This window comes from Cygnus atratus, chromosome 17, assembly GCF_013377495.2.
Source record: "Cygnus atratus isolate AKBS03 ecotype Queensland, Australia chromosome 17, CAtr_DNAZoo_HiC_assembly, whole genome shotgun sequence".
In the NCBI taxonomy this organism is placed as follows: domain Eukaryota; kingdom Metazoa; phylum Chordata; class Aves; order Anseriformes; family Anatidae; genus Cygnus; species Cygnus atratus.
The window spans coordinates 16339-265000 of record NC_066378.1 but is presented as its reverse complement, the minus strand read 5'-3'; the positions used below and the strand labels follow the sequence as shown (position 1 = coordinate 265000).

The window sequence follows — 248662 nt, the reverse complement described above, 5'->3', positions numbered from 1 at the left end:
CATGGAGAAATTGCATGGACCTTTGCCAAAACTCACAGGAAGAAACAGAAAACGGTTTTGTATGAGAGAAAGAGAGTCTCAGCTGTTGATGTATCAGTGATACAGGACAATAATTTACTGTAAAACGGTAAAAACAAATACCATGTAAAGGTTGGTAGGAAGCCAAAGAGGAGCAGCTAATGGGCAATGAGCTTGGTGCTCAGGAATTCCTCAGCATCATGCCAGAAGGCAAAGTAAAATCACACTTGAGCAAATTCAAACTGCAGTGAGATGTTGCTGCGAGCAGAATGCTCCAATGAGACAATGTGAATCACATGGAGGGTGAGAAGGAAAGCAAAAAGAAAGCTGAAATGAAGCTACCTTCACCTGCAGGGTGGCTGGCCTTCTTCTGGAACAACTGGAGCTTCCTCTCTGGAAGACAACCAGCCTACTCTGAGGCATGCAATAGCGATTTGCAAAGCAGACTCCCAAGCAAACTAAAGCCCCAACGATCCTAAGCAGACCATTTGCTGTGGTTTTCCTGCAGCAAAACAGCTGAAAGACGCTCCTGCACTGGGAGGACCAGGACACTCCACAATACTCCCAGGACTATTTGTCTGGGATGGCTCTGCTTTTGTTTGGACCTTAAAGATGGCAATCTGAAGCAATCCCGTCAGGCCCACTTTGCATCATCTAATTCCCCCACAGGATGGTCCCCGCAGGCCCTCTGGAAGCACACGCTGTGCTCGGGCTGAACCCTTGCTGCCACCCACTGCCTCCTGGAGCAGGTCATAGCAGAGCACAGTGCACACTTCTGGGTCTCTCTCCTCCACCCAGTCACATATCTCCATAAAACTTGCAGGAACTTAAAGACTAATAGGTTAAAACTTACAGGAGATAGAAAAACAGAAGGAGACCAAACCACACCCCCTCACCTCCCACAGGCTATAAAAGACATCAGTGGAGAAGTCACTTCACCCACAAGGTAAACAAGCTGAAGGTAAGCCATGGTGAATGGGGGCAACCCACATTGATCCAAACAGCTTAAACATAAATACTTTAAAAAGAGCTCATTTCCAGAGTGCTGGAGTTACCCAGACTAAAGGACAATGGTTCTTGGTAAGATTTCAGCTGGACAAGAAACGGTAATCCAGGTGCAGCCTCCCAACACTGAGAGGCAGGATCCCCTCCCTCAACCTGCTGGCAATACTTTGCCTAATGCAACCAAGAATACCGCTAGCCTTCTTAGCAGCAAGGGCACATGGCTGACTCATGTTCAGTTTGGTGTCCAGTGCCACTAACATCCATTACACAGCAGTAAAACTGCTCAGTACTACAACACTGAGTTGTTTTCATTGCAGAAAAGGGTTATAAACCAGAAGAATGGCTGGTCAGCCCAGATATCTGGCTCTTTGACAGTGGCCAACACCACTCACACTCCGTGAACAGACAAGACCAAGGCAAGGCAGTCATAGTTCAACCTATGTGTCCTGCCAGGTTCAAGCAACTCTGCAGATCAGGATCCAGCGCTGGCACCATTTTTTGAGAGAAGGCATAGTACTGATAATGCTTTTGTTAGCATTGTGTTTACCTCTCTGCTTGCTGCTGAGCCCTAGGCTCCTATTCTAATTGAATGTTCTGTTGTGACTCCAAAATCTTTTCCAAGTGCTAGTGTGGTAACTATATATCATACATTGTAGGTATAACTAGTATTTTTCCCCTGAGTATTAGTTTGTGTTTATTGAAATCAATTGTCATTTTATCAGCTAGCCACTAAGTTTCATCAAATCCGATTGCAACATTTCACAGTCAGCCTCTGTTTTGCTGCTGTAATTCGGTTTGCCTGCCTAGAAATCTGGCAGATGCCTGAGCACTGGCTGCTCCATGCCCAGTAGCACAAGAATTGCCCTGAGGTACTGGCTGGTAATCCAAGCTAACTCCATGGCCCACTGGGGGTGTCAGCTCTTTCCCACCTCCCTAGTATAAGTCCTCGCTCTTGGCCTATTCCTGCCTCCCCTGTTACCATGACCAGACCCTCTCCAGATGTTCTGCCACTTCTCAACAGCAGCTCCTTCCCCTCCCCACCTCACTAAATCCTTTCTTTTAGCCCAGGGCTCATGTGTTGCCTCTCCTCCCCATATCTTCTCCCGCCTCCTCTCCTCAGTGACTTGGGGGCTCCTAATATCCTCAGCCTGATGGTATCTTCTCAAGCAAGGGGCTCATGGGCATGTGGCCAGGGAATACACAGAACTGTGGTGCTAACCTGGTGCTTTCTCTCAGAGGAGGGAGCTTGCACTGGGACTGGACTGTGGGCCCACGGGAGCCCAAGCACTGATGAGACAAAGATGCTGGGGTAGCTGCCAAGACCTGAGGATGATGGCTGTTGCCACCAGGACAAGAAACATCCTGGTTAGATATAAGGAAGAAGTTCTTTATTATGAGGGTGGTGAGGCAATGGAACAGGTTGCCCAAAGAAGCAGTGGATGCCCCATTCTTCTAAGTGTGTAAGGCCAGGTTGGACGGGGCTTTGAGCAACCTGGTCTAGTAGGAGGTGTCCCTGCACATGGCAGAAGGGTTGGAACTAGGTGATCTTTTAGGCTCCTTCCAACCCAAACCATTCTTCTAGGATTCTCTGATGACCTCCGGGTCTTACAATCCCAGATCCTTGAGGATTTGCAGGGGCAGAGCCCCATGTCCTCACACAGCTTCTCCTCCTCCACTGCCCCATCCCCCTCTTGGTCCAGACTCAAGCCAGCCTAAGGGCTGTTGGGGGTGCAGTTCAGTTTCCCAGGGCTTAAGGGCTCAAGAATACAACCATCAGTCCAAGGTAACCAGACAGTGATAGGAGCATCCTCCTAGCATCAGCACCCAAACTCCATTCTTCCAGGAAGTTCATGATCATGTGCACACCCAGCCTTCCTCCTCCTCTTGATTTCTGATGGGGACCGGTTCATCAGGCGCCATTGGCCAGAATTTGCTCCCTCTCACAGCTGGGGACATCTGCATGATCTGTGCCGTGTGGGTGGCCGACCAGGCTCCAAGGCTGCGTGCTGGCAAGGGTCAGCAGGCTTGTCCTCTTCACACAGATCTTAACCGCAGATGAACTGCGTTCTTTGCAGTGCTCTGCAGGAGGCTCTGCGGGAAAACTGGGAAGACCCCTCAAAGGAAACCTGGGAAAGTGCCTGGAAGATCTGTGAAGAGGTTTTGAGGAGCCGCTAGAACTCACAGTGACCAAGTGGAACATTGTGGACCTGATTTGTTCCCAAGGAGATGACTTCTGTCTCTTCACAGAAACCACCAGTCTGGAGAAAAAGGGCTATGCATTTGTGGAAAGCCAAAGTCCACAAGAGCAAGGATGAGGAAGATCTCATCTGAGACACACTAGGACAGCAAAGCATGAGACACCTCCCATGGAAACCACTGCTGCAGGAGAAGGAAAAGAACTTCCCCAAGGTTGAAGAACTTGTCAGTCAGGGGGACTGACGAAAACCACAACAGCAGCACAGGCCCAGGGGATGCCTGTTTCCTAAGAAGAGTGGGATAAAGGGCCTGCCAAAGAGACGTGACACTGCTCTGAAACTTCTAACACGAGGAGGGAGACATGGCAGCGCCAGTGCAGCTGTAGCCCTGACCAGGCTGGTTTTCACCTCCCAGCAGGATGGCACCTCTTGCTCTGCACCTTCTGACCAGGCAGCTCCATGTCACTGCTCTGCCATGCAAAGGGTTTCTCTTCCTTGTCATTCACACTGTATGTCCAGCATTCACCCCAAGGGCACTAATACCCTTGGGAGATGTTGGGAAGCTGACTGATGCATCATGTACCTTAACAGTGGTCCTGTAACCATGAACAGCATGCATCATGGGCTGCATTTCAGCCCCACAAGCAACAGACTGAACCTGGGAGGACCATAGTCAAGTGCCATTGTGTAGCCACACGATCATGGAAGAATTTCATTTAGAAGAGGTCTCTGGATGTCATATCATCGGATACAATCCCAGCTCTGAACAACATAAGATAACCCTGCTTTAAGCTTTGGATAATGGACCCAATGCCTTGGTGTGATGAGAAGACCCACAATACCTGGACGACCCCATGGGTACCAGGCCTTTTCAGAGGCATATTAGTAGAAAAGGCTGAGGCTTAATGGACTACGAAGAACACAGAAATCCACTCTTGGCAGGTGGAGACCACCCCAAGCTCCCCATCCACACCTCTTCCACTGCCAGGTGCAGCACCTATAAGAAAGAGGAAGTCAATATGTTCAAAATGGTCACACTACTCTGACAACATTTTGGAGCACCCACTGGGCAGATGCAAGGACTAGGAAAGACTTTTTTTTTTTTTTTCCTCCCAGGTCTATCACTTCTGGAGTTTTCTCAGAAGCCCCTGAGATGCTTCCAGATTGATGGAGGAAAGGAGTTTGACATGCTGGTGTCCCTCAGTGGGCATGCCAGACCCCTGCCATGGGGCCAGCAGTCAGGTCTTGCTCACAAGCTCAGGGCACAGCAGATTCCAGCTGTGGGCTCAGGAAGGAATTCTTTTCCCTAGGCAGATTGGCACAGGCCTCCAGAGGGAGTCTCCTTCTTCCGCAGCACTGAGCACAGCCCCCTGCCTTGCTCCTCCAGGCCATTTCAGGTCAGTGATTCCCCATTTTGCAGAACCAGAAATCCAGCTGTGCCCTTGATCTCTCCAACACTCTTCCCCAAGGCAGTTTTGTTTTTCTAGTTTTCAGTCATTTGTAGCATAGATATTCTAAGGAAATGTCCTAGAGCTTCAAGCTCAACAGGAGCTGCTATTTTTTAACTGCCCCTGCATACAATAAAAATTTCTTTTCATTGTATCTCAGTTCCATTGTTTGCAAACATATGCCTGTTTCTGTCTCAAGAACTTTGGCCTTCAGAAGTATTACAAGTTACTGCAGATAGTTTTCGCACTCACAGCATTTGAAGAACTGAGCACTTTCTTCTCAGGACATCCTTTGTGAGCATCTCTGAAGAGTCCAAGTTAGAGGATATCAGAGGCATTTCTTTCCTGCTCAGTATAAGGATGCCTAAACGGGGTCTCAACAGCACCCTGTGCTCTGTACGCTTGGATATCACCAACTGCCAAAATGCACCTAGGTCTGAGAGAAGGGAGAATAAAGTCAATGGAGGTGTCTGTACCCAGGGACATTTTCCCAACAGAGCTTTTGGAAGGTGCTTGATGTCTACCAACAGTGCCCTTTTTCTACCTTACACAGGTAATCCCTTATCTGGAAGGCCAGATAAGAGATTTTAGCCTTCCAGAAACCATCTGCAGCTGGGGACTTGAACAAGAAAACCCCTCCAATGTGCTCCACCACCCTGAACAGTCGCAATAATGCTGGACTTGTGAAACTGTTTTTCTACACCCTTCACCCAAGCTCTCTAGCAAAGCCTAGATCTCAGAACACCTCAGCATGGACTTTGTGAGACAGAGGAAAAAATGCAGAAGGGTGAGCACAAGCTTCTGGCTCCTCTATCCACCAAATGAGCCCCCACACAGCTTTGCAGTTCTTCCTCCACCTTCCCTGTGGAGGCCCCCCAAAGGGTTCTTGCAGCAAAGAGCACAGACTACATCACCTCCTGGCTGTGTCTTGTATAGTTATGGTGCTTTCAGTTCTGTCCACTGGGTCATCCAGCAATATGGGCCCTCTGTAACCAGACAGTACACTGTGACACTCAGGTGGTTTTCCATCTAAACTCTACTCTGACTGAATCTATGTTCAAAAATAAGAAAACAAAACTTTCCTATTTATAAGCCTGATGACATGCTGCCCTGTGCTCATCAACTACCAGCATGAAATTCCATGTAGATCAGGGACATGAGGGAACAGTATGAATGGTAGCTCTGCATTTGCTCAAGAGCAGATCCTCCTGGAAACTGTGCCAAGGCACATGGAAAACAAAGAGGTGACTGGTGACAGCCAACATGGCTTCACTAAGGAAGGGCAGATCATGCCTGACAAATTTGTGCCTTCTATGATGGGGTTATAGCATGGGTGAAGGGAAGAGTATTTAATATCATCTACCTGGACTTGTGCAAAGCATTTGACACTGTCCTGCACAACATCCTTTTCTCTAAATTGCAGAGACATGGATGTGATGGATGGACCACTCAGTGGGTAGGAACTGGTAAGATGATCTCATTCAAACAGTTGCGGTCAATGGCTCAATGTCTAGGTGGAGATCGGTAACGAGTGGTGTTCCTCAGGGGTCAGGATTGGGACAGGCGCTGTTTAACATCTTTGTTGGTGACATGGACAGTGAGATCAAGTGCACCCTCAGCAAGTCTGCCAATGACACCAAGCTGTGTGGTGCGGTTGACATGCTGGAGGGAAGGGATGCCATCCAGAGGGACCCAGACAGGCTTGAGAGGTGGGCCTGTGAAAACCTGATGAGGTTCAACAAGGCCAAGTGCAAGGTCCTGTACCTGGGCCAGGGCAATCCCAGGGTACAGGCTGAGGGGAGAATGGATTGAGAGCAACCTTGAGGAGAAGGACCTGGGGGTGTTGGTTAACAAGAAGCTTGACATGAGTCAGCAATATGTGCTTGTGGCCCAGAAAGCCAACCGTATCCTGGGCTGCACCAAAAGCAGCATGGCCAGCAGGTCGAGGGAGGTGATTGTCCCCCTCTGCTCTGCTCTCCTGAGACCCCACCTGGAGCCCTGCGCTCAGCTCTGGGACTGTCCAAGAAGGACACGGAAGTATTAGAGCGAGTCCAGAGGAAGACCACAAAGATGATGAAAGGGCTGGAGCACCTCTCCTACGAAGACAGGCTGAGAGAGTAGGAGTTGTTCAGCCTGGAGAAGAGAAGGCTCCAGGGAGACCTTATAGAGGCCTTCCAGTGCCTAAAGGGGGCTACAGGAAAGCTGGAGAGGGACTCTTAGTCAGGGAGTGTAGTGATAGAACAAGGGGTAATGGTTTCAAACTAAACAAGGGGAGATTTAGATTAGATAGTAGGAAAAAAGGTTATTACTCTGAGGGTGGTGAGGCACTGGCACAGGTTGCCCAGAGAAGCTGTGGATGCCCCATCCCTGCAAGTGTGTAAGGCCAGGTTAGATGGGGCTTTGAGCAACCTGATCTAGTGGAAGGTGTCCCTGTCCATGGCAGTGGGGTTGGAATTAGATGATCTTTAAGGTCCCTTCCAACCCAAACCATTCTTGGAGTCTGTCATTTCCTGGAAGACTTGCTTCACTGCAAACAGCCCTTGCTGTTTTCATGACTGTCCTGCTGCATCTGTCTGCTCAACAGCAAAGCCTCTGTCCTGCCATCTGGGCAATAGTTCCCGTCCCCTGCCTTTGGTGTGGTTTCCCAACCCTCTCTGCAGCTGGGAATCCAGTGCAAGTCCATCCCTGGTCCCAAAACTCCTATTTGCTCTGACGAGCAGAGAACCGTGTGCCTTTGCTAGTAAGAGAGATTTGTGTTTGTAAGCTGTGCCCTCATCAGGAGAGCAGGAGGAGCAGGGGGCGGAGGCTCAGAGCATCTTGTGGCATTATCCACTCTTGCAGGAAAGAGCTGGCTCTGACCCTGGTCCTCGCTGTGGAAAAAAATAACCCTTGATCCCAAAGTGTACCATATCTACTGTAGAGTTACCTCCTTCCCAACTCTCTGTACATGCACAATATTGTCTTTCACACAGGGCACAGCAGGAACCACTGAGCAGTTCCAGCAGGAGACCTGTTTTGGATAGGCCTTGCAAACAGTGCAAAGAACATACCCCACCATGACACAGGGCCCGGCGACTGCTGCACCGCATCCCGTCCCGTCCCACCACTCATGCTCTGTTCCCTGGGTGCCTAGCCAGTGGCTCAGCCACAAACTGGCAGCAGAGGGACCGCCAACGAGGTGGGAGCATGGCTGTCCCACACCACAGGCTGAGAGCAGACTCAGGCACTGGGCTTCGCCGTGAATCCTGAGGCTTTGTCCCTGCTGTCAAGTCCCTGACAGCCCCCAGGCCCTCACCAGCCAACCACCACCCCCAGACCTGCTGGTGTCCCCCTTCCCGCTGAGTCCTGAACAACACTGGGGCTCCAAGCCCTCCTTCCCTACCTGCAGCACACAGCAGTGCACCCCGGCTCCCCATCCCACTGGGCATGCCCCCACCACATGCCCCCCACCACATGGCCAGCTCCACACGTCCAGTGCACAGCACCAGAAGACCCATCCCCAAACAGCATTCCTCTGACGATTACAAACCTCCTCCAATTTCCATCCTAAATATACCCACCTTCCCTTTCATTTGTACCCACATGGTCCTCCATCCTCAGCAGACCTTTTCTCTCCTTGGTGTTTATCCCAGCACATCCACCAGATCCACATCCGGGCTACATTTTGTATAAGTGAGTTCTCTTGGTGTCCTCCTCAGACAAGGGCTGTCCACTTCCCTTATTTTTAAGGGGATTTGCTCTAATTTGATTTTCACAGAAATTATCAGAGCTATAGAGTGGGCCCCCACATTCTACCAGACCCTGCCATGCCTGGCACAGCAATGCAAATGCTCCTCTGAGCTGAAAGGTTTTAGGATGGTCACTGCACATCCCCCTGTTCAAGATGGCTGTCCCAGGCTGTCCACCTCCATCATTTCCTAAAGGTTAGCTCCTGTTTCACAGCAGAAACTTTTGCCACCCCCCTCCAGTGCACAGCCTTGTGCACCTCTTCTCCGTTTCTCTGCTCGATGGGGAGGTCCCTGCCACCAGTGATGCCTCTCACCATCCTCAGCAAATTTCATCAGCATCTGCTGCTTTGTGGGGCAGAGGTCATTGGTTTAAAAATGTAAGGTGGATCCCTATGGTTTAAAAATGTAAGGTGGATCCCTATTGAAATTCCATTGCGAGCTTCTCCCCAGTCTGACACTCTCTCCAGCACACCTGTTTCCCTGCTCTTTCATCTTCAATGACGACCCAGACCCACAGCAGCCCTTGTAGCCCACCAGCCAGCACACCTGCCAAAACCATGGCTGATGCCGGCATCAAGTGCAGCCAGCATCCCCAGCTGAATGCACCTTGTTCTCTGCCAGTCATGGCATCTCCATCCAGGGCACAGCCAAGCGGCCGAAGCCCCCACGGAAACACAAGGAGCTTGGTGTCAGAAGCTCCAGTTCCATGCAAGGTCTGGCTCCGTGGAGCTGAGCTGCCCCAGGGCTGCTCTTGGCTTCATCTCCAGAATAACACAGGCTCTTCTGCCAAGGAAAGCAGGACTCTCCTCTGGACACACAACTCCAAACACAGCCCATGTGTGGCCAGAGCATCAGGGGTGTTGAAGCACTTCCCAGCACCGACCCAATCATGCTGTGTGCTCTGTGTTATCAAGGCAACGTGCATTTTTAGAGCAAGTCAAATGTGTACTTTTAAAATAATCTAGGGGTGACAATATATGGGTCTCCAACCTGGAGGTTATGGTATCACCTCTTCCAGGAACTGTACTACAAAGTATGCACACGGGGTCCTACAAACCCCTGAGATCTGGCTCCCAGCGCTTACATAAACTAACCTCCTGGCACAGGGTGCACAAATGGGGAGGGAAATGCCCTTGCTCGTGTTGCTGCCTCCCATCCCCATCTCAAGGAGGCTGATGCCATCCTGATGCCATCACACTGCCATGCACCAACATAGCAGCCGACCACGTCCCCTGCCCAGGCGGTGATGAATGGAGTTCACAGAGGCTGGCGTGCAGGAGCTGCAGCAGGGACCCCCTTTCCTCCTGTCTGCCCTGGTCCCATGCACCCCGAAGTCCCCACATCTTTACCCCCCTTTCCTCCCCCTGGCAGCTCTCCCGACAGTTCCTCTCCCACTGCCCAACGCTCCAACTCCCAGTTTTTCTGCCATTTTCACACCTGTCCCTGGGAGCAGACTTGGGAAGCCCATCCTCTCCTTCCTGGCCCTAGCTCCAGGGGTCCCCTGGCAACTCTGTCAGTGTCGGACCCTCACCCACCCCCACTTCCCCTCCTGCTCCTCCCAGCACTTTGATTCCCAGGGAACCTGCAGCGTGTCCACTCTCCTCAGCACACCCATGTCTCCAAAATTCTCCCTCCCCAGCTGCAGCTTGTCCTGCCCAGCGAGCTACCCAGTGGAGACAGAGGTTTGCTTTACATCGGCATGAAGAAAACAGTGGATTTGGCTTCGTTGGGTGCTTTCTGATGTCCATGAGAAACAGAAGCAAAATTTACGATGCAAAATGCCAAGAATAGCTTGTGCATGCCTGCAGCCCTACAGATGTGGTACAACAGCCCCATCTCTTCTGGCTCAGTCACTGAGGATGGGGAGAAACCCCCATCCTGGTGCACTTGCCACTAGAAGTGATTCCCAGTGGCAGCAAATATAGCTACAAAGCTGCCATTCAGCATGCCCTGATGACTCCCAAAGAAGCACAGCAGGAACACTCCGTCAGACTACAATTAGCCACAACTGTTTTACTGGTTGCTGCTTCAGCAATTTATAGGCTCCAGGTTAAAGGCTCAGTCAGCAGTGCTCTCATTGCCACCGCTCTAATACGTCCTCTGCAAGGTGGATTGGAAATGTTCTGAAATTAATAATTAAACAAGAGATTTGGTTCAGATCTCAAAGGTATGCCAATAAATAGAGAAATGCTGAAAAGTCTCCCAGGTGCAGACTGCTTGATGCAAAAATCAAAGTATTTCACAACACAAAAGAGGTTTAGTTCTCAATCACTCTGTTACAGCCAAGACCTTCTCCTGCTTGCCATCATTGCCGTTTCACTATTGCACAAGAGAAAATCGTGTTTCCTACAGAAGCTGCAAGCAGCGCAAAAGGAGTTTGTCACAGGAATGTTTTCCAAGACTAACAGCTAAGCACAAAACCACCAAATTTGAGCCTCCATCCATCACACTGGGAATCTGATGCTTTCAGACAGAGGAGACCATGCAGTTACCCACTTATACAGTCCCCCATTCACTCATGCAAGGGCAGACTGACATCTGTATGTATATCTGGATCATATGCATTTTGCCAGCCCACCAGCTGCTGGTCACTGAAACCGTGGCTGTTTGCCCAGGTGGGATTATGGTCCCCGGATACGGACAAAACATGTCCCCCAAACTTGGAGGACACGCTGAGCATTTGGCTCCTTCAGAAATGGGGGTACACGAGAAACGCAGCGTTTCTTCGCCAGCGATCGTGGCCCGTATTTTCGCTGCTTTGATTTCTTGCTGCATTTCAGAAGAGCGGGCGCTTCTCCCGCAGTGCCGACGCGGCCACCGGCCGGTCTCCCCTCGGCCCCGCGGGTTGCTCCCGGGGAAGCGCAGCCCCGCTCCGCCGGCCCGGAGCCGCCCTTCTGCTGGGCTCGGGGGACAAGCGGAGGCTGGCAGCGGGCGGCCCCGACCGACCGAAGGACAGCGCCCGGCCCGGGGCAGCCGGATGCGGTCCCGGGGTGCCCCCCCCCCGTTCCCGGCGAGGCGCCGAGCTCGGAGCCGCTCGAGCTGGGCTGCTCCGGGAGCGGCTCCGGGAGCGGCGCCGGTGTCCGCCCCGCGGCGGCTCCCCCTCCCCGGGACGCGGCCCCGCGCGTACCTGGGCAGCGGCGGCGGGTCCCGGCGCGGCGAGCAGCGCGTCCCGCAGCACCGCGGCAGCCGGGGGTGGGGAGCGCGGCCGCCCCCGGGCGGGCCGGGCCGGGCCGGGGCGGGGCGGGGCGGAGGCACCGGCACCGGGGCTGCGGGCGGCCGTGCGGGGCCGGGTGCGGGTGCGGCTTCGTGCCCAGGGCGCAGGCGGCGCGGGCGCCCGCGCGGGGTGCGCCCCACGGCGGGCGGCACGGTGCCTGTGGGGAGAAGCGGTACCCGTTACCAGGCCGCAGCGGGGCGTAGCGGACAAGCCCAGCGATGCTCCGGGGCATCGGGAGGCCCCTGGCACGAGCGAGACCTCCGCTGCTCGCCTCCGGGCTCGGCAGCCCGGTTGCAGGCGTCACGGAGCGGCGGCGGCGTTCGGGGCGAGCCGCTGCTGCCGCCCGGTGCCCCGGCCTCTGGCCGCGAACAGCCTTCGCTGTTCTGCTTCTGAAGGGCGAGGCAGGGGATCACCATCTGCTGCCTGGGCACAATTACTCCTGCCCTCTTGGAAACAGCCAGCCTCATCCTTTCCCGGATCACTTGTTTTACATTGCCCTTCTGGATTTACACTTTTCTACTCACTTTGGAGATAGGGAGCTATTCCCCCTCCTGCCTGCCTGTCATGTTTTCTACTTTCCCCAACAAACTACTTTCCTTATCCATCAGACTCTGTTTGGGGGAACGTCAGCATCTCTATAAGCCTTTTACTTGCACACGCCCCAAATATATATTCTGTTTTTCCTCTATGAATTTTGAGGTGCCCCTGGATACAGAGAAAGGTTTTTTCTCCCCTACACGCAGATTATCTTGGGTCACTGCTGTCTTACACCCTGATTATATGACTCCCTGATGCTGTGCAGGATGTTGACTGCCCTCTAATGCACAGTTTTATTGCTCCCTGATCCGAACTATATGAAAGGCTTAGCTGGGCTGCTCAGATACATTTTTTACAGTTGTTAACAACAGCTCACTCCCATGGGATGCAGTACAGCTGGCAGCAGGGACCCATGGTGGTTGCACCCTGCTGAACTGCCCCTGCCCAGCAAATGGGATCTTTGGCCTCTGGTGTGGAAAATGAGCTAGACTGCTCCCATCCACCTGCCAAGCAGTGACTGAGGACTGGGCCATGGAAGAAAGCAATTATCCCAACTATAAGCATTGTCTGCAGGCCACAGGCAGTCAGGCTCAGCTGATAGTACAACTGTACAAAACATGGGACTATTTTGCTGCATTTTGCTGGGCCAAGCACACTGCTCTGCCGGAAGGATGGTGGGATATTAGTGGGAGACGCAGCTCTGCCTGTGATGGGGTGGATGGCAAAGAGCTGTGAGGGCAGGATGTGTTGGCAGCCCTATGTGATGGCTTTGGGCCCTGCCTTCCTTGGAAATACTGCAGAGCTGCTTGTTGATACAGACGGGGCTGTGGGGCAGCCAGGCTCTTTGCGCAGCACTGAGCTGCTCTGCAGGCTGGTGTCCAGGCTGAGCCAGACAACAGGGGCAGAGAAGTGCAGGGGCCAGCAGCTCCCCCACCACACTGGCTCCCTGCCGTCTCTGTGAGGCTCAGGGCCTCAGGGTGGCTGCCTACTGGGCTGGGCACCAAGATGGAGATGAGCAGCTCTGTACCTTCCCTCCCCCCAAACTAACCCCCCATGATACCCATGGTGGGGATACCCAGGATGGGGATGGGGACAGGGATGGGTGCAGGGACAGGGATGGGGGACAAAATGGTTCTTCCCACTGGCACCCCGAGGCAGTGGGCCACAGGGTCCCCCATCCCTGGCTGAATTCCTCTCTCCCCCCCCCCACCAGCTCAGGAAGGGGAGGCCCAGCTCCTGCTGCCAGGCAGTGGGCTCTTCTTGCTCTGACTGAGCCCCTTTTGGAGGCAAGCTGCCCTCTGCCCACAGACCCATGCGGTCTGCAGCACGAGGCGACCATCCCTGTGGCACTGCCACACCTGCAGCCCCTGGCATGGGGCATGGGTGGATCTGGGCCAAGCTCTGTGCCTCCACCTGTGGCAAGCACACTGCAGCAAACCAGGACACCACAGAATACTGTTCTGGGTGCTGCCCCGTGGCAGCTGGGAAGGACCAGAAAGAGCCCTGCAAAGGCTGAGTGCAAGCCTCTGCTGTGCCATGCCCTCAGGAAAAAGCCCTGCCTTCCCTGCACACCCCTGCTTGCCCTGCACAGCCCTGCCTCCCTACCTCCCCTGCCTCCCCACCCTGCTGCACTCAGGCCAGAGCAGGGTGTGATGAGCAGTTCAGTGAACTGACATTGCTTGGTGCTTTTAGTTTCTTGGGAAGTGACAGAGGCAGGAGGATTGTGGGCCACAGCCTGCGGGAGCCCAGGAGCCCACCAGCTGCCTGCCTGCTGTCCCCTGCTCTGGGTGCCCCTGCTGATGATCCCCTAGTCACTGCTTGCAAGGCTTGGAGATCATGGGCCAACCTGTGCTGTGCTTTGCTGCAGTTCCCAGAACACTTCCAGCAAGTGGCACCGAGTGCACAATGCCCCATTCAGTACCAAACTGGCCACACTCATGTTGCAGAAACTTCAAGAAGTGATGCCATTACACCTCCATAACCTTCAAAGGACCACATCTCATACTGATGAGAGCTCCAAGGTGAAGCGGGAACACCTTCCAAAAGTCCCCATCGTGCATGGCATGAGTCTGTCCCCTCTCCCACTGGCAGAGTTCAGCCAGGCATCTTCCAGTGCTCCGAGACGGGCCTTGGCTTCAACATGGAGTCAGCTGTCACCACCACATACAGATACACCACCTGGACAGCACACCTGAGCAAGGCTGACCAGGAAGCATTGGTGCAGCCAACATCAGGGCACTGCTGAGCACTATGTGGGCTGTGCATCTCTCCACTTCATCTGCCTGGCAGGTACAGCAGCTGTGGGACCCGCTCCCTGCCACAGCCCCCTTGCCCTTCAAACCACCTTCCCTCAGCTCCCAGTCCCTGTCCCCCAGGGTAACCTCTAGTGCCTGCTCACAAAGCTGAGTGCAGCACAACAGCTTAGCAAAGCACCTCCTGGGGACTTTTTTCCAGACAGAGATAAATTTGTCCTCCCCTCAGAGGTTGGCTGTGCTTTCTTGTATTCTTCCTCTTTGCTTTGCTGTCCTCCATCCTTCCATTATTTTATTAAAGCTTCACACTGGTCTCTTCCCCAGCACATGCTCTGCACTCACACCTCTGGTTTCTGCTCTCCACCTCTTGGTGCTGTGATGAGCCACAGAGTTCTGCCCCAGCTCCACTGCAGGCCAAGCTCCAGGTCCCTCCTGGAGAGCACCTCAGCATATCACGCCTATTGCAGCTGTAGGTGACAACTGTCATCCCTGCCCTTCTCCACTGGGACAGGAGCTGACTGTTTTCATCCATCCACAGGCTGGTCTGCACAGCTGCAGTATGTCAGAGCTGGCAAGGGCAGAAGAGTAAGAGGAATGAAATAACCAGTTTTCAACTGGACAAAGAGTGGACTTGAGGAGTCATGGAGATATGCATTATGCAAGGCCCTTAATGAGCCATTGTTAATGAGCTGAGGAGTGTAAGCACCCACAGCGGAGGCCGGGGCTTGTCCATACAGCAGTGCCAAGTGGTACTGGCCCAGGCAGTGCATGTGCTGGCAGGGGGTTTTCCTTCCTGCCCAACCTGTGTCCTCCCCTGAGCAAAGGGCACACAGCAAAAGGATTTTCTTGCTGTGTGGCTCCATCTCCTGTCCAGAGCCTGGCAAGCACAGCTGTGTCCACCCAAAAGTATTTGGTGGACACAGCTGTGCTTGTGTCCACCACCACCTCCCTCTCACTTCCCCAGTCTGTCTTTCCTAGAAAGGATGTAGTCCTCCATGACAGCCTTCCAGTCATGCGAGCTGTCCCACCAAGTCTCCGTGATCGCAATGAGATCGTGGCCCCGTGACCATACACAGATCTCGAGCTTATCCTGTTTATTTCCCATGCTCCGTGCATGGTATACAGGCATTTTAGGGAAGCAGCAGGCGCAGTTACCCCTAGAGGGAAGCAAGAAGATTCCGGATGGGATATTGGGAACATTACCTTCTCTGAGGAGCCCTTGGACAACCCTATGGGACAACTCAGAGTTTTTTCCCTACTATCTTCATCAGTGTCAGCAGTGACAACTTCCCCCAGCCCTTCTCTGTCACTTCTAACTCCCCTCCCTTCCCCCATCAAACCTAGTTTAAAGCCCTAGTAAACAGCCCAGAGAGCTTGCTCCCCAACACACTTGTGCCCCACTTGCTGAGTTGGAGTCGGTCAGCAGCCCACATACCCGGCTTCTCAAAGGCCTGCCCAAGATCAAAATACCCAAAGCCTTGGTCCAGACACCATTCCCTTAGCCAGTCATTTACCTGACCTGTTCTCCTCCTTCTTTCTGGGTCCTAGTTACCCATCGGGAGGACAGAGGAGAACACTACCTATACCCTCGATCCCTTCAACATCCTTCCCAGGGATGCAAAGTCCTTTTTAATATTTCTCATTTTTCTTGTTGCAGCTTCCCGGGATCCAACCTGAATGACAAGAGGATAGTAGTCCTCCAGTTTAATGAGCTGCGGCAGAGCCTTCCTAACATCTCTGACGCGCTCCAGGAGGACAGCACACCTCGATCACTAAGACTCTCCACCCTTTTTTTGTGGCACTGGTTTTGATGCAGTGCCCTGTCCGGCCCCGCTCCCTATGCTTGCTACTTCCCTCGTTCTTGACATACTTCGCGGGGTCTGGGTTCTGACTACTGTCCAGACCCTCATTCTTTTCCTTTTCCTGCCCGAGAGCCTCGAATCTATTACCCAGGGGCACCGTGGGGGTTCGTGGCTCCGTGGGTGTTGGGGGCAGACACCTCCTTCTGCTTCGAGCTGAGACGAGGGTCCAGCCCGTTTCCTCTCGTGGGCGGTCAAGCCCCCTGTCCTGCAGGTGAGCAGCTGGATCAGCTACTGCCCCTTGCAGGGACTTAGGAGGGGGCTGCCGGGCCTCAGTAGGGGCAGGTTGACACTTCCTATCCATCTCCCTCAGAGTCTCCCAGGAGCCCCTCAGGCTGCCAATTTCTCACTGCAGCCCAGCCACCTTCTCAAGCAGTTCCTTGAGCAGGGCACACCTGCACCCACAACAGCCCTCTCTTCCCTCAGGACCCAGGGGGGCCTCCAGATTCCAGAGCTCCCCACAGGCACCAGTCTGGACTGCCACGTCACCCCTCAGGGGATCTACCTGGGTGCCCACATTAGCCCAGAGAGGTCGTGTCCCCTCACACAGTCCGGCCACTGCGACAGGTGCCCACCATGGTGAATTATAAGTTATAAAAGGTAAAGTTCCCAGAGGAGAGGAGAGAAAGAGAAAGGGAGGTGTGAAAGGGAGGAGAGGATCCTCCCTGCCCCACCTGAACTGCCCTGCACAAACTGCCTGCGCTAACTGCTGAAGTCTGTCCTGTTAGCATGTCCTGTTCGCGGCGCTCCTTGGATTGCATGTGAGCAGTGCTGGAATAGTTTAGAGGGAATCTGCTGCGGAGAGGCTGTGACCTGGGCCCATACTAGGCAGCATGAAGCCAACCTTGATTTAGAAGGTTTAGAAGGCTAAATTATTTGATGTTCCCCAATCTGGATATCTTTTGGGTGTTCCAGCTCCAAGCCACCACATCTCCCCCAGATCATGCTCCCCTCATGTCACTCATCTAACAGGGCTCCCAGGTTTTTCTATCTCCATCACCTTTCTGCGATCAACCCAACATTTTGTCCCTGCTTCTCCATCCCTCCCTAAGACAAGATACCAACATCATCATTCACACTGCCACCAGCCTCTCTCTGACTCACACACAGTCCTGTGTACCCATCTCCCACTGCAGGACAGCATCCTTGCTCCTGGCCTCCCCAACTCTCCTCTTTCACAGATACCTCCAGGAATCACTCTCTGGGCTTACGGCTGGGACAGCATGTCCTAGCTCGAGCAAAGCCATGGCATGGGATGCTCTGCAACATGGAGCAGAGCAGGTGTAGGACTTGCTGGCTGCTGCCATGCACAGCAGTAGGTGGCTGCATACAAGATTCTCCCCTGTTGTATGCAGGCCCTTACCATTTTTCACAGTGACACTGCGTTACCTTGCATGTGTTCCAGGGTGAAAGCCTGCCTGCAGCAGGTCCTGACAGCAGCCTGCATGCAGTAATGTAACTGAGGGGGAGCTGCCTGGCCCCTGAAAGACAGCACCCCCTGTAATGCACTTTGGTGGTCTGTTCTGACTAGGTTGTTCTCTTCTCTTCTTGATTTTCCAAGGGCAGGGTGAGCTACCTTCAGCTCAGAGCTCTTTTTTTATCTCTCTCAAAAGTGATCCTTGATGTTTACAGGCCACTGAAAACCAAGAAATGAACTCGAAGATTATTCCCAAGCCTTCTTCATTCAGCTCTCTACTCTTTGGCTGCAGTTACCAGGTGTCTTATACATCTCACGTAGTGATAATGCCTGAAGTAAGCAGGATAGTTCTTTTTTTTTTTTTCTTTTTTTTTTTAAGCAAAATAGAAAATATGAGAAGTCTCTATGTTCAGCCGGATTCTGCCCCCAGAATGTCTCTTACAAGTTCTCAGAGCCAGAGGTGCAAGAAGCTGTTCTGATTACAAATGACAAAGGTATTTCATGATACACATCCCCTGAAACAGCACGGAGCCCACCCCAAAGCCATGCTGGCAAGGTTATGGGGGTTCCATTTGTTTTTCCTTATGGCAGAGATCCTGAGGTGAGACCTGTTGGACTTGTAGCTGCTGTTCAGGAAGGATTTTCAAAGATGTTGACTTAGGTGTGGTCCTAAGTCCTTCATCATCTTGTCTGTAGTGAACTTATTTCAAAGTAGGAACAGGACCAGAGCGACACTTTTTCTCATACCTCTGTTACCATGATGTGATGTGACTTTTGAAACTCTATTTAAAGGTTTCTGATTTTGAGCACCAGGATCTGTAACTATCAGATTGCAATGGCTGGAAACATATGGGAAGATTTGGCTATTTCATTCTTGTGGTTAATTGTTTACACTAAAATTTGTGACTTCTTCAGACCAAATGCCAACAGTCCAATGACACAATGGCTGGTTATAAAAATCTTCTCCTTTCATGGGTCTGTACTGCAACATAATCATGGCATGAGAATCAGAGAAAAATAGGTTGGATGGAGCCTTATGAGGCTTCTGGTCCAACCTCTTGCTCAAAGCATGTGCGCTTTGAAGTTAGATTGGGGTACTCAAGGTTATGTCTGGTCTTGAGTATCTCCAAGGCTGAGTATCTCGAAGAACGGAGATACAGCAGCCTTTCTGGGTCTCCAGGCCAGTGTTGTAACACCCTCATTGTGATTTTATTTACCCTATTATCTAATCAGAATTTCCCTTGCTGCAGCCTGTTCATGTTGCCTCTTTTCTCATCACCGTGCACCTCCAAGAGGCTGTCTCTCTGTTCTTTAGCCCCCTTTTACACTGTTGAGGACAGTGATTAGTTCTCCCCTTGGCCTTCTCTTCTCCACTTTGAACAAGCCCTCTGCCTCCGCTTGCATGTTGAGTGCTCCAAACTGAAACTGGCTTTGCTCCAGGATGTCCATGTCTTTCTTGAACTGGAAAGAACCAAACTGTACCCAGAGCCCAAATGTGGTCTCTCCAGTGCTGAAGAGAGGGAAGGAATCCTTTCTCTCACCATACTGGCTGTGCTCTTACAAACACAGCCCAGGATGTGGCTGCATTTGCTGCCAAGGCACACAGACAACTCATGTCCCACTTGCTGACTACGAGGACTCCCAAGTCCTTTCCTGCAAAGCTGCTTTCTTTGTCCACAGTGTCCCAGCTCTTGTCTTGCATGGCGTTAGTCCACCCCAGAAACAGGACTTGATATTTGTTTTTGCTGAATTGCATGAGCTTCCTGCCAGCTAATTTCTCCAGCCTTTTGAGGTTCTTCTGAATGGCATCCTTCCTCTCCAGTGTATTAATCACTCCCCAGTGTAACTACAACCCTGATACTGAGCTGACCACAGCCTCCAGCAGCCAGGACCTTTGCTTACTTGAGAGACAATCTTAAACACATGAATCCTTAGATAGGATTTGGTTTTCCCACTTTCTGGAACAACTGGGTTGTAACTGGGCACTCTGCCTTGAAGAGCAGTTGTGAAGATGACACAGCGAAGCTCTTAACAGTGCCAGGTGATAAAACAAGCAGTAAACGCCAGAAGCTGCAACCTGGGAAGTTCAGGCTGCACATTAGGAAAAAAAAATACATATATATATATATATATATATCGCTAGGTAGTGGTGCAACCCTCAGAGAAGGTTAGAATGATGGTGAAATCTCAGCTGTTTGAGATTTTCAGTACTCAGCTAGACAAAGCCACAGCTGAGCTGATCTAGAATTGACAATTTTCCCTCTTTGTGAGGGATGTCAGATCAGACACTCCAGAGGTCCCTTCCTCTGTTTTTTTCTCTTCTGGCCAGACAACATGCAATGATGTATGTGAATTCACAATTCCACAGGCTGAGAGAGACTCAGCTTATCTTTACAGCCACACTTGCCATTTTGCTACAAGAGTCCAAAGAAACAGCAGCTCTTGGTTGAGATCTACATCAGGAATATGACAGATGAAATTGGGTTCCTTAGAACAGATAGACATGGTGACACTGTCACTGAGATCAGGAAGCAACAGCAGGTCCATCTGTAAGAAGAACTGAGAAGATGGGACAGTGAGCCGCACTTCTTGTGAAGATGCAATACTCAGATATTCTGGTCTCAAATCCATTGACATCTCCAGGAATCCTCTCTCTGGAAGTGATCCTGGGTGCTAATGTTGACATCAGGAAGGAACTCACACAGGGAGGAGACACACAGTCCCCCTCACTAGGGGCTCATTCTCCTTAGCAAAAGCAGAGAGTGCACCATTCAGGCAGACTTCACATCTTCTGTGGTCGCAGTCATCCTTGCCACCTGTGGGGAATGCAAACCTCATGTATGCAGCAATTGGCCACGGAGAATAGGGACCTGAAAGGCCACCCCAATTTCGTTAGACCAGAGCTTCAGATTTAATGTGGAGCTTCAGATACTGGGGACTAAGAGAGCATGGTAGCACCACTGGTGCCTCTCTCTTCTCATGGCTACAGTTTGCATAGAAATCTGTGTGACTTATTTTTAAAAGTCCATCATGGTAATGAACACATTAGTGTAACCAGTCTGCGATGCAGAGGGGATAAGGAGAATACTTAAATTTCAGTGAAAATTGGTATCTTACAAAGCTGCACGTTCCAGTCAGCACTACTCTTCTAGATTTGTGGGGTGCAATAGCAGTGTGTGAAACAACACCCAGAGCGTATGGAATGGGGGTGAGACCCATCTCCCATAAAGGTAGGCAGGCAGCTGAGCCCAAGGGGCACAACAACCCTCAGTGTTGGCCTTATTCTGGAGGCCATCACCATCCTTTGATCACCTTTGATGACATTTTAGACCATGGGGGGGAGGTGGGATGCTTCTCTCCCTGGGAGCCAGCTGTTGATTTCTGAGCAGCTGGTGTGGACTGCTGATGGATCAGAGCCTGCCTTCACTGACTCTATCTGCTCACAGCTGCAGCCAGCAGCACCTCACAGGCACAGGGTATGGTACTATGTCAGCATGCCTTGGGATCCCTTCCCTGTTAAGGTAATTCAGAACCCCTAATAGTAACACCTACAGACATACAAAGCCCAGGACCCTTTATTGCTGAGCTCTCAACAGATGGGCAAGAAATAATATAAGTAGGAAACAATGGCAGTTGGTTTTGTGGAAGATCAAGCACCTCAGGAAGACTCTTACAAAGGGTCTCTGTTTCAGTGATGAAATAGATATTCAGGTATTTAGTGATCTTTCCTTTCTCTTTAGGGTGTTATTAGTCCTCCTAGCAGTGTCTTCAGGATCCCTTCAGGTCAGTACAGTATTTCAGAGCTGTATTTCTAGAATCTGAATCTATTTCTTTGGGGCTCACTATCCTCCAGATAAAGCAGATACCTAACTTTTTTCCCTACCTCTATGATAGTTTCTGGACTAAAAGCCTTTAAAGCTGCAACCTCAATTTTTATTCCCACACTGCTGGCAGCACACTCTGTAAACTGGCATATTGTAGGGGACCATCCAAACTGTTTTGCCTTTTTTGTCATCAGACATACTCTTGTTATAGAGAATGAGATACAGCTAATACAGTTCATCGTCCATAAATAATATTTCATTGGACTTTCAATAACTGGTACAGTTGTTGCATCCCATACATTATAACAGAGCCAGGATCCTCTGATAGTTTCTATATCCTGACTGAGCAGCTTCAGGCAAAGGTACTTTAGCTGATAGGACAGACGCTGTGCCAAGAAACTCTTCACACTGGAGATACTCCTCTGTGTAGGAAGAGTGGGGATTAAAGATGGCCACTTGATGAGGGACAGAAATTTGCTTCTTACATGTTCTGTTGTTTCTATTCCATTGTTCATAGGAGAGAGAGCTTGAAAACACAAGGGCTAGGTGTTTGCCTCTGCAGCCAGATGCACTCTGATGCTTGCAGCCCAGTGCTGGTTTTCTGCTACCTGTTGTCCTGACAGGGACCAGCACCAAGCACATGTGGATCAAGGGAAAGCAGTGGGGATGGTAAGAGATCATTTAAATCTAGCCCTCCAGAATGACAGAAATAGTACAGAACTGGAAGTTCTGTGGAATATAAATTCCTGATGAAGCTCAAATTAAGCCCAGCCATCTGTCCTCCCTTGGTCAGTTCTCCCAGCTAAGACTTTGTCTCTTCTCTCTCCACTTTCTCCCATACCCACACTGTTTCTAATTTCTGACAAACTCTTGCCACCTTTTCTGTCCTCTCCAACCGACTGCCCAGCCAGCACGCGTTGGTCCCTGTGGCATCGGGTGCACTCTGCTCTCAGCCAGCTCCCAGCCTAAAGGTCTGGCATACCCTGCCCAGGGACACAGACGCGGAGCTTTCCCACTCCCACATGGGTGACAGCTCTGGGCTGGTAGGGGTGAGCCTGAGATAGGCTGTCAGCAGAGGGGACAGCAGGGTTGTCTGTACAGCAGCTTCAGGAATTTCTGACTGGGGGCTTTTGCTTCCCACTTGCTTCAAATACTGTAGCAACAACATGCTGTCCGGTAGTTTTCATGCAGTATCCTAGCCTAATTTCTCCAGGGCCACAGCACTTCATCAGGGCCCAGCCTGGAGATGTATCTGGGTGCCCGCGCCAGACTCTGGTGCAAGGGGTGGCTGGAGGGGTGGGCAGGGAGGAGAAACTGGGAAGTGCTGCCCACTGCATCGACCCTCGGCATCAGCCCTCTGCTGCCCACTGCTGCCTTTCTAGGCTCCATGTCTTCACGAAGTGCTTGCAGTCATGAGCGATTCCAGAGCTTTTGAGTGAGCTGTGCTCTGAATTAGAAGCTCCTTGTATTGCAGGGTGCAGGGAGAGACAGTAACTTCATGTCCAAGAACTGTAGGAGCCCTAGAGGGAAAGCACCCTGGGCTGTCCCCAACCTTGACTTGCGGAAAACGGACTCCACAATCAGTAAGATTGTAAAGTAGGTATGTTTATTCAGCGCTGGGCAGCACGGGGCGTAGTCCCGCCAAAGTCGTGTGCACCTGACGCAGCAATTTGCCATGGTTATATGCAGCAAAGAGTTACATATGCATGAAGTTTCACAATACGCCTATACATATTCATAACCTGTCCCTGCTTCGTATTAAAATTAGTTCCAAGGAGTCATTTCCATAAACTCCTCCCATCTGCGCTTGCGCAGTGTATTCTGGTGGTGGTCGTCGGGGGTCGTGGGGATGAAGATTGATGACTCTTCCTCATCACCGCTAGTTGACCCCTTGTCTCTGCGCAGACTCAGTTGCTCCTTGGCTCTTGTCCATCCGCAGGACCAGTTTCTGCCAGTTTCTTAAGACAGGCTCACACTCTTATTAATAAGAGACTGACCTTGGTAAGGGGCCCAAGGCTTCTTGCTTTAGTTAATTTGCACAATGCGCCATAGTTAGCAAAGACACTAACTAGCATCCTAGTTTAGTGCCGTCAGCGCTCTGTCTCTACTCGATAACATTCTCCTAACTCCCTCTCTCAACCTGACCTCCCCCAGCTCTGCCTTTATGTTCCCACACCCATCCTTGCCCTGGCTCCGGCGCTCCCACTGATGGCGCTGGGAGTACCTTCTGCCTGCTCAGCGCCCTGGCCAGCGAGCAGCGCTGCTGGTGCAGAAGAGGGGAACGGGAACGCGTTGCTGCTGGACAGGGCGAACAGCCCCAGCGCACGCTGCCTTAGGATTCCGAGCACGGCACCAGCCCTCCTTGCCACACGCAGCACAGTAACACGGGCGCGGCGTCTGCGAGGCGCAGCCTCTGTGAAGAAGCCCAAGACCGAGCGCTGCCGCACCACGCCGCAACTCCGCTCCGCCCCGCCCCGCCCCGCCCCGCCCCGCTGCGCCCCGGGGGCGCGCCCGGACCCAGCCGCGGGGCTGAACGAGGGGAAGCGCGCGGGAAGGGCCAGGGGGGAGCGCCAGGGGCGGGGCGCGGCGGGACTGGCGGGCGGTGACGGCGGCGCGCTCTGATTGGTGCTCCCGCCGCGGCAGGGGCGGGGCCGCTCGGCTCTCGCGGGAACCGGGGCGCAGCGCGCCAAATTCCTCCCGCGGCGGCGGCGGCAGGGATGCGGCGGCGGGGCGGCGCGGGGCGCGCGGAGCCGGGCGGCGGCGACCCCGACCCCGAGGGTGCGAGGTGAGGGCGGCGCGGGGAGTGGGGGCGGCGCGGGGAGTGGGGGCGGCGGCGGCACCCCGGGGGCGGTGGCTGACGGCGGCGCCTCTCGCAGGGACGATGGCCCCGCGCTGTCCGCCCTCAAGCGCCTGGAGCGGTCGCAGCGCACGGAGCGGCTGGACGCGCTGTTCGGCTTCGAGCGGCCCGCGGAGCCCGGCGAGCGGACGGGCTGGCTCATCAACATGCATCCGGTAAGGGCCGGCGGGGCCTTGGTTGACTGGTTGACCTGGTCAGCCCTGGGTTGGGGGTGGCGGGGCCCGGGAGGCCCGTGGGGGCTGCCCACGGAGAGGCGCCCGTGGGCCCAGGTCCGCCCCGCTGAGGCTGCTTTGCCCGTGTGCAGACAGAGGTGCTGGATGAGGACCGGCGGCCGGTGAGCGCTGTGGACTACTACTTTGTCCAGGAGGATGGGAGCCGCTTCAAGGTGAGTCCATGCCCAGGTGCCTGGCCTGCCCGCTGCCCCCTGGGCGCCCACTGGCAGTGGGGAAACAGGGCTGTCACCTGTGTGCTCTCTCCTAGGTGGCTTTACCCTACAGACCCTACTTCTACATCGCCACCCAGCAGGTGAGAACTGGCGTGGAGCTGTGCTCTCTGAGCCTCTCGGGTGGCACATCCTGGTCCCCAGGATGCAGAACCCTGGAGAGCTGCAGGGGCTCGTGGGCACCCTGGTTTGGGATGAGAGAAACGCGGTGACGGTGCTTCTATCCATGGTTTCCTTGGGGTGGTTGGAGAAGAGCTGGGGTGGGAAGTGGCCATTGGCCATGCTGGGGCTCTTCCAGGCTCATTCATCGTGGTGAGGAGCTATCCCCAACGCTGCCTGTTTCGTATTCTCCCCTGATCTTTTTTCTTAGTTCTCAAATTGTTTCCCACAGCCTGGGCAGTGGTGACCATCTGCTCTCACCCCCCTTTTCATCTGCGATACAGACATTCACCTTGTGAGCTGCAAACCTGGGCCCAGTCTGACCACTCTGTCAGCTGGCAGCCAAAACCTCCCTGTTGGAAGGGACTAGTTTTGGGGCCAGCTCCTGTCCTTACACCTTGCTGTGCCAGCACCCAGAACCACTTCTGAGGCTGTCTTCTCTGGTAGGGCAGTGCCTGGCTGCGGTGCTCAGTTGCAATTCCTTCCCAGGGCTGTGAGCGAGAAGTGTCCTCCTTCCTTTCTAAGAAGTTCCAAGGGAAAATTGCAAAGCTGGAAACTGTCCCCAAAGAAGACTTGGATCTGGTCTGTATTCCTCTGCCCACTGTACTGTTGAGTAACATTTTTTTCTGACTCTGTCTAACTCTGCTGAATATAAGTAAAATAGAGAACTGTCCTGGTGGAAGGAATCTTCAAAGATCATCTAGTCCGACTGCCAGACCTCTTCAAGGCTAACCAAAACCTAAAGCGTGTTACTGGGGGAATTGCCCAAATACTTCTTGAACACTGACAGGCCTGGGGCATCAACCACATACATCTCTTGAGTGGTGAAGGGAAACTGCATGCTTGGCCTCAATTTCCTAGCGCTGTTTGCACTGCATATCAGAAATGGATTGCTTATTGTTTGTTGCTTACTGATAGTAATTAATATGCTTTTCCATGAGCACATTATCTTTTTCATAGCATGTCCTAGACATTTCTTGAATTACAGCATGATTGCAGGGTGGTAGAGTCCTGGGGGGGTGGGTAGGAGAACTGCTTCTCTTTGACCAGTTCTTCCTGGCTGCCTGTTTGTGCCTTGAGGCACAGGGGCTGGCTGGGTTCTTCGTGCAAAGCACAGCTCCCTGTCTACAATGCTGTCGAACAGACTTCCTCACTCTTCGGTACCTCTTCTTTTGCCAGTTCTTCCACCTGTATCAACATAGTTTCCCTTCCCCACCATTGCTTTTTACAGCCATCTTCCCCTGTCCCTCAGTAGTCTTTCCACCCTTATGATCTCATTACTTTGTAGCCAAATCACTTGGTGGGTCTGAAGCGGAACTACATCAAGCTGTCCTTCAACACAGTGGATGACTTGGTGAAGGTGCGAAAAGAGATTTCTCCTGCTGTAAGGAAAAACAGAGAGCGAGACCAGGCGAGCGATGTCTATACGTCCATGCTGTCAAGGTGAGAGTTCTTAGGACAGCTGATCCCTGGTATTAAGTTCCCCTTGGATGTTTCTTAGCTCTCGTTTAGACAGGGATTTTCCTGCCTGGGCACTAAATTCTTGTGTGCCACTGTCACCACTCTCCAAGATGATTCTTGCAGCTCAGTGACAGAGACATGCTGCACTTCAAGAGGGCCTCAAAGCCTCTTTGTGATGTCTTGAACTAGTACCTCTGCCTGTAATCTTAATAGATTCACTGATCCTTGAAAAAGATTGCCGAGGGCCTCCCAGATCACTGAGAATATACTTATTACTGGCTGTGACTATAGAGGGGGAAAAAAAAAACCACCTTTTTCTATCAGAATGACAAGCTGGACACTTGTTTACAAAACTAGAAACACAGTATAAAACACACTTCCTAAAGTCTACCAGAAAATGCAAGTGGAAAATTCAGCCTTCTCTTTGGTTTCCTGTCCCTGAAGTCTGCTTTCAATTGAAACATATCTGAGGAAGAAGAGTCAAGGGAAACGAGCGTTTTCTGCTCACCTGAAAGGTGTACTTTTGCTATTCAAAGTTACTCCTAGGTTGCCCTATTATCCTTAGGCATGTTACTCTACTTTGTAAATCCAGATCTGTAGAACGTATTCATTATACAGGCATCTGTGGATTTTTGTCTGTACCTCTACATAGATGTAGCACAGAAGTATGACCAAAGGTGAATTGAAGATGGGGAGTTGATGGGGTGGTGCAGCACTGCCTCATGCTGTCAGTCCTGAGAACCATCTTTCCACAGTTTTTGTACTAAGGGGAAGTGTTTCTCGTTCTATTTACCATCTACTGCTCTTGGGATGTTGCTGCCGCCATGCTGCTGTCACTTACATTGACAATGCTGCTATGTCTGAGATGTGCATCAACCTACTTATACACAGTGGCTGATGTCCTCTGCTCCCTGCAGTGCTCTGGCTGGAGGCAGCCTGACCACAGAGGAGGAAGGAGCCTCAAAAAAGATTGCCAACCAAATGGACAACATTGTGGATATGCGGGAGTATGATGTACCCTACCATGTTCGCCTTTCCATTGACTTGAAGATCCATGTGGTGAGTAAGGAATAGAGAAGTTGGAAAAGCTTTGTTTTCTTGCTGCTGTGCTCCTGAAGTGCAGGCGTGATAGAAATTTTCTCCCTTTCTCTTCAGGACCTTTATAAAGGTGTCCTTGACAATCAGTTAACGTGTAAAGTTTGGTCCTGTACTGCTGGGCTTTTTTCTCAGTTAATGACACACAGAAAAGTTAAATGATTGATGTACACCCACAGTTTGTGCCTTTCTTCCGAAGTATACTTAATTTTTGGAGTTCTGTTCACAGTATACAAACAAAAGCATTGCTAGGAGCCAGCCTGGCAGTAACGCACTGCTGACCCTTCTCTATTGCTAGGCTCACTGGTACAACGTGCGATACCGGGGCAGCACCCTCCCTCCAGAAATCACCCGCCGAGATGACCTCGTGGAGCGACCAGTAAGCATTTGTCAGGCAGGCTGCAGTCTGTCCCTGTACATGACTTGTTTTTCTCTTAGAAGCTGACTTGCAGCAGCAATTTCCAATATGCATCTGGTGTTAACCCCACAGCATTGTTGGGGCAAGTTTTGTCTATGGGCTTGGGTAGTGATATTAGTTTGGGTTGATAAAGCAGTAAAATGATTACCGGGGGGGTGGGGGTCTGGCTTACTTGCTGCCCCACCACTAGGCCTAGCAAGCCTGATGAGAATCACTTTTACCTTCAAATCAGCTTTAAAATGTTTTAATGTGTTTGGCCTTACTCAGGATCCTGTTGTTCTTGCCTTTGACATTGAAACTACCAAACTCCCCTTGAAGTTTCCTGATGCAGAGACAGACCAGATCATGATGGTCTCCTACATGATTGATGGGCAGGTAATGGAACAACAGTTGCCTTTATGTTTCAGCAGCAGAGCTGGGGAGCAGGCCAGTGTTTCACCTCTGGCCAGGCTTGCTTTGCTGCACACTACTTGGTGTTTAGCCAATGGATCTGGAAATGAAATTGAAGTCTGAATGATACATGAGAACTTCATTTTGTGCTTTATGGACCCCAGCTCAGGTTGACGGTTCTCCTCCAAGGGAATTTGGAGAGCACAGAAGACATTTCTGCTGTCCTGTGTTGTCTGACTGTGGCTTCCTTTGCTGAAGCGCAGCTTTGGTCAGGAGCTGATTCCCGAACAGTTGCTTCTACCTGACAAAAGCTCTGACTGTCAAAGCATGTGGGGTTTATCCCCAGCAAGAGAAAAATGTTTCATCATTTGGACAACATTTTCTGTTTGCCTGCTAATCTGTCTCTAGTGCACAAGGAATGTGAGTCCTCCTAACTGATTCTTTGTCACCATCCTAGGGCTACCTGATCACAAACAGGGAGATTGTCTCCGAGGATATTGAAGACTTTGAGTTTACTCCCAAGCCAGAGTATGAGGGACCGTTTCGTGTCTTTAACGAACCAGATGAAGTAAGTAGTTTTTACCTGGTGGATACAGCTGCTTCTTACATGCTTGGTTCTCTTGTTGGCCAAAGATAGCTTATGCTCAGTATTCTGCTTCACTGGGAAATATGGTAGGCCCTGTAGGTTCAGTCATGCTTTCATTTCTTGGTAATAATGGTAAGACAGATCAGGTTCTGGCTAGGTGGGGAGCAGAGCAGAAGGGTGGAGCAAACTGTATTATACCCAGTGGCTGTCTGTGAAGGAAGTGAAGTTATTTCATATTTTTCCCCTTCTGTTTCATACTAGGCTCATTTAATCCAGAGGTGGTTTGAACATGTCCAGGAGACCAAACCTACTATCATTGTCACATACAATGGAGACTTCTTTGACTGGTAAGATCAGGAATGAAAACTAACCTGGTTTCTACTGGGAGAGTATGACATGAGCTGTGGGTCAGAGTCAGGTACCAGCCTCGATATCTTTCCCCTTCTGTAGCTCACAAAGGGGCTGTGTGTGATTTGCTGTATATGATCCATGCTGATTATCCAGCTAGTATGAGTAACTCAGTGAATCCTGCGTTCAGTAGCTTTGAAGTATGAACTTCTGTAGAGTCCCATTCGCTTGATCAGGGGATTGCTGAGCTAATTCTAAATCATTATCAATTTGGCAGTGGTTGTATATTGATGAGCCTAGTGTTTGAAAGTGGAGAACTGGAAAGGGGGTTCAAAAGAGAAGAGGAATAACAAGGAGGAGCAGTGGCGAGCCTTTGGGAAGCGAGATAAGATAGGTCATAGAGCTCTGCCTTCTGGTAAACGATATAAGCAATTAGCTTTGCCTCTTCGATCATCCTGTAATTCTGCGCTAAAGGAAGCTTTCACTGAGTCCAGATATGGGCTTCATCTCAAATGGTTGGTGGAGATGAAGGAAAATGGCTATTGTTTCTTCTCTTCCATACTGCCTCTTTCCTCAGGCCCTTTGTGGAAGCAAGAGCAGCAGCTCATGGAATTAATATGTATCAGGAAATTGGATTTCAGAAGGACAGCCAGGGAGAGTACAAAGCATCACAGTGCATCCACATGGACTGTCTAAGGTATCAAATGCTACCACATAACTGCATCTTAGATTTATATCAAATAATAGATTATAAAACTTTATAAATAGATAATAAATTATAGATTATAAATCTTTCTATTTTAAGATTTTATAAATCTTAGATTTACATAAAATACCTAAAGTTAATGTATTTGAACACTATACTCCTGTCTCTTCGAGGCTTGCACTTATCCTACCTCACTAGATTGGCATAGTAGTCTGTTTCTTTGCCCTGATGCTCCCCTTGGCACACTCTTCACTACAGAAGCTGTGAAGTCTTCACCATGCTAGCCTGAAGGGCTAATTCTGTTCATGCAGTCTGTTGCAGGCTTACACTAGGTGTCTGAGATCTGACCTGAGCAGCAGATAAAGAGCAGGATGAGATTAGGCCATTGTGGTTGGGCAGGGACCATATCCTGGCTCACCGGCCTGCCTGGCACAGGGAGAAGAGGAAAGGACGTGTGCAAGACACTGCAGTCTGTCTCAGAAGCTAAGGTTTTTGTGGGGGTTTCCTCCCCTGGACCAGTGTCTGAGCTTTGGAGGATGGCTGGCTGTCTTTGCAATGCTGATGGCTTCTCTTCCTGTAGTTAAATCGTTGAGGTATGAAGTGGGCATGCTGTAAATCTGAGCAATGGCAATGTTTGGATAGTGGGCTTGTCCTGGTCAGGATTTCAGTGCATTAGGAGAGATGCAGAATGTGCAGCCTCTTATTCCACTGCTCTTGGATCCTCTGCTCTCAGCTGTCCTTGTTCTGTCTGAAGTCAAGGTCCTGTTTGCATGCCTGAGCCCTTTCTGAAGGTAAGGGCTGGCTTCTGTGCACAGATTGGCATTTTCATTGTTCTGTCCAGGTGGGTGAAGAGAGACAGTTACCTCCCAGTGGGAAGTCACAACCTGAAAGCAGCAGCTAAAGCAAAGCTGGGCTATGATCCAGTGGAGCTGGACCCTGAAGAGATGTGCCGGATGGCTACAGAGGAGCCTCAGGTATTCCCTCCCTGTGCTGTATCTCCTATGAGCAATTGGAAAACAATCCATGGAAGTCTACAGCACCTGCAATATCACTGAGTCTTAAAGTATTACAGAATGTCTTTGCTTAAAGCAGTGATTTTTGAGAAATTAACTCAATCTGTTTCTCCAAATTTTAGATATCTTTGAAGCACTTGAGCTTGTGAGGAGAAAGGAGGGGATTTCTTTGAAGTGTTTCTAACAGAGGCATTGCACTGCATACTATTTACATCAGTGCAAGGTGTCAGATATCACCTGAATTAGGAACACCATGACTTTCTGGAGGGACATAAAACAGGCTTACTGCTCAAGGTTGTTGCAGCAGAGCAGGTTATGGACAAAGGCATGGGGTATATAGTTGGACGAGATGACCTTGAAGGTCTTTTCCAACCTGTAACTTCCAATTCTGTGATTTCTGCTGAAGCTCTCAAGGGTTCAAGCCCATCTTTGCATGCCTGGAGTAGCCTCCTGACTGCAGCATCTGTGCAGATACATGCATTGAGCTCATCTTCACTATTTCTTTAATTCAAAACTGGCGCATAGCTATGCAATTAGAGCTATAGCAGGATGTCCTTCTAAGCCAACAGAAAATTATTTACTTCCTAGGATATGTAGAAGTATGCCTTTCCCTTCTGCCTGATGATATGGGCATGTACAGCAGGAAACAGTAAAAGATTGTTTTCATTGAGTTGCTGTATCATATATGATAGGGACTAATTTGGCTCTCATCCTTCCCCAACAGACCCTGGCCACTTATTCAGTGTCCGACGCAGTTGCTACCTATTACATGTATATGAAGTATGTGCATCCTTTCATTTTTGCATTGTGCACCATCATTCCCATGGAGCCTGATGAGGTGAGTGCACTCCTGAAATGACAAATTGCCTGCTGGGCAAAGAGCTGCATCCCCCACAACACAGTGATGCACTGGCAAAAGGACAGATTCCTACTGCCTAGGTCCATTCCCATCCATGACAGTAAAGGAGGGAGAGTGGACTTGGAGGCTACTCCATTTTCCTCCACAGTCCTTGGGCATTTCAAGGGCCCATGAACTGGTGGTGCCCAGATTCAGCTGATTTTTACTTGGGACTGTAGCCATGAAAAAGCTGGATCTCCTGATCACTATTCTGTCCTTGGCTTTAGGGAGGATCATAGACAGGAAGCTGTCTATGCTGAACACATAGAAAATGTCCCTTTGTCCTCACACTGGTGTATTTTATAAAGGCTCCATATGGTGGAGCAGGGTCAGAAGACAGACAACAGCAGACATTTGGATGTCTTTATGCTGTGATTATGCATAGACTGCTATGAGCTCTAACTCTGACAGTGCATCAGCCATCGCTGTCTTCCTATAAAGTATTCCTGCATAGCTGAAGCAAAGGAGTTTTGATTTTTTCCCTACTCTGATCATTCTGGCCTTGCGCAGCAGTACTGCTTGCTGCATGGTGTAATCACAAGTTTGTCACCAGCTGAAACCTTTCAGTTCACTGGTATGGCAGCAGGGCTGGCCTGTTACCACCAGCACTCTGTACAGCACTTCTTTTTGAGTCCAGATTTGATGTCTCTCTTGCAGGTGTTACGGAAGGGTTCTGGGACACTGTGTGAGGCACTGCTGATGGTTCAAGCCTATCACGCCAACATCATCTTCCCCAACAAGCAGGAGCAGGAGTTTAACAAACTCACAGAGGATGGACATGTGCTGGACTCGGAGACATATGTAGGAGGCCACGTGGAAGCACTGGAATCGGGAGTTTTTCGCAGTGACATCCCCTGCCGCTTCAAAATGGTAAAGGGCCTTGCAACAATCTTCTGTCTCCTTGTGTGCTGAGCGTGGTGGTCTGGAATTATCTCCACTGGTATTAACGTTCCCTGTCTGCTTTTGCTGGGGATGGGCAATACCTCCTATACTCTAGGAGACCCTATATTCTGCTTGAACACCTGAAGGTGCTTGGAGCTGAGCTGCAAAGGGATGTGAACTCTTTGTGGCCTCAAACTGACCATCTGCCCCATCCCGGGGGGAGCCAGTGTTTACAGCAAGAGAAAGGAGTGAAGTGATTTTGTTTGGTTTTAAGCCAGTGGTCCTTGGAAGAGATGCCTCTGTCTTCCTGTGCCCTTGGGATTCTGTCTTCCCTGTCCTTCTGCTTCCCAAACCAAGCTTCTTTTGAACCCTTGCTTGGACCCCCTTCACCTGGTTAAAGCTGCTATGTTATCTCTGTCACCTTCCCCTCTGAGATGCATGCTTTGTGCTCATGGACTAAGTTTTTAGAGGCAGCTCTGCTCTGCTGTGTGGTGCACCACACTTTGCTGTATGCTTCAGTGGCTCTCAGCTAATAAATGATCACAGGGGAACATGCGCCACATGTATAAAAGGATCCTTCCTGTTCAGTCATCTCTCTCATGACAAGTGCTGCACCGTTAAATACAAATATACTCTGCTGCTCGTTAGCTGTCCTATGAGGCCTCCTATGCAGGAGAGCTCCAGAGCCTGAGGAGCCGACCTTGTCCCTTGCCTGTGTTGGGTTTTTGCTCCACTGTTAGTGGCCTAGACCTTTGACAGTGCCTTGACATGTTGTCCTATGCTTTGGTCTCCAAAGTCGGGCCAGGACACCAGCAGTGCCTCCTCCAGGCAGTGCCGGGGTGGCCGTCTGTCCTGGAAGCAGTCTCAGTGCTGATTCCGTGCCCCTGCAGAATCCTGCTGCCTTTGACTTCTTGGTGCAGCATGTGGAGAAGACACTCCGGCATGCTATTGAGGAGGAGGAGGGTTTGCCATTGGATCAAGTCACCAACTTCCAGGAGGTAAGTTGTTCAAGCCCTGACGTGCAGGGCATGTCTGGGCTTTCTGGGGAAAGCTGTGCTGAGAGGCTGGAGCTGCAGCGTGGCCGTGTCCTGTGCACATAGGTCGGTGTTGTGTAATGGGTGTCTTCAGCTCTAAGCTCTGCTATGCGTATGTCCGTGACTTATTTCCAGTTTCAATAGGGAACATAGGCATAGGCTGGGGGCAAGGCTGTGACTTTTCCTTATCCTGAAAGTATCTGAGAGGTTTCACATTTAAAGTTCCTGTTTGAAATCATTTTATACTCTGTGGAGAAAGCCAAAGAAATTTTATCTACAACCACCTGCAAGGTAGATGATGATAACGGATGTTCTAAGCAGCCACCTCCTCCAGCCACTCCAGCCCAAGATTCTCCTCCCCAGCTGCTGGAACCCAGACTGGCCATCCAGGGTCTCTTGCCCCAGCTGCACGATTTGACTGCTACTTTCCCATTTGCAGGTTCAACCACTAGCAAAGCTGAGCAGAGATCTGAGAGGATTTAGTGAACAGATAGGACAGACTGTGGTGATCAGGCCCAGAACTCAGCTAAGGGCACCGAATGGCTGTTTTACTCACAACCAGCCCCTGCTATGCCCTTTTCTGTCTATTCCCTGACTTGGTTCCTTCCCAGACCCATCCTGTAAACATTCATTCATAAGTTTCATGTAGTCCCACAGGCTGCTCCTTAAATATCACAAATCCTCATGTTTCTCCTGTTTCTTCCCTTATTAGGTACAAATTCCAGGGTTGGCCCTCTCCAAAGCTGTGCCTGGAGTTTGTTAATGGCCCCTCAGTTATTGACTGGAGACTCTGGTTGTTGGCATTGTCTCCATTGTTCCATGTGCACTGAAAAGGTCCTTGGTCCTTGATCGGCCCTTGATAACCTCTAGGAGCAGATGCTCTCCATTTCCACACCTTTTGCTGATAAAGCCTACCATGGAGGTCCAAAACAAAACCGTACATGACAGTGGAGTCCTACTGCTGCTCTTCCTAATGCTTCTCCTTTGGTCCTTTAAATACTTCCCCATCCCCCAGAGTCAGTGGCATGTGTAGAAAGACCGAATTCAACATGTATTTGGCTCCTTACCTCCCTATCAGAGTTTCACTTCTTTGTCTCCCCACAGGTTTGTGACGAAATCAAAGTCAAACTGAATTCCCTGAAGGATGTCCCTAACAGAATTGAGTGTCCCCTTATCTACCATTTAGACGTGGGGGCCATGTACCCCAACATCATTCTGACCAACAGATTGCAGGTGGGTAACATCAGGAAAGTCTCTCCTATTTTGTCTTTCAGAAGATCTCTCTGGTCCCTCTGATTTGATCCCCTTAACAGCAGATCCCATCTCTGCTCAAGTCGGGGCATCAAGTAAGGGTGGGTCTAAAATTCAGTCAAACTGCCATGGATGTCAGGTCTGCAGAGCAGAAAGGTCTGTCAGAGGTAGAGCTAAAGGTTCAGGTAGGACTCTTCCAAACAAACAAATGAAACATCTATTGTTTTTGCTGTAACTTGTGTTTCTGTTCTCTGAGAAGCAGAACTTACAGTATATCATCTCTTTGCTCATACATGTGCTCTTTTGCCACCCAACACCTGTTCAGTTTTGACATGAATCATGGTTTAAAAGCAGAGCTGTGTCCTCTAACATCTGCATGTCTCTTACTTGTTTTCCAGCCCTCAGCAATAGTAGATGAGGCCACATGTGCTGCCTGTGACTTCAACAAGCCAGGTGCCAACTGTCAGCGCCGGATGACATGGCAGTGGAGAGGAGAATTCAGTAAGTACAAAAAGGACCTTGCTATCCAACTCAGTGAGGCTGAGACTAATTCCTGCTTCTCCCCTGGAAAACTCATAGTTGCTTTTCTTTGCAGTGCCTGCAAGCCGCAGTGAGTATCACCGCATCCAGCAGCAGCTGGAATCTGAGAAGTTCCCTTCACTGTACCCCGATGGAGCACCCCGGGCCTTCCACGAGCTCTCCCGTGAAGAACAGGCCAAGTATGAGAAGAAGCGACTGGCAGGTAGAAGTCAATGTCATGATCTGGAGTAGTGTTTTGCAACCTAAACTGTAAATGGTGTGCATCAATAATTGGTGCTTTGGGGTTAGCTTGCTCATGCTGGATCAGATCAAGTCTGATCTCAAACTACGCAATGAAAATTCTCCAGGATCCCAGCCTGGGGTGCCTTCACACTTTCCAAAGAGAGGACGGGCACCCATACCTGTGTCGGCTTTTCTCTTTTTGTCTGCTGAGAGCCATGGATTTGAGTTCAAACATGAATGACTCAGTTTTGAAGGGTACTAATTAAAGACATTCATAATTAATGAAACGGAAACATCACATTGTCCCTGCACCTAGAGTGATGAAGCATCCAGCTAGGTGGGGACTGTGAGCAGAGCCTGGATTTGTGGATGGTCCATATGGATGTGCAAGCATCAGGATGACTTTGTTTCCCCATCTGTCCCTGTGTCTCGGTAAAGAGATGCTGCTTCTCTCCACACTGCTATCTTCCTTCTCCTCCCTTTGTAGTAGGACTGTCTCTCTGCTCACACATGCCTGATGGTTATCTGTACTGAAAGAACCTTTCCTGGACCGCTTCACTGTGGATCTGCTGGGAGTGCCCTGATGCAGTTCTGTCCAGCCCTGTCCATCCTCTCTGTCCACAGTTGGGGCACTGACCCCTGAGAAGCTCCTTCTGTTTATTTCCTTAACTAGATTATTGCCGGAAGGCCTATAAGAAGATCCACGTCACCAAGGTGGAGGAGCGGGTCACCACCATCTGCCAGCGAGAGAATTCTTTCTATGTGGACACTGTGCGAGCTTTCAGGGACCGTCGCTATGAGTTCAAGGGGCTGCACAAGGTATTGGGCTTGAATTCTGGTTTTGTTTGTCTCCCCGAGGATGGGGAGTTTTCATCTCTCACCTGGAGCCCTAAAGGATGGCATTGTTTGGTCTTTGTATTCAGTAGGGAAACGATGGATTTCCTGACAGTAGTCACAACCTCTGTGTCAGGAAACAAATCTAGATTGCCGGTTTTACTGGATTTAGCAAATGCTTAGTTCAGCTGTTCTGTCTGGCCTGTGTTCAGTTTCAGGCATTCTTCCTAAGCTGAAAATGGGATATACTGAGAGCAAAATCTAGACCTCAGGTCAAGAAAGAAGGAGAGAAGCACATTCCAGTTCTCAGCTTTTTGGAGCCTGTGATAGAGAGGACTGGGGCATGTTATTGTTAAATTATGTTGAAGGAAATGACAGGGCCTTGGGACTCTGCCTATGAAAGAATTCATTAAGGAGCCGTTTGCTCTGTGGTTTCTCTTTGATGCTTCTTTTGCCATGAATCGTGGAGCTTGCTGAGAGGTTTATTCTACACAAGGGGTTCTGCTGTCAAACTAGATGCTATCTATTGCTGCAGGCAGTGTATTCAGGTCTTGCCCACACAACACATGGTGCAGCACAACTGATGCAGGAAGACAGCTCTGCTGGTGCGGCTTGACTTCTGATAATAGCTTTCAGTTGAGGCTACTGTTGTGAGCCCCTCCTACCAAGTGGCATACTGCCTATGGGCAACTCCTTGTCAGATGCAGAAGGAAAAGGGGTATTTAGTTAATGCTAGTGTTCCCACTGCTCTTTAGCAGTGGTACTGGTCTAGAGCTCTAATGTCATAGTGGGACTTGGGGGGAACCAGCCTGCATACTGTTACTGCCAGTAGTGACGTGTGGGACTGCTCTGACTCTGCCTGTCGCTCCCAGGTGTGGAAGAAGAAGCTGTCTGCAGCTGTGGAGATGGGAGATGCCTCTGAAGTGAAACGCTGCAAGAACATGGAGATCCTCTATGATTCACTGCAGCTGGCACACAAGTGCATCCTCAATTCTTTCTACGGCTATGTCATGCGGAAAGGGTGAGTCTCGCCCGTGGTTGTTGCTGGAGTCCTCCAGAGAGGATCCTTGAAAACCAGGATTATTTTTGGAAGGCTGTCACTTGCTTCACCTGCTTCTGAAGCACAAGATGATGATGGGTGATCCCTGGAATACTTTTTCCTCTTGCTTCTATTAATGACTTCTAATCTTTGAGACCTCTCCTAGACAAGACCCTGTGGCTTTGAGCAACAAGTGTCGGCATTCTTGTCTATTAGTGTTTTTTCAGCTTTTCTGGTCATGAAGAGGGGAAGGAGAGCAATCTACCAAGGCCCAGTGTTGCTGTGTTTCTTGTGCTTCTTTCTCTGCACGTCCTCCTGACCTTTCCCATAGATGGGTTTGAGGTAGCACTGCATGCTCGTCACTTAAACTCCTTTGTTCACAGAGCTCGCTGGTACTCCATGGAAATGGCTGGGATTGTCTGCTTCACCGGAGCAAATATTATCACACAGGCCAGGGAACTGATTGAGCAGATTGGGTGAGTATGTGCTGAGCTGGGAAAGAAAGGTGCTTCTGCATGTGGTGTGAGAAAATGGGTAAGAGCAGGATTGGGCTGTGTGGAGTAGAGGACTAGTGGAACAGATGTGGGAGCACATTAGTTGCTGAAAGATCAGGTACTTAGTGTTGCAGATTGGGATTGCTGACACTGCTGTGGTTTGTTGCATTACAAGGGCTCCCTTTGCAGAAGGGACTGGAAAGTGGATGCAACAGGCTGTGTCCCCTGTGCAGGCAGAAGCAGAGCAGTTCTTTGGCTTATTATCCACTCTCCTGGATGATCTTTCTTCCTTCCTTAGGAGACCTCTGGAACTGGATACAGATGGGATTTGGTGTGTCCTTCCTAACAGCTTCCCAGAAAACTTTGTCATCAAGTCAACCAATGCCAAGAAGCCAAAGGTGACAATCTCCTACCCAGGTGCTATGCTGAACATCTTGGTGAAGGTGAGTCTTGCATACATCCAGGCCAGCTCTGCAGTCTGGGGAAAAAAATGGGGGACTGGTAAGGTGAGAAAGTATTTTGCTTTTCTATGGGCCTGCGAGACAGCTGGACTGTTCTTGCAAGCAGAGTTGGCAACAGAGGCAGTAGAGTATGCCTCTGTATTCTGGAGTTTGGCCCAGCATGGAGAAGGGGCTCTATTTTGTCTCTGCTCCCTGTGTAACAAGCAAATGTTGAGGCTGGTAGCTTTGCTTGCTACACAGATGTTCTCTGATATGGACAGCATATAAGTGGAGGGAGAGGCTCTGATATCCCTGCAGCTGAGAGGGTGGTGTACAAAAGACTGGGGTTGATGTGCACTCATCTATCATGAAATTGTAGAATGGTTTGGATTGGAAGGGACCTTAAAGATCACCTAGTTCCAACCCCCTTGCCGTGGGCAGGGACACCTTCCACTAGACCAGGCTGCTCAAAGCCTCATTCAACCTGGCCTTAAACACTTCCAGGGATGGGGGATCCACAGCTTCTCTGGGCAACCTGTTCCAGTGCCTCACTACCCTCAGAGTAAAGGATTTCTTCCTAATATCTTATCTAAATATACCCTCTTTTAGTTTAGCGCCATTACCCCTTGTCTTATCACTACAATCCATGATAAAGAGTCCTTCCCTGTCTTTCCTATATGCCCCTTTTAGGTATTGGAAGGCCTCTATAAGGTCTCCCTGGAGCCTTCTCTTCTGCAGGCTAAATAATCCCAACTCTCTCAGCATTTCTTCATAGCAGAGATGTTCCAACCCTCTGAAGCAGGCTGCCAGTAGCAGTGGGAGTCCAGACTAGTGCAAGGTTCAAACCCATCCTCAAGCTTCTGTGTCTGTAAGACAATAGAAACAACTTATAGGGTCTAAAGAATTTTTCTTCTCAGCAGCCAGGTCAGATGCTTTGATTTTTGGGGCCTGCCTGCTAACTTGTACTGTAGCTTTCTAGAGAGATGCTCAGTGATACCTTCAGATAGGATGTGCCTGAAGGGCATCTCTTGATATAACCAGCCCAGCTGTTGAGTGAAGTTTTCTCTTGGGGCTGTGCCTACAGGAAGGCTTCACAAATGATCAGTACCAAGAACTGGAGGACCCAACCTCTCTCACCTATGTCACACGCTCAGAGAACAGCATCTTCTTTGAAGTGGATGGACCATACCTGGCCATGATCCTCCCAGCTTCCAAGGAGGAGGGCAAGAAGCTGAAGAAAAGGTAAGACTTCAAATCTTGAAATGCTGTTATGTCCCCATGGTTGTTGCCTCTGAGCTGCCAGCATGTTTCATTTGCTTGCTTGAAATGGCAAGCTCTATATGTCAGATCCATCTTTGAATCCAGTTACGTACTTGTCTCCGTTAACATGCTATGGCAATAAATTTTAGAAAATAATAGTGAAACAACATTTCTCCAGCTTGCTGACCCAACATAGTCTCCCTGTTTAGCTGTAAGGTGTACATAGAACTTCGACTTTCCTTCTGAGGACTTTTAATATTTCTTATACTCTACCTAATCTCTTTTAAACTCACTAGTTCTGGTCTTTCTGTCTCTCAGGAGTTCCACTGATTATTTTCCGTGAGGTTTCCCCATTGTTTTCTATTTGGAGAAGGGAATAGGTCTTGCTGTTATCACATTATAGGTAAACAGTTGTGGTCAAATTTTACTGATTTTTTTTTTTTTTTTTCCACAGCAACCTAAACCATAATACCAGCAATCACTAGCTACAGTGGTGCCCATAGGCCTAGGTCTGAATTCAAAAATTGCCATTGCCATCCTCCAGTCCCGAAAACACCCCATTTGTTTGTGCTTTTTGCCCTGTCAGACAAGTTTTGGCATCTGCATCTAGCATCTCCTGTCAGTGCCTTCCCATGAGAAGCAAGTCCCTGCCACAGAAGTCAAGCTGAGGAGGAGCTCTGAATGGATGCTGTGCATAGGACATCTCATGGGCATCTCAATGCGCATCTTGTCTCAGGGACCGTTGATTTCCTGTAGTTTCAGGATGTTGGCAAGTGCACTTATTCCTCGGTCATACTCAAATAGAAATAGTATAGAGGTGGCTGGCAGGCACCATCATCAGTGGGGGAAGTGAAGGGTGCATTTATAGGAACTGGTTCAGGTGTGAGGAGGGCTGGCAAAGCGGCATAGACTTGAGTATCATCTCTCTTCCCTTAGCTGAGCTTCCTGTAACGTTTATCTTGAGACCTATGTACAAATAATAGGCAGGGGAAAAGCAGAAATAGGGTAATGTATTCTTATAGTCACATCACTAGCTATATTCAGTTTCCTCTGAATTGTTTTGCCAGCAGCCCCTCTTCTTTTTTCTAAGCTTACAAACTTTTTTTTCTTTTTCTCTAAAGCTCTTCTCTTCCACTTTCCCACCCATTTATCCTTTCTCTCACCTCATGGCCTTTTCTTGTGTGCAATTACCAACATTTTCTTAGTTGGTATTAATGAGCTGGGGCATGAGCTGATGTGCTTTTGCAGGCCAAGCTGAAACAATTTGTAGAGCTACCATAAATTCTCCAAGATCATCCTAGTAAAAGAGCACCGCAGCTTAGTTTAACTTGCCTGATGGCTGCCCGGTGTGGCACTTCTGGGAGAAGGGCCCTGGCAGGAGGAGAGCAATCAGGGTCCTGGGAAACACGTCCCAAGGCCAGAGGGCAGGTTTTGCACAGGCTGTGTGTCCTAGGTACGCGGTGTTCAACGAGGATGGGTCCCTGGCTGAGCTGAAGGGGTTTGAGGTGAAGCGACGAGGTGAGCTGCAGCTTGTGAAGATATTCCAGTCTTCGGTATTTGAGGCCTTTCTGAAAGGCACCACCCTGGAGGAGGTCTACGCTTCTGTGGCCAAGGTGGCCGATTACTGGCTAGACGTGCTGTACAGCAAGGTAGGCATTCCTCTGCAGGTTGTCTGTCCCTTGTGCATCTGTGCTCCCAAGATGGGGCCGGAAAAAAGGTGTAAAAGCTGATTGGACTCTGTGGGAGGGTGGACTTTGTTTGCAGGGAGGTGGTGGACTGTTGTGCCTCTGGTCATTTCTATCTTATTTCGGCTGCATTGGCTCTCTAGGGCTGCAGCTCAGTGTCTTTTAGTGCAATGGCTCTTCTAGCTCGTCTTTTCTAGCTGTTAGTGGGGGGGTAAGTGTTGTGCTTCTCCAGTCATCTCTTTCATGGAACTGGTCTGGCGGCCCTCATCCCCTGAGGATGTTATCTAAGGGCATTTGCTGAGGCAGAGAATGACAGAGCCACTTGCCTGTGGAGTGTTTTATGAGAAGCATGGAGAGCTATGAAGAAAATGGTGAGAGCAGAGAAAAGAAAACGTAGCCTCAGATACTGGGGTTCAGGAAAGACTGTGAGCTCAGCTGGGGAGTTCCTTGGGACCACTTTCAATTTTTGCAATGACCTGGTACCACAAATTCTTGGTGAGCCGAACTCTGCAGCACCAGGTTAACAATTCAGAGTGGTGCTACCACAGCCCAGCCACAGGACAAACTCTGATAAAAGCCTTAAACCCAGGCCAGACATATTTAATGGGTCACATTGACAACTGGAACAGAGGGCAATTTCCAAACTCGTTATGAAGAGAGCCACATCAGCTGCATATGGGCATTCCCTGTAGCTAACAGCAGCAAAGTTTGATCATTTGGTTCTTGCTAGCGTTTTTGTGTCCCCCACCTCCCCTTTTCAGGCTGCCAACATGCCTGATTCAGAGCTGTTTGAGCTGATCTCGGAGAACCGTTCCATGTCTCGCAAGCTGGAGGACTATGGGGAGCAGAAATCCACCTCCATCAGCACTGCCAAGCGCCTGGCAGAATTCCTGGGAGACCAGATGGTAAAGGATGCAGGGCTGAGCTGCCGGTTCATCATTTCCAAGAAACCAGAAGGGTCTCCAGTCACTGAGAGGTAAACCTGTCTTGAGGGGACAAGGCTTTTGATAGCTTGTGGGCAACTACAAGGGAAGGGCAGGGTAGCAGCACCTAAGCGAGTTGGTGCTGTGTGACCACATGCTTGCCTGCCTGCTGGCTTGGACTGTGAACAAGGCTAGCAATTTGTAACACTGTGCAGCTGCTGTGCAGTGGCCTAGCAGGAGAAGAGGAGAATCCCTGAGGGTCTCTGCAGTATGGGAGAGGGGATCCTGTGCAGCCAGAGCCTTAGTCCTGCTGGGTAGTAAGTGCTTCCCTGCCTTTTCCAGGGCCATCCCCCTTGCCATCTTCCAAGCAGAGCCCACTGTACGGAAACATTACCTCCGGAAATGGCTGAAGAGCCCCTCGCTACAGGACTTCAACATTCGTGCAGTGAGTTGAGCAACTCTGGGGAGCAGCACGGCCTGTGGCTCTGTTACAACAGCTCCTCCCTTTGGAGGCACTGCATGGGCAGCAGCTATTTGTGCTCACAGATTGCTGTGGAAGGTCCCTAGGGAAATGTCCGATGCTGCATCTTACCAGCAAAACCTAAATTTGCACCCTTCTGCTGCACTTTTTTCACTATCCACTGCTCCACCCTGTTTGCAGATCCTGGACTGGGACTACTACATTGAGAGACTAGGCAGCACCATCCAGAAAATCATTACTATTCCTGCAGCTCTGCAGCAGGTACAGGAGTACAGGGTTGCAGGTCCGGGGTGGTGGGAGGGTGTGTGGAGGGCATTGGTCAGGGAACTCTGTAATTTGGGGATGTTCCCCAGGTAAAGAACCCGGTGCCACGAGTCCGGCACCCTGACTGGCTGCATAAGAAACTCCTGGAGAAGAACGATGTGTACAAACAAAAAAAAATCAATGAACTCTTCACTTCTGAAGGCAAGAGACAGGTAATGAGGGTGAGGGAAGGATGCTGGCTGTGCTGAGCACGTGTTTCTGCACCCATGTCTTCCTGCTGTCTTTTCCTCTCAGGTCCTTGCCAATCAGCCCCAGGAGGGAACACCCAGCTCACAGATTAGTGACATAGAGGATTTTGGGGTTGCCAAGACCCTTCAGCCATCAATTCCCATTGCAAATAAACGGAAGCGAGTCCCTATGGCAGAGGAAAGCCAACAGATGTCCCAGAGCCTGGAGCTATCCCAGTCCTGGCGAGAGATCCTGGGCCCACCTCCCCCCATGGGTACCAGCAAGGTAGGCAAAGCAGGGGGTGCAGGAGCAGACCAGAAGACATCCTGGGGTTGTATGCTTCTACCAGAGCAGCTTGGGTACCACCTGGAGCAATCTGTGGGTCTTCTGAAATCCTCTCTACTTCCATGGCTTAGGGCTACAAAAAGAAATAGAACTGGGAGAGGCCCACTAACAGAGAAAATGGGGGCAGTGACAACTTCCCAGCTGTAGCAAGGACACGATCCAGTCTTGGCTGTGCACAACTTGGAGTTGCGTGGCTAGGAAGCATAGACTGGTTTCTATGGCTCCTGTTCACGTATGCTGTCAATCCGCTTAGGAGCAGCACCTGGTGTGGCTGCGCTACCACAAGAAGAAATGGGAGCTGCAGGCTCGACAGCGGCAGGAGCGGCGGAAGAGGCGGCGTCTGGAGGATGGCAGGGTGGCCACAGGCGGAGGAGTGGTCCGTGATGCCCTCTCCAAAGGGCTGAGCAACTACCTGCGTAGGACTGCGCGGAGCATCCTGGACTTACCCTGGCAGATTGTGCAGGTACCAGGTGCCCACAAGCCCCCACTGCGTGTGTCTGCCCCAGGGAACAACTTAGGGCCCTAAACTACTTGCCTTTGCTAAACTACTTGCCTTTGTTTAAACTACTATTTTATATTTGCAAATGGTCATTCTTGATGGTGAATCTGGAAGTTGCATGTAGATCCCCTCCAGCGGGGCAGCCCCAGGTCAGCCCACGAGGGACATCTGGGCTGTGGTGCCTGGAAGCAGCCAATGTCAAATGTGGAGGTGAGGTAGTATTGTCTAGGCAGGGCCTCAGCTGTCTGAGCCCTTGCCCTTGTCACATACCTCATCTTCCAGAAAGGCCTCGACTGGTTCAGAGCTGCAGGCAGCCTTTGCCTGACCGTAACTGTGAGGTTGAGATGGGACAGCTGATCCAGGACATCAGAATGGCTCAGCTAACATCAGGGCTCAGACTGAATTTGTTGGCCAATCTTAGCCTGTGGCTTGGAGAGACATGTTTGTCTGGATCCTTTCAGAGTCCTAGTGCAATGTGCCCACTGTTCTTTGTGGTCACTATCTGGCCATACAGGTCCCAAAAGTGCTCCATAGCACATATATAAGAGCTAGTAATGTGTTGGATCTCCCCACTAATGCCATCTTGAACCCCTGTGTCCTGCAGATCACTGAGACCAGCCAGCCAGGCCTGTTTAGGCTGTGGGCGGTGATCGGGAGTGACCTGCACTGCATCAAGCTGAGCATCCCCAGGGTGTTCTACGTCAACCAGCGCATTGCAAAACCAGAGGAGGGAGCAGTCTACAGGAAGGTTGGTACCTGATCCAGACCTGCTGCTTCTAGAATGGAAAACAGTCAGTTGCATTTGAGATAAGACACTTCACATCTGCTGCAAGCAGATATTAGGGAGCGTCTGCTATGCAGGGCTTCACTGTCCTGCCCTGCTGATGTTCTTCACCCAGTCCCTTGTGCCTCTGCTAATCTTAACCTGCCCAAAAGCCAGATTGTCAGTTATGGGAATTTGTAATGGGCATGAGCATAAATCCTCATGATTTTCTCGGGAGAGGAACACCAGAAGGTGGCTCAGCATGATCCTGGAGGTGCTCAGAGCCTGGCTCCTTACAGCCCTTAGGGATGTCCCAGCTCATGGGAGACATACCAACTGGTGCCAGGTGCCCACTAAGGGTGTCCCTTTGCTTGACAGGTAAACAGGATCCTGCCCCGCTCAAATTTGGTTTACAACCTATATGAGTACTCCGTCCCTGAAGATATGTACCAAGAGCATATCAACGAAATCAATGCTGACCTCTCTGCTCCAGACATCGAGGGAGTATATGAGACTCAGGTAACTCCTCCAGCACTCAGTTTTCCTCCCCACTTTTTAAGGAGTGTTGAGTGGCAGTTCCCTACTCTAAGTACCAGTGGCACAGGAGGATGCCTGGAAGTTAAAAATTCAACAACATGCTAACAGACCAAAAATTGAACCTCCACAGCAGAGTACTCTGGAATATACATGCTTCTGTATGACCAGAGATGCAGAATGTCAGTATGTGGTTTAAGGCATGTCTGGGACTGGGAAGTATTACATGGGGCATGATGCAGAGAAAACATTTTTAGCCACCATAAATTTCTGTTTTAGGGAAAGCTAATAACAATTACCCTGCAAGAGAGGAGACTCAGGAGGACCTTATCAATGGGAGGAGGGAGAAGTAAAGAAGACAGACAGGCTCTTCTCAGTGATGCCGTGATATGGCAAGAGGCAATAGGCACAAACTAAAACACAGGAAATGTCATGTAAATGTGAGAAAAAATGTGTTCTGTGAGGGTAGTCAAGCTGGTTGTTCAGAGAGGATTGCAGAGTTTCTGTCCTTGGAGTTATGGAGGAACCAACTGGACATGGTCCTGGGGAAGAAGGAAAAAAAGAATCTTGATATGCAAAAAACTGCATTGCAATTCTGAACATCATCTCCAAAAATGTAGCAGGATTAACACAGGAAAACATCAGGTTGCTAAGAGCATCCTTTGTAGAGCTGGGGCTCAGTATTAGGGCCAGTTCTCTTGAATATCTTTATCGATGATCTGGATGAGAGGATCGAGTGCAGATGACACCAAGTTAGGTGCATGTGTCGATCTGCTCAAGGGTAGGAAGGCTCTGCAGGAGGATCTGGATAGGCTGTACCGATGGGCTGAGGCCAACTGTATGAGGTTCAACAGGGCCAAGTGCCGGGTCCTGCACCTGGGGCACAACAAACCCAAGCAGAGCTACAGGCTGGGAGATGAGTGGCTGGAAAGCTGCCTGGCAGAGAAGGACCTGGGAGTACTGGTTGGTAGTCGGCTGAATATGAGCCAGCAGTGTGCTCAGGTGGCCAAGAAAGCCAACAGCATCCTGGCTTGCATAGGAAACAGTGTGGCCAGCAGGTCTAGGGAAGTGATTGTCCCCCTGTACTCGGCTCTGGTGAGGCCGCACCTCGAGTACTGTGTTCAGTTTTGGGCCCCTCGCTACAAGAAGGACATGGAGGTGCTCGAGAGAGTCCAGAGAAGGGCGATGAGGCTGGTGAGGGATCTGGAGAACAAGTCTTATGAGGAGCAGTTGAGGGAGCTGGGGTTGTTCAGCCTGGAGAAGAGGAGGCTCAGGGGCGACCTTATCGCTCTCTATAGGTACCTTAAAGGAGGCTGTAGCGAGGTGGGGGTTGGTCTATTCTCCCACGTGCCTGGTGACAGGACGAGGGGGAATGGGCTAAAGTTGTGCCAGGGGAGGTTTAGGTTGGATATTAGGAAGAACTTCTTTACCGAAAGGGTTGTTAGGCATTGGAATGGGCTGCCCAGGGAAGTGGTTGAGTCACCATCCCTGGAGGTCTTTAAAAGACGTTTAGATGTAGAGCTTAGTGATATGGTTTAGTGGAGGACTTGTTAGTGTTAGGTCAGAGGTTGGACTCGGTGATCTTGGAGGTCTCTTCCAACCTAGATGATTCTGTGATTCTGTAATGGACATGGGAACACTTCCGCTTGCAAAGAGGTAGCTGAACATGGGATATACTGGGGGGGATGTCTATAAACTTAAAACTGGCATGTGGAAAGCGTGGAATATTTATTGTTTCTCACTGTTTTGAGACTAGATCCCACAGTAAGTCATTCAGGAGCAGGCTTCATGTACAACTGAAATTGAATCTCTGGCAGTTCATCCACTGTTACGATTATCTGGTGGCTTGGATGAAGCCTTTGCCTTGAGGGGAGTGCCAAACCATGAGTTACAGAGCTGCAAGATTGCCCAGATATCACTCCATGTCCTCTGAATATGTGCTGCTGCCCTTGGTGATGGGATTATGGGCTAGATAGGAATGAACATGAATTAAGAATATGTATCTGTGTATCCAACACCTGCAAGGGTAGTAGTACCAAAGTCGTGCCTGAGGCACATCAGATATGTTCTACTTGTGTTTTTAAGCTGTGTTGTTCTAGGTCTGAAACCCTGGGAGGAGCTTCACAGAGGGATGTGGTTTCATAGTATCTCCGTTGCTACAGGTGCCGCTGCTGTTCCGAGCCCTCGTCCACCTGGGCTGCGTGTGCATGGTCAGCAGGCAGCTCGTCAGGTACCTGACAGGGCGAGAGGCCGAGACCTTTGACATTGAGCACCTGGAGATGCGCTCACTGGCCCAGTTCACATACCTGGAGCCAGGTAAGGCACCTTGGGAGAGGAGCTCATGGTGTGCCCAGGAGTAGACACCCGGCGGGTACTGCTGATGGTTGCTCTGTGTCCCTAGGAAGTATTCGCCATATCTACCTCTACCACAGCTCCCAGGGCACCAAGGCTCTCTTTGGCCTTTTCATCCCCTCGCAGCGCAAAGCCGCAGTGTTTGTGCTGGACACGGTAAGAGGGGGCTTTAGAGGCTGGGGGAACTGTGGGGCTGGGGGAACCATGGGGGTCAGGCAGCAGTATCCAAGGGGTTTCTCTGCACAGACATGGATCCCTATTGCTTCTCAGCAGGGATTATTGGGAGGCTTTGGCATGTGCTGAGCAGGTCTGTCGATGAACTCGCTCTTGTGAAGCACAGTGAGATACAGAGGGAAGAGCTCCCAGGAACATGCGGCCTGGGGACTGTCTCTTCTCTGACCGAGTCTGCATTGGGTGCAGGTTCGCAGCAACCAGATGCCAAACCTCACCAACATGTTCTCTGCGGAGCGCAGTGCACTGCTGGAAAAGGTGGGTGAAGATCTGCTGCCTCCAGACAAGCACATCTTTGAAGTGCGTGCTGAGACCGACCCCAAGACCATCTACAGAGCCATCCAGCGTCTGCTGCTGGGCTACAAGGTGTGAGGTGAAGGCATGAGGAAGGTCCCCATGGGACTTTGTCTGCAGAGGCATGTGGGAGGGTTGTGGAAGGCACTGGTCCAGCAGTTCCAACAGCACCTGCATGTGGCTGCTGGCACGAAGTTCAAAGGTAAAAGTGGATGTTGCTGGAGGGCTCTGCCTTGCTTGGGGTGGCTTGCCTAGTGCAGTGCCAGCAGGTAGGCTAGCTCAGCATTTCCCCACATCTCGTCTATGGAGCTGGTTGCTCAAAGACTGCTGCTTCTGGAGTGCTGGAGTGTGCTGTCCCCACCATGGGGAGCACAGGTGTTTGCTGTAGGGGCATACAACACTGACAGTTTCTTGCTGAGCAGAGATGCTCACTGGAGGGGTGTGCCAGGACATGTTTCCTTTGCACAGGATGAGCGCCGGGGCCCCACATTGATTGCTGTGCAGTCTAACTGGGACCTGAAACGGCTGGCAAGTGGGATTCCCATCATCGAGGAGTTCCCGTTGGTACCTGTCCGAGTGACAGATGACATCAGCTACTCAGTCCTGGACTGGCAGCGCCATGCAGCCCGCCGCATGATCCGCCACTACCTCAACCTGGATACATGCCTGTCCCAGGCTTTTGAAATGAGCAGGTGCCTGGGGTTGGCGACATTCTCCTGCTGCACTCCTGGCTGGGTGGGGAAGAGACTGCAGCAGAGGCCAAGGCCAAGTCAAGGCCAGGTGCTTTGTCCCTTAATGGGACAGCCAGATATGGTAGCACAGCTTCTCTTTAGCTATGCTCCTTCCTGGTGAACGTGCCTCTCCCTTTCTTCTAGGTATTACCACATTCCAATTGGGAATCTCCCTGATGATATCTCCACCTTTGGCTCTGACCTGTTTTTCTCACGCCACCTCCGTCGTCACAACCATTTGCTGTGGCTCTCACCCACGGCTCGCCCAGACCTGGGGGGTAAGGAGGCCGATGACAACCGTCTCGTCATGGAGTTTGATGAGAGAGCCTTGGTGGAGATAAACAACCCTGGCTGCTACTCCACAGGTGAGGAGGGAGCAGGATAGCACAGAGTGGGGCAGAGTCAGGTACTGCTCTGTGAGCACCGTACAGAGATGGATGCAGTATCCAAAGTCTCTGAGTAGCTCTGTGCGGATGGTGGTGACCCACAGCAGTGATCTGGGCCAGGTGCAGTGGGCATGTCCAGGGGAAAGGAGATTCTGCGTGCACTATCACAGTGTGTACAGGCATCCAAAAACAGATTCATTCCCAATTCATGGACACCAATAGCAGCACTTGGAAGGGCAACTGTTGTGTGAAGAGAAAAAAAAAAAAAAAAAAAAAAAAACAGCCCAAGGACAGGCTAGCCTAAATGATCATCCCTGGTGTCATTACAGCAGCTTTTTCTCAGAGGCAGAAGCAGCTTGACTTGGTAGTCAGTTCTCTGAGTCTCTGTGCTGCAGCTATTGGCTGAATGGCTGCACCCAAAGAGTGTTGGTCAATGGCTCCATGTCCAGATGGAGGCTGGTGACAAGGGGTGTCCCTCAGGGGTCTGTCCTGGGGCCGGTGCTGTGTAATATCTTTATCAATGACATAGACAGGGGGATGCAGTGCACCCTCAGGAACTTTGCAGATGACACCAAGCTGAGTGGTGCAGTTGATGCAACAGAAGGAAGGGATGCCATCCAAAGGGACCTGGACAAGCTTCAGATTTGGGCCCACATGAACCTAGTGAGATTCAACAAGTCCAAGTGCAAGGTGCTACACCTGGGTCAGGGCAATCCCAGGCATGAGCACAGACTGGGAGAAGAACTCACTGAGAGCAGCCCTGCGGGGAAGGACTTGGGGGTTCTGGTGGACAAAAAGCTCGACATGAGCCAGCAGTGTGCACTTGCAGCCCAGAAGGCCAAGTGCACCCTGGGCTGCATCAACAGAGGAGTAGCAGCAGGGCAGGGAGGTGATTGTCCCCCTTCTGCTCTGCCCTTGTGAAGCCCCCCCTGGAGTACTGCATCCAGGTCTGGGGCCCCCAGCACAAGAAGGACGTGGGGTTGTTAGAGTGGGTCCAGAGGAGGGCCACAAAGATGGTCAGAGGGCTGGAGCACCTCTCCTATGAAGAAAGGCTGAGAGAGCTGGGGTTGTTCAGCCTGGAGAAAAGAAGGCTTCAGGGAGATGTCATTGCAGCCTTTCAGTACCTAAAGGGAGCTTATAAAAAAGATGGAGGGCAACATTTCATACAGATAGATAGTGATAGGACAAGAGGAAATGATTTTAAACTAAAAGAGGGGAGGTCTAGATTGGATCTAAGGAAGAAATTCTTCCCTCAGAGGGTGTGAGGCACTGGAACAGGTTGCCCAGAGAAGCTGTGGATCCCCCATCCCTGGAAGTGTGTAAGGCCAAGTTGGATGGGGTTTTGAGCAATCTGGTCTAGTGGAAAGTGTCCCTGCCCATGGTAGGGGGGTTGGAACTAGGTGGTCTTTAAGGTCCCTTCCAAACCAAGCCACAATGTGATTCTATGATATGGACTTCCAGGAGAGGAAAAAAAAAAAAAAGAAAAAAAACTGATGTTGTTAAGTCCATGTCTTGTTGGAAGACCTTATATGATTGAGCTGTGCTGTCATATCTGGCATTGTTGCCATACTGAGTGAGGTCTCGCCAGGTTTTAAGAGTATCCTTTAAAGTCAGTTAAACAAGGTTTGAGGAGCAGCACAGTTCCTACGCTGCTGCAGTACAGTGTGGGCTTTCACCGCTTTCTGATCTAGACATCAGAGTGTTGCACACCTTGTGCTCTGTGCTTTTATATTTACACCTGCATGTGAAAGCATCTCACAGTTTGATGCAACATCTTCTATAGATCATCCTCATAACTTGTGAAAAGCACATTTGGCAAACAGTTGCACTTGCTGAGCTTGAGGTGTGGATGGTGTCCTTGATGGTTCTTTGCCCTACCTGCCTGCTGAGAGGTTGTGTTTCTTCTTAGTATGTCTGGAGCTGGACATCCAGAGCCTGGCTGTAAACACAGTGTTGCAATCTCATCATGTAAATGACATGGAAGGAGGTTCCAGCATGAGCGTCAGCTTTGATGTGATTCAGCAGGCATCCCTGGAAGACATGGTGACAGGGAACCAAGCTGCCAACATCCCAGCCAGCTATGATGAAACTGCCCTCTGTTCCAACACATTCAGGTATTGCTGTAGGAGCCAACAAGATGTGGAATGTCTGTTCTCCATCCTGGCAGGTCCCGTCAGTGTTATGCCTCGCATTGCCTTCTGGTTTTAGCCTTTCCCAGACTCTTACCAGTGGTGTGACTTGTGGGATACTCTAAAGTAAAAATTCCTGCCTTTAGGGCAAGGCAATCAGGTCCTTTACTTGGCAAAAGAGGGTGCTCAGCCCCCTGGGTATGCATCTTCTCACAGACTTTTGAAGATCTTGGGCTCAGAACTACGTGGTGGCTCAGGCAGCAGGTGTGAGGGCATGTTGGCAAAGACTTTGCCCTTTCCTGTTTCTCCTTTCTTCGTGCTCCACAAGTTTATAGAGGCACATATTTACCCTGTGGTTCCTGGGTTGAGGGCTCATGGGTCTCTGCATTGGCAGAGTTCCCATTCTGAATCATCCAGCGTATCTGAAAGTGTGTCGCTTCCTGGAAGGAGGAAGCTGCTGTTCGTGGCTGGTGGGGGTGATACTGGTCTCTGCTCCCTGGTAGGATTCTGAAGAGCATGGTGGTGAGCTGGGTGAAGGAGATCACGCAGTATCACAACATCTACGCAGACAACCAGGTCATTCACTTTTACCGCTGGCTTCGCTCTCCTTCTTCACTGCTTTACGACCCAGCATTGCACCGTACTCTACACAACATGATGAAGAAGCTTTTCCTACAGTAAGTGAGAACTAGAGTTTGTCAGGCCCTGTGAATGAGAAGGGGACAGGCATGGCATGGCATTAGTGACCAGGACACTGTTGGCACCCACAGTCAGTTCTCTCTGCTGCAGCCTCCAGAGAGCGGCCACAGATGAGCAGTAGGTCAGGCCTACCATACTGCTGGGTGTGCTGTGGTGCAGCTCCCTTGCATGGCATCACCAGCACATTTGACTACTGACTGTGCCCGATCAGCACGTCCTCTGTGGGTTGCCATCTGCTCCTCTGGCTTGCTGTTCCCTGTCTAACAGGGAGCTGAACAGGAGCACTGAACTTCCTGCACACTGAATCTAGCTCCTGTACCCTGTCTGCAGGTTAGTGGCTGAGTTCAAGCGTCTTGGCTCGTCAGTGGTTTATGCCAACTTCAACCGGATCATTCTGTGCACCAAGAAGCGGCGTATTGAGGACGCTATCAGCTACATGGAGTACATTATCAATAGGTGGGGTGCACTTGGCTGGTCAGGGGTGTATTTAGCAAGCCAGGCCTGGAGATAAGGCTCCTGGATGACTGAGCTAAGACATGGCTCAGGGCATGGAAAGAGAATGATGGTTTTTGCCTTTTGCTGGGCCTCAGCACTGAATTTTTTGCAGAACTACTGAAGGGACAAGGCTACCTGGTTCTCTTGCTCTCATGCCTGGAGTGGAGATCTGTCCCTTAGCTGTGTTCTGTGGGCAATATTCCAAGAACGCTTGTAGGATTCAATCCAGAAGGGATCTTTAGGAGAACTTGGGTGATTGCATTCTGCCCAGCACCTCATACCCTGTCTGGCTCCCAGCATCCCAGCCATGGTGTCCAGGCATCTAGAGCAGGCACCTTTTTGCAAGCACAACAAGCCAAGGCTCAGGCATGGCTTCTCTTGGTGTCCCTGCTGGTGACTACACTGCTACCTTTTGTGCAGAGCCCATTTTTTTGAAGCAGGGCTGGAAGAGTGAGGTGACTCCTCTCTCCTTGCCAGCACCACCTCCTCCCTGGTGTGTCCCCTGGAGAAGGCCCTTAACTAGGGAAGATGCTGCTAATGTTGTGGGTGACTGCCATCTCTCCCTCCAGCATCCACTCAAAGGAGATCTTCCACTCTCTTACTATTTCTTTCTCCCGCTGCTGGGAGTTCCTGCTATGGATGGATCCAGCAAATTATGGCGGCATCAAGGGAAAAGTGCATTCTCGCATCCACTACAGGGAGGTAAGAAATACGAAGTGCTCAATTCCCCCAGGAGTCAGGGGCTAGGGGTTGAACTGAGTGGGGAGGTGTTGGCTGGGTACAACGAATTGCTGTAACATCACTGGCTCATAGCTCATTGTGCTCTGTTCCAGAAGGATACCAGCAAGAGGCAAGTGTTGGAGGAGGAAGACAGTGACGAAGAGGAGGAGGTGGGGGAAGAAGAGGAGGAAGGGGAATCAAACGTGGAGGAGCTGCTGGAGAACAGCTGGAATATTGTGCAGTTCCTGCCCCAGGCTGCCTCCTGCCAGAGCTACTTCCTAATGATTGTGTCAGGTGAGCGCTCCCAGCTCCTTGCCTGGTCCTACTCTGAACAGCACTCCTGGAGACAACCCCTTACACTCCCTCTTGCTGCCCATACCATGCACATTCCTCACTGCTTCATGATGCCTGCAGGGCTGCTGAGAAGGGCCTGATGGTTGATTCCAAGAGCCCCTTATGGCCAAGCCTGTGCTGTGCCATGGGCAGTACAGAGGGAGCCTCTGCTGCTGTTGTGAATGTTACTGTTTGGGGGTGTTCCAGTTCCGGTGTGAGCTGTCCCAGGGAGGGGACAAGGTTATTTGTTTCTCTTTGGTGCCTGGGAGAGTCTGCAGCAGGCTGGCTGCTGGTGCAGCTGCCCCAGCATGGCCTGTACCAGGAGCCCTGTTCATGTCTCTGCAGCCTACATCGTGGCTGTGTACCACAGCATGAAGGAGGAGCTGCAGCGCAATGCCCCTGGAAGCACTCCCGTCAAGAGGAGAGGCACTAGCCAGGTGTCCCAAGAAGCACTGCGTGAGACAGGGGCCATGCCTGGTGAGTGCCCAGCATGGGGCCGTAGGGGTAGCAGTGCTGCAGCCCTGGGCTAGCCCTAGGCAGAAAACCACCTGCCTTGTTGGCCCCACATGCCACTGGGCTCAAGTGCTTTCTGCTCGTCTCTCTAGGCATGATCACGTTCTCACAGGATTACGTGGCCAATGAGCTCACTCAGAGCTTCTTCACCATCACCCAGAAGATCAAGAAGAAGATGGCTGGTTCTCGTAATGCCACTGAGCCTTCAGACTTGTTCCCAGTGCTGCCTGGCTCCTACTTGCCACTCAACAACCCAGCTCTAGAGTTCATCAAATATGTTTGCAAGGTCAGTGCGTTGGGCTGGGACTCTTTTCTGAAGGTTTATGATCGGGGGCTCAAATTCTAGTCCATGTGTGTGGCTCTGATTTGCCACAGTTATGCTTCAGGAGTGTGCTGCAGATCTACAACCAATTTGTTTTTCCCTGCCAGCACTCTTGCATCCATAGGAGGTATGAGTTGTCATTTTGAGGACTATTCTCTGCTGGTAGGTTCACCTGGCTCTTTCCCTTGTAGGTGCTGTCTCTGGATGCCAACATTACCAACCAGGTGAACAAACTGCGCAGGGACCTGCTGCGCCTCATCGAGGTGGGCGAGTTCTCAGATGAAGCCCAGTTTCGGGACCCTTGCCGCTCCTACGTACTCCCTGAAGTCATCTGCAGGAACTGCAACTTCTGCAGGGACCTAGACCTGTGCAAGGACCCTGCTCTCTCCCAGGTTCAGCCTCTTTCCTGTGGACACTGGAGGTCCCAGCATGGCTGTGCTTTATGCCTGTCAGTCATATTACCCCTCTTCCTCTCTTAAGCCCTTTGCTTTGCAGCATTTTTTGGTCCTGTGCTGGTGATCATATTCATAGAATCATTAAGGTTGGAAAAGACCTTCAAGCTCATCTGGTCCAACCACACCCCTACCACCAATCTCACCCACTAAACCATGTCCCTAAGCACCACGTCCAACCTTTCCTTGAACACCCCCAGGGACGGTGACTCCACCACCTCCCTGGGCAACCTGTTCTCATGTCTGACTATTCTTTGAGAAGAAATGTCTCCATTTCCAAACTAAACCTCTCCTGGCGCAACTTGAGGCCATTCCCTCTAGTCCTATCGCTAGTTATCTGGAAGAAGAGGCCGATCCCCAGCTCCCCACAACTTCCTTTCAGGTAGTTGCAGAGAGCAGTAAGGTCTCCCCTGAGCCTCCTCCAGACCAAACAACCCCAGTTCCCTCAGCCGCTCCTCAGAGGATTTGTGTCCCAGGCCCTTCACCAGCTTCGCAGCCCTTCTCTGGACACGCTCCAGGGCCTCGATGTCCTTCCTGTAGTGAGGGGTCTGAACGCAGTATTCAAGGTGCGGCCTCACCAGCGCAGAGCACAGGGGGACCATCACCTCCCTGCTCCTGCTGGCTGCACTATACCTGACACAAGCCAGGATGCCATTGGCCTTCTTGGCCCCCTGAGCGCACACCCCTAAAGACCATTTTCTGTTCATCTTCTAGCTACCTGTGACAAGTCCAAGTTGTCCCAGTGCTTTGGCTAATTCTCCATCTACTCCAGGAGGAAAGCTTACCCTGGAGAGCTGGTTATACACCATCCTGTTGCTTGGGACTTTCCAAGGCCACTTTGTTTGGCTGTCTCCTCATTATGTCTACTGCCTTTCCCTTTGCCTATAGGATGGATCAGTGCTGCCCAGCTGGGTGTGCTCCAACTGTGAGGCGCAGTATGACTCTGACTCTATTGAAATGGCATTGGTAGAAGCCCTGCAGAAGAAGCTGATGGCCTTCATGCTGCAGGACCTGGTGAGCACTTGGCCACCCTGCTGCAGGATCTTGTCTCGGGGACAGGCCACACCACCCTGTGGTGCTGCAGGAGGGCCGGGGCTACTCCTGGGGAGCAGATCAGCCTTGCATCTGGGAGGGGCTATAGGGAGGAGGGTTTGGCTCCCATGCTGTGCCACAGCAACAGCAGTTCCCTGCCATTGTGCCACTTGTGTGCCCCTGATAGTGGGCTGATGGGCTTGGTCTTGTCTCCTGCTTTGACTCTAGGTGTGCAACAAGTGTCGTGGTGTGAAGGACACACACATGCCTGTGTACTGCAGCTGTGCAGGAGAGTTTGCCCTCACCATCTCCTCCCAGGTATGCCTGTACTGTGCTGCCTGGTCCAGACCTGTGCCTGTGGCTTCCTGCATGGTGCTCCACCCTCTGGGGCCACCTACTTTCTCTTCTGCCTTTCCTCTAACTGCTTGTCTGCTGGGTTCTGCCATCTACCCACGCCCCCCCCGGCCCTGTGTCCCTGCTCGTGGGTGGGCAGTGTTAGGCAGCCTCCCTCCCTCCCTCCTTCATTTTCCTGCAGATCTTCATGGAGCATATCGCCATCTTCCAGAACATTGCTCGGCACTACAGCATGGCCTATCTCCTGGAGACCATCGAGTGGCTGCTGCGTACAAACCCCCGGCTCCAGCAGTGAAGCAGGGCTTGTCCTGTCTCTGCTGTCAGTTATGGACCTGTTCAGCTGTGCACTACGCCGGCCCCGGGGAGCTGCATGCCCCTCCTGCTGTGCTGGAGGGCAAGCAGCAGCCACTGAGAGGGGCCAGGCTGTCCTGCACCAGTCCAGCACAGGGGGGCAGGAGCTGTGCTCCATGGGGACCATTTGCCCGGGGCAGGGGTCTGTGCTGTAGGCAAGGTCGTGCCTCTTTTTAATGTGGAATTTGTATAAATAAATAGTTCTCTTCTTCATCTGGTTCTTGTGCAGTGGGAGCTGGGATGTTTCCTTGCAAGGACCTGTCCCCCTTTGAACCCTGCATGCTCCAGCCTGGCAGCACATCCCAGGCTGCAAGGGGAGAGCTGTGCCCCCTCTTCCTTTTGGTGCTAGAGCCAGAGAAGATGAGCTGGCCTCGAGGGGCAGCACACTCGACCCCTAATGTGATTGCTGCGTTGTGCAATCAAGTTACTGTCTGGCTCAGCCTCTGCTTCTGGTAACTGAGTCTTGGATGGCTGCAGCCAAGGCCAGGCACTGCCTGGGCTCAGCCTCTGTGCTCCTGCTGTCCCAGGGGAGCCTCGTCCTGCTTCTGACAATGGCAAGATGGAATTGCAGGTGCCTTCTTGCAGCAGCACTGCTGTGGGTGTGCACAATGCCAGCTCCCCCTCAGAGCAGGGCACCCAGCCAAGCAAAGCGACCTCGAGTCCCTGAGCCCTGCAGCCCTGGAAGTCTCTGCCCAGTGCAGCCCTTCTCCGCCCCCCTCCCCCCCACCCCCCGACCCTCCTGAGCCCAGCTGAGCTGCTAGGGGAGGATGTGCTGTAATATGAGAGCAGAAAAACATCAGAATTATGCTCAGAAATGCCCCAGCTGGTTACCGCCAAGCGCCTGCTGCAGATTGTCTTTGGGCTCAGGCCAGCAGCACTTGGGGTTTCTGCTCCAGGGCCTGGGGGGACCCTGTCCTGCTCCCACCTTGGTGGCAGCAGGGCGAGCAGCCCCCCACACTGCCTGCCACAGCTGGGCACGTACCCATCCATGCCCCGCCAGCACTGCAGTGCTCAGGGGCTACAGGCACAGGTCTGCCTCTTCCCGCAAGTTGTGACACCGACGTCTCCCCAGGGCCCACCGCAGCATGGAGCCCCAAGCACAGATGCTGAGCAGCGGTGTTTTATTGGACGCTGGCTGCTATCCCAGGGCAAGGCTCACCCCCTCTGTGGTGCAGGCAGAGCAGCAGCAGCTTTGTGGGGCTCAGAGCACAAGCAGGCCCTGCCAGGAGGAAGATGGTGGCTAGGATGGGCCCGAGAGTGCCTGCAGGCAGGGGCTGGGAAGGGCAGCAGCTGGAGCCCCCAGGGCACCATGGTGCTGCCCCAGCTTAAGCTGTGCCCAGCCCTGGGACACCTCCCCCCCCCCCCATGCCAGGATTTGCCTGCAGTGAGCAGCCTGGCTGTGACTCCAAGCTGCAGCAGCACTGCTGGGTCCTGCTCGTGGTCACAACTGTCACACGCGGGTGGGCTCGTGGCTCACAGGGGCTGGCAGCGGTGGCATGTGGCTGTAGGGCACATCCCACCCATCCATGGGCACAGCTCCACACAGGCAAGCAGGTCTCTCAGAGCTGAAGGGGGCTGGATGGTCTTGTGCTGAGCACGAGTTATCCTACCTGCGGTGGGACCTGAGGAGGGGCAGGTGGTTGGGACTGCAGGATGGGCTGTTCCGCCGATGGGGGTACCCCAGGGACGGGACCCCTACAGAGGAAAATCCTCAGCCGCACCTGCAGCCAGGTGATACCTGCTCAAATTTCCTGCTGCTGTACCGCTGCTCCTTGTCCATGCAGCACAGCAGGATCCAGTCACAGACAAAGGAGCCCTGCAAGGCAGGTGGGGAGGTCAGGGCCGGCACAGGTGGCTAGGCTGAACCCCCCAGCACCCATACTCACCAGTCCCACCGAGGTGAGCGCTGTGGCTAGGGTGATGATGGTGGGGATCAGGCTGAACTTTCCTGCCTGACAGAGAGGGATGGGGTCAGCTGTCCCTGCCAGTGCCCCCATAGCAGGACTGAGCTGAGCAGATTCCACCCTCCCCACCCCTTCAACCCCAGCCCTAATGCCTGTGTGGTGCCACCAGGCTTGCACTTCCAGACGGACACTGCATGCACACAGGCACTGCAGCTGCCCCTTCCACCAAGCCAAGACAGAGCCCAAGGCTTCCATTTGGGGCAACCGGGATCCCCATCCTCCTGCTGGCTGGCCTGAGCCCTGTGGCAGCAGCAGGCAGAGCTGCTTTGCTAGAGCAGCCACAGCAGCACAAAGCGGAGGTCACGCACATGCATGCCTCCACTCCCAGAGCTAGACACACAGACACGCATCACACACCCCCGAACTGTCTCACCTGGCCATGCACAATCACATCCACACGGATCCCATAGGCCTTGATCAACACTCGCGAGCAAGTCCCATTCCAGTTGTAGTACTTGGCAAACCTGCTTGGGAGATGACGGACACGCCAGTGAGGGCAAGGCAGGGCCAGAGGAGGATGCAGGGCCAGTGTGGGGACAGGGCCATCACCTGTAGTTGTAGCCTTGGGAAGCCAAAGCCCCTTTGGGGTCGAGGCGGCGGAAGGAGTAGTGGGGGTTGCACTCGGCGTCGGGCAGGTCCAAGTTGCAGTTCCAGCTGATGATCACACCGATCACCCCACCCTGCAGCAGTGACCAGCAGACCTTGCACAGTGCCAGCACGCCATGGGCATGGCCTCCCTGCAGGCACAGCCTCTCCAGGGCATGGCATCCCCAGAGAGCTTCCCAACTGCGTGGGCTGGGCACTGGGGAGCCACTCTAGAGCTGGAGTGGCAGAACCCACAGGACTGGGGGATGCTGGGGCTGGATGAGGGCTGCAGATCCTGGAAGGGAGATGGAGCAGCACCAGGTTCCTCCCCTGGGTCACATTTATCTGCTCCCATGAGTGAAGAGGAGGTAACAGGGTTGTAGCCCAAAGCCTTCAAGTGCCACCCTGTTCTACGATGAACAAAACCTAGGCTAGGGCTAGAGGTGGGGGCAGTGCAAAAGTGCTGAGCCCTGAGGCTCTGAGACTGCATGAGCTGCCCCTGTCCTTTGCCTGCTCCAGCCGGCACCTGCAGCAGCGTCTGGGCAGGGCAGTGGGGCCAAGGACATAGTCCTAGCCACCTCCATGTCATTGCGGCATCAGGGAGCAAGTGGTGACACGCAGAGCGCCTGAGCAGGTCCCCAGGAAATGAGTGCCCTGTGACCTGCTGGCAAGACCCCATGAGACCCTGAGCCCTGCAGCCACCCAGCACACAACACCTTCTCAGCCAGCTCTGCGAAGTCCTCGCCCGCCTGCTCCACAAGGAAGCCCAGCTTGAAGATGGGGCAGTAAAGGGCAGAGGTGGTGTTGAACATGCAGCTCTTCAGGTAGCCACTCTCAGATGCCTGAATGTTGCCCCTGAGGGAGACCAAGCCAGAGACCTGTGTGTCAGAGGGGACACGTGCTGGGTCTGGACAGGACCCTGTCACCCAGTAAGCTGGGAACGGGAATCCCCTGTGAAGAAGCAGCATCTCTCCAGCTAATGACACCAGGGCCACCTGCCTGCATCTCCATCCCTTAGACCTGCCCTGCGCTGACCCCACATTTCTGCAGTCCTCGCATTGCATCTCCCCCTCCCCACTGCACAATTCCCAGGGGAAGTGTTCCCATCGCCCACCACTGCCCTTTTCAGGAAGGCAGCAGTGATGGGAGCTGGCCTCATGCTGCATGTGCTCCCCATGGTGCATATGTGTATGGTGTGAGTGTGTCCACCTTGTCCCCATCACACTTCACACCCAGCTACAAGCAATGCAGGCATAGCAGGGCCAGCTGAAGCCAGCAGCAGGGCACCCAGGCTGCGTTCCCCCGTACCCACAGATACTCACTTGGAGAAGCCAAAGCGGGGGAAGTGGATGTTGTTCTTGATGAGGACGGTGAATTGTGATGCCATCTCTGCCAGGGACTCACTGCAAGGAAGAGGAGTGAGCATGGCTGCCCACAGAGCAGTGCAGACCTTGGGCAGGCCCACGCTGGGCACCCTGGGATGGGGCATCCTCACCCTGCCCCAACCCCCTCGAGCAGCACCGAGGAGGCCACACCCAGAGCATCCCCTTGCATCCGGCAGGACCTGGGAGATGCCAGGACCCCAGAGCCTGCTCTGACCTGCTGGGAGCCTGTCATTCCCCACCAGGGCCCAACCCTGGCACCAGTACCTGATGCTGCCTCCATCGACTGGGCACCAAGCCAGGACCTCACAGCTCTTCCCGGTGCCACCAGCCTGGGGCACGCAGCGCCCCGTCCTCTCCCCTGTGGGGACAGGTGCCCGGTGCTGCACATCCCGGCAGGCAGGGTCCTGCCTGCGGCAGGGTGGCTGGGCAGGCCGCTCTGCCCACACATCCCTCATGACTCACCGTGGCCAGACGTGTCTGTGTCCCTGGGGACGCAGTCCTGGTCAGAGCTGCACATGGCATTGGCAACCGCTCGCCCCTGCAGCAGGACGGGGAGTTGGTTGGGAGCTTCCTCCTGCAGGGAGCAGCTGCGCTCACTGGTGCTCCCCCTCCCTTGACAAGTGCTACTCAGTCCCTTTTCGCCTCCCCTGTGGTGTCCGGCTCACAGCCTCTGTGCTGCCCCCAGGCCAGGGGAGGCCACAGGATTCCTGCTGGGAAGGGCAGTGGCAGAGGAGAGCCGTGGGGATCAGCACTGCAGCCACCTGCAAGTCCTGACCAGCTCTGTCCTGGAGTCCCCATGGGCAACTCCTGCTGCTCTCCCCTGGCCCCGTGACTGCTACTCCCCAGTCCCCTGCCCCTGTCCTCACCTCGGGACAGGTCTCCATGGCCTGGGCAGGGCTGACGTCCACCCGCGTGAGGATGCTGAAGGTGCTCCCGCCCTGCAAAGCAGCCAGAAGGAAGGATACCGGTCACAGGACAGCACAGCCATGAACACACATGGAGAGGTACAAGTGTATTTACACACAGGTGGGAGCACACACACACACGGTCTCACACACACACAGTCACACGTGTGCATGCAGGGAACACGCTGGAAAGGGCACATGGGCTCACACTGCATCCACACAGGGACACGCAAGCCCTGGCCCAGCACTGGTGTGGGAATGCCTCCCCCCAGCCCACATGTCCAGCAGTGCGAACAGGGCGCTGTGCCAGGGAGTCCTGCTGGGACCTGCAGCTGATGGGCTTGAGCCACCCTTCACCCCTTGGAAACTGCAAAACACTGATAAAAGCAGCTGGGGCAGCAACAACCACAGCATCAGGCCCTGCCACCAGCCCTCCCTGACTGCCCCCCAGCTCTGCCAGGTTCACTCGAGCTTACTTACACCTCTCACGGTCCTTGCACTGGACAAAGTGGGCTAGCTTGTGGTCTCACTGTTGCCATGCTGCGGGTGCTCACCCGTGTACAGATCTGTGTACTCATCTCTGTGACAGACCTTCTGTGCCCGCAAAAGGACCCCAAAGAGTGGCAATTGGACAACTCTTCCATCCCAGCCTGGTGACACAGGGTGAGTGGCCCAAGTGTTGTCTGGACCAGCAGTGCCCAATGCCAAACCAGGCTCTTCCACAGCTCAACCAAGCAATTTCTAAAACACCTTCAGCATGACTGAACACTCATTCCCCGGCTCATGGCACTCACCAAAAACACTGAGAAGAGCCTTCCCCACAGCGAGATGCTTCCCCACTGCAAGGTGGGAGGCATGAGGCAGCTTCCACCCCAGAGGCCAAGGCCCAGAGGTGCAGCCTGTGCAGGTAGGCTGGCATCAGAGAACCTCTGGGAGCTGGGGGAGCTCCCAAACGCAAGCTGCCCAAATCCTGCAGACGTGGCTGGGCCTGCCCTGCAGCACCAAAAAGGGCTTGATGCCCACGGCGAGTCCCCACTGGCCTGGGAACAGCTGTGCTTGGCTGGCCAGGCACTGGTGGCAGGGCACAGAGGAGTGCCCGTGCAGCCAGCGTTCATCCCACCACAGGGAGTTCTGCACAGGGCAGCGCCATCCAGGGGAGCACCTGCGCCGAGGGGTGGGGCTGCTGCCCAGGCACAGCTCCTTGCAGCCACCCCAGAGCGACAAAGGGAACAGGATGGGGATAAGAGGGCCAGAATGTTGCTGGGGGGTCAGAGCCTCACCTCAGGGGGGGCCACATACTCCCCAACATCCCAGACCTTGCTTGGTGACTGTGTCACACCCTTGACCTTGGTGATGACGGAGCTCTCTGGGCCCATTTCCCTCTCCTGGTAGCCCTTCTGAATGATGAACACATACCTGCAGGGAAGGAAGGATGGGAAAAGGAGCTTCCGGTGGTGCCCTCCTCCTTGGCTCCAGGACCCAGAGAGCACGCTGAGAACTGTGGGCCTGAGGTGTGCAGTGGGTCTGCTCAGCACCCACACACCTTGCTGGGCAGCACAGGGCATGAGGGGTTCAGAGCCTGCAGCAGCCTGCCTGCACCCACCGTGCTCTGCCCTGCACACAGGCTGCCGCTCTCCCACAGCCCCCCCGCCTGTGCCGCCCCTTGGACAACCCGGGGATGGGGGGATCCCAGCCAGGAGCTTGGCCCCAAGAGCAGGGCAGAGGGGGCTGGAATGTGCGCGCAGGGAAGGGCGGGCAGGGGAAAGGGCAGGGGCATCAGCGCTGTCGGTACCGGGAAGCAGAGGGTCCCGGCCCCGCTCCCGGCCCGCACTCACCCGGTGAAGTAGAGCAGGACCAGGAGCTGCAGCGCCCGGTACGCGGTGCCAAGGTGCCCGTTCCGCACCACCACCACCTGCGGGCTGGAGTAGCTGCTCACCGCCCGCAGGCAGCCCCGCACGCCCATGGCCGCTGCGATCGGCTCGGCTCGGCACCGCACGGCACGGCACGGCTAGGCTCGGCTCAGCACCGCACGGCTCGCACGGCACGGCTCGGCTCGGCTGGGCTCGGCTCAGCACCGCACGGCTCAGCACCGCACGGCCCGGCTCGGCTCGGCTCGGCACGGCTCGGCAGCGACCCCTGCGGGCCCGGACAAGTCTGCGCGGGGGGCTCGGCAGCAGGGCCCCCCTGCGCCCTGCACCGGGTGTCGCTCCCCCCTTGCTCACAGCAGGATGGTTCCTGCTGGTGAAAGGGCGGCAGGAGAGCGTCAGGTGCAGTCAGGAAGGGGCTGGAAGCGGGCCCGCGGGTGCCCGTTTTGCAGTTTTGGGAGAGACAGAGAGATCGGGGCACAGCTGGAGTCTTGGTCCTGCGACAGCAGCAGGGTGTCGCTCACCCAAAATGACCCAGAGGAGCCTGGCAAGGGGCCCAGAGAAAAAACTGTGAGCTTGTGAGCAAGATCTGCCGGCCCCAGGGGAGGGGGCTGCGACACCACCAAGGGACACCCGGACTGCTAGACCCCTTTCCTCCCTTGATCTGAAGCTATCTCAGGGCCTTCTGAGAATGGCACAAACAGCAGGCTTGACAGATGTGGGGAAAAACAAAACGAAACAAAAACAAACAAAAAAACCTTCCCAGGCTGTGCATGAGACCAGTGTGTGCTCCAAAGCACTGGGAGAGGGCAATGACAACGTTACCTCCTTGAACAACCCCACGTCCTGTTTCTTATGGACACAGCTGCTGGCTCTGGACAGGGAGATTTGAGGTGGTCTCCCATGCTGAGAATGGATTTTCCTGTTCTCTGAAGGCCATCAAGTCTTCATCTCTTCCACCAATATCAGTGGAAGGAGAGCCCCGTCTGCCCTACATTCTGCTGCTGTGGCAGGACCAAGACACCAGCTGGTCTCTCTGGCTCCCTTTCCTGTGCCAATGTTGCAGCAGACACTCAGGGACTTTGATTTATTGTGTAATCTGGGGGGCTTCTACCTTGTACACAACACTGCTTGCTTGGAAAGGCTCTTGGAGGTGCTGTGACTATCTGAAATATAAACAAATCATCATCTGACAAGCATTTATTCTTTCTTCAGGATCCTTTCTTCCTTCAATAACAGTTCGGATGGATTTGCTAGTTAATGCAGTGCTTTCCTAGGCCAGGTTCACTCTCATGACACCTTAGTGCTGCTGCAGAGTCACCACCCTGATGAAGACACAGCCATGGAACACTGCCTTCCGATGGGGACAAGGAAGCTCCCAAGCCCAATCCCCTTCATGCAATCCCTTGTGTCAACACAGTCACTTCACCCCAGGGCTCACTACAAGACTTACTGCTCTGTGTTGCTGCCCTTATGTTACTTTTGACACCCTTTAACACCCTTGGACTCAGCCAGCCTGATCCTGCCACTGGTAAATATCTGCAGTGTCTTTTCTTGTGTCTCTGTGGTGGGGCTGAGCCACCAGCCTGGTGTTGGCTGATGGCAGAGGATTGCCGGATGCAGCCTGTCCTCTCTTCTTGTTGCATCCTGTTCCTAGATGTCCGTACTGTCTGACCACTCTTCTACCCGTCTGCATGGGCACTGTGGGTCAAGCATCCTGTGGGGCTGGGTGCCAAAGAGGGGTGAGACCAGGCTGGGGGTGTCACCACTGATCTCCAGACCCAAACAGCAGGCAAGGAGGATCAGGGTGAGCCTGTGTGTCTGCCCCTTTGAGGCACACAGCCCCATTTCTAGACTGCACCTACAGATGGGAACTGCAACAGACGCCTCCATCAGACTGAGGCAGGAAAAACCCTGGGCCCGGGTACAGCAGGCTAACCTCTTGCAGGCCAGGAAGGAGAAATCTCAAGGCTGACTGAATTTGCCTTCTCCCATAGCCAAAACCGTGGGAACTGGCTTTATCAGTAGCTATACAGGGTTCAAGGAGGAAACCTCAAGCTTTTAGACTTGTTCTGCACTTCTACTCTACTGCTGAGCTGTAGAACAATGCAGATGGGACACAGACGGCTGTGGTCCAGGGTGGCCATGCTACAGCCCTGTCGCCAAAAGGAGCCAGAGTGCTGCTGTGATCTGCATGGAGCTGTCTGCATGGCCCGGACTCTGCCCAAGCTGGGAGTGATGCATACATGCGCGCTGTGACCTGTCAGCCTTACCCTGCAGATTAATGATTCACCTAGTGCGATACAGCACTTCCTGCTGTAAGCACCCAAAAATCCACATCAGCAACAGTTGTGTAAGTCAGAGACAACATACATAACATTAAGCAAACCCTAAGCATGTGGGAATTTTTTTCTCTGTCAAGCTGTTTTTTTACCTTCCAGAGGAATGAAAATATCAGCATGTACTTCATCCTTCACATGGAAAGTAAGGAGAATGTGTTTTCCAGAGATGCAGAAATGCCCCAGCCTCACGGTCTTTTCTGCTCTCAGGCTTGTCAGCCCAAATAATTTCTGCTGAGTTTTGACCCGTGCTGACAAGCAGGCCCCTGTTGCTGAGCCGCAGCTTCTCGCGCTGTTGTTCAACCCAAGTCCTGCTGACTCAACCCTTACTCCACCTTCACCTGGAAGTGGGGTGATACCTGTCAGGAAGGTACCAGCTCCTGCTTGCAAGTCTGCTTCCTGCTAAGTAGTTCCCATAAATTAAAGGAAGGTACTCACTAGGGTGGTAAAACCAGGCACCTCCCAAGTACATGATGGCACTGAGATTTGCCTAGGGGTTAAGGGAAAGCAGAAGATGAAGGGAATTTCCTCCCAGCATCATTATCTGACCTCTTACAGGGAACCCAGGGGTCCTGGGGAGGTTTTTGAGGAGCTTTCCTCTTCATTTTTCCCATGCCTTGGGGCTTTCTCTATTTCTTCTCAGGCACAGCAGTTTAACAGGGACCAAGGCTGGCCATGGCTGGGAGCTGCTCAAGAAGCTCAGCACCGAGCCTTTCTGGGGTGGAGATCACCTCGTCCCTGTCCCAAGCAAGGTTACTGAGAACAGGCTGCACAGGACCTCCAGGGTGCTCCTCGTGCCTGCCTCTCACTGGGAGCACCCTGCCTGGAGGCGGGACACACTGCCTATGCTGATGGCTGAGAAGCCCATCCTGGTTCACCTGCCCTTTCGCTACAGGTTTCAAGTCAGCCAGGCCTCACTCACCCACCTAGAGCAGGGCGTCACACAGAGACCTGCCCCCTCACACCCACCCTCCCTCGAGGCGGGCCTCTGCTTCTTGTCCACAGCAATAGAGGACAAGAGGCTGGCATGGCCTGGCCTGCCCAGCTCCATGCTGGGGATGCAGGGATGGTCCTGAGCGCTGGCACCCAGCTCTGCTGCTGGCTCTGCCTGGAGTGCATGACACCAGGATAGGGTCCAGAATGCTCAGCTGTGTGGGAAGGGAGTTACAGGGCAGCACAAGAACCTTGGGGAAGGCCTGGAGGAGGTCTGTGCTCAGAGTGGCCCTGTGCCAGGGGCTGAGGGTCTGCAGGACAGACAGAAGGTATCACTGTCCCCAGGTTCCCCTGAGACGCAGGACCTGCAGATGACTGTGGAGCCTAATCCAAAGCCACACCATCCCACAGCCAAGAATTGTACTGAAAATAGCTGATGGACCCAACCCAGCTTCTGCACAGAGAGTTTGGAAAGTTTTAGAGAGGAGCTAATTTCCCCTTTTTAATTCTTTCTCCCATAAAACTGTATCAGAAAGGACACGTATCCAAGAGGAATGTCCCTTTCCTTCAGAGTCTGCTCTTCACATGCTCTGTACCAAGGGCTGCCAAGGGCTCATTCCTGCCCTTCCACATGTGGGATTTCAAGGGCACCCAGGGGAGCTGGCAGGGCAGGAGAAAGGAGGTGGCTGAGCACGCAAATGGGCAGAAGAAACAGAGAGAGCAAGCCCTGGAGCACAGGGGGCACATGACGGGGACACAAAAGATCAGGGTCCTCTCAGCCTGCTCCGAGCAGAACAGCCCCAGCTCCAGAGTGAGGAGAACCATGACTGCAGCCACGGGTGCCTCTTCTGCAGGGACAGGCAGAACATGGCAGGCAGCATGCACAGCACGCACGCTTGCAGGCTAGCTCTGCTGGTTCGCCAGGGCAAAGGGCGAGGCTGGACTCAGGGGCAGCCAGGGGATGCACTGGCTCCAGGACACAGCTGAGGCCCCAGGTCTGGTGGCTGTGGGCACCCGGCCACCTATGCAGCCCAGGTATCCAGCACATCATCCCACAGGATGCACCTCCCTGATGCCCATGATGCCCTTGGCATGCTCTTGGAGGAGGACTGAGCCCCACTGCAACCTGAGGGTGGGGCAGGTGAGGTCCCACTCAGCCTCCCTTTCCCCCACCCAAGGAATCCCAGCTCCCCTGGTGTGTCCTCACGCTCTGCTTCCTTGACAAACACCTCAGGGGCCTCCACTGGCCTGGCTCCAGTGTGGCAATGTCTTTCTCGTAACGGGGAGCCCCAAAACAGGACCTGGCATGCTAGCAGGGGGGACAAATCACACCCCAGCCTGTCCCTGCACTCTGGCCCGGGACTGGCCACCCTCACAGGCAGCGCTGGCAATGCCCCTTGCAGGCTTGGCAGTGCCGGTGCATGGCAGCAGGGCTGTCAGCACAGGCAGAGCAAGCACTTGGGTGTCTCGGCCCTGTGCCAGCCTTGGCTGCAGCCTTGGGCCACGTCAGCAGAGCTGGGTGCGGGTGGCGCTGCCAGACAAGGGGGGTGGCCAGGGCTCAGCCTGCACCCAGGCCCCAGCCTCAGCCCAGCACCAGCAACAGGGCCTCAATCGCCTGCTCTGGCAGCGCGGTACTCTGCGTGGGGCCGACCCCGCAGCCCCGCTGGCTGGGGGCAGGGGTGAAGGCCAGAGCGCTGGGCGTCCTTCTTATCCCCCGTTATCTTCCAGACAAACCCAAACTGAGGCCTGACTCGGCAGAGTCCCTGACGTGCTCGTACACCGCAGCCAAGGCTGCTGCACCATGCTGCCGGCGTGGGCCTCTCCTGCTGGGCACCGCGGGGCTGTGAGCACAGCCTGGGTGTGGGGCAGCGTGGGTGCATGGGGTGCAGGGGGACGGGCATGGCGCGGCACAGCCGAGCTGCAGCAGGAGGGCTCTGTGGTGCCAGGTGGGCAGCTGAGGGCTGATGCCGGGGGAGGCTGAGTCTTTCCCAGAGCCCCTTCCTGTGCCAGTTTCTCCCTAACAAAAACATCGCGTGTTTTTCTCGGCGAGCTGTGGTACCTCCATAGGACCACAGAGGTGACTCTGCCAGGTGACATGGCAGCTGGGAGACCTTTGTGACACCTCAGGCAATGTCAAGGGCAGCGCGAGGCAGCCATGTCACAGCTGCAGAGCGGACTCTGCACTCGCCTGTGGCATTGGCCTCTGTGCACGCTGTTAGGGAAGTCCTGATGCGATAAGCTACGGCACTGCTGCCAAGCCCTTCCTGCCAGCCCTCGCTGCCTCGCCATGCTCCCAGGCGCAGGGGGCTCCGCAAACACCCCTTGGGCCCCCAGCAGAGCAGCGTGCCGTCTGGGGACACGACCAAACCCGAGAGTGGCTTTGAAAGCATGGCCTTGGTGTGTGTGTGTGGGGGGGGGGGGGGCAGCCTCGCCACACTGCGGGGCTCTTCCAGGGGAGTCTGGTTCCTGGGTGGGGAGCACACTGGCTGGAGCGCTGCTCCGCTGGGAAGGACCTCGGGATGCTGGCAGACAGCGGCTGAGCTGCAGCCGGCAAGGTGCCCTCACGTCCGAGGCCATCGCCCTCCGGCTGCACCGGGCAGAGCGTAGCCAGCGCCCTGGGGCTGCCGCCCGCTGCTGCGTCCCGGCTGGGCTCCCCGCGACAGGCGGGGTGTCGCTGGGGCGAGCAGAGACGCTGCAAGGCCTGGAGCGACCCTGACGGCAGGAGAGGCTGCCGGGACCGGCAGGGGATAACGGTAACACGGCCGCTCAGCCCGGAGGGGAGCAGGCCGGGGGGCGGACACCTCGCCGGGGCGCGCCAACACCTGCAGGGAGGGGAGGGGAGGGGAGGGGAGGGGAGGAGAGGGGGACGGGGCCTGGCGCTGCGCAGCGGTGCCCGGGGGCGGGACGAGGGGCGACGGGCGCGGGCTGCGGCTCCCGCGGCTCCCCCCGCCCGCAGCGGGCGCCTCGTCCCCGGGGGCTGCGGCGCGGCCCCGCGGCTCCCCGGGGCGCGGAGGGGCGGGGCGGGTGCGGCGCGGACCAACCCCCGCGGGCGCCGGCGGCGGCGCGGGCTTAAAGCGGGCGGTGCGGGGCGCGCGCGGCCCGCGGGATGTGGGCGCGCGCGGCGCTGGCGTGCGCGGCGGTGCTGGCGTGCGCGCGCGCCTGGCCCGGCGGCGCGGTGTGCGCGCGGCGGGCGGCGGCGGCGGCGGGCGGCGCGCGCTACGTGGCCTTCCTGAGCCGCGGGCCGGGGCCGCCCGCGCTGGTGGAGAGCGCCTGGGCAGGGCGCGGGCGCCTGCTCGCCTGCTGGGCGCGGCGCGACCCCCGCCTGGCGCGCGCCTTCCGCGCCGCCTGCGCGCGCCGCCCCCCCGCCGCCCCCGGCGCCGCGCTGCGGCGGGAGCTGGCCGCGCTCTGGCGGCGCCGCGCCGCCTGCACCGACCCGGAGCCGCGGGGCGAGCGCCGCCGCCGCCGGAGGGGCTGGACGGTGCCCGGCACGCTGTGGTGCGGCGCCGGGGACTCGGCCGGGAACGCCACCGAGCTGGGTACGGGCGCGGGGCCGGGGCCGGGGCCGGGGCTGAGCCGCCGGGCGGTGCCCGCCGAGCGCTGAGCGGTGCCGCCGCCCGCAGGGCTCTTCCGCGGCCCCGACCGGTGCTGCCGCGAGCACGACCAGTGCGAGGCGCAGATCACGGCGCTGCAGTTCAACTACGGCATCCGCAACTACCGCCTGCACACCGTGTCCCACTGCGACTGCGACGCCAGGTGCGCCGGGGCCGCGCCGGGGCCGCGCCGGGGCCGCCGGGTCGCGCCGCTCACCCCCGCCCGCCCGCCCGCAGGTTCCGGCGGTGCCTGCTGGCCCTCAACGACACCATCTCCAACATCATCGGCGTCACCTTCTTCAACCTGCTGGAGGTGCCGTGCTTCGTGCTGGAGGACAGCGAGGAGTGCGTGCAGTGGCACTGGTGGGGCGGGTGAGTGCCCCGCGCGTCCCCGCTCCCCCCCCGTCCGCGGCCCCGGGGCTGTGGCGGCGGGGCCTGACGCTGCCCGGTGCCCCCCCCCCCAGGTGCGAACGCTACGGCGTGGTGCCCCTGGCCAGGATGGTGCAGCAGGGGCAGTATGGCCACGGGCTGCCCGCAGAAGGCAGCGACGGCGGCCGGGGAAGGAAGCCCTCTGGAGCGGGTCGGAAGCGCCTGCGGCAGGGGCTGGGACGAGGTCCCGGGCTCCGCCGTGTGCGGAGGCCTGTGACAGCCCAGCAGCCGTGGGGCCCGGGTGCCTCGTCCCCTGCGTCTGCCAGGGACGAGGCTGAGCCTGCTGCCAGGCACGCAGCACCTTGGGGTGAGCTGGAGCCGGGCCTGCCAACCGCGGTGGCCACGTTGGAACAGGAGCTCGCCGGAGGACAGCGGGGGCCGGGGGCCTCGGCACGGCCCGCCCTTGAGGCAAGCCCCGAAGACAACAGCATCGGATCCAGCCTGGCTACAGAGCCCTGTGAGGCTGTCCCTGTGCCTCCCGGGGATGGGCGCAGGCAGCAGGGTGAGTGGGGGCTTGGGGCAGCGTGTGTAGGAGCGGGGCTTTCCTGAGGGCTGAGCGGGTTTGGTTTGGTCACTCTGGCTGTGCTCTCTCTCCTCAGGCCTGGGGAGGATGTGCAGGTGCTACAAGCGCCTGGATAAGTGTGAGTACCAGATCGCACCCCATGAGTTGAAGTACCAGCTGCATAACGCAGACACCCGGACGCTCTTCCACTGCAACTGCACTCGCAGGTCTGTGTCCTAGCTCATGTGTGTGACAAGCCCCGGCCCCTTGGGCGAGCCCTATCTGGGACTGGGACGTGCCCCAGGAGGAAAAGGCAGGGCTTTCATCTGCCATCACGGGGCACTACGTGCAGATGGTTTGGGGTTGAAAGAGGTGGGACCCAGCACGATGCCCACTCCAGCCAGCAGCTGCTGACTGCCACCTATCTGTGCCCATAGACTGGCGCGGTCCCTGCGCAGGGCGAAGGGTTTCAATGAGGTGCAGGCAGCAGTCTTGGCTGACCACGTTGCTGCAGCTTGCTTTGTGTTGGAGCCACTCACCAACTGCAGCCTGGGCAAGGAGCCACAGCACAAGTAAGCGCAGAGGGGCAAGGGAATGTGGTGTGCTTGGGGATTCCTAACCTGCCTGGGAAGGTGGGATGCCCCAGGGCTGGGTGCTGTCATGCAGGCTTGGCTGTTTGGTGCGAGGCGGTCATCACAAGCATTTGTCCCATTTTTCTGCGCCAGGGGCAGGAGTGGGGTGGAAGGCAGAGGCTGTGAAGTGCTACAGCCTCCAGAGCTGCTTTGTCACTCGCTGTCCTGCTTCTCCAGCAGCTGTACCTCAGCAACCCGGGCTGTGCTAGTAGTACCTGCACGGCATCTCAAAAACATCCTGAGGCGCTGGGGTGCTCCTCGCGTAACCTCCAAGGTCAAGCATCAAGACTGGAAGAGACAGGGCAGTGGCAGCACCCTCTATGAGCAATGCCGGCAACTGGCTTTGGAGCAGAAGCTGTGTGCACAGCATCATACAGCACCCCGATGATGCCTGAACGGTGCGGGCATGCCTCGTGTGGGAAGGAAGACGTGCTATGCAGCAGGCACTGAGTGGAGCTGCTTAATGTCTGGTCCTTGAGAGAAAGGATGGCACCAAGCATGGCTGCTGGCATGACTACGTGGAATTGGGGGGGTGCGCAGCTGGAATGAGGGCAAGCAGAGGGACTGAGAAGGCTCAGCTACCCCTCTCCTGAGGAGCTGTGGCACCAACTGTGAGCATCAAAGCAAGGGGAAAGGAAGGGGAGCACTTGGGTGTAAGGGGAAAGCCACCATCATCCTTCCCTTTTGTGCCGGGGGCAGGGAGAATGCTCTGGGCATATGAGCCTCAGGCAGGGGCTGGGGTGGGGGGGTCTGAGGGATCTGGGGTGAGCCTGGCCCCCTCCCCAGACAGGGGCTGCTAGGGCAGGGCAGGCTGGGCTCTGGAGGTGAAAGGCAACAGCCAGGCACAGAGCTCTGCCCTGGGGAGGGTCAGTCCCTGTGTGCGGCACAAGACAAATAAAGGGTGGTCTCTGCATGGTGTGTGGTGCTGGGCCAGGGCTTGTGCCTGCTGCGGCCCCTATTCTGGGGCTGTTCCTACACTGCAGTAAGCACAGAGCAGCTGGGGCAGGCAGGATGGTTTATTTTGTTGCTCACGCTACGCCCAAGCCTGAGGCACAGTGGTAGTGGCAGGAAAGAAGCACGCTCCGATCTCTGGGGTACCCACAGCAGCACTGCACCCTGGGGCAGGCCTCATTGCAAGAGTCAAAATCACCTCCAGTGCTTGTCCCTGACCCACCTCAGGCTGGCTCTCCTGCCTGACAACTGAACACTTGCATCTTTGAATTTCAGATGGGCTTCCCTTGGCCAATACTCCCCTGCCAACCCCACACTGGACCAGCTTTCCCCTCCCCTGTGCCCCCTCACAGTCCCGTGAGGGCAGCAGCCCAGGCTGCAGGGAGCAGGGGCAGGCACACAGCAGGAGTGCAGAGGTCAGTCACTGCAATAAATAAGGGAGGGGGATGTCTCAGCAGGGAAGTGGTAAAGGAAAGCACACAGCAAGCGCGCTACAGGGAAGGGGTTGCTGCATTAGTGGCCTGTGGCACATCTATGGCTGCTGTCTAGCTCCCAGAGGCTGCTCCCCTCCTTTGTAGAGGTGCTGTAGGGGGCGCCTGGGGGGCTGGTGGGGCTTACACTCCGGCAGGGGGGGCCCTGGTCTGTACTCTCCCTCTGTTTGCCCACAGCCTGGTCGATCATCTCCAGCCGCAGTGCGGGCAGCAGGCCCAGGTTCCTGGGGTCAGCCCTGGCCAGGGTGTTGTCAGCAGAGATGCACCGGGAGACACACTGCTCCCGCACAGTCTGGCAAAAGGAGCCGAGGCTGCCCTCCTGGCTTTCAGCTGCCTGCCCCACTTCCTTGGCTTTGGCTCCACGGTGCCCTGGCTCCTCCTGGGGCAGGTGGATGGTGGGGATGTCCCCAGGGAGGCCTCGACAGCTCTGCGGCGAGGGGCTGCGACTTGTGCCCCTGTCCCGGCTTGATGGCCGCAGAATGAGGCCCTGGAACTTGGCCAGGCTAGGGCTTCGGCTCCGGTGCCGTTTCATCTTGCCTGGACTGGGGCTGCGCGATTTGGGGGCCAGCAGGACAATAGTGCTGTCATCCTCCTCTTCTGAGCTGCTGCCTGAGCTGTCTGTGGGGCTGCTGCCCTCCTCTGACCTGGGCATGGAGATCTGCACCCTTGTGTCAGGGCTGCTGGCCGACTGCACAGGGGGCTGTGGCACACCACAGCAGCATGCCCTGTTCAGCCAAGCACACCACCCCCCCCCCCCCCCACCGCCCTCACCCTCGCCTCTCATCCATGCTGACCTGGAAGGGCTCCGTCACACCTGCGATGCTGCTGGAGGTGTTGCTGTAGTATCCAAGGATGTACTCGCCTTTCCCCTTGGGCAGTGCCTCCTCTGAGAACAGTACCTGCAGGCCAAGGAAAGCTGATGGGCACCAGGGCTGGGCACAGGGGTGTCCCCCCACCACCCCCAGACCCAGCTGAGAGCCCTGATGCCCATACAGTGGCCTGACCTAGACTTGGCACAAAGTGGTACAGAGGTGGCCTCCTGCCCTCTTGGGGCAAAAAGGGCCGTCCATGCAATAGGGGAAGCCACTGATGTGGAGGCTAGCGCCTTGCCATAGGGCACATGTACCCAGCATCCTGCAGGGCTGGCCTTGGCTCCTGGAGATGCTCACCTGTGCACACAGTTGCTTCTCTATGAAGCGCTCTCCATCATCACTCCTGGCCCAGACATAGGACACATAGTCTTTAGGATGCCGAAAACCAACCTGCGTGTGCATATGCATGGGAGAACAGAGGTGAGCTGGGGGACACCCGCCAAACTCGGCACCCTCAGCCCTTGCCTGGCATTTGCTGTCCTTGCACAAGGGCACCAACAGCTGCCTCGCACATGCACACACACAGCCCAGTGCCCTGGCCCCAGTAATAGCTTTGGGCCATATGGAACCCACAGAGCAGGAGGAGGAGGAGGAGGGAACTTCTGGATCCATGTCTCCTGCAGCGGGGTCAAAGCCTGCTGGTATCCACAGAGCCTCCCCAGAACAGGAGAACAGAGAGGACAGGCTAAGGCCATGCATCAGTGCCTGCTGACGGGGACCCTCTTGTGCTGTGAAGTGCCCCCCGCTCCCTCCAGCCACAAGCCCCTACCCGGTAGAGGCCTATCCAGTCCCAGGAGCTCCGGTGGAAGCCAGCAGCCATCTTGTACTTGACAACTGCTTGCTCAGGCCTGTTCCACTCATCAGCCACGTAAATCTCCACTGGAGGCTTGTCTGCCTTGGAAGCAAACTGACAAATATGCATATGGTGGGCAAGGGCAAGTGGCCATGTGCCAGAGAGCTGCCCCTGCTGCCCAGGGCACCTGTCTGGCAGTGGACCCTCAAACACACACCAATAGCAGCAACCACACTGTCCCCAGCCACAGTACTGAAACCGCCTTGCAAAAATAAGGCAAGAAATCCCCACCCCAACCCACGCTGCACACAGTAACTGGGCATCCAGGGCCTCACCCCTGTAGCTCTTGCCCACATGCCCAGTGGCCCTGGCAGGTGCTCACCTGCACTGCAAAGATGGCAGCTACCGGCTTGTGGTCGCTGACCGTGTATTCCATGTGGCTGCAGTAGCAGAGCTGGCTCACCGACAGGATGCCCCGGCTGGGCTGGCATCCACCTGCACCAAGCCCGACACTGGGAGATTTGATCTTCCAGAGGATGCGGTCAGTCCAGGCTGGTTTTCGCTTCTTGGCACTGCAGGGCACAGAGGGGCATCTCTTGCCTGGCAGGGGGCAGTGGGCTCCACCCCAAACTGCCTCCCCCGGCACTACAGCACGTGGGGGCAGGGGACGCAGCTCATCTTGGCACACAGCTCTGTGCAGCTGCAGGGACAGACCTGCACTGGCACCAGCACGACAGCTGTGTCCCAGCCTGATGTCCCCAGCCCAGCCCACGCCTGCTCCAGCATGGCTTCCCCTACCTCCCACCCCTCAGCCATGCCACCTGCTCCCAGGCCACAGGCCCAGCCCTGCTCTTGCCCTGCTATCCTACCTGCTGTCATACTTGTTGGTGCCCACATCGAACTTGAACGTGGGTGGGAAGTTGAGGGGTCCCTCCTGGAAGCCAGTCAGGACAGGCCAAGTGCTTTTGGCAATGTTCAGCTGAGGGGAAGAGAGCAGGTGGGGAGCACACCAGAACCCCCAGCCAGACCTACACACAGCTCCGATAACCCAGCCAAGAGGCCTCCCCACACCCTATGGGACAACAGCACACAGCCACCCCCAAACACCCTGCTGAGCATCACACAGCTCTCGGGGTTTGTCCATGCCATGCAGCAAGTCTGTAGGCTCGACACCCCCATTTCTTCCCAACACTCCAGTAAAGAAAATACTGATGTGCGTGCAGCTCCAGTGAGAAATATCCTGAGACTACGATGCCCACCATTCCCCACACAGCAAGCAGAAACAGGGCCCTTTGTACCCTGTGGCCGCAGGAGGATGTGGTGCCACACAGCCACACGGGCAGCTCTGGCAAGTGCCAAGGAACACTCAGAGCCCAGCAGCACACCCAGCCCTCTCACCTGGTCCTTCTCCCAGAGCTGGTTCAGAATGTTGCTGTCAATGGCATACTTCACAAAGCGGATGTCAAGGCTCTCTATGCGGAAGTTGAGGTCCCCAAACCAGAAGACGAGGCTGTGGGTGGGAGGGCAGTGGGCTACCAGGGCCAAGGCCACCAGAACCAGACAGCAGAGCAGGGTAGAAACCAGCCCAGCCTGTGGGCAGCCTTAGCCAGCAGCGCAGGCACTCTCAGAAGCACCCGTGTAGGACGGCATTCAGCTGAGAGCCTGGCCAGCTGCCAGCCCTGCCAGAACAGCTCAGGTGTGGATCAAGCACCATTAAACAAAGGGGCTTGACCTCCCTAGGCAGAAACAGAGGGTGGAAATTTCCACTACAAGGCACCTGCCAGAGCCCAACTACACAGCCAACACAGTGGGACAGAGCCTGGCCTTCCACCACATCAGTCCCAAACCCTGACGGCAGGAGCTGCACCAGTCCTGGATGTGCCCCACGGGCAATCAAGGGGCACATCCTCCTCTTAACACCTGCACCACTGTGCTGGGTCTCACTGGACCAAGGGACAACTTTGCAGCTCTCTGCATGCAAGACCCAATCTCCACGCCCGGCTAGAATACAGATGCAATACAGCCTTGGCTCAGGCACCAAGAAAAGCAGTGGGGTACGCACTCATGGTCCAAGATGCCGCTGGCTGCACGTCCCTCAAACTGCTGCATGTGTAGTATGGTGGCAAAGTCTTCCTTGCGCTGCTCCGCCTTCTCCAGGTGTGCTGGCAGGTGGCAGTTCAGGAAGCAGACCATGTGGCCAAAGATGGAGAGACGGACGCTCACCCCACCCTTGTTGCCCTGCACCAAGAAGATCCTGTGAATCCTCAGGAAGGCAGTCCCTCACCACCGCCTCAGGGCCACACTCACCCAGTAGCCGCCCAGCCCTGTCCGAGTGCAGTCTGTCTGGATGTCCTGCAGGAAGGGGAGGTGGTAGTACTTGGCGAATACGAGTAGGATCACACCTTGCATCCGCACTGTGCTGACCTGGAACAGGAATTGTAGCAGGATGACAGCTGTAGCCCGTAGGCAGGCACAACTTCCTCTACCTCCAGACCAGAAGCAGCCGTGATATCTGCGTGCCCCCCCTTACAGGGGCTCAACAGCACATTTAGTTCAGAGATCCATGCACACCCTCCTGAATATTGACTGAGAAGCCCAGCGATGCTAGGTCTTATGTACTCTGTGCAAGTGCCCTAGATCTGCTCCTGAAAAAAATAGGAGCGTTTTACAGCTAATGAAACTTAAGAAGTTAAAAGCAGTGGTCAGGTCCTATATCAAGAGTGAAACCACGGGAAAATTCTACTTCAGAATGAGTCTGAACAGGAATCAGAAAGGAAGGAGCCTGCCCTAGGATTTGCAGGCTGCTGCCAGAAGCAACAGAATTGTTCCCATTCACCTCCTCGCCCCGGTGCAACACAGCAGGCAATAAGATGTTTCCCCAGCATGCCACAGGGGAAGTCAAAGGCAGCCAGAAAGTGAGGAGGTGGCAAAAGCTGGGCAGCATGCTGGTGAGATGCCCCACTCACCCTCAGTTCATCTTCCACACACTGCTCAGAGGACTGCAGTGCACCCCTCTGGTCAGTTCTCCCACTGCAAATCCTCCCTCTGTCTCTGCGGTCTGACTCTCCCTGTCCATGGCCCAACCTGCCTCACTGACAGGAAGAGACGGGGCACCAGCTGCCCAGCCCCTTGGGGTTCACCTTACCAGCACAAAGTGGAAGGGGCTCAGAACATCCATGAATAGCTCGCTCCACTGATCTGTGAATAGGGCATCCTTCAGGCGCTTGTTTATCTTGCAGTTCACCTCTTGCAGCCTGGGAAGAAAGATGAGGACCTCTGCAGAGCTTGTCCAACCCCAGATAGGTCCCTCAGCCACACCAGGAAAGTGTCTGCATCCCATCTAGGGAATGCTCCTTGGGCGAGGTGCCTAAGGACAGCACTGGGGAGCGGGGTCAGGGTTGGAAGGACACTTCAGGGGAGTGATTTAGAGCACAAACTGGCTATATGCCTGCTCTAGGAATGCTGGGCTGTGTGGTACACAAGTGGCATAGGGCCCTTAGCCCTTTAATCAGGAGCAGTTTAACTTCACAGGGCTAGGCAGCAGTCCAAAGCCTATCTTTAGGTGCAAGAAGGGCTTACGGGGCCCGCCAGCTGCATTGGTGTCTCCACAGAAGCCACATCACACCATTACTTCAGCACAGAGCATTCAGACACATCCTCGCCTCCAAGCTCAGAGCAGCAGCAACAGAAGGTTAACAGCGCTCCTACCCACTCAGCAATTAGCGAGCAGAAGGAAAGAGAGCATCCCCAGAGAACAGCAGAATTGGGAAATGCCTTGCCCAAGAATATCAAGTGCCCCAGGCATGAAGACATGGGTTGGAGGAAGGGTGGCAGCCAGGCATAGACACCCTAGAGGCAAAGGGACTCACCTGTACAGTACACCCTGCCCTGGCCAAGACACTTCCAGCGAGTCCCTCGCACCAAGCATGGCCCCCCTGCCCACATCCATGCAGGCAGGGGCCGTGCATGTTTGCCTGCTCAGCCCCAGCCTGCTGGCCCACAAGGCTCGGGGGGTACCCTGACCAGGAGAGAGGCTCCAACACGGCACCGCAGCTCCAGCAGCCTCACACTGCTCCCTGCCCAGGGTGAGGAGCAGCAGGAACACCTGTGAAGCCGCCGGAGGCAGAGCAAGCTCTTCCACCTCACATGCACAGGGAGCTTGCCAAGGCAGAGGCTGTAAAAAACGCAGTATATCCCTGGCCTTGGCAAGAATCTGCATGCTCCACAGCAATCCCCAAGGGTCTGGTTTTCCCTTTGACTATGGCAGAGCTTGCATTGCTGGCCACACCAATAAAGCCTTACCACACTGACTTGGAGCTGCCTTGCCAGCAGTTAAGTGTTGCCAGAGGCACAGAGCCAATCCAGCTGTGAAAAAACAGCAGATCTGTGCCCTCGAGGCCTACATACCATGGACAAAAGCCGAAATGAGAAAATGCTCCCAGTGGACTCTGGCAGGTGAGTTAAATGCCTCTACAGACCTGACCAAGGGACTGCCAGGGCTTGGCAGCAAGAACGGCACCTCCCAAGGCCAGGCTCTGCATGGCCTAGCTGGCTATGGACTACTCAAGGATTCAAGGCTATTCAGGACTTGAGGGTTTCAGCTCTTCTTAGTACTCCCATTTTATTAGAAGCTGATTTTCCTTCACCCTTTATGATACTGTGCACTTGCGATGTACGTCCCTCCCTAAGCTCCAGGGCAGGCTGGAGCTGCAGCTCTTCCAGCCCGAGCCCCCAGGCTATGGGTAATTCCCCAAACAGGAACCAGTCCGGGGGCAGGAGCACTGCACTTGACTCACTTACCCAATGGCGATCATGTCTACATCATTTGTCTCGCCTGTGTTGAGATGCAGCAGCGATGTCACATCGTTTGGGGGCATGGCTGTGCCCACGTTCCAGGTGACCACTGTGATGCTTGGGAGGAATAGGAAAGAACAGGCTAACATTTGGGCTCAAAAGCGTTCCCCATTTCCCACACTGTTCAGCCCCCGGCTCCCCCCAAGGAGTCTGCCTGGAACAGAAGCAGTTGCAGCAGAGGCTCAGCCAGGGCACACACACTGTGTCCTTAACCCCCGTTTGAGGTAGACAAGTCCCCAAATTTCTCCGGGGTCTGCCCCTCTGGCTTCTGCGTGGCAGCCCTGCTGTAACCCAAGCCCCGGTGTACTTCCAACAGTCAGCGCAAACAGCCCTCATTTTCATCTCAGTGCTGACTGCCGCAGCCAGGCTGGCACAGCAGGGAGCTTGCGAGACAGGATACCCCCAGGAAACTGCTTCCCCTCCTCTTCCCATGAACCACCCGCCTCTTGGGCTCCCGGGGAAAGGGGCCTGGATCTCCACCCACCGGGTCCTGCCCCAGAGCACAGCCAGCCTGGACAGCCTGGACATCACTTGCGACAGGAGTGCTGCAAGCCCAGCAGCAGTGTCCTTCACAAGTGCAGAGCCACCATCAGTCACAACACATTAATACCATTACGCAGCACACACCAGCAGCCCGCAGGCTCTTTCAGCAGCGCTAGGACAAGCCTCAGTCACAAGAGGCACATTTCAACAGTGAGGCAGGGAAGTGCTGCACCATTTTGAGAGCTCAGGGACCGTGGGGGCGGGGGCAAGTAGCACTTGCTCCAGAGCCTGTTCCTCTAATTCCACCTAAGAACGCCACCCCACCTCCTTCCCCCAAGACGCTGCCTGCACAAGCAGCAGGCGCTGGGTATGTCTCCCACCTTCGGTGTGCCCACGGGACCCTCAACCAAAATTTTTTCCAGCTGAACACCATCCACAGCAGGAAGACTGAGGCGACTCCAACCCACAGAGAGGCCTCAGCTGCCACTTCACAGCAGGGACGTTCCTCCCTATCACCGCCCCCCTCCCGCCCCGAGAGGGGGGCTCCCCTCTCCCCCACGCACCGCAGGCAGCAGCACAGCAACACGCGCTCACCGGAACGAGCCGTCCGCCGTCGCCCTTCCCACACAGTCCAGGAGAGCATCGGAGGAGTTGCTGGCACTCGGCAGGCCAAGAGATGGCCCAGACCTCCCGAACAGGGTGAACTCATCCAGTTCTGCTTTGGGGAGGGCCCCAGGCTTGGACAAGCCGATGTGTCCTGTAGCGATGAACTCGCTGGATACGGCCTTGGGCAGACCGAGGGCTCTGGGGGACGAGCCCGCCCAGGCCGAGATGTGGTCGCTGGACTCCGCTTTGGGCAGCGCCTCCCTCCGCTCCGCAGACGGCGGCTTCCCGGGGGCAGCTCGGTCCACGGGGCTGAGTTCTGGGAAGGACGACCAGCTCGGCGACTGGCTCGGCTTCACCGGGGACAGCGCAGCGCCACGGGCCAGGGGGATGCCCGAGCCTGGGGACAGCGGCCGGCGCTCCACCGGGGACAGCAAGGTCGGCAGCGGGAACATCTGCGGGCCGCCGGCCCCGTCCGCCGGGGCCCTGCCGACGTCCAGCGACAGGGGCTGGGCGGCCCGGCCCGGGGCCCTCTCCTCGGGCCGCCCGCACCCGTGCTGAGCCCCCTCGGGCCGCGAGCGCGGCGACCCGCAGCAGCGAGGCTCGGAGGCGGCGTCGGGCCGGGAGCTCCTCCGAGCGCCGGGGACGCGGCCGCCGGGGACCGAGGCCGGCGGGGCCGGGCCGGGGGGCTGGAAGCGGGCCGGGCTCTCGGGGACGAGCAGCGCGGGGGAGGCGGCGGCGGCGGCGGGCGCGGGGCTCCGCGGGGAGACGGGCCGCGGCCCGAGGGCGGCCGAGCCCAGCTCCGCGCTGCCCCGCCGGGCCGGCTCCATCTGCGGCAGAGCCAGGGCGCCCGCACGCACCGGCCGCCGCCAGGCCCCGCGCCCCCCCCGCCGCCGCTCTCACCTGGCGGCCGCAACCCCCCCCGCCGGCTGCCCGGCGGCGCGCCCCGTGATGTCAGCGCCCCCCGGCACCTGCGCGGCGCCGCCCCCGCCCCGCGCCCCGGCCCCCCCCCCCAGCACCGGGAGCGGCGCCCCCGGTGCGCGCAGCGCGTGCGGCCGCGTGTGCTACGTGCGTGTGCGCACGGCTCCGCGCGTGGCGCTCGGCGAGAGGTGCGGGAGGGCGCGCGCGCGGCTGCACACACGCGCAGCGCTGCGTGGGCACTGTGTGTGTGTGTGTGCGCGTGTGTGTGCGTGCGCGTGTGTGCGCGCAGCCTGCCCTGCGTCTCACAGCCTGTGCGTGTGCAGCGCTGCGGTGCGCGTGTGCTACCGGTGCGGGCGGTGTGCCTGAGGTGTGCGCAGTCACACAGAAGCACGGCATCACAGAACGGTAGGGGCTGGAAGGGGCCTTGAAACATCATCTAGTCCAATCCCCCTGCCTGAGCTGGAACGCCTCGATCAGGTCACACAGGAACACGTCCAGGCACGTTTTGAAAGTCAGAGAAGGAGACTCCACAACCCCTCTGGGCAGCCTGTTCCAGGGTTCTGTCACCCTCACCGTAAAAAAGTTTCGTCTCATATTTAAGCAGAACCTCGTATGTTCCAGCTTGCACCCAACTGCCCCTTGTCCTATCATTGGGTGTCACTGAGAAGAGCCTGGCTCCGTCCTCCTGACACTCACCCTTTACACATTTATAAACGTTAATGATGTCACCCCTCAGTCTCCTCTTCTCCAAGCTAAAGAGACCCAGCTCCCTCAGCCTTCCCTCATAAGGGAGATGCTCCACTTGTTAGCGTAGCAACCACATAACCACCAAGTGATTATATGAAGGTGCTTTATTCAGCGCTGGAAGCCAGGGCAGGTGCCCAAATCTGGCTTCCAGTCCCGTTACATCCCGATCGTTATTTATACATTCAATATTACGTAAGGTATACACATTCATTACAGGTTGCAACATCAGCCTCGCATTCCATTCCAATTAGCTCTCCTCCCATTTGCACATGCGTGGTGCTCTCTGGTGGTCGTCCAGGTGGTCGTCCAGATGAAGTAAGGAGTCTTCCTCTCTGTTAAACTTTTCACCTTTCTCACTCGATGCATGCTCTCTCCGCTCCTTGGTTCTGGTTCAACTCATTTCAGCATTTTCAGGTTCTTATCAAAGGTCGGGTTGTACCTGTTCTCTCACAGGGGTCCCTTTCAAGGATTTATTTGACTGTTCGGTATACTCCCTAAATATCTTAGTATAGATAAATTTGATAATGTAAATACATTTGATAATGCTTATCTATATTTTATGACCCGTCACCTAAGAAACATTAAAACATCCATTTGGTTTTCCCCATTAGAAACATTAAAACATCCATTTGGTTTTCCCCAACACTAACACATTCCCTTAATCACCTTCATGGCTCTGCGCTGGACTCTCTCAAGCAGTTCCCTGTCCTTGAACTGAGGGGCCCACAACTGGGTGCAATATTCCAGATGTTCTGTCACCAGGGCAGTGTAGAGGAGGAGGAGAACCTCTCTCGACCTACTAACCACACCCCCTCTGGCACACCCCAGGATGCCATCGGCCTTCTTGGTCACAAGGGCACAGTGCTGGCTCATGGTCATCCCGCTGTCCACCAGGACCCCCAGGTCCCTCTCCCCTTCACTGCTCTCCAGCAGGGCAGTCCCCAACTTATGCTGGTGTCTGGGGTTGTTCTTGCCCAGATGCAGGACTCTACACTTGCCCTCGTTATATTTCAGTAAGTTTCTCCCCGCCCAGCTCTCCGGCCTGCTGAGGTCCTGCTGGATGGCAGCACGGCCTTCCGGTGTGTCAGCCGCTCCTCCCAGTTTTGTGTCATCAGCAAACTTGCTGACGGCGCACTCCATTCCCTCATCCGAGTCATTGATGAATATATTAAACAACACTGGTCCCAGTACCGACCCTTGAGGGACTCCACTAGATGCAGGACTCCCACTCGACTCCATCCCACTGACCACAACCCTCTGGCTCCTTCCCTTCCGCACAGTACGTGACGTCCGCACGCAGCGCACGTGTGCACGCAGAGCGCGCACCAACAGGACGTTCATGGCGCGTGTTCGCAGTAGGCGTGCGCGAACTGTGTGCGTGCGTGTGGCACGTGCACACGCGCTGCGCGTGCGCGCGCATCGGAGGTGCGCGCGAGCCGCGCGTGCAGCCCGCGCACGGCGTGCGTGCAGACGCAGGGCGCGTGCCTATCGCACGCGCGCACGTGCTCGCCGCTGTGAGCCGCGAACGAGCGCGCGTGCGCGCGGCGCTTGCGGCCGGCGCGCGTCCCCGCCCGCGCAGCTCTGCGCACGCGCAGCGGTGCCGCGAGCGACCCGCGACGTGGCGATGCGGCGGGCGGCGGCGCTGCTGGCGCTGCTGGCGGTGGCGGCGGGGGGCGGCGGCCCGCGGCCCCTCCGGCCTCCGGGGGCCGAGCTGCGGGGCCTGGCCCGGGGCAAGGTGGAGGTGGGTGCGCGTGGGGCGCGGCGGGGCCGGGCCGGCGGCGGCGGCGGCGGCGGTGGCGGTGACGGGCTGGGCTGTGCTGTGCTGTGCTCTCTCTCCCCGCAGACCTGCGGCGGGTGACGGCTGAACCGCCTGCGGGAGGTAGGTGGCGCCGGGCGGGCGGCGCGGCCCGCGGCAGGCCCGGGCCCGCTCTGAGCCGGGCCCGCTCTGCTCCCAGGTGAAGGCCTTCGTCACCCAGGACATCCCCCTCTAGTACCCGCCCGGGGCTGCCGGGCGCTGCGGGGCACGGGGCTGGCCGGGGGCCTGTGTCGGGGCGGGGGCGGGACGGACTGGGGGGGGGGGGGTGGGGAGGGGATGGGGGGGGGACGGGATGGGGTACGCTGGGGTGGGACAGGATGGAAAGGGGATGGGGACGGGGTGGGAATGGGATGGGATGGGGATGGGGATGGGATGGGATGGGGTACACTGGGGTGGGACAGGATGGAAAGGGGATGGGGACTGGGTGGGGACGGGATGGGATGGGATGGGGACGGGACGGGATGGGAATGGGATGGGGAAGGGATGGGATGGGGTCAAGGCGGGACGGGAGGGGATGGGATGGGACAGGATGTGGACGGGGTGTGGACAAGATGTGACAGGGCAGGGGACAGAATGGGATGGGACAGGACGGGATGTGGGGCTGCAGCAGGACAGGATACGGGTCAGAACAGGGGATGGGATGGGAATAGGACAGAGCACGGGATGGAGCGATGGGACAGGACAGGGGGGCTGCATAGTCCTGCTTGGTGCTGCCCACTCCTTAACACGCTTGCTAGCCATAACCTGGAGATGAAGCACCTGCCTGGCGCCGACCCCGAGCTTGTACTCCTCAGCCACAGATACGAGGAGCTGGAGGTGAGTGGGTCACGAAACACTCATCACTGCTGCAGAGTCTGGGGTGGACGGTGCTCTACTCGTGCTGGTGCAGGTAGAGCCAACAGCAGCACCCTGTGGTGCTGGCTGCTCAGTGGGGTGCTGTGGGAGAGTGGTGGCAGGGGCCTGAAACCACCAGAGCCCATGCCTCCCAGTGCAGGGCACCTGGGCTGGGTCTGAAGAGGCTGCAATCCCTGTCTCTGTGCAGAGAATCCCCCTGAGTGACATGACCCGGGAGGAGATCAACCAGCTGGTGCAGGAGCTGGGCTTCTACCGCAAGGAGACACCTGATGCCCCCGTTCCCGAGGAGTTCCAGTTTGCCCCCGCTAAGCCTCTGCCCACCCTGCAGCCCCCCAAAGCTCCTGCAACTGACAGCAAGACCCCATCTGAACATGACAACAAAGAACATCCAGACCTCTAGTGAGCGGTGCAAAGAGAGGGTAGAAGTGGTAGAAGGTCCTGCAGCCTTAGTGGGTGAGGATGAGGGTGTTAGAACAGCTGCCTCTTCCTGTGCAGCTGGGAACAGATCCATGGGGTGACAAGGGTTTGACCGCGATGCAGAGAAATCTTTCCAGCTCCCCCCACTATTGCTCAGTGTTCCATAGCCTCTTCCCCGAGGATGCCCTGAGCAGCTCTAGACTTCAGCAGAGGCTGCCTGTGCGCCGAGGACATCCAAGTGAGCCGTATCTGCCTGTTAATTGCCTTCCCCCACCCCAGCCATTCTGACGTGGCCAATCTGAAGGAGCAGTAATCTCATTGTTCCTTTACCATGCCCCGAGGTTTAGTCAACTCCTGGTGCTGGACAGCGATATCCTACCTGCACAGGACAGGATGAAACCCTCAGCAGAAAGCCCCAGGTGCTGAGAGTAGATGTGCTGAGTCCTGGAGGTGGGAAAGCTGCCTCCTACGAGGGTATGGCTTTACACCACCAGCAGGGTTGCCTCATATTGAGCACACAGTAAAACTTTTGCTTACAATCAGCTGCACCTTGTCATCTTTCCAGGGTGGGCTCAGTGGGGCATGCATCAATGCCTGGAGGAGCTGGGTGCCACAGAGCAGCTGGCAGAGGCGGAGGGGGCCGCAGGGTCACCCTGGGTGCCCGGTCACCACTGGCAGGCTGACATACCAACCTCCAGACCAACTCTGTGCTTCCTGTGCTGCTGCGGGCAGACATATCAGTCAATGCAGCTTTGGGCACAGCTGCTCGCACGGGGGGCAGGCAGATGGTGCGTAAGCCCAGGTCTGGGTCCTGTGGTGTAGATCTGAAGCCCACCAGCTGCGTGGGCCCTGCTGAGATACCTGGATTTGACAGAGCAGGGAGCAGCTGTGCTGCCTGCAGACCTGGCTCTGTTTCGTTCTGTTGGGAGCATGGGCGCTTCTCTGTGCCAGACCTGGCTGTGGGGGGTAGTGAGCCCTCAGCTGGGGTGGGACATGAATGGTTACCCTCAGCTCTGCGTATTGTCCTTGTGCAGGAGGAGCTGTGCTTGCCACGTGTCACCTCGGGGACAGGCGAGCAGGCCTGCATACAGATGCAGGCAGAGGGGTCTCCGTGCAGGTGGGGCTGCAAACGCCCCCGGGCAGAGGGAGGCAGCCTTGCACACTGCAGGCAGGTTGCTCCGGGGGCTCCATGCGGCCATGTGGCTTGGAGGGGGTGGGGAGAAGGACTGGAGGCAGAGGCATTGCCCTATAGAATAAACCTTTATTGTCTGGCTGGTGTTGGTACACGTGTCAACGCAGGTGTAGACGGTGATGAAGGGGTGAGTGGCACTGAGCACAATGTGCCCAGAGCTGGGGAGGAGCACGGGGGCTGCCTAGACCCTGGCCCCTCGCACCCTCCCTGCTCCCCTCCAGCTCCCCAGCACGTGGGTGCTGCAGGTCCCTGCCGTGGAAGTGCCCTGGGCACGTGAGTGCAGTGGGAAGCAGGGTGTCAGCATGGGGCCATCCCAGAGAGGTGGCACCAAGCAGGGACTGTGGTGGGCAGAGAGGCTGGCTTCCCTGTAGGGAGGCCAGGAAAACCGCTCTCGGGCTGCCTGGAGACCAAGGTGCTCTGCCTTATGGATGTACCAAAACCAGCAGTGCCCACCAGGGCCCTGGTTCTTGGGGGTCCGTGGGCTGAGTTGCACTTACGCGGACCCATGCTGGCTCAGGGCCCGAGGGCATGACCATGCCCCAGCCTCCCTGGGAAACAGGGGCACTGCCCACATACAAACAATTCCTTGAAAACAAATAACTTAATATGCTAGAGCATGGCGGGGGGGAGGAGAGCCAAGCTGGCTGCAGGGAGGGTGGCATCCTGGGCAGCATCCACTTGGCACTGTCCTGCCCTGCCCATGCGTTCAGCTGGCTGGCAGCCAGCCAGGGCCGAGGCTGACTGAGGAGCTCCAGCAAGGCTAAAGCGGGGGTGACCCAAGTGACAGAGTCCCCCCTTCCCCAGTGCCAGCCCCACAGCCTCTCCAGGCCCTCCCGCCAGCCTCTCCGCGGAGCAGCAGCTCCTCCGCACACCAGCGTCCCTGCGGGGAGGGGGCAGTGAGGTGTCGGGCAGCTGCAGGCCAGGGCAGGCTCTAGCACTCTTTCTGCCGCATGCGCAACTCGTGGCGACGCAGGTGGTTGTAGAGGGACTGCACATAGGTGAAGACGCACTTGGGGTCTGGCTTCTTCCCCATGATCATCATGTCTTCCACCTCCACCAGGGGCACGCAGTCTGCCAGCATCCTGTGGAGACGCAGGCCTCAGCACGGCTGGGCGGGCTGCCCCTTCCTGCAGGAGACTGGGATGGGGTCCGCCAGCGCTGGGTACCTCTGCCCTTGGACTCACCCTGCCCTCAGTGCCCCTAGCCTACTGCTCCTGCTGCCTCCAAGGCCAGGCAGCCCGCAGGCACTGCTCACCCTACTGTCTCCATGCTCCCCTGCCACCCAAGTGAGTACACCCTGCCCCAGCTCCTGCCCTGCTCTCAGTGCTTGCAGTCACCTCACAGCCCCTTTGGGCGTGCCTACCCTCCTCCGCCAGCTAATTCTGGTGCCTTTTTGGCAGAGACCTGCACGTGCCTGCACTGTGTCCTGCTGCCTTCACAATGGATCCAGGCAAAGGCTGCCTGGCTGCAGTGGAGCCGCTGGAGTGTCCCTGTCCCACGCTGCCCTTTTCTCCTGCCCCTGTTCCCCAGCTCCCATCAGCTCTGCCAGCCCTGTTCTCACCCAGGTGCTGGATCACAGTCCAGGTTGCTGGGTCAGGCGTGCCTGCAGGCCACAGCGCTGCTGGAACTGTGCAGCTCGGCCCTCGCCCCTGGCTACCATGGCCATGGCTGCATCTGCTGCATCAAGGACTGTGCTGGGCCCTTCCCCAGCTGCTGCCAGCCTCAAGGTCATCGCTGCGATTAAAGTTGGCCTCTGGGCGATGCTGCTAGTCCCAACTGCAGTGCTCACGCTGCCCCTCTGCCGTGAACAGCACTCCAGCCAGCCCCTGCCCTCCCACAGCCCTCCCAGGGCTGAGTGCCACCCCAAGCCCGGAGCTGGGGCTCCCGTCCTGCCAGGCCCCAGGCAGATCCTCAGCCTCAGGGGCTGCTGGCACAGCTGGGTCAGTCACTGCTGCAGCCAGGTATGGAGGGAAGAGTAGGGCCAGCTCCCACCTCACCCCCACCCCTGGGCTGTTGAGAGCTTAGGGGTGGGCAGGGGGTTGCCCAGGAGCAGATCAGAGCTACTGCTGCCTGCCCAGGTCACGGCAGCCCTCCCACCAGTCCCAGGTGGGCAGCAGCGCAGGCACCAGCACCCACAGGGAGTGGTGCACAGGGCTGGTGCAGCTGCTGCTGATAGTGGCTGACAGGGCACAGGCTGTGATGGGCCCCAAAATAACAGCCCCATGCTGAGGCGAGAGCTGGGGAGGAGCAGGCTGAAGCTCAGCCTAGGGCCAGGCACTGGCGCATGGAACACAGCCTCACTTGGGACCACCAGGCAGTGATCAGGGCTGGAGATGGTATATGATGCTTCCAGGGTCCCGCAGTGCCTACACAGGCCTGGCTTCATGTCCGACTGGTCGTGTAGGGTGAGCCAAGAAGGGGGCTCATTGGGGCTGCTCTAACCATACTGGGAGGATCGGACACCCCTAGCTGACACCTTCTGCAGCAACACCCTTCCCCCAGTCCTTTCCCCCCTGTGCCAAGCTGCAGAGTCCCACCTGGATTTGCTGCGTGCTTCAGTACCCCCAGCACAGTACCTGGAGTGAGGGACTCGGGTCTGGCTCAGGCACAGCCCAGAGCAGAACCACTGCTGGTGCCAGCCCTTGGGCAGGGAGGGATGGGTAAAAGGAGCAGTGGGCTCAAGGAGAGATCCCCAGCTCCTGGGCTCCTCACAAGTGCTGCAGCCATGCTGGGGGGGGGGAGGGTTCAGGCCAGCCCAGCAGCTGTGTTTGGGGACCTGCTTCTCTGCCTTGCTCCTTTGGTTAGCACTGCAGGGCCACTGCAGAGCTGGAACTCAAAAGGCCATGGAAGCAGTGGGCCCTGAGCCCAGGGCCTGGCTAGCACCAACCCCACCACGTGATTCAGCAGCCCAGGGGGCCATGCTCAGGGCCTTGGAAAAGCACCCGCCTGGTCACAGGAGGCCCCTGTTACCGCCAGCCCAACCGTGGGCCCAGTCCCAAGGGTGATGGAAAAGCTAAGGCAGCACAGGGAGACAGTCTCTGTCCTTATAAAGGCATTGTTTGGGCCTTGGTGTGCTCATGCACTGTGGAGCCAGGGGAGAGGAGGCTCCAGCGCCAGCTGGGATGCCCCTGAGAACAGGCACAAACAGTGCAAGAAGAGGCAGGACCGGAGCCTTGAGTCACACTTTCCAGGCTCCCCTCTCTTTCCCATATATGAGCAGAAAGCACCTTGGCAGGGGGAGGGTAGAGAACATCCTCTGCCACGCCTGACCCCACAACACGGCACTGGCTGCAGCCCTCCTGGCCGGAGCTGGCAGCCTCCCCCCACCCAGGGCAGGCAGCCCTGATTTTGGGGGAGGAGGCAGCAGCAAATGCAAGCAGTGGGGTGGGGGAGAGGCTAGGGGGCAACGGGTGCTCACCCATCACCTGGGCAGAACTGCTCGGGCCTGTGCTGCAGAGTACTTCAGAGTGACCTAAGTGGTGTTCCCTGTTAGCCAACGGCTCAGCACCTGGGCCAGGATTGGTGAGCAGGAGGCCAGCGAAGAGCCACAGCAGCACTGCTCCCACTGAGACCATCCCTGTGGCTGGAGAACCATCACCCCCCACCCCAGCTGACACACTCCCCTCTCCGGCCACCATCTCAGCCCACTCCCCCCCCAGAGCTATTCTGAAAGCAGAGAGGAGGGCTATTTGCCTCTACCCCACTCCTGGCAAGAGGGCCACAGCTCTGCCCCACAGGCCAACACCACCAAAACTCAACCCTCGCCCACCAGCATCCCCCATCCTCTCCCCCAGCCACAGCTCCCCGGGCCCTCCTGCTGAGCACATGGCCAAGCTGCAGGACGCGGGCAGGTGGCTGTGGGGGGTGGTAATTTGACAGGAAGATTCTCACCATCGCTCCCGGGGGTGAAAATGGGCTACGACTTTTTGGTTTTTACCAGCCCCTTCTGGACCAGGCAGCGATAGAATTCCTGAATGTATGTGTACACACACTTCCAATCCGGCTCGCGCATCCGGACCATGTCCTCCACGTCCAGCAACTGCGGACAGTCTGCGTGCTTCCTGGGGGCAGGGAGAGAGAGGGGCAAGCCAGTGACCGCAGCCCAGTCGGGGAGGGGAGAAAGAGAGAAAACAAGAGACATATCAATGCAGTTCCCGTTCCCCGGGCAGATGTTGCTCTGCTCTCGCATGCTCTGGGGGTGCACGATGCAGGGCAGGACAGGTCCAGGCACCACCACGCTCCAAGGCCATTCAGTGAGATTTGGGGGCCAGGTCTCACAAGCGGGGGATGGGAGGGCAGGGGCAGGTGAGCAGTGTGGACAGGCGTGAGGTCCAGAGGGAACGACAGAACAAGACAGAGGAGGGAGGGAGTGAGGTGTTCTGGCGCGCCTGGTGCTCGGGGAGCAGGTTCCAGAGCGGAGCAGTGTTCTATATAGCTCGTATATAGACTGGCCGGGAGGGCCAGGCAAGCCCAGCCCTCCTGCCCAGCTCCGCTTGGAACTGTACGGTACAGCCCTGGTGCAGGAAGCTCAGGAAAAGATGCTCACAAGAGCTGGAGGAGGAGGAAGGATGAGAGGCCACCTGGCTTCCAGGCCGGAGAGATCGATGGCTCTCTCAGTCCACGTACCGGTCCCCAATTAAGGCAAAAAGTCTATTAATAGGAGCGCCGAGACCCAGATAGACGGCCCCCTATTCCTGTTTGCTCCACCAAGCAGCACCACAGCACCATGGGAGCTCCCGGGAGCTCCCAGCTCATGCTGCCGCACTGAGCACCAGCCAACTGCCACCCGCCAGGGCAGGCGGGGACAGGACCCCCTCTGAAACCTGCCTGATCCTGCCCTGAGGCAGCCGCCAGCAGAGTGCTGGAGGGGAAGAGGAGTGGATGGGAGGAGAGACAGAAGGAAGGAGAGAGGGCCTGGCTTCCAGCCCTCCAGCTGGATGCACTCCCGTCTCTCAGCACCCAGGAAAACCAGAAGCAAAAGGGGAGGGAAGAGACTTGAGAAGCTGCGATGGTGTTTGAGCCCCTACAACTGTGAAGGAGGCACCTGCACGTACAAACCCAGCTCCCCGGTTCCAGCTCCCCAGGTGCTGTAGTCCCTCACCCAGCACCCTGGAATAGGATGTACTATGCACAGCAGGGCAAGCTCAGAGCTGCTGCCATGCCTCGCAGAGCCTGCCCTGGCTTTGGGTCCTCTGCCCCATACCCAGGAGGCCCAGACCGCATGCCCACCAGCTCCACACCAGACTGGGCTGTACCAGCCTCTTGTGGCTCTCTGTACACCCAGGCACTGCTGTTCCCAGTGTCCCAACCTCATTGCATGGCACAGGAGAGCAATGCTGATGGGTGCTGAGCCTGGGGCAAAGCCAGCTCCTCTAGAGCCATTGCTCTTGCCCTGTCTGCATCTTCCTTGCCCAGTCAGCAAGGAGAGCTGTCCTGAGCATGGGACACAGCACCACGAGTTACGTACTCTGCAGAGGAGAAGGCCACCTCGAAGTTGTGACGGCGATTCTGGGGTGTGAGCTGGCTGTAGTCAAAAGCCTCTGGAAAGAAGTTGTGGACCAAAGCACAGAAGGCCATGCCATCGCTCCAGCTGGATGAGAAGTTCTGGATGTCCACATGCTGTGGGGAGGAAGAGTTAGCAAGGGGCACAGAGACTGGCCCAGCCTGGCCCTGGATGGGGACAAGACAGCACTGACCTCATAGCCCCGGGTCTTGGCTCTGCACCAGTCCAGCAACATCTGCTTGATGCTGCTGGCATTGGGAACACCAAAGCTGGAGGAGCGCTGCACAGCTGTGCGTGCCACCGCAGGGTTTGGAGAGCTGTGGGAGAAAACACAGAGGGTAACATACACGTGATGTTTACCGCTCCAGTTGTCCTGTGCCTGGCCTGTCCTCACCTTCCACCCTCCTTCTGCAGCTTCTCAATCATGGCCTTGCGAGCCTGTGAGGCGGATGTCTTGGGCAGGCTCTGAGCTTTCATCAGCTCCTTCTTCTTCTCAGCCTGGCGCCGCTCCAGCGCCGCCAGACTGCTCTGCCTTGAGGCACTCTCATCTTCCCGGTCAAAGATGCTGGAAGCAACAGACAAAGCATCAGTGCAGAAGGTGATGCATGCAGCCCTGGGAAGTGCACACAGTGTCCCCAGACCCTTGTCATCACTGGTAGCTCAAAGACCATCCCACTGGTCCCATCCCAGGAACGTGGAGGTGACAGAACTCTGTGCTGTGAGTTTTCCTCGTGGGGGGGCTCACCACCCAGGCTCCTGCCCACAAAGGGAACCCCCAGGCTGCTGCTGTGAGGACCACTGCAGAAAGTGAATGTGCATCAAGGAACAGGAGGTGACTGCTGGCTTTGGGGATGTCCCCATATGGGGACAACACAAACTGGACAAAGAGTGTGCAACCAGACAGCTGACAGACTGCTTTACCTGTCCTGTTGCTGGGCTGGTAAGGGCCCTGCAGAGGCACCACCACTCACCTGCCTGTCTTCTTGGAAGAGGAGCTGTAGGATGATTTGGTTTGAACAAACGTGCTGCTGCCATCTGCAAAGACAGAGAAAGAGGCCTCAGACAGGAGCCACAAAGAAACAGAACCGGGCAGGCTGAGGGGCTCTCCACCACATGCTCTGCAGTAGCAATGCCCCCGTGGTTATGCCCAGAGGATGCTGTGGAAAAAGGGCAGCACAAAGGGGCAGCAAAAGCTCTTACTGTCTGATCTCTTCACGTAACTCGACTCCATGGTTGTTGTACGGGAAGTCTTGGAGCCATCATCTGCGAGGAGGAAGGCAAAGTGGGATCAGCTGGGTCGGGGTGACAGCAACATCTACAGAAACTGACTGCCGCAAAGCACCCTTGTGTCCACATAACATGAAAGGGAGAAGTCCTGGACAGCCAGTGGGAGGAAGGGGCACAGCTATGTCCAGGACAGACAAGAAGGGCAAGACAGATGGCATGTGCCCTCCAGACAGCAGAGACCAGGCAGAGCGGAGAGGCCAGGTGAAGGAGCGGGGAGGCAGGACGGCTGGAGCAGCCCTCAGCCACAGACAACAACTCTCAGCTTCAGCTGGCCAGCACATCCAGGGATGCTGACAGCAAGAGGTGTAGGTGACAGGACAGTCCTGAGGTGCAGAGAGCAGACAAGGCCTATGCCAACACTGATTGGGAGTACAGATCAGGTAGGAAGGCACTAAAACTGAACCCTTAAAGCTCAGGTCCCAGGCAGGCTCTGGGAGAGCCAGGAGACACCCACATCCTCCTGAAGCAGGAGGCTACCAGAGGGAAGGCAGCAAAACCTGGCCCTAAACCAAGGTTCTGCTCTCTCCAGGGTGCAGCTGACCCCATGTACCCACAGTGTCACCTCCCTGCACAGGGAGAGCAACAGAAGGTGCCTGGGTCTCTGTGCTGGTCCCTGCCCAGGGCTCTGCAAGGCCCAGTGCATGCCACAGGCTGGGCTGTAGATGGAAATGCCGGAGGTCCTTGAAGACGGTAAGCTCAAGCCAGATCCAGGGCAAGTGGAGAGAGTGGCAGAGAGAGAAACAGTGGTGAGCCTTGGCAGCAGAGCACCAAGAAAGCTCTCGGCACAGCTTCCCAAATGGCCAACACGCCTGCAGAGCCAAGCAAGCAAGGCTCCTGCTCTGCCAGACCTGCCCTTACTAGACTGGATGAGGCGTTCTGTTTTGGTGACAGTGCTGCGGGCTGAGCCATCGGCCGAATGGGTGCTCTGCGTGGTAGTGGTCTCGGTGGTGTGGCCGGCCCTGCCTGCTGTAGCCTGGCTCTTCATCTCCTGCAGCCTCTGGTCCCGCTCCTTCTCCCGCTGGTCTGCAAATGCACACGTGAGATGGCATCAGCAGCAAGATGCAAGGTCCATGGGGTGACGGACGTGGTCCCAGCCATCCCAGGGTCTTGCCAGCTGCAGCCAGTCCAGAACCAGCCTGGCAAAGCCAGGGGTGTAGCAGAAGACAAAATGCCCTCATCTTTACTACCCAGATGCCCCTGCTCAGACACCCTCCTCCTGGCTCCAACTGCAACACCTCTGTAGCTAACAGCAGCCCCACACACCCCAGCCCTCCCTGCTGCCCCATATCTACCATGGGCCACCATCCACCAGCCCAGCAGCTGCCAGCTACCTCGCTTGCGCTGACGCAGCTCCCGCATGGCATTACGGATCAGTCGTCGCTCCTCAAAGTCTGTTGTCTGATCCAGCTGCAGGAGGAAGGGGAGGTTAGCATCTCCCGTCTGCTCTTCTCTCCAGCCCAGTTCTGAGACCCCTTGCACCCAGGCTGAGTCCTGTTCCCAGGAGCCCACACCACCCTCAGGAGCACCACGGTGAAGGAAGTACCATCTTATCCAGAACATCCTCATCCTCAATCCTGTTCAGCTCCTCAATGTTTAGCTTGGTCCTCTTTTCCACCTCCTTCACTTGGACCTTCTCCATGCCATTGGGCAGCTCTGGCTCCAGCCTTGGTGCCTGGGGCTGCTCCACCAGCTCTGGTTCCATCTGCAAGGACAGTACCATATGCCTGAGCCTCACCAGCTCTGCTGCCCGCCGTGCTGCTCAGGGCCCAAGTTCCCCAAGAGCCTGTTTGCTTGCACAGTACCACAGGTGGCAGGGACCGTGGAGGAGACGTGCTGCGTGGTGTAAGAACTCACAGTTGGTGGGATTCTGTGAATGACAGCAGTGACCAAGGCAGGCAGGGGAGCGTAATGACCCCCAGCTCAGCACACCACAGCCCACCGTGCCCCAGGAGACTCCAGGCCTTCTCTTATCTGCTTCTACTCTGGCTGCTGAAATGTCCCCAGACATTTCCCACTGCAGCCTGTGGGTGCCCACGACCCACCAGAGCCACCAGGGCCTCCAACAAGGCAAGGGGGAACCCAGAGGGACCAGACTGGGCCACACCATGCCTGGTGCCTCACAGCTAGCAAGGTGCTGGCAAGGCCAGTGCACACCATTAGCAGCAAAGGGATTTCCAGGGAATTAAGGGACTTAGTGTAAAGAAGAGCTTGTGGAGCAGATCAAGAGCCTCCCTGTCATCTCTGCTCAGGAACTAGGCCAGCTCAGCCCCCACAGGAGCACAGCCAGGATGCCAAGTCCCTTTCAGCGCGACCCCCAAGCAATGTGCCGCAGGCAGCTGTCCAGGCCCAGAATAGGGCCTGGAGGCAGTGGGCAGGAGGTGTCAGCAGGGGACCAAGGCAGCCCCACTGCACACCTGGCCCTGTCCCATGCCCCTGCCAGGCGTGGGGCAGGCAGGCACACACTTGCTGGCACCTGGCTCCCCACTCAACCCAGGCTGGAGCCAGCAATGCCCGCGCCCCACAGCAAAGCCCCATGTGGCAGGAGCAGCACAGAGCCCAGGGCCACTGCAGGGTGAGACGACTCCTGCAACTCGAGCCCGCACGGGGGCTGGGACAGCTGCCCCCCAGCCAGCACGCCCTGTGGCTGGCACGCCAGCAATGCAAAGCAGGCAGGCACCATTGGCTCTGTCTCAGGGCCCTGCCCAGTGCTAGCCTCCCACAGCAGCGGGCCATAATCACGGCTAATCCCGGTGACACTGCCTGCCTGTTCCAGACACCCACTCTCACAGGCCCTCCTTCTGCCATCCCTCGCCGAGGGCTTCTGCTTCGCCCCAGCTCTGCACCCGCTTGGCCTGGGGGCTCCAGCTTCAGCTGCCTGGCTGGCACTGCTCAGCGGAGCCAGCAGCACCCTCAGCCCCACAGTCCACAGAGATCCAGGTCAGGACAGTTCCACCCTCCTCCCCCATACCTCCCCCCGGTGGGAGCTGCCTGGGGCCAGCCTGCCCGGACCAGCCCTGCTCACACTCACAAAGCTGTTGCTCCGGGAGAGGTGCACAGATGACTGCTGGCGAGTGCTGGAGAAAGTGGGTGGATGGGCCACGGGGCTGCCGGGCTCCTCGGTGCCCTCAAAGTGAGCGCAAGGGTCCTGTGCTTCCAGAAAGAGGGTGCTGAGGTCCTTCTCCGTGGGCTCCTGCGGCCCCAGCCACAAGGCCAGTACATCCAGCCGGCGGCCCAGGCGCGCCAGCTCTGCCCGTAGCACCAGGTGCTCTTCCTCCAGGTCATGCAGGGCACGGGCCAGGGGCTGCACCTGCCGCAGCGCCTGCTCCAGCTGCCCCTCCACTGCCCGCCCGAAAGCCTGCAGCTCCCACCGCAGCTCCTCCAGCTCAGCCGCCCCAGCCTGCGCCAGGCCCTCCAGGCTGGCCCCCGGCATGGTGCCAGTGGGCTCCAGGGCTGCGGGCGCTGCAGCGAGCCTCTCTCAGCTGTCTCCTGCTCTTTATACGAGCTTCAGGGGCACCACCCCCAGCTGGAGACCAGCCCGGCTCCACGCCGGCTCGGCTATTCTTGTCGCAGCAGCTGGGGGTCCTGTGCAGGGGTGCTTAGGCAGGCGCTGACACTTGGAAGGATTTCCAGGCCCTGGGGGACCAGGTGGCCCAGTCAGGGGCGGGGGGGGGGGGGGGTGGAAACGACACTGTGGGGGCAGGGTGGGTGCCTGGCAGCTGCTGCAGGAAACAGGGTCCTGCCTCTGCCAGCCCATGGTACCCTTCCTGTCAGTAGGTGCCATCATGGCCAAGTGGCATTGGGGCTCTGTGGGATGAGCCCTGGGCTGTGAGAGGAGGCAGGCAAAGGCAACAGCCCTGTATGATCACAGCTGTGCTGCTCTGCTGCATGCAGACAGCCCCTCCTACACAGCCCTGGTAGCTCGAGGGACTGGGACCACCTTTTGCCTTCCTTTGTCCCTTCTGCCACCGCTGAGGACTCCATCCCATGTCACCCACGAAACACAAACCTCTTTAGCCCCAGGCCAGTGAGGGTGCAGGGTCCTGTGCCACCAGCTGTGACCATGGGAACCCATGGGGGGACCCATCTCCCCTCACAGCACACAGCTGGATGGCACGCCAGGTCCCCATGCACCAAGCACGCACAGCACCCCCAGCATGCCAGCAAGAGGTGCACACTACAGTAGCTACTGCCCCCCAGCTCCACACACGCCACAGGTCCCCTCAGACTGACCCCTACCTGACAGGGCTGAGGGCAGCACAGCCTCTTCCTCCTCCACCTCCCTGCCCGCTTGCAGCACACCTGGAAGCTGTGTCTGCCACTGGGCAGCTGATGTGTCCTGAGCCCTCTCCCAGCACGGCAGCACCGCTAATACCTTAATGAGAGCTGACGGGCCGTAGGGGTGAAGCCTGCGCGAGCGCGTTAGCACAGGGAAGTCATCCTCCACAGGCAGTAAGCTGCCCCTGGGCAGCAGGAGCTGCATCCTGGTGCAGGCAACATTTGCAGCCAGCCCCACCAGGCTGCAGGTACTGCCTGCTTCCTGCTGGCAGAGGCAATGGCTGAGCTGAGCCTATAACGAGCAAGCAACGCTCTGGCCACCAGCACTGCCATACTCACAGAAGCAGGCAGGCAGGCAGGCCTGGCATTCAGCCTTGAAGGGCCATGAGCTAGGCAGCACTGCTCTTGACATCCCAGCTTCTGCCAATGCCACTGTGTGCACGCATGCTTTGCATTGCCCTAGATGGCCAAGAGCAGATAAAAGCACTTGAAGAGCTGTACACACTGGACTGCCTCGTGGGCACCTCCAACCCATCACCCTGCACAAGCCCTGCTGCCCCAACACCCAGGGCTGCGTTCAGATCTCCCCCCAGAGCTGAGCGCAGGGGCAGAGGTGGTGGTTCCAGTTGTACCCAAGAATCCCTCTGTGCCAGGTAGGCACAGCTTGAGAGCACAGAGAGAGGAATAGGTGAGACCCCAGCCCACCGCCCCAGGGCAGATCTAGGAGCAGAACCCCTAGCGGTGTTTGCCAGAACAGGCTCTGATCCTTCATGGCCAAGCTCCATTCCCAGGATGGAAAACACAGGGGTGGATGGCTGAGCTACCACCATCCTAAGAGGTATCTGAGATCAGAGAGAGAGACACACAAAAGCCTTCCACCTACCCCCACCCCAAGTATCTGTATATGCTGTGGCACAGACTGGAGTGCACAGGGCTCATCAGTCCAGGGACACAGGTCTACACACAGACCACAGAAGCTCCCCCACCTGTAGAAAAATCAGCTGGAGCTTCCAGATCATCCTGCCACAGACAACTGCCTGCCCTGACGCACAGAACAGCATGGCTGCTCCCCACCCCAAGCCCAGGACCCTGCACACCATGCCCAAGTTAGGCACAGCCCTGTGGCACACAGCCCCTTTAGACACCACCTGGGTACACTCACCTTGATGACATTGCTGCTGATGCTGCAGACGCTGCTGCTGCTGGGGATGGTGGTGATGCGGATGGGGGTGCTCCTAAGCCCCAGGGTAAGCTCTGCAAAGGAAGCCACAGGTACTCGGGGCTTGCTCCAGCCTGGCAGGCTCAGCCCTGCATTCACGGCTGGGGAGAGGCTCCGGCTCCGGCCAGGCTGTCTGCCTGCTGTATGCATCCTGCCTCAGCAGTAGGGCGCTGAGCTCTGGTGCACAGAAAGGGCTCCGGGGACAGCTGATAAATGTGGGAGCTCTTGCATGAGGGGGGAGGCAGGCCCCCCTCACCATCCCAGCACGCCCTCCCCCCTAAGAAGGACAATTTCCACAGCTCTCCATCTGTGGCCAAGACTCCCTGGTGTGAGGGACAGCCCCGGGAGAACATGCGGAAGCATCCTGAGCCAGCAATGTCCTTGTGCAGGCAGGCAGGGCTGGACTGGGCATTGCACAGCGGTGGGAATGGGATGTTGCATGGACGCTCAGGCCAGTGGGAGAAGGCAGGTCTATGGGGATGTGGCATGAATATGGGGCAGAGGACTGGGCAGGATGCAAGGATAGGGCAGTGTTTTGGGGCCAGATGGGTCAGGGCAGCCCGTAGGGACAAGAGGAAACAAGACTGTGAGGACAGGGCAGGGGGTAGGTGAGGACCATGGGCATAGAAGGGAGTGTGGCAGAACGGCAGGGACAGGGACAGACAGCCTACGAGCACAGAGATGTGTTGAGCAGGCTGAGCGTTCCCTGCCAGCAGGTGAGGGCTGCCAGGCACATTCCTGCCCACAGTCTGCTCTTTTGGCAGAGCCCACGCTCAGCCTTCTGGCCGCCAGCACCTAAATCCCACCCCCTGCTGCTCACCTGCCTGCCGCTGCCCACATATCCTACCGGTGCCTGCCTGTCCCGACAGCACCGACCTGCCAGCGGCTGCCCACACGCCCGTCGCCGCCCTCCTGCTTACTGGCTTCCACCCGCTCGCTGGTGCCCACCCGCCCCTGGCACCTGCCCGACTGCGCGCGTCACCCCTCCGGGCGTCACCCCTCCCGGCACAGCCTGCGGCCCCTGCGGCCGCTCCCCGCTGTCCCCCCAGCGCCCACCTCCCTGGCGGGTGCCCAGCTGCCCGTCGATTCCCGCTGCCCCCATCCCGCCCGGTGCCCACCTGCCCGCTGCTGGCTGCCGGGGGCGGCCACGACGCGGGGCGTGAGGGACTGCGTGAGGGGCTGCACGCGCCCATCCTTGATCTCGATGGTGAAGTAGGTCTTCATGCCGTCGTGGGCGCCGGGGCCGGGGCCGGCGAGGCGGGGGCCTGCGGGCGGCTGGGCCGGGCTCTGCTCTGCGCCTCCGCCGCCGCCCCGCGCGTTTTGAGCGGGCCCCGGCGGGGCCGAGCGCGGCCCCCGTTGCCATTGGCCGGGCCCGGCCCGCCCCCCCGCGCCGCCCGCCCCCTCGGGGCCGCCCGCCGGGGCCGGGGCCGCAGGGGCGAAGCGCTGGGCACGCTCTCGCACCGAGGAGGAGCGCCGGACGGGGCCGTCGGGGCTCGGCTCTGTGAGGGACAGCGCAGCCGGGTCAGCCTGGGGCTAGCCGAGCACGCCGTCGAGTGCCCCGCCGTGCACGCGGCCCCTGGGGCGCCCCGCCACGCGCTACCCCCGAGACACCCACACCGCCATGCGTGCTGCCCTCGAGCCGCCCCCACCTCGCGTTCTGCCCCCCCCGAGGGAAACACGCGGGCAGCCGGAGGCTGGCCCCGCTCCGTCAGCGGCATCTGCCATGCGGCATCCTGCTGCGACGAAGCTCCTCGCTTCCCCGGGCTCCGCTGCCGGGAGACCTTCCCCCGGGAAGCACAGAGAGAAAAGAGCCACCACGGGAACCTTACCCACGCGGCCAGCCGGGCACAGGGAGGACGGTGTTTGCTCCCAGCGGTGAGTGTTCAGGCGAGCCGGGGTCCTCGCTACGTCCTGGGTGGGTGCTGCCATTCGAGAAGAGAGAGGCCGTTTCCAGATATGCAAAGAACAAGACAAAGGGAGCAGAGGGTGAGCGCAGCACGGGGCAGCGTTCTCAACTGCCCCCAATGGGCACAGCACCCCTGTCACCCCACGTTCCCCACAGTGCAGCACCAAAACCCGCTGGCACCTGCAGGCCGCCCTGCAGTGCAAACTTGCAGCACAGAAAGGTAAGGGAAAGACCGAGGCATCCACACCCAGGTGGGCACCAAGGACCTGGGGTCTGTGCTGAGAAGCTGGGATCATCCCTGCCCCTGTGGGACCCTGTCAGAGCTGGGCCTGCCCAACATCGGCTTCACGGGGAAGAGGAGGGAGCACAGTGGCTCAGCTCCCCTCCAGCAAGCCCTGAGGTGCAGGCACAAGGCCCTGTGCTGGGAGCTTGGCCTGGCCCCACTGCAGGGCAGGCGAGCCAAGCTGCCAGCCTTCATGCAGGGGCTGAGAATCACTCATGCTGCTGCCTGCTCCAGAGCCCCGTCAGGAACAGCTGTCCCGTGGTAGGGCAGGGCTGGGTGCAGAGGGGGCAGCTCCTGGCCAGGGCCAGCAGCGCTGAGCAGGCACCTGCTCTGGCCCGGGTCACTGACACACCCAAGCAGTGGGGCTCAGCCTTTACCCAGCAGCTAGGCCCGGGCCCTACTTGCCAGGCTACCTCCAAGCAGGAACTTGACCTTCAGGGTGCCTGGGGCTGCAAGCTCATTTTCAGTCTTTATTTCCTCCTGGCACAGCAGAAGGGAAGGATTTTCCCAGCAGCAGGACAGGGCATCTATTGCCCAATGCGATCTCTCTAGGCTGCCAAGAGGACTCAGCCAGGCAAGGAGGTCCTGGAGCGGTGCTCAGCTCCCGGACAGGCCAGCAAGCAGAGTCCCGGGGGGGGGGCTGGGGCCAGACGGGTGCTCAGCTCCCAGCCTTATTGGGACAAAGAATGCAAAAGGCCGGGGTTTACTGCACGCGCAGATTCCCTTTCATGGCCCTGCAGCAGCCCGGCCAGTAGCTGGGGGACTTGTAAACACTGTGCCTGGCACCCCACTGCCAGGGCTGAGGCCTGGGCCGGCCCCACAGCAGCTGGAAGAGGGTCAGGCCCACAGCCAGGTGGCAAACAGTCACCAGCCACGATGGCCTTTGACCTGGCCACTTCCAGCTGCTGCATTCCTACCCCGAGTCATGTTCCCAGGGATCATGACCTGTGGACTCCATGCTGCCTCTGGGGAGGCTCAGCCCCCAGGCAGGGCAGTGCATCCTCCCAGGCGTCCTCCCAGCACGGGGCTGCACCGTCTGGCCAGCGGCTGCTTGGAAGGGCAGGGCTGGGGCAGCGAGGCCTGGCGCTGTGCAGGGCGCTCGCACCCGGTGGTGCTGCCAGGGCTGGGTGAACCTCCAGCCCAAGCTGCTCTGTGTTGCCCTGTTGAGAGCTGCCCTTACCCGCTCGCTTCTCCTCCAGCTGCACAGCCTTCCCTGATGCCTGGCTTCGCACACAGATGACAAACTGCAGGAGGGGAAAGGGGCAGTGCAGTGAGCTGGGGAACTACCCAACACACAGCCCCCCCCCCCACCCCGTCCCCCCACCGCTCCCAAAACCCCTGACAAATCACAGCCCACAGGGGCAAGCGCTGGGACCAGTGTTGTGACAGGTCCCTGAGCTGCCTCCATGTGTGGCACCTCCAGCCCCTGCTAAGGGGACCTGGGCGCGTATGGTCTCAGTGGTTTCTAGCCCCTGCTTTTGCCAGCATTCCTCTACCTGGTTGCCCTGGCTGACAGCACAGGGCTGATGCTGGGGATGCTGCTCTGCCTGGTGGCTTTGCCCTGTGCTGCACGTGGTCTCTAGCTGCTCAGTGTGGGGCTCCTGCACGGCAGAGGGGCTGCTGGGGCTCTTGTCTTTCCAGGAGGCCTGGTACTGCAGTTCACTCTCGGCCACATGCTTGGTGCATGGCTGGACCTGCTCCAGCTCCGTGGCGTGGTCTTCAGGTTTTAGGGCTGGAGCAGGCTCCGGTGCTGGAGCAGGCTCCAGTGCTGGGTGCAGGTCTAGGATCACCAGGGTTCCCGAGGCTGTGCCTACAAGAGAGAGAATGGGCTCCATTCAGGGGGAGCCTCAAGCTGCCTGTGCAGCATCGCCACTACCAAAGACCCAAGCAGGCAACTAGCTTTTCTGACCCAGCCTGGGCTTTTAAGGGGATTTCCCCCACCTCCCCCCCATACCTCTCCATCCTCCTACTCCCCTTAACACCCCAGTTTCCCCCACGCTCCCAAACTTTGCTCCATACTCCAGGCAGGAGCCTGGGTAGGGCTGGGCCTATGGTAAATGGCATTTACACGGACTCACCCTGGGCACTGGGTTTCTGGGGCCCTCTCAGCTGCTGGCTGTTCAGCTCCCGCGTCTCAGTTTGGGCATGCTCCTGCTCCACTGATGCGTCTTGCTCATGGGCCTGGGGAGAGTCAGGGTAAGAGCCCAGCCGTGCCTGCAGCTGCCCCCACCCCAGGTGGGGGGTCAGGGGTGGGAGGGGAGGCAGGTCAGAAGTGCCATCTCCAGCAGCTCTGTCCCCTCCCTGCCACCTGGCCAGGGACATGCTGCAAACTGTGGCCTCTCCCTGTGCCACCCAGATGCAGTAGGGCAGGGGACAGCACACCCTTGTGGACACAGACCATCCTGCACCCTGCACTAGGGTTACTGCAGAAGGCTTGTCGGGGACAAGTGTCCCTACACCTTGCTGCTTCCACTGCCTTCCCCAGACTACCCTTGGCCACTGGCAACCTGCTGCAGTACTGCCTGGGGTCAGAGGGCAGGGCAGTCAGGCAGCACTGGCCAGGCTGGAGGGATGCTGTGTCCACTGAAATGTGATCAGACCCCTCCCTCCTACCATCCCTGGGGCTCCCAGCACTCCTCTGCGGAGGGCAGAGGAAGGAGCTCCTCTTGGGTCCCTCTGTGCCTTCTGCTACCTGTTCACGACAGAGAAGCAGACCAGCCTTGTCCAGCATAGATTGCACGAGGTGGGAGGAGAGGACAGTTCCTGCCCTGTGCCCCTGTCCTGCTTCCTCATCTCCAGGCATCCAGAGAGCCCCACAGCACAGGGGAGCACCCAGCTCCAACTCGCCTCACGGTGCCATGTCAGCCTGTCTCTGCAAGCGTCTCCAGCACCTCCACTCAAATGGGGATGGTCAGGGTCACACACTGATGTCTAAGCACAACAGCAAGGGTATGTGGGTGATGGGCCTGCTTCCCTGACATTCTTGAGCAGAGTCAGTGCATCCTGGCAGTATTTGCCTCATCAGTCAGGGCACAAGTCCTGGCTGGACAGACACGGCTGGGAACAATGGGGCCATCTTGGTTCCCGGTGGCTGCAAAGGCTTGGAGCAGCAGCATAGAGCCAGGAGGAGATGAAGGATCACAGTGGAGAAGTAGAGCAGAACGAATCTGGAGTGACATGAGCTCAGATCCTGGTGTAACTCCGGGAAGGGGGGAGGCAGAAAGGGGACCGTACTCCAAAGTTTCACAGGAGAAAGCAGTACTCAAACCTGTACCCCACTGTGGACTCTGTTTAAAGGAAATGCCTCAGATTTTGGAGATGTTGGACAGATAAAGTGGTACAGCCCCACTGGCTGCTCAGGAAATGCCCCTGCACAGACAGGGCTGCGTGCAGCAGTGCTCTGGGGGCTATGGTGCCAGCAGATCCTGACAGGGAAGGATTACAAGTCCTGAAAGGTGATGCTGGGCACCTTCCCCTCCCACCAGCCTCTTTCCAGGGTCTTGGGGGAAGCAGAGGATGAAGCTAGGGTAAAAAGAAGCAGATGCAAGGTCTGACTTGGCTGTGGTTAAAACCACTGCTTCTCCCTCTCCCACCCTCTCCGCCAAATGGAATCCCTGCGCTGCGTCTCTGCAGGGACCTGCAATCAACATGAAAGCTGCCATGCCCTGCAGGGTCATCACTGTCAGACAGGAAATTTGGGTTTGCACCCATTCCTTCTGGCCCTGGCCCTCTGCCTGCACCACCAGCTCAACCTTTCCCCACCTGAAGAGTCATCACTGGTGGGCTCCAGCCTAGCTCCAGACCAAGCCTGGGCCCCTTGAAGGTGAGCAGGGACAGCCAGTGTGGGGAAAGGGTGGCTCAGATTTTTTGCCTGTGTAAGGCAACTGCTACTGGCAGCTGCTGCAGGCAGGACAGGCAGCCATCAAAGCCTGGCATGGAGCAGACATCTCCCCCCCCAGGGAACACCGTCCCTCTAGTGCTGCAGCAGGGAAGGATGCACCAAACTCATTGAAGCACCCTGCAGCCTCCTTGCGTTTGCACCCAGGCTGTGTCTCCAGGACAGCTGCAGCAGCGACTGCTGGACAGGCCCAGGTGAACCTGGTCCAAGGCAACGTCTGACACTGGTCACGGCTTGCACTGGTGTCCTGGGTGCTCCTGTGACCAGGCACAGTCACATCCCCAGTGTCCCCAGGCCCCCACAGACCCCTGCTTCACCACCAGTGGCACCTGCTCCAGTCCCCCTAAGGCAAGTAAGTCACATATGTGTAGGTGTTTTTGCCCCCAGAAGGCTAGCACCGGAGCCCAAGGAAAGGGCAAGGAGATGTCCAGCGGTTCCCCCACTAGCAGCACCCTGCACACTCACCACAGGATGTTCAGGCTCCTCAGCAGGCAGCTGGTCTGCATCACTACCGTGGCTGCTCTCCTCTGTCCCAGCCAGCACCGGCTGCTCAGCATCACCCCTCTGTCTGCTCTCCACACTCCCGGCTACAGCCAGGGACTCAGCGCTGCCCTGACAGCTGCTGTCCACACTCCTCACTGCAGCTGGAAGCTCAGAGTCTCCTCTCTGGCTGCTCTTCCCATTCCCAGACAGAGCTGGCGCTTCAGCATCATCCCTCTGGCTGCCTTCTGCACCTGCAGGCATGGCTGGGGACTCAGTGCCATCCCTCCGGTTGCTCTGCACATTACCAGCCAGGGCTACAGCTGGATGAAAGCAAAGAAGGTGTTTAGGAAGGAGCTGGCCACGTCCCAGCACCTCTCGGGTAGGTGTACCAGCCCGCCCTGGCGGAGACACAGGGAGAACACCTCACCTTCAATTTCCTCAGCCCGCAGCTTGCGGATGGCAGCCCGGATGAGCTTGCGCTCCTCGTATTCACTGGCTGCCCGCAGCTGCAGAGGGGAAGACCCAGGAGTGAGGCACAGGGAGGCCTTTCCCACCACAGGTTCTCCAGGGTGGGGAGCAGGGAAGCCTTGATGACACATGGCTCCCCACACCACCCCAACCTTGAGGTATGGGCCAGGCAGGGCCAGCCCAGGCCCCAGCAGCAGCTACTCACCAGCTTTGTCAGCTCTTCCACATCGGTGATTGATTCAAGTTCCCGGGACAGGGAAGCCAGAGCCTTCTGCTGCTCTTCCTCCAGCTGCTGGGACCTGCACCAGGGCTGGGGCATCAGAGCAGCCAGCCGGCAGCCACGGTGGGCACTTGGGAGCAAAGCACTGCACAGCCAACGCCACCCCACCAGCAGCGCAGGCAAACTCAGGCAACGGGGTCCCCGTGCACGCAGCTACCCGGTGCCAGGCTGCTCCCACCCCCGCACCCATCAGCGTACGGCCAAGCTACAGCAGGGCAGGCGTTATTAAAGCCCCCACCCGGGGGGAGTGGGGCGCAGCCAAGCGAGGACGTGGTCCTCTCGGGCTGAGGCGGGGGAGAGCGGGAGCTGTGCCCTGCCCCGGGCTGTACTCACCGCAGCCAGTTCTCCTTGTTGTCCTGCCGGTGGCTGCCACGCTCGGGGCGGAAGCGCTTGGATGCCAGTGCCTCCTCGTCCCTCTCCAGCTCCTGTCGCTGCAGCTCCCTGATGGCCGAGCGGATGCGGCGCCGCTCAGCAAGGTCCAGCGTTGCCTCCAGCTGGGAGAACAGGGCAGGGCTCAGTGCTGTGCTCTCCGGGCTGCCCACGCGCCGCACAATGGGGCTGTCTGTCCTGCTCTGCCCACGCGCGTGCCACACGCTGCCTGGCACTGTTTGCCCTACGGAGTGGAGCAGGGCACCCCCTCCCCCACTGCCAAGGGACAGAGAGAGCTTGGCCTTGGCATGGGACAGGACACACGAGGCTGACAGAGCAGGAAGGGAGCTGGGCACCATGGCTGGGACCACGCACAGCAAGGAGATGGGGCACATGGCAGGAACACCCATCAGTGGCCTGTGTGGCAGCCAGGGGTCAGTCCTCTGCCCTCCCACGCCAGCAGCACAGGGGCGAGCCCTCCTGCCCCCTGCAGCAGTGCAGAGACTGCCCAGGCCCCTCTCGCATAACCACCCCACCTCACTGGGAGATGCTGGCACAGTGGATCCTAGCACCCCCGCCGGAAAGGGTCACCCCAGCACAGCCAGCGCCAGGCGGGCTCGTCACTCCCATCCAGCAGCACTGAGGGATGGCAGGTGGCTCTTGGAGCCAAATCCAAGAACAGGATCTACCCCAAAGCAAAGCCCATGTCCATGCATGTACAGGATGCCAGACGTGGGGAAAGGTCAGCCATGGCAGACACAGCCTCACTGCCTTCCCTCTGTGAGGCATCAGGACCAGTGCAGGGTGCTGGCTCCCAGCGAGGGAACTGAGGAGGTGATTTCCCATGGAGCTTGTTAAAAATAAACCCTGTGACCCACAGCAGCTGCTGTCAGCATCAAGCCCCAGCATGCTCGGAGTAACAGCATCCACATCACAGAACAAGAGCATCAGTCCCCTTCCTTACAGTCCCACAGGACACCACCAGACCACCAAGCCAAGCGCTGAGGCTTTGGGTCACAGCTGAGCAAGAAGACCAGCTTTTGTCCCTAAGCTGAGCCCATCCACTCTCAAGCCAGGTTTGCGAGCAGCACAGCAAGCGTGGAGCAAGCCGTGGGAGAGCCTCAAGCCACTGCAGGTCTGCTGCACACACTGCGGCTCCCAGCACAGACTCTCCTAGCAGAGCCATCGCTCTCCAGCTTCTCCTCCCTGCACTGGGCTGGGGCAGGGCTGGAGGGAATATTTCCATCCAGGCTGAGGACAGCAGGTGCAGGGAGTCTGGAACAGAGCTGCCTTGCACTGCCCCGGCGGCAGCTGGAAATGCGGTACCTTGACAGCTCGGATGCTGAGCTGGGAGCAGCGTCTTGCCCGATGCTGGGAAGACCCCAGATGGCTGCACCTCAGGACCACTAGCCCGCAGGGCCACCCTCCAAAGCCAGGCAGCGCCCACCAGACAGCACAGGACACGTGGTATTAGGGATGAGGATCCCCACTGCCTCGTAACCTCAGAGGCAGCAGCTCAAAGCATGAGCGCTCCCTCCCACTTCCCTCCCGGCACCCCCTGTGGGGCCACCAGGCAGCAGGCCAAGATCGGCACACTGCAGCCGGTTGTCACATCCTGCACAGCGCAAGCATCCACCCCCTGGGCAAAGCCAGGGGCTCGCAGCCCTGCACCATGCCCCCCCACTCCACAGGGTGGAGGCTCTCATCTGGAGGTTGCACCTCTGCAGGCACAAGAGCAGGGAAACAGATGAGAAGAGCCAGAGCTGCCGTGCTCCCAGGACACAGGGAACGCCAGGGCAGGACACCCAGGGAGGAAGTCGGCCCCTCCATCCAGAGGGCCTCCCACTTCCCATCAGTACTCCGCAACTGTGCTCGCCTGCCCGGGCCGCTGCCAGCACCCTTGGGAAGCTGCTGCAAGATGGGGCTGCGAGGACAAAGACACCAGCAGTGGGGCCTTTCCCCATGTGGATAATGGGCAGGTCACCCTAGAGACAGGAAAGATTTAGTGGGGACTCCTCCAAGCAACTTCTTGGCACTTTTCTGCACAGAAGAAAGTGCCCAGAAAAGCTGCAGACCCTTTGGCCAGCTCGCACTGTGCACGTTCCCCAGCAGCAGCTCTACCCCAAGCCTGAATGGAGGAGAGCGGTGTCCCTTGCAAAGGAGACACCTCTTTTTCTGCTGGCTCCACGTGCAGCAGAGAAGTAGGGTCTTGGAACAGAGCGGCCAGTGCAAGTGAGCTGTGCACCATGCAGAGCCGTAACAGCGTCAGGCCAGGCAGCAGGGCCAGCCCCAGCCCATCCTACAGCCACGCAGCCCTTGCCATGGCAGGCCCCAAGTCACAGACGGCTTCCCTGCTGCCTGCACTGGGGTGGGAGAAGCCTCTGCCCCAGCAGATAAGATAGCCTGATGCCACAGCAGGAGAGACCCTGGGGCCACCCTGTGCTGCCCAGCCAGGCAGGAACCCCAGCTCCAGTATGCACAAGGTGATGCCAAGGGTCCAGGGAAAGAGATGGGGCCTGCACAGCTCAGACCCAAACACGGAGCCAGGTGGAGCAACAAGCCAAAAGAAAAAACAGGGACCCACAGACTCTCTGAGGTACGTTCACGGACCTGAGGCAGGGGGTTGGAGGAGAATGGGGAGGAACAGTGGCAAGCGAGGCTCTCTGCAGCTGTGCAAAGGCCGTAAGGACAGAAAAACTCTCTTCTGCCCCATGCTGAGAGGTGGAGGCCTGGACCATTTGCTAAATAAACTGCTGGCTGCACGCTGTTCGGCCCTGGCACCCAGCACAGGAGGCTCAGAACCTCCCAGCTGTGGTGCGGAGGCAGCAGCGTGGCTACAGGAGCCGGGAGCGCCCAATCTGGTTCACATCCCAGAGCAGAGGATGCCCTGCTGACCCTCAAGCATGCCTGACAGCCTCCCCCCAGTCTTTCACTGTTACCAAGCTTCGCTCTCCTCAGAGCAGCCTTGGCTTCTCTTGGGGGCAAACCCACAGCAAGGTGGGGTGAAAAGCAAAGAAAAATCTGGCAGCAGCACTTCTAGAGGTGTCCTGCCTCCAGCACCCCAGCTGCCACTTAGAAATATGAAGTCAAGAGAGAACTCACTGCTGGACAGAAAGGAGGGAAGGAGAACAACCAGGCAGGGTCTGCCCTGCCCAGGAGGCTCTGGATGGGATCTGACCTGCACCTGGGTCCCGGTGGGTTCAGCAAGCCTTTCCTCTGCAGGAGAGATGGCAGCAGAGCAGGAGAAGGAGCCTCATCCCAAGCCCACGTCAGCACAGAGCCAGGACAAGGCAAACAAATGGCTCTGGAGGCTTCGTGGCCAGCGACAAGGGGAAAAGTGCCGGAAACCACAGCTGGAGTCAGGGGTGGGAAGGGGCCTAGGGGCCCGGCCCAGCCTGCAGTAGCAAGCCCAGAGCTCAGGACATGCCGGGGCCCCACGGGCCCTGCCCAGCCAGCAGCAAATTAACGGTTGCAAGCAAACGCCCTCCTCGTCACACACACAAAGTGGCTTTGTGAGAAGGGTGCTGGCAAGCCACCCATGGGCTGCTTTCCTGATGATGCCCAAGTGCGGCAGCATTCAGAGCCTTGCCTCGGCCCCAGCCGCACCAGGGCTCGCCCGCCAGCAGAGGGCTGCAATTAGCCCCGCAATTAGCCCTGCATCCACCCACCTCCGGGAAGAGGCTGAGCACAGAGGGGCACTGAGCAGGCTGGAGCCCAGCCACGGGGAAGCTCAGCTCTGGGGACAGGAGCCAGACACATCCTCAGAGCAGCCGCGAGTCCTCAAAGGAGCCACTCGCCTGTAAAGTGTTTCCTTAGCCCCCTGTTGTCACTTTTGGAAGGAGATGTGGAGAGCGCGACTGCCTCCCAGACAGAGGAAGCAGGAAGGACAGCTGGGTGGCCGGGACACGGCAGAGATGCAAAAGCTTCTTGGGGCTGTTGAAGCAGCAGCTTTTCTTAAAGGCCGTCAGATGTAAAAAGAAGGACACCTCATGCCTGTGACTTTCCTAGCTCAAGCCTGCCCTACCCCTGCTTCTGCCTGATAAGGGATTTCCATCCTGCCTGTCTAGTTAACCAGCCTGAGATCTGGAGAGGCTATGAGAGGGGGGTGTCCCCTAGTCCAGGGCCAGCAGAACACAGCCTGGTGCTCAGCACAGCTCCAACAACTCCAATATCCCCACTGCTTCCAGCCACGCAACCAAAGACCAGCCCTACAGCCGGCCTGCCCTGGCCCTCACAGCTGCCTTGCCAGCCAGCATCTGCTCCAGGCTCCTCCAAGCCCTCAGCGCCCTCCATGCTGCGTGATGGGTTCCTCCTCACCAGCCTCCCCGGGACCAAGCCGGGCTTGGAGCCTGCACAGGCTACAGTGCAGCACCTCCAAGACCGCTGGCCGCAGGGCCCGCTGGCATCTGTCGGAAACGATGTGCGTGCGAGCCCATGGGAGCCAGGTGGGTGGCAGAGGCTCCCCTGGTCACTCCTGGCCCAGCCTGCTCAGCCCCCACGCAGCAGCACCCCTGGGGACATCAGGCTGCTGCTGGGAGCTCATTTGCTGGGAAAAAGGAGGAGGAGAACAAGACAGAAGCTGAGGGATAGGGAGAGTGAAGGAAGCAGTGGGAGAGGCAGGCAGTTTTCCCTTATATGGGCTAATCCTCTTCCAGCTGAGTGGAGCCAAAACCTAACCAAAAAAAAAAAAATCCTTCCCCGCCTCACATGAGCTTGGAACAGGCTTTCCCCAGCCCGCTCTGCAGAGGCACAGGGAGACCTTCACAACAGCCACTTCAAAGCTGGGTGAAGCCAGGGCAGGAGGCAATCTGAGGGCATAGGTGCAACTGCCATCCTCCAGAGTCCCCCACAGCCACAGGGAGGAGGGGACAAGCCACAGCAACCAGGGATGGAGGGGTAGCTAATAACCTGCAGCAGGATGGAGAAAAGCACTCTCCTCATGGACCTGTCCAGCTGACCCAGCAATGCTGCCCACAGCTCCAGGAGCCCCGTGCTCTGCCTGCGTGCAGCAGAATCACAGGGTAAGGTGGGGGCAGCTTCTACCTTGGACGCCTGCCTGGCCAGGAAGCAGCAGGCACAAACAGTCTACTGCAGAGGGAAGGCACCAGTCCCCACCACGGGCTGCAAAGCCCCATCTGGTTCAAAAGAAGAAAGCCCCAGGGAGAAGCACTGCTTGCTGCTTGGGTAAAATCTGCCTCACTAGGCAGGCCAGAGACCCAGCTACATCTGGACACTCAACCCACCTCCCTGCCACCATTCCTGGGGCCTTGCATCAGTCCAAAGAGTTCAGCAAGTCTCAGGTGGGAAGCGGCAGAGCCAGGGCACCGGCAGGACGGGGAGAAACCCAGACCACCCATTCCCACATCTCTAGGGTCACCCTCTGACCCCTGCTTCATCTCAAGGACAGCAGTGGGCTCTTTAACTGAAGCACAACTCAGCCCGTGAGCAACATTGCTATCCAGCCAGCTTTGTCCTCAAGGATGCTGCTGGCTACAGCAGCTCCTCCGGTGCACAGGGAGTGAGCAGTAGGAGTCACAAAACCCTGAGTGGCTAGCACAGGCACGATCTTAGCACAGAGCAAGACTCAGGGATCGCTGTTGGCCCTGCGCTGCCTGCATCAACTGCCTTGTACAACAGCTCCCTCAAAGTCCTTACGCCCCTCTTTCCTTCTCTCTCCCCCCTTGGTGAGCATAGGGGACAGGTCTGCAAGTTGTCACCCAGAGCAGGCTGAGGAAGGCAGGTTGGGAAGCTCCCTGCAGTACGGCCCCCATGCCGATCCCCTGCCCCCCGAGGTGCAGTTCCCAGTTCCCTAGCACTGTCCCAGCACCCCGACCTTTTCCTGTTCCCTGCAGACGTTCTTTCCAAGCTGACTCAGCTTCCTGCCGCTCACCATTCCCCAGTGCTGCTCCAGCGCTTGCTCCCGGCTACCCTGTGCTCAGCCAAGGCACAAAGTAAGCCCCCCAGCCCTGAGCCCGCAGAGCCAGAGCAGGGGATTAGCTTTGGGGAGGCTGAGTCAGCAGGAAGGTATTGGCCTGTCCCAAGCAGTGCAGCATCCTGCTGGGGTGTCTGGCTTGGGCTCCGAAGTGGATGTGGCTGGCCGGCAGCATGCTGCTGCCAGAAGCACACGGCTTCCCGACACAGCCCTGTCTGAGCAAGTCAGAACCCCGCTCCTGCCTTTGGGTCACACCAGTGTTAATTGCCCATGAGCACACCCAGCCCAGGGCTCAGCTCCAGCTGTTTCTCTTGGGGGACTTGAACTGAGCAGGGAAGCGATTCTGCAGGGACTCTCGGGAAGTTGCTCCAGCAGCTGCTGGGATGCTCAGCAACTCAGGCACAGCACTGCCAGCAGGAGGCAAGTAGCCGGGACTGGGAAGGGTTCAGCTCTTGGGGCTGAGCCAGCCCCGGACAGAGACGAAGCAGAGACCTAAGCCAGATAAGGCAGACAGCAGCTTCCCCACCTGGCACTGAGCAGGTAATTGAGGAGGTAGCAGGAAACATCTTGGTCTGGAGCTGCCAGCCACGGTGACAGAGACAACAGGCAGATGTTACAGCCTGAGCATGGGTGTGAGCGGAGGGCCAACTCTGGCCAAAGCAGGAGGGCTGGAGTCTCCAAAGGCCAACACTGAGGCAAGAAGCGGGCTTGGTACCAGAGCTCACTCGTGCCCAGACCTCCCCTCCGCCAGGTACGGCCCAATCCTTCCAGCCCTCGCTGTCTGGGGCCAAGGCTTCCCTCTGAGGTACAGCAGCTCCTTGCGAGCAGCCCCGCTCACTTCCCGGGCTGCGGAGGCCCGAGGACTCCGGCTCACCGATGCTGCACCAGGAGCTCTCCCACCTGCAGACGCGCAGACACGCTCCTGCCAGGCGGGAGCCCCCCGGCCTCTACAGGCAGCCCGACCTGCCTGCGCCACCAGCCCCCCCCCCCGTCCCTCTCCTCCCTTGCCGGAGCCCCAGGGCTCGGGCACACGCGGCCGCGGCGCCCCCGGGCACGCACCGGCCCCCTCGAGGCGCTCGGACGGCGGCGGGCGGCGGGACCCGGCCGCGCGGTCGCGGCGGGGACTCACCAGCTTCCTCAGCGCCCCCTCGTCCATGCCCAGCAGGCTCTCCTGGGCCATCCTGCCCGACCCGCCGACGGCTCCCGGGGCGACCGCAGAGCTCGGGGGTCCGCGCTGCCGCCGAGGCTCGGCGCTGCCCGGCCGCGCCCGAGACAACAAAGGGCGGCGCGACCCCGCGCCCCGCCCCGCTCCTCCGGCCCCGCTCCCGCTCCCGGCCCCGCGCTGCACCGCGGCCCCGCCCGCGCCCGCCGCCTTCATTGGCTTCTCCGCGCCGGGCGGGACGGCCCAGACCGGTCCCGCCGCAATTCGGGGGCGGGGGCGGCGGAGGGTGGGGCCCGGGGCCGGGCCTGCGGAGCCGCGCGGGGCCGAGGCTGCTCCGGGCTTCCTCCCGCCCGCCCGCCCCGACTTCGGCTTCCCGGTGGCTGCGGGGCTCCGGCCCGGCCCGGGGCGGTTCGGCTGGCGCGGGTGCCCGGCCGGGGCGGCGGTCGGAGCCCCCGGGGGGAGGACTGGGGCCCGCCTTGCTGCCCGGGCCCACACCGAGCGTGCCTCCTCCGTGCCACGCTGCACCCTGCCTCCTCGCCGGGAGACGGGAGGCCCCGCGCCCGTGCGGCTTGGTGCCGACCGCCGAAGAGCGGGGCCCCCACGTGGGCCCCCTCGAGCCCTGCTCAGGGAGCCTGATGGGACCGCGGGGCCCGCTCCAGCAGGCGCGGGGCAGCCCCGCTGTGGGAACACCCCCCCCACCACCACCCCGGGGCGGCGTGGGGGGAGCAGCTGAAAGCCCAGCTCGGCCCGGAGCACGGCTTGGGCTCATCAGGCACCATCTTCGCCGGCGGTCAGCAAGGAGGGGCTCGGAGGGCTGCTGCGGGGATCAGCGTCCCGCGGTGCCGAGGGAGCGGGGCTGGGCGCTGCCCGCGTGCCCCTCTGCGGCCCCGCGGTGGGGCCTCCACCTCTTGCAGCCGTGGTGCAGGGCCCCGTGTGGGGCCGGGGCCACAGTCGGCGTGCTCTGCCCAGCAGTGCTACCCAGCGCCTGCCCGCTGCTGCCGCAGCACGGCAAAGTTTGTTTGCGTACAAGGAAACTGTTTCATTTGGAATTAGAAGCGAACAGGGTACATCATGGAAATATTTCTGTCCAGTCAGCCTTTTGTGACAGCTTTTAGCAAAACCCCAAATTTGGGTGTAAATCTGCCCAGAGAGTGCCCCTCTGGGCTGCAGCTCTTAACTCTTTCTTCCCTGAAGTCTGCCTGGGACAGCTCATATAGAGGTGCTGAGTGTAGGAGAGGGCAATTCGCTTCTCCAGGCCCCCACCTTCCTTCTGAGTACAGCTAAACCCCCAGCCCAGGCTGGACTACTTCCAGGAGTGCCATCCCCATCCAGGCCACAGCTAGGGCAGGAGAGCTGCTTCTGCAGCAAACAGAGCAAACTGCTGCATGCCCAGGTGGGGGACAGCCGCTTGGCGCCCGCACAGGGCACTGTCCTGCTGCACTCAGGGGGCAGGCCATAGCACGAGGGGTGCATACCAGCTTTCTTTCTGGGGCTCATTTTAGCCTCTTCCTGCCACCTCTCCGAGTTTAATTTACAGCCCTGCTGCTGCCCTCCTCCCAACAGTGGCTCTCCAAGGATGCAGATGCATTGCCCTGGGTGGTCCCAGCACTCGATTGCACTCAAGAATTCTTGCAGTGTCCCCTTGGCCCTTGAAGAAGGCATCCTGGCCCTACGCCACCCCCACATTCCTGCAGGAGTCTGTTTTGCCCCCTGGCCCAGTCTTCTGCTCTCCTGGGTACAGCATACAAATATTACTGTGCTGCTCACCAAATGCTGCTTCTCCCAGACGGGTGTGAGAACAACCAGAGATGCATGGGCTTAAGGAGCCGCATGTTTCTCTGTATCACCCCCTTGTTGTCTGCAGTGCCTGCATCCGCCCCAGCTAGATGTGTAGTGCCTCAGTACCACAGAAAACCAGACCCTGGTGTCACAGTGGGGGGAACCCCCTGGGGACCCCAAGCTCCTCACCTGTGAAGCTGCAGCCCTGGGTCTCCATTGTTTCTGGACAAGGCTCCCTGGAGGGAATTAAGCCTGGCCTGCCATTGCCCAGAAGTGCTGTGGGCTCCCAGCTCCCTCAGCTCCGCAGCTGACTCCTGCTTTCAGCTCCTGGAAGAAGGAGAGGATGTGCTGGCCTACAGCCATACCTGGCAGCCCAGAGACCAAAGGGCTTCCCAAGATCAGATCTTCTGGGAGCTTCCAGCTCTCTGGGAAGGCTTCTGGGTGTGGAGCGGGACCACAGGAAAAGCAGACACCACTGCAGGCCACAAAAACGGGATGCAGTGGAAGTGCCTGATTGTTACAGCAATTTTCAGGTTGGGAGTGCTCTTGGTTCAAGATCCCTACCCCAGGGACCATTTGATGGTGGGGATCTCCAGCTGGCCTGGCACCCCAGAGCTCTGTGCTTCCTGAACCCTGGAGCTCCCTGGCAGCTCCCGCTGCCTGGCTCTGAGCAGCATTGGGTCCTGCTGGGGCACAACCATCCCTTCCCTTGCAACTGCCCTACAGCAGTTCTCCTGCACATGGGGTGTACGAGGGGCCCTGTTGGTGGAGTTGGGCTGGTGGGATCAGTACTGGTTTGTTCCCCAGCACCTCTGCAGCAGCAGCACTGGCTACAGCTGCATGGTTGGTTGTATTGCTGTTGCAAGGGGAAGCCTGCAGGTAGGACTTCAGTCCTGCACACAGCACCCAGATGCAGAAGCATGCTGAGCTATACTGATAAAGCAGCCTTCAGCATGTAAGTCTCAGCATATGCAGAGGACTCCTCTTGCACTTCCTGTCCATCGGTTGTTACTGTACAGTGGCATTTAAAAAGAGACTGCTTTCCTGTACCCCTCAGCTCCTTGTTCTCTACTTTGCTGGGCAGCTTCTGCCAGCTTGACATCTGGAAAGAGCAGAAACAACTCCAGTCTGATCCAACTAGTCTTTTCACCCCAGTTCTCATTAGATATGTACCAAATATTGCTGTAATCCCATCCCTGCCTCTGTTCCTGCAAGTCTACGCCTCTCCGAATTTCATTTATCCAAGGTAATGACCCTGCTGCATTCTTATAAGCCCAGTGCCAATGGGCAGCACAGCTCTGCTCTGCACAGCACCCCCCAGGCTCCCCATGGCAGTAAGCTCAGGGAACTCCTGCGTGTGCATCCAGCTGAACACAGCCTTGTAGAAGAAGACCTTGTTATTCATGTAAAAGTGAGGCAAGGAGAGATTTACAAACCTCTGGGTGAGTGCAAGGAATTTGGCAGCAGAACTGGCTCTGGGGAGCACAGGAAAGGCTGAGGCTGCTACTGAGCGCATCAGCACTAGGCACGTGAGGGCATGATCTCACCTGTGCACAGAAGTCCCAGGGCAGCTGCCAGGTACTGGCATGGGCAGATTGCCCAGCAGATGGGACAAAACCCTGTCATGGAGGGCAGGCACACAGGGGCTGGTCGCTGGGGGTTCTCCCAGGCAGGGGACAAGCACAGCAGGGGAGGAGGTTCAGGAGTCCTTTGGATCCCTTTTGCTGCTGTAGATGATGAAATGTTAAATAACAGCAATGTAATTATATTGTGCCGGTGTGCATCTGTGACTCTTCTGGCTCTGCCTGGGTCTGGAGATGCCTGCCTGACTCAAGGGCAGGATGATGGAGGCCAGGTGTCAGTGCCACGGTGTAGGCACCCTGCTGCAGCATTAGGGAAGGAGAATTCAGTCTCTTTCTAGCCCTCGGCCCTTCCCCTGGGTGTTGCAGCAGAGGAGAGGGGTACAGGAGCAGGCATTGGTCCTGATATTCTGCCAGCACTGTCCTGCCAGCATGGACCTGCAGGGCTTTCAGGGCTGCTGGTGCCCTGAGCATACCCACAGGCGGGACCCCATAGCAGGTTGATGAGGAGGACACAGCCCAAGCTCCTAACCCCCTGGCAGGGCATGACAGAGGTGATCTCCTCGTCCCCTCTGGAAGCAGATCCCACGCTTCCCTTCTGCTGTGGCCAGTGCTCCCGTACCACCACCTTGGCTCAGATGGAACTGCTGGCAGCAGGGAGAGGAGGGTGCTGAGACCCCTCTGTCCTCCCTCCTTCAGAGACACATGATGACTGGAGCTTGCAGAGACCCGTCCCTCCTCCTCTGGGAACACCTGACATCCACAGACTGTGTGTCACTCCACATGCAATTTTTCATAGTAGAGCCCAGATTTCAGAGCCAATGTCACAAATCTCCTGGACCTGGCTGGCCCCATCTCACAGACAAAGCCACATCTCACAGGCAAAGAGGGGGAGGACCTGCTACCCCAGTGGGATGCTGGGCCAGGCACCCCCCATTCCCTGCCCCCATGCTGCCAAAAGCCACTGCGTGTGCTCAGGGATGAGGAGGAGAAGGACAGCTCTTGGCTTTGCGGCACTGCACTGTTTGCCCACAGCAGGCACGTGTAGCCTGACATTGTCACTCCACTGTGAGCCAATATCCAGGGCAGCTCCCACAGAGCACAGTGCTATTACAGTGACATCATGCTGGATGAGTTTCAGGATTCTCAGACCCAGCTCCCAGGGCAACCCATGCCTGAGGGCCCCCAAGGTGTCCAGGCAAGAGAGAGGCTCCTCCAGCTGCCTGTGACTGTTGAGGGGAGCACGGGGGCTGCACCCATCTTCCTAGCTGAAGGAGGGAGTTGAGCAGCTGGGCTTTGTGTCTCCCCCTCTCTCTCCTGAGGACTGAAGGGGAGAGAGCTCTCTGAGGTCTGGGAGGTCCTGGGTTGCCTTTGCCTGACATCTTATGCCTGACATGGGTTAGTCCACCCTATTTCAGGGCACCACAGGGACCTGCCTCAGCTGCCCAGGTTATTCCCTGATCATGTGCCTTGTGCAGCCCTACAAGCAGAAGTGCCGTGTGGCTCTGCAGGGCACAGAGCAGCATGTGGGGCTAGGTGCTGGTGGAAGAAGCTCTCTGCATTGGCTTTGTCACCTAAGGAAAAGCAACTCATGCGTCTGTGCCAGCTAGGGGAAGTTTATCACTGAAGGGGGAGTAGATATGAGGATGTGACAAGACCTTCCCAGACAGTGGTCCCTGGGCACCACATAGCTGGAGCATGAGTTAGTGTGGAGATTGGCATGGGCTCTGTGGAGGAATGCTTCAGGCTCTCAGCTTGCATCTCCTCTGGCTCACAGCACCTTGGGAAGCGTGTCACGTCCCTCCAGGGCCATACTGGGGCAGTGTCTGCTCCACTTGTCCCTTCCCTGATACTCCCCTTGGGCAAGGAGCTGGAGCTGCTGATGTGCAGCTCTCAATCCCCCCCCCGACCCCCCTGCCCCGATCCCAGCCTGTCAGCATGTGCCCAGGCATATCCCTGTCTATATATCTATATCGATATCAATGTCAATACAGATATAGATATCCCTGTCCTGCACTATCCCTGTCACCCAGCACTCCAGGCTGAGAGGGCTGCTGCAGGGTGGAGAGCAGCCTGGCGGGGGGTTGCTCCCAGTTGCATTACCCTCCAGCTCCCCCAAGGGTGCTGCTGTGCACCCTTCCTGGGCTCTCTGTAAGGCACAAGCAACAGCCAGCTCCTAAGGGAACCAAAATTCCCCTCCTGTCCCCTTGGGAAAAGAAGCTAAGCAAAGTACATCAGTACTGCGACGCTGCCACCCCTTCAGCACAAGCCCTTCTGTGGCACAGTCCCTGGACAAGACCAGCCACAGTGACCATATGCCTGACAGGACTGGTGCCATTTGCTCAGGACAGGGCATTCGTACCTAAACACACGTGCCCATTTCTCAGGTGTGACTCATGTCCTGCTTAGGGCCAGAGCAGGATCATGTGTGATTAATTTCTCACATCCTGCTCTGGCATGGGCACTGTGCAGCCTCATACCAGCCCTGGGGATGCTGCATCACCAAGATGTGAAGGAACCACATGATAAGGAAGGTCACACTTCTGCCTGAGGAGGAGCAATGCTCTTACAAGCACTGAGGACTCCACTTCTCACGACCTGCTGGCAAATATGAGAACAGAAAGCATGCACCACTTCTCTTTGTGTAAAAAGTGATTAACAGCAAGCATGAATCTCCAGGGCTGAACATCTCTCGTGTCTGTCACTCTGCAGACAAGAAAGCCATCAACTTTGTATGTCTCCAAGATTTGGTCTGCCTGCTCATGCTGCTCACAGAGGCGCTGGCGCTCCAGCCAAGGTGGTGCGTGCAGCAGGTGACACATGAAGCATCGCACAGGGTCCAGCGTTGCATGGAGGAGTTGTTCCGCTGGGTGAGATGCTCCTGGTGCATCTCATATCTCGCTGCACTGGGCACCTGACCATGCCAGTACCATGCTGAAGGAGCAGCTGCTGATGAGTGACTGGGGCACAGCCTGCGTGGGTGCACCCTGCACCCCTCAGCAGGAGCTGCTTGCAGAGGGCAGCTCCCGCACTGCATGTGCAGGGCCGCTGGGTCAGACAGCATGCTGTCTTTGCCTGCAGCGTGTCCATCCTGGCCAGGCTTGTGTCCTGCAGCACTGAGGCATAGGGGTCCTACCTGCCACAGCCTCAGCTAGCAGGAGCTAGCAGGCTGACGGGTCAGTGAATCCACCGCCTGGATTCTTCTCTCTGCTTACTGCTGGCCACTGTCCTGCACCGAGTCCCAGAGGCTGCTGTGAAGCCTGTCCTGCTGCCCAACCCCAAGAGCAAGAGCCCAGCAAGATGATGCGGACACCTCTGCCAGGGTCTCTGCTGGGCCACCATAGAAGCCTGGAGCCTCTCCCACAGCAGCTTCCACAGCACTGCCTGAGGGCTGCCTAGCCCTGAGACCCCGCCTGTACCCCAGGACGTAGAGAGAAGCACCACCAGCTCCTTATCAGCCCAGGGCCAGGCTGCAGTGCCACACAGCACCTAGCAATTCAGGGTGTGGCTGCAGGCAGGAGGCTGGCAAGAGCACTGCGTCTGCTGGGAGAAGAGGGAGATGGGATGTGGGGGCAGGAGCAGGGCTGGCATCTGCTCAGGACACAGCTCAGCCTATTGCCTGGCAGTGGGCTGGGGAGTGTGATGGACTGAGCATGGTCAGAGCTTTGGTCTGTCACTTCCAAGGGGTCATAACACTCCCACAGCACAGGGGCACTGACCACAGTGTCTCATCCACGCTTTGCACCCAGAGCTGCTCAGGGAGCCCACAGCTCTGCCAGGTCTGCAGTCACCTTCTCAGTCCTACAGCACTACATATGGAGGGCTGGGATGAGTTCTGTGTGCGACTCGGTGCATGAGTGGGCCCGCAGGCAGCCACCACGATGGAGACCTGAGCAGAGGTGCTGCTCCACAGCTGTCAGCCAGGAAACTCTTAATCCTGCTTGTTTTAAAGCTGGTAAATGGGTGCGTGGGGCTTGCAGGCAGAATCGCACGCAGGGCTGTGTCCTAGCTCCTGGCCATCTCAAAAGCCACACCTGGAGCTGGAGAGGTCTGTCTGGCAGACCAGAGGGAGGTCATGCACGTGCTGTAGTTCCAGCTCAGCTCCAGGAACTTGCACAAGGCCCTGGCCATGTGTGAAAGGGAGGGAGGCTGCTCCAGCCTTTCCACAGGCAGGACATTCCTAAGAGGTGACCCGTCCTTCCCCAGCACTGCCGCCGCACCACCCCCCCTCAAATTTCTTTGTCACACTGACTGAACATAGCTATTTTTTCCCTTTTTGGGACACCTCTGAAGCCCATAAATTACAATGCTGAGATCTGCTGTAGCCAAGAAAGGAAGGGTTTGGAACAAGGACAAGGGGTACAGGGAAGCTACCAATCCTGGTAATTTAATAACCAGGTTTTAGACACTCTCAAACATGATGGTCCTTCCTAAGAGCTTCCCAGAAGATCTTCCTGCTCAGAGCAGCCATCAACCTCTCCAAGGGCCTGGCCTTTCAAACAGAGCTTTTTGGACATCAGGATGTTAAGGGAGAGACAAGGAATCCATTTTTCAAACTGCCTTAAAAATTGGCTTCATTCAGCACTACTACTCTTCTTACAGAAATGGGTTTGGGGAAGGTCCTCAGGGTCACGAGGGCTACAGGAGAAACACAGAGTGGCACCACGGTGCCACAAGCAAAGCTGAAGAGTCCCAGAGGTGGCCAACCCCCCCCGGATACCTGACTTCCTTCTTGCAGCCTCGTGACAAGGCAGGCAGACCGCCTGGATCAGAGTGGAGGAAGCTGCATTACCGAGCCCAGGGCTACCCCAGACCCCACTCTCCACAGGGAGGGTGGCTGCATGCATTTCTCCTCCAGGGCTGGGCAGGGGGGCAAACCTGCTTCCTCTACAGTCAACGAGGCAGGGCCCCATGCACCCCATTTCCCAGCAGCTGATCTCTCATGGGCCCTGGCAGCAAGAAACGGCATCACAGGCACTCATGACACACTGCTCCAAAAAGTCTGGAAGCCTGTAGTGTTGTGGACAACCTATAAGAGACTGGTTCTGGTATTCCTTAATGGGACAAATTACGCAGTGACAAAGGGCTCTTGGGTGTGCTGCACCCAGCGGTCATGTCCTGCCCCATGGCACACAGCGCACATCTGGCTTCCCTCAATCTGCAGGCTGCCAAGGGCTAACCCACACTCCAGCCAGGGGTGTCCTGTCCTTATAGACCAACAGGCTGAACCTTCCTCTGCTGCTCCCTGGTGACAGCTCTGGTTGTTTTTATTCCCTTGTGGCTGCACTTGTCCCAGCCACAGGCCCTTCTGTCTCATTTGCCATGTGAAATATTTCAAGACCAGCCTCTTTTCTGATCACATTTTCTCTTTAAATTAACTTGATTCTCCACTGAAACAGTCACAGGGAAACTTGGGTGAAACATTTCATAGAATCATAGAATCATACAATATCCCGAGTTGGAAGGGACCCATAAGGATCATCAAGTTCAACTCCCGGCACCACACATGTCTGCCCAGAAATTCAGACCGTGTGACTAAGTGCACAGTCCAAACGCTCCTTAAATTCAGACAGGCTTGGTGCAGTGACTGCTTCCCTGGGGAGCCTGTTCCAGTGTGCAACCACCCTCTCGGTGAAGAACCTCTTCCTGATGTGTAGCCTAAACTTCCCCTGCCTCAGCTTGAAACCATTCCCACAGGTCCTATCACTGGTGATAACAGAGAATAGGTCACCTGCCCCTCCACTCCCCCTCGCAAGGAAGCTGTAGGCTGCGATGAGGTCTCCCCTCAGCCTCCTCTTCTCCAGGCTGAACAGGCCCAGTGACCTCAGCCGCTCCTCATACGTCTTCCCCTCTAGGCCCTTCACCATCTTCATTGCCCTCCTCTGGACACTCTCCAACAGTTTCACATCCTTTTTGTACTGTGGTGCCCAGAACTGCACACAGTACTCGAGGTGAGGCCGCACAGCACAGAGTAGAGCGGGACAGTCGCTTCCCTCGACCGACTAGCGATTTCTGAGTTTGCACCTTCTCTTCTGGGCCACTTCTCCCTAGGAGCATCCTCCCGTCTCCTGCAGCTTGAGCTGTGTCCCCTAGCATTTGCAGGCTCACTGTAAGAAGACAGTTCTTGGCAACACAGTACCTTCTGTGTGCAAAACATCAAATGTTTTTCTAGTTGTAATAAATCTCACTGGTTACTGTTCTTTTCCGTTATTTTTGTAGTTGCTCACAGACTTTTCTCTGATGCAGAGCTGGCTTGACTACTAACATCCTTCTGCTTCCCTCTTGCTTTGCACAAGCTCAAATATGAAAGCTGGAGGTTGGAAACTGTCTGTGCAGGAGCAGTAGTCTTATGCCAGGGTTGGCTTCGTTTCTTCTTGTCTGGTCTAGACAGCTTATATAAGAAAGAACCAAACAGCTGCCTGGTTAGGAGTCCTTCCTGCCCAGCTGTGACTCTGCCAAGTCTTGCACTGGACTCTTAATCCTTGTTGGTATGTCTAGTCTGCTGCAGGCAGGCTGAGCTATATTGCATTTGAATGCCCTGTCTACACACAAAAAGATTGCTAGCACGCTGTTTTCCATTGCATATGTTGTCTCAAATTCCCTTTGTAGATGGGAGATAAATTTATCTACAGCAAAGCTGGTATGAATAGGTCCTTGTCACACAGCAAATGTATGCAGTGCTCCAACCAGCACCCCAGGCAGCTCTGCTGGCTACCTGGTCCCTGTGAGGTACTTTTCTACCCTTTCTTTGTCCAGAGGTCGTTCTTGTAAGTCACTTCAGTCACTGAATTGGGTCATCTGTGGCTTCCACCTGCATGGGTGTCACAAGACAGCACTGTACTCCTTGTGACTCAGTTACTGCTCTGACCACTGCACCCCACTCTGAATGGAAATCCTACGTGTCAGTGACGGCTGAGCTCCTGCTCTTCTTACTTGGGCTGCAAACAGCTCAAACTCCACGCAAGCACCTGAGGTCTCTACTGCCACTATGCTGAACGTGGCTGTGGGCAGCTGCCAGTGTCCCTGCGGCACTGCAGCTGGCTGTGTGCCCTCCGGCTGCGCTGGAGCCTCAGATGCTGGCTGCAGAGGGTATCTGTGGCCCTGAGCCTGGCAGTGCAGCGGGGCTTAGACACCATCCTGGCCAGACCCTGCCTGCAGTCCTTCCTTCCCACTCTTCTGCATCTCAGTGGCTCTTCACTCTCTTTCCCAGCACTCGGGATAAAGGCTGTGCCCAGACGGGTCCAGTTCTCTGCTCTTTTTCAACATACCGTGGGGATGGGAGAGAGCAGCTGCTTCCAGTTAATGTAGCTCTGCCATCTCTCTTGCTTTCCACCTCTGCCACCATCCCACCACGCTACAGAAAAACAGTGTTGAGAGCCTCAGTGAGGGGAAAGGATGCAATAGGCTGAAATAAACCTTGTTTGAAGAAGTTGCTGGTGGTGACTTTGAAGTAATTTTATTTTTTTTTCTTCCATCCAAAGTGGAAGGAGTGAAAAGGGTTTCTTAGGCTACTGGGCAAAGGAGCACTGAGTTCCTCACTGCAGGAACACCAGCACAAGATGACTCACAGCACCCTCCAAAGCTGAAAGACTTCTCCACATCCTTCTGGTTCTACTTGTGAAAGCCACTGGAAATTTTAGAGTTTTCACAGTTCTGAATGCTGCAGCTTGATCTCTCTTGATGAGTTTTCCTATCTTGACATCCCCACAGACAGCCCCTGAACATCAGCCATGCTACATTTCACAAAAACATGGACATTTCTCACAGTCTGTTCCCACATTTGCATACCCCTTGTGCCATGTTGAGTCTCTCAGGGAAGCTGTTCTGCCAGCCACCCAAAACGTGCCTCATTCCTGTCCCACTCTAGACACTGTGGTGCAGGACACAGAAACCACCTGTCAGAAAATGAAGCTGTTTCTGATCCACTTACAGTGTTTACTTTTCATTCTCACACATGTACATTCCTTTGCCATTCTGCAAATCAACAAGTTGTTGTTACAAGCTTCCTTCTCTTAATCTCCTATCTGTTAAAACGTTTCCTGGACCCAGGTACAGATGGTAAACTGAGCCTAGCAGAATGATGGATGACAGCAGTGTTCACTGAGAATATATAATGGATCAAAGCCTCCAGCTGACGTTACAAAACAAACAAACAAACAAAAACTTACAATTTTTAAGATACTCACACTATGGATTTTTCTACCTGCCCCACATAAATACAGTGGATACTTCCAGACCAGCTGCTCACGAGACAGCAGCACTGAACAAGTAGTGCCCTACTTTGGGTCCTGCTGGAAGCAAAAAATGTAGGCAGCAAGTCCCACCAACTACCACATACAATTAAGGACACCATCTGCCCAGGTCCCCTTAACAACCACACACCATGCCTAGCCTGGTCTCCCTCTGAAGGACATACCCTCTTGATGGCAGCATGGTCGTCCAGCTGACACTAAACTCATTAGCTACACCTCAATAGCAAACTGGGGTGGTGGACTTTCAGCTGAGCATGCTTCTCTGTGCTGGGCAGAGGTTACATCAACATGCTGTGCACCACTGCTCCCAACCCTGAGTCATCCGACCTCCAGTTCCTGCATCTTTCTTCTTCTCATTTCAGGGAAATGCTTGTTGAAAAGATGCCCAGCTCCTGTCTCCCAGTTGTTGGCACTCCGAAGGCAAGCCACCCAGGCTGCTGCCTGCTCGCTCCTATAGCTGCAGCCCTGTAGCCTGATCACAGGTCTGCCACAGGCTTGGGAGAAGTGAGAGTAGAGCCAGCTCCTCATGCTCCAAGGGGAGTCCTGCAAGGGTGGGACCCTGAGCATCCTCAGCACTGGCCTGCACTGCCTGGTGGGTCTCTGGACCGTGAAATCAGCACACAGAGAAGCCCTGAGTATAGGGTAGGACATTGATCCACAGGAGGAACCATCCAGCATGCTAGCAACTCTTCAAGTGCTAAAAAAACAGTGACACCAGAGAGAAGGCAAGTCCCTCCACCAACTTTGTTAAGGAGGAGCTCGTAGGGACAAGCCCAAGACACGCCGCACACTCCACACTGCCTGCTCCCCAGCACCCCTTGTGTTGCACGAGTGGCCTCTCTTGCACGGCTCCTGTTCCTGACAAGTGTCCCCCCTTCTCTGCACAGCCATTGCAGGTGTTACAGGGATGTCTGTCTTTCCTGCTCAATTTTCCTAGCCTGTTCCCACACGCAAATTTTCTCAGCGGAAAAGACTGTCAGATGAAAAGCTATTTTTGAAGATTAACCAAGGATAAATCCTTTTTTCTCCCCCTTGCTATTACAGTGCTTGGATTAAGACTTCATTCACATGTAAACAGACTGTAGCATGGGGAAAAGCCCTTGTCATGCACAGAGCTTGAACTGTATAATCAGCAAAGAACAAAATCTCTGCAAGCAGGGGAAGGAAGTACTGTTTTAGAGCAAAATATTTATATTTTGTGGAATATTGGCCAATTACAGTATTTTTCTTCAAATAAAACATTTATAAGATCACTGAAATAAATATTTAAAAATGCAATATACCAAGGTCCTGAGTCATTCCTGATGCAAAAGTTTTCTCCCCTTTTTCAGGCAGCTTTCCCATGTAGGGTTTGGAGTTGGGATGACTGCTGGTGGCACGGAGATGCACTGAGAGGTCTAGTGGCACGCATCTGGGAATGGTGGTGCTCCTCCTGGCAAGGCATACCTCCACATTTGAGCCAAATACCTGCATGTACTGCAGAGACACAGTTCCATAAACCTGGAAGACTGGCTATCGTATTGTCCATGTGCAGACAAGCAACGGGGATCTGACCAGCCCTGTGTCAGTTGTGTAGTGCAGCCTGCATATCGACACCACAATAAGGTGGTTGCATGTATTTGACCATAGCTTCTCCTGGCTCTTGGCTACACCACTGACTCTGCTCCAGTGCAGATAGGAGCCCTGGGCATCCTCGTGGGCCTATGGCAGCACCACTAACTACAGCTCCAATGGTCATGAATGTGTAGAGAGAGTGAGAAAAGGCCTCTTCCCCTTACCTGATCCCCCTAGCCCTTAATTAGTAATTAGCCCTTAATTAGTAATAGCTTTGCTGAATGATCCCTAAGCCAGCACCCACCCTCACTCTCCACCCAGGGGAGGTCTGACACTACCTCTCACACTTCTGTCTGGTTGTTGCTCCCTCCATCATCTTAGCTCCAGGTCAGGGCTGGCCCCACATTAGCCTCTCCACTTTCTGCAGTTCCTGGTGGTTTCTTTCACTGCTATCCCTTCAGTTAATCTCAGCCCAGGGCTGTCTGCCTGCCCACAACGTCACACTTGTCATTAACACTATGTTTCAACTGCTGACATGCCCGCTGCAGCATCTGAGTTAACTTTCAGTTCAGATCAGAGACATCGTCTTTCCATTGGCTTTTCACATACCCACTGCCCCCTCATGACTGTAGGAAACACGTCACTACCACGCTCCTTGTGAGCCCATGGATATTTTGCTCTTCCCAGTCAGGTCAGGTTAGGTGGAGATATGACAGAGAAATCATTTGGGAGAGGCACACAGGCAAAGCTGCCTTTACAGAGCAAAGGCAGGATTTTTGAAATATTTAGGCTCATGTCAGAAAAGAACATGTACTATCTCAATCATTAGCTCAGACTAAAGACAGACAGACTCCAAGAAGAACAAGAGCTCAGGACATACTGAACAAGCATGGCAACATCTCCACACAGCCTCCAGATTAGACACTGATGGGATTACAGGACTACTGAGGACTGGTCAAGTTGTCACATGAGATGATCACACTATGCTGGTGCAACCTCTACTGAGCTGCTTCCTTTTAATTAAAATAACCACGTCTGGATGGCAGATCTGAGTGACAAGAACAAATAACTTCATGGTGAAGTTGCTGAAAAAAATGCCACACCACACAGCTTCCATTTTCTTTTGTCTCTTGAGAACCTCCAGCTTCCCCAACAGTCCCTGCTCAGGTTAGGGAGTGTCTTTGGAGGTGTGCACTGACAGCAGGACTGTCTGCTTCTCACTACAAGTCTGTTAGCTGCTACAGTGCTTTTGCTCCATATACCATCTCTTGCCAACGTGCTTGTAATTGTCACATTGATCGTCTTCCTGCAGCCGCATCATGCAGTTGTACAGCAGGCAAGATGCTATGCATCTGCGTAGCTCCTCTCATCCTCTGCCACCAAAGCAGACGGGCCTGTTCTCTTTGATGTCAACTTCACATGATGCAGAAAGGCATTTTAGAGTTCTGGGGTACTGTATCTGCCTGCATCTAAAGTTAAGGTAGATGAATGCCTTCGGAGATGATAAAAGACGTTTAACACACGGTAGTATTCATAGGACAGAGGAGCAGTTCTCTATTGACAGTCACTGAGAGATGTTTTTATAGGAAGAGCCTATGGAGCCTTCCTCCCTCGCTAGAATTTCCCAGCTGTGTTCTCTTTCAGATGTGATCATTTGGCTGTTCAGCTTTTCATTTGTATCACAGCCCCATCCACCTGGTTGATACTTCTAAGAGACACCTACACCTGAGATTTCCCAAAGCTACAAGATCACTAGTAGCTTTGTGATCACTACAAGATCATGGTTTCAGTTGCTTGCAAGTTTGCCAAACTGAAATAACTTGAGCTGCACTCATGTTAGACAAGTCCATTGGGCTGGTTTAAGAAAACGCTGAACTGAACAGATAACACAGTCCACACTTTTCAAATAATGAGATAGGAAAAAATATTTATTCACGAACAAAATAAATTCTGCTCATTAGTCATGTTGTTAGGAAGCCTGCAAGCCTTCTCATCTTGGTAGAGGCCACTAAAATGTCATGCAATCAGTTTAGAAGGAAAGAAGCCTTCAGGCTTGGATCCTTCCCATAATTCCTGGGGGAAACCATGCAACTTGGCCAAACTGTAAATCTCTGATCAGTTCATGCCATTCATAACCCTTCCAAGTTTGTCAGCTAAATTCTTTTAAGACTCCACTACTGTTCCACATCTACTAGCTTCTTGTGGGCTCTTCTGTACATCATTCTCAAAAAGGCACAGAACATTTTCTGTTTTAAGCCCAAAGTGGTGAAGAAGTGGTATACTGACATTTTGTAATTTTTTTTTCTCGTCTGTTAATTCCTTCCTTTGCTTAGTTCATTAGGGAAAGATAGACTCAGGATGGGGGAATCCTGACTGGTGCAGAAGGAGGATCCTCAACATCCAGACATTCTGCTGACAATTTCCTGGTTCTTCCTTCAGGATGTCTCCTTGTTCTCATCTATTCCTTCCCTTTCCAGTCTTCTGCAAGCTAATTTACAAAGTCACTTCTGACAGCCAGTGTCTTATTGAGAATAGTATCTAGATTGAAATAATTAATTTAAATCCATGGTGTGACTTTCCCATGAGACAGGCAAGCACGAGGTTGACATTTGGCACTATGGAAAAGGATGTTGGACTTTCAGGTCAGCGCCTCCCATACACGTTTAGGTAGATGCATCCGAACATTTTGGTCTGCATGTCTTGTAAGGACTGACTCGCTGACTGCTCATTAAATGACTGTTCCAGAAAGTAGAAAGCCAGGAGCTATGTCTCCCCACAAATGAGAAAAAGAGTCATCCATGAAGAGAGGTCTCATTCCATGTCTACTTTGAATTAGTCAGCCAATTGTTCTGCTACTTGACTCGAACAACAGAGAGACAGGACGAATGTTATTATGAATACAAGAAGTGTGTCTACTCCAGATCACATAAGGCAGAACTCCTTGCTAAGAAAAAAAACCACTAGAGGTAAGACACTTGCTTTTATCTAAATTCCTGACTTCATGGCTTGTGTTCTTGCATTGTCTTAGGTTGATCCTGAGATTCAACTCATGCCCAGGAAAAGTCAGAATGGTTTGAATAATGTAGCTCCTCTCTTTGAGTGAAACAATCATGCTCCATTTAACGAAGAATATCTCATCCTGTTTTGAGAGTAGCATATTTCATGGCAGGGAGAATTTCCATCTGTAACAGAAGGTAATCAGGGTGAATCATGGAGCAGAGCCAGTGTGCCTCACAACACAAAAGAACAAAAAGCTGCGAGTCCACAAGATGTTTCACAGCCCATTAAGGTAAGATACTTTGAAATTCCTTCTATAAATTCAGGGCAATAGAAAAGGGATCCATGCAAGTTAGGTTATTGGGTCCTGTAATGGCAGAAGAACTTCTTGAGAAGTACACTGAAAGTGAACACTCAGTGCAAAAACAACATGGATGAGAACTTCAGCAGCTTTTGTCACAATGTATACAGAAGATTTTGCACACAGAGACAGTGTTAGATGCTATTTTTTCTTTCCAGAGAAAGGAAAGATAAAGGAAGGACTGGTAAGTCACTGAGGATCACTGGTGAGGTTCCCAGGTTTATTTTCCAGTACAATCACTGCAGGTACTACTCCAACAGGGAAAAACACATTTATTTAGTGCAAAAGTTTATGTTTCTTTGTGTCCATATGCACAGAATAAAGCCATTAACTAGCTTTGGAAACTTCAAATAAGTGTGGAAAAGATACTTTGTTGCACTCATGACACTTGTCTGGTGCAGGCCATAGTGTCTACCACTATAGCAACTCACTCCTGGGGTACTGGCTTGTAAGTCAAGTTTCTCAAAAACTAGAGAAGACAAAGAATAACTGTTGATTCAAGGCCTATGCAGGTATTACAAGCAGTTACCTCCACTTTTCAGAACAGGGGCCACACAACTGACCTGTTGTTGAACATAGCCAAGTACCTCTGGCTATGACCCAGACTAGCGGGAAGAGACTTTGCAAATCCTACACCAGACTACGGAACAAACACTATGCAGGACTCCATGGGAACTCTCACTGAACCCAGGAACACAAATTTTGACCAGCGTGGATTCAAAAGACTAGTTTTCCAAGGGGATTTGGGGATTACTTCAGAGTAGGAAAGCTGTACAGACTGAGATGTCCAAATTCAGCTCTGTGTGAGAAACTCAAATACAGGTTAAAGAAGAGCAGGACAGTTTGCCTCAAGCCCCAGCCTGCACTGGCTGGCTGAACCACCATTCTGCAGGTCATTTATCAGGATAGTCGTGTGCATCATAGCAATCTGTTGCTTTCTACTGCAACTGAATAGCCCCTCAAAAGTGAGGGGGTGTATGACTTTGTCACATTTGAGGAAAACAAAGTGATGGAAGATGCCAGATTCGTTCTGCCTATTGGTGTAAGATGTCTGCAGACACACCCATGTGCTGAACAGGAACTCAAGAAAATGGTGCTGATGGAAGATGGAAAAAAAAGGAAAACTGTTTGTCAAAACTAATGTAACAGAGAGACCTAGAACTACTAAAAGTTTGGAGAGGCAGTTCCTGAGATAAAAGTCACGCCCAGAAAAGGATATAAGTGAATTTGCAATGGGAAGACTTCCATTTCACAAGCAAAGGAACTGAACAGTTTGCAGCAGTGGCGCACAGACAAAAAGAGCGCATCATCTCTCCATTCACTGACAGAAAGGCTGCCCATCAAAGAATAGCTACGTTGTGGCCAAATCAGAGCTGTGGTGCAACCCAGTGTTGTTTTGCCAAAGGTAATTTCATTCTTCCTTGGATGTCTGGCAGCTCAGAGGGCTAGCGAACAATAATATAATCCTTTATAGACTTTGGCAAGAGAAGCCGAAGAGCAGAAGACAGAAACATATCTGAAATCTACTTCAGAGCAGCTACAGAAAAAGTAAAAATGAATTTTTGATTTCTTTTTTGTCGGAGAAAATGAAAATGACTTGGAAGTCAACACCACCAATCGGTGGGATGGAAAAGAGTAATTTCCTGCCGAGGATTGACGAAATAAAATGGAACTGCAATGTGCTGGTCTTCTCCCACGGGCCAGGTGGAAAGGACTGGCATCCAACCCAGTCCTGGGATTCCACAGCAGCATCAATTAAGGCATCCAACTGCGCTGTTGCAGACTGACACAACACTCTCTTGAAGCTGCTAAGCTCTCTGTTGTCAGGAAAGGAATGCTGTTCTTCCCCAAACTTAAGATGATAAGACTGCCACAAAGTTCCTGTTAGGAAAAGAGGGGATATCCTGAGTACCAAAGAGGGCAAGGCTGACGGGACACACAAGTTTTAGATTCATGTTCCTTAGTGACATGTATTTGGATATCTACTTTGCCCTTATGTTGATTGGGTTTGCATTGCTTTTGACTATCTGCTTCTCATATTGAATGCGTTATGATGCAATGAAAGCTGAGTACAACAGATAGTGCTACAATCTTTAGAAGACCCAAGCAGATACTTCCTGTCATAAACTTATGGACACCTAAACACTGTTATTGCCAATAATTTTCCTAATGCATTCATGTGGCTCTGATGTTCTGCCACGCACAGCTTTTCAAATAGAAGGCCTAAAAGAATCACTGCACATATGTATGCAGTCATCAAAAAGTCACTATACACATGCATACAGAGAGCAATCCGCCTCAGCAGTAATAACAGGACTCGTGGACTTGAAGGAGTATTTAGATTTGAACTGATTGAGTTGAGGATGAACAGAACTAAATCCTATGCTGGGAAGCAAAGTTCTCAAGTAAAAGCTGCAGAATCGTCAGCTCTGGACTGGAGATGTGTCAGGGGACACATTGCACACAAACACACAGACCAGAAGGTGTTGCAAACAAAATGGGAGACAAGCAACTCAAACATTTTAGCCATTCATCTTTTAAGCTTAATAGATAATTAGATCTAACTTTTCAGTGTCTTGCTCCAATGCAGTTTGCTCCACCTCAGTTTCTGTAGACTGAATTCCTTCAAGTTTTGGACCTTTGGATTGTCCAGATTCCTATTATCCAAGACACAGATGCAGACATCCCATTTCAAAGTTCATTTCAGAAGAATTCGATATGTTTTTCCATTGGGCAACCCAAGTATTCAGCAATGTAATTCAGGCCTTCAGGATTCTTGTTTTCTGCCTGTGATTTAGAGAGGAACAACATGTCCGTAGGACACAAGGAAGGCAGCACAACTTTGCTCTGTCGCTTTAGGTTTCAAGACGAACCAAAGGCACAGGAATGCAACAAGAACACTCATGAGTTTACATACCCTCTCTATTAAGGTATTTTAAGAAGCACGGAGAAATTTAGCTGCTTCTCCTTCATGTCTTTCCAGAGCTTTCAGCAGCAGTGACAGCAGCCACCGGCAGGAAAACCAAGTCGCGGTGTCAGTCTAAGCACCGGCCGTGCAGGAAGCCGGAAGCCGGCGGTCTCCAGGCCCGGTTTCGGCTGTGGTGTGGCTCCGTCCCGCCGCGCGGCTCTGCCGGGGGCCCCGCTGCCCCCGGCCGCCGCGCCCGTGACACCGGGGGAGGCTCCTCCTGCTGCGTGCCGGTGCCCTCGCCCATAGGCGCCGTCCGCCGAGGCTGGCGGCCGCAGCGGCTTCCCTGGGGACGACAGAGGCGCCGAGGCCGGCCCCGCCGCCGTCGTTCGCCCACCGTCCCGGCGGGGTTGCCGCGAGCCGCGGGTCCCGGCACCGGGCAGCCGCCGAAGCGCGCCCGCCCTTCAGGCAGGCCGCAGCGGCTGTTGCCGATCCCCGCGAGGCGCTCCCTGCTCCCGGCGCGAGGCGGCGGAAGCGCTCGGCCAGAGGCCGGGCCGGCAGCCGGGCCGCCACGGGAACACGGCCGGGGCCGGGGCCGGGGCCGGGGCCGGGGCCGCACACGCCCACCCCCGCGCCGCCCGCCCCGCGCCCGCGCCTCTCACTGGCCGAGGCCGCCCGTCACGCGGCCGTGAGGAAGCCGCGGCGGCCCGCGCCATGGCTCCTTCGTCACGCGCCGCGGCCTGCCCAAAGGGCGGGGAGCGCGCCGGCCCCGCCCCGCGGGGGGGCGGCTGCGGGCGGCGGCGGCGGCGGCGGAGGGGCGCGGTCGTGACCGCGGCGGAGACAAAGAGGGGGTGGCGGGGGGGGGAGCGGGGAGCGGTGCCCCGGTACCATCGGCCGGTGGCTGCGGCCCTGCGGGGTCCGTGCGCATGGCGCCGGCCTCCTGGCGAGGGCGGTGACCGGCGTGGGGGGGGCGGGCGGGGAGGCCTCGAGGGCACGCGGAGCGCGGCCCGGGCACAGCCGCCGCCATGTCGTGTGTCAATTACAGCAGCCTGAACCGGGCGCAGCTCACCTTCGAGTACCTGCACACCAACTCGTGAGTACCGGGCTGCGCCGCCATGGGCCTCAGCTGCCGCCTCGCCGTCGCGGCGGCAGGCGCGGGGCCGCCGGCAGGGCGGCGGCGGGGCGGGCTCGCGGTGCAGCCCGTTGGAGGCCGCGCCTCAACCGCGCTGCGGCGCCCCGGGGCAGGTAAGTGCGGCTGCGGGCGGCCGAGGCCCGGAGGAGCAGAGCGCGGAGCCCGGGGCGCCTTCGTGAGCGGCTCTGCGGCTCAGTTGTCCGGACGCCCCGAAGCAGAGCTGCGTCTTTAACGTAGACGGTCTGCGGTTTTAGACGGGAACCGGACGGCGCAGGTCTCTTGAGAGGAACGCGATGGGGGGAAGGAGGGCATAGCCTCTAGGTCTGCCTTACTTTTGCATCTGCATCTGTCTCCCTTTGGAGGAACCTTGTGTTTCCGTTGGCTGTCATGGCTGTCATCTTTCCACGGCATCTCATTTCATTCATGCCTGAATGTCTTGTGGAAATACATTTCAAGCAGGATTATGAGAATCTTCAGATGGGCTTTTTGAAGTAGCTGTGACTTTTTTCACTGTAGGGTCCCCGATACAAAATCTCCCGGGAAGAGACAAAATTTCACCGACTTTAAAATTTGTTGCTTCTGAATGCATATCTAGAAAATGAGAAGTGCCACTGGGAACGGGTGCTTAACATGGTTAAGCATCCACCTGAGATGTGCCTGTTGGAAAAAAAAAAAAACACAAAACACAACAATATTGTTGTGTCATAAACAGAAGAGCTTAAAGAAAGAGCTTGCTTTGGCCAAAGTGTCTTGGAGAAGAAACATGAACCACGTTTGGCATCTCTTCATTTTGATCAGCTGATGACCAGTGTCAGGTTGTCTTCTAATGTTTTGTGGAAGAGTTGACTCTTAATGTTACCATCAGTAGAAGAAGATATCAAGTGCCACCTCATCTCTTGCATGCATTCTTCAATGTGTGAAGGCAAGTGTAGAACGAGGCACCTCAGTGGTCTGCAGCATTTTAAGGACTACTAATGCACAAAACTGGTCGGCTTGATTTTGAAGCAGATCTGACTGTTTTTGTTGGTAATGCAAGATATGGCTACAAGAGCAACTACTCAGACAAATCTCACATGTGCCAAGAACGTTATCGAATTCTTTTTGCTATCAGGAAAGTAAGGGGTTCTGCACAAAAGAGTAAGATAGCAACAGCCTGATGTCACCCATGGTTCCATGTCCAGTGGTTTTGCTCTCTGGTTTGGCCTGTAGCAGTTGCACGTGAAGCAAGCAGTCTGGTGCCTGAAGATGATAAGACAATATTGAGTCAAGTTCCTGGTGCTGTTGCTGCCTTGTGAAATTCTCATGTCTGGTTGTGGAAGGCATATATTTGTACGTATTAGGAAGCTCTGACATTGCTCTGGTGGTGGCTTGTATTTGCCAGTAGGACAACAGGATTCTGGCTGTGCTTCATAAGAAGATAAAGTCTGTGCCACAGAAAAGACCAACAGTGTTGTTCCTGCCCTAAAGTAATAAAGTTATTTAGTATTGCCACTGTACTTCTTGTCCTGCATACGCTGCTGGTCTACTTGTAGTGTGCTGCATTATAAAATTGTTAGGAGGAGTTGGAGGCTAACGATCATGAATAAGCCAAAGCCAGGGCTTTTCATCCACTGTGAGCGAAGAGCCTTCTGAGATCATGGGGATCAGCGCATAAGCCAATGCTTCCCTAAGAAGAGCAGTGGAAAGGAATGGAAATACTTTTTAAAATCAAAACCAAACAAACAGCAAATAAACAACTTCTATCTTTATCCAACAAGCCAACCAACAAAAATAACCAACCCAACATACAACAACCCAAGAACAGCATAGGGTTTTTGATAATGGAGGCTTGTCTTTCAGACTATTGTTGCTCTCTGAGGAAAACCATACCATCTCAAATTTTGCTTCAGTGTCAAAAGATGTTTCATAGCATGGAGGTAGAATTTCTTTAAGTTGTAGTTTAAAGTCAGCCATCAGTCTTGAGCAGCAGAAGGAAACCATGACTTGTTTTTGCTCCTTTTTTTAGGCTCTTTGAAGGAGAGAAGTTGTGATATATCTAAGGGTATGCTCCAAAGTGCTTTTCAGGAGCCAGTTTATCTGGTCTTCAAACTTGAGGACTTACAGCTGATATTTTGAATGCTTTCTTAATGCTTCCATGCCTTACGGCAAATTTCACAGGATGTACCTGAAGCACTTCAGTTGCTTTTTTATTTAGTTATCAAATAACACTGTTATTCCAAGTGCTTTTATGGAACTTGAATAATTGAGCTATGTGAAAGTTCTTGTATATATGCTGTAATGAAAGCCTGAGAGCATAAGCACATGAAAATTACAAGTGTATTGTCTTTATGGTGACTTCCCAAAGCTATCTACCTGTCTTAACAATGATTGGGACTTTTTCCTTGAAAATGAGATATTGCCACTTTAAGATACTTCCAGGGCTATTCATTGAGATGATAACAAAAATGCATCTCAGCTCAGCCAACTTTTTTTTGTATATTTTGAATATTTGTAATGCACGATCGAAGGAGCTTGTTAAAATCTGAAGAGCGGAAATTGTCTTCAAACAGTCTTGTATAGAAAGAGTTAACTTGTGATTGAACTTGAGGGCTTTTTTTTTCCTGTAACCAGAGTTCCCCTGTTAAATACAGCTTGAGTAGAAGTTCACTCAGATGAGAAGATTTCAAAATAACTGAATGGTGGACTTGAGGAATACTAGCAATAGACAAACAACATCTCCCCACCCTCAGGTTTCTTCTTGTGGATGTTCTGTATTCTGGCTTGAAACAGTGTAGTAACAAGAGGATAGCTCTTGTTTCTGACACAGATGCCGAACTTCCAACTTAAATATTTTCCCAGATGTGGCCTCCTTCAGAACAAACAAAGTCTTACATCTTTCATTAGTTATTAGGTACTTGTCTGACTAGGTAGGATTGGAAGTCCAGCTGGGTTCAAACAGGAATGATTCTTGAACTCAGAACATAAGCTGCCTTTTTCTTTTTTTTTTTCCTTCCCACCCCTTGGTATGCTACTCTAATTGGTTTGTAGGCATGCTTGAAATTGGTCATGTTCTATGGAGTTGTCTGACTTGACTTTTGTAACCCATATTTGAATAAATATACTGGCAGCCTTAGATGTCCCTGTTCTGTTGTTCCTTGCCCAGTTTGGCCTCCTGCGTGGATGGAGCTGTCTTGAATGAAAGGTAGAAGTTGTAAGAGGGTTCAAAGTCAACCCACTTATGCCAAGTTGTCACTAAGGCTGCAGATTTTAATAATGCTTTCTTCCTGATTCCCCATGTTTCATTAAATCAATCTTATGACCAGTAATGGTTGTATTTCTAGTGCTTTGATTGAGGTTGATATTGTCTCTGGTGATCTGGCTTACGCTTAAGTATGTCCAGGTTATGTACAAGCTTGTACAGTCTCAATTTTACCAACAGCTTAGCGTATGTTTTTGAAACTTATGTTGCAATAAAATAATCCTTTTTTTTTTTTTCCCCAGAGGGTGGGGAGAGGATTGCTACCAGTTGGTAATGATGGATGTTAGGTATTTTAGGCACACTTGATTTTAAGGCGAGATCATGGTTTTTGTTAGGCTAAGCACTATGTGTGACTTTAATTAGATATTGACAAGATAATTCAGGACATTTCAGAAGTCTTAGTGTTGAGATTAATATACTTAATACAAGGTAATTATAGTGTATACACGTTTCTGTTAGTGGTAAATAGCTTGAATTGATTTTGCTTGCTTGTAGCAAGGTTTCACTTTACCTGGTCAGCACAAGATATTCCATTTTTGGTAGGTGTTTAAGTTGGGTATGGTGTCATGCTATTTAGAAATAATTTTTTCTCTTGCCTTTCTTATCTTCCGATGATTTTTCAGCTATTTTGTTCCAATATCTTTCTTTGGAAATTCCTGTTAACATTTTTCCTTGATTTTAAGTGCTCTTTAAATTGTAGAGTGAAAGCTGTTTACAAAGTATAGTTACTAGTGCTACAGTATCCATTTGTTTGTGTTTTTTCCCTGACACAGGTTAATTTTAAATGTGTTTCTGGAATGTTGATTTGTAGAGTTAAACTAAATGATAGGGAGCACTTGAAATATGTGCACAGGAAATCCTGCTCAAATGAAGGAGTACCAGGTCTGAGCTTCTGATAAAGCTTTCTGACTGGTATGATGGTCTTTGGAACACTCTTTCCATTCTGTCACCTGTTTCTTTATGGACAAGTGGAAGCTTAGAGAGATGGAAAGCTCCCTTCTTGTAGTTCTAGTGATAACTTTGAAAACTGATGTATTTTATCTCAACTTGGAGCTACGTTGATGGGTTAGAGTTCATGACGTTGAAGATGAATATGAAAATTTGTTTTGTAATTATTGACATCCTGGACAGCCATATATTTTATGTGCAGGAAGTACCTTTGTACCTGTTCTTCTAAAGCTGAAAATCTGATTTTTAGGTATAATTTGTTTGGCCTCTTTGTGTAGGAGTGAAAACAGGTTGTATGTGAAGAGGTTTCATGCAAACTGAAATATGTAGATAAAAACATCTTCTGAGGGCTCAGTCTCTTCATCAGCCATTCTAGAGAAAAAATAAACTGCATAAATCCTTGTTGGGTAGATTAAATTATTTGGTTCAGCAAGCTCAACTGTTTCTCCAGGTATTGTAGCTGCAGTTAATATTGGGGTAGATACATCTCATCTACATGTGAAATAATTGTTGGATTTTGAAAATGCATCAAGAAGTTGGGCTTTCAGTGGAGATACTACATTAATGTTGGGGGCAACATATTGAAATCATTTTACTAGCTCTAATGTTTCCTCACCATGTGTTTTTTTTTTTTTTTTTTCCCCAAGGTTAAGGTACATAACTAAAGCCTTTTTAATGGGTGCTGCTCATAAAATGTGGTAGTTAAAAGGCTAGAAGCTAAACATAGCTTTCGTGACTGTGCTAGTGGCAGCTGTCTGGATGACTTTAGCATTGAGTTTGGAAGGTGGTATGGTACAGTGGTAGCAGAAGACTGTCTTTTTCTGAACTAGGAGCAGCTGCATCTATTGGAAGTCTACCAGGATCTGGAAATTTCTTCATGTTAGAAATAACTTTTGCTGTGTGAATATGCGCATGGTAGAGACGGACCTTATCTGTAATATTATCTGTCCGTATTTTACATATAGACACTGTTTAGTTGCCACAGAGAGACTTGACAATGTGGTGAATAATTGAGGATTTATATGAATTGTTTTCTCGTTCATAGGCAATGACTTGTTCACAGGTCAATAACTTTCTCTGCTATGTCTGTTAAGAATGCTTGTGTTTACCACGCGATCTTTTTCAGAACATAAAGAGAATCAGGTTTGCTGAAACAGACTCTCCATTGGGCAGCATTTCTGCTGAGCATCTGCTCCCAGCAGATAGTAAAACACTAATTTTTAGTCTTGTGTCAGTAGAAGGCATTGGTATTGTAGACATATGATTTGACTTGTTTAAAATATGTTTGAGATTAGTGTTTATTTAAAGGTCTCTCTTCAGTGTCTGTAACCCTGCTGATTCTGTTTTGTTGCAGAACTACCCACGAGTTCTTATTTGGTGCCCTTGCTGAACTTGTGGATAATGCCAGGTATGTTTCTGAGACTGGCTAATTCCCAAGGGAGATTCAGTAAAGATTTAATTAGTCTGTCTGTTTAGGAGATCTTGAGCAATTTTCACTTCTAGTAGACTTTAAGAAAAACAAAAATTGAAAACCTCATTATAGTTTAGTGTAAATGTCAATAGCAGATTATGTAAACCATTAAGGTTGGAAAAGACAAGATCACCTGGTCCAATCATCACCCTACTACTACTGTCACCCACTAAAGCGTGTCCCTGAGTACCATGTCCAACCTTTCTTTAAACACCCCCAGGGATAGTGATGCCACCACTTCCCGGGGCAACCTATTCCTATGCCTGACCACTCTTTCTGAGAAGAAATGTCTCCTATTTTACAACCTAAACCTCCCCTGGCACAACTTGAGGTCGTTCCCTTTTGTCCTATCACTAGTTACCTCCAAAAAGAGGCTGACCTCCAGCTCCCTATAGATTCTTTTCAGGTAGTTGCAGAGAGCAATAAGGTCTCCCCTGAGCCTCCTCTTCTCCAGACCAAACAACCCCAGTTCCCTCAGCTGCTCCTCATAGGGCTTGTCTTCCAGGTCCTTCACCAGCTTTGTAGCCCTTCTCTGAACATGTTCCAGGGCCTCGATGTCTCTCTTTTTTTTTTTTTTTTGTAGTGAGGGGCTCAAAACTGAACACAGTGTGTTTCAGTTGGTCCTCTTATACTGCCACATTCGACCCCTAAAAAACAAAGTAGTATTCCCAACAAGGTAAGTTTGAATGAATCATAGAATAACTAAAATTAGAAGGGAAATTGTTAGAACACTTTTTTTTTTTTAAGGAAAAAGTAACTCTCCCTTTTTGTTTAAAGAAATTGGTAAAGTAATAATTACTGGAGTTGGGACTTTAAGATCCTTCAATAATCTTTGGCTCCTGGTAGTGATAGGATGAAAATGAAATCAGAAGTGGGATGTTGAAAAATAGAGCAAGAACAAGTAGAGCCATTGTGAAAATTGAGAGAGTTGGTACTTGGAAATTAGAGGTTTTAGGCCACATTTCTCATACTGCAGTCTATAGCTGCATACCAAGCATTGCATATTTATTCTTTCAGCTTCATCAAATATTATGATGTGATATTGTGGAAATATTTTGATATTATTTTCTATCAAGCATGAATTGTCACACTATGCAGTTAGTAATGTAAGGAGCTGAACTGAAAAATTTATTTGTTGGAAAAAGTCTTTGTAGGAAGCTAGCCAGGACTCTGTGCCTATGTATTGAATTGTGTTTTAACTCAGATCAGCAGCTGCTGCTGTTTTCACTTTTTCTACAACATAATGTAGCTTATTTTAGACTGAGTCTTTTTTTCTTTTCAAACTCCTTATCTCTCTTTTCCCAGAGGAGGAACTGTGCTTATACATTGTTAGCCTTCTGGGAAAAGTAGTTTTACTTGACTAAAGATACAAGGATGAAACAAAGTGACTTGGCATTTAGGAAGTAGGGTTTTATTGCAATAGCACAACTGCACTCTTCTGATCAGTAAACCAAAGATATGTGAAGGTCTACATTGCACTCAGCAAAAAATAAAATTAAAAAAAAATTGGTGTGAGAAGGAGGCAATAGTGCTATATGTGCTACTTTTTCCAATATAGAGGAGGATAGAGCATATGAATGCCTTTAATTAAATGATCTTTTAATGACAGTTTCCTATGACAAACATGAATGTATTTGGATGGAGTTTTATGCAGAAGTTACTAAGCTTTTCATAGGCAGCTTGACAGAAAAAGCTTAGGTGTTGATTGCATACAGGAAGGAGCTCAGAAATGTGCTTTTTTTTTTTTTCCTTAGCATGACTTTTGTTAAACAGTCAGTGATATTCACTGTAACTAGGTTTAATTATGTATAGTAGCAATGTTTTTGTTTGAGTTTGGGTTCAAATAGGCAAAAACTGGAACAATGTGTTTTTTACATGTCCGTTAGTGCTGCCTGCTAGGCCTCTGGACTTTGATCTGTGCAGTTGGTTCATCTTGGGAACTATTGAATGTGTCTGGCTTCTAGCTTCATTTCTATTTGACGTTTGAATACTGACTGTGTTTTTATTGCTTTGTAGAGATGCAGATGCCACAAGAATAGACATTTATACTGGTAAGTCACTCCTGTTGCTTCATTGCATGTCATCAGCCAAGTCACAAGTTAAAACTTGGATTTAGACTGCAAATGTGTGTTGCGCCTGGTAGAATAAGAGTGAAGGTGTTTATGCCTGTTGGTTTTTGTCCTGTGCCCTGATGTCTGTTAACTTTCAAAAAGTAGTGCCATTACAAGTAACTCAGGCAAGTATGCTAGATCAGTTTTCAGCTGAGGTTAGATAACAAAGTGAACAGCAGTTTGTACCAGGTGTTTAGGAAACCTGCTTTTACAGTACGCTGTTGTAGCATATATTTACATAGAAGTTAAAGTGTAGGAGAAATCAGTCATTCTGTTTTTAAAAAAAAAAAAAAATAGGTGCCTTTTTTAGAGCATAGCTGTACTAAGTTTGTGGAAGTCTAGTTTATTGCGTTACTTTTCTCATGAACACTGTTTAGTTTGATTCCATTTTATGAAGCTCAAATTTCTGTATGGGAGTATTGAATAATTCTTCTCTCATAGAACAACGAGAAGACCTGAGAGGTGGATTCATGCTGTGTTTTTTGGATGATGGAACTGGAATGGATTCAAGTAAGTGACACAAGTTACATTTATATTTTCAAGATGAGGTTTCATTTTATGGCTGAAACTGAATTAACAGCTTGGTCCTGTTGAAAGAGGGAAGTTTTGTGCCTGGGTATGTGTTCCTGCCTCTTCACTGTCACGCTGTATCACTTATCAAACTCTTCACCTCTTCAGTTTGCAGAAAACTTAAGAAAATTGTTGTGCTGCATCATAGAGATGAGTCAGCCTGGTCTGTAGTTTTCCAGCATACCAAAGTTGGCATTGGGGCTGGAGGGAGAATAACGTAGCCAGAAAAGGGAAAAGGTTTCTGAGCATGTTAGGGGCCGCTGAGCGATTAGTTTATCTTGTCTCTAGTATGAAAGTGTGCCATGACAAAAATTTCAAGCTTGACTTTGAAAGCATTTTTCTGTTCTTTCATCATTATCATTGTGGTAGAGATCAATATTTGATAATATAATATCTTAGGAGCATGAGAAGAATATAATAAATGCAAGTCTGCCTCATCATAAGAACTGATGTAAATCGCTGTTGGATCTAGCAGAAGTAAAGCCTTCTTGCAATGCTTTAGCATCGTTGAACGGTACTGTTAATCCACACCACCTTCTTTGCATCTTGAAGATGGCAGCTCCTGCTTTGAGGAGCTCTCTGCTTGGCAACGTTTGTACTTAAACTGCAACCTTCCTATCTTATGCTGTAGAGTCAAAAATCCTTCAAAATATTTGAGGATTCAGTGTCGTCATAGTACAGATAATTTTTAAAAAGCAGTGCATCCCTCAGGGAACTATGAAGATCATAGCACTGGTTCAAAAGTTTAGCTTTTTCATGGGGGACTAAATATGAGTCAATTAGAAAACCAAACCCTAGATCTTATGCTGCATATCTCAGGTTGAGATTTCTCTTATTATCAATGGTGTCATTGCTGAGGATACTTAGATTTGAGAAATTTAACCTACTGTTTGGACTCTCAAGGTGTTGCAAGATTTTAATGACTCAAACCGTTTGTAGATTGAAGTATTATAACTAATTTAGGAAGTAATCTGTAATTCTATTATCTAAATGATAGAAGCAAATGAGTCTTTAACTTGCTTTTTATCCCAGCTCTAGTAAGCTTAAGCTATATTTTGAAGTTTGGGAGCTCAAAAGTGCTTTCGTTTTACTGGATGCAGTTAACTACTAAAGTCTTGATTACTTTTTAGATCTTGTATTTCTTCAAATATTATGAATTCAAGGCATACTTTGGTGAAAAACAGTGTTTAAATGTATTTGGGATTCTGGCACTTTTTTAAAAAGCACACATACATGCTTTTGCGCGTAGTCAATGACACTTAGAGGACCAGTGTCAGAAGAGTGGTCTGCATATTTCTAAGGGTAAGTGTGTCTACAGTCTTGTTAGCACACTGAAGTTTCCTCTTGTGTTGATGGATTTTTGAAATAAATCTTGGGTCTCTATAGGAACTTCTATGAAACTTGTTTCTCAATAACTAGCTGTGCTCAGTCATTTCACTTAGATGGTTTGTATCTGTAGTTGTTAAGGCAATGAAAGATCTCAGAGCTTCTTCCACCTTTTCCACTGTCCCAAGGAAAAGTTGACTGGAAATAATCTTGCTTTAAGTTGATTACCTACACGCAATAAGAAAGATACTTTGGATGTGAGATGTTTGTTTGAATATGTTGTCATTAGATGGAGTGCTTGTAGTAGAAATAATGTGAATACAGAGGGTGATTTTATGGAGAAGGCAAGAAGGATGACTTTCTGTACTCAGGTTGTATGCTTAACTGGAGGACTCAAAAATACAGGAGGACCTTTCTCAAAGGTCCTAATGCCAGGGGCTTTCCTGAGGAGCCCTGTACCCCTGAGGCTGCAGATGAAGTCAGAATAAAGGGCTAGTTTGCCTTGGTTGATGAGGGCTGGGTTAAGGACCGATTAAGCAAGCTGGACTTCCATAAGTCCATGGATCCTGATGGGATGCATCCGCAGGTGCTGAGGGAGCTGATGGAAGTCATTGCTAGACCCCTCTCCATCTTTGGTAAGTCATGGGCATTGGGAGAGATGCCTGAGGACTGGAGAAAGCAAATGTCACTCTGGTATTCAAAAAGGGCAAGAAAGAGGACACAGGTAACTATAGACTGGTCAGCTCCACCTCCATCCCTGGTAAGGGGATGGAACAACTTATCCTTGGTATTGTCTGTAGTCATATCAAGGATAAGAGGGTCATTAGGGGCAGTCAACAAGGCTTCACCAAGAGGAAGTTGTGCCTGGCCAACCTGATAGCCTTCTGTGAGGATATAACTGGGTGGATAGATGATGGAAAGGCAGTGGACGTGGTGTATCTTGATTTCAGTAAAGCCTTTGACACTGTCTTCCACAGCATCCTCGCAGCTAAACTGAGGAAGTGTGGTCTGGATGATCGGGTAGTGAGGTGGACTGTAAACGGGCTGAAGGGAAGAAGCCAGAGAGTTGTGGTCAATGGGATGGAGTCGAGTGGGAGTCCTGTATCTAGTGGAGTCCCTCAAGGGTCGGTACTGGGACCAGTGTTGTTTAATATATTCATCAATGACTCGGATGAGGGAATGGAGTGCGCCGTCAGCAAGTTTGCTGATGACACAAAACTGGGAGGAGCGGCTGACACACCGGAAGGCCGTGCTGCCATCCAGCAGGACCTCAGCAGGCCGGAGAGCTGGGCGGGGAGAAACTTACTGAAATATAACGAGGGCAAGTGTAGAGTCCTGCATCTGGGCAAGAACAACCCCAGACACCAGCATAAGTTGGGGACTGCCCTGCTGGAGAGCAGTGAAGGGGAGAGGGACCTGGGGGTCCTGGTGGACAGCGGGATGACCATGAGCCAGCACTGTGCCCTTGTGACCAAGAAGGCCGATGGCATCCTGGGGTGTGCCAGAAGGGGTGTGGTTAGTAGGTCAAGAGAGGTTCTCCTCCTCCTCTACACTGCCCTGGTGACAGAACATCTGGAATATTGCACCCAGTTGTGGGCCCCTCAGTTCAAGGACAGGGAACTGCTTGAGAGAGTCCAGCGCAGAGCCATGAAGATAATTAAGGGAGTGGAGCATCTCCCTTACGAGGAAAGGCTGAGGGAGCTGGGTCTCTTTAGCTCGGAGAAGAGGAGACTGAGGGGTGACATCATTAACGTTTATAAATGTGTAAAGGGTGAGTGTCAGGAGGACGGAGCCAGGCTCTTCTCAGTGACACCCAATGATAGGACAAGGGGCAGTTGGGTGCAAGCTGGAACACACGAAGTTCTGCTTAAATATGAGATGAAACTTTTTTTTACGGTGAGGGTGACAGAACCCTGGAACAGGCTGCCCTGGGAGGTTGTGGAATTCTCTTCTCTGTTGACTTTCAAAACGTGCCTGGACGTGTTCCTGTGTGACCTGATCGAGGCGTTCCAGCTCGGGCAGGGGAATTGGACTAGATGATGTTTCAAGGCCCCTAACATTCTGTGAAAGGGTGAAGCCAGGTCTGTCTGCAGTGACTGCCTTTTCATAGAATTATAGAATGTTTTGGGTTGGAAGGGACCTCAAAGATCACCTAGTTCCAACACCCCTGCCATGTGCTGGGAAAACTTCCAGTAGATCATGTTGTTCAAAGCCCCATCCAACCTGGCTTAAAACAGTTCCAGGGATGGGGCACCCATAGCTTCTCTGGACTTCCTGTTCTAGTACCTCATCGTGAAGAACTTCTTCTGAATACCTAATCTAAGTTTGTTTTTTGTTTTTGTTTTTTAAAGACCATTACCCCTTGTTCTATCACTACACTCCTTTAATAAAAGTCTCTCCCCAGGTGATGCAAGCCACTTTGCAGGTACTGTTTTGTTGCTACTTGCACTGACATGATGCATCTCAAACAGCAGTCCCAGAGAAGCAGTGGGGAGGTCTGGTTTGTGAGCGATAGTTGGTGAGCTCTGTGCCAGACAGCATGCCTACTGTAATAGTATGTCATTCAGAAGGGTTTTCTGTTGCTGTCCTGGAGGAACAACACTCCAGAATTAAACAGGTCTTTCCCCCAGTTCTATATCCCAGCTGTTTGATGTTTCTTATTAGGATTTTTTTTTAAATTTAGAATTATAGAATCACCTAGGTTGGAAAACACATCCAAGATCAAGTACGAATCTTTACTTAGCACTGCCAAGTCTTCCAATAACCATGTCCCTAAGCACCACATCTACCTGTCTTTTGAATACCTCCAGGGATGGTGACTCAACCACTTCCCTGAGCAGCCTGTTCCAACACCTCACAACACTTTCAGTGAAGAAATTTTTCCTAATATCCAACCTAGACCTCCCCTAGTGCAACTTGAGGCCATTTCCTCTTGTCGCATCACTTCTTGCTTGGAAGAAGAGGTCAACACCCACCCTACTACAACCTTCTTTGAGATAATTGTAGAGAGTGATAAGGTCTCCCTGAGCCACTTTTTCTCTCCAGCCCCAGTTCCCTCAACCACTCCTCACAAGACTTGTTCTCTAGACCCTTTACCAGCTCTGTTGCCCATCTGTGGACACACTCCAGCACCTCAATGTCCTTCTTGGAGTGAGGGGCCCAACACTCAACACAGTATTTGAGGTGCAGCCTCACCAGAGCTGAATACAGAGGGACAATCACTTCCATAGTCCTGCTGGTAACACTATTTCTGATACAAGCCAGGATGCTGTTGGCCGCCTTTGCAACCTGGGCACACTGCTGGCTCATATTCACCTGGCTATCAACCAATACCTCCAGGTCGCTTTCTACCATGCAGCTTTTTAGCTGCTCTTCCCCCCGGCCTGTGGCATTGCATGGGGTTGTTGTACTCCAAGTGCAAGACCTGATTCCTTTTCTTGAGCTTTGAATATCAATCTGCCATCTTCACTGAATTCCTTCAGATTGTTTTTTTTTTTTTTTTTTCCTTGTCTGTTTGGCATAGGTCATGTCAACCCTCTTTTTGTTGCCAGGGAGTTTGTTTTTAAAGTCTAGTAACTGAGACACAACAAAATGAACACAGTGTGACTAAAATAGTTGTAAGTGAAACTCCCTCTAGAGCCTTAACTAAAAATTTGGAAAAAAAAAATTATACCTTGGTTTTTGGGAGGAGGGTAAAGACTAAATCTCTCCCAAAGACAAACTGTAGCAGAAAGGGAAGCTCCCTAACCCTTCAGGAGTCCCCTCTTCTGGGCATTGTTTATCCTTCTCTTCCCAAGAAGAATCACCTAAAGCCACCCTAAAAAGGTCTCCAACCCTGAACGATAAACCATATGTTCACCTTTTCTGAGTGAGGAAATGCTTCAGGCAATTACTCCTTTCCTTTTTTAGACTTCTGAATTTTTTCTTAAAAATAGCTGTTGATACAACTTCTAGTATAGCAAAGGCGGGGGGGCAGTGATATTCTCTTCTTAGAATATCCCATATACCCCTGTCTGACTAGGCTTTAAAACTAACACAATAGTAATAATAAAAAAAATCCAGATCTCCAAGTATGAGATAGTCTTATGTTTGCTTTGGCTGGCAAGGAAACACCCTAGTAGGCTGAGGAAAGGGAAGAAGTACTGCAATCCTGTCAAAATTTGTGTTTGAAATAGTTGTCCCCTCCTCCCTTGCAGCTTGTATGTGCATTGAGGGCAGTAATTGTTGTTAGCCTTCCTGTTTGAATGATTGTTCCTGTTAAGGCACTTTGTGTTCCCTCATCTCTGGAATTGCATTTCATTTTTCCCAGTAAATTCTATGGTGAAACGATTACTATCTCTTGGCAGAAGGGAGTACAATTGTTCTGTCCTATGGATGATATTAAAAGGCTTTATACCTTGAACAATGGAAGGGCTTGAACTAAAAATGACAGACCCTCTCATCTGTAAAACTATCATATCCTTTTGTTTTGTCCTGTGCTAATAAAATGCTCTGACTTCCTGTGGTAGTTGCTAGTACTGCTTTTATACTCATAGCTGTCTTGCTGTCAGTTGTCCAGGAATCTGCTGCAAAAAAATAGCTTTTGTCTTACTAGTGCAGTAATTGGTGGTAGTGTTCAGCTCAACTCCATAAAGAAAATGTACTCAGTTTATCCTGAATTCAAGACCTTTCTGTATTAGTGACTTATGCCCGAGTACCAGGGGTTTTGAGTCTGTGGTGTTAGTAGAACCAGAGCTGCAGTGTCCCAGGGTTGGATTTTGGTTTATTTATGAGCACGCTGGTAACTGTGGTTAACACAACAGATCATCTTGTTGACTTCTTTTTTTTGTAAAAAGAGAACATCTTTACCCAGTTCAGATGAGGTACTGATCTAGTCTGAAACTTAAAACTCCTTTTGTCAGCGTAACAGCATCTGTACAAAACTTCCGATGCCAGTGCCATTGACCAGTGTAGTTCTTATGGGGCTGGATGGCAGAGCTTCAGGGCGAGACCTTGGCTTGGACTTCAGGCCTCTTCCTTGCAGCAGTCTTTCTGTGCTATTTAAATACAAACTTATTCGTCATTGTAAGATGTGCCTCTGTGTATATTAAAACAAACTTTGGATTTGCTACCTGTCTCTCATTCCAGATGAAGCTGCCAGTGTTATTCAATTTGGTAAATCAGCCAAGCGATCACCGGAGTCAACTCAAATTGGGCAGTATGGGAACGGCTTGAAATCGTAGGTATTAAAAGCTAGCCTCGTGAGATTATGGAGGTTAGAGATGAGATAGCAAACGTATTTTTTTGCTTGGAGGTGTGTATCTTTTTACTAGAAAAACACTCGGAGATGAAATCTAAAGAAAGATACTGTGTTTTGGTGTGCAGGAACTCTATGGACAGAATGAGTAGAGAAGCATGTTCAAACTGATGACAGTGTTTTCCATTATATTTAAGTGATTCAGGGGATATGGATCAGCTGGAAAAAATGAAAGAGCAGGAAAAAAAAACGACCTTAATATGTCAATATCAGGCAAATAGTAAAATCAAAGCAAAATAGTGCTGCAGCCTTTCTCTAGGAAGGTTGTCTGGTGGTGAGGCACTGGAACCGGTTGCCCAGAGAGATTGTGGATGCCCCATCCCCGGAGGTGTTCAAGACCAGGTTAGATGAGGTCCTGAGCAACCTGATCAGTGGGAGGCGTCCCTGCCTATGGCAGGGGGGTGGAACTAGATGATCCTCGAGGTCCCTTCCAACCTAGGCCATTCTATGATTCTATGAATTGCACAGAGATGAAGGGGAATGATGGTAGGAATGAGGGGAGGGGTGGGATTTAAGTGACAGATGAACAGAATTAAATCTTGCTGATTGGAACAGATTCGATATGAAAGAGAAACCATTCACAACTGTAAAACCTGTTTGAGAAAGTTGGAGGACTTTTATAGATTACTCTGATTGTCTGTTCTGCCTTATGCTTCTGATCTCCATGTGGTTTGTTGATGTATGTTCATCCTAGTGGGGGAATCTGTGTGATTCAATAGATATCTGGGGGAGAATAGAAATCAGGGAGGGTTGAAAGGGGTCTTGAGATATCATCAATCCAGCTTCAGTGCAGGACAGATCTCAGATCCTACCTTTGCTCTTCCGAGGCAGAACTCTCGCCTGTTCTTAAACTTGAGTGAGGGGCATACTATATTGCAGCTAGGAATTGCAGACTGAAGCCTAAACGTGCAAAGGAGATGTTTGCTATCACACTGGTCTAATCTAAAGAGAATTGAACTGACAGAACCCCTGATCTAGCTTTTGATGAAATGTTAATTTTTCTCTGTTAAGGGTTTTTGGAGGAGTTGGCTGATAGGATAAAAGAGAATATTGGGAAGGAAGGTCTTAATGGGAATATGAGAGTTAGGAGGAGGAGGACTGTCCTTTTTGTGATAGCTAGCTGATAAGTTGAATTGCTAATGTTCCTGTCACGTTGGAAAATATATTGTCTCCCAGAAACTTGTCTACTGCTATTCATTTGTGTGTACAGCAAAATGAAGGTTGCATTCATTTTCTCTCTGACTTACATTTCTGCTCATATATTTGAAGGTTATTATCACATCTCACTGTAGTCAACTTTTTCAGATTTAAAAACAAAACCTTTGTTTTAAACTTTCTTCATAGTATGAGTTTGGAAAGCTCCATTTTGCACTCTTTAATTGTGATTAGTGTTAATGTTTTCAGGAAAGAATTTAGAGAGCTCCATTTCTTCTTGTGAAAATGTCCAGATTTAGATGTTTTTTTTGAAGGAATTATAGAGAGAGGGTAGCTGCTGTTTAAGCCTTTTTACCCATCTTAATCTGTTTTTGGTGTCTCATACTCGAACATAGTGGAATGAAAACATAACTTGGTCTGTTTTTAAAGAATTAGCGTAAATTCTGCTAATTTGCTGAAATGTATTGATCATCAAGTATAACATGCTGCCTGAAATCTGTCTTCAGGGGTTCCATGCGGATTGGGAAAGACTTTATCCTTTTCACAAAGAAAAACAACACCATGACTTGCCTTCTCTTGTCACGGACATTCCATGAGGAAGAAGGCATCGATGAGGTTTGTACATAAAATATTGTAACGAAGTAATATGGTGAATACTGTCTCATCTGAACTTCACCTAGCTCTTGAAGGAGAGAGTCTGTGTCAGTATGGATTTCCACTGTGTTTTGTTCAGTGTATGGTTTTCTCTTGGGGATACACTGGTAGGGGATCTGCAAAGTCATGACTGATTTTTCCTTTTGGTTTTAAATCTGTTCAAGAGGCCTCTCAAAACTACTGTGGGTTTGTAGGGCTTAATATCACTTGATGTTGCTTATGCTGAGCTCAGGCTATGTCCAGACTTTCTTGTGTTTTCCTTTCCCACAAAATCTGATTTTTGAGATGTATTTAAATTTATTGTTCATATTTGATTATCTGTAGAGAATTAAAGGTATGATAGAAGATGCTCCCCATAGGTCAGAAACTCCAGATGCATCTCTTTAAGTCATAAATCAGTATGGTTCTAACTATTGAGAACTTGTATATCTTTAACAGATAGTTCAGATACCGTTCTGTATCTGAACTTTAACACGAAAGTGTTTTTGTGCTCAAGCGCAAGTATTTTTAAGGCATAGCCAATAATGAGAAGCTATGTTTTTGCACTGGGATAGTATGTAAGGATTTTCCATTTTGATAGTGGAGGGAGCTGTACAACAAAGCTGTTGAGGGAGCAGTGCTTGTTAGTGGCTAGCTAGCAGCAATGTAGTTCCCATAGTGCCTCTGGAACTAGAAGTTTTGGTTTGAGCTTACTCCTAAAATAAGGAGGGGACTTACTGTCCTTGATACACAGCTGCAGTCTGTAATTCTATCTTTGTTCATGTTCTAAACAACACAAAACCAATAATCTTGTTAGAATCCTACCAAGAAGAAAAAATGAAATCAGAAAAATAAGTGAAGAACAATTCTTCAAGAGAAGAGTTGAGCACAGAGGCTGATGCTTTCTTTTTTTTTAAGAAGCAAAACTTTTTTTTTTTTACTGTTAGATGAAAGTTATTACAAGAGGTAAAAATGATGTTGGTTGTGTTAACATTGAGCAGCCAATACCACACAGATTACTTTGGAATGGTTTCATGTAAGAGTAGATGTTCTAGAAAAGTAACTTGGAGGCTGGAAAAGAAAGGTCCTTGAGCATTTGACAGTTGTGCAAACCGCTGAAAAGTTAGGAAGGGCTACTGCTCAACCTCGTTTCACGTAAATGGCTGACTGGAGTGGGTAGGTCTGAATTGCTCCTGGTACAATGGTATTTGCAGGTCATTGTTCCACTGCCCACCTGGAATGCACAGAGCCGAGAGCCTGTGACTGACAACATGGAGAAGTTTGCTATTGAGACAGAGCTAATCTACAAGTATTCCCCTTTCAAATCAGAACAGCAAGTGATGGAGCAGTTCAATAAGATCCGTGGTGAGAAAGGTATGTATCTATGGTGCTGGTCATGGGCAAGGAATTTGAGGGTTTGGGTGGGATTCACCTGATCAACTTCTTGCTTGCTTAGGCACCTTGGTGATCATATTTAACCTCAAGCTAATGGATAATGGAGAGCCAGAGCTGGATGTGACTTCTGACCTCCAAGATATTCAGATGGCAGAAACACCCCCAGAGGGAACGTAAGTATGACTGATGTTACAGGCCCTTGGATTCTGATCTAACTATATTTTGGGGTTTAGCTATATGCTGTGTGCATATGTTTGGTTTTTTCAAAGCTTCTCTTTCTGTGGTGAGTAGGAGAATTTAGACGTTCTTTAGTTCTTCAGCAATTTGGAGTTCATGCATGTAAATAGCTCACAGATGTTATGCTTGTGTGTTTGTTGTGAATTTCTGCCTTGACTCGTCTCAGCTTAGTCAAAGCAGCAAACTCAATACCCTTCTTTAATTATCTGTATTAAGGGGAGGAAGCCCTCAGCTATAGGTTTAATTTTCTACAGTCAAAGATATTTTTGTCAGGATGGCAGCTGGTAATGACTCTGCGCCACTGTCAAACTGATGTTCAATTTGATTAAAAGAACAGCAACAAAATATTCTGTGCAGGTCAGCGTCATTGACCTGCACTGCGCGTGCTGCTGAGCTTTCATGATTACCACTGATGAATGGAAGGAGCTGCTTCTTCCATGTGATACTATTTCTGTGTTTTGATCAGTGCAGTTTCTGTTAGAGCATGCTCCTAACTAACTCAAGGGCAAGAGAATGCGCTAGCAAGCGAGGCACTTAGTGTTAAGTGGTCCAGTTCATAGATTTGACTTTTATTATCTAATTGTATTCAGAACAGCCTTTTCAAGCTACAGTAATGTGTACAGTAACAGCATTTATGGTAAAGTGTTTTGTAACAGAATTTAAAATACACAGCTTGGTAGAAAATCGCTGCAGAAGACAGGCTGAAAAAGTAAAAGAGGAACTTCATTTAATTTACCTGAATGGTGATTAAAATGGAAAGAACCTCATTCTCTTTGTTGAGAGGTAGGTTATATCTTTGGCATGTTTTGGAGAAGATGCCTGTGAGATGACATGGTAACACAACTGAATGAGGTGTGAATCCTGCTGAATAGGTGCCAGGATATGTCACAGGATAGTGAAAAGTAGTGTGGGGAGGTAATTCTGTTGGTCGTTTGGAACCTGGGTAGCAGTTTCTTGGGAAATAAGAATCTTACAAATGTTTTCAACAGAGAAACTTGTTCATTTGGTTTGGGTAGAGGATGAGACTATGACAGTAGTATGTGATGGCTGTTTTTTAAGCAGAGAATAATTAAGGGGAAAAATTGTGGAGGAAAGAGGAGGGACAAGGATGAGCACTCTGACAAATAAGACATTGGTTATTCGGGTGGTAAATTGATGGGGTCATCTTTGAGGTACGTGGATATAATAGGGAGAATGTCTCCAGGTAGTCCTACAGTGAAATGCCGAACAAATTGATTAATATCTGTAAACATCCATCTCTTACAGAAAGCCTGAGCGCCGTTCCTTCCGTGCCTATGCTGCTGTGCTCTATATTGATCCTAGAATGAGGATATTCATAAACGGACACAAAGTACAAACCAAGCGACTTTCCTGCTGCTTGTACAAGCCAAGGTAAGTGTTAGACCGGAAGTCTGCATATGTGTGCAGGAGTTTCCTTACAGAAGAGGTTTAGCATTTTGCTCTCTGTGTGTATCCTGCATAACTCCATGTTAAAGCTACAGAAACAGATCACAAGATTATAGGATGTGGGATTGACATCATGGAAAAACAGGAAGATGACGGAAAATCTAATGCTTTTGTAAATCAAAAGTAGCTTGTGCAATTTGTCTCCCTTTAAAAGCAAACACAGAATCATAGAATGGTTTGAGTTGGAAGGGACCTCAAAGACCACCTAGTTCCAACCCTCCTGCCATGTTCAGGGACACCTCCTACTAGACCAGGTTGCTCAAAGCCCCATCCAACCTGGCCTTAAACTCCTCCAGGGATGGGGCATCCACAGCTTCTCTGGTCAACCTGTACCAGTTGCCTCACCATCCTCATAGTAAAGAATTTCTTCCAAATATCTAATTTAAACCTACTTTTTTGTTTGTTTGTTTAAACCCATTACCCCTTGTCCTATCACTACACTCCCTGACAAAGAGTTCCTCACCAGCTTCCTTGTAGGCCCCTTTTAGGTACTGGAAGATTGCCGTAAGGTTGCCCCAGACCCTTCTCTTATCCAGGCTGAACAGCCCCAACTCCCTCAGCCTGTCCTCATAGGAGAGGTGCTCCATCCCTCTGATCATCTTTGTGGCCTTTCTCTGGACTTGCTCCAACAGGTCCATGTCCTTCTTGTGCTGGGGGCCCCAGAGCTGAACACCCTACTCCAGGTTGGGGTCTCATGAGAGCAGAGCAGAGGGGGACAATCACCACCCTCACTCTGTTGGCCACGCTGCTTTTGATGCAGCCCAGGATATAGTTGGCTTTCTGGGCTGCAAGCACGCATTGCTGGCTCATGGCGAGCTTCCCGTCAACCAGCGCCCCCAGGTCCTTCTCCTTAGGGCTGCTCTCAGTCCATTCTCCGCAATAACACCGGACCCAATACTGACCCCTGAGGAATGCCACTGGTTTCCAGCTGGACATTATGCTGTTGACCGCAACTCTCTGAATGTGACCATCCAGCCAAGTTCCTTACCCACCAAGTGGTCCATCCATCAAATCCATGTCTCTTCAATTTAGAGACAAAGATGTCATGCAGGACAGTGTCAAATGCTTTGCACAAGTCTAGGCAGATGATAGCAATCACTCTTCTCTTATCCACCAGTGCTATCATCCCATCTATGGTGATTTGTGAGGTGTGATTTGCCCTTAGTGAAGCAATGTTGGCTGTTGCCTGTCAAGCTCATACTTACTCAGCTTCTTAAATTAAAATTTGGAAAGTGGTATCAAACTTCACAGAAGTCACAGGAGATTGCATCCCTTGCTCTCCCCTTGTCAAAATACAGTCGTTTCATTTTTAGAGGCAGTCAATTTGGTACAGCATGACTTGACACTGTAAATCGTGGTTCGCTGGGTTGAGAGTATCTTGCATGTGCTACTTCATCAATTGCCACAGTCCAAAACAGCACTATGGAAGGGAAAGCAAAAGAGGGCACAAGTTTTTATCTCAGAGACCAGCTTCTTGCAAGACTCAAAGACAGGATGTCCTCACTACATATTTTTTGCCAGCATTGTAATGACAATACTGGCATACCAACTCACTCCAGATGTTGATCTGCTTCAGTATCTTCTTTTTGCAAGTGATCAGTAGTCGATTCCTGAGGAGGGATAAGACTGCTTCAGTTCCATCCAAAGCCACTGGACTGGTTTCTGTTGAAAAGAGTCACTGTTTAGACAACTTAGGCATCAGCTATTCTGGATCCCTATCACCAATTCTGTACAATTCTATCTCTGCTTTTTTTTTCTTTTTTTTTTTTTCTTGGGAATAATATATTGCTATGGGGCAGCTGGAATGACATTTACATTTAAAATGGCCACTTCTGCAGTTCAGAAGCAAAGACTCCAAACAAGGCTGCCTTATAGAACACAGTGTGGATCTTTGTGGACATGGGGCAATTATAGCCTTTCTTGAAGAAAATGTCCAAACTGCTTTCTTCTTGTCTCGTGCTCCTAATGCCAGGCATGGATTCCGGAAGCTGCATGTCCATTGGGATGAGGCATTAAAACTTTCATCGTGGGTTCTGAGAGCCAGTACAGCCCTTCTGGTAGGCATCCACCTTATGCCATGGACAGACTGTGAAAATTGATCTCTTACCTTCAGACACCTTAGCAGAGCCTACTTTCTCTCAGGTGGCTTGCTCTTGAGGGACCTGCTTAAGGAAAAACAATAGATCAGTCTTTCCTTAGATTGAAGTTACTGTTTTTACATCTATTGGGGATTTTTGTTTCTACGAACCTGCTGAAAAGGTCCTTGTGCCCTGGATTTTCCCTTTAGAGTTGAAGCCAGAGGTCATGGATCCCCATTTATTTACTGGGTTTTGAGTGTTCTGCGGTTTAATACTGCTTTCCTGAACTTGCAAAATGACTCTGGTTTGTATAGGTGCACAAAGGGGGCGCATACCAATGTTAAGGCATTCCTTTAGAGTTCAGTTAATGCTTCAGCGCAGCTCTGTGCTTCAGCATAGCTGTTTGTTGTAGTGCTTGTCCAGTCTATGCCAGATTACTGTTGTACTTTTTTGGTCCAGCAAACAAATGTGTAGCAGGTAGTGAAGGTTCTCCTGGATGACAGCCCAAAGAGATGGTTTGCTGTGTGTTACATGTAAGGGCTATTTGCTCATCTTTGGGGAAGAGTCACGATGCCTGATTGTTAATTTTATGTCCTGATTAAAGGCTAATGAACTACTGTGTTGCAATGGCATTCATCCATTAGCATAGACACACATCTATGCATTTATATTCCTGGATTTATAAGAAAGTCTGTTATAAACCAGCTTGCCATGCAAAGGGCATTACTTGATGCTGATTTAAGGAGTGACTCCTGATTGTAGTCTTTTTACATCCCTCTTGGTGAACTTCTGGCTAGGTGTCCTTCTGTTTGATCATTTTATGCTTTACATCAGGTCTTGGTAGGTACAGCATTCTGCTTGCAAGATCTGCTTAGGAAGATTGTCTTCAGGAGGCAGTGTGTTCACTCCTGTTTGTAGGATTGCAAGTCAGCTTGTCTTCATCTCTGAAGGAAAAGCATTTAACAATGGCTTGTCTGCAGGTTATTTTTTTTGGTGTTAGAGAACAAAGAATGGAGATTTGTCACAGGATTTAGGGTGTTTAAATGCCTTTACTGTGTAAATCCAGGTTTTACTGCCGTTACAGTGTTCTTCATCAGGAATAACAGCTTGTCTCTTGAGCAGGACACTAATTGTCCTTTTGTCACTGTTCTTTCTGGAAGCTATGTTTCTGTGGGTTGTATAGTCAACTACTAATACGACCTTACTGTTCAGGTGAAAGTAAAGGATATCCAAGACCATGGAGGAAGTAGTTTCTCTTTCCAGAAGAGCTCCAGTTATCTTCTACCTTTTGCTAGAGATCAGTGAAAGACTTAGAATCATAGAATCATAGAATATCCTGAGTCGGAAGGACCCATAAGGATCATTAAGTTCAACTCCTGGCACCACACAGGTCTACCCAAAAGTTTAGACCGTGTGACTAAGTGCACAGTCCAAACGCTTCTTAAATTCAGACAGGCTTGGTGCAGTGACTGCTTCCCTGGGGAGCCTGTTCCAGTGTACGACCACCCTCGCGGTGAAGAACCTCTTCCTGATGTGTAGCCTAAACTTCCCCTGCCTTGACTTAACACTGTTCCCACGGGTCCTGTCACTGGTGATAACAGAGAATAGGTCACCTGCCTCTCCACTCCCCCTCGCGAGGAAGTTGTAGACTGCAATGAGGTCTCCCCTCAGCCTCCTCTTCTCCAGGCTGAACAGGCCCAGTGACCTCAGCTGCTCCTCATACGTCTTCCCCTCTAGGCCCTTCACCATCTTCGTTGCCCTCCTCTGGACACTCTCCAACAGTTTCACATCCTTCTTGTACTGTGGTGCCCAGAACTGCACACAGTACTCGAGGTGAGGCCGCACCAGCGCAGAGCAGAGCGGGACAATCACTTCCCTCGACCGACTAGCAAGGCCGTGCTTGATGCACCCCAGGATACGGTTGGCCCTCCTGGCTGCCAGGGCACACTGCTGGCTCATATTCAGCTTGTTGTCAACCACAACCCCCAGATCCCTCTCTGCGGGGCTGCTCTCCAGTGTCTCACTGCCCAGTCTGTACGTATAGCCAGAGTTGCCCCGTCCCAGGTGCAGGACCCGGCACTTGCTCTCATTAAACTTCATGTGGTTGGTGTTCGCCCAGCTCTCCAATCTGTCCAGATCTCTCTGCAAGGCCTTTCCACCCTCAGCCGAGTTTACAACTCCTCCAAGTTTGGTGTCATCAGCAAATTTGCTCAAAACACCTTCTAGTCCTACATCCAAATCATTTATAAAAACATTGAAGAGGACTGGCCCTAAAATCGAGCCTTGAGGGACCCCACTAGTGACCATCCGCCAGCCTGATGTGGCCCCATTTACCACAACCCTTTGAGCCCTGCCCGTCAGCCAATTGCTCACCCATTGGATGATGTTTTTGTTTAGCTGTATGCTGGACATTTTGTCCAGTGGGATCCTATGGGAAACCGTGTCAAAAGCTTTGCTGAAGCCCAAAAAGATCACATCAGCTGGTTTCCCTTGGTTGTCTAGATGGGTGATCTTATCATAAAAGGAGATCAAATTTGTTAGGCAGGACTTACCCCTCGTGAACCCATGTGGGCTGGGACCAACTGGGACCGACTTCTCAAAACCTTTCTGGAGCCTGTAATGTCCAGGAGTCAGGAGCAGGCTGGTTTTGTGCAAATCATTCAGCAGCATTTGTAGGTGTGATACCACAGTACCAGACTCCCTGGAAGCTGCTTTCATCTCTTAAAGGGTTACTTCATCTGTTTCCTCCCACAGTCACTGTTGGAACTTGTTCAGCAGTGCAGGCTGTACAGCTAGAAGTAGGCAGGCCGTTTTGCATGTCAGTTTGTATGTAAGCCGTTCGAATGGCTAGTAGTGTGTGCTGTTTTGCTTTCTTTGGCTGTTACTGTGAACCAGGTGTTACTGAACCATGTGCAAGGAGTTTACTTTTATGAGGGTACTCTAGGATGATTGTAATGAACCTCTTGAAGATGGATGAATATGTTTTGTTATCATATCATCTGGATTTCCTGTCTGTTGGTCTTACGTATGTCTTTGCTAGATAAGATGTTCCAGACCACTTAAATGTCGGCTTTCCTGGCTGTGGCCAAAGTCATTTGGCGTTGGAAACTAAAGTGAAACATAACGGCTGGCTGGTTTCTTCTTTCTTGAAATGGTTAGTCTCTGGGACAGTTTATCTGGAACCAGACCTGAGTTCCAGTGGTCCTCAGTTTGCTTTTGGTATATTGAACACTCCTGCAGGCACCTGAAGCTGGTACGGGCAGTAGGACTAGGGAGGAGGGCATAGAGTTGGGATGACATCCTTCACTGCCTCTCTGGGTTGTTCCGCAGCTGTGCTCTGTGTGTCCTGTTGGAAAGGTGAGGTGTACCTCACTTTCTAAAACAGTCTGTCTGTGGTCATGCTCAGGTACTTCTGTCTCAAGAGTTGCGTGTGTTGAGATAATTCAGCTTCACCCTGTTTCCTCCCACCCAGGAAAGTAAGGCAGGATGTGGATGAGGTCATGTAATTACGCCAGCATGTTGAAGGTAGTTCTGGTTTTCAGAATATGTTCTGGCTCTTGGCTCCAGGTAGCTTAAATCACCTTTTAAGTGGATTTGAAGAGACTGCGCCACACAAAACCTTACTCTGCATCTCCTGGTTATTGGGTGATTTTCTGGAAGAGTTAGTGTGCGTCTGCTTTATCTGCAATGAGGAGGTCCTTATGAGTAGCAGCAAAGGAGTCTACTAGATGCAGAAATGTATTTAAGTGGACTGTGCTTGTGTTTTGAGTTTACTGGATTTGAGAATAAAGGATTTCTGTTAGACTGTTTCTGACATCTGAGCACATAGGTGCTCACCCACAAAAACATAGATAACCAATCTTTTTCATCTGTGCAAGGTGATTTCTCATGGATCTTTATATACTATATTTCATTTGGGGGAATCTTATCTCATTGGGTCTTAAATGTGCTTCTTCCTACTTTAATGAGCTGGTCAATCAAGCTCTAAGTCCTTACATTTTCCCATATGTAAAAACAGCATTTTTGTGGCTTTTACTTTTGGCTAAATGCTGGAGAGTTTTTCTTTTTTTTTTTTTTTTTTTTTTTTTTTTTTTTCCCTCCATAAAAATGTATTTTAGACAGGATTTTCCTTTGGATACTTCCAAAACCTCATGTCCAAGGTGGCTTGAGTTCTTGCAGGCTCTGATCATCCTTGGTGTCATCTCTTTCCCCAGTTATACACCTCTACGTAGAAGTGACGCATACTCATGAGCTTTTGTCTCTTTTACTCTGCAATAGTCATAGTTAGATTGCAATCTGCATTTGGCATTTTATGCTACAGGGAAGGTAAAACAAGTCACTGCAAATCAAACACACTTTACAAGGTTGTGAGTCACATGTGTAGCATATGGTAATGTCCTGAAATTTTGAAGCTGCAGCTTGAAGCTGTGTTCGTACAATTCCTATACTACTTAGAGGCTTTGAGCTAGCCCTGCTTAGAGACGTGAACTGTGAAACTGCATGTGTAGATGGCCATTTGCAGGAGAAAGGAAGGGGTGTTTATGTAGAATGGGAGGTTTTGGAGAAGTTTTATAAATATGTTCTGTCCTCTTTTTCACTTCTGAACTTGTTCCCCTTAACCTGGGGATTTCTCCCAAGAATATGGGATATGTTGCACCTCCACTGGATAATGTAGAAGGGGGTATTGTGGTTGCAGCTACAGCTAAAACATCTGACTTAAAGGTATGTCCTAAGTACTCCCAAAAATGCCCAGTTACTGATATGTAAACTTCCTTCATTTATTGAATCTGTTGAAAAAAGTAGAGTAGAATGTGAAGATCTTATTCTCCAGGAATACAGTGATGAAATCTTGGTTTGACCTTACTGCTGAGATTGCTAATTAAGTTTTGATCATCACAGGATGTACAAATATACTTCAAATCGTTTCAAGACCCGTGCAGAGCAAGAGGTGAAGAAAGCAGAGCATATGGCAAGGATAGGTGAGTCTTTGGGTTCTGCATGCACATCCTGATTTTGCTGTAGCAAAAGAAAGGAATAAAAGAGGCTATTTTGCTGGATATGACCTGGATTGCTTGTTTCTGTGATCACTGTGGTTGCTCAGGCAGTTAGTTATTACAGTGATTACAGGCAATTGAGACTTGCTTCCATGCAATGGAGGAAATTTACATAATTCCCTAATACCACTTCCTATAGGGAATACAGGTACAGAATAACCCTTTAAATGCACAGCTCTCCGCTTGCTCTACCTGAAGCCTCGCCTACTTGTTATCCCATTGTTCTGCTCTCACCTTTTTGCATATCTTTAGCTTTTTAGTTCTCTTCTCCCTCTGTTTCTTCCCTCTAGAGGCAGTTGTTCGAACACAGATTTTTATTCTCTCACCTGATATACAGTGATTGATCTGGGTGTTGATTTTTTTTCTTGCTTCAAGACTACCTTTTGTGCATTTAGTCTGCCCTTCTTATTATGTCTTGTCCTCAGGAGAAACCAGATTTGACAGTATTGGACATTCAGGATATAGAAATAACATAAACATATATATAGCGTATATCTTTGTTAAATTTCATAAATTTAGCATACGAATGAGTCATCCCAACCCATGTTGGGGAAAACCCATAGTGAACGAGGAATCTTGAACTTGTACGACATGTTAACCTACGTTTTCTGGTTTCTTAAATAAACTTGATGTTGCAGTGACCTCTCCCTTCATAAGAGCTGCTTTAGGTACATTACATGGGTGTGCAGATCAGATATGGATTGCTGTCAGAAAATGACAGTGCCACATTCAACCTGTGTAGCCATAAAGGGCAGTGCAATTTTGACAATGCCAAAAGCAGTAAAAGGAAATTATGTAAATTGCTGTTTCCTCTTCTTCCTTTTTTTCTCCTACAGTCTGACATGATAGACTGGCAATTATAGGGTTTAAGCAATTGATCCAGTGCCTCAATCCTCATAGACGAATTTATTTTTTAGATTGCGTCCTATAGACAATGCAGGTGTTCAGCATACACTTGTGTTCTGTTCAGAAAGGTACAAGTATCGTGATTTGGTAAGGTTTCTTTTTTGCAGCAGTCCATGAGGCCTTCATGTTGTTTAAAAAGTGATCTTTCAAGTCTTGACAGTGAAGAATGTTGCCATTCAGTGTCCCAGTGCCAAGAATGGATACCGTCACTGAAACGGCTATTGGCACGTAAATGTAAGCTTCATCACCAGAGCTAGCTCCCTGTCTCCAATAGTGAGGTGGGTGCTGAACAAAGGGTTTTGAACATGGTGGTGAAAGCTCAAGGCAGACATCAGATTATGTAATCAGTTCTTACAGAAAACAAAGCTTTCAGGACTAAAACATTCTTGTAGCATTAACCTCAGCTTCAATGGCACAGATCTTGTTTCTTTGCTTTTAGGAAAATCAGTTTCATCTATAGTGTACTATTTAATACATAAAGTGCTCTTTTTCTGCTGCTGATAGAGAAGACTAATTTCTCCTTATTTTCAGCATATGATTTCTCTGAGGATGCACACCACTCTTAACAGGGATCTTCACTAGGAAAAGATTTTTTTTCTCTTTCCGAACTAGAGGTGCATTGTGAGAAATAGTGGGTCCCAGCTGAGCTAACCCCTGATTTCAGTGTGCCATGGCTGCCTATTAGGGATGCATTGGAATCCATCATACTGTAGATCTCTACTAAGGGACTGATAAGACTTTGATAAATAACTACTGTCCCCTTCCACAAAACCTACCAAAACTAACCAAACAACAAAAATATATAAATAAAGGCAACTATGACTGTTAATGACATGGCTTTAGGAATTGGTATCCCAAAAGAATCATAGACCAGGAGTGAGACGTACTTGTATTTTAGATGAGGGAAAAACACTCCTTATTCCCTGAGAATCAACTTTTCCTGCTTCTTGTGATAAGCTATAGCATCCAGATCTCTTAGTGAGCAGAAGGACCTCTTCAGCTGTTCCAGAACACAAGTACCATGCCTGATCGTTACAAAAGGCTGTCAGTTGCTTTCTCTGCATTTCTGAGTGGAGATTAAGTACTGCATTGAGACATCTAGGTATTGCCATTGCCTAGTTTCAAGAAATCATTTTACGAAGTTTAAAAAGCTATCAAATAGAAAAGGTAAAGAGTTATGCAGGTACCCAATACTTACAGTCATTGAGCTGTATTCCGCACTTAATATTACTCTAGAGTATTTTAGAGTGCTCAGTGAGTTGACTGGCAGTAACATTGGTGTGCTGTTCCATGTCCGTCCCCTTGACGGACATGAATGCCAATTCTAGCTTCTACATGCTTTTCTGTCATGCTTAGGGCATGTGTTTTTGCCTGTTAGGGCCTCAACGCTCAGACTCGTAATTGAATCATTCCCTGTGAAACGTGTCTTCTCAGCTGTCACTGCTTTAGTAGAACAGGTCTGACCTGTGCCCTTACAGACATCGTTGTGTTCTTCCCTTTAGACCCAGTTGTGTTTAGTTTGCCAGCTTCTATGATACAAGCTTTGATATAAACAGAATATATAAATGCATCTAAGTGTTTCAAACTGTCTCCAAAGTCTGTTTTTATGCTTAGCCAAGCTGTCTCTTTGTGTGATTAAGTCTGTCGCACAGTGCAGTTAAGCTGTTGCTTGCTTGGTAAGCTACTGTGAACCTCAGTGTGCTTTTCTGTGAACTGGTGTAATGGCTTGGTAGCCTCTAAGAGCCAATTGCAATTGTGATCTCTTGCCTCATCTCATGTATCTCATCTAAATCTTAGGCTAAGTTGCTACTCCACTGTTTCGTTTTCTTGTTTTGAGTGTCTTACAAGGCAGAGCCTATCTCCCTGTTGGGAAAACGGGGAGAGAAGTGGCTTATACAGTGTGCTGAAACCTTATTGCCATCCTCCTGTTACTGGGGCACAGGCCTGCTGCTCGTCTTACTGTGAGATGCACCATTCCTCAGTGCGTACTGGTTTTATTTCCAAATCGTGTCTATGCTTGCCAGTATGTGCCATTCTTAACATGTGCTTTGCTTTTTCTTCTAGTGATCTTGCACATAAATACTTGCACATAAATATTTCCACGCATACTTTTTTTCTATACCTGTCTATTTCTGGTAGAAGTATCTACAGTTCATAAAGGCTGCAGCGTCACTTAGTCTGCTCTCAGAAATTTCTGCTCTTGGAAGCTGACACAGGGAGTATTGCAGTAATATCAGTCTTGCGTCAACAGCTGTAATGTCAGACTGAGATTGGCGGTGCTTTCAGTACAGGTGGCAGCTGGAGCTGGAGGCTCTAACTTTCCCTGTACAAGTAAGGCATTACTTGTCAGTACCCATTTACCATGACCTCATAGTGTATGGGTTGGAGAAAGTTTGTGCTCAAAACAACTAGTTCTTCATGAATACACTTGTAAGCACAACAGCCTTCTAACCTGAGAGGATATAGCGGAGAATTGTATATTATATATTAGAGGGTTGAATTGTATATTATATATTAGAGGATTGTAGCCAATGTGCTTTTGGATGGGAGAGCATGCAGATGCAAGATATGGGTTGCTAATTGTGATGGCTTTACCTTGCTGGGCAGCTAAACTCCACCGCAACTACTCTCTCATTACCCATCCTCAGAAGAAGAGGAGGAGAAGAAAGTATGCTGGAAAGAAAACAAAACAAACAAACGAAAAACCTCAGGTGTTGAGATAAGAATGATTTAATTAAAGAGAAGAGGAAGAAGGAAAAAAATACAACAAGCAAAGGCTGCACGAAAGCACAGAGAGGGAAAAATAATTATTCTCTACTTTTCCCATCAACAAGCAATGTTTGCCCACATCCTGGGAAGCAGGGCCTCAATATGTACATTGGTTGTTTGGGAGGACAGATATCTTCATAACGAGAGCCCTCCTTTCTCCTTCCCCTTTCCTAGCTTTTATTGCTGAGTACCATCAAATGTACGGAATGTCCCTTTGCTCGGTTTAGGTCAGCTGCCCTGGTGATGTGCCCTCCCCACTTCTTGCCTACCACCAGGGTATTGGCTTCTGGAGGTTTGGAGAGAAACTTGGTGCTGTGCCAGCACTGCTCAGTAATAGACAAAACACTGGTGAAATATCAGGGCTGTTCTAGCTGCAAGTGCAGAGTGCAGCAGTATATGGGCCACTGCAGGGAAAGTTAACTCCATCCCAGCCAGACCCAGTACACTAATTTAACAAAGCTGCTTGTGTTTCCATTTTAGGAAGGAATTTCTCTGCTGAAAATGAAATTTTTGGAATGAATGTAAAGTGATATAGGATCGTGTTTACCAATTGCCAGATAGTCTTGGTGGTAGTATGGAAGAGAGGCAGGAAGGGAAATTTCTTTTAAGTGATGAACATTGGGCATGTAAAGAAGATCAGACATAGTGGTAGGTTTTCTTTGTCCTATTTTGTGTATGTCCTGGTTTCAGGTAGGACAGAGTTAATTTTCCTCCTAGTAGCTGGCAGGGTGCTATGTTTTGGATTAGGATGAGAAGAGCGCTGATAACATGCTGATGTTTTAATTGTTGTAGAGCAATGCTTACACCAAGCCAAGGACTTTTCAGCTTCTCGCTCTGTCCTGCTAGCGAGCAGGCTGGGGGTGCAGCAGGAGCTGGGAGGGGACAGACCCAGGACAGCTGACCCAAACTGGCCAAAGGGGTATTCCATACCATCTGACGTCATGCTGAACAATATATAGGGGTGGCTAGCTGGGGTGGGGGGGCCGGCTGCTCGGGGATAGGCTGGGCATCGGTCAACGGGTGGTGAGCAATTGCATTGTGCATCACTTTGTACACATTATTACTATTATTATTATTATTATTATTATTATTATTATTGTTATTATTTCCCCTGTCTTAATAAACTGTCCTTATCTCAACTCACAGGCTTCACTTTCCCGTTTCTCTCCCCCATCCCGGAGAGGGAGGGGGGAGGGTGAGCGAACGGCTGTGTGGTGTTTGGCTGCCAGCCGGGCTAAACCACAACAGTGTATAGCACAGATATTTTTTTTTCCTCCAGGCAAAACTTAGTGAATATCAAAGATGCACACATTTCCAGCATTATTGCCTTTTCATTGGCTCCACAAGTAAATTACCTCTTTGTCATTCTTTTTCAAATCTGAACTCAGTTTTTGTTTTGTGGCAATGTGTGAGTTTCTCAGCTTTCGCACTTTCTGTGCAGACCAGGCAGGGACACTTATATCCTTATTCTTTCCAGTTCCTCACTAACTTTCATACAGATCCTTCCCATAAATGTGCTTTGACAGAGTTTAGTGCTGCCATTATGCCAGTATTGGCTGTGACTGCTGATCAAGTTTAAGACGGCTTGTCAATGGTATCCTCTCATATGTAAGATTTTCTTCTGTACCTTTTTATGCTACTTTGTCATCTCTCCGTTGTATATGTTAATCCTGTCTTTGGAAATCTCTTACCTCAGATGAATGCCTGATGATATGATGTCTGTACTAAACGGTTAATACTGTTCTTTCTCCTTGTGTTTTAGCGGAGGAGAAGGCTCGAGAAGCAGAGAGTAAAGCTCGTGCACTTGAGCTGCGCCTGGGGGGGGATCTTACACGGGAGTCTAGGGTGAGACTTCTATTGTTCCAACAAGTTGGATTTTAAGTATTGAGGGGGAAGGTTGAGAACTCTGCTTTTGGAGCAGAGAACTGGCTGATTAGCATCTCCTTTTAGCACTTTGGTATGTGAAGCAGGTGGTGACTTCTGTTGGAGATAAGTTGTCAGCAGTGTTCAGTCCCAGGCAATTGTGTGGTGTCGTCACCACAGGACATGCTTAAACGTGTATATTTTCCAGTCTGAGCGAGAAGCATGCTGACATTCCCATGCATACCACATACACTATCAGGTGGGAAGGCAACGCCTTGTTTGAGTTTTACTGTGCAGGTGCTACATTTTATGTTCTCTGAAGAGTCCGGGTGAATGTTATTTGAACAGAAGTAAAATTGTTTTTTTGGCTATTCTCTCTTACTGCCCTTGCAGTTTGCTCTTAAGTTTTCTCAAGCTGTTGCTAGAGAGTTCTTTTGTTTCCTTCTGAATGGTACCTTGTGAAGCCACAGCTCCCGTGCTGAGACTGGGGGCTTTTTGAAAGGTGGGTAAGGCCTAGGCCTAGCCAGCACCTAGGTGGAAAGAGGATTTGTGGGAAGTGCCAGCAGGTGATATTAGCATAAAATTACTTTCCTTCCTAATGACATCTAATGTGGGGGGAAAAAAAAAAAGCATTTGAGTAGCCTATCTATTTTCATTTTGTGTCCAACCCTTTACCCTGTGGTTAGTTACATTAGACATTTAGTTGCATTTGGTTATTTTCTTCCAAGCAGCTGTGTAGCTACTTAACCAAGGCTGCAACTGGTGCTACCCTAAATGTTTTGGTGTGCAAATTATTGTCCTCCACAGCTGGTGAATTATTTCTGAGATCTTTTGAAGGGGGAAAAAATGTAGAAGTGAGTTAACTTCATGAATTTCACAGCAGAGTTTCACTGTGAAATACCTATTGGCAGGTGACATTACGTCAAGTCCAGAACTCTGCAATAACCATGCGCCGGGAGGCTGATGTAAAGAAAAGGATTAAGGAAGCAAAGCAGCGGTGAGTAAAAGGCAGTTGAAAGCTCTGATTTGCTCAGCCTGTTCACTCCACATGCTTTGAGTGTTTCTTCTGCTTTACTTCACGTGGTGGAGCGAGCAGTTCAGCTCAAAGCTTAAATATCTGTGAGTATCCTATATGCCCTGGCTGTTTAACCACAAGTTTGCTCTTCTGGTTGCTTCTGCTATTCCCATCTTGCTGAAAGAAGTATTTGAATTTGGCTTTTTTGTTGTAGTTGGTTGGTTATTTTGGAGATATTTACCTGGTTTTCACATAAGCTTTTTTCATTGCTTTGCTTATCTGTTTTTCATTTGCAGGTAAGATTCAGGGAAATACACAAGTGTTAGCAAGTAACAGTGAAATGGCTTTTAGAGTTGTAGGGTGTCTCGTAAAAGCTTGTTGAATTCTGTTGTAGTCTCTGCCATGAAATCCTCAAGATATTGTTGCAACTTAGCTCTGGTTACAATTAAAGTTATTATTTAACCACAGGAATATTTCTCTTTGTATATCAGTTTTCTGCAAATTTCATACGCATTTGACAAAAATGAAGATTTTCCACAAATCATAACAAGAAAAATCTCAAAATAAATGCTGATTCTGAACATAGTTAGGGGTTTGTGTTTACCAAGTCTCTGTTCCGACCTAGTTTGACTTGCATGTTAACTTTCCATCCCAGGCCTGTTGCCAGAGATGAATCTAATGTATTTGAAGATCTTAAATTAATAAATGTTTTTAATTCAGAAGTAGTAGAGCTGTGATCTGAAGAATGCAGAAACTCTATAGAGAAGCCATTTTCTTCAGCTTCTATGTAATTTTCTGTGTACAGCTTGTCTTTATGCAGTGTCTCTTAATTCTTGGTTTTGACACTATCAGCGTATGAAGTAAAATTTTGTGAATGGCCAAGCCTTTCTTTCAATGGGCAAAATAATTTTTGCTTTTAAAGAGCTGAGCAACAAATATAGAACTTAAAACATAGAAGTTAGCTTCTCTGTAGTGGTTAGTTGGAAATGAGAAATTCCATATTTTCTTCAGTAACTTTCTTCTTTAGTCAAAGAAAGCTGTAGTCAGGTTTCAAATATATGATGATGAAGAAAAACTATATTACAGTTAGCAAACAACAGACAAAAACCCCTTTTCTCCTGATGCCAGTATAGGCTTGCTTGTTCTTTTCCTGAGCAAGAATTACCAAGTGTGTAGTCAGCTCTAGACTGGCATATAGCATCTTGTATATACCTGCATACATCACTGGAAATAAGAGACAGTTTAGAGGGTCAGGCTTTTCCATAACCTTACACTTAATCCAGAAAACAGAACAAATTCCTGAAAAATGTGTATACTCCCAAAGCCTGTGTAAGGTCCAGTTATAAATCCAGCAGATAGGACAGATACAAGAGCCCTAATAATAAAAGGTAATTGGCTGGGCTTTAGACGACCACTCAGTTTTCCATGATTCGAATCATACTTTGATTTCTTGTGCTCTCTAATAAAAATGAGATGTCCTTCCTAGTTTGTAGGAGAGCGTACTTTTTCACTTGAAATTCAAGGCCCTACATCCTTTTCAGAAGATAGAAAATTAATCCCTGAGATAAGAGTGAGGGGTCTGCTGTTTTGTCTTTTAGTTGCGTATGATTATTGCATAGTGCTCATGAATGCACAGCTCAGGTTCTCTTAGTATCTGATGGTAGTAGTAGACAGTTAAGAGATCTTTAAGAATTTAAACTTCAAAGAATTCCAAGTATCTTCAACTAACCACTTAGAGAAACCAAATGACTTAACTGGGACAATGCACATTAGTGCTTAAAAATTTGATGAGTGGAGGAAAAATAGGGGAGATCAAAAATCAGAGGAATGGGTAGGACAATGGTGTAGACTATGCCTTTTAATTGTTAAAAAATTTGGCCTTGTTTGATAACTTCAGTCTGAAACAGGTATCCTCATTATGAGAAACAATCAGTGTGGTTTTCATGAAAGCTGTGGAACCCATTTAAGTTAGTCTTCGAAGACCAATAATTCTGTTAAATAAAGAGGTTTTGTTTGATTTTACAACACTGATAAATCTCTTGAGGCTTTCTGCATCACAGGAAATACAATTCATGATAATCAAAGATTCAGATTCAGAAAATCTGTATGTGCTCATAAACGTAGTTGAGGCCAACTTCTGCTGTTGAAGTCATCACAATAAGACAGAAATCATGCAAATTGCTATCCTGTCATTTCCAGGCAAAAAAAAGGTCCATTTTGGCTGTGTTGTATTCTCCAGCTTTCGAGCTTTGAGTAACATTATAATAACATTATTTGAATTTGAATAACACTATAAAATTCGTAATTACGAGAACTTTCCAAGAATCTGAATATCAAAACTGTAGTTTTGTATTAAAATCTTAATTTTCATGCTTGATTTAGCATTTATTTCCATCTAGAAGGTACAAACCAAAATCACATAAAGGACCAGTCTGTGCCTAACAGTACTTTCATAAGACTCAACTGCAATTTCTTTCAAAAAGTGGATCTGAAATAAAAACCAAAATCCATTCCTATAGGAGAAAACGTATCCAAATGAATAATTAAATTGCCTCAACAGATACTGTCCAGCCTAAATTGATGTCTGTATTGCAAAGTCATTTTTTTAATTTGTCTTCAGTTGTAATGTGATTCAGTATAATGTTTCAACAAAAACTTTTTTTTTGTTAGAAATAGCTGAATATAGGGCAAGTTTTTAGCAAAACCTTAATGTTCAAAGGTGCTGGAATTTTCATGCTCTTTGTCTAATAATGAATAATTAGCAAATAATTTTGATTCCAAAATCTTTATTTTTAATATTTCAAAGGTTCTGTTTCATTCTTTTACAGGGCATTGAAGGAGCCAAAAGAACTGAATTTTATTTTTGGTGTGAATATTGAGCAGCGTGAATTGGATGGCATGTTCATTTATAACTGCAGTCGGCTGATAAAGATGTATGAGAAGGTGGGCCCACAGCTGGAGGGTGGCATGTGAGTTTTTGGAGATTTTTCAGCAATAATTTACTTAAGTCTGGCATGTTCCCACACATAACTTTGGCCTTGGTATAATCATTCTTCATGAGCATGAGACCTTTTCATTTTATCAACCTTCAGTTTGGATTCTGGCAAATAAAACATTTTTATATTTCTCAGTATTTCCCTAGCTTCCCAATTTAAAAAAAAAAAGTTCTTTTTTATGACCACAGATTTTGGTCATACCTAGAGCAGTATGAGGCTCTTATGCTTGGTGTTGATGTTTGGGGCTAACAGATGAATACTGGTAGCAATACTACTTCATTCTAGGGACAGGGAGAATAGGTCTTGAAAGCAAATACAAATATTTGAGCCCACCTTACTTTTTTCAAAATACCAGCTCTGAGTATCAAGTCTGATTTAGAAAGCTAGTAAGTTCAGAATAGTACTACTGCAGGAACATGTGTGTCTGTAATCCACTATTTTCAATATTGCTTGTCTGAACACTGACCTAGTAGTTTTAATGATGTTCATAACTGTATGTTCCTCTTCCAGGGCATGTGGTGGAGTAGTAGGTGTAGTGGATGTGCCCTATTTGGTTCTGGAACCAACCCATAATAAACAAGACTTTGCTGATGCCAAAGAATATCGACACTTGTTGAAGGCCATGGGAGAGCATTTAGCTCAGTATTGGAAAGATGTAGCTATAGGTAACGAAGCTTCATCAGCTGCTTTTACCAGCTGCTGGAAGGGGAGGCTTTGGTGGCTGGAAGGGAGCTGAGGGGGAGGACAACCAAGACTGAAGGCGGTGATTTTTGTGATAATCGCTCCATACTGAATGGGGGCTTCTTGTTTTCCAGCCCAGAGGGGTATCATCAAGTTCTGGGATGAATTTGGTTATTTGTCAGCAAACTGGAACCAGCCTCCATCTAGTGAACTGCGCTACAAACGCCGAAGAGCCATGGAGATTCCTACCACGATTCAGTGTGGTGCGTCTGACCAGGCTGCAATTAGGAGGCTGGTCCTTCCTGGGAAAGGGCGAGAGGGAGGGAAATCCTGTCTGCAGTTGGGGAGCAGCTAAATGGGTAGGAGATTTGAGGTGACCTCCTCTATCATGGCTCCCTTCTGGGGCTTGTCTCCTTTTGTGAGTTGCCCTTGCTGGCACAATTTTAAACATCTTAAAGTAAGGTTTCTTTCCTGCACAGTCTTCAGGTTCTTCTTCAGGTGCACTTACAGAATGGGACTGGTGTGGTCAGTAGCAGAATTGAGAATGGGCTTCAAAACATCATGTGAACTGGAACTGACCAAAGCCACCCATCCCAACAATGGGATAAGATCCAAAACTTTCCAATAGGCAATGGAAAGTAGTCAAATAACTTTTACTCTGATGCACTGGTCTGTTAAATGGCTCTAGGTGTCATCACAGAAAGGAACCATTTACAGTCAGCTTTTAAACTTAATGCATATTTTCTTTTGTGCACTCCTGAATGGCTCTGGCTAAGCCCTTGTTACAGCTGGAAGAAGGGAGATCTCAATATAAGCACTTTCTCTTTTGATAGAGGGCCATCAAACTTCCCGTATAGGAGGAGCTTTCCTATTGTTCTTCTTGACCTTTTCTATTGACATCTGCCAGGGCCTGTGAAGCCTTTCCAGAGACTGATTTAAGAATACTTGCCTTTTCTTAGCAAAATGTGTTTTTTAAGATGTTTTCTGGTAGTCCAATAATGTTCTGGAAACCAAATCTAGTACATCTGGCTCATCTAAAATGTATTCAATTATCTAATTTTAGTGGATACATCTCTGAGGTGTTGGGTGTTGTGTGTTGATACCAGTAAGGGAAAGCTTGCCTTCTGAGATGAGCGGTGATTTCAGGACAGGCTGTTCAGTTTCATTTGTAAGTGCTATCATTACAGCAGTGAATGTGAAATGCTCTAGTAGTAGTTCATGCTAGGCTTTATCGGATTATTGTTATGGTTACTTTGTTTACCAGATTTGAGGTCCTCTTCAAAGTACTTTGTGAACATGGAGCAAAAATTGACTTAGTATATCTTGTTTGTTTCTTTTTTTGCCACTGGTCTTAATTGCCATTGGATATATTTAGGAAATTGGTGTGGTCCTCGGACTTTAAATAGGCTTGAGAAGTGCTATGGGGTAAAAGCTGATTTTATGGCTTAAGCTGTATATTTCTGACTTGCAAAGTGTTTACCTTAACAGATGTGTGTCTGAAGTGGCGAACACTCCCATTCCAGATGAGTTCAGTGGAGAAGAATTACCCTGATAGCTGGGTATGCTCTATGAACCCCGATCCTGAACAAGACAGGTAAGAATCGGTTAATATAAAGAATTTTCTGTGGTGTGCCTTATTTGCACTTTTTTTTCCCCAGTCATGGATCCTTTGAGAACTATTGGAGGGATAGACAGTAATTCTATACCTGTATGATACACCTGTAAGCTGCGCTCAGAGTCTGTGAATGCGTAATGATGGCATACCTATTTGGAGCTAACACATGGATGGGCATGGCAAATTGCATTGTGTACCCTCAGCCAGTTTGCTGATGACACAAAACTGGAAGGGTGGATCATATGCTGCAAGAAGGGCAAAGTTTTCCCCCCTCCTGTTGGGGGGGGTGGGGGTGGAGGTTCAGGAGAGGGGACAGCCTGAGTCACCAGGACATATTGGGAGAGCCCAGCTGGAAACATCTCTGCAGAAAAAGACCTTGAGGTCCTCGTGGGCACCAAGCTGAGCATGCTTATGCTCAGCAATGTGCCCTTGTGGTAAAGATGGCAAATGGTGTCCTAGGCTGCATCTGGAGGAGTGCTGGCAAGTACAGGGAGGTTGATGAGGTGAGGTACTAATGAGGTCAGTCTTAGAGTACTGTGTCCGGTGCTGGGCTGCCCAGTACAAGAGACATGCACATACTGGAGAGAGTCCAGTGACGTACCACAAAATGAAAGGATTGGAGCACCTCTGCTGTGAGGAAACGCAGAGGGCTGGGACTATTCAGCCTGGAGAAGAGGAGGCTCAGAGGTGATCTCACTAATAATTTATACGTACCTGAGGAGAGGTGAAAAAAGGATAGAGCCAGGCTCTTTTCAGTGGTGCCCGGTGCCTGGACAAGAGGCAGTGTGCACAAACATAAACAGAAGCTTCCCCTTGAATATCAGGAAATTCAAGGTCACTCACCATGACAGTGATAATAGGCATAAGTTGTTCAGAGAGACTTTGGAGTTTGCCTCCTTGAAGTATTCAAAAGTTGTCTAGACATGGCCTTGGACAATCCGTTCTAGGTGTTCCTGCTTGAGCAGGGGTGTTGGACCAGATGGTCTTGAGAAAGTCCTTTCTGATGTCAGCCATTCTGTGATTCTGTGAAATTTAGTTCCTTTGTAGTTTTTCCTGCACTGCCATTGGAGATATGATTGTAGCTATAGTTTATGCATGTTAGCTTTAATATAGGTAGCAACTGAAGAATAGTCAGTCCTAAGTGGAGACTGGGAGCAGCATGGGTTCAGTGCTCAGTCTTTTCAGTTGTCTCTATTGCTACTGTTGCTCCAACTCATTAGGCGCACAAGCTGGAGCAACACCTCTGAGTTGCAGTGAGCACAAGAATGGCATTTTGTGCACTTGAGGGAGCAGCACTTTGATTCATATACCAAAGGTGTGTTTCATGATTATAAGATTAAGCAGAGTTCACTACTTCTTTGAATAAGAAAAATGATTGCTCTAGGCTTCTCCTTTCTGTCTGTGGAGAAAGACGCTGCTAGAATTTGATTCTTATCTTTGTTGTATAATGAGAGAAGCTCATTAGGCTGTAATTCAGGTGCCTTGGTTTAGTGTTTTAAATACAAATGAATCCAGGTAGAATCTGTTAATTGGAATCAAAACCTTAATATATCCATAACCAGAAAAGCTACAAGAAGTGTTTATGTTGATATTGGGAAAATACTGATTTTCTAGCTGCTTCTTTTTGGCACTTGTCATTTGAAAAATATGGGAGATAACATCCCTGTAGCTCTGTGTGTTCATGCTGTGATGTAGTTGTAATGGGGGCTGTTTCACTGAGGATGGATGTCCTTAGATGAAACTCCTGGGGGCAGAGCCAAATCTGCAAGACCAACAAGAGGCTGCCACATCTCCAGCACCCCAGGTCAAAGCAGTAGCATGGCTGGGAATGTATTCCCAGTAGACAGACAGATATACCGCACATGGCTGGCTATGCAGCTCAACACAGGCAGACGCTCTCAGCACTCAGACACAAACACAAAGCACACCAGTAACCTCATCCTGTTCTTTCTCCTCTGATCAGGATGAGGACCATCCGTATCTGCTGCCCTCTGCAGCCTGTCTTGATAGTTACTTGCAGTGGGATATATGGGGCCTGAACTACAGACCCCCTCGTGTGGACATATGTAGCAATCACCCCCCTGAAACACACACACACACACTTGCACACTATACACCCCACAGTTTTCCACCTTGGACATACTGTCTGTTCAGTAGCAGATCCTGGATCTTTGCTCTTCACTGGTGTCTCCTGCCTAGAGGCTCCCACACCTCTACCTACAATCCCACACCCCTCTGCAGCAGTTGGTCAGGACTCCCCAGTCCCTCCAGTGAGCATTCCTTCTGAGGCCTTGCTCCCAGGCCAGCTCACCTCCTTGTTGGCATGTCTGGCCCAATGTTTGCTGTGGAGCACACGTTCCCTTGCACACCTGCACTTGCTGCAGCTGGTACGCCCCAGGCACGCGGGCCCCTCTGAGCTGTGGTCCCACTTGAGCTGCTGGCACTCCGACCCCCATACACACACATGCACACAGAATAGAGCCCCTCACTCAAGAAAACAGCCAGAAATGGAGTTTAATGTGAAGATGGGACAGTGCTGATCAGGTGCAGGGCATGGCCGGACACGCGTACTGACCAGCCTCCTCTTTACATGACAACGATCCCTATTATCCTTTTATCTCTTTGTTTTACCATGTTTATTCCTCCCAAAATCATCTGAATCCCCTCCTTACCCTGTCTTTGGTTCCTCCCCTTGATCCAAAAGATGCTTTGGAGAGCTATTCCCATTGACTGGACACTGGGGCTGAGGCTGCCCTTGGACAGCCCTGCCAGAGCCCAAATGGGGTGCCTGTTCCTCTAAATATTTAATCTGGGTTCCTTGAAGTGCATTTGGGATTCTGTGCATGTGGGCATGGGCCTTGGAAGGGCTGGTGACTCCTGTGATGGCCTGAGAGTAGCCAAAGCAAGGGTGTTATTCAGGTTTCCCCCACACTTGCCTTTGTGCTCTTTTGCCTATGTGCAGACAAGCTCTTTTATCAATTAACCTGACAGAAATATGAATTAATAATAAATGAAACTTCTTATTTGCAATATGTTGAAAATTTGGAATGGTGTGGCTGCACATTACATGAAAACATGTTGGAATTTCAGTTGGAGCATGAGTTGGAATTCTTTACTTTTCCACAGGGTGCACACATCCTGTATCCAGGGGGGTGGGAAAGAACAGGCAAGACTCCTTGGAGAGGTGATCCAAACTTCTGGTCATTTCACCTTCTTTGAAAGAAATCTCACTCTGGAGGGATAAATAAATCGAATATTTTTGTATTGAGTAGGCTCACTTGCCCTTTCTATCAGTGAGTGCCATTGTGTCCTTTTACATGAGACAGGTTTTCTGCAGAAGCTGTCGGAGAACTCCTTTGCCTTTGTTGGTGCCAATAGAAAGCAGGGTGTGCTTGCAGTCCCTGTATTTTTGACCTTGCCTTCCAAGTGCTCTACTGTCTGATGTTTCTTCCCGTTTTCCTGTGTCATGGATTTGGACACCCTCACTGCTGTATTTTGGCTCTGTCCCCCAGCTATTCTGTTCCAGGTATTTGCATGGTCTGAGGGATGACCGAGGATGTGGGAAGCACTGCTGTTGCCAGCATGGTTCAGGGGCTTCCAGGTTGTGTGCCATGAGGATTGCTGCCTTCGTGTAGATCATGGTGATCATCCTGTAGCTAGCGTCTAACTTGGATCACTTTCCTACAGCCTTTGCACTCCCCAAGAACCTATATTACAAGTCTCTCTCAGGGCAAGCTAGAAAGAGGTCCTTGGTATGGTGATGCAGTCAAATTCTTACCTGTCTTTGTATTGACCTGTCAGTTCCTAAACTTTGTTTACTATGGCTCCAGGGCTCTGAACTGGTAATTCCCGGTGTAAATGGCTTGTTTTTTATTGGTTGTGGTTTTGATCCTTAAATCATATATGCCTTTCCTAAGGAGAAAACAGCTTTCTTTGGGATTGTGGCCACTGCAGAAAGGAAAGGGGAGTTTACTACTGCACTGGGAATGGGACACGGGGATGGTGCTGTGTGGGAGAGATGGTGCAGGTTCTGCTGTCTTTGCTGAGGTTGTCTTATATTTCTTTGGTCCTAGATGTGAAGCTGCAGAGCAGAAGCAGAAAGTACCACTAGGAACTCTGAAGAAAGACTTGAAATCACAAGAGGAGAAGCAGAAACAACTGACAGAGAAAATCCGCCAGCAGCAGGAAAAACTGGAAGCTCTGCAGGTAAGTTGGAAGGTCTCCTGCTAAGCATAGCAGGCTTTCAGGGACTTCCTAGTGCAAGCAGATGATGCTGAGAATGAAGTCTGTCTCAGCCTGTAATAGCACATATGCCATGTGGCATTCATGGGGTAGGGGTTGTTTTATTAAACAAGCATCTTAGATTGCATTTCCTGTTAGGAGGATGGGGGTGACTGCTGGATTCTAGGTCTTGAAAGACAGCAGAAAACACCTGCTTTGCAATTACTGATTTTTAAACTGGAAGGCTGTTTGCTAGTATGGGTTCATGCAGGTTCTGACAGCTTTCAAAAATAAATTTTCTGATTTTTTTCATTTTTTAATAGAAAACCACTCCAATTCGATCTCAAGCTGACTTGAAAAAACTGCCTCTGGAAGTGACTACACGGCCTGCAGGGGAGGTAAATGGGATACCACTGTAGGCTTTGTACTCTCCTGTGCTATCCTTAACTGTTATTGAAAAGCAGAACCTGACTTTTTTTTGTCTCCTCTCTCTGTACCCTAATTTGTTTTGGAATACCCAGTCACTGACTCGACTTCAGCGCCCCCGATCTCCTCCTTTACCCGATGTAATTAAGAATGCTCCCAGCAGACCACCACCAGCTATGCCTCTTCCCAGGTCTGTCAGTCAGCTGAAAAAGAGCTCTCCAGCTTGGCCAACTGTTAGCTCTCCTAAATTGGCAAGCATTCTCTGCAAGGAGGAGGCCAGTACTTCCAGGACACACCACCATACTGTGACAGCTGGGAAGTCTAACAGCACTTCAAAAACTCTTGCCAAAACAGCTACAACAACAAAACCATCCACTGCTGTCCTGCAGAACCCCAAAAGCCCACGTGAGATACCCAGCTCAAAAACTGCCAAGACACCAGCAGTAAAGAAATCTGCCACTGTCAAATGCCCACAGGTGAGATTCAATGGGATGAAAACTATCCTTACCTACTTTTCTGCATAACCCATATTTCTCTGTCACGTGGGATTTGTGCTTCATTCTCTGCACAGGACAAGATAACTCCTATTTTATTCTTGGTTTAGAGTGCCATTCTATACCTCTAATAAAGGCTTGTATCATCTTTTTCCTGTTAGACCAGACTATTTCTCCGGACAAAAAAAAGTGTGGAATGGTAGGCTTGAGGACTTATGTTATCATATGGCACCCTCTAAAGCTGCCTTGAAAAACCAATTAAGATATCAAATGAAGATACTGGGTGCTGAGCTTTTTTTAAAATTTTTAAATACTTCCGTAAAAAAGATTTTGTTTGGTAGCATACTTGAATTATAGCTAGTGCTTTTTTGCTTCCTGCAGGCCTCCACAACCCGGAAGAGGACCTTATATACCACAGAGGAGGTGTCTGAGGAGGAAGGGGAGTATAAGAAGGAGAAGACAAAACGGGGCAAATTTGTGGCAGTGAAAGAGGAGAAGAAGGATTCCAGTGAGGTCGTGGTAGAGGTGAGAGTGCACTGGTTTCCCCAGCAGAAGATATTTGTCAAGTGTTTATAATTCTGTCAGTAGACAGCTAATCTGAGCTCTCTGCTTACAGCTCACAGATAGTGCAGGAGAAGAAGAACTAGCAGAACTGAAGAAAGCTCAGAAAGGTGAGAAATGAACCCATGAACTCTTTTCCAGTATATAACATAATGAAAAAGAGCTCTTGCAGAACTAGATTCATTGGTTAAACGTGTCATTTTGTTAATGAGCTTTTTAAAACAAAAATTCGTGTAAATTTGGATACCAGACTATGAGATGACTCTACGTAAAACAAAATTTCAGGACCCCTTGATTGAACAGGAGGCGATTGTGGTGTAGGAAGACCCATAATCTGAGAGCTGCATCATCTTAACTGTTGTGCTGTTTGGCTGCATAGTATAGATGGATGTCATGCTCATCCTTCCTAGTTGAAAGGATCATGGAGTTACATCAGCAGAGAAATACTGAGGGTGTTATCTAGACATGCTGCGCTACTGTGAAAGGAGAGGGGCAGAGAGACCTCTTAAAAAAAAAAAAAAAAAAATATATAGCCAGGATGGTGTTGTACCTCTGCCAGAGCAGTTAATTTCTGCAGCTTGTTCCCAAGGAGCTCTATGGAAAGCAACCCACTAGGAACCCATAGCAAATTGTCCTAGTCCAATACAAGCCTGAACAGCATGCGTCAAACAGCCCAGAGTACAAGAGAAATAGTATCTGAGAATGCTATATCATTTCCTTGCATATTAATGTTTCTAAGTAGGAGTTGAACTGTGTGAATGTGGTGTTTTTATGGTTCATGTACCACTTGAAAGAATTGTCACAGCTGTAGGTTTGCTCACAGATGAGGGTGGCTGTCTTCTCTAATGACCACACAGAAGGTGCCCTCCAGCATCTGAATGTTTGCAAACATCTTTACTGTCTTCTTCCCTTCAGATAAAGGGCTACATGTGGAAGTGCGTGTAAACAAGGAGTGGTTCACAGGCCGTGTCACAGCTGTGGAAATGGGCAAGCATGCAGTACGCTGGAAGGTGAAGTTTGATTATGTTCCTACAGACACCACACCAAGAGATCGCTGGTAACTATCTTCAGCTACTAGATTTTGGAGGCTTGTTTTGCTTTCAGGAGGAAGATCTTGTTTTACTTACACAGATGCTGAAGATAAAAATATGTTGTTATCATATCAGGGAGAGTGTGTGTGCTCAAGACTGTCCATCTGCTTTTTAAAGAATGAACGCAACACACTCAGTACAGTCTGCTCATCACTTCAGTGTGACCTTCCTGTGGAGGCAGCTGTTGTGTAATCTAGAAGTCTCAGTGACAGATGTGTACAGGTTCTGATGAAGCTAACAGTATTTCAGATATGGCTGATATAAGAAAAAAACATATGTATCCCCTTCCCCCCCCCTTTTTTTGTCTTCAGGGTAGAGAAGGGCAGTGAGGATGTGAGACTGATGAAGCCTCCGTCTCCAGAGTATCAGACTCCAGATACACAGCAGGAAGAGGGGGTTGTTGTGGCTGAACCTTCTACCTCAGACTGTGTCAGAATTGAGCCAGACACCACTGGACCTAGCAGTAACCAAGAAACAGTAGACTTGCTAGTTCAAATCCTTCGGTGGGTTCACAGTGCTTCTTGTGAGCTGCTGCAGCCTGATTGCTTTAGTCCTTCAATCTCAAACTCTGGCTTTTCTTTTTCTTTCCTGCATAGGAATTGTTTGCGATACTTCTTGCCTCCAAATTTTCCTGTTTCCAAGAAGGAGCTGAGTTCCATGAGTTCAGAAGGGTTGCTGGCATTTCCCTTGGTGAGTTCAGTACATCTAGAAAAAAGTCTTGGTTTTCTGTTTATTTCCCTACACATTCCATTCTTATGGCAAGCCTGCATCCTATGGAAGTTATTTGTATCCTTAGCATGATTAATGTAGTGGAGAAAAAAAGAGTTCTTGAAGTGTGCCTCAGTTTTTCTGAGAGAAGATTTTGATGAGGAATTTTTTATTACCATACATCTGTGTGAGAACCCTATTGGCTGCTACAGTCTGGAGTTCTTGTCCATTGCTGTTAAGCTTTTAAGAAGAGAGGCCAGGTTAGAGATGCATAGAAATGAAATGTAGGCACATCTGTTTGTTATGCCCCAGTCTTAAAAGTCCAACTTATGCAGAGAAAATCTGAAAAATAAGAACGTGGATGCCAGCACTCCTTGTACTTCTCCAGATGACCAGGCTCACAAAAATAGAGCAGAGTTTAAAGATTCACACTGCCTGTGATGCGTCTTAAGGCTCTTGGTGTTCCCTCCATTTAAGAATGGAGGAATTCTGGGAAGGAATGTATGGAATTCTGCATAGGGGTCAGTATTTCTTGATGTATGTATTCATTTACCTGGACTTGTGCAAAGCGTTTGACATTGTCCCCCATGATATCATTGTCCTTAAATTGGAGAGACATGAATTTGACAGATGGACCACCCTGTGGGTAAGGATGGTCGTGCTAAAAGAGTTTGTGGTCAATGGCTCAGTGTTGAGGTGGAGATCAGTAACGAGTGCTGTTCCTCAGGGGTCAGGATTGGTACTGGCACTATTTAACATCTTTGTTAGTAACATGGACAGTGAGATTGAGTGCGCTCTCAGCAGGTTTGTTGATGACACCAAGCTGTGTGGTGCGGTCAACACACTGGAGGGAAGGGATGTCATCCATAGGGACCTGGACAGGCCTGAGAGGTGGGCCCACAAGAACTTCATGAAGTTCAACAAGGCCAAGTACAAAGTCCTGCATCTGGGTCAGGGCAATCTCAAGCACAGATACAGGCTGGGCGGAGAATGAATTGGGAGCAGCTCTCATTGGATTGAGAAGGACCTGGGGGATGGTTGACAAGCTCCACGTCAGCCAGCAATGTGTGCTTGCAGCCCAGAAAGTCAACCGTATCCTGGGCTGCACTGAAATCGGCGCGGTCAGCAGGGTGAGGGAGGTGATTCTACCCCTCTCTTCTGCTCTCATGTGCTCCCTGTGTGTTCAGCTCTGGGGCTCCCAGCACAAGGACACAGAAGTATTAGAACAAGTCCAGAGGAGGGCCACAAAGATGATGAAAGGGCTGGAGCACCTCTCCTACGAAGACAGGCTGAGAGAGTAGGGATTGTTCAGCTTGGAGAAGAGGAGGCTCTGCGGAGACCTTAGAGCGGCATTGCAGTACCTAAAGGGGGACTACTGCAAAGCTGGGGAGGGACTTCTAGGGAGCTTAGTGAATTGACAAGGAGTAATGATGATAAACTAAAAGGGTAGATTTAGATTAGCTATAAGGAAGAAATTCTTTACTCAGAAGGGGGTGAGGCACTGGAACAGGTTGCCTGGTGAAGTTGTGGATGCCCCATCCCTGGAAGTGTTCAAGGCCAAGTTGGATGAGGCTTTGAGCAACCTGATTTAGTGGGAGGTGGCCCTGCCCATGGCAGGGACGTTGCAATTAAATGATCTTTGAGGTCCCTTCCAACCTAAACCATTCTATGGTTCTGTGATTCTATGTACTAAAGCTGAGAAGACATGCTGAAATTTGCTCCAAGTGTCCCACTCGCAGGCTAGCTGAAGAAATAATACGTTGGTAACTGTTGTGCTTGTTATGAGTCAGTGCTTCTCTGAGCTGCAGCACTGCGTTACGTTCAAGAAATACTTCATAAGCTCTGCGGGTTTTGTCTTTCACCTTAGTTTGAATGACTGGAAGAACGCCCTCACAGAATAACTATGTAGGTTTCCTTCCCTGACCCAAAGGCATAAAATCTCTGAACAATTTCAGAAGTGATGGGAGTAAACTAGCAGGGATGAAGTCTTCTGCTGCCCAGCCTGTCCTCCCTTTGGTGTCTGAGCCTGCACCAGTGTCCGTGTAGCAATACGGGCTGAAGTGTGGAGAACTGGATTCTCTGACTTGTTTCTTCTCTGACATACAGACAAACCACAAAGAGCTTTGCAGGAGGAGTCTGTAGGTGACAAAAGCCACCTAAAAAAGACAATGTCAAAAGCCACTGTTTATACGATAGTCTCCAATGTATCCTACTCCCTCACTCACAAGGCGTGTACTTCAGTGTCTCTTCCTCTTTTCTTTCTGTCAATTCAGTTTTATGTGAGTCATGTGTGTCATGCTGCTTCCATGTAACAAGTTGGTGTTGCCTGTAATGTTCTGTGAGAGTTGACGTCCCACCCTCACAGTAATGAGCTGTGCTGTCCAAGTGGTCTGTACAGATGAAATTAACTGCATACGGAGGCTGTCAGATCTATCTACAGTGTAACTTGCTTTTAGGCTTTTTAAAATCTTGCATCCTTAGTCTGAATTCATTCCGCTTTTTTTGCGTTTCTGGTCTTGGAGGAATGTGAAGACTTGTGTGATTTTTTTTTTTTTTTTTTTTTTTTTTGCTGCATGCAGTAGGCAAATCATATATAAATGTGAACATGATAATGAATGCAGCCAGGGAGCACAGAGGAGTGCTGTTCAGCTTGTGTTGTTCAGTCACAGTATGTTCGTAGCTGGATTCTTCTAGAAGCTGCAGGTGCTGTGGTTTTCTTTACAGCTGGTGCTTTTTTTTTTTAAGGTACCGTCTGTTGTTTTTTTTGTCTTTTACAGAAAGAATATTTCAAACAGTATGAAGTGGGTCTGCAGAACCTGTGCAATTCATATCAGACACGTGCTGATGCCCGGGCCAAAGCCTGTGAAGAAAGCCTGCGCAACTCAGAGAGAAAGCTGAAGGAGACTGAGGAGAAACTGCAGAAGCTGAGGACTAACATTGTGGCTTTGCTGCAGAAAGTGCAGGAGGTAGGTGAGGAAGGGGTGTGAAACCAGAACAGCACCACAAGTAGCAACCTTCACCAGACCAAGGCCAGTTCAGGCACCTGAGATGTTTTAGTCTACGATTTAGCTGTGCTTCAGTTCTTACTCAGTTTGGTTCAACTTGGGCCCAGACTGTCAGAAGCTACTAAGTGCTGCTGTTGCTGCCCACCTTTCAGGATCTAGGCCTTAGTGGCTGTGAGGAGTGTAACTTTTGTAGTTGGAATTTTCGTGTTGTGTACATAGCACACAGTTTTTATTAGTTCCTGCTTTGTGCTATTAAACATGGCACTGCAGGATTTTCTGTCCTATTCTTGTGCAGGAAGCTGGTGTTAGATTCTGAATCTCTTGTATAGAAATGCAAGGCTTTAAACAATACTTCAAATAAAAAACGTTGATTAAATATATTAAATATACTATCAGATATTAAAACATTATTTAACGTAATATAATGTTAAAAATACTAATACTTTTAAAGTCTGCCAGGCTCTGAGAAGGGAAGTTGGCAACGCTTTCACAGCAGATGTCTGCAGCTGTGCACTCCTGGAGAGTGCTGGCAGGCAAGATGCAAAGGATGATCAGGACAAATGTTGCAGAGGATGCTGTGCTGCCGTACAAGGAGGCATTTTGTTTTATTCATTCTTGCACTGCTCTTCAAGATTTACTTTTTCACTAGTATTTCTTGTGCTTCTTGTTTCAGGACATTGACATTAATACAGATGATGAACTGGATGCATATATCGAGGACTTGATCACAAAAGGAGACTGAATGACCCCATTATACATCCTAGGGAAGTGCAGAGGAGCTGGTTTCTTCTATGGAGATGTGGATTCCTGCAGTGGAGGACTATGACAGCTGAGAGGAGAGGGTTTTTAGACAGTACTTCCTTTGTATTGGTGTACAACTCGTTCTTGTGACTTTACATGAAAAAGACATTCGTGCTTTTGGCAGGAAAGTTTTTAACATTGTAGTTCTTTGAATCTATTACTTTTGTTTATAAATATTTATTTTTAAAAGAAATGGGAACTGTGCCTGGTATGATGGGAGGGTTGCTGTATGTTTTTAGTGAGGTTAACATGTGGGTACCCATTTTCGCATCTGGGGCATATGCTAAACCTGAAAGACCAGAATATCATGCCTAGCACATTGTCTCTAATAAGAATCTGACAGCAAATTAAAATTAGGTCTTGAGTTGTGGAAGAAGTCAGGACTCTGACTTCCAAGATGCTGACCTGGGGTGAGAGAAATCCAAGCTAGGAACCTGAGCAACACAGAGGAGATCAAGACAGTCTCTGTGGGAGCATGGGTAGAAGGGATGAAATCTTGAGGGTTCTGGCAAAGCTATGTGTGGGGGTAGGGGATTGGCATTTGCCAGTGCAATGAGGTTGCTCAATAAGTCTCTGTAAGTAGGTGGAGTTGTCATGACGCTAACAGCTCAGAGGATGAACATACTTTTTTAAAAGAGTGTGGCCTCCTAGGTGACTCTCAATGGATTGTGATCATTAGAGAGAGAGAGCTGGAGTTCAGATTGCTTTCTAGCAGTCACCTTTTTCCACATTTTTGCTTCTGTTTCTTTGAGACATAACTGGAATGGCAGAAGAACAACTTGACCAGCTGAAAATAAACTGACCCTCTGTTCTGTTGTCACTCCCTCAGGTTTGTGTTGCTTTGCTCCAATTGCTGTTCCAGGTAATTTTAATTGGAGTGCTGTAATTTGGAGCCCTGCACTGATGAATTGCATCTGGCCCTGATCAGCAACAAGGACAGTGTTTTTCCAACTTCCTCCCAGCTAGAGGCTGCACTACAGCTCCTGGTAGACCACTTGTGGCACAGATGATTTGGTTTGAGTTCATTGGTTAGCCGTCGTCTCAGGTCTGCTAGGACAGGATGCCTATGAACTCAGTGCTCAGAAAACGGAAATCTACAGCCTAGTGGCTTAAAGAACACAGTGTGACCAAGATGTTCTCACCTTCAGGAACACCAAATGAAATGGGCCTTTGGAGTTGTTCTGATGGCTGAATGTGTAACAGATGTTGTAGAGAAAAAAAAAATTAAACATCTGTTGCACAAAAAATCTCAAGCAGTACTAATATATAGTACTAGACAACTCCTAAGTTTTACATACCACAGGAAAAAAAAAGCAGAAAAGAAGGTAGATTTATTTATTTGCCTGCATTTCAGGTCAAGAAAGCATATTACAAGAATAGCATACAATTTGAGACTGATCAGTTTCTTTCAGAATGTGTGGACCCTACTTCCTAGTATAAATGAAGGTAAGAAGCATCCCCCCAACCACTCTACATATTCCTGGGTGGAGGGATGACATTCCTTAAATGCAGGAGCAAGCTCATGGTAAAGCAGTGGACGTGGTGTATCTTGATTTCAGTAAAGCCTTTGACACTGTCTTCCACAGCATCCTCGCAGCTAAACTGAGGAAGTGTGGTCTGGATGATTGGGTAGTGAGGTGGACTGTAAACGGGCTGAAGGGAAGAAGCCAGAGAGTTGTGGTCAATGGGATGGAGTCGAGTGGGAGTCCTGTATCTAGTGGAGTCCCTCAAGGGTCGGTACTGGGACCAGTGTTGTTTAATATATTCATCAATGACTCGGATGAGGGAATGGAGTGCGCCGTCAGCAAGTTTGCTGATGACACAAAACTGGGAGGAGCGGCTGACACACCGGAAGGCCGTGCTGCCATCCAGCAGGACCTCAGCAGGCCGGAGAGCTGGGCGGGGAGAAACTTACTGAAATATAACGAGGGCAAGTGTAGAGTCCTGCATCTGGGCAAGAACAACCCCAGACACCAGCATAAGTTGGGGACTGCCCTGCTGGAGAGCAGTGAAGGGGAGAGGGACCTGGGGGTCCTGGTGGACAGCGGGATGACCATGAGCCAGCACTGTGCCCTTGTGACCAAGAAGGCCGATGGCATCCTGGGGTGTGCCAGAAGGGGTGTGGTTAGTAGGTCGAGAGAGGTTCTCCTCCTCCTCTACACTGCCCTGGTGACAGAACATCTGGAATATTGCACCCAGTTGTGGGCTCCTCAGTTCAAGGACAGGGAACTGCTTGAGAGAGTCCAGCGCAGAGCCATGAAGATAATTAAGGGAGTGGAGCATCTCCCTTACGAGGAAAGGCTGAGGGAGCTGGGTCTCTTTAGCTCGGAGAAGAGGAGACTGAGGGGTGACATCATTAACGTTTATAAATGTGTAAAGGGTGAGTGTCAGGAGGACGGAGCCAGGCTCTTCTCAGTGACACCCAATGATAGGACAAGGGGCAGTTGGGTGCAAGCTGGAACACACGAGGTTCTGCTTAAATATGAGATGAAACTTTTTTTACGGTGAGGGTGACAGAACCCTGGAACAGGCTGCCCAGGGGGGTTGTGGAGTCTCCTTCTCTGACTTTCAAAACCTGCCTGGACGTGTTCCTGTGTGACCTGATCGAGGCGTTCCAGCTCAGGCAGGGGGATTGGACTAGATGATGTTTCAAGGCCCCTTCCAATCCCTAACATTCTGTGACTCTGTGATATTGGAGGTTAATTGCAGTTTATTGGTTAATTGCAGTTGCACACTGGTACATCAGGTGATGTTCCCTTTGTAGAGCGTGAATATTAAGGTCAAAAGAAATCTTTGTCCTTTTCAGGTGACCAGCAGGAATTCCAAACTAGATTTCATTAAAATACAGCTCAAAGATGATGCAGCTTGCAATCTTTATTTCATAACACCAGGGGGTATGCCAATGTGGAACCTATAGTCCTCACATGTTTCTTAAGCTTCATGAAACAGTTTGATCCCCTACTCTTCCTCTCCTCTCCTGTTAGGAAGGTGTTACACAATTTTATTCCTGTGTTCTCTGGGAACATCTCTTTTACAGTTATAACTTCTCTTAAGACATTTCATCTTTTTGTTCTCACACCAAATATTTTTGATTGAGTTATATTTCTTCCCTGGAGTTACTTTCAACAGTGCAACTGATGTGTAACTGTCCCCTCTCAATTTCAATGTTGCTAGGAAAAGGAAGGCAAGAGTGCTTTTTTTTTTTCATTAGCTTTTAAGTGCTAATTAAAACCATTCTCAAAACCTTTCTGCTCATCCTTCTCTGCATCTGTTTAGAATATTTTTTAATAACCTTGGTAACTAGACCTATATAGAACATTTGATTTTTACTAATGCCTTTAGAAAACAGGAACAAAGTCTAAATAACCTTCTGCTCCAAGCAGGATGTACTCAAAAGCTGTATCAATTGTTCAAGGCCTTCTCTGTCTGTCCTCATAAAATTTTCAAGGGTAGAGGTTGCACCAGTTTTCTGCATCACATACCTTTCCAGTGATGGTGGTCTACCTTTGCATCTAACAAGTCTGTCCCTGTTGCAGCTTTAGAGGCTTACTGCTGCTTATTGAAAATATCTCACCTGCTGCAGCCTAGGCAGCTGCTAGACTTTGCTGCATTTAATCATGTTGTTATCATATGTATGTTCAGTTCCCTCAGTCTTCTCAGTTTTCAGCTGAGTCTTTTCTACAGCAGGAATACTTAGAAGTACATGAGTTGTATTTTGTACAACATCCTTCCCCTTTATAAGACTAACTTTGTGCCCATAATTGCAGTCAACCATTTGGGAAATTATTCCCACAGCTGTCATCTAGAGTCTTCATAGCATACGTATTTCTATCAGTAAAGTTGCAAATTCATATATTTAATAATGGGGCAGGAAAATAACTTTTTAAACATGAATTTTGGTGGTGTGTGTGTTTAAGTTATTGCTCCAGGTCAGTTTTGCCTTAAGAGGCAAAAGAAAAGACCACAGCAGAAGGAAAAACCTGAGTGAGCATCTAAGGGAGCTCCTTTACAGGGGCAGCACTGTTTGGGTGGTGTTTCTTCAGCATCCTGCAAAGCCTCCTAGCCCATGCAAGCGCCAGTAAGGGTTTTGCACACAGCCTTGTTCCACTAAGAGCTGTGGTCCCTATGAGTGGAGCAGAGCTGGGTCTGTGCACAGAATAACTGTCAGCTGCCTCTTCCTCTTCAGCAGTGTTGTTGTATTGTAATCCCCTTCCTACTCTTAAATGAGCATTTATACAGGGCTTTCCAGCAGTCCATCTTCATACCTACCTACTGTAGTGCACAGTGCTGGGGAGCTCCTGTCAGCAGAACTTTAATTGTCCTTGCTGCTTCCCTTGCTGAACTGTCAGGCTTATCTTGGAATCTGAAGTTTCTGTCAGTCATCCTCAGGCTCATAAAGATTCACTCAGTGCTTTGCAGAGAGTCCTTGCAGCTTGGACTTGCCAACTCTGAGTTGTGTGTGGGTGTGTGCAGTACTGTGTATGCAGCCCCTCATTGTTTTTGAAGTTCTGTGTATCGCTACTGTTCCTTAAGTAGAGGCTTGAACCTCCATGTCACCAGCATCAGATACAGGGTTTGATTTACCGTAATAGGATCACCATCTTCCCTTTTTTTGTTTGTTTTTGCAAGTGCTTCATGCTGCCTGCAGCAAGTACTGGCTGGGCTGGGTTTTGGGGATGCAGTTTGCTTTCAGCTACCTTTCAGGACTATTCCTCTCACAGAGGTATACTGAGTCTCTTCTCTTTCTGCTGTTGCCTTACTGAAAAGGCATAGGAAATGTCTTCCAAGAGTCTTCCTGGCCTCTACCAGGTTATCTTAATCTACTCAGAGTAGCCAGTTTTCTTGAAAATCCCTCTCAACAAGATCTTAATTTGTTTGTGGTCTCAGGGTCATGTTCACATGTGACTTGCACTTGACCAGTTCTTTCTATGTGGGGTGAGATCTGACAGGCAGACACCTCTTGGATGATCTTACTATATCCACTTCCATCAGCAAAGCTGCACCTGCACAGCAGGATCAGGGGAGACCTTCTAATCCTGCACTTGGTCCATGGGCCATCCTTGTGCTTTCAAGAAAAGTAGCTGAGGGAAATGTTCCAAGAAACTCTTCAACACCCAGTGGGAGTCCTGGAGGCCTCTAGGTACCTGCAACCTTGGTAGAATGAGGGGTCAGGTTCATGGGGATTTCAGGGAGCCCAGGTTGTGTGTCCAGGGCTCCCTGCAATTTCATTGTGCGTGGAAACCAAGCACTTTGGGCTGCTCCAGCCCTCAAATGTTTCCTCTTTCCCCAAGGTGGCAGTTTTCTGAGCAGAACAAATCATGACATCACCATGCCCTCATCCTTCCAGGAGCTCTATGTCTCTGAGTCCTACCACTGTGGTAGCCCAACAAGGTGAGGGGGACAGGGCTAGGGGTAATAAGGCCCTTCTAAGGATGATGTTGTTACTGAATCCTATGAGCAAAGTAGCTGGTGTATCAGGCTGTGTAAAGTACTGGGTGCTGCAGAGCCCATCGCTCTCATGGGGAAGGAGGTAGCCAGACTGCCAGTGTCACAGGCAACTGGGACTTCAAAACAAACAACCAAACAAAACAACATACATAGGAAGCCCTGTCTCAGCCTGTAAGAAGGAAGAGTGTCCAGAGTGTTTGCATAGTGGGTTGAACCCACAACCTTTGTTTTTGCTGTCTTGCCCTCCTGAGAAGAGTGTGGAAGGCAAGGGCAGGGGGGGGAGGGATCCAGGCTGCTGGAGGGAAGGAGCAGCTCTGTGTGACCCTGTGCCCCATGGCCTCATCCAGGTCCTAGTTTGGGCCCCAGCCTGGCTGTGCTGCGTGGGGCTGCAGGGAGCTTGTTTAGAGTTGGTACTGCCAGGCTAGCTCCAGCTGCTTGTGGCCAGATCTGTGGCTTTGGCCTTGCTTGCCAAGGAAAGCAGGGGCAGCTCTGTGTGGTGCTGCAGGTCTGGGGTTCTCATGCCCTCCCCACCTAGTGTGGCTCCAGCACTGGGGCCGTTCCCTTTCCACTTCCCCTGAGCCTCGGTTTGCCGAGCTGAAAGGAAGCTGCCAGCTCAGCTGCCAGGTGGGGACTGCAGGCTGGGAGCCTCTGAGCAGGGACTGCCACAAGCTCATGAAGTGTCACATTGTCTGCGCGGGGGCTGCCAGCGGCTGGGAACGTGGGCACGTGTGGATGTGCCAGCCCCTGGTGCTGCCCTGTCTCCAGGGTAACATCTCATGATGGTAGAGGCATCCCCAGCCACTGCTAGGGCACCCCTAGCCTGACCTTGGCTCAGTTGGCTCCGCAGCGTTTGTCTGGGAGAAAAGAGAATGAAGTCTTCCTTTTCCTGGCAGCCGTCAGCTCCTGCTGCAGCTGCCTGGAATCAGCTCCCTTGTCATGAAAGGGTCAGTTTGGCGGCTGCCCCAGAGGAGAGAAGGGAACCACTGAGCATCACCACAAGCCCTGGGCCAAGGTACTGCAAGGCCCAGGGCTGCCAGCTTGCTGTGGGTGAGCACACAGAGGGCCCTTGTCACAGCTACCAGAGTGGCTGACAGCTTCTCACCTGCTGTGCGGTCTTCTGGCAGGATCAGTGTCTTTGGCCCCACAGGGAGCAGGGCAGCCAGTGCCCAGCCCAGCTGCTCTGGCTGGCCCTGGGAGGGCCAGGAGCTATTGTGGTGGGGCGTGTTCCTGCTGCCAGTGCACCCCAACTGCACCCCAACTGCTGCCAGTGCACCCCAACTGGCTGCCGGGGCGCACACTCTGGCTGTGGCCCCCCCTCCTTGGGACTCCACGTGCCCTTATCCTTCAGGGCCACATCACCCCTTGTTTCCTCTCAATCGCCTCTGCCCCTCGTCCTTTCCCTGGCTCTACCTGCCTTGTGCAAGCCACTGCCCCATCATACCTGAGCCAGGGGACAGCCAGAGTAGGATGGGTTGGTTTTTAATCTTCCTCCACCCTGCAGTTCTTGTGTGAGCACAGGAGGTTTCTCACATCCGCAATTGTAGTGGGTTTATGTGGCAAGGTTTTGGTAGCAGAGGGCCATAGGGGTGGCTTCTGTGAGAAGAATCTAGAAGCTGCCCCATGTTAGGTAAGGGTCCTGCTGCTGAGCCAATAAGTGGTGTTGTCTGCACCTCTGTGAGAGCAGATTTAAGACAGGGAAAAAACAAACAAACAAACAAACAATGCTGCTACACAGCAGCTGGGAGAGTGAGAGGAGTGAGAAACAGCCTTGCCAGGTGCCAAGGTCAGTGAAGAAGGAGGAGGAGAGGTGCTCTAGGTGCCGGAGCAGAAGTCCCCTGTGGCCTGTGGTGATGACCATGGTGAAGCAGGCTGTCCCCCTGCAGTCCATGGAGTACCATGGTGGAGCAGGGTTCCATCCTGCAGCCTGTGGAGGAGACCACGGTGGAGCAGGTGGGACCTGCACTGATGGAGGCTGTGGCCTGTGGAGGACCCCTGCTGGAGCAGGCCCCGGGCCGGAGCTGCAGCCCGTGGAGAGGAGCCCACGCAGGAGCAGGGGGTCTGGGGGGAGCTGCCGCCCGTGGGGGACCTGTGCTGGAGCAGTTTGCTCCTGATGGATGGACCCCGTGGTATGGAGCCATGTTGGAGCAGATCTTGAAGAGCTGCTGCTTGTGGGCAGCCCCCACAGGATCAGTTCTGGAAGGATGGCATCCTGTGGGAAGGACCCCACAGCCCAGGGGAAGAGAGTGACTGAGAAGCAGCAGCAGAGACGAAGCGCTATAGACTGACCATACCCCCTGTTCCCCTGCGCCACCTGGGGGGAGGAGGTGGAAGAGGGCAGATGGGGAAAGGCATTTTTGGTTTCTTTCATTTTTTTCTCACTTCTGTAGCTTGTTAGTGAGACTTATTGCCTATTACTATCTCCCTACTCTGAGTCTGTTTTGCCCGTCACAATAATTGTTGAGTGATCTCCCCGTCCTTACCTCAACCCTTGAGCCCTTTGCATCATATTTTCTCCCCCTTTCCCTTTGAGGAGGGGGAGTGAGAGAGTGGCTGTGGTTGAACTCGGCTGCCCACCCAAGTAAAACCACCACACCCTTGCACCCACCACCAGCCCAGCTCCCTCCCTGGAGCATGATGGCACAGGGACGTTCTTTTGGGGTGCCAGGGGAGGCAGCTGCAGAATGACTTTTCCCAGGGTATGACTGAGTGTTCACCACAGGGAGTGGTGCTGGGGTGAGCCCTCTTCCTACGGGTCACCCCCTTCTCCCTTGTGTGTTGGGGCCCAGCTCCAAGCTGGTCCTCCCTCCTCTTACCTCCTCCTTCTCACCTGCATGAGCAGCTGCTGTTGTTCCTTTGGTTTACATGGGACTATGGACTGGTGACCTTCTGCTCACAGCAGCCCTCCACTCGTCAGTGCTACCCAGCTTCATTTGGGTGCAGTAGCAGCTGGAGAGGGGAGCTGCTCTGTGCAGCAGCATGGGCAGGACCAGCTCCCTGCCTCTGTGTTTCCTCCAAATCCATCTTGAAGCTCCAAACCAGATATTGCCCAGTGAGCCTGAGCAGCTGGAGCACGTTTAGAGGCTGGATGGAGTGCTCAGCTCTTCACCCTGGCCCTAGCTCCCACTCTTCCCCCATGAGCAGCAGGAGTCTCTGTACTCATCTTCCAAGTACAGAGCAGTAGATGTGCATGGAGCAGAAATCCTGGAAAGACACCAAGCTGTCTCTGCTCCTTCTCCCCCCAAGGGGCTTTCACCCTGGAGCAGCAGGGAAGGCACGTGTCCTCACTGGTGTGGTCACCCCTTAGCCTGGAGGGTGGTGAGGGTGAGAGCAGAGCCTGCTCTGCTCAACTGTACCAGCACAGGACGTGGGCCCCGGCCACAGGTTTGGCATTGAGCTGGTGCTTTGGGAGCAGGCACAGTGCCAGTGAGTAGGGGCTGGTGAATGGTGAGCACCTTTTGTGCCAGGATGAGGTACAAACAGCGAGGCTTCTTGGGAGGGCCTTGGGATAGAATGAGTGACCAGCATGGATGTGAGCATGTGGGGCCACCTTGCTGCACCCAGGGGCCTTGGCTTTTGCCAGGACACAGGAGAGGCCCTGAGGGACAGTAGGGCACTGTGCTATGAGCCCTTCCCTCTTTTCCAGTTTTCCTTCCCAAGGAATGCAGTGCCTCATACCAAGGCCAGCTCCTGCCCTGCCACCCCCATTGCCACCAACTCCTCTCTGCTGCACTCATGCTGAGGAGGGAGGCTGCAAAAGTCTGCATCAGGTGCCTACTGAGTCCTGCGCTGCCCTCTGTGACTTCAACACTTCCTCAAGACATCTTATTAACAGAATTCATGCTCTCCTTTGCATGGTCTGGAGCCATGCCCCGTGGCTGCCCTGGCAGGTCCTAGGCTGTCACCTCCCCATGGAGCAGGGGCATGTGGCTGCAGGGGCCTAGGGCCTTGCTCCCCACACCTGCATCCACTCTATGCTGGTGCCCAGGCTGGCACAGGGCATGGAGAGCAGTGGGAAGACCATGCTGCTGGAGCCAGCAGCTGTCCCAGGGGAAGCAGCAGCACAAACTGCTAGAGAAGTAACCTTTTACCTGGTCCTGGGGGACAGACAGTGCTTACAGCCTGCATTTTGCTGCCCTGATGTCCCATGATAAGTGGGTCTGAGGACCTCCTGCTTACATCATGTCATGTTCTTCCCAATGCTCCTCCATTCCCTCTGGGAGCACAGCTCTGAGGTGGGACCGCATACCACCCAAAGAGACTATGCAGGTCTCACTTCAGTCTGGGCTTGGTACGCTGCATCTGCAGAGGTGTGTGTGTGTGTGCTGAGACAGAGCGAGAACAAAAACACAGAAGGTTTTGCAGAGCCTGGGCTTGGAGGAGAGGACATCCATCCTTCCATGCATATGGTGCCATGAAGGGGGGTCTTGTCCACTCACTTCAGACCCAGCTTTCTCTCTAGTGCAAGTTCTCCAGTGAGAGAGCATCCCTACACTGCAGTCTTGGCTGTCGCTGTTCCATCTCCCTAAGAGGCACCATCTGCAGCTGCACCCTCTGAGAAGCTCATCCCTGAAAGGCAGCCAGCAGCACCACAAAAGGGCTGCCCTTTCCCAGCAGGAAAGGAGCAACTAGTCTGTGGCATTCCAAAAGTGAAACCTCAGTACAGCCCAAAGAAAGACATGCCCATGCTTACAGTAGTGCAGCAAGTGTAACTCCTGCCCAGTGCAAGCTCCCCAAAGACTCTGTGCCACCTGCTTGGCATCAATTCAACATGCAGACACCCAAAGGCCCTGGTGTAACCCCTTGGATGTGGAAAAGGTTTTCTTAGAGGAAAACACTTCCACTAACATATTGCACCCAGGGAAATGCTGGCTCATCTGGGTTCAAGGAAAACACACTGAACTCCTGCTCATGGCAAGCTGGGCCCAACAGGCTGCAGAGCCCCCTCTGGGATGACCATACCCTGGAGACAGCAGCACACCCATGTCCTCAGCCACCAGTCGAGACACAATCTTTGACAGCCCTTTGAAGCTCAAGGAGCTTCTGCGGTGGGGAGAAGAGCCGAGCCTCCAGCCATGGCAGTGCACAGATGACGTGAGCCCAGGACAGACCAGGCCAGATGGGCCCGGGACCTGGCTTGGAAGGAAAACAAGGCAGCGGGTACAGTGACTGGACGGCTGTGAGAGCAGTCATTTGGAGAGGTGACAGCCGCCATGCCAGACACCCCTCGCTGAGGGGAACCACTGGGGAAGGGGGCACGTCCCTGCCTCGCTGTTAACCCCGGGGGCGATGGCTGCAGCGGCCAGCTGCAGGGACAAACAGGACAAACAGTCCCGGGACAAACAGGCGGCACCGGCACGACCAGCGCGGTGGCCCGCGCACAGCGGCCGTGCCCGTGCTGTGCAGAGCGGCCTGAAGCATCCCCACGCACGGCAGCGGCCCCGCTGGGACACACCGGCTGCAGGGGACGCCCCCGGCCAGGAACGCATGGCCCGAGCCCCGCGCGGAGCAGCCTCAGCAGCCGGCACCGTACGGGGGCCGGTGGGGGAAGGCTGGCGGAGTTCCCAAGGCGACCCGAGGCCCTCGGCGCGGGGCCCCGACCGCCCCGGTCTCAACCCTCCCTCGGGAGCTCCGGGGCCGCTGCCTGTGGGGAGCGGAGGGGGAAGCAGCCGGGGGCCGCGGGCTGCCGGGCAGGACGCGCCGCGCCGGGGCACCGCCCGCCAACCCGCCCCTCCGGGCGGAGCCGGACGAAAAACGGAGCAGGCTACGACCGCGGAACGGGCGTTTATTGGGGAGCGGCGGGGCCGCGGCAGCTACACCTTGGTGCCCCCCGAAGGCACCTCGGAGCGCTGAGTCTGGCCGCTGAGCGTGGAGGAGGCGGCGGCGGCGGGCGGGGGGCGCGCCCCACGCAGCCCCAGCAGCAGGCGGCACTGGGCGCGGAACCGCCCGTCGATGAAGGCGTAGAGCAGCGGGTTGAGGCAGCTGTTGAGGTAGGCGAGGCAGGTAGCGTAGGGGTGCAGGCGGGAGATGAGGCCGAGCAGCGCGCACGGCAGCTCCAGCAGCCCGGCGGCGGCCAGCACGAAGAGGCTCTTGAGCAGGTGGAAGGGCAGCCAGCAGCCGGCGAAGACGGCCACCAGCGCGGCGATGAGCCGCAGCAGCCGCCGCCGCGCCGCCGCCTCGGCGCGCCGCGGGCGCAGGTGGCGGCGAACGGCGGCGCCCACGCAGCAGTAGCAGACGGCCATCAGCAGCAGCGGCGCCGCGAAGCCCAGCGCCGTGGTGCCCAGGCTGAGCGCCGCCGCCGCCCGCGCCGCGCCGCCCAGCTCCAGGTCGCAGAGCGTGCGGTTGCGCGGCCCCCGCCGCGCCTCGCGCAGCAGCAGCGCGGGGAGCGCCGCCGCCGCCGCCGCCGCCCAGAGCGCCGCCAGCGGGCCCAGCGCGGCGGCGGCGGGGCGGCGCGGGGCGGCGCGGGGCGGCGGCGCGGCGCGGGCCACGGCGCGGTAGCGCTCGGCGCTGAGGCCGCCCAGGCAGAAGGCGGAGGCGAACATGTTGAGCAGCACCAGGTAGCTGCTGAGCTTGCAGAGCGCCGCGCCGAAGGGCCAGTGGAAGCGCAGCGCCGTGTAGGCGGCCCAGAGCGGCAGCGTCACCACGAAGGCCAGGTCGGCCAGCGCCAGGTTCCCGATGTAGGCGTCGGCGGAGCGGCGCTTGGCCCGCGGGCCGCGCCACACCGTCAGCAGCACCAGCCCGTTGCCGGACAGCCCCAGCACGAAGACCAGCATGTAGAGCACGGGCAGCAGCGAGAAGGACGCCTCCCAGTCCGCCTGCCACTCGCACGCCTCCCCCGTCTCGTTGCCCTCCTCCTCCCCGTAGTAGTAGTCCGCTTCCGCGCCCGCGTACTCCATGGTGCCGCGCTGCCCCCGCGCCCCGCCGCGCTCCTATAAAGGGCCGGCGCGCACCGCCCCGGACCGCCCCCCGCGACCCCGCACCGGGCGGCCCCGCCGCGACCCCCGCCCCCCGGAGGCGCCGGGACCCCCGCCCCAACCCCGCCCCGCCCCGCAGCTGCTCCGCGCCCCGGCAGGGCGTCGCTCACAGCCCCCTCCGCAGGGCGGGGCGGAGCGGAGCAGGGGCAGGAGCAGTTTGCTGGCCGGAGCCCCCACTGGCTGGAGGGGGCCGAGGGCGGTGGGGGAGGAAAGGCGCGGGTGGGAAGATTTTGCTGTAAGTTCCATGATGCCTCTTGGAATGACCTACGTGGGTGTCACCAGCACACCCCAAATCCCTGCCAGCCTTCAAAGGTGAGCATGTGCCATACGCTGTGGCAGAGCCGGGTGCTGGAGCCAAGTGCCAGCAGGGACCTGTAAGCCAGGCTAGAAACGTGCAGGATGAGCAGGGAGGGCAGAAAGTGAATGCTGCAAGAGCTTCATGGTGAGCACAGCAGGAAAACAGAGCAGTGCTCAGCATGGGGAGCCCATGGGGGTCCCTGCTCTGAGCGTGTTGGCACCCCATCCTTGCACAAAACCATTCCATTGCACTTGTTGGTGATGCCAAGCCAGAGCACAGCCTTGGATAAGTAGGACTAGCAGGTCTAGGGGAAGAAGATGAAGCAAGCCCAAGAGCATCCTGACCTTGTGAAACACCATCCCTCACCTCCCCATCGGTGACTCATGCCTTCCTACAGCATTTCTCACACAGAAAAGTGGGAGAGAGGTGGAGGGGTGTCCCAGGAGACCTGGACATTTACTGTCATTTCTCAATGGCAGAACTGAGTTTGTTTTATCTGTCCTGGCCAGTGTTGTGTAACAGTTGTTAGGCCCTCATTCCCAGATGATAAGGAGAAAGTGGCTACTTCCTGCAAAAAACACTATACTGCATGCATAGTGTCCAGGAGGAGAGCATGCCTGTACTGGAGCAAGTGAAGGAGCTCTTAGCACGGGTTGTTTCAGGTGAGGGGGAAGGATGGGATGACACTATGGCTGAGTGGGACTTTGTTATTCTTGGACTCATGGCTTGGCTAGCTGGATGTGTTGGATCAGTCCCTGTCAGCAACATTCAGTGGCAGCAGAGCCCCTTTGTCAGGTGTTTACACATTCCCCAGTAGGACTGGGCCTGCTGCACCCACGGAGCATCCTCATACCCCCCAGCTGGGCTCAGGGTTGGGAACAGGCAGGATTGTAGTCAGGAGCACTGGAGCCAGCAGCATCTGCAAAGTCTCCGGAAGCAAAATTCTCTGTCCGCTGGGCTGGTTTCCTGCTGATCACAGTCTCTGTATTTTGGGTCTGTTTTTTCTTTTTTCCTTTTCTCAGACATGCCATAAAAACGTCCTTGTTCGAGGAGAGCCTTGCAGAAGACACTTCCCCTGTGTTGGTCCTGAGGGTGGCATGTGGCCAGCTGCAGCTCTGCCAGGAGCAGGGAGGGAGCGCTAGGCTGTGGTGGGCTGTTTGCTTGCAGCAGAGGTTTTTCTCCTCACTGGGATAGAGGACGTTCCTGTTCCCTGGCTGTTTGTTACTGCAGCATATCAAAGCAAGTTCAGCATGCGGGGTCTGATGCTTCGCTGGCCAGTGGTTTTTGACAGGGTGAGACTCTGCAGCTAGGTCAGCCAAAGCTTCTCCTGAGTCACCACTGTACATCTCCGCTGTTTCTTCCACTGCAACAGGGCTCCTTGTAGGGGCTGCATCCCTCAGAGCAGCCGAGGCCTGTGGCCACAATGGGAAGTGAACAAACTGAACTCTGAATCAAGATCAGTAAGTACCTGGGAGCCAGGAATCATGTCTCTCAGGGCAGCAGGGCCTTTCTCTGTCTCTCCCATTCTCTGCTCAACACCATAAAGCCTTCCTTCCACCTCAGCTACCCTGCTGTGCTAAACCTGGCATCCCAGGGGACTTCAGGGCAAGCAGGAAGGGTTCCCCGCACCTGCTGCAGCTTGTAGTAATGCAGTGTTGTCTGCACTGGGACACAGCCAGGGAGATGAAGATGTTAGATGAAGACCTTCTTCACTGAGAGGATGGTTGGGCAACAGCACAGACTCCCCAGGGCAGCGGTCACAGCCCTGAGCCGGCCGGGGTTCAAGAAGCATTTGGACAACACTGTCAGACACACAGTCTGATTGTTGGGTGGTCGTGTGTGGAGCCAGGAGTTGGACTTGATGATCCCCTGTGGGTCCCTTCCAACTTGGGATGTTCCATGAGTCTTTGATTCTATGGTTCTATGCCTTGGTGCCAGCGAGGAAGTCGTGGGGCTGTGCTGCACGTGCACCCTGGAAAGCCTCCCTGAGCTCACCTGGCTATGGGGTGATGAGATGTATCCTAGGTGAAGATGGAAATGTCTTTGGTCACCACCTGGATCTGTGCTGGGAACAGGGAAGGTTGTTCTCTGAGGAGGGGTTGTTTCACACCACTGCAGCTCCCCTGCCTAGGACAGTGCTGCTTTGTGTCCAGGCCCCGATGCTCTCTCTTGCCCATGAGAAGTAGGCGGGTGCTGGGTTCCCATTCCTTCCATGGCTGTGGGGTCAGGAGCAGGCTGTCTCCCAGCAGAGCTGCACTGTGCTCCTCTCAGAGGTGTGGGGCATCTGGCTTGTCAGATGTGGCAAAACAATGCCCTGGACACCATCCCCCTCCTCAGCTGGGTGCAGGTGAGGTCCCAGAGCTGGGATCTGAGGCACACCATGGGGCCAGGCTGGGCTGTGGGGCTTCCCCTCACTTGGAGGAGTGGGGCAGGGCCCATCCCTCCTGCAGCAGCTGGGAGCCAGGGCTTGTTGGGGCAGCAGGGCTCTGCCTGCAGCAGTGCTGTGTGGTGCTGTGCATGGTGTCAGGAACTGCTCAGCTTGGAGCAGTTTTTCTCAGAGAGTGGTGAAATGCTTGGGATAAACCTGTAGTGGGAGCTTTTACAAAGGTCCCAGACTGAACCTCAGCTGAGTTCTGAACAGAAACAGATATCCTGCTTTTCTTTCTCTTCCATTGTCCACTCTGTGAGATAGCTGAAATACTGTGAGGAAGTTTATTAGGCTGCTTTCAGAGCAGCCAGTCTGTGAGGGCCACAACATCTCATGACTTTCCTTCTGACCCCAGGCAGTTGAATGGGATGTAGAGGCAGCCAGGTAGAGAGGACCACACTCAAACTTCAGCTCCACACTGTTGGGGTTCCTCCAGGACAATCCCTTCCTGGCCCCCTCTCCTGGTTTTGGCTGGGGTAGAGTTATTTTTTCTCCTAGTAGCTTGGATGGTGCTGTGATTTGGATTGGGAAACCCCGGCCAGTGAGGAGGCTGGGGTTGCACAAGAAGCTGTGAGGGGATGCAGCCAGAACAGCTGACCCCCAACTGCCCAAAGGGATATCACAGACCATGTGATGACATGTGGAACAATAAAACTGGGGAGGGGGGCTGCTGCTCAGTGATAGGTTGGGCATCAGTCAGCTGGTGGTGAGCAATTATGCTGTGCGTCACTTGTTTTGTATTTTGGTTTTGTTATTTCCCTTCCCTTCCCTTCCCTTCCCTTCCCTTCCCTTCCCTTCCCTTCCCTTCCCTTCCCTTCCCTTCCCTTCCCTTCCCTTCCCTTCCCTTCCCTTCCCTTCCCTTCCCTTCCCTTCCCTTCCCTTCCCTTCCCTTCCCTTCCCTTCCCTTCCCTTCCCTTCCCTCCCCTCCCCTCCCCTCCCCTCCCCTCCCCTCCCCTCTCTTCTTTTCTTTTTCTTTCTTTCTTTCTTTCTTTCTTTCTTTCTTTCTTTCTTTCCTTCCTTCCTTCCTTCCTTCCTTCCTTCCTTCCTTCCTTCCTTCCTTCCTTCTTTCTCTTTCTTTCTTTCCTTCCTTCCTTCCTTCTTTCCTTCCTTCCTTCTTTCTTTCCTTTCTTTCCTTCTTTCCTTCTTTCTCTCTCTCTCTTTCTTTCTCTCTTTCTCTCTCTTTCTCTCTCACTCTTTCTCTCTTCCTTCCTCCCTCCCTTTCTTCCCTTTCTTCCCTTTCTTCCCTTTCTTCCCTTTCTTCCCTTTCTTCCCTTTCTTCCCTTTCTTCCCTTTCTTCCTTTTCTTTCTTTTCTTCCTTTTCTTCCTTTTCTTTCCCCCTCTTCCTTTTCCCTTTGATTAAATTATCATTTATCCTTATCTCAGCTGATGAACCTTTTTTTTGCTTTGCAGCATACTTTCTTCTCCCCCTCTTCTTCTGAGAACAGGTAGTGAGAGAGTGGTCGTGGTGGAGTTTAGCTGCCCAACAGGGTAAAACCATCACAGAGGCCAACACTGTAGCATGACACTGAAGTCTCAGGGAGAGACCAGGGTGTTCTCTGGCCAGATGGACCTATGGGAGCTGGAGAGTTGCAGCAGAGGCTGCATGTCTCAGGGCTTCTGCAGGTCCAGATGTGCAGGCACTGGGCATTGCCCTCTGCCTTTGTCCAAGCTCCTTCACAGATGGGTTGGCATGATGGACCTTGCAAAACTCCTCACGTCCAAGCAGGCTGGCAGGGGTTTGCATACACACAAGTAACCCTGTCCTCTTTGTGCCTCAGTATCCCCATGTTATCAAAGAGGACAGCCAGGCACTGCATACCAATCCCCTTGCAACATGTACTTCCAGAGCTCTTCACAACTGCCTGTACATGAAGCTCCTACCCAAACAGCACTTGCCTTTCAGCAAGATGTATGCCATAGCTAGACATGACTTGTAAAGTGTTGTTAGCTCCCTAGGTTGTCTTAGACATTGTGGGAGCCCAGCGCCATCAGTTCCCAGGCTGCAAACCCAGTCTGATCTATGGGCTTTCCATCACAACCAGCAGGCCAGCAAATAGACTATTCAACAGATACTTTGCTGGCTGATTTCTGGACTGCAGAAATCTGAGGTGTGAACATGTGTGGATGAGCCTGTCCATGCAGCTACTGCAGGATGTCATCTGTTGTGGTTTAAACCCAGCAGGCAGCTCAGCACCATAGAGCTGCTTACTCACTATTCCCAAGTGGGATGGGAGACAAAATTGGAAAGGTAAAAGGGCAAGAACTTGTGGGTTGAGATAAGGACAGTTTAATAAGTAAAGCAAAAGCTATGCACACAGGCAGAGTGAAACAAGGAATTCATTCACTACTTCCCATTGGCTTGCAGATGTTCAGCCACTTCCAGGAAAGCAGGGCTCATCAGGTGTAATGGTTTCTTGGAAAGACAAACATCATTCTGAATATCGTCCCTTCCTTCTTCTTTACCCCAGCTTTTCTGGTTCATCATGACATCATATGGTATAGAATATCCTTTCGGGCAGTTGTAGTCAGCTGTGCTGGTTGTGTTCCCTCCCAGCTTCTTAGCGACCCCGGCCTCCTCACTGGTAGGGTGGTATGAGAAGCCGAACAGTCCTTGGCTTAGTGTAAGCACTACTGAGCAACAGCTAAAACACTGGTGTATTATCAACACTATTTTCATCCTAAATCCAGAACACAGCATCATACCAGCTACTATGAAGAAAATTAACTCTATACTAGCCAAAACCAGGACATCTTCCATTCACAGTGATGCACCCAGCACCGTCCTAAGATTGTCCAGTCCCTGGGAAGCCGGTTTGTACTGTGTGCTTTCCATTGAAAGGCTTTGTACATAAAGACAGTCTGTCCTGTACCAGATAGGGTGCAAACTTCCAAACTTCCCAGTTATGCTTGCAATTTGCAGGTTTTCTTTCATTCCCTTTCTAGGGTCTTCCACAGTTACAAAGGCAAGTTAACAATAACTGGGCACTTAGATTTTGTTGCCTTCTGCCCCATACTACCCCTTGCTTATCTAAACATCTCTTAACATCCTCTAGGGAGGGGCACAGGTAATTCCTTCTCATCTTCACAACTCACAGAGGTGGATCGGAATGCCAGCCAGGCTAAATACTGTGTGACTGGCCCCCATATCTGTATGCGGGGACAGCCTGCTGCCCATCTAGTGGTCATGACTTGATGCACTGCAGCCACAGGCTGTCCTGCCTCAGGCCAGCCAACCTGCTCTGGACAATGGAGTGACAGCAGGCACGGCAGTCTGGGAAGGAACCAAGCCCCATCTAATGGAGCAGGGACCTCCCCTCCCACAGGCTGCCATCAACCATGATCAGAGCAGAAAACCCCATCTGCATGCTCTGGAGCCTGTCAGGCTGTGAGGTCCTCTAGGACAGTGTCCCTGACAATGACAACATCCCTGTGCTGCAGTGACTCTGTGATGCTGTCTGTCCTGATACAGTACTTCTGTTACTTGCCCTGGCCACATTCATTGTCCTTTTTTCCACAAGGTCTCCTGGGATCCCTGGGCTTTGGCACCATCTCCCCCAGAACATCCTTAAATATCACCACCGCACTTCCCTTCAACATGGAATCTCTTGTCTGCAATGCCCCAATGCACCAGGCAATTTCATTTGACGCTTTTCCTTCACAGCAGGGCTTCACGCAGGACCATGGTGATGAAAGGCGGAGAAGGGAGAGCAGTGTTATTTTTCGCACTTTGCACCCTGCATCTCCTCACTGCTCAGCACTCAGTGCTGGTTTCCCAGGCTGCCTCTGCCCAGGGGTGCCAGGTCACAGTGCTAAATGCTCTGGAGGAGGACTTACCTTCCACCCTGCACCTGAAATCAGCCTGTCTAGTTTGTGTTCTAATGGATGGCCTGGGAAAACAAACCAAAACTCAGAAGGTGACAGCAAGAAGAAAAGACCACTTTGTAGAGAGGGATCATTATCTTGGTGCAACACCTTCTTCAGCTATTTAGAGGAGCAAAGAAAAACAATGTCCTTGACAGATGAGATAGAAGCATCTTCCCTTTGCCCCATCCTGCTTGTGCTGAAGGCATGGCCAAGACAATGCTTCATACAGGAAGAATGGGGGCTGGGTGAGTGACCAGGGGCTGGAGCAGATGGGGAGCCAAGGTCAGGCAGGAAACAAGTTCCTGGAAGATGTGGTTTACATATAAAGCATTGTGCCAAGGAATGTCAGGCTCAGCTCATCATGGATCAGCTGGCCCAGCCACAGGCCTGACCCTGGCAGGAAGCAGTCATGGGAAGCAGTCACGCTTGTCCCAAGCCCCGTTGTGGTGGGGGAAAGATGCCAAAGGAGAGTGGTTCCTGCTGGGGTACGGACCTGCTTGTGTGGCCTCAGAGAATTATGATGTGGTGTTTCTTTGCTTTATAAATGTTATTGTGTAAGTCCACAGGGCCACCAGTTACAATAAGATGAGTTCAAATTACCTGGTTGCAGTACAGCCTGGCTAAGGTGATAGGCTGTAGAAACGGGCAGCAAGGAGTGTGTGCTGAGAAACAGAGGTTGCCTATGCAAAGTGTAGGGGGAACCTTCAGGGTGGTCACTGCAGCACACTGAGCCCTGCACGCATCTCAAACATTGATCTCCTGGATGTGCCTAACAAATCCCATAGAGGTCCAACATGGAAAAATCCTTGTCAAATGTCCTGCTGGGAACAGCTGAGGGTGCCTTGCCTGCATCATATGAGGACACAAGAGGTTCAGGAGTTTGGGAGTTGCTCCTGCATTTTTTTTTTTTAGGCATCTGGCTAGAGTATGGGAGGACTGGGCTGGCTGGCACTTGGCATGCTGCATCCTGGCTTTCTGATCAGGATGATATCAGTTGTCAAAGGCTGGGCAGGTGAGTGCTACTCTTACCTTGCTCCAAAGGGAACCTAATTCCTAAGCAACTGAAATGGCAGCAGGTTGAAAAAAAGATTTTCAAGCCAGGAAATCCAACTAAAAGGACTTTGGGAGGCGAGAGAAAAAAAAAAAAAGCAAAAAGCAACACATCATTTTATTTCACATGCTTTGGCACAATATCTCCAGCAAACAAGACTGCCATCTGGGACAGCAGGAGCTCGTTTGTCCTGATCCTGATGTGCTGGCATTTATTTTTTTATTTCTTTATTTTATTTATTTATTTATTTATTTTTGTAGTGGTGGATAATTCTGGTGTCCCCCTAGTGGTTCTAAAATTCAGTATTCTGACCAGTGCAGTGTCTGTAGCCCAGCTGATTTCCAAAAGTGGCAGACAAATCACATATACTGTGAGGCACGTATTTCCTCCTAGTGGTCCACATTTCAGTCTCAGGTTGGACTCATTCAGGAAGAAGGCTGAATACTGTAACGTCCCTATGAGCTTTCTGCCTAAATCATGTTTGCCTGTCTTCTCCATTTCTCTTTCAAAAGTATTCTTCATTTTCTTGGTCCTTTTTTGAACTGCCAACCAGCCACCTAGACAACCAGCCAGTGCAGCAGGATTTTGTCACTGGTGTGTGGAAAAGCATCCACAGGAAGTGTCACTTTCCATCTCCTCCCTCCACAGATTTCTTCTGGTGCTGTTTTTTTTCAGCAGCAGCTGTACCTTCAATGAACTTTTCATAGAGGCTCTTCAGTCTTTCTCTTTCCTTGAGATTGTTGTTTTACAATAGGCTGAAGATGCATGAGCAGTTTTTCTTCCCTTTATAATATCCCTGAATTTTTATCTGGACTGTTTTGCCAGAAGTGAGATGTAAACAGCCTAATCTACCTATAAAATGGTATATCTCAGTCTCACACACTCTTGGCCCTGGGGCATTGTGGGCTTTATTCACCTATCTACTAAGGAGAGCAGTCCTGTTAGAAACTAGGAGGAGAAGGAGCCCTTGGGCAAGCCTGAGTGCTGCAGATCCAGCCAGGGCAATACCAGAGAAGAAACAGTGAAGGTACTGTTTCACTGCTGATAGGCAAAGCAGAAGAAATGATGTATTACTTTCCCAGGGCTGCTCTGATTCTCCAGTGCAGATTCTGTTACAGAGACAGGTTTGTCAGCTTCATAAACAAATATACAGGCAGTACAGTTAAAGTACAGTACTAGTACAGTTAAAGTACAGTACTAGTCTTCCTCTAGACCATGTTGCTTAAAGCCTCATCATTGAACACTTCCAGGGATGGGGCATCCAGAGCTTCTCTGGGCCTCACCACATGAGAACCATCTTGCAGACAATGAGGCTTTTACTGCTCAGAGACCCATGTTTGCTGTGTCCAAGCTTGTTGCTCTGGCTCACAACAACATGCTAATGTTGATATTCCTGGTAAGTAGAAAGATTTGCTTCCCTTTACAACATTTCTGGAGTGTACACTAATTGCTGCTTACAAGGGCCTGAGAAAAGCCTAGAATTCCTCCAAAAAGTCCTGACAAGATGTTCAGCTTGTCAAAAACAATTGGTATTATATGGATAGGAAACAATCCCAACAATGACACCTGAAGGCCTTAGCTGAATTCAGGCCCCAGTGGGCTGACTGCTGCATGTTGGAACCATCAGAAGTGTTCCTGGAGGGGCCTTAAAATCAAAAAGGCCAAAGAGATTGCAGAGGTTGTTGCTTTCCCCTGTCTCTGGACAGGATGTAGGATCACAGACACTGAGACAAGAGACTTGTTTCTTGCTGAGACAAGAACCCTTTTGATGCTGTTGTGGGCTAGTTGTCCATATCAGACCTTCCTGGGCTGTCTGAAGCCCTGCTGACATGAAAGGGCTTTTCCTGTCCCAGTGTGAGCACCCATCCTGCTGCCTTTGATGGCCATGATATATCACAGATATGTCATCAGCATGATGCCCTTTCGTAGCTGTCCACTATGGTTCTGTCCTTCAATGTGAGCTTTCAGGAGTCTCTAGAAAGCTGCAGTGTAAAAAGCAATCAGCTGCCCCCTTCGTTCCCTCCAAGGACTAAAAAAAATTCTGCAATTCTGCAGGCAACACCAGAAGGCTTTAACAGAGCCTTTTATCCCAGCTTTTGTTTCTTCTTTCTATCTTCAACTATGGAATCTTGTCACTGGGTTCCTTGGACTATAGGCCTTTTCCCAGCCTTTACTTCAGTGGGTCCCACATGAGGACCCTGCAATGCTGCTTTTACACGTCTTAGCTGCTTGGCACTCCTAGTTCTTACACACTGCAAAGGACCAAAAAGGGCTCTGTCTTTCTGTCCCTCCAGGCAGCAGGTGCACCCATTTGAGTCTTTGCAGAGCCTATGAGGCTAATATCACATTTGAAACATTTGCAACCATCATAAAAGCAGTCAAACAAGAAGAAAGACAGAAACCAACAGCCAGAAACCCAGTCTAAGAAAACTGTTTCCCCTGTGCTTTCATAAGCAAATAGAAGGGTCAGAGTAAAATTCAAAACAATGGTGGCAAATTGGAGAAAAAACAGATAGTCCTTTCTTCATGGATGTGAACATTAACTGACAATAAAAGATGGGCTTCAGTGGCAGCAGGCAAGATTTCTGTAAGAACAAACCTTGCAGCAAGGATAGTGAAGCAATGGACCAGGGTGATGGAGACGCCTTTGTCCCTGCAGACTCTGTAGTTCTTGACTGTGTCACTTGGTTTCCGAATGGAGTCCTCAGGGATGTTGCCTATGTGGCTTTACAATAGCTCTCAAATACCTCTGTGACCACATTTCAGTGCAAGCTGCAGTGCCTGCCCTTCAAACTAGTTTGTTTCCAGGGTCAAGGTGAAGGTAGTAGCAAAAAGACAAGACATGCACAAGGAAGGGATTAATGATGACAGTTACACAACAGGTAATGTAGCAGCTGACACCTGAGAGTGGTTTGTTCATTTTCCTTCTGTCTTCCTGAGCAGGTCATGAAAGCTACATGATACCTGAGTTAATTGAATGCACCTTTTGTGACTCATTATGGTAAATCCCAAGAGATTTGTTGTGGAACTCAGGGCAGCCCAACACTCTAAAAAGCAACTCAGTCTATGAGAGACCAGTATAGACAACCAAGGATATATTCCCCTCATGTGAAATGATTACTCCTAAAACAGGCTCTGTGGGGTCACCGGTATCTCTGAGCAAGCAGTAATTGTCAGAATATGAGCTCATAAATGCAGCAGGAATAAAAATAACCCAGGGAATGACACTGTGTTGTCAAAATTAGTAGTAAGATAAGATTTAATGTTAGGAAAGGCCTAAGACCTCCTAGAATACCTGGCACCAACAGAATCAGAATGACACTTCAGACAACTTCATTACATGTGTAAGCAAATCTGCACATCGTTCTTGATTGAGTGGTCAGAGAGACTGTTTTGAAGAGCTTTCCCATTTCATACTTAGAATTTTTTCATTCCTGCACCCTATTTACCTAGAGAGGCTTTCTCCAGTGAAATTATCTGATAAAATGCTGGAGAAAGACAAAGACAAAAAGTATTCTGCCAGTATTCTACCTGTGCTCTTGTAACTGCATGAATGAGTTGTTTTGCATACTGTGCCTATGTTGATTCTAAAAGGTTGCTAACACTTTTTCTCAAATGATTCATGTTTTCTTGCTCAATGGCCAAAAACTGTTTCTTGATGGCTTCATTTTAGTTCTTTTCCTGTTGCCAGGATTGACACCAAGATCACTGGAAGATCTTTAAAATCCACTGAGGAAAAGGAAGTGGAAAAAGTAGACGTTGATAAGACCAGTGATGGAACAACCAACGCCTGAGGGATGTTCCTTCTGCCCTTACTGATAGATGACTACAGCTGAAGTTATAGCATGATCCCTGACATAGTGGAAGGCACCTCTTGTGATCCTATTTACCCATCATGGCAAATCTTGTTATTATTGAACATGGTCTCAGCACAGCCCAGCACTTCAAATTGAAGTTGGTACTGGTGAAGGAGTTTCCCATATGGCCTCCATTCTCTAGTGTACATTACAGACTGCTCTTTCACTTGACCAGTCTTTGCAGATGGTTGTTAAAATTGAGGAAAATTCCTTAGCATTTTGGGTAATAATTCTGCCTGAAACTATTAGTGTTTGAGGGGCATAAGTAGCTCAAGGAAACACTTTGTTTTAATTGGATGAGAAAAAATCACCTGGGAATGACTGTCAAAAGGCTGCTAACCTGTAATAAAACATTACTCCTTTTTGAAATCTGGGAATCCAAACCCTTCTTTTATAATTGCTCATAAATGTTTTGGAAATGTCTTTGAGTGGAATGTGCCTCAGTAGTAAGGCTGTACAGGCAAGTATAGAGAATGTCATAACGCACCACTGCCTCTCAGGAAGGCCCAATTTTCAGAATATGGACTCAACAAGACAATATGACAAAATACTCCAGGAAATTAAAAGTTGGACAATAGCCAGTGTTAAGAAGGGCATAAGTGCCTTTTTAACTCCAAAGGGTTACTAACCTTTGTCAGTGAATCATGCCAGGGAAGGTTATGGAATAGATCATATTGAGTGCAATCACAGCATGTGCAAGACAACTGGGGAATCAAACCCAGCCAGCATGGGTTCATGAAAGGTAGGTCCTGCCTGACTAACCTCATCTCCTTCTAAGACCTGGTAACCCATCTGGTGGATGAGAGAAAGGCTGTTGTTGTAGTCTACCTAGACTTCAGCCAAGTCTTTGACACAGTCTCCCACACTATTCTCCTGTAGAAGCTGGCAGCCCATGGCTTGGACAGGTACACTCTTTGCTGGGTAAAAAACTGTCTGGATGGCTGGGCCTAGAGAGTGGTGGTGAATGTACTTAAATCCAGCTGGTGACCGGTCACAAGTGGTGTTCCCCAGGGGTCAGACATTGAGGCCCTGGAGCATGTCCAGAGAAGGGCTACAAAGCTGGTGAAGGGTCTGGGACACAAATCGTATGAGTGGTTGAGGGAACTGGGGTTGTTTAGTCTGGAGAAGAGGAGGCTCAGGGGAGACCTTATTGCTCTCTACAACTACCTGAAAGGAAGCTGTGGTGAGCTGGAGGTCAGCCTCTTCTCGCAGATAACTAGCTATAGGACAAGAGGAAATGGCCTCAAGTTGCACCAGGAAAGGTTCAGGCTGGAAATTAGGAGACATTTCTTCTCAGAAAGAGCAGTGAGGCATTGGAACAGGTTGCCCAAGGAGGTGGTGGAGTCACCGTCCCTGGGGGTGTTTAAGGAAAGGTTGGACGTGGTGCTTAAGGACATGGTTTAGTGGGTGAGATTGGTGGTAGGGGGACAGGTGAACTAGATGATCTTGGAGTAGTTTACTAACCTTAATAAAGTCTCCTTGTGAAATGGTTGGAGAGTAGCAAGTTTTTATGACTGTCTACTGATTCTGTTAAGATTGTACAGGTCTTTTTGATAACTAAATGCAAATTGTTATTTCAGAAGCTTAAGACCTTCTTTCTCATTCTGTATACCTGTATAGATTGAAATGAACACTATCACTATTTTTTTTTTTTAAATGAGAACAGGTTTTGGGGTCTATGGACATTTCTTGAGAGGCAGAAGGAGTGCAGATGCTCCCTATAAGCTCCAAAGTAGTACAGGCACTTGTCTAAGCTTGTCTGTGTTCAACATGCTGGGTTGCTGGTTCTTCTCCACAAGAGAAAACCCACAGATAGGTAACTGTCAGAAGTTCTTTTTGTCACTAGATCTCTTTGTTCTTCTTTGTCACTTTGTCCCCCAGGAATAATACATTTTCCATCTCTAAACACACAGTACTTGAGATCACTGAATTGTCTTTAGTGCAATGGCTGCTGGTGTCTCCTGCCATTGCAAAAGACACCGCTTCATGCTCTGTTCCATTCAGAGAGGGCCTGATCCTGGGCATCCTGAGATTTTCATAAGAAATGTCATGGCACACCTGAGTGTTACAGCTCAGGATTATGTCTGCCATTTTCTGTTTGAACACAATTGGTATACTGCATCTAATACTGCAGAATTGTCTTCTGCTGCAAAAGCAGGTGCACAGCTTGTGAGCATAGGATGGAGAATAAACCTTCCTGCATTCACACTAGCCACTCCCTGGTACATTTGCAGTCTGCTTTCACTATGCCTAGGCAGTTTCCCCAGGAGGGAAGCAAACACAAACTTCTCCAGAGGACTACTTTTGGATCTGATTTTTAAAGGAGATTACTCTGTATTTCTACTGTACCTTTTTGGCATGTGTGTTCTCTTGAAACATACAGAAAACTAATCTGGTCATTGTTTTTCCTATAAATATAACCTTTAGGCTTTCATGGGGTAATAAATGTTTCCTTTTTTGATCATTGCTTTGTTAGGTCATTGGTTATTACAGCTTTTCAGTTGTGTCTGTAAAACATGGTTGCCAGAAAGGCTCGAGTGGTCATTTCCCTTAAAACAAAGCAAAACAAAACAAAAAACCTGATGAGACAAGACTTCTGCTGTAGCATTTTTGTCACCCTCCAAGGAAGCACACTCTATTTATTGGAGGAATGAAAAAATACCTGGGAATCTTTGCATGAAGAGTTCCTAAAGCAAAAGACAAAACTGACATCATTGAAATTTAGAAGAGAAAGGGCAGAGCTGCTGTCAAGGGTTTGTCATTAGGTACCAGAGTTAATGTTGCATTGAGAAACCGAGGCAGAACCCACACTCCTTTGAAAATGGTTTTAAGACCTGGCACAAGATAAAGGGGCAACAACTCCTCTGGTGCTTTTGTTTCACACTGGAACACAAACTGCTACAACTGCTTCCAGTAGCAAAATGCCGCTGGCTCTGAAGTTCAGCAGCATCTGCAACTAGTGCAGAACATGACGTGGCTGTGAGGGAACTGGAGCTGAGGCCAGAGGCAGCCCAGGTGACCCAGAGCCCGGACTCTGTGGCAAGGCAGAGGAGACGGGGAGAAAGGGAAGAGGAGGTGCTGCGGCTGGGAAGTGACCCCGAGCCTCCCCCGAGGCAACTCAGACGTCTCCTGCGGCTTCCCCGCTATGCGCCCCGGGGACAGTGTTGCCGGGCGCCTCACCGCTTCCCCTTGACACTCCCGCGACAGCCATCTCGTGGGGCGGGCTGCCAGCGGGCCGGTGTCCCGGGGCGGGGCGGGGCGGCGCGGGGCGGCCGTCCTGCCAGGCGCCGCTCGTCGTCTCCTCGTGCGGAACCTCACGCCGGCAGGCGGCCCCAGCGCCATCTCCTCTCCGGCCGCAGTTCCGACCCGCCGCCGGCAGCGACTCCACCCGCCGTTGCGAAGGGCCGGTCCGGGCCGCTGCGGGCGGCTCCTCCCGTTCAGCGAACGCTGCGGCCGAGGTGGCGCTGGGGCAGGCGGCGGCGAAGAGGCCTGCTGGCACTTGAGGGGGGCTGCCGGGCCGGGTGCTTCGGTCTCTACTCTGCTCTCCGAGGCGACGGCACGGGTAGGCACCGCGCAGCCCCTCCCGGGGCAGACAGCCCCCTCACTCCGCTGCTGGCCCAGAGCCGGCATGGTGCCTGATAGGCCTCTGGCACCCGGGAGCAGGCTGTCAGCCCCTGTCCCCTGCAGAAAGCTCTCTTGGCAGGACAGGTGGAGGTGGTGTCCCCGCGTCAGGGTTGCCCAAGGGGCCTGTGGCACCCTGTTGGCCTAGCAGGCCAGCAGGGATGGTGAGGAGGAGGAGGGCGATGGTGTCTCCCCTCTCAGCAGGCAGGAGGGCTTTGGGCTTGGCATCTTCCGCAGGCCCCTTCCTTCCACTAGAAGGCTCTGCTCCAGAACCACCTCCAGTGCTGGGCTGTCCTTCCATGCTCCTGCCCTTTGCCAGACTCCCTCTTCCTACCGTCCCCACTAGTTGCATGTAATCTTTTCTTATACTGTGACAGAATGAAATCTGGTTAAGGGTTTTAATAATTTACCTTTAATTCTTTTGCTTCCCTAGGTGTACACTGAGGAAGAAAAATATGTCATTAAAACCATTTACATATCTGTTGCCTGAGACAAGGTTTCTTCATGCAGGCAGACTTGTGTATAAGTTTAAAATCCGTTATGGTAGCTTCAAAAGGTAAGAAAGTTAAAGCTGAAAAGTCAACCTGCAGCTTGATAATCATTTGTAGAACTGAGTTAATATGAGAATGTCAATACAAATTTTGGGGGCTCCTCGTTTCTTGCCTTCTTTCACTATGAAAGTTGTCACTTAAAAGCTGCTGTTGTGCTTTAGTTTGTTGTACACACTGAGCATTGGCATGGGAGAGTAACATGAGCCATAAAAAAATATTGTATTTCAGTTCCCTGTATGGATTTCTTGCCTCATTGGAAAAATAGTCTATTTTTACTGCCAGTGTTTTGAAATTTTGTTTTTAATTTAGAATCATAAAATCATTAAGGTTGGAAAAGATCTCCAAGGTCATCTGGTCCAACTGTCCCCCTACCACCAATATTACCCACTGCAGAATCATAGAATCAAATTTAGAAGCTGTAGAACCTTGGAGCTCCATACTCAATGTGTACTTATTTATTAGGCTGTCAGTTGTTAGCAAATTGCCTTTTGCTGGTCTTGCAATAATGCACTCGTGGATATATACACAGTCTTTAGAAACTCTCCCTGGCACCTGGGAGTAGTTTCTTTTACTCTCAGGATTTTTTTCTCTGAAGGTTCCCTTTCCACTGCCACTCTTATTTCAAATGTTTAAGACAAACTTGTTGTTTTGAAACAACAGCATGCCTCTCCTGCAGGTAGAGGAACTGAGGACTTCCTTGATAACTGCTTCTCTCAATTTATAGAAGGTATCGTAGTGACAAGCCTGAGAAATGATAGTGAAAGGACAGTATTTTAGTCTGTCAGTGTTGCTGGCATTCAAGGAAGAGAAAGGAAAATAGCCTTTGGGTGTGCAGAGGATAATGAATGAATAAGAGTTGTGGGAGGTAATGGTTGTGTGGTAAGCCTCAAATAGGAAGTTACAGTTACTAGACAGCAAAGTAACTTAATCGCAGTGTGCTGGTTAGTCTGGTCAGATGGGGAAGATGTAAAACACGAAAGGAGGTTGATCTTTAAAAGGTGAAAAAATAATATTCCCTGAGGCTATTGCCTTGGAGGAATCTGCTTGTATTTGCTAATTCAGACATGCAGATATGATAAACAGATCCTTTTGTGAGTGAACAAAACCTTGACCAACCCACTCAAGAAGTTTTTGGAGGTTTTAATTTGAGAGGGGACTCAATCCTTGAGGCTGTGGGCTCTAATCATCATAGAAGTTTAAGCTGTTCTGGCAAAAGGAGATACTACTGCTCAGGTTTAAGAATAGCATTCAAAACCAGGTGTTTATAGATTGTGTTCTGCCACAGGAGTGTTCTGTATATCTGAAACTTGGTCTGAAACTTTATACTTTGTTACTGTCAACTTCTGATAAACTATATTAATAGTTTATTATGTTAGTATAAATGTTAGTATTCATAAACATTAATAAAATTAAAATAAGCAAAACCAGTGGCTCTATTAGCATAATCTGTCTCTTTGTGTACATCCTTCAAGGCTGTGATCATCAGCAGACAGCAGTTCAAGGGTGATGCCCTCAAAGGCTTTTGGAAAGTCTTGTAAAACTGTTGAGATTATATCTCTTTCCAGATGATGGCAAGCATACAGGAACTAAGACTGAGGTCCTTTTGGGTCAGCAGATATGCTTGCATCAAAGAAACAGAGAAGCCCTGTGCCATCATAAAAAACCTGTTTTTATGCAGCAGGGCTAAAATTCCATATGGAACGACTCCCTTGAGTTTCTGTCTATGAGTGGTTTTCTCAACAAAAGTGAATTTCCTTGGGTAATCACATACACAAAGACATTGCCAGAGCCTGGTTTTATTCAGGAAGTAACTGTTATTAGGCTGAAGAAGACTTAAAGATAATGTGTTATGAATTAGATGATCTTGCCTTTAAGCACTGGAGAGAAGAATCAGTGTATCTGATCTAGCAGTAGCTCAGAGCAGCTGTGATCTTCCTCTTCAGAAGGCAGAACTCCTTTTGCAGATGTTTCTTGAATTAAATTTGGACTGTTTTCAAGATCTTTAATACCTGGCAGAGATTCTGAATATAGCTCTGAAGCTGGATGAGAAACATGAGAAACAACTCAAAAATCTTTTTTCTTCACTGTCTCTTTGCTGTGAAAGTCACCATGTTCATGCAACAGGGACAAGAGATGTCTATGGAAGATATATAGCCCTTGCCACAGTGTCCTTTGCCACACTGAAATGAAGTGATAGGGGGTACTTATGCAAAGCATCTGATTCATTCCTAATTCGTAAAAGAGAGTAAAATGTAAAATTGTAACTCCTACATGCATATATAGTCTTATGTTCAGAGAAACATTATCAGCCAGCCTTGGGATTTGGGAAGTGAAACTTGTTTTCCCCGCAATAAGATTGTGACCACTCTCAGGATAGATTTCCTACAGAAACTTGAAAGAGTTGATCCCAGCTGATCACAGAGCTGATTGTGACATGTGCTGGCTTTTGCTAGTGTGAAGTTGTCTTCACTGAAGGTCTTCTAAATACGTAGGGAAAATGAGGTAACAATAAAGGTTCTTTCTTTCTTTAAAGTCAGAAAGATGACTCCATTTGTGCATCTCTGCATTCCAGGCTTAAAAAGAAAATCACCCCTTCCCAGGTGCCCCCAAATCCAGCCAAATGAATCCCCTGCAATCAGATAGCAAGTCTGACACCTGTGCCAGGAGACCCTGGAATGTTCCTTGCTTTCTTCCACTTTTTCCACCTTTTTCTCCTCATCACCTTACTGAATCTTTCATTTCCCTGCTGCTTAATGAAGTCATCATGACCACAGTGTAAGACTTGGATGGGTGATATCCATTTCCTCCTATTGTGGCATGTTGTGCAATTCCTTTCATTAACTTGTTAGTGTCAAACAAGGAGAGAGCATTTCTGAAGAGGAAGGAAAGTTCTCATCTCTGACCAAGTTCTGACTAGGGACCCTGAATGTATTAGATATAAAAATGACTGCACTACCAAACCATAAATCAGAGAATACTTGCATGCCATGATTACTTATATTCCACTTAATTTACTTATTTCCAAGTAACAATTATGTGATTTGTTTACTTTTTAATGGATTCTGATTTTTTTAAAGACCTTATTTCTCACTGTATATTTTATTGTTGGCTGATACCTAGCAGCAAGCAACGTTTGAGAAGCTAGTTTACAAAAGATGTATTTAACATTGTGAGAGCAAAGTCTGATGTAGGCAGTACACAATTACCAGCATCAAACGGCCCTACTTCAGTGATGCGAAGCCCATTTCTTCAACGGTTCTGCATTGTGGATGGAATTAAGGGACAAGTTCTGATGGCTTCTTTTTGTCTCTTGACTAGAATGTAGAATGGATAATTGATAGGTTGGAAGACAGAAGTGTTAGTTTGAGGCCACCTTGTCAAAAAGAAATCATAATAGTTAGTGGGGATTGACTGAAAAGATCTGACCTCTTATTTGTTCTGTCTATGTGCACACAGTATACAAATGGACACAAATCAAAAGAAACAATCCTACTGAAGTAATAGAATTTTTAAGAACAATATTTTAAGAATTCAAATTCCTGCTAAGTATTTCCTCTATGTAGTGAGAATATGCCTTGTTCATGATGTTTTGTTGTAATTTGAACTCTGCCAATGAATGTAATTCCATTGTTTTGTGACTGGGGTGGGACTAATTCTCTCTGTTTGTTTCCCAGTGCTTCTGAACTAGATAACACTGAAAGTGCTGTCAAGGAGTTAGAGGTAGGACTAGGATATAAAGCAGGTCCATGGGGCCTTAGCTGAATGTTCAGCTGTGTAAATCTTTTATTCACTACGGGGCTGTGAACATCATGTTAAATGAAACATTTCTAAATAGAATAATGGAGAACTTGGGAAAGTACAAGGGTGAAAAAATACTTCAAATAATTTCATCAAAATGAATGCACAATTGGCCTGGAAAAAAAAGAATAATGCTTTTATTTGAAATATTTCAAATAATCTAATGAATTGGATAAATGGAAACTCATGTTTGTGGAGCTAGTTACACACCATTCTGTTCTGATTCCTGTTCAGATTCATTCTGAAGTAGAATTTTCCCATGGTTTCACTCTTGGTGTAGGACCTGACCACTACTTTTAACTTCTTAGGCTTCATTAGCTGTGAAACACTCCTGTTTTTTAAGGAGCTGTGGCAAAACTAGATTGACAGAGTGCTTTCTTTCTAATGCTAAATTGCATGTGCTTTTTTTGCATGTGGCAAAACTGGATTGACAGAGTGTTTTCTTCCTAATGCTAAATTGCATGTGCTTTTGTCGTAACTGTGGAGCCAGTGCAACCAGTGGATGTTCTTGTATTGATGCCATTACTTTGCAACCATGCTTGGTCATAGCTGATGAGATCTCCTCATCTTTTCCCTATTTGAGACAGAAGAAAGACCCTTTCATTCCCAAGGAAATGAGGCAAATATGTTGCTTACTTAAAAAATACTCCTATTACTTAATTTAAAAAATCTTCAGAGTATGGTAATAGCATTGTAAATATTGTTGAAGACAATTTGCTGATTTTGATATGGAAAATTATTATTTGTCGTCTTCGAAAAATAATTAACAATAATACCAAAAAAAAAAGCTTCCTTTTTGTAAAACAGGAATTTGTTGGGGCTGAATTACAGTTTCTCTGTAAATGAATTGTTACAACTAGAATCATAGAATATCCTGAGTTGGAAGGGATGCACAAGGATCATCAAGCCTAACTTCTGACTCCACATAGTGCAAACTAACAGTTAAACTATGTATCTAAGAGCATTGTCCAAACACTGCCTGAATACAGACAGGCTGGGTCCGTGACCACTTCCCTGGGGAACATTGTTCAGTGCTTGACCACACTCTCAGTGAAGAATCTTTATCTAGTATCCAACCTGAACCTCCCCTGTCACAGCTCCATGCAGTTCCCTTAGGTCCTGTCGCTGTGATCAGAGAGAAGAGATCAGTGCCTGCCCCTCCGCTTCCCTTCATGAGGAAGCTGTCAATAGCAGTGAGGTCATCCCTTAGTTTCCTCTTCTCTAAGTTGAATTGGTTCAGCATTCAGAGAAAGAGGAATATTCTTATTTTTGAAATAAATACCGAATGTGTTTTGCTGGAAAAAGGAAACTTCGTAAATTTAAAAGCCCATGTCCTTCAGAAAAACAAGTGTTTCTATGTTAATTTAAGATGTTCATTCAAGTCAACTTCTATTAGTCTTACTGCAGTGCACTCAAGGTGATACAGAGGGGGAGTGGGGAGAAGAAGGGGAAAAGGATAAGCAAAGCTGTATGTATCTAGAATGTGCTTTCCACAACTCATGCAAACTGTAAGGTTATTTTAAATTTTTCCCACTCCTTGAAACTGTACTTCACAATGGAATTGTGGATATATTGTTAATATTTTTCCCTCTTTTTTTTTTTTTTCATCTTCTCTATCTCCAGGAAGCAATTCGAGTAATCCTTGGAAATCTTGACGATTTACATCCATTTTCTACAGACCACTTCACTGTCTTTCCCTGTATCCTTTCAGCCTCATAAAAATAAATGATTCAATGAATATGTTGGGCATTACTTAATTCAGCATTCACATACAGTACTTTGCAGATCTTTAGTTACTTTGAGCTTCACAACTTCACATTAGCCGAGGACTCACCTCAGTTGTTGCCTTCACCAAAGAATTGATTTCAGAAGGGTGTTTTGCATTGTTTTTAGATTAATGATCTTGCATTCCAAGTCAGATCTAGTCAGACAAAACAAAAGCATATATATGAAGTCATAGTAAACTCACCAAATGCACTTGCAAACAAAGCTAGTGCATTGTTTAAAGCTGTTAATGAAATGTAAAACGTTCCTTACAGACTCAGAAACTTTGGCTCACTGGTAGAAAAGACTACAGTAGTTTTCTGGTAAGGTACATTAGAATTAAATAACAGTCATGGGATTCTGAGGGAGGATTGCTTCTGTAAAGCTGGCTTCAGTCTGTTCAGGAAGAAGTTTGAGCTTGACCTCAGGAGAATAGGGTAGTGTTCTCATGAATTCTTACGTTGCCTAGATGAATGTTTAATACAAAAGCTGTTTCTTGGGAGGGTGCAAATGTGAGTATATGCTTGCATACCCACTGAGAGCTGAGAGAAGTGAAAAATACCTGTGGAGTGAGTTTTACAAGGAGAGGTAATTATGAGTTAGAGGTAGATCTGAGATAGCTGGAAGACTAGATTGGGTTTTGAACACATTATACCTATAGGGTTGTCATCTAGTTATTCTGGTCACATCTTCAATATAAGCTTTGAAGTATAGAAATAAAACTAGAACAAATGAATTCATCTTATTTTGCTCATCCTATTTATTTCTTTGTGACCAGTGACCAGATTTTTTCCTTCTTCCCTGAAGTTTACAGAGGCATTTAGTGGCTCAGCCTGATTTGCTATCAGAAAATAATGTAAAAGCTCTATGCCATTGCACAGTATAGGCATAAAGAAGTTAATATTAGAATATTCACATGTGCTGGTTTTGTTGAGTGTTATTTCCTGGGGATTTCGATTTTGGTATGTAAATTCTGAAGCGCTTGAGACTGGATTATTCTGGCTAGCAGCTCAACTAGAGGCTCCTTCTTCTTCTAGATTTTTTTTTTTCATCAGAGTGTACTAGCCTTTATTTCTTTCTTGCACAACTTGACATAATTTAGCTATGTCTGCTGCGTATTCCACATCATATACATTTAAATTGACAGTAATTAAATGACAAGCATTAATTAATGTTTCTATTCTAGTTGGTTTAGTTTAAAAACAAAAAGAAGTCCTGTTGGTCTTGTTTAAGATAAAAGTAAGTCAATTCAATGAAAAGTCTTTTTTGATCCTAAGGTGAGTCAATTTTTGAATGACATTATGGCCTTTGGCATCACCTCCTATAGTTCTGGATGCCCACAAATAATGAACACCCATGTGTTTCTGCCTTCAAGGCATTCCATTTCAGTCTTAGAAGACTGCAGTATTGCCACACTTCATGTGAGCAGGCAAAAGTGAGATCATCGTCTTTTTCTCTGTCAGAACCTGATACACATGATCACAACTTAGTCCTGTTACTGCCAAGAAGATAAAGTAGCCAAGAGCATCATCAGACATGAAATATTGAAAGAAATACAAATTGTCTGCCGTTCCTTCAGTTCTCTGAATTTTCTTGAGATGCAGAATTCTTGAGACATTTTTATTTGAACTAGAAGAATACATGGTTTTCACAGAGGATGTTAGCTGTAGTTTCTGTTTATTCACATTCCTATTTCATGGATATATGAACTGATAAAAGGTCTTCCACCAGTTTCTTGAAAATCCCCAGGGTTTTGGAAAGCTGAGACAAAATGAAGATTAACTAGCAAATTATTGTTTGATAAATGTTAACCACACAACCATTTCAACAGCACTTCTCATGCAACTTTCCATAGCCATGTCAAATCTGATGGATATCACCCAGAAGTTGCTGCAGGTTATGTACTCTTTATCTCCATTTTGACAGACATGATCATTTGATGGTTGCTCATCTCTTCATTAAATGGCTTTTATTTTATGACAGTCATTTCTTGACAGCAGAGTGTGGGATTAGATCTCATTTGTATGGTCAATTTGTTCAAGATTCTGTAAGGGTAATGTGTTCCTGAGACTTATGCAAGCATTGGTGTGGAATTAAACCTGCACATTCAGATACCATTCTGGAATTGTTTGTGTGCCATGTTTGACACTTTGATAAAGTCCAGCTGCATGACTGAGGTATGTGAAGAGCATTATTTGGTAATACTAGTGGGAACATAAATCTTTCCCAAGTTGCCCAGACTTTTGAAACAACATAACTGGGATCACAGAGGGTAGCTCTCCTCATCTAAGATCTGTAGATAAAAAAATCCAGCCTTATTGTTGGTTTACTTCAGTAAAGCTCAGCTAGCCTTGCTTGCATGCTTGAGGAGTCTTTGATTCACACATTTATATTCTAGAATTTGGAAGCCCATCCACATTACAAGCTAGCACTGTCCTTGATGACAAGTGCAATCTCAGAGGGCTACTGTGTTAGATTAGTCCTGTAGTTATGTGTAGAACTCCTAGCTGCAGCATAACTTGTAGTTAATCACCAGCTGTGGAAGTCCTTGAAGAAAAACTCAAGTGAGCAATTTCATACCTTAAAGGAACTGATCGTGTAAGTGTTTCATCTAGGCAAATCTTGGTCTCCATCTCCACTCCTCAGGATGTTAGTTTCAGCTAGCAAATAGGCTAAAAATGTTCATTTTATCTGTTTCTTCTTTGTATCAGAAGCATGTAAGGAAATTGCTGTCTAGAACCACCCAATCTTGCATGTATGAGCTCATAGGTGCTGGCTGTCATGTCAGTTATCTTTTCTTTTTCCTCATTTTGAACTATGAAGTAGATGTAGTGATGCTACTCATATGAATCCTAGTCCCTTTTGATTTCTAAAATAATTACCTTATAGTTAGGAATGCTGATTAGGTTTTATTCATAGGGTTGGAAGAGCCTGGCATGTTGTTGCTTGAGGGAGAATGTCAGGACTTGAGCCAAATACAGTTAAGGAAACACAACATATTAATACAAGCTACTGATGGAAGAGTATCACCTGGATGAGTGTTTTTTGTTATGTGTTACTAGTGTTTTTTCACAAAGTTAGTACCCACAGATTGTATTTGCTGCTTTATACATGTGTTCAGTATAGTATGATTTTTGAAGCTTGTAAGGCATTCTCAGGACTCCTGTACTTTTAAAATGTTAGTGCTAGGTTCATAAGTCTTAACATCATTCTCAGATTTGCATAAGTGGGAGAGAGTATCAAAAATGAGATTCAAACACAAAAATGTACATCTTTTGCCTTATCCCTACATTTGCACTATGTATCTAGAACTCAACTCATTTCAGCAAAATTTATCTTTTGGTAAGTCTGTAGGGTTATGTTTGGATAATTTCGGGAAACAAATGAGTATGTTGCAGCATGGTGCCATTATTGCTCTTAAATAAAAATTTACTTTTCTACTCTGAGGTTAGCTTTTTCATTGAAACACTGGTGAAGTAATTCTGCTGCAGCTTTCAGATATATACATCTACATATGACGTTTGCCAGCTCAGTTATAGGCATCTGAACAGGAAGTCTTCTAGCAGCATCTGCAGAAAAAAAAATAATTCTCTGGAGATCTTGCCCATGGCATACTCAGAAGGTAAATACTTCTGTCTTCACTGATAAATCCCTCTTCACCTTTTCCCATCAGACAAAAAAAGCTTAGGAAGCTGCCTCTAGCTTTCACTTTTCTACAATAATGCTTCTAGAATCGCTGCTGCAGGCTGCTTTTCTCTTTTGCGTTATCTCAGGCTGATTTTAAGAAGCTAAGTATCTTGGGATAGTTTTTCGCTAACTCTGGGACTCCCAGATGATAAAGCAGATCCTGAAACTTCTCCAGTGAATTTCCTTCTTATCCTCAAAAGTGTTGAGGACATATTTAAAAATCATGGTGAAGCTGAAGGTCTTTTTAAAACTGTTGAGTTGTTGAACAAATATTCTCCCATTCCAAAATGACAGGAATGACATACCCTGTCACAGGTTCATGGAAAGCATCAACTACCACAGTACAAAACATATTGAAGGCTCAGAGGAGCAAGTCTGAAGCTGTATGAATAACCTTCCTGGCTCAGCCTGAAGATCCAGCTAGCCAGAATTTAGCCTTTGAGTGTGGTTGATAACAGATGCTTTGGGTTAGTATATAAATCCCCATGCATACAAAAATACTTTTTGCAGGACAGCTCACCAGTCTCGATCAATTCACACTGGAAAGGCTTCACAAGTCAATTTCTCTCTCTATTTGTTCTCATGAACTGTTTTTCCCTGAACTTACAAAGTTGCTTTTGGAACCTTCTTTTCCATTTTGGCACAGAAAATGAATTTCAGGGTGCACTGCCTGAAAAAGTCCTGCTGGTTGTTTTTACGCTTGCTGCTAGATCATTGCATTTCATGCCCCTTTCTTCTTATTTGAGGTAGGCGCAATAATAACAATTCACCTTCCCTTTCTGTGTTCTCATCATGAATTCATATCCTATGACTTTTCAGTTATGTTCTGTTCGAAACTGAAAAGTTCAGGTGTGCTTAGACGTCCTTGAACAGAAGCTTTTCAATACCTTGTTCTGCTCTGCCCTTCATGTCTACCATATCTTTAAAGTAGGGGGAGCAAAACTGCATTCAGTATGACTGTACTATAGATTTGAAATTGGGAATAGCGATGTATTCTCTTTTGTTTTGTTTTACTTTGCTATAATTTACTGGATTTCTATTTGCCTTTTCAGCCACTGCTGACTTTTCAGCTAGTATTTTCATGAAGTAATGACCAGTGGCTCCCAACATTCACTGCGTAATGTCAGTAGCTGGGTTGGAGCCAGTACTGCATGTGGACAGCATTTTTTAATTCCTTGTACTTTACTATGCTTGCTGACATTGAACTCCACTTGCCATTTCATCACATTCTTTGTTGTTGTTTTTATAAAGAAAGAATGCATTTGTTTCTCTGAATAATGATAGTAATAATGGTAATGTCTTTTGTATAACTAGTAAATGTTGTCACCTCACGAGTGTCTCATTTTCCACATTTTCTATGAATTCACTGAACAGGCTCAGGCCCCAACTAAGGTCTGTGTGGGACTTAACATTTATCCTTCTCTGTTGTGAAAAAATAGTGTTTATTCTTACAGTTTCTTGTTCTAACTTGTTACTGGTCCCCAACGAAAGCTTCCTTTTTTTGTCTTACAACTGCTAATTAGATATTCTAGTCTTCTTTCATTTATAAAATGAAATAGTAATCTCTTAGTCTCACTCATTTGCTTGTGTTGTAACATCCCCTGCCAAACATAACATGTTTTGATGTAAAAACTTCTAAACATGGAGAACTCACTCACTTCCCTGTACACCTTACTTACTCCAGTATTTAATTGCCCTCCCCAGATATTTGTACAACATTTCTATTATAAAAATATGTGCAGCATAACATGCCATAAATTTCAGGCACCAATGTTTCTGGTTTCTGTTCACGGGGATTTTTCTTCAGGAAACTATGTATGGATCTCATGCATAAGAGGTTAGATGGTCAATATTTTCTGGAGCCTATGCTCCAGATGTCCTTGCATCTTCTATCTGATGCCAGATCACAGTGTGACGCTAACAGTTCTAAAGTTCATTCTTCTCTTCTGAAGGCTTCTTTCACTTTTTCAAGAATAACAATTGTCCCCATTGCCATCAACATGTGACGTGTCAGGAATTCTAATTCTACAGCTGTTCTAGAGTTGTATTTACAGTTTTTCAATTTCAGCATATCATATGCAAGTTCAGCATAGTCTGCCTTGTTCTCAGAAAGTGAGGTACAATGCAAAAATTTACTTTTAAGTTGGTTAAAGAAACTCCAGTGTAAATATTCACCAAATTTTGTAATACCTCTGTTACAGGTAAAGAAGTAAACAATGACAGTTATGAACTTGTAAGTTGTGTGTGTGTGTTTTGAATTATATTTTAAACAGTCTGTAGAAGCAGAATATATATAGAGAGAGAAATTCCAAATTACAGCCAAAAGTATTTAAACATAGGCAATGCTACAGTTCTCCAGTTCCTAGGTACCAGTCAGGCAATTTCAATTGGCATTCAATTCTCAGCTAAAACCATTCAAGTCAGGTGAAATACTTACGTTAATTCCAGTGGACTTTAATGAAGTCCTGCCTCAGGACCTCAGAACCTTCCTGGCTTTAGTTAAGTGTACTTTCTACAAGTCTGAACTGACCTGTCCAATATCCTCAATGTAAAAGTCTGTATGAGGTCATTTCTGAATAATTGTTTCCTAAGTACTGTATATGTCATAAACAAGAAAGTTAAGCTAATTTGGAATGCTTTTGTTTAATGAGAGCTCAGGATTTGTTTTCAATATGGATATGTATCTGAAGATGGAGTTAGTGAAGATGTCCTGTCCAAATTCTCCCAAAGAAATCCCACTATCTCTGTTAGAACTACACTCCTAGTAAAATCAAGGCACTCTTCTAAAGACAGAGAAAATATGATGCCCTGAAAGCACAATTTTGAGCTTAAAACTGTTGAGCATAATTTTCTGGATGGCCTCTCTGCTTATCAACCCTTTGAATAAAGAAGCTAGTAGTTTATTCATGAATCTTTTTGTTTGTTTGTTTTCATTATATATATGTGAACAATTTTGCTAAATTTAAATGTATATTTACTTTGAATTTTGTTATAAAATAGACAAGTCAAAATCAAATGTTACCAATGCAAAGTTTGCAATGTTTTGAAGGTCAAGAGAAGAAATGAGATGTCAGAAAGTACTGAAATGGAAGAAACAGTGAAGAGGAGAAGACTTGAAGGTCAAGCAGAGACCTCATACCCAAAGTCATGTATCAACAGGTCAGTTGACTACAAAATATTCTTCCAGGGTGTACGTAAATATTTTTCATGTGCCATTGACCATCCTCATACATCATTGCTGTGTAGCCCTTTGCCCCATTGTTCTTTTTCGTTTTCTTCCTAGATGAAAGAATTTAAGCAGTATTGGCCTTATTTGCAGAAGACTTATCATATGCTTTCAGGTTCCAATGCCATTTAATAGGGGACATAAATCTTCCCCTTTAACTCCTTTGTCTTAATGTTGTATATAAAATTACAGAGGGATGAGAATTAAGAAACTACACAAAACATTGTATTGGCTTGCACACCTGAGCCAAAAATGACAAGGGGAAAACTGGGAACAATTTTCTATTCTGTTTCTGTGAGTCAGCTAATGAATGCTGCCTCTCAGCCTAAGATTGATGGCAAAACACATTTGAGCTTACTATTTTCAAAGTGCTTTAAAGTCTCACAGACTGTACATGTGTTGTGTTTGCACACGTCTTTCAGTTCAGATTGCTTGGTAACTGAACTACTGATGGTTATTCCAAAATGCATCTATATCTCTGGATTTCACAGAATCATTGAAGGTTGGAAGGGATGTTTGAGACTGCCTAGTCCATGGTCCAAGGGTCAACTAGAGCTGGTTGCCCAGGACCGTGTCCAGTGAGGTTTTGAATAAGTCCAGGGGTGGAGATTCCACGACTTCCCTGAGCAACTGATTCCAGTGCTTGACCACAACTGCACACACAAAAAAGTTTTTTTTCTTATACTCATATCAATTTCACATTTTTCAGTTTGTGCCCATTGCCTTTTGTTCTGTCATTGTACACTACTGAAGAGAGTACAGCTTCCTCTTCTTCATTCCCTCTCAACAAGCATATGTTGGTAAGATCCCACACTGGTCCTTCTCCAGGCTAAACAGTCACAGCTCTGTCTGCCTGTCATCATATGAAAAGATCTACAGTCCTGTAATCATCTTTGTGGTCCTTCGCTGGACTTGCCCAGTGAGTCCAAGTCTTCTCCTGGGGAGCCCAGACAGAACACAGCACACAGATGTGGCCGCATAAGTCCTGAGTAGAAATAAAGAACCACCTCCGTCCACCTGCTGGTAACATTCCACCTAATGCAGCTCAGGATGTTGTTGGCCTCCTTCACTACAAGGTGCAACACTGGTTCACCATGGCTAATCTCAAACTCAATTCTTTACTGTCTTTCAGAGGCAGGCACAATATTAATAGTCTAGCAAGCTTAAAATATATCACCTTATTATCTAGAGTTTAGCTTTAAAAATAAAATAGTGCCTGCACTTAATATTTGCAAATACATGACAGACTATCCCAAATCCAGTGTTGGAATCTGAAGTGTTTATGCTCACCTTTCTCCTTCCTTGGTGGCTTACAGACCATGTCAAATCATTTCCCTTTTTACTGTATAGTCTAACCAATTTCCAAATTTGTTTCATGCAGAAATTAGAACAGGTGAAGACTGAAGCCAGTTCTTTTCCTGTTCATTCAAAAGTAATCCTTTCATTTTTTTTTTTTTGCCCAAGTGTTTCTAGAGACAATAACTGTTGCAAATTTGTGAAGAATGAGAGCAGGATCTAGAATACTTTCTAAACTCTTTTAGCCAACATGTGAGTTGTAGATCCATTTCTGTAGAATCAGAAGTGGATTCAATAGCCGTTTCTGACCTTAACCATAAAATACATACTCAGAAGTAGTTATTTCATTATCTGGCAGTTCCCTCTTAATCCTGTATCTTGACCCAACAGTTACACTATTGCAGAAGAACATTAAAACAATTAATCATTTTAAAGTCTATTTATTATTTCAAAATGAAATTGGTGAGGCATTGACTTCAAGTCATTTACCATTTTTTCTGATTACTTTGTTGGACTGAATTGCTCATTCATTCTGAGTATTTCCTACCCTAGGAAGGTGTTTTTCCACTGCAATCATACCAGCTCTTGATTTTTTTTTACTTCTTAGACAAGGTGTTTTAAACCTCATGTGGTAAGTTATTTCTCCCTTCCTAAAAACACTGCACTTCTCTGAACAGCATTCCATACTTTAATCTCTTTCAAAGTGGTGACACCAAAATTATGCACAGTGTCTCACAACAACTCTGCAGATCTGCAAATGAATGCAATGCAGACCCTCTTACCTGAATAAAATGTACAATTGTGTACTTAAGTCATATATAGAACCCTGCTTCCCCAAGTTTGGTTGTAGTTAAACTACAAGAAAGAAAAAAATTATGATTTGTCAACTATTTTGACAAACCCGTCTCTCAATTTGTCAATTTGAGATTTTTGTTTTGTGGGAGGGGATACTGTATGTGCCTTAAGAAAAAGATTATGGAATTAAAAGATCTTAACCTGGGAACCCACCCAGTAGTTCAGACCAAGGGTCTGTCTAATTTCCTGTCTTTAGCATGTGCCAGAAATGGATATTCAGGTAAGAAGAGGAACAGAGCAAATGTCTGTGGTACCTTCTAAATACTCTCCCAGTCTTTAAGTGTTTTCAGTTTAGAGACTTTCCTGAAGCTAATGCAGTTTGTCAAGTTAATAACCCTCAGAGGATCCCTCTTCCTATATGCAATTTTCCAGTCTCCCTTTGCAGCCACGTCCATTTTTTACTCATATTTTAAAGGTCTTGGGACTTGTTAGTCAAGGAGTTCCACTGGTCATCTACTGTTGGAATGAAAAGTCTCCTTCACTTGTTCATTTTGAGCCTAGTTCCCATTAATTCAATTGGCATGTCTCTTGTGCTGGAGAGACAGTGAATGCTAAGTCCCTTTCCACTCTCCCTCTCCTTATTTGGACTTTGTAAAATTCTTATCCTCTCTAATACTTTCTCTTTTCCCGTCTGTTAAGTCTTATTTGTCTGCTCAAAGAAAAACTATTCTGTATGTTTGATAGCTTTTGTTCCTCTTCTCTGAGCCTTTCCAACTTACGGAAAAGGAGGAACTTTCCAGATTCCCCATCTAATGCTGGGGGACCAAGCCAGCACATGGTATTCTTGAGGTGTGGGAGAGCCTTGGCTTTGTACAGTGCCATAATCCCATTTTTCAATTTTGTTTTCTGTTCTTTTGCTAGTAATTCCTCCCTTTTCCTAACTTTGGATTTTTTTTGAGGGTACTACCGAGTGTTCAGCTGTCAGAATTTCTATCACCTAATAGGGATAGAAATGTAATTATTAATTATCTTCATAGATAATATTTTGTATTATCTATGTTGATCTGTTTAAAGCGGATTGTTTTTCTCCACATGCATCACTTCATACTTCTCTATACAATTTTCTCTGCCATTGTATTGCTCCATGTACAAGTCTTGTAGGACCCTTCTATGGTTCTTTGCTGTCAGCCCTTTTCTTTATGTCAATAACCTTGTATGATTTGCAAGCTTTCTGAACTCACTGCTCATCACCTTTTCTATGTCACTTAACACTTCTGTTGTCTTTAAGTGCTTTTTGTTTTTTCTAGAGAAGCAGAAAGCTTCTCTACTGGAAAACTTCTCTACTGTAATGTATCCGTATTTTCATTTTTTAAGTGAAAATTTGAAATATGAGTACAAATATATATTAAGGGTATATATATCATAGGCTAGAGGTTTATAATAACATACCTAGGTGGCTATTTACGTTTGCTTCTTTTTTGTAATATTTGGTTTATTTTTAGACCTGGAGCTGAGAACGTTCACCATATAATTAAAGCAAAGCATGGATTTGAAATGGTAAGCTGCAGAACACTCAGAAAGACGCAACAGCATTTGTTTAGTCCTTGATTCTTAAAATGGCAAGCATAAAAGTGCCTTCAGGTAATTTTTTTTTCACTTGCATCTGTGATAGAGAACATTTTTGATTGCTTCTCATGAAAATTAGTCACATGATGAGTTTTACAGAGAGACCACATGCGCTTTTCTGATTCTCAAACTAAGAACAATAGGGGTAAGCTTAGCCTCTCAGATACGAACCTGAAGAATGCCTTACCTTGACTTCAAGACTCTAGTTGTGTTCTTTTACCTCAGATGCCTCTTCATATAGGGCCCCATAATGGGCCTGCAGTAGGTGCTGACCTTGATACAGACTTCAGTGTCAATACTTACTGCTCACCACACACTACTCTGTGTAGATGGCCTTGTGGGCATCTACCTCCTCTTTAAACAGTATCATGAGTTTTCTCACTATGTCATCAGCGGTCAGGTTTATGAGGTAATTATTCCAGAAGGAATAATTAGAAGCAGTTGCTTCCTAAATCTATGGTTCTCAAAAGACCTTGTCAGAAGGGGAAGATTCTCTCTCTCCTAGCCATCAAGAATCAGTCTGCAAAAAAGCTGCTTTTACAGAGCTACCTTTGGGCACACCCTTTAGGGAATATGTTCCTCCCTAACACTCCCATTTTCCTTCTGTTATGTGTTCCACATCCTTCTAAATGTCACAGTGCACTTGATCTATTTCCAGGATACTGATACTTATTCTAAATTTAGTTCAAATCCTGCCATACTATCACCTTCCTGGCCTTTCTTCATCCCATGCTCTTAGGGGAGTCTTTTCAGAGGAGGTAAACTACTTCCTCATCGGGTTGTCCACAAAGGAATTTGCCTGGTAGTATCAAAGGAACAGATGCAGCTCCTACTGTTCCTTGTGAGGTGAACATTTGAATCAAATACCTGGATTTCTATGTGTTTCTGTGTAACAACATGATGCTCCTATGTCCAGAACCTTTTGGAACTCTGTGGTGGATTTACTCTGATGGGTAGCTGAACTCCACCACACCATTCTCCACACACAAAGGTGCAATACGATCATAATTTTTCTGGAGTGATATACAATAGCTCGCATTTTCTGGTGTTACCAGGTTGCATGGTTATCTTCAGCCTGCACAGATTAAACTCTGATATTGAAACAACCCTTACCTTTTTTGTAAGCCCCAAATATTCTTTCAGAAGAGGGACTTTTGACAAGTTTGTCAGCTTTTTCAAGATAGTAAAGAGTATGCGTGTTACTCTTTGGGAGCAGTCAGTATAGAAGAACTTCTCTAAAAGAGGCAGACCTACTTATCTCCGAGGTGATCGGCTCCAGGGCAGACGTGTTCTGCAGCGGAGCGGGGGATCGAGGCGGGCAGGGCTTTTTATACGGAATTGAGGCCACTTGATGCAGCCGAGGGAGCCGCCAGGACCTGACAGCCCTCACAAGGGAGGCTGACGAGGCGTAGGCGGAGCCAGCAACGCCCCTCTACCCTGATGTTCAAAAGCAGCCCCTAGGGAGCACGAGCGACCAGGAGCGTGGTGACCAGGGCGGGCAAACAGGGCGGAGCGCGTCAGAAGGGCGGGGCGCGGCAGTTTGCGCAGCAGTGTGTGCGGGCAGGGCGCGCTAAGGCAGGGCAGAGCGTTCCGCCCCGCCCATAAGAACAACTCATCTACTGGCTGTCTACCACTATCTAGGCTGCAATGGTCTACACTAGGCAGAGAGCTCTCTCTGGAAAGTCTGTAACCACCCAGACTGACTGCCTGCTCAAAAATGCGGCAGTTCAGCTCTCTGGATGCAGGGAGTGTCTGAGCCTGTTGCTGCCATCAGAGGGAGGCAGAGATACTGTGTGTGTGAGGTGTGAGCAGGTGGATGACCTGGTCTGCCTGGTGGCAGAGCTCAGGGAGGAGGTGGAGAGGTTGAGGGCCATCAGGGGGTGTGAGCGGGAGATAGACTGGTGGAGCAACTCCCTGCAAGGCCTGAAGGAGAGGTACCGGGGTGAGACACCCCAAATGGGGGTGGACCCCCTGCCCTGTCGCTGTCGGGCTGAGGGAGGGGACCTGGGAGTTGAGGAGGAATGGAGACAGGTCCCTGCTCGACCTCGCAGGCAACGCCCCCCCCCCACCATCCCCACCTTCCCAGGTGCCCTTACACAACAGATTTGAGGCCCTGGAGCTTGAGAGACCGGTGGGTGAAGATGAGGTAGAAAGTCTACTCAGGAGGATGCCTAGGGCGAGGAAGTCGACTCCATGCCTCAAGACTGCCTCCACCAAGAAAGACAGAAGGGTAATCGTTGTAGGCGACTCCCTTCTCAGGGGAACAGAGGGCCCTATTTGTCGGCCTGACCCTACCCGTAGGGAAGTCTGCTGCCTTCCTGGGGCCAGGGTCAGGGATGTTGCCAGAAAGCTTCCCAACCTGGTTTGCCCCTCTGATTACTATCCTCTGTTGATAGTCCAGGCTGGCAGTGGTAATATTGAAGAGAGAAGCCTGAAGGCTATCAAATGGGACTTTAGGGGACTGAGATGGTTAGTGGATGGAGCAGGAGTACAGGTGGTGTTTTTGTCCATCCCTACAGTGGCAGGGAGGGGTACAGAGAGGACACGGAAAGCCCACCTGATAAACACGGGGCTCAGAGGCTGGTGCCAACACAGAAATTTTGTTTTTTTTGACCATGGGGCGCTTTACTCGGCACCCGACCTGACGGCCGCAGATATGTCCCACCTATCTCTAAGGGGAAAACGGATCCTAGCCCAGGAGCTGGCAGGGCTCATTGAGAGGGCTTTAAACTAGGTAAGAAGGGGGATGGGGCTGAAATAAGGCTTGTTAGAGGTGTGCCAGGGGGAACAATGGCAAGGCTGTGGGAGAAGGCAATGGCCCAACTGAAGTGCATCTACACTAATGCATGCAGCATGAGTAACAAACAAGAGGAACAGGAAGCCATCGTGCAGCAGGCAGGCTATGACTTGGTTGCCATCACGGAAACGTGGTGGGACCACTCTCATGACTGGAGTGCTGCAATGTCTGGCTATAGGCTCTTCAGAAGGGACAGGCAGCACAGAAGGGGTGGTGGTGTGGCTCTCTGTATTAGAGAGTGTTTTGATGTTGTGGAACTTGAGGCTGGGAATGATAAGGTTGAGTCCCTATGGGTTAGGATCAGCGGGAAGGCCAACAAGGCAAGCATCCTGGTGGGGGTCTGTTAAAGACCGCCGGACCAGGATGAGGAGACAGATGAGGAGTTCTACAGGCAGCTGGCAGAAGTTGCGAAATCGTCAGTGCTTGTTCTTGTGGGGGACTTCAACTTCCCAGACATATCCTGGAAGCACAACACAGCCCAGAGAAAGCAGTTTAGGAGGTTTCTGGAGAGCATGGAAGATAGCTTCCTGACGCAGCTGGTTAGTGAGCCTACCAGGGGAGGTGACCTGCTAGACTTTCTGTTCACAAACAGAGAAGGACTGGTGGGAGATGTGGTGGTCGGGAGCTGTCTTGGGCAGAGTGACCACGAAATGGTAGAGTTCTCTATTCTTGGCGAAGTCAGGAAGGGGCTCAGTAAAACCGCTGTCTTGGACTTCCGGAGAGCTGACTTTGAGCTGTTCAGGACACTGGTTGGCAGAGTCCCTTGGGAGGTGGTTCTGAAGGGCAGAGGAGTCCAGGAAGGCTGGGCACTCTTCAAGAAGGAAATCTTAATGGCTCAGGAGCGGTCTGTCCCCACGTGCCCAAAGACAAGCCGGCACGGGAGAAGACCGGCCTGGCTGAACAGAGAGTTGTGGCTTGAGTTTAGGAGAAAAAAGAGGGTTTATAATCTCTGGAAATGAGGGCAGGCCACTCAGGAGGACTATAAGAATGTTGCGAGGCTGTGCAGGGACAAAATTAGAAAGGCCAGAGCTCATCTGGAGCTCAATCTGGCTACTGCCATTAAAGATAACAAAAAATGTTTTTACAAATACATCAACACAAAAAGGACGACTAAGGAGAATCTCCATCCTTTACTGGATGCGGGGGGAAACTTAATTACACGAGATGAGGAAAAGGCTGAGGTGCTTAATGCCTTCTTTGCCTCAGTCTTTAGCGGCAAAACCAGTTGTTCTCTAGATACCCAGTACCCTGAGCTGGTGGAAGGGGATGGGGAGCAGAATGTGGCCCTCATAATCCACGAGGAAATGGTTGGTGACCTGCTACAGCACTTGGATGTATGCAAGTCGATGGGGCCGGATGGGATCCACCCGAGGGTACTGAGGGAACTGGCGGGGGAGCTGGCCAAGCCGCTTTCCATCATTTATCGGCAGTCCTGGCTATCGGGGGAGGTCCCAGTCAACTGGCGGCTAGCAAACGTGACGCCCATCTACAAGAAGGGCCGGAGGGTAGACCCGGGGAACTATAGGCCTGTTAGTTTGACCTCAGTGCCAGGGAAGCCCATGGAGCAGATTATCTTGAGTGTCATCACGCGGCACTTACAGGGCAACCAGGCGATCGGGTCCAGTCAGCATGGGTTTATGAAAGGCAGGTCCTGCCTGACGAACCTGATCTCCTATGACAAAGTGACACGCTTAGTGGATGAGGGAAAGGCTGTGGATGTGGTCTACCTTGATTTCAATAAGGCTTTTGACACCGTTTCCCACAACATTCTCCTCAAGAAACTGGCTGCTCATGGCTTGGACTGGCATACGCTTCGTTGGGTTAAAAACTGGCTGGATAGCCGGGCCCAAGGAGTTGTGGTGAATGGAGTCAAATCCAGTTGGAGGCCGGTCACTAGTGGCATCCCCCAGGGCTCAGTACTGGGGCCAGTCCTCTTTAATATCTTTGTCGATGATCTGGATGAGGGGATTGAGTGCACCCTCAGTGAGTTTGCAGATTACACCAAGTTAGGTGCATGTGTCGATCTGCTCGAGGACAGGAAGGCTCTGCAGGAGGATCTGGATAGGCTGGACCAATGGGCTGAGGCCAACTGTATGAGGTTCAACAAGGCCAAGTGCCGGGTCCTGCACCTGGGGCACAACAAACCCAAGCAGAGCTACAGGCTGGGAGATGAGTGGTTGGAAAGCTGCCTGGCAGAGAAGGACCTGGGAGTATTGGTTGGTAGTTGGCTGAATATGAGCCAGCAGTGTGCTCAGGTGGCCAAGAAGGCCAACAGCATCCTGGCTTGTATAAGAAGCAGTGTGGCCAGCAGGTCTAGGGAAGTGATTGTCCCCCTGTACTCGGCTCTGGTGAGGCCGCACCTCGAGTACTGTGTTCAGTTTTGGGCCCCTCACTACAAGAAGGACATGGAGGTGCTCGAGAGAGTCCAGAGAAGGGCAACGAAGCTGGTGAGGGGTCTGGAGAACAAGTCTTACGAGGAGCGGCTGAGGGAGCTGGGATTGTTCAGCCTGGAGAAGAGGAGGCTTAGGGGCGACCTTATCGCACTCTACAGGTACCTTAAAGGAGGCTGTAGCGAGGTGGGGGTTGGTCTGTTCTCCCACGTGCCTGGTGACAGGACGAGGGGGAATGGGCTAACGTTGCGCCAGGGGAGGTTTAGGTTGGATATTAGGAAAAACTTCTTTACCGAAAGGGTTGTTAGGCATTGGAATGGGCTGCCCAGGGAAGTGGTTGAGTCACATCCCTGGAGGTCTTTAAGAGACGTTTAGATGTTGAGCTTAGTGATATGGTTTAGTGAAGGACTTGTTAGTGTTAGGTCAGAGGTTGGACTCGGTGATCTTGGAGGTCTCTTCCAACCTAGACGATTCTGTGATTCTGTGATTCTGTTCAGAAGAAACACCATCCAGAAGAAACTTCAGTTGTGAGGGCCTGAATTCTCACTGAAACCAAAGGCGGGTATAGAATCTGGCTCACTTCCTGCTTCTGACACTTTTCACTTCTGCCCCTTAATTGTCTGTCACTCTGTTGACTACTATTGTGAATGAGCAGGTCTAATGTCTAGGGGTCTCTTTTGTCAAGTGGCTGTTATTTCTCACAGCACCTCATTTAAAAAAAAATCTCTATCTATATCATACCAGCTGTTACTCTTTTAGTATGTAATATTTTAAAGTCTACTAAATGAATTACAGCTTTACTTTAGGTCTGTGAATGTCCTGGAGAGGGAGGGGTAGAAATATATTGCTGAGGAAAGTTGTCATACTAAAAGTAAAAAATGAACACAAAACAAGAGTAGACCTTGCCAAGTTCTTAAAGCAAGCAAATAAACAAAAATCGCATTTAAAATAGAATTTTGTATTGTATAACACAATTTATGGGTTGCTTTTCTTTTCAGAATTATTCCAAAGAAATTCAGTGTGAGCATAGTCCAGCATCCTTTACCATGGGCTGTAACCAAGAGAGTTTATGTAAGTAAGAAATTCCTAGATTCTTACATGTTGCATTCCTGTTGTTCATCTTAAGTCAAAAACTACAAGATATTGGTTTTCTTATAATAAGAAACCAATTGGTTTTCTTTTCTTATTTGTATTGGTTTTCCTTTAAGAATCGTGTTTGGTATTTTCTAGCATGTAGTCCACAAATTATTTTGGTTGAGACTCCCATCCAACATAACAAATTCCCACTCACAGACATAGGCTGCATAGCTCTTTCAGGACTGGACTGTGAGATGGAAATTTACCTCACAATTTGTATTTATTGAAGTCATTTGAGGAGGAGCGCTGCTGGATCTTGTCCTCACTAACAAAGAGGGGCTGTCTAAAGTGGTGAAGGTTGAGGGCAGCTTTGGTTGCAGTGGCCATGAGATGGTGGAGTTCAGGATCTCATGTGGCAGGAACAGAGTACTGAGCAGAAACACAACCCTGGACTTGTAGAGCTGACTTTAGCCTTTTCAAGCATTTGCTAGGGGAAGTGGGACAAGGGACAAGGTACTTGAAGGAAAAGGGGCCCAAGATAGCTGGTTAGCATTCAAGGACTGCTTCTTCCAAGCTCAAGAGCAGAGCATCCCAACAGGCAGGAAGTCAGGAAAGAGAGCCAGGAGACCTGCATGGTTAAACAGGGAATTGCTGGGCAAACTCAAGTGGAAGAGGAGAGTCTACAGATCATGGAAGGAGGGGCTGGCCAGTTGGGTGGAATATAAGGCTGTTGTCAGTATTTAGGGAGGCAACTAGGAAAGCTAAAGCCTCCTTAGAATTAAACCTTGCGAGAGGGGTCAAGAACAACAGAAGGGGCTTCTTCAAATACATTGCAGATAAAACTAACACTAGAGGCAATGTAGGCCCACTAATGAGCGAGGTGGGTGCCCAGGTGACAGAAGATAAAGAGAAGGTGGAGTTACTGAATGCCTTCTTTGTCTCTGTCTATAATGCCAGAGGCTCTCCTGAGGAGCCCTGTATCCCTGAGGCTCCAGATGAAGTCAGAATAAAGGAGGAGTTTGCCTTTGTTGATTAGGGCTGGGTTAAGGACTGATTAAGCAAGCTAGACATCCATAAATCCATGGGATGCATCCGCGGGTGCTGAGGGAGCTGATGGAAGTCATTGCTAGGCCATCATCATTGGTAAGTCGTGGGCATTGGGAGAGGTGCCTGAGGACTGGAGAAAGCAAATGTCACTCCAGTCTTCAAAAAGGGTGAGAAGGAGGACCCCAGTAACTATAGACTGGTCAGCTCCACCTCCATCCCTGGTAAGGGGATGGAACAACTTTTCCTTGGCATTGGAGAGAGTCCAGTACAGAGTCACGAAGATGATTAAAGGAGTGAAGCATCTCCCTTACGAGGAAAGGCTGGGGGAGCTGGGTCTCTTTAGTTTGGAGGAGACTGAGGGTTGGCATCATTAATGTTTATAAATATGTAAAGGGTGAGTGTCAGGAGGACAGAGCCAGGCTCTTCTCAGTGACATCCAATGATAAGACAAGGAGAAATGGGTGCAAGCTGGAACATACGAGGTTCCACTTAAATGTTAGACGAAACTTTTTTACGGTGAGGGTGACAGAACACCGGAACAGTCTGCCCAGGGGGGTTGTGGAGTCTCCTTCTCTGGAGACTTGCAAAACCCCTCTGGACATGTCCCTGTGTGACATGATTTAGGTGTTCCAGCTCCGGCAGGGGGATTGGACTAGATGATGTTTCAAGGTCCCTTCCAATCCCTAACATTCCGTGATTCTGTGAAACTTCGTAGATGTCAGTCAGTGTTTGTACATATCAATTTCAAGGTCTGTCAGTCAGTATGCAGTGAGTATGGAGAGAGTGAGTTCATATTTTTGTTCTTGATCCTGTTTGTTACAGGGGAACCTGTGGAATATAGTGTGGAACAAAGTACAGAAACCAGTCAGGCTGAAGGTGAAATGCAGCTACTGCAGCAGATGGACCAAATCAGGAACAACAGAATTGTGCAGTCAAAAGGAAGAGGTCTCTCAAAGTTCTGGAGAAGGTACTAAACCTGCACCTATGATCAGATGTAGTTCTTACTGAAAGCTGCCTCATAGTCCATTATTTGTTTTCCATTAGTTGAGGTTGAGAACCTCCTGTTCTCATATTTCCTGATTTTTAAAAGAGACCTGTTTCTTCTGGTGGGTGGATGTTTTTTACATAAAACATTGCAGAGCAGAGATACTACAGAAAACAATAAATGAACTAGCTTATGTATGAGAGGAAGCTTCAGCTGTGATAGGGTTGTGTTAAAGGTTAAAGTAATTGGGAGTGATGCCCAATTAGCTGTTTTAAGTCCAGTCACGTTCAGGGTACTGAACTATCATGATTATGGATTCACAAATAACGTAAAACACCGTCAACCTAGTTGCGTTCCATGAACTACCACGGCCACACTTGAAGAGTTCAGTCACATTCAATGAGAACTATCTCAGCTCGACTAATGAGTAGTGCAATTTATTAAAGTAACAGGTACACAGGTTCTTTGGATAAATAAATTCACTGTCTCCAAAGCACATACAAATACCAAAAGTATGAGTAACACAGCCTGGCTATAAATGTGTTAAAAGGTATAAAGCGACTCTATAGACTTCTAAGTTTCCCGGGGAGGCACTTGGTATAACCAAGTGTTCAAATCTTACCTAAAGGCATCCCATTGGAGGGGGGGTGGAGAGGGGGAGAGAGAGGAGGAGAGGCTCAGACTGTCGACTGATCCCAGAAGTCAGAAGGTATCCTTCATTGTGGTATCTTCCCTGACATCCTCTCTCTCTTAAGCCAATTTATATTATTTTCTGTCTTTTAGGTGGAGCTTGAGTAACTCTAGTCATGTGTATCTTGGTTACGATTGGTGCAATTTTTTCTTGCTTTTGTTTAAAGTTATAGGCTCAGAGAAACTCAGAGTGTGTGCTCAGTGAGGGGTGGACGCACCTTGGATATGGGTAGCCTTTGGGATGGAGGTTTGTTTTGGTATTATAATGATATTATAATGGGCAAAGTTCAACAAAGTACAGCATTTTGTCAAAAACATGACAGGCTGTTGGCCCAGGGTAGCAAATGTGCAGCTTATCGGTTCCAGTGCGCACAAGAACAATCAAGTTCCCATCTTATCACAGAGCCTGGCCATGATGTCTCTGCTCCACTTCACACCCCTTACAGTTCCTCTTAGAGTCAGCACACCAAGTTCCCCCAGTGTGGTCAACATCTAAGGTTGGAGGCCTGGGGAACTTCCATATAATGCAGTTACACTTCAGCCTGGAAGCTTCTTCAGTGCTGTACCTTTTCTTTAAAATGTGAACAACAGTTTAATTTCCAAGTCACCTCCAGAAATCATTACACAGATAGTAGGGAATAAATATCATGTGAGCTAATTCACTTACATGAGAAGCCACTTGTGCTGGCTATGTCCTTGCTGTATCTGTGGCTGTTTGATTCTGGACATGTAGGTGATTCTACATTATCTTGAAGAGTAGATACACCTTTTCTGTGGTTAAACTAATGTCTTCAAGGCAAAGAAACATCCACTCATGTGCTTTATTCTTGTAGAAAGGTGCACATTCCTAATAAATGTCCCTTTTCTTATCTGTCTGTGGGAAAAAAATCCACAGGGGATAGTTACTGACTTCAGTCACTGCCCTTGTATCACATAACGAGTGCCATCTACAACCAGATTTTTAAGACTTACACATTCCCCCTTCTAACAGGGCCTTCCAGGCCCTGGGAGTGAATGGGACTGAAGATCGGTCCCATTAAGGTAAGTATGACCTTTATTTGGTCACTTAGCAACTTTGGCCTTTGTAGTTTTGACTCCAAAATACATCATTTTAAATAGAAGGTAAAGTGACCATATCAAGTAATCATGCAAACAGTGACCATGTAAAGTAACTGTGCAAACAGTGGCTGGACATTGCTAAAAGTGCTCTAAAGCTGTAGGAACTGCATAAGAGTATTCTATTCACTACACACCGCAAGTCCAACAACCACAGTAATAGGTAGGTAACAGATTTGGAAGAAATAAAAATCTTTATTAATCATAATGTATGTCAGTCCCTTTAACTATTGAGACTAGACCATTATGGCATGAGTTATTCTTTTATTCCTCTCTTATTTTTTTCAGTCTTCTTCTGAATAGTTTTGTACTTGGAGTTATGTTATTCTAGTGCAGAGAAACAACCTTGTTATTACTATTCTCAGAGAAGTATTATAAGTGTAATGTGATCTTTTGTTTTTGTTTCCCTAGCATATTCTTTTCTCCACTACAGCATCTTTTTGGTGGAAAGAACTGAACTTGAAGTATTAATTGTTGTGGAAAGGTAAACTTCTACTGTGAATGTCAGATTGTATTGTTTCTTTTGTAATTCAGCTTTTCACATTGCTTGTCTCAGCTATTAAATGCTTTAAATTAAATTATCCTTTGTTTACATTTTAAAAGTAGTGTACTGAGGATGTTGGGTTAGAAATAGTATGTCTTCACATCCTATAGTTTTTGGAAAAAGCTTTAATATTTTGATCTTTAAGTGTGATAAGTGTTTTTACATTTTAAAACCATTATATGATCTTCTAATAAAACAAACATCATCTTGGAACTGTGTGATATTTTAATCATCCTTGCCCAATCAGAAAAAAAACGTTTTCCAAGAGCTAGCAGAATTAGATTTACATGACTCTAGTGTAGCAGCAATTAAGGATTTGTTATATACCTTTATAGCAAATAACAAAGATTATATTATTTTAATAGCACTTAATCAGTGTCTAAGTATTAGTCAATTAACACAATGATCTGAAGAAATTTGCTGCAATAGAAACAGTGACTTAGTTAAAGGTTTGTGAATGGCAAGGTTCACCCAAGACTTGCAGGGTCCTGTGGGGGGTTTGAAGTCCAGTTGCATGCTTCCAAAATATCCCCTAGAATGACTTATTCACCCTACTCCCTTGTCTGTGTTTGTCCACAGGCAAGTTAGTTCTTTGAAGGGTTAGCTCTGACATATACATCCTCTCAGGGGTACCCTCAGAAGCATCCCACCTCAGGGGGAGATCAAGGATGTAGCCCATTGTGGTTTCCGGAGAGTTCCAAGAGTTCTTGCTTGGGATCGTTATTTATAGGATTGTGAGGCCGTTGTCTTTTGATCAGTAATTTTCTGGAATTCAGGTCTTTGCCAATTTGTTTAGGAATCAGGTTCGCAGTCCACCTCCCCTTAGCACTTAATCATGTCAGTGTCAGTTAGTCACACCACAGGGCCCAGATTTGATCAGAGGGGAGGCCTAGTCATCTAAGGCCTGTATAAAGTATAGTCATCTAAGGTTGTATAAAAAACAGGTGTTAAAGGGAGTGAGTCAAGAAGTCGGACTTCACCAGACTCCACAGATAACAGAGGAATGGTGTGAAGATGACTCTTCCTTTGATTATGGAGAAGAAAGAGATGAGGCAACGTATTTATCACATAAAGTGACTGATTTGTAGTCAAGTTCAGTTTCCTTCATTAGTACCCATGAGAGATTTCATGAGAATGAGCTGTGCCTGGGACCCTGTTGCTAAGAAGCTGACCAGTTCAAAGAAAGATCACACTGAGGCCTAGTGTGGCTCACACGCCTGTGCAAGACTTATACCAAGCACAGGAGCAGGGTGTGCCCACCACACAAGAAGCAGAGGTTTCTAGTATTAGATGAATTCCTGTACTGTGGTTCACAGAACTGAAGAGGTCAAAAATGGTGGAAATACTCTGGAGGAGATTTTTACCACTGCACTACAACTTGTGTAATTATTTATGACTAAACAGTAGCCTAAGACATCGTTACCTTTATCATCATATTTGCTATAAAGAATTAGGCCATATATCTATATATAATTAGGCCATATATATTTATATTAGGCCATATATATATATATATATAATTAGGCCATATATATATATATATATATATATATATATAAAATATTCTCTCAGGAATATACTGAGCTCATGTTCCTTTAAAGGTTAATGATGCCCAACTTGTAAGTCCAGTCATGTTCAGTGTACTGAACTATCAAAATTATGGATTCACAAATAACATAATGCAACCTCAGTCTAGTCACGTTCCATGAATTACCACGGCCACACTTGAAGAGTTCGGTCACGTTCAATGAGAACTATCATAGCTAGATTAATGAGTAGTGCAATTTATTAAAGCAACAGATACACAGGATAAATAAATTCACTGTCTGCTATGCACTTGCAAATATGAAACATATGAGTAACACAGCCTGGCTACAAATGTGTTAAGAGATATAAAGTGACTCTATAGAGATTTTTAAATTTCCTGGGGAGGCACTTGGAATAACCAAGTGTTCAAATATAACCCAAATGCATCCCAGTGGCTAGGGGAGAGAGGTTCAGCCTGTCAACTGATCCCAGAAGTCAGAAGGTATCTTTATCTTTCCTGACACAATGGTATCTTCCCTAACATCCTCTCTCTTAAGCTAATTTACACCATTTTTTATCTTTTAGGTGGAGGTTGAGTGACTCTTGTGTTATAGTTAGATTCCGGGGGCTGAAGCTGATTGGTTCAGCTTAGCAAGGAGCAGACGAGCTATATATATATGTAAAGTAAACAAGCATTTTTATGAGCTATTTACATAAATACTGACACCAGGGTGATGACAATGGTACATACGAGCACGGTGCTTTTCCCAGTCATTGATGTCCTAAGAGAAAGGAGTTGCTAGGCACACTGCTTGAACGGGCATTCCTGTTGAGGCAACGTAGACCTCGGTTGTGCATCTTGCACCTCTCCTCTGGGGAAGTCCCAATTTTATCCTCTCCTACCCAGTAACTGTTCTGACATGTGGAGCCAACACATGTCACAAGGGCCACCAGACTCCTTCTTGGTGTTGTATAAGCATGTCTACAAATGTGCATGTGCATCGGTTGAGTTGGGGGATACACTGACTCTACAAGGGTTGTTACTTCATCCATCATTGTCTTTCTCTGCTGCCCTTTGGCCAGCTTTTCCAGATGCAAGTGTCATGGGCACAAGCCAAGCCGCAAAGTTTCACCAGCCTTGACACAGTCCCACCAGCATTGTCTCAAGGCTTGGTTAGTTCTGCATTTTTCTTCTTCTTTTCCTCTGCTCAGCAGCTTATACCCCCTGCACCACGTGCTTAAGGATGAGCTGTTCCACAACAGACTAAACAACATGATCGCAGTCATAAGATCACTATGCTCTTACACATCTAGTTATACATGCCTTTGTTACAATTGCTGTGAAATTTTCTCACTTTGCTTTTACAGGTAGAGACTAGAAAAGTTTAAAGTGCAAGCTGAAGTGTGGTCGCACCTTGGAGGCAGGTAGCCTTTGGGATGGAGGTGTGTTTTGGTATTATAATGATATTATAATGGGCAAAGTTCAACAAAGTACAGCATTTTGTCAAAAACATGACAGGCTGTTGGCCCAGGGTAGCAAATGTGCAGCTTATCGGTTCCAGTGCGCACAAGAACAATCAAGTTCCCATCTTATCACAGAGCCTGGCCATGATGTCTCTGCTCCACTTCACACCCCTTACAGTTCCTCTTAGAGTCAGCACACCAAGTTCCCCCGGTGTGGTCAACATCTAAGGTTGGAGGCCCAGGGAACTTCCATATAATGCAGTTACACTTCAGTCTGGAAGCTTCTTCAGTGCTGTACCTTTTCTTTAAAAATGTGAATATAAGTTTGATTTCCAAGTCACGTCTGGCAATTAGTCCATAGCTCACTGCAGAAATTTCTAAATGAAAAAAATGTGGTTTTCCATATGTAGTGGGATAAGGCTGGGAGTTAAAAATTCAGAAGCCTAGGGCTTGCTGAGGCAGCTTTTTGCCAACATGCTAGTCTATTTACAATAAACTGTCATTCTTCTACCATCTCCTGAGCTGAGACACCATAAACACATACATGCACAATGATAGTCGAATAAATAGCACTGACTGGCTGTTACGTTGCCATTAGGAACATGCTGTCATTTAACTGTCTCAGTGGTAATTTGTCTGGACAGAATGAGGTAATGTATGTTCTAAATGAGTCAGATAATACATCACACTATTTGCTTTATTTGTTTCCACCCTGGTCCACTGATTATCTACCCTAGATACCTATGTATTCATTCCTGGACTCCCATGTGGAGTGAAACAATGCTTTCCTTCCAAGAAAAAATGGAAACAGGTGTGGAAAATTTGTTCAATTTATCCTGTTTTCCTACTTGTGTTCTACAAACACTAGTGAAGGCTTCAATACAGGATTTGACCCCTACCACTAGGGGATTGTACAATGAAATGGACAATGGTGAGGACCAGAAAATGAGTAGAGTTGACCAGATGAATAACAAACTTATAAGGAAGGGAAGATGTCCATCAATGAGTTGATCTTTAGCATTGGTTAAGTCAAGAATATGATGTCCCAGTTTTCCTGAAGTTATTGCATGCAGCTGCGTAAAAAAGGGCCTTTGCCCTATAAGACCTGGGACTGTTCAGTCTGGAGAAAAGAACTGGTTGGGGGACCTTAACAATGTGTACAAATACCTGAAGGGAGACTGGGAAGAAGATGGAGCCAGTTTCTTCACAGGGGTTACCAGTGCCAGGACAAGAGTCAATAGGCACAAACTGGAACATAGGAGGTTCCCCCTGAACATAAGGAAATACATTTTCACTGTGACGGTGACCAAGCACTGGAACAGGTTGCCCAGAAAGGTTGTGGAGTCTCTTCCTTGGAGATACTCATAAGCCACCTGAGCATGGTCTTGGCTAACTGGATCTGGATCTGGGTGGCCCTGCTTAAATGGGGAGGCTGGTGGACCAGATGACATCCATAGGTCCCTTCCAGCCTCAGACAGTCTGTGTTTCTGTGATTCTATGAATATTTTCCTAGGGAGTTTAAAAGCAGGGTTCATATTAGCTTGGTCATCCAGAAACTGCAGATTCCACCAACTGCCAGCATCCTTTTAATAAAGCTTTTGTAACTGTGTCCCATAACAGCCTGCTAGGTAAGTTGATGAAGTACAGGTAGAAAGGTAGACAGTGAGGTGGACTGAAAACTGGCTGAATGGCTTGGACCAGAAGGGGTGTGAGAGGGTGTGGCATGGAGTCCAGTGACTACTGTGTACCCCAGGGGTGGATACTGGGGCCACTGTGTATGTTTGCAGCTAAAACAAAACCACGAGAAGTAGATAAGACACCAGAGGGCTGGGCTGTCATTTAGAGGAACCTGAACAGGGTGGACAGCTGGGCTCTCATGAAGTTGAGCTAAGGGAATGTAGTTGGCATAAGGGGGGGAATAGTTCCATGCACTAATACACACTGGAAGCCAGCCAGCAGGAGAGTAGCTCTGCTGACCTGGGAGTGCTAGCTGACAGTAAGCTCACCATGAGCCAGCAGTGCACCCTGTAAAGGCAAAAGTGGTGAACTACATCCTGAGATGCATTAGGGAGAACATTGCCAGCAGATCCTTCCTATTTACTCATTATGGATGAGACTCATCTGCAGTGCCATGTCCAGTTCTGGGTTACTCAGTACAAGAAAGATTTGAACTCATTGGATCATCTTTCATATGAGGAAAAACTGAGAGGGCTGTGACTGTTCAGTCTGGAGAAGAAGGATCCAGTGTGATCTTTTTGATATTTATGTATGTACCTGATGGGAGAGCTAAAAGAAGAGGGAGTCAGTGTCAATGTCCAGCCAGTGACAGGACAAAAAGCAATGAACACAAACTGAAAGACATGAAATTCCATCTGACCACAAGTAAAAGCATGTTTACTGTGAGAGTGGTCAAACACTGGCAGAGATGTCCAGAGAAGTTATGGCATCTCCATCTTTGGAGGTATTCAAAACCTGACCAGTCATGGTCCTAGGCAAGCTGTCCTGGATGACCCTGCTTGAGCAGGGCAGGTTGGATTAGATGCTCTCAAAGATCATGTTCAACCCCAAAGATCCTGTGATTCTGTGACTCACTTCAGAGTCCCCATCAAACTCAGATAAGTTAGAGGCTTTAAAGAGACCAAAGATGGTCTCAAAGATGGTAACAAATAGATGTTCCTTAATAATAGCTAAGATAGATGACTGGAAGATTGCCATTGAACTGCTACCCCTCATGGTAGTGATACATCTACAAAACTCTGTTGTCTTAATCTTTGGGCTGATGTAGGTCTCTAAGGACAATTCCAGTGGGAGCTTACTCATCTTGGTGTTAGAAAATTTTAATTCCTTCCAGTATCTTTTATTGCAGGTATTGAGAAAACCTGACAATGTAGTCTTGCTGCTAGCTGCAAAATAGTGTTAGTACATACCTGTTTGGTAGAGACAAACCTATTTTATTTGTCAGTGGGATCTTGGGAATGTCTGTTAGTCTCTTCAACTCATCCGAACTCACGACCACCTGAGGTTTGGGAACATCTGCAACTACGGCATTTGGATATCTCACTTAATGAATTATCAGGTGTGAGAAAGAACTGTAGTAATCAAAAAAGCCTGTCCTTTGCTTATTTCCCTGCCAGTGTTTACAGAGGAATAGCCTCCATTGTCTCCAGTCCTCTTGAGAAGTCTATCTATAGCACTGAGAGACTTGGTGGTTCCCAAACAAGGAAAGCTCAAAAACATAAAGGCTTCATCTGACCTTTATGGATCAAGGAGTAGGAAAAGTACATCAGAAACAGCAACATTTCTTTTGTCATGTTAAGAATGATGACCAAGCACCATCAGTCCCTTGGGGTGCACTTGTACAAAATAAGTACCAGTCGTCATCATTGTTGTCGTCGTTGTCTTCTTCTTCTTCTCCTTCTTCTTCTCCTTCTTCTTCTCCTCCTTCTTCTCCTCCTCCTTCTTCTTCTCCTCCTCCTCCATCTCCTCCTTCTTCTCCTCCTCCTCCTTCTTCTCCTCCTCCTCCTCCTCCTCCTTCTCCTCCTCCTCCTTCTTCTCCTCCTCCTCCTCCTCCTCCTCCTTCTTCTTCTTCTTCTTCTTCTTCTTCTTCTTCTTCTTCTTCTTCTTCTTCTCCCTCTTCTTCTTCTCCTTCTTCTTCTCCTTCTTCTCCTCCTCCTTCTCCTTCTTCTCCTTCTCCTTCTCCTTCTTCTCCTTCTTCTCCTTCTTCCCCTTCTTCTCCTTCTTCTCCTTCTTCTCCTCCTCCTTCTTCTTCTTCTTCTTCTTCTTCTTCTTCTTCTTCTTCTTCTTCTTCTTCTTCTTCTTCTTCTTCTTCTTCCTTCTTCTTCCTTCTTCTTCCTTCTTCCTTCTTCCTTCTTCCTTCTTCTTCTTTCCTCTTTTTCCCTAGGTTGCATCCATGGTTTGAGGGAACAGCCACTAATCAGGATGGGTGGAGTGGCACAGTGTCACAGGAGGGTTTGTGAGCTCCCAGCTCAGCACAGAGTCACAGTTGGGTGTTGTCACATGAAGGCTCAGTACTGTGTCAGAACAGGGTATTGTGACCTCATGTCCTGCAACAGAGTCGCAATAAAGTGTTGTCATAACATGGCAGAGGACAAAGTCACAGTGTGGCCTCGTAACATCATGGCCATGCACAGTCACAGGATGGTATTGTAACATCATGGCCAAGGAGAGCATCACAGCAGGGCCTTGTAAAATCACGCCACAGCAAAGATCATGGTGGTGCTTTGTAACATCAGTGGCAGGCAGAGAGTCACAGGAGGGCCGTGTGAATTCATGGGCCAGCACAGAGTCACAGTGGAGCATTTTATCATCATGGCTCTGCACAGAGTCTCAGCAGAGCCTGTGCACATCACATCTGAGCACTGAGTCTCAGAAAGGAATTGTAACCTCATGGCTCTGCAAAGAGTCTCGTCAGGGCCTTTTGACATTACCACCCCTGGCACATACACAAGGTGGGGTGGTCTAAGACTAGCGCCCGGCACAAAAATACCGTACATTCTTCTGAGCTCAAGACCGTCACAGAGTCACAGTTTGGCTTTATAATATCATGGTGCAAAGTCATAGCTGAGTCTTGTGAGCTCGTGGCCCAGCTGGGAGTTACAGTGGGTTATTGTAACATCATCACCCAACACAGCGTTGCAGCAGGGCCTTGTGAGTTCATGGCCCGGAAGAGAGTCACAGTGGTGTCTTGTCACATCGTGGCGCAGTACTATCAAAGAGGGTCTTCTGAGCAGGCACAGAGTCACAGGATGGTGATGTCATGGTGTGGCAAAGGAAGGAGTCACAGTGGGGCCTTTTAGTATCATGAGGCAGCACAGCATCTCAGGATGGGACTGTGACACCTTGGGGGGGAATATGGTAATTCTGATGCTTTTTAACATACTAGTCAGCACAGCGTCAGCAGTAGGGCCTTGTGACATCATGTCGCAGCACAGTGTCACAGGAGGGCTTTGTGAGCTCCCAGCCCAGCCCAGAGTCACAGCTGGGTGTTGTCATATGAAGGCTCAGTACCATGTTACAACAGGGTATTGTGACCTTATGTCCTGCAACAGAGTCACAATAAAGTGTTGTCATACCATGGTAGAGGACAAAGTCTCAGATGGGAATTGTAACTTCATGTCCCTGCAAAGAGTCTCAGCAGTGCTTTTTGACATCACCACTCCCATCACAGAGACAAAATGGAGTGGTATAAGATTGTGGCCCAGTACAAACATACAGTACGTTCTTCTGACCTCAAGACCCAGCACAGAGTCACAGTTTGGTGTTGTGACATCATAGAATCATAGAATTATATAGAATCATAGAATCACAGAATCACGGAATCATAGACTCATAGACTCAGAGGCTTGGGTTGGAAGGGATCTTAAAGATCATCTAGTTCCAAGCCCCCTGCCATAGGCAGGGATGCCACCTACTAGATCGGGTTTGCCAGAGCCCGATCCAGCCTGGTCTTGAAAACCTCCAGGGATGGGGCATCCACAACTTCTCTGGAAAACCTGTTCCAGTGCCTCCCCACCCACTGAGTAAAGAACTTCTTCCTAACATCTAATCTAAATCTCCCCTCTTTCAGTTTAAACCATTCCCCCTTGTCCTATCATTATCTACACAGGTAAAGAGCCCCTCTCCATCCTTTTTATAAGAACCCTTTAAGTATTGAAAGGCTGCAATGTGGTGTCCCCGGAGCCTTCTCTTCTCCAGGCTGAACAGCCCCAGCTCTTTCAGCCTTTCTTAATAGAAGTGGTCCAGCCCTCTGATCATTGTGGCCATCCTCTAGACACATTCTAACAGGTCCACATCTTTCCTGTAGTCCCCAGACTTTCTTGTGGTCCCCAGATCTGGTCCCCAGAATTTTTTCGCCAGGAACA

The 248662-nt window shown here is 50.6% G+C and overlaps 9 protein-coding genes and 1 long non-coding RNA gene across 16 annotated transcripts; 5 read left to right on the top strand and 5 right to left on the bottom strand.

The window, feature by feature from the left end:
• Positions 1-6164: 6164 nt before the first annotated feature.
• Positions 6165-57040, top strand: POLE (DNA polymerase epsilon, catalytic subunit). The gene is made up of 49 exons (XM_050714265.1): positions 6165-6190; positions 24374-24509; positions 24659-24739; positions 24835-24879; positions 25445-25537; positions 26244-26398; positions 27334-27475; positions 27810-27890; positions 28197-28304; positions 28777-28887; positions 29167-29252; positions 29831-29950; positions 30801-30933; positions 31697-31810; positions 32528-32740; positions 33643-33750; positions 34891-35019; positions 35436-35538; positions 35633-35779; positions 36473-36618; positions 37506-37654; positions 38056-38148; positions 38465-38609; positions 39691-39848; positions 41320-41515; positions 42313-42527; positions 42817-42919; positions 43136-43216; positions 43309-43431; positions 43514-43732; positions 44046-44255; positions 44896-45039; positions 45433-45573; positions 47751-47904; positions 47990-48096; positions 48361-48537; positions 48934-49157; positions 49341-49561; positions 51492-51696; positions 52215-52388; positions 52741-52866; positions 53475-53607; positions 53739-53919; positions 54304-54435; positions 54564-54757; positions 54985-55185; positions 56134-56259; positions 56506-56595; positions 56813-57040. Exons 1-49 carry the CDS (start codon positions 6165-6167, stop codon positions 56924-56926), a joined length of 6813 nt encoding a protein of 2270 aa, XP_050570222.1. The 3' UTR covers positions 56927-57040.
• A 1464-nt stretch (positions 57041-58504) lies between these two features.
• Positions 58505-63784, bottom strand: P2RX2 (purinergic receptor P2X 2). The gene is made up of 12 exons (XM_050714264.1): positions 63657-63784; positions 63102-63237; positions 61783-61854; positions 61379-61490; positions 61181-61274; positions 60854-60934; positions 60248-60386; positions 59496-59626; positions 59320-59410; positions 58869-58934; positions 58721-58798; positions 58505-58604 (listed from the first exon to the last, which is right to left on the bottom strand). The coding sequence occupies exons 1-12, from the start codon at positions 63782-63784 to the stop codon at positions 58584-58586; spliced, it is 1149 nt and encodes a 382-aa protein (XP_050570221.1). The 3' UTR covers positions 58505-58583.
• Positions 63785-70064: 6280 nt separating this feature from the next.
• PLA2G3 (phospholipase A2 group III) lies at positions 70065-72877 on the top strand. The gene is made up of 7 exons (XM_035569269.2): positions 70065-70494; positions 70579-70711; positions 70786-70920; positions 71013-71479; positions 71577-71706; positions 71917-72051; positions 72289-72877. The coding sequence occupies exons 1-7, from the start codon at positions 70065-70067 to the stop codon at positions 72497-72499; spliced, it is 1641 nt and encodes a 546-aa protein (XP_035425162.1). The 3' UTR covers positions 72500-72877.
• Positions 72878-73109: 232 nt separating this feature from the next.
• INPP5J (inositol polyphosphate-5-phosphatase J) lies at positions 73110-81596 on the bottom strand. Of its 3 annotated transcripts, none has more exons than XM_035569262.2 (12): positions 81150-81596; positions 80019-80129; positions 78364-78472; positions 77526-77642; positions 77281-77456; positions 76617-76728; positions 76088-76197; positions 75601-75790; positions 75195-75332; positions 74723-74815; positions 74348-74452; positions 73110-74253 (listed from the first exon to the last, which is right to left on the bottom strand). In XM_035569262.2, the coding sequence occupies exons 2-12, from the start codon at positions 80093-80095 to the stop codon at positions 73576-73578; spliced, it is 1905 nt and encodes a 634-aa protein (XP_035425155.1). In that variant the 5' UTR covers positions 80096-80129; positions 81150-81596; the 3' UTR covers positions 73110-73575. The 3 variants fall into 3 exon arrangements, with proteins under 3 accessions (XP_035425155.1, XP_035425156.1, XP_035425154.1); XM_035569263.2 differs by having other exon boundaries at positions 73110-74211; XM_035569261.2 differs by having other exon boundaries at positions 73110-74241; positions 81150-81293.
• A 2811-nt stretch (positions 81597-84407) lies between these two features.
• On the top strand, positions 84408-86453 carry SELENOM (selenoprotein M). 2 transcript variants are annotated; one of them, XR_004782061.2, is made up of 6 exons: positions 84408-84567; positions 84670-84705; positions 84782-84816; positions 85380-85458; positions 85685-85950; positions 86072-86453. XR_004782061.2 is itself a non-coding variant. In XM_035569249.2 (5 exons), exons 1-5 carry the CDS (start codon positions 84451-84453, stop codon positions 85895-85897), a joined length of 480 nt encoding a protein of 159 aa, XP_035425142.1. In that variant the 5' UTR covers positions 84409-84450; the 3' UTR covers positions 85898-86453. The 2 variants fall into 2 exon arrangements, 1 of the variants encoding a protein (XP_035425142.1); XM_035569249.2 differs by having other exon boundaries at positions 84409-84567; positions 85685-86453.
• A 702-nt stretch (positions 86454-87155) lies between these two features.
• SMTN (smoothelin) lies at positions 87156-114336 on the bottom strand. Of its 3 annotated transcripts, XM_035569246.2 has the most exons (22): positions 114139-114303; positions 107042-107202; positions 106634-106727; positions 106388-106466; positions 105943-106280; positions 103658-103760; positions 103076-103389; positions 102760-102823; positions 101220-101312; positions 100509-100889; positions 99334-99425; positions 96925-97041; positions 95440-95598; positions 95228-95303; positions 94755-94919; positions 93810-93872; positions 93581-93644; positions 93004-93174; positions 92803-92926; positions 92574-92725; positions 90998-91167; positions 87156-88188 (listed from the first exon to the last, which is right to left on the bottom strand). In XM_035569246.2, the coding sequence occupies exons 1-21, from the start codon at positions 114187-114189 to the stop codon at positions 91023-91025; spliced, it is 3006 nt and encodes a 1001-aa protein (XP_035425139.1). In that variant the 5' UTR covers positions 114190-114303; the 3' UTR covers positions 87156-88188; positions 90998-91022. The 3 variants fall into 3 exon arrangements, with proteins under 3 accessions (XP_035425139.1, XP_035425140.1, XP_035425141.1); XM_035569247.2 differs by lacking the exon at positions 100509-100889 and having other exon boundaries at positions 114139-114310; XM_035569248.2 differs by lacking the exons at positions 96925-97041; positions 100509-100889 and having other exon boundaries at positions 114139-114336.
• Positions 114337-126951: 12615 nt separating this feature from the next.
• On the bottom strand, positions 126952-134202 carry LOC118259597 (uncharacterized). Its single transcript, XR_004782062.2, has 2 exons — positions 133260-134202; positions 126952-130518 (listed from the first exon to the last, which is right to left on the bottom strand). It is a non-coding gene; the product is annotated as an uncharacterized LOC118259597 (long non-coding RNA).
• A 268-nt stretch (positions 134203-134470) lies between these two features.
• MORC2 (MORC family CW-type zinc finger 2) lies at positions 134471-184998 on the top strand. Of its 2 annotated transcripts, XM_035569250.2 has the most exons (26): positions 134471-134692; positions 140272-140325; positions 142405-142439; positions 142941-143009; positions 149523-149613; positions 151353-151461; positions 152694-152853; positions 152936-153047; positions 154378-154503; positions 161556-161635; positions 167148-167230; positions 168160-168245; positions 171092-171232; positions 171770-171924; positions 172075-172203; positions 173429-173534; positions 177629-177761; positions 178100-178174; positions 178298-178678; positions 179078-179221; positions 179313-179367; positions 180173-180314; positions 180660-180851; positions 180945-181038; positions 183834-184022; positions 184735-184998. In XM_035569250.2, the coding sequence occupies exons 1-26, from the start codon at positions 134625-134627 to the stop codon at positions 184801-184803; spliced, it is 3078 nt and encodes a 1025-aa protein (XP_035425143.1). In that variant the 5' UTR covers positions 134471-134624; the 3' UTR covers positions 184804-184998. The 2 variants fall into 2 exon arrangements, with proteins under 2 accessions (XP_035425143.1, XP_050570087.1); XM_050714130.1 differs by lacking the exons at positions 134471-134692; positions 140272-140325; positions 142405-142439; positions 142941-143009 and having other exon boundaries at positions 149540-149617.
• Positions 184999-196120: 11122 nt separating this feature from the next.
• Positions 196121-197212, bottom strand: LOC118259603 (apelin receptor A-like). The gene has a single exon (XM_035569258.2). The coding sequence runs from the start codon at positions 197201-197203 to the stop codon at positions 196121-196123; it is 1083 nt and encodes a 360-aa protein (XP_035425151.1). The 5' UTR covers positions 197204-197212.
• Positions 197213-212855: 15643 nt separating this feature from the next.
• MAJIN (membrane anchored junction protein) lies at positions 212856-239702 on the top strand. Its single transcript, XM_050714247.1, has 10 exons — positions 212856-212956; positions 216626-216671; positions 218373-218448; positions 221730-221855; positions 224402-224433; positions 225250-225359; positions 229020-229074; positions 235329-235401; positions 237277-237421; positions 239657-239702. Exons 1-10 carry the CDS (start codon positions 212856-212858, stop codon positions 239700-239702), a joined length of 810 nt encoding a protein of 269 aa, XP_050570204.1.
• Positions 239703-248662: the final 8960 nt, after the last annotated feature.

Excerpts from the sequence above, each read along its gene's own strand:
- SMTN (XM_035569246.2), bottom strand. The coding sequence starts at position 114,189 with ATGGCCCAGGAGAGCCTGCTGGGCATGGACGAGGGGGCGCTGAGGAAG. Across the intron at positions 93,645-93,809 it reads TTACGTGAAGAGATCAGACA|ATGGCAGCAGCACGTTTGTT; the intron begins GTAAGAGCTTTT and ends CTGTCTTTGCAG. Across the intron at positions 91,168-92,573 it reads GTGGCCTTCTCCTCTGCAGA|GAAGCACGCAGACTGTCCGC; the intron begins GTACGTAACTCG and ends CCCTGCCCCCAG.
- MORC2 (XM_035569250.2), top strand. The coding sequence starts at position 134,625 with ATGTCGTGTGTCAATTACAGCAGCCTGAACCGGGCGCAGCTCACCTTC. Across the intron at positions 143,010-149,522 it reads TGGAACTGGAATGGATTCAA|ATGAAGCTGCCAGTGTTATT; the intron begins GTAAGTGACACA and ends CTCTCATTCCAG. Across the intron at positions 178,679-179,077 it reads CCACTGTCAAATGCCCACAG|GCCTCCACAACCCGGAAGAG; the intron begins GTGAGATTCAAT and ends TGCTTCCTGCAG.
- POLE (XM_050714265.1), top strand. The coding sequence starts at position 6,165 with ATGGCTCAATGTCTAGGTGGAGATCG. Across the intron at positions 35,539-35,632 it reads GCAGTGGAGAGGAGAATTCA|TGCCTGCAAGCCGCAGTGAG; the intron begins GTAAGTACAAAA and ends TTTTCTTTGCAG. Across the intron at positions 54,436-54,563 it reads TGAGACAGGGGCCATGCCTG|GCATGATCACGTTCTCACAG; the intron begins GTGAGTGCCCAG and ends TCGTCTCTCTAG.
- INPP5J (XM_035569262.2), bottom strand. The coding sequence starts at position 80,095 with ATGCCCCCAAACGATGTGACATCGCTGCTGCATCTCAACACAGGCGAG. Across the intron at positions 77,457-77,525 it reads CAGGGCTGGGCGGCTACTGG|GGCAACAAGGGTGGGGTGAG; the intron begins GTGAGTGTGGCC and ends TTCTTGGTGCAG. Across the intron at positions 76,198-76,616 it reads AGCTCTGGGAGAAGGACCAG|CTGAACATTGCCAAAAGCAC; the intron begins GTGAGAGGGCTG and ends TCTTCCCCTCAG.
- P2RX2 (XM_050714264.1), bottom strand. The coding sequence starts at position 63,784 with ATGGGCGTGCGGGGCTGCCTGCGGGCGGTGAGCAGCTACTCCAGCCCG. Across the intron at positions 58,935-59,319 it reads ATGTGATTGTGCATGGCCAG|GCAGGAAAGTTCAGCCTGAT; the intron begins GTGAGACAGTTC and ends CCTCTCTGTCAG. Across the intron at positions 58,799-58,868 it reads CGCTCACCTCGGTGGGACTG|GGCTCCTTTGTCTGTGACTG; the intron begins GTGAGTATGGGT and ends CCTGCCTTGCAG.
- PLA2G3 (XM_035569269.2), top strand. The coding sequence starts at position 70,065 with ATGTGGGCGCGCGCGGCGCTGGCGTGCGCGGCGGTGCTGGCGTGCGCG. Across the intron at positions 70,495-70,578 it reads CGGGAACGCCACCGAGCTGG|GGCTCTTCCGCGGCCCCGAC; the intron begins GTACGGGCGCGG and ends CGCCGCCCGCAG. Across the intron at positions 70,921-71,012 it reads CAGTGGCACTGGTGGGGCGG|GTGCGAACGCTACGGCGTGG; the intron begins GTGAGTGCCCCG and ends CCCCCCCCCCAG.
- LOC118259603 (XM_035569258.2), bottom strand. The coding sequence starts at position 197,203 with ATGGAGTACGCGGGCGCGGAAGCGGACTACTACTACGGGGAGGAGGAG.
- MAJIN (XM_050714247.1), top strand. The coding sequence starts at position 212,856 with ATGTCATTAAAACCATTTACATATCTGTTGCCTGAGACAAGGTTTCTT. Across the intron at positions 229,075-235,328 it reads CAAAGCATGGATTTGAAATG|AATTATTCCAAAGAAATTCA; the intron begins GTAAGCTGCAGA and ends TTTTCTTTTCAG. Across the intron at positions 235,402-237,276 it reads CTGTAACCAAGAGAGTTTAT|GGGAACCTGTGGAATATAGT; the intron begins GTAAGTAAGAAA and ends TGTTTGTTACAG.